Source organism: Macrobrachium rosenbergii, chromosome 16 (genome assembly GCF_040412425.1).
Source record: "Macrobrachium rosenbergii isolate ZJJX-2024 chromosome 16, ASM4041242v1, whole genome shotgun sequence".
Taxonomy (NCBI): Eukaryota; Metazoa; Arthropoda; class Malacostraca; order Decapoda; family Palaemonidae; genus Macrobrachium; species Macrobrachium rosenbergii.
Window position 1 is genome coordinate 1,090,583 of NC_089756.1, and position 288,358 is coordinate 1,378,940.

Consider the following 288,358-nt stretch of genomic DNA (forward strand, 5'->3'; position numbering starts at 1 on the left):
TTTTCTCATATTTCCACTTTGATGATACTTTTAAGATGTTTTATCTGGGAGAATACATCATTGATATATTTATAGTGGAAGGAATATATTTCCAGCCTGCAACACAGATTTATCTATTATTTATTTCAATGTCAAAATTAGTTTGGAACACTTGAGTGCAATAAACACCGGACTATCATCATATTGAGTCCCAAAAATAATTTTAAATTGTTTTCATAGAATAAAAATAAGCATTCCCAGAGATTTTGAACAGTGTTTTTTCAAGAGATAATAAACAAGAAATGCAATTTTTATTTTGAGAATGTTAATTAAGAGCAACAAAGTGAAAAAAGATCTATATATTTGTTTTTACTTGAAAAAGGCTTTTGATCAGGTGAGAATGTAGACCTTTATGATATTGGAACAGATAAATTTCCGATTTTATCTTTGATACAATTTTATATTGGAATCAAGAGGCAAAATTAATTGAAAATGACACTTTTTCTCAAGATTCCAGTGGTTGTTTATCACCTTTTCTCTTCAATTTATATAGTGACAATGATAATTTATGGAATACTTTTCTCATATTGGAGGAGTCAATACTTAATAAGTTTTTATGCTGATGATACAGCATAAAATTAGATTCATGCCTTTAACTTTAGCTTTCTCAGTACTTTACATTTGTCAATAAATTAAGAAAACAGAAGTTATTTATCTCCAAAGATGAAATCCCCCAAAACAGATATGAAATTAATGCTGTTTTTAAACAAACTGATAGTTTTAATTATTTAGGATGCACTTTCTCAAGTGATGGAAAATGTGAAAATGTTTTTATCAGGAAGAGAATTCCATGGCAAAAGATGCATTTGGTATCATAAAAATTAGTCACCAACTTTATACTTAGGAGAAAAAGATTTCTGAAATGTTTTGTTTGGTCTGTATTGTTTTATGGCTGTTTTGGACCTGGAAGGCAGATGAGGAGAGGTTACAAGGCTGCAGAAAAATGTGGTTTTGGAGAAGGATTGAAAATATCAAAACAGATTAAAAACTAATCAGGTATATAGATTGTAGGATTGATTGAACTTTTGGCTTTAGTTTTTTGACAAAGGTAGACAAATACAAATTTTTCCACTTTGAAGACAAGAACTAGAACATCTCTTAAACTGGTAAAATCAATGGAAAATTAACCTGACAAAAATATGTGAATTTAAAATGACTCATATTCCCATAAGCATTATAAAAATAAAAATAGAACTTAATTGAGAAAAAATTGTATTTTTCTCTATTCAAAATCAACTGGGGATTAATACCAAATAATATTTGATAAACAAAAACAGGTAATTAATTGCCTTTATACTTTTTCTCATATTTCCACTTTTGCCTTTTAGCTTCTTTATCAGGTAATTAATTGCCTTTATGCTTTTTCTCATATTTCCACTTTTACCTTTTAGCTTCTTTATCAGGTAATTAATTGCCTTTATGCTTTTTCTCATATTTCCACTTTTACCTTTTAGCTTCTTTACCAGGTAATTAATTGCCTTTATGCTTTTTCTCATATTTCCACTTTTACCTTTTAGCTTCTTTATCAGGTAACTGATTGCCTTTATGCTTTTTCTCATATTTCCACTTTAAACCTTTTAGCTTCTTTAATATAATTAGATTGATATATTATTTTTATAATTTATTTATTTTGATTCCTTTTAGCTTTTTATCAGGTAATTAGTTTGTTTTGGAGACAGTTTTATTTTCATATTTCCACATAAATTTCATCAGGTGATTATCATTGCCAGCATTTTCCCAATAAATTTATTAAGCCATATTTTTTATTTCTTTACCCAGGTAATGCAACTTTTGAAAAACTTTTCTCATATTTTCAGCAAATTTTACCATTCTTTACAAGTAAAATTACCTTTTTAAGTTTTAAATCTCAAAAACATTCAAAGTTTTAGCTTTACCAGGTAATTAATTGCCTTTATTCATTTCCAAACTCATATTTCCCCTTTTTCACCTTTTGCTTTCCTGAAATTAATTGCCATACAATTCTCATATTTCCACAGGCACTTTTCAGTACTTTCTTTACCAGGTAATTAATTGTTTTATGTTATATAAATTTTCAACTTTGAACCTTTTGACTTTTTAATCAGGTATATTTAATTGCCTTTATGGGTCTCATGTTCCATCTTTTAATCCTACATTTTTATGAAGGTCTAATTGATTTTGACACTTAAATTATCTTTCCACTGGTACTACATCTTTGTTAGATTTAGCATAATTAAATTGCTCCGAATTTTTCTGCATTTCCATTTTCAACATTTTTGCAAAATAATATCAAGATTTTATTGCCTAATGCTTTTTCTCATATTTCAATTTACCTTTTATCTGTATCCAGACCAGGTAAATAATTTCCAACTTTATGCTTTCCAAAACATTTAAAACAAATATTTTAGTTCTTTTATCTGTCCCTCAAATTAATTGCCTTTATGCTTTTGACAGATAATGATTTAAACTTTTATACAAACTTCTGTAATTCCTTTAAGAATTACTTGGGTTTAACAAAACATCATTTACATTTTCCTTCAAATTTAGCTTTTTATCAAAATTAATTGCCTTTATGCTTTTTCTGATATTTCCTTCACATAGAGTTTATTCTTGCAATAACCAAACATCTACGTATATCATATTTACACTTTTACCTTTTAGGTTTCTTTTGGTAATTTGTTTATGCTTTTCATTTAATCCATTCACATTTAACCTTTTACCTTTTCAGATCTATTCTTTATCAGTTTGTCCTATATTTCCGTTTTGACCTTTTTTTCTTTATCGGGTAATTAATTACAGATTCATCTTTTCTCTTGATTTGAACGTCAACATTTATCTGATAATAGCTGCCTTCAACAGTGTAATTAATTGTTTATAATCTTTCCTCAGAGTTGAAAACTTTTCCAATTTAGCTTCTTTACCAGGTAATTAGATAGCCTTTATGCTTTTCTCAATTCCACAGATTTGAAGCTTTTATCAGGTCATTATTCTTTGAGTTTTAGATCCTCATATTTCCAATTTCTTCCAGTTTAGTTCTTTATCAGGTAATTAATTGCCTTTATTACACTCTTCATATTTGAACTTTTACCTTTTACCTTGGTTTATCTTCAATTAATTGCTCTTTATACTTTTCCATTTTCACAGTTTTTTTGTTCTTTACCTTGGTTTCATCCTCTTGTGTTTTTCCATTTCGGCAGATTTTACCAGACTTGAAAATACTTTTCATATTTCAAAACTTTTATTTTTGCTTCTTGTCCAGGAAGCAATTAATTGGAAATGACTTTTCTCACTTCCACATTTTGAGACATGTCTTTTCTTTACCAGGTAATTAATTGAAATATTATGTCTTTCTCAGATTTCCACTTTTGCCTTTTGAAATTTATTGATTAATTTCCTTTTATGCTTTTTCTCATATTTCCGTTTAACTTTTAGCTTCTTTACCAGGTAATTAATTGCCTTTTATGCTTTATCACATATTCCAATACTTTCCTTTTGCTTCTTTGCAGGTAATTAACTGCCTTTATGCTTTTTCTCCTCCCACATCAAATTTTGTAAAGACTTCATTTTTAAAATTTTGCTCTTATTTTCATTCCTTCAGACCATTCGTTTTGGAACAGTTTATTTTACTTTTCATCATAACAGACAGGCAAATATTTATCATTGACAGCATTAATCGATATTGCAAGATCAATTTATTAAGCCATTTTTCATTTGACAAACAGACAAATCTTTAATGAAAACAATTACTCAGCTTTTTAGAAATTTACATCATTCAATTACATTTGTAAAGGCATCTTTTTAAGAAACATTCAAAACAGACAAGATTTGAGGCAAATGGGTGGCGTACCATGAAGACATTTCATTTCCGAACAAAAGACGTCACTTCTATTACGTCACAACCATAGCCTGAATTTAACATACAGACCAAGACCACCGAGAAGACCGCAGACAGGCACTGTTCGATTGTACTTATGGTGACAAACAGACAGACGGTAGCTGTTTAGGCATAGACGGGTGATCTATCCTGAAACAAAACAGTGACAAAATAGATATTTTGTTGCTTGCCAGTTACAGGTGCCATGTTACTTTTAACTACAGACAGACGGAAGGTCTACAATGATTTTGACACTAAATTAGTCTTATGATAGTGACTAACATCTCTGTTAAGTAGGTTTAATATAAAAGACTCAGAAAAAGAATTTATTCAACATTTACAGTGACATACAGATTTTACAAACATCTTTATCATTGTATTAAAAATCTGTACCATACACAGTGTTAACATCAAATTACAAGACTGGTATTTCATTGATTTACTCAGACAAGATATGAATGAAATGCCCAATTATTGTTTCAGATCCATTTCCTTTATTTGACAGATGATTGTTTTAAACTTTACTTTTATACAACTGATGTGACAGACAGGCAGGCAAGAGTGCTTGGGTTTAACGGACAGACAATAAGATGCTTAAAAAAGAGGCAGACATTAAACTTTGCTATTTTTTTCTTACAGACGGACCGGGAACATCTACAGGCAGGCTTATTGAGAGAGAGAGATTATTTAATTTGTTGACCTTTATATTTAATCCATTCACATTCATTATTGCCCATGAAATGATTGAAAGTAAAAAAAATTACATCCCTTTTCTGGTCTCTCAATTTTTGAAAAAAGAAATCAGTGATTTTTTCAAGATCTTGAATAGTAAAGTTTTCTTCTTTGAGATACTCACTGAATCATTTTCCATTTAATTGAACATTTTTTGTTTTCAAATTTCCATCAGTCTCCATTGCTTTTCTGACAGTTTATAATGTTTCAAGTTTAAACCATCTTCTATCTCATGACCAATTTTTCGTGAGCTGGTTTCATAATTATCTTATTTTCTCTTGATGAATTTCCATCAAATGAGAATAATAGTGGGAACTTCATTGTTTTATTTGTATCTTTCTGGTATAATTTCCAATTCCTGGTTCCCTACATCTCAACAAGTGTACTGAATTTCCAGAGATAATCAAAAGAGGTTTCATGTGAGTTTCATCCACCGTCAGTTGATTTGTCATTGCATGGTCAATGATTTACATTTATTCTTAATGGTACAATCACTCAAAAAAGTTTTGCAACATACTTCAAAACTTTTCGGACAACAGCTGATAATAACGACATCTGGCGCTATTTGCAACTCAGTTGTAAGCGCATGAAACAACTGAACACTAGTGGTGGGTCCGAGAAATACCTGCAGTTTCCTTAAACAGGGCTTTTTCTGATACTGCTTACTGTTGTCATATTTTACTTAATTAAAGGATGTTACTATAATACTTCAGAGGTCATCAGCCAAATTATGTTTTAATATTTTCATCTCCAACTGCCATCACTATCGTTGTTTTATCTCCTTCATATATGTGAACTTTGTAGACATAGGCCTATGACTGTTTTTTAAGTTGAACTATTAGTCTTATTTATTAACATCAACAAATACGACTTTAGTAAAGATTTGCTTCACATTATTATTAATTAAATTTTTGAATGACTAATCCTAACATATTGTGAATTAGTGCAACTTAATATAAAATATACTGAACTAGACTAACAGATTTCACGTCTAATTTTTGTAATACATAGAATATAATCGCACACACACATACATATTTATACATAGTTACATATACACATTGATTCCGGAATATATATATATATATATATATATATATATATATATATATATATATATATCATATATATATATATATATATATATATATTCATATAATTACATATAATATATATATATATATATAAAATATATATATATATATATATATATATATATATATATAAAATGCCATTATCATGTGTAATTTCTTATTTCTTTCATTGCTACTTAGGCCTATCATTTTGATGCCTCTGATGAAGTTAACTGAATATATAACGTCTATTTTTGTATTTCTTATTATCTAAGTTTCTAAAGAATTAAAATTAGCAAGACGTTCAACATTAATTTAGTTTTGCTAAATGCCAGCAGTGAAGAAGACTACTATGCTCATCAGTGGAGAATGTCTCCTCCTCATCGCAAAAAGATGACTCTTAAAAATCATCGGCCACTGGATTATATTATAACGCAAACCCTAGCCTCTATTCTTTGTGTTTCGCTGATATGAAGTGCTTCTTGATCAGGAGTATGATGAAATAATATCTTGGTCTCATGTAGCCTGTTACGGATGGTTTGAGCAGCAATTGAAGGGAAAGAGCGTAATGTTGTCTCTTTATAGCAACATCGGTTGTCAGGGGGGAGTTAGGACTTTCTCCTTCAGTGATCATCCGATGATGATCTTTAACAGTTTAGTGCAACAATGGGGTTGTCCTCCAATTTTACAATGAATTTATCAAATTTTCTCGTTTTCTCTGTTTTTGTATCCTCTATACATGGTTGTTTTATTTACGCTAAGCTGCCGAGCAATATATTTACAACAGAAACATTAGTCTTATATGCTAAGATTGTAATGATTCATTGTTGCCCATCTTAAATGCAAGTTACGAGACAGTTTGTTAATTTCCTGCCAGAATTGGATCGATAACATACGACGTTACAGAGATTTTTTCTTTTTGTTTTTGACAACGATAATGGTTGAATTCTTTCTTTCTTTATTTATATATAATTTCATTGATGATTATTCAATATTATTTTATTATTCAATAAGCTTTTATCTGGATTCGAAATATAGTTTCTTCTTTGACTCTTTTGCCCAATCATCTGAAGTGAAATTTTTCAAAATGTTTCATCATTTTTCGTAATATGAATTTTTCACTTGCCATTTTATATTGTTAACCGTATGATTAATAACCAAAGTCTCAATAAGAAAATTACATTTCCTTGTAAATATCAAAAGAACAAATTACTGTTAGGTGAACGTCAAAACTTCTGGAACATGTTGCAAAACATTTTTGAATGACTGTACATCAGAAAATGAGTCATTTTGTTCTGACGCTGGGGTAAACTGTTTGGAGACACACGCCTGATGGTAGAGTACCTCAGCAATATTAGGAATTTCTTATCTCTCAAGAGTCTATAACTTTGAGGGGAACAATTACAAAACAAAGAAGACAATATTACCAGCTCTGATGAATAATCAAATTTATTCAGTCATTAACTGTAGTTGTTCAAATATGAATTTCAGCACCAGCAAATGTTCGACTGATCATCTAAAATTATTGCCAAAAATGAAATCACTAATTTTATGGCAGCAATGCTATTGCAGGTTTTAGAAATACACTCAGCAATGTCAGCTCTCTGCAAGTTATTCAATATCTACTCAATGATATTCATATCATGAACCTCTGTAGGAATCTTTAAATCTCCCAAGTGACACACTTCAGAAACATGAACAAACGCATGTACTGTGCAGTTAGCCTTCACTGTAGGTAGGATATTGTGTTGTACAGTATGCTATTTCATAAATCTGTACTCAATTGTTACCTGTGGAAAAGGAAAGATGGTCTTTTAATATTTGTACAAAATTTATATATGAGCATTAAAACACAGTAATGCCATGAGGTTAGGTTAGTTATTGACATCCCTTCTGTTTTGTACCTGTAACCCTAGAATACTAGGCCAGTCTAATTTTATTCACCTTAACCAAACTAGGTCCAATAAGGTTTGTCCCTTACCTTTGACTACTGGCAATGGTAACTTGCCTACTTCCTGATCACTATACTGTACATCCACTTGTGATGAACCTATAACTTCTATGTCTGTGCCATTTCCAAAGCTCTTGCTAAGTCCTACACTGGGAGTTGTCTGGACATAGGCTACACTGGGAGTTGTCTGGACTAGGCTCTGGGAGTTGTCTGGGACACTCTGGGAGTTGTCTGGACATAGGCTACACTGGGAGTTCTGTGTTAAGTCTAGTTTATATGAATTCCTACTAAAATTCAATCTAAGCTAAACCAGTCTTTCTTTATATTGCGCTTTACCTTGCTGCTCACAACAACTACCTAAATCCCTTTTCTGGCTACAGAATTCTTAGGCTATACCTGGGTGTAGGCACAGGCCTAACTCATGTTACCTTACCAGACAAACCTAACTGTTCGTTTGTTTGTGCCCCCGACGTGGCGTAGCGCTGGTTTCACTGTGATGACTACATCCTTTATACTGCAGTCAAAAGTTATCCTAATGTGGAATGGAATGGAATACGAAATTTAGGCTTGAAGCCAAGCACTGGAATCTCATGTTATCCAGAGGCAAAAGTCAAACAATTGTGGCAGTGAACTTTGTGTTGAGTTTACCTACTTACCATAGTAAGTTCGTACAATAAAACACACCAGATATATCTGTGGCACGCTACTTCATTATGCCATGCAAGTTTTACGGTCCAATGTTAATAAAACAACGGAACCACGAGAATACCTTGTACTCAAATGATCATAGTCAGACTACCAGGGTCGACGTTGTAGGGCAAACAAAGCTAGTCTTGAGGAACTTGAAGACCGTACAGTGACACTATTTCACTATTTTCATTCCATCACAGGCCCCAGCCCAAAACTTTGAACTACAATATTTTTTTGAGTTTCGGCAAAATCAACCTCTAAAACTAATTTTGGAACTTTTTATAACCATTTAAGTCCTACTATCAATTTTTCATGTTTATTAAACATCTACCTTTATTCTACAGTACTAAACAGTTTCTTTGAGTTTGTTTTTTTTTCAAAATTTGTAACTTGCTTCACTTAGGAACCTTCAGACTGTAGGTCACCTGAAAAACAAGATATAAGTCAGTTGCATCAAGCAAAATCGAGGATTCTTGCTTGTAAAGTGTTATAATATGGACACCGATAGCCACAACCAGGCCTCTAAGCATCTTATACACAGACCTCTGTAACTGAGAAGGGCACAGTTGGTAGACAATCTGTGAGCTTTCGTATCCAAACATTGATTTCAGATATAGATTTCAACCCTGTGAATATGCTCTATGACATTTTTGGGTCACTGACATAGCTTCTCTTACGAGTTTTGCCTTGTCAAAGACTACTGTGAAGCTTTTCTCAAAAATCAAGAACTTTAAGTTCAAAAATGGTACCCAAAATTCTTTACCAACTAGTAAAATAAGTCGAGCTGCCAAGTATGCCTACGTAACTTTTTTTTTCACCACTGGAATTTTAACAGAAGTCAAAATAGTCATCAAAAATCTACGATAACACGCTGTAAAATAATTTTATACACCCGTTACATCACATTAATGTTGAAACATAGTCCTGTTTATATCACTGGTTATTGTAACTTAAAAAGGCGACTGTTTCTTGAACATTCTTGAGCTCAGTTTTTGTGCAAACATGAATATTTTAAAAGTAAGCCTTAGTGCTAAAATTAGTTTTCTCCATTCAAATAAGACTTTACTCAGATATTAATGACATACCATGAAATTATTCAACGTCATTTAAATTCCACTGGCAAAAATCAGTCATGTAAAGATTTAAGTGCAACTCTGTAGGAATACTGCATTCATATTTACATGAGAGTACCACCCCCTAATTTATAACATAAGAAAACCAATAAAAAGCGTAAGAAAACTACGAGACAAATATCCTAATATTGTCAAGATACTTAAGTACTAAAAATTCATTCATCTGTAGACCACATTCTCCTTTGCAAAGCTTGACCAGGCTTCCCTGGATCCTTCAGGTATACATTTCTCCCCTGTGCATTATATACCTCGGTTTTTAAAGATGTTTCCAGCAACATTTCTCTCTACAATTTATGTAACCTAGTAACTTCGTTTCCATTGCATTTAGTTCTTGAGACTAGTTTTTTTTAATATGAAATTTTAATACAAATGTTTTCCCTTTACACTTTACTACAGACTGGAGCACATTATCAGGTTCTAAATACTTCTAAAAGTTCCTGCCTGACTTTGGTAAGTCTTGTCTGGTGTTCAGCGCAATTAATTAGGAATTTTTAACTGATGTTCGTAGAAAACAAAGTTGTTAAATGCTGGCCCGGTTTTGCTTTATAGAGTCAGTTGCAGGGTCTCTATTAGCATTCATATCTATCTCAAATCAGAAGACTTCTGCTCCGGGATCCTTGTAGTTGTTTCCTTATTGAGGAAATTTTTTTTACTATTATTCCTTGTTCATTTTTGACATGCACTTTATCAAGGGTTTACCTTTGATATAGATAACAAAGAAGCCTTGGCCCGCTAAGGACAGAACGTGCAGGGCTCCTCACTACAAATCCTAATACCGACTGTCATTCTGCCAGCAGCTCAGCCTGAAAGGAAAACATTCAGTTAGATTCTGAAGATGTCATTTCAAGCCATTGACCTCTAAAGGTACTGAAAACCTGGTACTTCCTATTTTATAAAAGTTCCTAAGCAAATTCTTCCCAGTTCAAGCCAAGTTGAAAGTACGTCAGCTTTCAAATGACTCTCTCATTGCCTGTTAACTCATTTAAATCACCTCTGCATACAACTCAAGTAAAAAGACTTCTTAAGGTTTGTGCGAAATAACTGTAGGTGACTTGTATACCTAAACCATTCTTCTCTAAGAGGCTGCGATTCAGTGTACGAGTTCGTTGATTACTTTCCAGGTTCAACTGTCAACTCCAGTCTGTCATCCATTGTACCTCGACGTCATTTCCCATATTTTGATATTAAAGTGATCTGTGGTTCTTCCTCCTCCTTTGTTTTGATTCAAATTGAAGTCGTTTCGATACATCTATGATGCCAATTTGATGCAACCCAACTCGTTTCCCCACAAACGATTGAAACACCAAAATGCATTTTTCCAAACATTTACGATTTATTTTAACCAAAATTTGTCGCATTTGGATTATATTTATTGACATTCAAACGACACATATACTTTATAGGAAATTATCTCATGAAACTAGATCGATTTTTACGTAACATAGATACCTAACACGTTTGACAACTATTAAATACCCGATGATTCAAAAATTCTCGTATGATATCAACAGCTTTTAAGCTACCATGTTGATATTACAAATCTAAATTTCTAAGACTACATTTAATTCATGTGCTAATTTCGCAATTTAATCTACAAGAGAAAATGGTATTAAATCATTACCATTAACCAAACTAATGGTCAAAACAGACTAATACCTGAGTCATACGTTGGCGATTCAAGACCACGCACGTCGTAACAGCCTAAAATTTGCTCATTACGACGCCACTACAATCTAATTACGACTAAGTCGCCATCAATTGGCATGATTCGTTAACACGTTGCCCAGCTTGACGATGTCCGCCAAGTGATGGCGGACGTGCAAGGCTGCCTAGCACCTACACAGTCAAGTCACGACAACTGTCACAAGTTGCCATGCCATGGCGCAAGACACAATAGTGTTGTAATGGCGTCTCGACTGATCCAGTGGCGTCGCTATTTGATTACTTAAGACGTAACTAGTAATGTCGACATGCGGCATCCAGTATGACGTACGCCATGAACTTGGCAATCCCACAGCATGCGCAGTGGGGGTACGCAATAGTCAGACTGTGTCACGTGCGTCGGCAGCCATAAAAGGCAGCTCCCAGACTATCAGGTCAACAGTCTCTCACCTGTTACCTGTACGTGACCTCTGCTGCTATCCTCGCTGTGCCCTTTGTTGGATCATCATGATGCCGCAAAGCATTGTCAAGATTGTTAGGAAGAAGGGTGTGCCATACAAGGACTTCTCCCCTAGTACCTCTGCAGCAGCCGTCCAATGCCATGGTTCTTTGTCATCATCTGCTTCTTCTGCTGATGACCCCCGTATGCAGGCCCTTCAGCAAGCCGCCAAAGAAGGAGACTAGCTGCAGTAGCACCCCTTCTGTATGACAGGGGCCTTGCTGAATTCAAGTAGGTGGCAAAGAAGACGTGACTCCTGGCAGAAAAGGCCAAGTCCCTCAAGTCCCCTTTGACAGGAGCGCAGCTGAGCACGTGGTTAAAGTCGATCAGAACCAGGTATGGGTGGTTGACCAGTACCAAGAGCAGCCAGGCAGCAGTGAGTGACCTGACAGACAGGGAAAGGTGGATCCTGACGACGTTTAGCTTCTTTGGGAAACACACTGTCCATCAGAAGAAGCCGAAGACCCTTGGATTGAAAGAGGTAATTGTTCTGCCCTGTATTGGTTCCATATGTTGTGTTTTTTTCCTGATTATAAATATCATAATATAAAAGTTTTCATGTTTCATATATGCTGTTAAAGAAATTATTAATACATTTCCCTTTTTCTTTCCCTACAGTCCGCTGCTGCTGCCGGATGATGACGAGGTGATCATCATCCCTGCCATCGAGGAAAGGAGGCCTAAGAGAAAGAAGTCTTTCCCTGAACGTCAGCAGACCGAAGACTTCGTCCTTGAGAAGGTTAATATTTCATTATTTTCAATCTTGAAAAATAAAACAAACATGTTGATTAACATTTACAAAATATATTTGATTTTCATAACATTAACTACATAGATATTTTTTATTGTCTGATTTTATCCTGGTTTTCATTTCTGCAGTGAAGTATATATCACTTTTGTGTATTAACTAATATTTTTTCTATTTTTTTAGGTGATTGAAAACACCGAAGCGGCCAAGAAGGCATTTATGGATCAGATACAGCCAAGGTTGCAAAAGATTGTGCGGAGATTGACCCGTTCTTCTGTACGTACCTACAAACGGAGATCGGGTTTCTTGTGCAGAGACTACAGAAGGCAACAAAAGAAGGGAGACTGAAAGCGAGTTTCGACCTTTTCCAAGCCTCAGATGTTCGATTTGGGAAATGAACTAAGATACATCGTCAACCACATCTTTCGTGCCTCAGCCTGCACCGTCAACATCCTTCGCGCCTCAGCCTCCTGCTGCTTCAACATCTTCGCGCCTCAGCCTCCTGCTCCTTCAACACTGCCGTCGCCTCTGACACCTCCGAATCCCAGCCAAGTGGCCAGTAACAGTTTCCTAGAGAACATATTTCCCCTCTACTGCAAGTCCCGCTTCGACGATGCCTCCTACTTCAAGCGTCACTATGACGATGGCTCCTACTACTCCTCAACCTTTAAGTGTATTTTGGTTCCCTTTTCTTCCTTTTTGTTATTGTTCACACAATAATAAAAAGAAAAAAGGTTCTTCTTGTAACTGTTCTCTACTAATGCTACTGTAAATTCCTTTTGTACCTTTTCAATATGATACTGTAAATTCTTCTGCTACTATAAATTGTATCTATGTATATTTTTTATAATATATTAAATTGTGTAATATGTTTATATTGTGTATATATTAAATTTTCCTAAAAGCAATATTAACTTAGTTCTATAACAATATTTTTTTCTTGAAATATTGAGCACAGTAATTTTTGGGCAACAATTTCCTTAGCCACAAACCATCCCCAATATTTTTAAGGTTATTAAACTTGAGATGAATGAAGATTGATATTTTCATAAGTTTAGATAAAGTAAAAATGAAACTTAAAACTGGTAAAAATAATGTGCAAATCAATTATATTAAACTGTATATGAATGAGGGTATGATATATTTTCATAAGCTCAAATAAAGAAAAAATAGAGCTTAAAACTTGTAAAAGCAATGTGCAAATCAAAGTTATCAGTATTTTTAAAATATTTTCAGAATTTCAGATAAAGGTAAATAACACATGAAAACTAGTAATAAGTAAAATATATGTGTTAAATATCCTCAGTATTGTTGGTATACTGTGATTAGAGAAACTTTTTCTCATCCTAACTGGCAAGATTATACCTCGATCCAAGTTCTGTCTGAGGCGAGCCACTTAGTCAAAAGAAGATTCAAGCTTAACCCAATAGGGGTGAGAGAGAGAGAGAGAGGTCAAGGGCCGAATTAATTACCCACAGCTGCCTTTTTTTAAAACATATTTTGGATTAAGCTTATCCCAAGGGGCTGAGAGAGAGAAAGGTCAAGGGCCGAATTAATTACCCACAGCTGCCTTTTTTTAAAACATACTTTGGATTATGCTTATCTCAAGGGGCTGAGAGAGAGAGAAAGGTCAAGGGCGGAATTAATTACATACAGCTGTCTTTTTTTAAAACATATTTTGGATTAAGCTTATCCCGAGGGGCTGAGAGAGAGAGAAAGGTCCAGGGCCGAATTAATTACCACAGCTGCCTTTATTTTCTATGTTGATTGAAATATATTTTGGATTCAAGATTTTCAGTACTCTTCATATACTCTAAGAACTTCATATATAGATAAATATGACACAGATTACAACATAAAAGAAAATATATTTTGTAATAATATAAATATTTTTGAATTTTAACTTTTATTCAGGAATTTTACATAGTTTTTAAACATGATTTTCTTTTATATAAATAAGTCAGGGAGTTGATTGCAATCAAAAACAATTTATTAGAATGTTCTGAAGTATAAGAAGTGAAAAGGCATTTTCTATTTTGAGTAAAATATATATTGCATTCAAGATTTTCAGTATCCTTGATATACTTTGAGAATTTCACATATAGATAAATATGACACTGAATACAACTTAAAAGAAAATATATGTAGTAATAATAGAAATATTTTTGAATTTTAACTTTTATTTATGAAATTTACAAAGTTTTCAACATGATTTTCTAAAGTGTGAAAAGGCATTTTCTATTGTTTTCTTATATCATTGATTCCTGCCAATGAACGGAGACTGCAGTGGAGTTTGCATAGTCACGAAGGTAGTCACATTGAGCCTTGCCAGTCATGGTTGTTGTCTGCCGGTTTAGGGGAGTCAGGCTTGGTAAACTTTGTTCAGACCTCCAGTTACCAGGTAGGACCTCATGTGTCACCAAGTCCTCTTGATTTCTCTCACTCCAGACATGAGGATTTTTTGTCAAAAGACCCGGTACGACCTTGACGAAGTTGTATGGGGGTGTGAAACACTTTGATTGTGTGGGAGACAAATGGAAAATATTGATTTAGTTATTAGATGGTATACAACAGGTATTTCATATTAAATACGTATTATTTCTTAATAAAAAAAATGACATACAAAAGGGATTTCACACTGAATACGTATTTAAACAAGCAGACAAGATAAAGACAGTAATAATTGTGAACAATATCTACCTGCTTGCTAGAATCCCAAAGGCATTCTCCACTGTACGTCTTGCCCTGCTTAGTCGATAATTGTAGATGTGTTCAAGTATTGTCAGACTTCTTGCAGGGTATGGTTTCATCATTGTAACGAATGGAACCTCTGTCCAAGCCACCTCACCCATTTTTACAGCTATAACGTACCTGAGAAAGAAATAAAATTCATTTCAATTGTTTTACAGTAATTATTGGAACTGTGGGTTTCCACTCGCCCCTTCATAAACTCTATCCTTCATTCCCCAAAATGGTTAAGTTTAACCCTTCTCTCTGTTCAAAATGACTGCCTAGGGCCTTGTTTCCAGGTGACCTTCAAAGATGCCTTCCTTGACAGCGTCAGACAATGGGCAAGGGAGGGGCAAAAAGAGAAAGTTGGCAGCCCGCCATGCTAAAAACCCTCCACGAGGTTCAACTGCTGCCATGTGGCCTATATAGAAAACGCGACAAAAACTGACCTTTGCGCCACCTAGCCAGATGCCACTGCTTAATCTCCGAAGGTTACTTATAGACAATGCAACGGAAATCGAGAGAGAGAAGAGCACAGAACACCACCGAGGACAGATGTCCTTAACCTTGCCTGACCCTCGAACTTTCCACGTGTTCAACCCCGAGGTTCAAACCAGTCTACCTTTGTATTGGCATTTCCTTTAATTCCCTCCTCCATCGCCAGCGTCCTATCAAACAAGGACACCGTATTCTTAACAAAGGTAATGTACCAGAATAAGGTTTCTTAGTCAGTCATGATTTCTGTTATTTCTTTGTCTGATTTTCATTTATTTTCCATTGAGCGATCACCTTCAGTAATTTGTGTTGGAGCATTCAGTGTTAACGTGATTATGCATTTAGTGTTGAACTGAATTATTTAGCACCATCTGTGCATTTCCCTCAGTTCCCTTCGAGCATCTTATTATTCTTGCAAGTAACCGTCCTGCATATGTTGCAAATAGGCTTCGACTGTGGAATCACTCGGCTCTATCCATGTGCACTCCCCCTTCTACTCCTACTGCGATGTTTCCTGTTATGAAGACATCATCGGCGTAGAATATTTATTCTGTGTAGGATTCATTCATTCAGCAGGCCCTTATTATTACCTGCCCAGTAATTCATCATTCTTCTGATCTGTGTTTGTTATGTAAATATAATTAGTTAAGAGAACCCTTGAGTTTACGCAATTTTCCCTCACATGAAGAAAGTACTAAGCCACAGATTTTCCCTTGTTTGTCTACAAAGTTGTCCTAATATTGAGTCAGATGTGTAATAAATACAGTAGATTTCTTGACAAGGTAAGGAACTCCCTGCGTTCATCCGTTGCCACCCAGAATCAAATAAGTACCCATGGAAAATTTGTAGCATCACATACTTCTTAAGAGTGAAGGCATCATCTCCAATGAAGAAATAGTCGACTGGGGGTTTATCTTCAGTTCATTTGGCAATCTTTCCGGGGCAGGCAGGCTGGTTTCACGTCGATCAAGCATTTTGCTGAGCTGTGTCTTAGCAAAAACACCACCAGACTCAGACCCTATGGCACCTATATCCACGTGCAGGACCTTGTACTCAGCATCAACAACTCCTAGTAGAATTACAGAGCAGAACTTCTTATAATTGAAATAATGAGTTCCTGCATGGGCTGGGTTCTGGATGTGGATGTGTTTCCTGTCTATTGCTCCAAGGGTGTGTGGGAAATTCCATTGTTGCTCAAACCCACGGGCTACCTCCTTCCATCGTTCTAGGGTGTTGGGTACCTGCATGACCTCATCTCCATAGGCAGCCACAATGCCCCTATAAGCCTCAGGCACAATACTGCTGATCATGTTGGGAGCTTCTCAGAATTGGTAGCACAGGCTCTTGTAGGATTCTCCAGTTGCAAGGAAACGTAGGATAATTGCAACACACAAGCCTGGCTCAATGGGTCTTCTCCAGAATGTGAGGGTCTTCTTTATGTAGGGTGTGACCCGTTCCACAATTTCATTGAAAAGCTCTTCCGTAATCCTGGTAAAATTTCGGTACAGTCCTGGAGTTTCAGTTGCCAATTCTTTCATCAAGTTTTCATAGTATCCTTTCTCCTGTCTTCTTTGTAAGTAGGGCCAGACCCAGTATCTTCTTGATTTTCTTTGCTTCTTGCATTTTCATTCCTGCAGGCACTTAATTCTTAACTACAACATGGCATCATAATAATCCAAAATGCATTCTACTAATTTGGGATCATATAGGTTCTCAGGTATGAGGTTCAGCAAATCCATGTCCTCCGTGTTCTTGCTCTGTCTGCGACTGGAATAAGAATGATGGGTGCCGAATTCACCTGGCACTTACATATGGAGGCATCCATGTCCACGTCACAGTTACGAAGTTGTTGCATATGTCGGCATGTGACGTAACTACATGACAATTAAATCGTCATGCCCTGTTGCAGCCACCAAATGTGGGTGTGGCCTAAATCACCAGCGACATGCATGTATGACTACATACATACATAATCTCATCTCGACATGCGCAATGCTGTTGTAACGGTTCATTGCGTATGGCGTCATGATGCCGATTGATCGCCAAACCCAGCCATTACAACAGTCGTGGTCTTGAATCGCCAATGTGTGACTCTAGCATAACGCCAATGTTTACAAATGTCACGCTGACACTGATTACTTCATGACAATGCATTTGCTCAGTACTAGACTGCATAAAAAATTTCACTTTATTGAGTGACAGTCCTCACTTCTCTGTTAAGGGATTAGGTTTACTGATTTATTAAATGCTCTATCTAAATTTAGCATTTTTAAAAGGGAGATAATAAATCTGATATACAAGTTGATGTCAAAAATATCATGATAGTAAGTTGTTCTTTTCTGTTTTATTCAGTAAAACAATGTTTACAAATATTGCTCTAACACTGATTATTCCATAGCAATGCATTTGCAATACTAGACCACATACATAAAATTGCAATCTAAGTTATTGGAATGGGTTTACTAGTTTCTTAAATGCTCTATCTAAATCTAGCATTTTGAAAAGGAAGATCATTTATTTGCTACAAGAGACGATGTCAGAAATATGATAGTACGTTCTTTTACCTTTATCATTAAATGATAAACTGATGTGATGAAAGACCGTGGGTTGTATCAAATCGTCTTAATGGGTGTATTAAAATGACTTTAATCGAAATGGCCGTAGCCTTTGGAGAGAAACCTTCTTAATTTTTAAAAAAATCTACATTAATTACTCATTGGGAAAAAAGGGGCTGATGCAAATAATAATCATAGATGAATAATGCCTGAGCCACACATTGGTGATTCAAGGCCGCAACCGTCGTAATGGCTGGGTTTGGAGATCAATTGGCATCAGTTACAGGCCTTGGGCCACAAAAAAAGGAAAGTCAGCTAATTACACCATGACATCATATGCAATGAACCATTATGACAGCATTGCATACTTCGAGATGAGATTATGTACGTACGTAGTAGTGTGCACATGTCACCGATGATTTAGGCCACGCCCACATTTGGCGGCTGTGACAGGGTGGCAACGTCCGTGAAGGCATAATGATTTAATTGTCATGTAGTTATGCCACATGCCAGCATATGCAATGGCATCGTAACCGCGACCTGAACATGGATGCCACCACATATAAGTGCCAGGTGAACTCGGCACCTATCATTCTCATTCTAGTCGCAAACAAAGCAAGAACATGGAGGACATGGATGTGCTGAACCTCATACCTGGGAACCTACATGACCATGAATTAGCGGAAGCATTTTGGATTATTTCAATGGTGAGTTGCAGTTAAGAATTAAGTGCCTGGAGGAACGAAAATGCAAGAAGCCAAGAAAACCAAGAAGATGCTGGGTCTAGATTTGCTTGCACTTCTCTGACCAGCCTTAAACAGACAGGACATACCATTCTTTGACTAAGGTAAGTCAGGTTCCCAGAGCTGACATGTCACCTGATTTCCCTAGTCCTTTGCAAATATATAGAGAGAGCTCTAACTGGACATAGGTAAGTTTCTTCCCCATCTGGCATCAAAGAGGACAGACTAGGGATCACGAAAGAGCAAGGCAGAGGATGAGGCTTAAAATCATTCTTGGCCCTGAAAAGGGGTAGAAAAGAAAGGCTAACAAACACAGAGTCTTCACTTTCAAAATCCTTAAGGGAGGTTGTGCTCAAGGATTCAAATGGAGGCATTCATAAATACTTAAGCACCACATCCAAATTCCAGCCCAGGAGTTAATTTGGAGATTTAGAAATACATATCAATTTGGAAGGTGTGGATGGCCTCCTTAATATCCATGTTAGATGAAATGTCAAAGCCAACATGCCTCAACACAGCAGCTAACATGGATTGATGCCCTTTAATTGCTAGGGCTGAAAAATGTCTGTTGTAGCATAAGTAAAGTAAGAATTTAATGATGTTATTCACAGAAGTATGGGTGCAGAAGGCCCTCTGGCAGAGCACCAAGCCCTATATACTGCCCACTGTTTTTGATACAGTGACATTAGTTGACTCCCTTCTGGCGTTAAGGATAGATTTTCTGCATTCTTTTGAAAAACCTCTTGCTGGTAAGAGACAGCAGAGTCTCTCCAAGCGGTCAGCTGAAGCGTGGGGACGTTTTGGTGAAACCTCATATCTTCTGGCTGTTTGAGAAGACCTTTCCTTGATGAAAGAAGCGTTGGTCTACTAACAGAGGCAGGGTGTTTGGGAACCATTCTCTCGGTGGCCACCAAAGGGTCACTAAAGTCATGGATGAATTCACAGCTATACAGAATCTAGCTAGTACTCTTTGTAAAATAGCAAAGGGGAGAAAAGCATAGAGGTCTAGATAAGACCAGTCTAAAAGCATTGCATCGACTCCCCATGCCTGAGGGTCCTGAACTGGAGAGCAGTACACTGACAGGCGATTGTTGGACCTGATGGTAAACAGGTCCATTAGAGGAGCACCCCATAGTTTCCACAGTTCCTTGCAGACTTGTGGATGCAAGGTCCATTCAGAAGACAGAATCTGGTCCTTCTTGCTCAGTTGGCCTGCCACAATGTTCATTTTTCCTCGCACAAACTCAGGTAACAGAAGGATTTGCCTTTCCTCTGACCAAGTGAGAATGTGGCTTGAAAGGCAGAACAAAGCCTCTGACTTTGTGCCTTATTGATTGCTCAGCTATGCCAGTGCTGCTGAATTGTCTGAAAAGAGCGCTACCTTTTCATCCAGTGCTAGGATCCTCTAATGCTAGCAGGGCCTCTCACACTGCCTACATCTCTAACTGAATGATATGGAGTTCTCGATCCTCTGGGGATCAAACCCCAGCTAAATGCCTGCCTGCTGCAACCGCCCTTCAACTTTCTGATGATGCACCAGAATATAACGTGAGGTCTGGGTTCTTCAACTGGAGAGACACTTTTAGTAAAAGTCGAGGTTGATGGTACCACCATCTCAGAGGGTCCTCTAACTCCCTTGTGACCTGAATTTGAATGGATTCTGGCTGAACTTTAAGGTTCCAGTGCCTCTTGAGAAAGAAAAGAATTGGTTCCATCCTCAGCCTGGCACCCAGAACCAACTTCTCTAGTGATGCCATGTGCCCTAGCAGGGCTTGTGAAGGATAGAAATTCTTCTAGAATTAAAAGAAAGTTTCTATGCATTTCTCCTTCAGGGAAACCAAGAAATTCTTGGTGTCCAGATGCATTTCCAGGTAACCAAGGTTCTGAGTTGGTATTAGATTTGAATCTGAAACATTTATCAGTATTCCCAACATACTTGTCAACTTTAAAGAGTATCTCTTGCCCTCAGGCTCCCCTCTAAACTGGATGCTGGAATCAGCCGATCATCCAGATAGAGAAGCATCAAAATGCCTAACATGTGAGCCCACTTGCCCAACTGTGATGGCACTCTTGTAAAATCTTGAAAAGCTGCTCAGATGAAAGTACATCGCCCAAAACTAGTATACCTTGCCATAAAAAACAAACTGCAAATATTTCCTTGTATTTATGTGAATTGGTACATGGAAGTAAGCATCCATCATGTTCACTGATACCGTGCAATCCAAGACTATTTCCACATCCCCTTTTAGCCCAAGAGAGTCTATGTCCTCTCGCAAGATCTGGAACTTCTCATTGTGAAGATAAGAGGGAAAATCCAGAGAAGAGCTGGTTAGAGGAGGCTGGGAAAAAAAGGGAATGCTGTATCCATCCTACCGTACCTCCACCATCCAGGGATCTGCCTCCAGATCCTGCCAAACTGAATAAAAGAGGCTCAACCTCTCTCCTACTTGGGTCTGGGTGGCTTGATTCATCATAGTATTAGTAGCTGGATCTCTAGGATGCTTATTGTCCTGAAAGCCGAAAAGGGCCCCAATGACTTGCCTATTTGCCTGGGGGAAACCTTGAAACTTGCATTAACTGCAGAAGTGGCTGCTGCCTTGGTTGTGTTTGCCTAAATGTTTGAGAGCGATGCAACAAAGATCTGCTTTCCACTTCTCAACCTCTTGCACTATCGTACCTATTGCTGGGGCATCCAGTGAAGAATGTAAGGGGTGATGTGCAATAACATCAACCTACTTTGTCGAAGAGACAGAGGAAACCAAAATGAACACAATTGTTTCCTTCGCTTGCCAACCATCTTAGTAAAGGAATGCACAGACTAGCCAAGCGAATCTAAAACTGCTCAATCTAAGCAGCCAAAAAATTTGCAGAAAACCAGAAACGATCTCACTTGCTTTTCATCTACTGCTGCTATAGCCATTTCTGATAAAGGGTAGAGGACATCGTTCTCCTCTTTCTCATAATGAGGGGAAGAAAAAGGGAAGAACTTTTAGAAGAAACTTTCTGATGGAGCAATTTAGCCACTCAGTTAAATCCGTTCAGTGCCAACTTAGCCCGTGTTGGAGTCGGAAGGGGATATGACTCAGGTTTTCAGCCTATCAATCTTAAGGGACCTGAATCCTGGACTACTGGTTCCTCAGAGAAATCAGGAAATTTGCTAGTACATACCTTACTCAGTCTCTGAACAGTTGATGATACTACCTACTCTTCATCAGCATCAGAGCCAAATTCGAAAGCCGCAGGCTCATAAAGGGAAATAGTTGGGAAGCAGGGGTGGCGGCAACAAAACCGCCTGTTCCCTGAGATGAAAGGAGTTTCAACTCCTCTAAAAAGGAATTAAATGGAAGCTCATCAACATGCCCGTTCCCATCTGCTCGCTTCCTGAAGAAGAAAGAGACCAGTCTGATGTTTATGGGCCAAGCACCTACAGCCAGGAGAACAGATTTGGTTGTTTGAAGGTGGAGAGGTGTAGGTCAGTGCTTGTAACAGCAGAGACCAGTGCACAACGGAAGAATAGAGAAGTGCTCTATAAACATCAGAAAACCCAGAAGACTGATATTGACATACTGGAAGCGTAGATAAACACCCCATTGTTATCTAGACCACCCACACATTTGTCTGGTGGTAGCGGCGATGCGATTGTTTATACAAGACGAGAAGCAGCATTGTCGACAGAGGAAGCAATCAGCATACTTGAAATGCGTCGTGCTGGTAATAACAAAGATGATAAGATAAACTCCTGCGTACCAGTACGAGCCAAGGGTGGTAACATGTTTGTTTTAGATGTCGATTCGTTGCCAAATAAGCGTGATTTACATGTTGAAATTATGTATGGGTAAATGACGGAAGAAGAAAACTTCTTAAAAGAAACCCTAAACTGTACAAGAACTTTTTAAAAATATGGCTTCCCGATAAAACACATTCGGCATCTTTCCAAAAGGCAATTTTCTAGTTAACTGATGATTCTAGACATGTAATAATTCATTATACTGGGGATGAAACAATTTATCAACCTTTTTCACAAGGAAATTCCAAATAAAAAAAAACAGTGTTTTTCGTAGAATATGTCCGTCCGAGATAGATAAATCAAAAGCTAGTGACATTTCCTCATCTGCAAATCTGATTGAAAAAGAGTCTAGGAGCGAGGCAGTTTTAACTGGATTGGATTTAGGTGTTAAAACTGCTAGGAATCTGCAACAAGTGAGAAACCATTTCCACAAGGCCCGTCTTGAAAATAAGCTTAGCAACGATGACATATACAATTTATGTGCAATTTCTTATGAACTAGATGACTTTCACAAACAAATTTATGCTTTTCCATCATTAGTACGTATCTCAGGCAAGGATGAGATTTTGACAGAATATAATGATTTATTAGCTTTTGATTCAGGGAGCCCTTTAAAAATGTATTACGATAGCCTACAAATTATAAACTTGGGGAATAGCTTGTTAGTGTACTCACCAACGTGTGCTCTTTGGGGGTTCCAGGGTTATTCCTCTGGTGTTTATGTTGCATGACTGCCCAGATGCAAAATTTCACGGACGCTTATCTGATGTTTTAAAGAATGACATTCCAGATCTAAGCAAAACTTCATAACCAATCATTTGTGATGGTGAACCAGGCTATAAACAAGATTTTACCCAATGTTTCAATTGTTCATGGAATCACATAAAACAAGTTGTTAAAATTTGGTTAACTAAACTTAAGACAACACAGGACGACATTTCAGTTTATACAAATCACTTAAATTCATTATTAAAATGTCATAACGAATGCGAATTTGACTAAAAACTTGAACAACTGGAAGTAACATGGTCGGACGGAGGGGTTCTACAACCACCTCTTCGTGGTTCCCAAGTCATCGGGAGGATGGAGGCCTGTCCTGGACGACAGTGCCCTGAACCTCTTTGTTCAAACAACGAAGTTCAAAATGGAGACGAGCCAGTCGGTATTGTCAACCATCCACCAGGGTGACTGGATGGTCACGATCGACATGCAAGATGCGTGCTTCCACGTTCCAGTTCACCCAGATTACAGGAAGTATTTGAGATTCGTGTTCCAGGACAGAGTCTTCCAGTTTCGGGCACTGCTTCAGCCTCTCCACGCCACCTCAGTTTTTACTTGAGTACTCGCTCCCCTAGCAAAATGGTTACATCTCATGGGGATAAACATCTCTCTGTACCTCGACGACTGCCTCCTACGCTCCCCCTCAAGATCTCAGTGCACAGAGGATCTTCAAAAAACACTTCAACTTGCTCAAGATCTAGGACTTTAAATAAATTTCAAGAAGTCTCAGCTAGTCCCGATTCAGTCTATTCCATATTTGGGGATAGTGATAGACTCTTTGAGTTTTTGGGCTTTTCTGTCTCAACAAAGGATCCTAAATTGTCTCAGAAAAGTTCAAGACTTCAGAGCTCGCCCCTCCTGCTCAGTCAATGCATGGATGAGTCTCCTGAGAACCCTCTCTTCCATAGAGCATTTGTTCCATTGGGCAGGCTACATACAAGGGTATTGCAATTTTACCTCAAGGCCAATTGGCAAAGGAAGTCATTCCCAGATTCATTTATCTTCAACAGTACTCCTGAGATCTAAGAGGACCCTCGGTGGTGGCTGGTGAAGGGCAGATTTACGACAGGAAAGTCTCTGGCTCCAATGTACCCCAACCAAACGTTATACTCGGACGCTTTGGATGGGTTGGGGAGCTCTTCTCAATGGTATGGATGTTTCAGGAACATGGTCTCCAACTGAAAGAACCCTCCACATCAATGTAAAAAAGTTAAAGGCTATTCATCTTGCACTTTAGCATTTTGCAACACAGACTTCAACAAGATATTGGCGGTCCATTCAGACAGCAAGACCGCCCTGGCTCACATCAAGAACTAAGGAGGGACTCATTCTTTTTTGCTCTACAAAGTGACCAAGGATTTTCTCCTGTGGGCACTAAGCAACGAGACCCAAGTGGTGACCTGCTTCATTCAGGGAAGCCATGGGGAAAGCCGTCGATAGACCTGTTCGCAATGTCAAGGAACCATCTTCTTCCTCTGTATTGTTCCCCAGCTCCAGATCAGCAGGCATGGGCGGATGCCATGCTGCCGGACTGGTCAGACCTCCACACACACACACAGCATGACCCTAGTCGCTCCCTTTTGGCCTCACAAGGAGTGGTTCCCAGACCTCCTAAGTCTACTGACGGACTTCCCAAGGCTACTTCCTCAGAGGAGAAATCTTCTCAAACAGTCGCACTTTCACAGATTCCATCTAGGGTTATCCACTCTCGCTCTGACAGGCTTCAGACTCAAGGAGCTTGTCAGAGTGAAAGGATTTTCAAGGAAGGCTGCAGAGGTTATTGCTAAGCGTAGGCGACGATCTTCTGCTGCAGTCTACCAAGCCAAATGGACAGTTTTTCGGAAGTGGTGCCGTGAGTGAAATATCTCCTCTTCTCAGACATCTGTAACTCAGACTGCAGATTTTCAGTTACATCTTAGAGCCCCAAAAGGACTTAAAACATCTACCATCAAGAGCAATGTTGAGTTCTGTATTCAAACATAAATGGCTGTCAGGACCGCCATTTGAACTTTTGGAGTCATCCTCACTTAGGAATCTAATGAAGAAGACCTTATTCTTGATGGCATTAGCTGCAGCTAGAAGAGCTAGTGAGCTACATGCCATCAATAAAAAGGGTAGGCTTTTCTCAAGGTAATGCTATATTCTCACTGATTTTGGGTTTCTTGGCCAAGAATGAGTGCCTGACTAACCCTTGGCCTCGTTTCTTTTCAATCAGGAGCCTGTCCGAAGTACTCAGTCCATCTGATCAAGAGAAAGTCCTCTGTCCTGTAAGAGCCTTAAGAGTATACCAAGAAAGAACCAAAAGCCTCAGAGGTTCCTCCTCAAATCTTTGGTGTTCCATGAAAGACCCCAGCAGTCCATTGTCCAAGAATGCATTAATGTTCTTTTTAAGATCTGTGATTTCGGAAGCACATTCAGGGGTTCAGGACGATTTACTACCGTGATGTAAAGTAAAACCTCATGAAATAAGAGCGGTGGCTACATCCTTGGCATTCAGACATAATCTGTCTCTCTCTTCAATCTTGCAGTCAACATATTGGAGGTGCAAGTCAGTGTTTACCACATTCTACCTACAGGATATAGAAACGGTATACGAAAAATGCAGTACTTTAGGTCCGTTCTTCACAGCTGGCATGGTATTGAGGGATGAAGGATAGGAGGAACGCCTTCTTTTCCTCTATCCACTCTCCTTGAATAAGGATAGTTGCACTTCTTGGGAAGTCTGGTGAGCACTGAGTTGTGAGTGTCACCAATCCGTGATTTTATGGTTTTGATTAAATTTTGTGGTGGTGTAGTTTATTTTTTATCTGGTCTTTGTTTTCTGTTGTGCTGCGCCCAGGGCAAGGGCATATACACATATTATTTATGTGTCCTTTTGAATTGTAAGCTTTGGCAACCCGCAATAACCTCCTACGTTGCAAAGCACCCACTCAAGTAGAGGTGACCCTTGGCTCTACCGCCATGCCGCTACAGGTCGAGAGGAGCTTCAACCAGAGGCAGTACCCATCTGCCGTTGCTCCTTCACCAGGTAAGGCACTTCAAAATGCTAGCTAACTTTATATTCCAAATTTTTTTCCATATCAGAGTTTTTCTGGGGTAGTATATGTCCTTTCATCTCACCCCCAATCAATGTGGGATTCAGCTATGTAATTATTTGGTAAGTTACTTATATAAAAATGGCATTTTTTATAATAAAATAAAGTTTTATATATACTTAGCAAATAATTACAGGATCAGAGCTCTCCCTCCTAAACAAATTGAGCTCTTTACCTACGCTATACCTATTCTTCCCTCAAAGTGGGCAGGGCAGTATACCTACACCCAAAACAAAAGAGTGCTCCCGCTAATTTTGAATTTTGAGCTGCTGCGTAAAGTAGAAACTATAGCCATATAATTAATTGGTAAGTATATATAATAATTTATTTTATTATGAAAATGTCATATTTGTTCTTACACGATATACAAACCATCGATCCTTCACATTAGGAAGGCTCATTGGTTGGAGGGAGAAATCTGAGTGAGTCTCTTTGAACTGAATGGAGTTCTGCACACCTGGGTTGCTACTCCTGGTCGAAAGAGCAAGAAGGAGTACCGTGCCTGACCAACTGATCGGAGTATAGGAACTATGAGATCAAATGCCAGACATCTGGACCTTTTTGAATGAGTGAGGAATCCAACTCATACGAAAACAGACTGGGAAGAATATAAAGAGTCAGTTTCCTAACCCGAAGGTCGGGAAGAGTCAACGAGAGACCCACTGCCGCCTCGAAAGGAGGCAGTCCCTAGACGTCCAAGGGCATCAAGGGGAAAGAAGCAGCCTTCCTCTCCTTTGGCAGACGGAGGTCTGTCTGGTTCCTGGGACCCCCTTGAACCTCGGGAGAGGAAGGGAAGAGGCAGCAGAAGGTGAAATCAAAGATAAGTAGAAGACGGCAGCTACTTCCACAGGGCGATTTCCTTCACCTTCACTCTGACATCTTCTACAGGATGGTGGACACAAAACATCGTAACCTCCAGGCTAGCTAGGCAGGAACACAACGGAAGCAGCCCAGGACATGACCACCAGGAGAAGCAGCAGGCACGATCAGGACAGCCAATGCAGGAGCTATGGAAGCAGTTCAGAAGGCATGAGCTACAGCAATGGCCAGGAACGTCACTTCCACAGGGCGACTTCCTTCACCTTCACTCCAACTGCTTCTACAGGATGGTGGACATGAAACATCGTAACACATCAGAAGCAGCCCAAGATACGACCACCAGGAAAAGCAGCAGGCACGATCAGGACAGCCAATGCAGGAGCTACGGAAGTGGTTCAGAAGGCAGGAGCTACAGCAGTGGCCAGGAACGTCACATGAAAGTAACCAGCAGCGACTGGAATGATCAGGACAGCTGCGGCAGGAGACCAGGAAGAGTCACCCAGAGACTGTTGTCGAGTTAACAAGAGCATAACATAGGAAACAGCAGGAGCAGATGGACCACAGATATGCCAGAGGCAGTGCCACAGCATACACAAATGCCAGCAATGATAGTGATCGATTCACATCGGCGGGAACAGAGTTGGAATGATCCCGAAGTAGAGTTATGCAATTCCAACCAGGTACTGTGGTTAATCCTGAAGCAACACTGAATAAACGTCGGTACTCCTTCATACAAGATATCCCCTGAGATATCCAGCCAACTACTGCTGTGCCTGAGATGCTCACTGTCAACTTGAAAGAAATAGCAAAGATGATTAGTAGGGACTCCTCTAGCTACGAGGGGAACTGCCCTACGCAACGAGAGGAAGCCCCTTAGAAGAGGCTGCCTGACTGCCCGCAGCCCCTGCACCTCGCAGTCTTTGCCCAACAAGCGAGCGAAGAGGGCGAAGGAGAGAGATCTCTACCAAAGGAGAGATAAGGAGGAACCTACAAGGAGAGAGAAAGAGGGGCGGGGGGAAGGCCACCAACTCTCTATAACAGAGGCGGCGAAAAAAACACTCAGCACAAAGTAGAAAGCAAGTAGTCATGCCCTTGTACACGGAGAGTGGGAACCCAAGAAGGGAAGCGAGCGCTTACGCCCCAATCAATGTAGGGAAGCAAAGATATTATGTCCCAATCTAATATCTCCAAACGTACAGAGGAACGCCTTCAGTATCTAAATAAAAGACTACAGGAAGAGAAGCATTACCACTAGGTTATGCCCCTCTAAATACGCCCTTGGCCATCAAACCCAAGACACAGACACAGGCGAATGACGGCTTATGCAAGGCTATCACAAATCGTGGGTTTGTATTAATAAATATCAAACATGCAATATATACACACAAATACAGAAAAATCCCACTGGGATACTATCACAATTTTTGGAAGTAAATTGTATTTTTTCTAACTATGCAAACCTGAGGTCCTTTGCATTAGGAATTACTTTCAGTGTAGGCTGGAAACGGCCGTTAAACACTTGAGCAAGGTGGTTAGGCAGTAACTAACACCAGGTAGGCAGGAATACTCACCTGCCCAGATGTAAATATTCCAGTTTGCCTTTCGGTCCAGGTTCAGATTGAGGAGTGGCATGAGGTGGGCATAATATGTAATGTGAAGGACCTCAGGTTTTTATAGTTAGGAAAAATACAGTTTACTTTCAAAAACTGTGATTTGTTCCGACACGATATACAAACCGTCGGTCCTTTACATTAGGAAGACTCACTGGTTGGAGGGAGGAATCTGAGTGAGTCTCCTGAACTGACTGGAGTTCTGCACACCTGGGCTACTCCTCCTGGTCGAAAGAGTGAGGAGAAGTACCTGAGCCTCTGACATATTGATCGGAGTGTAGGAACTGCAAGATCAAATGTCAGATACTGGACCTTTTCGCACGAGTGAGGAAACGTGACTCATGCGAAATAGGTTGGAAGAATCTTAGAGTCGGAGGCAGTAAGGAAAAGCTGAGATAGGGTTTCTCTTATTGCCAGACTCTCCTTCCTCCCTTTGTTAGAGAAAGGAGCAGAATTGCTTCTATGATTCTAGGAGAAAAATAGAACAGGTGCTTGATGTGTAGTCTTACCGCATCAGTACCAGGTTCAGCATGTGTTGGTTCAAGTCCTATTCTCATCCCGAAGGAGGAGAAGTAGAAGGATGGGGAAGGAGGAGGAAGAGATGCCAGTCACTCTTGGTATCCTTCTCACTTCCAGAACCAGCACCTTAGGCGAGATGCTAGTAGTCCTCTTGAAAGAGCCGGGTAAGAAAACACAATTTGTTAAGCAGCCACCACAGGGCCAAGGAAAAAAGATTCCGAGGGCCTGTACGCAAGTCCATAGGAAGACAAGAGTGTGGTCTATGAGACCACGTCTTGCTTCCAGCCCGACAGAATCTTCCAGAATGCGAGGGATGGACCAAGCCATCGGCTTCGTGAGCTCTTGGGTGGAAGGTACTGGTATCGACGTCGTCAGCTGCTGAGTACCTCCTTCGATCACTTCACAAAGTCATGAGGAAGATGTGTCCTTAGGCACTTCTTCCTTGGGAGAGAGAGTACTAGCAAAAATGTCAACGACATCCAGGTTAGGAGTGTCGAGCCTTTTCAGAAAGTACCACAGCTCCCTAAAGGACAAAGTAACGAATGACCTGGATCATCGATACAAAGTCCAAGGAGGAGGGAAACAAGGACAACTCGAACTCATCTTCTATGCCAAGGCCGGAGCAAGGTGAGAGATGGTCCTACAAGGGCAGATCTCTATCCAACAACTCTCATAAGGACACGTGCAGCATGGGATAGGAACCCTAAACAAGAGTCCCATGCCACCCAGGGAGCAGTTCCCTGGGACAGCAAGACCGAAGAAGCTTCTCATCCGTAGCTAAATCTTGACTGAGGAGAAGGCTACTTCAGATAGAAGACTAGGTCGCAAGGGCCTACGTTCTTCACAAATGAAAGGGAAAGAAGCAGCCCTCGGCAGAGAAGACAAGGAAGTCCAGACTTGAAGAGAGACTCTGACTCGAGAAGGAGTACAGCAACGACACCCACCAGCGAAGACGGCTCCATTCCCTGTGAGTGTTGCATAGGAATTCAAGAGATATCCAGCTATAGTCACTGCCCCTCAGCAAGAAAGCCTATGCTTGCAAGGGAAGCTGGAAGGACTCCCAGTCCCAAACACACCGGGATGTACTGCCCAAAGAAACGCTTCTTGTGTAGCTGCTACAGGAGGTTGGGTCAAGCAGAACTCTTCTCGATGCCTCGGCTATCAGGACGGGCGAGAGGGGAAGTCTTCCAGCATTTGTCTGTAACTCGGGGTGAGCAATGCGTCAGAATCCCTAGCAAAACAGACAAGTACAGAGGGGAAAAAAAGTAGATATCAAGTTTCCCAGAAAGACAGCATGCCCAGCCGTAGCGGCCTCTGGGTCCAGTATGAAGGAGCAAGAAAAAACTACCGACTTGTGCAGGGAGGCAACAGAAAAACGGTAGGGATTTCTCAGTCAAGCCATCTCTTCATGAATCTTTGAGTCAACAGCACGTTCCGTCCTGATCACTCAAACCCGAGGCTAAGCTCGCCTGCCAATACATCCCCACCAGGGATGCATCTGGTTAATTGAGATGTCGAGTGCGCTATAGAACACTCAAGTACCTGCAAATGTCAACAGATGGAACAGGAGAAAAAACGATTCCCTCTTGTTTGTTGACAAATGCCACTACTGTGGTTTGTTGTTCAATGAACCACTGAGTGTTGCAAAACTCATCCTGAAATCTTGGAAGGCCAGAAGGCTGCCTTGAGCCCAGGATGATGATGAGAAGGTACTAATCATCTCGGTCCCACACCTTCATGGCAAAGTCTTACAGGTGTGTGCCTATTCCTCGATTGGTGAATCTGTAAGAAGACACACGATGTGAGGGGAATATGCAAGCATATTCAAAGTTCCTTCAATCAAGAATTAGCCTAACTCCTTCCTCATACTCTGAAGAGGAAAGAAGGATGGAGGAATTGCAGAAGACTTCCATTCTCCGCCATGGGGAAGCTTCTGGAAGATGACATGATACCAAGACAATTAGCTCTAGCTGGGCTGGCATTTCCTGAATCAGGAGCATGGGAGAGGAAGCGGGAAGGAAGTTTGATAAGAAGAATTGCCGAGACCTAAGGGAAATAGATACTTCTCCTGAAGGAAACCATTCCCAGGTCTCGGCAATGTCGCTGCCAGCTCCAGAGACTTGATAAGTATCATTTCATCCAGGAATCTGCAGTAGGAGAACTTCTTTCCAGTCAATACTTCTTTCTCTCTTCCCTTCTTCCCTCCTCCCTCATGGGCAAGAGGGTGGAAAGAGACGCAATTATGCACACTCTCCTTGAAGGGTAGGAGAGGCTATGTTCTGCAATCTTCTATCAAAGCCTGGGACTTCTTAGAAGTTGAGGGGGGGCTGGCTTGAACTCGAGGTCGAGCCGAGATGACTAAGACCCCAAGGTCTTGGCCACTGTCCAAAGGACATGGCAGTGCCCTGGTATCTGGCAAATCTCTGCAAGAGAGGGCAGAACCTAAGGGTTCCCAAGGGTCAAGCCAACTCGGGACTTATGAAACCGGAGATCCAAATTGAGACAAAGTCCTTCTTAGCACCAGAATTGTCCACGGAACTGCAGTCGGCCAGACCCTTCGAGGCAAGAAGAATTCGTATTCTGTCAAGGCAGGGGAGAAGCCTGGTGTCTCGACCTGAATGAACTCATTTTCCGAAGAAAAGAGTTCATCTGGTCGAGAACGCTCTTGGAAGCAAGGACCGCGGTGGCCCCTGACTCTCTCGGCCCCTCGGGAACTGCAAGGGTTGCAAGTGATGAAGATTATTCATTGGGAGAGTCGCGGTCCTGTCCCAGGGATCCTTGCGCTGACGAATCGGCGCGAAGTTCCCCAAAAAATGAGGGCGATCGCAACTTGAAAGACCCTCACTACTTCCGAAGCATGAAACTCCTGTGCCTCTTCCCTTGGAGGGAGCCTTGACAGATCCCATGAAACCCTCCTCGGCTATCTGGTTATACTACAAAACAATCGGGGGACCGACACCCAAAGCACACCAGTAAGCCGAGCTCCAAAGAGCTCTCTCTGTCCATCTCGCGCCTCTCGGAACAACCAAGAGGAAAAGAGAACAGGTGAGGAGAAACAGTACCCCTACCTGTCCTGCCAGTAAAGCCAGCAGGAGAGGTGGACTGTGAGTGATAATCAACCGAAGAAGATTACTGCTACACGAGGGAAGAAGAGAGCTTGTGCCATGGCAAAGCGCTTTCCTGGGAAGAGAAAAAAAGTTCACTTGAACAGAGCTGAGAACCTGATTCGGAAAAAACCAAGTGGGGCTGAGCTGAGCCAATCGCACGAATGCAATTCAGACTGAAAGGTATGCGGTGGACGGGAGGCAGGCTGGGCAAGCCGAGCCGAGCTGGGCCAGTCTTGCAAGTGCGACCAAGGACTGGGCAGGGCGAGCAAGCCGAGCAAGCTGAGCCGAGCCAGTCTCGTAAGCGTGACCGGGGGCCGAGCCGAGCCGAGCCGATCAAGCGAACACAATCGGAACTGGACAGGGCGGAACTCGTCTGCCGTGAACTATTGCTAGTTTCCCGAACTCTAAACTCCGAGGCCGAGGCCCCTCGAGAAGAAGGTTCAAAGTGGAACTCTGTGTCTGCTATCCTGCATGCTCGAACCCTAAGGTTCAAGACACAAGAATGAAACCCAGCCGAGCAACCGAAGCAGCTGGCGGGCAGTATCGAGACACCTGGCGTCTCGGCACCCAGACACCTGGTGTCTCGGCACCCAGACACCTTGGTGTCTCGGCACTTTCTCTCGTCCTGTGCCTCTCATCAGGAAAGCGCTCGTGATTCATAGAATTCGAGCTACCCACGAGACTCCCAAAAATTGGGAGTGGCTGCTTTCAGTTCCTAAGAGATCAAAAGAGCCAGGCACAGAACCAGTCTTAGATGCAGACTTCCAAGACTGGCAATGAGGGCGTGCCTCGAGAGGTCGCGCTCTTGCGGCCCCTGAAATGCCAGACCCCACAGGAGAATGCGAATCGGTTCCCGCCCAAGGGCAGGAAGAGCCAACGAAAAAAACTTGTCTCCCGGAAGAGAATCAGTCCCTTAGAAGTCCCACAGGACTCCCAACGGGAATCTCTTCCGTGCTTCTTCTGGTGTTTGAGCCGACAGGATCGAGACACCAGGCTGGGAACCCAACCGAGCACTGGCAAGCACTCAGAGTGCTTGTGGTGATGGCAGGAAGGGCTGAGACACCTGGGTGCCTGGCCCTTTCTCTCGCACTGCTCCCGACCTGGGCTGAGGAAATATTCTCCAGACCAGATCGGGATACTCGATATTCCATAGAATCTCGAGCACTTAGAGCGGCTCGCGAGCAAGCCCCCGGAGCAGCCCCCGTCTTAGAAGCGGAACCTCTAGGACTGGGAACGGGATCGCAGACCAAGTTCGGTGCTCCCGCGGCTCCCGAAACACAAAACCCAGGGCTATGCGAATCAGTTTCCTAACCCGAAGGGAATCAAGGGGAAGAAGCAGCCCTCCTCTCCTTCTGCCGACGGAGGTATATCCGATTCCCAAGACCCCCTTGGACCTTGGGAGAGGAAGGGAGACGCAGCAGAAGACAAAATCAGAGATAAGATGAAGAAGACGGTGGCTACTTCCACAGGGTGGCTTCCTTCACCTCTACTCTGACATCTACAGGATAGTGGACAAGAAACATGGTAACCTCCAGGGCAGTCAAGCAGGAACACAACGGACGCAGCCCACAACACCACCACCAGGAGAAGCAGCAGGCATGATCAGGACAGCTGATTCAGGAGCTAAGACAGCGGTTCGGAAGGCAGGAGCTACTGAAACGACCAGGAAAGTCACTTTCCACAGGGCAACTTCCTTCATTTTCACACCAACATCTTCTACAGGATCGCGGACATCGTAACCTCCAGGGCAGCTGGCAGCAACACAATGGAAGCGGCCCCAGGCACGACTGCCAGGAGACACGGCCAGCGTTATTAGGACAGCCAGTGCAGGAGCTACAGCAGCGGTTCGGAAGGTAGGAGCTACTGCAACGGCCAGGAACATCACTTCCACAAGGCGACTTCCTTCACCTTTACGCCAACATCTACAGGATGGTGGACATCGTAACCTCGAGGGCAGCTGGCAGAAACACAACGGAAGCGGCCCCGGGCATGACCACCAGGAGAAGCAGCAGGCATGATCAGGACAGCCAATGCAGGGGCTACGGCAGTGGTTCGGAAGGCAGGAGCTACTGTAACGGCCAGGAAAGTCACATGAAAGTCACCAGCAGCGATAGGAATGATCAGGACAGCTGCGGCAGGAGAACAGGAAGAGTCACCCAGAGACTGTCGTCAAGTTAACAGGAGCGTAACACAGGGAACAGCAGGAGCTAATGGACCACAGATATGCCAGAGGCAGTGCCACAGCATACATAAAGGCCAGCAATGACAGCGATCGATCCACATTGGCGGGAACAGAGTCGGAACGATCCCGACATGGAATTAGTCATCCAGCTAGGTATTGTGTTCGATCCCGAAGCAACACTAATGAACGTCGGGACTCCTTCATGCGAGATATCCCCTGAGATATCCAGCCAATTACTGCTGTGTCTGCAATGCTCACTGTCGACCTGAAAGAGAAAGCAAAGATGATTAGAGAGGGAAATCTCTACCGCAGGAGAGAAAGGAAGAACCTATGGGGAGAGAAAAGGATGGAGGGGAGGCCACCAACAGCGCCGTGGAAGTGTAACTTACAGACGACGCCCGCAACCTCCCACCAGCCCTGCAACTCTCTAAGCACAGAAAACAACACTCTTTGGAGTTTGGCTTCCTGGTGTGCTTTGGGTGTCGGTCCCCCGATTGTCTCGTTGTACAACCAGGTATCTGAGGAGGGTTTCATGGGATCTGTCAAGGTTCCCTCCAAAGGCAGAGGCACAGGAGTTTCACACTTCGGAAGCAGTGAGGGTCTTTCAAGTTGCGATCGCCCTCGTTTTTCGGAGAACTTCGCGCCGATTCGTCAGCGCGAGGATCCCTGGCACAGGACCACGACTCCCCCAATGAATAATCTTCATCACTCGCAACCCTTGCAGTTCCCGAGGAGCCGAGAGTGTCGGGAACCGCCGCTGTCCTTGCTTCCGAGAGCGTTCTCGACCAGATGAACTCTTTTCTTCAGAGGAGTTCAGTCAGGTCGAGACAGCAAGCTTCTTCCTTGCCTTGACAGAATACGAATTCTTCTTGCCTCGAAGGGTCTGGCCGACTGAAGTTCTGTGGACAATTCTGGTGCTAAGAAGAAGGACTTTGTCCCAATTCGGATTTCCGGTTTCATAAGTCCCGAGTTGGCTCGACCCTTAGGAAAGAACTTTACTTGGTTCTGCCTTTCTCTTGCATAGATTTCCCAGACATCTCGGCAATCAAGGTTCGTACCAGGGCACTGCCTTGTCCTTTGGAAAGTGGCCAAGACCTTGGGGTCTTAGTCATCTCAACTCAACCTCAAGCCATCCCCCCCGCCCCCTCAACTCCTAAGAAGTCCAGGCTTCGATAGAAGATCGCGGAACATAGCCTCTCCTACCCTTCTAGGAAAGTGCGCATAACTGCGTCTCTTTCCACCCTCTTTCCCATAGGGGAGGAGGGAAGACAGAAAGAAGTATTGACCGGGAAGAAGTTCTCCTACTGCAGATTCCTGGATGAAATGATACTTATCGAGTCTCTGGAGCTAGTAGCGACATTGCCAAGACCTGGGAATGGATTCCTTCAGGAAAAGTATCTATTTCTCTTAGGTCTCGGCAATTCTTTTCATCTCGCTTCCTCTCCCGTGCTCCCGATTCAGGAAATGCCAGCCAAGCTAGAGCTAATTGTCTTGGTATCCTGTCATCTTCCAGAAGCTTCCCCATGGCGGAGAATGGAAGTCTGCTTCCATTCCTCCATCCTTCTTTCCTCTTCGAAGTATGAGGAAGGAGTTAGGCTAATGCTTGATTGAAGGAACCTACGAATATGCTTGCATATTCCCCTCACATCGTGTGTCTACTTACGAATTCACTGATTGAGGAATAGGGACACACCTGTAAGACTTTGCCTTGAAGGTGTGGGACCGAGACGATTAGTACCTTCTCATCACCATCCTGGGCTCAAGGCAGCCTTCTGGCCTTCCAAGATTTCAGGATGAGTTTTGCAACACTCAGTGGTTCATTGAACAACAAACCACAGTAGTGGCACTTGTCGACAAACAAGAGGGAATTGTTTTTTCCTCCTGTTCCATCTGTCCACATTTGCAGGTACTCGAGTGTTCTATAGTGCACTCAACATCTCAATTAGTCAGATGTATCCCCGGTGGGGATGTATTGGCAGGCGAGCTCGGCCTCGGGTTTGAGTGATCGGTACGGAATGTGCTGCTCACTCGAAGATTCATGAAGAGATTGCTCGACTGAGAAATCCCTACCGTCTTTCTGTTGCCTCCCTACACAAGTCGGTAGTTTTTTCTCGCTCCTTCATACCAGACCCAGGGACCACTACGGCGAGGCATGCTGTCTTTCTGGAAAACTTGATATCTACTTTTTTCCCCTCTGTATTTGTCTGTTTCGCTAGGGGTTCTAAAGCATTGCTCACCCTAAGTTACAGACAAATGTCAGAAGACTTCGCCTCTCACCTGACCTGATAGCTGAGGCATCGAGATGAGTTCTGCTTGACCCAACCTCCTGTAGCAGCTACACAAGAAGCAGTTCTTCGGGCAGTACATCCCGGTGTGTTTGGGACTGGGAGACCTCCATCTTCCCTTGCAAGCATAGGCTTTCTTGCCGAGCAGCAGCGGCTATAGCTGGATATCTCTTGAAATCCTCTGCAACACTCACAGGGACTGGAGACGTCTTCACTGGTGGGTGTCGTTGCGGAACTCCTTCTCGGGTCAGAGTCACTCTTCAAGTCTGGACTTCCTTGTCTTCTCTGCCGAGGGTTGCTTCTTTCCCTTTCATTTATGAAGAACGTAGGCCCTTGCGACCTAGTCTTCTATCTGAATTAGCCTTCTCCTCATTCAAGATTTAGCTATGGATGAGAAGCTTCTTCGGTCTTGCTGTCCCAGGGAACTGTTCCCTGGGTGGCATGTGATTCTCGTTTAGGGTTCCTGTCCCATGCTGCATGCACCCTTACAAGAGTCGTTGGATAGAGATGTGCCCTCGTAGGACCATCTCCCTCCTTGGCATAGAAGATGGAATATTAGGTGAAGGGGTCAATACCTCGACTCCTCGGATATTGTAGGTGGACTCCGAATCCTTCGGTATCTATTGTCGGGTTCGAGTTGTCCTTCTTCTCCTCCTCCTTGGACTTTGTATTGATGATCCAGATCATTCATTACTTTGTCCTTTTGGCAGCTGTGGTACTTTCCGAAAAGGCTCGACACTCCTAACCTGGATGTCGTCGACATTTTCGCTAGTACTTTCTCTCCCAAGGAAGAAGTACCTAAGGACGCATCTTCCTCCTGACTTTGTGAAGCGATCGAAGGAGGTACTCGGCAGCTGACGACGACGACTATACTGGTACCTTCCACCCAAGAGCTCACGAAGCCGATGGCTTGGTCCATTCCTCGCATTCCAGAAGTTTCTGTCGGGCTGGAAGCAAGACGTGGTCTCACAGACCACACTCTTGTCTTCCTATGGTCTTGCGTGCATGGCCCTTGGAACCTTTTTTCCTTGGCCCTGTGGTGGCTGCTCAAAAAATTGTGTTTTCTTACCCGGCTCCTTCAAGAGGATGAGTAGCATCTTGCCTAAGGTGTTAGTTCTGGAAGTGAGAAGGATACCGAGAGTGACTGGCCTCTCTTCCTCCTCCTTCCCCGTCCTTCTAATTCTCCTCCTTCGGGATGAGAATAGGACTCGAACCAACACGTGCTGGACCTGGTGCTGATGTGGTAAGACTACACACTGAGCACCCTTTCTATTTTTCTCCTAGACTCATAGAAGCAATTCCGCTCCTTCCTCTAGCAAGGGGAGGAAGGAGAGTCTGGCAATAAGGGAAACCCTATCTCAGCTTTTCCTTACTGCCTCCGACTCTAAGATTCTTCCAGCCTATTTCGTATAAGTCACATTTCCTCACTCATGCGAAAAGGTCCAGTATCTGACATTTGATCTTGCAGTTCCTACACTCCGATCAATATGTCAGAGGCTCGGGTATTCCTCCTCGCTCTTTCGACCAGGAGGAGTAGCCCAGGTGTGCAGAACTCCAGTCAGTTCAGGAGACTCACTCAGATTCCTCCCTCCAACCAGTGAGTCTTCTTAATGTAAAGGACCGACGGTTTGTATATCGTGTTGGAACAAATCACAGTTTTTGAAAGTAAATTGTATTTTTCCTAACTATACAAACCTGAGGTCCTTTACATTACATATTATGCCCACCTCAGGCCACCCCTCAATCTGAACCTGGACCGAAAGGCAAACTGGAATGTTTGCATCCGGGTAGGCGGGTATTCCCGCCTACCTGGCAGTAGTTACTGCCTAACCACCTTGCTCAAAAGTTTAACGGCCATTTCTAGGCTACGCTGAAAGTAATTCCTAATATACAGGACCTCAGGTTTGTATAGTTAGGAAAAATAGAATTTACTTTCAAAAATTTTGATTTTATTCCCATAAGTTGACAGTCGCTGTTGGTCATACTTTGGACACTCACATAACACGTGTCTGAAGGTATCATCATCCTGCACTCTGAGCACTCGTGAGCCAGGCCACGTGGGCTGCTCATTAAGTGTCCATGTGTCACACAAGTATAGCCTATTCTGAGACGTGTTAGAATTACTTGTGCGTATCTCTCTCTCTGATATGATTAACTCCATTTTTTAACATTAGGTTTTATTTGTTTCAACTTATTACTTTCAGGTTCTTCATCCCATATATATTGCCATTTATTTATGATACCCATTTTTACGTGTGCTACATAATCAGTAATAGGGATATTCACATTTGATCTTGTCATGTGGGTTGCTTCTTTGGCTGCTTTGTCTGCATCTTCATTCCCTTTGATCCCTACATGGGCAGGGATCCAACATATTTCTACATTTTTTCCATTACTATATAAGTTATGGAGATATAATTTAATTTGTTGTACTATATTGTTTTTTGACTTATAACTCTGAATAGCTTCTACAGCGCTTCTCGAGTCACTAAAAATCACAAAATTATTGAATGATGTTTCTTTAATTATTTTTATAGATGATGCAATTTTCCCACTTCGTGTTCTAATTTAGATCCATCTGTATATATTGCGTAATGTGGACCTTTTCGGCTTATATGCTCTATTGTATGATGTCTATGGTGTTCTGGTGTATATGAGTTACTTTTTGGATAAATACTTGAGGTGTGTGCAAATTCTCATTTTATTCATTGTCCAGGGAGGAGGTGATTTTACTATTAAAGGCACTTACATATTTACATTTAGCGACTCAAAGAATCTTCTAGCTCTAATTATGAAAGGTGGTGGATGGTTATTTATAAATACATCTTTTAATTCAAATAATTTTTTGGTTGGAGAATCACTCGTCTGAATTCTTAGAGCACTTTTCATTGTTATTAGCACTCTATGGAGAGGCAGAGGCAGTTTACCACATTCAACTTGCAAAGATGATTTGGGTGATGATCTAAAGGCTCCTGAGCATATTCTAAGGCCCTCATTGTGAACAGGGTCTAACATTTTCAGCGCTGCATTCGATGCTGAGCCATATACTTCGCTTCCATGATCAATGCTGGACAGAACTGTTGCTTTATATTGTACAGTAAGGGCATGTCTATCGGCTCCCCGAGTAGTGTTCGGTAGTTTTCTAATTAGATTTAATGCTCTTTTACATTTAGATTTTACGTATGTTATGTGGGCTTCCCAGTTCAAGTGAGAGTCGAGAGATTTTCAAGTGTATTTCTTCACCTTTTTTTCCACTTCTTATTTTTATAAAACATGATTGCTTGAGTTTAATCTATGGAAAATTTAAAGCCTACAGATGAGGCCCATTCATCTATTTTTACTATGCATTTGTTAATGATTCGTTCTGCATGTTTTATTCGAGATGCTGAATAATATATGGCAAAATCATCCATATACAGGTTACTTTTAATACCAATAGGAAGATTATTACTGATATCATTAATTGCTAAAGTAAACAGTGTGCCACTAAGGACACTTCCCTGTGGAACACCATTTTCAAATGGAAATGTTCTAGACAGAACATTATCATTTCTCACCTGAAAACTGCTATTTGTCAAAAAGTTTTGTATAAACCTAGGTAAATGTCCACAGATGTTGTTGTTTTGCAAAGTTTTTAATATAGCATACCTCCAAGTAGTATCGTATGCTTTTTCAATGTCAAAAAAGACAGCTACAGTAATTTGTTTTCGTTCAAAACCTCTATGTATATGGTCTTCTAAGTTACAGAGATAATCTAATGTAGATCTGTTACACTGTGACCCAAACTGAGTGGGAGTCAAAATTTTATTTTCTCGAATGTGCCATGGTAGTCGAGCACTTACCATTTTCTCAAACAGTTTGCATAAGCAGCTTCTTAAAGAAATTGGTCTGTAATTATTTACATTACTGGGATCCTTTCCAGGTTTGGGGATAGGAATTATTGTAGCTTTATGCCATTCATCTGGAAATAAATTTCGAAGCCATAAATGACTATAAACTCTAATAAGTATGACTTTGCCAAAGGTGCTAAGTGGCAGATCATCTCAAAACAAACATTGTCACCTCCAGGAGCAGATTTATTGCTGTTCAAGAGAGCGTATTTCAACTTTGACATATTAAATTTTTTATTATAATACATATCTTCTCTTGTTTCAAAATTTATTGCTATTAATTCTATTTTATTTTTCTTTGTGCAGAAGTGTTCGTGTAAATTCTTATCACTACTTACATTTGCTAAATTTTCTCCCATTATATTACTTATTTCTTTTGGATCAAGTGTTCTTTTCCCATCTTTTAATATGGCATGTCTAGGTGGTTTGACATGGGTACCATTTATTTTCCTGAATTTTTCCCATATTTTTTGTATGGGAGTATTATTAGAGAGATCTGATACGTATTTCCTCCACGAAATGACTCTTCCTGGAATTACTTCTTTTTTTAAATTTTGCAGATATTTTGTTGTATAGAGGTTTTAATGTATCAATTTCTAGTAATAATATAATAATTTTTTGTAAAGTTCCTTCTAATATCAGTAACATTTTATTTATTTTACTGAACTTTCTATTCAAATTATCTGATCATCTCCCTATTGAGTGTTTTATATTTATTAATTCTGTTAACTTATTGGGCCACCATGGAACTTTGTGTTTTGTTGGATGGGGTTTTGACTTTGGTATTGCTTTATCAGCAGCATTTTTAATGAAATCAACAAGAAATTTATTAGTTTCATTATGGTCTTTTAAATATTCAAATGGTGGGATATTTCTAGTGTGCATTTCATATTGTTCCCAGTCCACTTTATAAATGTTATAGTGAGGGACATGTTTTGCAGGATTATTTTGTAATAAGGAAATTAATATTGGGGAATGATTACTGGTATACAAATCATCACCTGTATTCCAGTCTAATCTGTCAACTATACTTGTTGTACATAAAGTTAAATCTACTGAGGAAAATGCTCCGTGTGCTTTTGAAAAATCTGTACTAATTTCGTCATCGTTAATACAGCAGATGTCGTTTGAATCCATGAACTCTTCTATTTTGCTACCTGTTCTATTTGAGTTTGTACAATTACAGTCCCATATTGGGTTGTGAGAATTAAAATCACCTACTATTAATGTAGGTTCCTTTCTATTGTTAAGTAAATCTTTAAGTTTATCAGTGTCGTAATTTTTAGTAGATTGGTTGTATAAATTATAAGTTATGTAATTATCGTTTTTTATTCGTATTTTAATACTTGATATTTGCAAGTCAGTAAAATTTACAGGTACTCTGTCATAACATACTTTGTTATGTGCATATATAGCAGTACCTAAATTTCCTTCTTCTTCTACTAAGGTATATTTACCTATTGTTGATATTGTTTTGTTGACATGTTGTAAACATAGTATCATAGGTTCATATTCCCTTAGTAATCGTTGTATTTCTCACAAATGTAATCTGGTCTGTAGACCATTTACGTTCCATTGTATAATATAATTATTGAAAGTATAACGCTAGTGTGTTCAAGTGCTATTTTCTTTTTGTGGATTATCAATTTGCATTTGTTCTAAAATCCTATTTACAATATTTATTTGTTTTTCTCTATAAGACATTATGTGCCCAATGCACATACAGCCCTTTTCGTGAGTGTCTAAACTAGCACTTTCCTTATTTCTGTATCTTATAAAATTTCGTATAATGTTTGATAAACTGTCCTTTGTTATGCTTTTGTTTTTGTTGCACAGTTCAATGAAACATTCATTACATCCGCATGTGTTTTCATGTGTCGTTTCTTCGTTTACTCTTGCTGCACCAATTATTGGTGATCGAGTAATCTCTTTTCCCATCAAATAATCCTTCTTGTCAATATGGTTTGTTCCTCTATTTCTTTGGTGTTCTGGGTATCTGTTTCCATTGGTTTTATTATTACTTTATTACTTGAGGGGACAAAGGTATCTTCTTCTTATCATTTTTTGGTTTATGTTCTTTCTTCGGGTCTCCTGCCTTTATTTTGATGGATGTATCTCTAATAATAGTTTTTTTTTTTTTGTTGGTCTTGGGTGGAGTTCTCTCTAAAGGCCTTTTTTTTTCTTTAGTTTCTAATTCACCATAACTATCTTCTAATATTTCTGTGGTGCTTGTATTATCTTTTAGTGTTTCCATTTCTCTTAGTATCTCAAATGAATTTGAACAAATATTTGTGTACTTTTCTTGGTTCTTTGCTATATTAGTTTCTTCTTGCGAAGTGGTTATTTTTCTTTGAGACTGATCTATCATGGTTTTGTTACTCTTATCTATTTCCATTATTGTTTCATTGTTTGATCTAGTTACAGTAGAAAACATTCCTGTCCTTTCCTGAAGTAATTTTAATTCTGTATTGTATATATAATACATACTCTCCTTAGATCTTGCATGGTGATTTTCCACCACACCTCCACTGTGTGTTATGTTTGTCAGATCCACAATATGCACATATAGATTTACTACGGCAATTTTTCTGCATATGTCCATACATACTACAGTTTCGGCACTGCAGTGGTTTTGGAACATAAGCTACGGTCTCAGTTCTCTGCTCTGGCCCATGGTTTTACTTTTCAAGGGTAATTCATGGCCTTCGAATTTTATCTTTGCTATTCTCAGTGTTTTTCCATGACTCCGTCTACTGGCTATGTTGTATATTTCGCAATCTTGTACATTGTTGTAGCTTTTTTTAAGGGAATCCAGCAATATATTTTTTCTATTGATTCTTCATCAGTAGTACTATGGTACCCTGTACACTGTTCATATTGTCATGTTTTTTTACATGTACCTTTATATTGTCAATACTTTTTTATAGTTAAGTAGTTTTCTGATTGATTTTTTTGTTGTGGTTTCTATCAACCACATCTGATCTTTTATTTGTCTGAATGACATTTCAGTAGTTGAATGTCGATGCAACAGGAAGTTTTCTAATTGCAATGCTGATATTTTCTTCTCTGTTTCTAAGGTCAGGAATCGTGACCAACTTCCACTTCCAAAGAGAAAGTCGAAGTGAGTCAAGGTTGGGTCAAGATACTTTTTTTTTTTTTTTTTTTGCTTTTTATTGGAGCATAGGGCTCCAGTGTAATTACATTAGCATTTTTTTCTGATTTTTCCAGAGAGTGGTTGTCAGAGGAGGTTCCAGCGGTTGTCAACTGTGCCGAGTCGCTACCATCAAAGGGGCAAGGGGTACTTAAATCTTTAACACTACTGGGCATAAGGATTGAGGTTAAAAAAAAAAAAAAAAAAAAACTGAAAATCTTAAAAAAATATCATCAGCCTTTCATGGGGTTTATTCTTCCACCAATGGCACAAGTGAGAACTGACTCTCAAATGTCCACTCCCTACCCTACCCCACAGGGGATGGCACAACATGATTAGAGTGGCCCAAGTGTAAGCCAAACCCTCTTGCTAGGACTGACAATATTACCGGAATACAATCATCCCCACCCTAATCATGTTATGGGCAAACCGGATAGAATGCCGCGAGTCCTATCCCTAGAATCAGACCCCCCTGGAATCCGTGGTCTAGTCCTAAAGAATAGTTCCGCCTGATATCTCAGGTCTGAACATTATCGGGCAGTTGATGGTCCTACCACAGTTCCCACTATTTAGCTTCAGATATAAACCCAGTCCCAGTTATGATATCTTTTCCTACTTATCAGGTCCAATAATTTTAGCAAAAGCGGAAAATTCCGCAAAAATTAATTCAAAGGAATACAGAATGGTATAAGGGACTCTTGGACTCAAACCCGGGCCCCACACCACGTCAAGGTGGTCCCAAATCGAGGGGGAGTGCGTTAGAAATGAGGATGCTCAGGTGGGGATAGAAGTGACGAGAAGAGATGGGATAAGAGATGTCAGCCTATACATCACCTTGGGGAACTACGTGACTGAAGCAGAAACCCAATCAATGCCAGGTGAATTCTCTCATTGTCAGGTGCCACAGCAAAGGGCCCCATACACTGAACGATTGTATGAACGATTGTCTGTTTCGTAGCAAAAACATTGTGTATGGGCGGAGTTTCGTGGTCTGAACGATCTCGGCGGGAATCTGTCATTTCCGGGTTGCGGGCTTGCGACTTATGTCTGTCATACACAGGTCGTACAATGTATGTGTTTGTCTGCCGATATCTTCAGCATCTCAGCAACCCTTGACTTAGAAAGACGTATTGTGTATGCGTAGACTACCAAAGAATGAATTCTGCATTTACGGATAGGGAATTCTGGGTAGGCTTCATAAAGTCGTATAAAAAACAGCCATGTCTTTGGAAAGTGAAATCGAAAGAGTACAGTGATAAAGGGGGGGGGGGGAACATGATGCCTGCATGAAACTACTCGTAAAACTTCAGGAGAAAGACCCCTCAGCAACGAAAACTAGTTTTGAAAAAGATTAACAATTATTTCCGAGCTGCCTACCGGAGAGAGTACATTAGCTATTGAAGCCGTAATTTGTTTTGTATTTAATTTATAGGTTTTTTTATGTTAGTTTTGTATTATTTTCTTAGTTTATTAGAACTCAATATGACGTTAATAGACCTACACTCAGTTACTTTTTTGAAAAAGACTTAAGGTTTTCACGTTTTTTATGAAGTTATTGGTGTAAATTATTTAATTCATATTCAGCTTATATAATAATATTAATAAAAAAATTTTTTTTAACGATATGATTTTTATTGACCTGTGAGAGGAGGGCCCAAATTACCCAATTCATTTGCATTCCCATAAGCTATGCATTTCGCCAAACCATTACAATTCAACTCAATGTGTTCAGTGAGTTTTGTTCAGTAATAATAATAAATACAACTAATAACTAAAATACCTCGTTTAATAGACGGCGCCTAGTTTATAAAGGTCTTTTTCAAATAACTTTGACTTTCAAAATTCCTGTTAATTGGAAAGTAGGCCTATTTGAGAGTAATCATTTGGCGAACTGCCCTGTATCATATACTAGACTCACCTTCATATAATCTGGCTGTAAAATTTCCATGATGGCTTTGCAAGTCTCTGGAATTATTTTGCCAAGAGATTGTGCAGAGATATAAATGTCGAAAACTTCAAGTCCTCATAGGGGCGACCAGTGGCGAGGTACCTCAGTGTAGCCAGTAATCTTTCTTGAGATGTAATAGATTTACGGGTAGGCGTATCTTTCTTTTTGATGGCAGGAGACTAAATGTGGCGAATTTTTCCCCACGACCGGGAGGGTTCTAAGTCCCGGAGGATATGGTACTGGGATGATCAGGCCCGAAGGACACTATCACCAAACATCGAAGCGACGGTCCATCAAGATCAGGTAGCCTACGGTTTTACAATTTTATTAAAAAATAGACTATTTAGATTTAACATACATTAAACTAACGCACACCCTCAAGGACCATCCGGTCGGTTACAAAACACAACTCTGAAAGAAAAGTTATACAAAACCCATAAAATAATAATAAAAAAAAAACTGGCTTCTGAAAGTTACAATTTTATACAAATCTTATTTCTGAATAATCAGACTATACTTTAACTGAATATCAACTATATCAAGCCTCGGATGGCAAAAAATGCAAAGGCATTAAATTAGCAAACTATATGAACCGGCTCTTGACTACAAATGAACAACTTGGCTGGGGAAATGACGCATGGAATGTGTTATGACCCCGAATAAAACGCATATCGTCCCTCTGCATGTCTCGACGTTGCTTCGGTTCCCTTTCAAAATTTCTACATTGGTTATTTTATCAAAGAATGTATTTGAATCGTTTAAAAGAGAGCCTCTCCGAAATTGAAGATACTGCTAACGCAGGCAACTCTCCGGACATAAATAACACTCGAGCATATTTACAGAAAAATGAGAACCACGAACTCTGCCGCCTATTTAGCCTACCACTTCCCCTCACTTACCTGAACGTTGTGAAGGATTGTCGAGAAAAAAAACGGATCCAATTTTTTCACGACACTGAAGATAATAATTTTAAGTAAGTTTCCTAGTCCATAACGTAAATAATTAAACCAGTCTCCTGGTTCTAGAGCAAGTTCCTTGAGTAAAGCAGTGTGAGAAAACTTCATTTCTCTTAGTCAACCACTGTTTCACTCATTTCCTTTTCTTTCTTTTAGACTTTTCTAATTCTGCCCCAACATAGGCGGCAGCAACACCTCTTAACGCTATCACGCACGTTTGATATCCTGTCTTGCCTAGACAAAATCTTTGTTCAGACTGAGATTGGTGCGGAGGTCGTTCATACCATGGTTCATACTGCCTGAATTGTGTGTGTATGTGAGTCGATAACGTCAATCGTTCAAACAATCGCTGACGTTGAATGTATGGGGTCCTTAAGGTTCAGCGTTTAAGTTAGATAAATTTCCTTGCCGTTTCCCAGCCCAGACATGGAAAACTGAGGAAGAAAAGACGCCAAATGTTTGTGTTGTGAAGATGTAACTGAAAACCTAGGATATTTCCTACTTTATAGCCCACAATACAACGATATTAGAATCATAAAGAGTCGTTTATCAGGAAGTTAAAGAGGAGCTAAAATCCATCATCTTACTATTCAAAGATTAATCTAGAAAGGAAAATTAATATACTGAAGAATGTATTTAAAAAAAAATACGGTACCATATAGGGAAAATATACTTTAAACAAGCACAACCAAGGCGAAATAGAACGAGCAGGGGAGCCGTTTCAGAGGGAAGACATACTTCATATTTTTACTACTACTACTACTACTGCCAACAACAACAACCCCACTGACGCCTGACGGCAAACATGGCACTGAATTTTATGCGTCCCTCTACTTTATGGGTGGGGAGTCGTTGTTACAGAGTCCTCAACACGATACCGAGTGGTAATACCAACGCCAATTACACAGAGAACGATGAATATGGATTCGGTAAGTAGCATAATGGCGCACACTAGACCCATGCTACTTAACCTAACCTAGATAACCACAATAATATATATTATATATATATATATATATATATATATATATATATATATATATATATATATATATATATATATATATATATATATATATATATATATATATATATATATATATATATATATATATATATATATATATATATATATATATATATATATATATTATTATCAAAGGGGAATTTATATAGTGATAAATGAACAGGTACCACTGGACGCGAACCCTTGACATGGACCCATTCAAAATGTCGTTTTAATATAAATTCCTTCGGTGATAATTCTCCATGGAGAATATCACCGAAGGGAATTTGATATAAACAATTTGTAGCTTCATGATTGTATATAAATCACGTGTGTGATAAAAATTTCATATATATATATATATATATATATATATATATATATATATATATATATATATATATATATATATATATATATATATATATATATATATATATATATATATATATATATACTATATATATATATATATATATATATATATATATATATATAGGTCCCAATGAACTAAGTATTAGCTCGTTGTTTTTACCTTGGAAACTGGTTTTTGTACACTTCTAGGGCTTGATACTGGCGGTGCATTTGTTTGTTGTCTGTCAATTGGAATGACCTTTGCTGTGTTTAGTACTGGCCTAGGGGTCCGATGTTAACAAGTTATTGCACTTGCTGAACGGGATATTTATACGGAGTTCTACTTAGATAAATGGAACAGGTACCACTCCGGCCTGTTTTACCTTTTCAACTGGTTTTTTCTAACTTTTAGGGTTTGACATGGACCCATTCAACGACTCCAGTGGACAGTCCAAACACAGTTTTGCATTATGTTAGCTATGGGAGGGGGTGCAGTATTCTGACAAGTCGTAATTTTATTAATTTTGTATACAGTATATCATTTCCCGGGGAAGGGTAAGTATTCATTTGCGATGGAAATAAACCTCAAAATCATTCAAATCACATCATAATACAACAGAAAAACCTATATTTTATGTTGAAATCATTCAAATCACATTAATGTCCATAAGTGAAATAATACCGTTATAGCACTTGCCGGACTGGATATGAACTGTTCGAAACAGACATACCCGTGCTCTGTCTTGTGAAGATCACATTTGGAAACCCCTTGTTGATGGACTTTAGGGGTTAATTACAGGTTAATTACACTCGAGCGCCAAAAATTAAAGGTAAATTCATAATTAGCAACCAAAAAACTGTAGAAAAAGTTAATTGTTCTGACACAATATACAAACTCTCGGTCCTTTACATTAGGGATTACATTCAGGCGTAGCCTGGAAACGGCCGTTGAACTTCAAACAAGGTGGTTAGGCAGTTGACTACTGTCTGGGAGGTGGGAGTACCGCCTGCCTGGATGTAAACATTCCAATTTGCTTTTGGCCGTCGTAGAATATGGACATTGTTTCTTCGCTCTCTGCCTGACTGCCCGCTTTTCTCCTTTTTTTTGGTGGGAAAATTCTTGTTTGTTCCGACACGATATTCAAACCGTCGGTCCTTTACATTAGGAATTACTTTCAGGCATAGGCTGGAAACGGCTGTTAAACTCTTGAGCAAGGTGGTTAGGCAGTAACTACCGCCAGGTAGGTGGGAATACCCGCCTTCCTGGATGTAAACATTCCAGTTTGCTTTCGGCCGTCATGCGTTGCTGATGTGTTTTCGTTCTCTCTGCCAGACTGTCGTTAAGCTCTTATTATCCCGGTGGGATCTTTCTGTATTTTATATTTACGTGTGTTTGATATTTATTAATACAAACCCACGATTTGTAATAACCTTGCATAAGCCGTCGTTCCCTGCGCTGTGTCTTGAGTTTGCCGGCCAAGGGCGTTATTGGAGAAGTGTGACCGAGTGATAATGCTTCTCTTCCAGCAGCCCTTTACATAAATATTGAAGGCACCCCTGTACATTCGGAGATATAGTTTGGGACGTAATATCTTCACTCTCCTACATTCATTGGAACGTAAGAGTTCGTTCCCTTCTTGGGCTTCCACCCTCCGTGTATAAGGGGCATCACTAATTCCTTCCTACTTATGCTGAGTGTTGCTCTCCTCCTGCGCTTAGAGAACTGGGGACCGGGTGGGAGGTTGCGGCCGTTGTCAGTAAGTTCCGCTTCTACGGTGCCCTTGGTGGCCTCCCCTCCGTCATTTTTTCTCTTCCCTTAGGTTCTTCCTTCTCCCCTTTAGTAGATCTCTCTCCTTGGCCCTCTTTGCTCACTCGTCGGGCGAAGACCAGGGGCAGGGAGCGATCGGGTGACCTCTTCTAGAGTACCTCCTCCCGCTGCGTAGGGCAGTTCCCCTTGTAGCGAGAGGAGCCTCCCTCTACTAATCATCTTTGCTTTTCTTTCAGGTTGACAGTGAGCATCGCAGACACAGCAGTAGTTTGCTGGATATAACAAAGGATATCTCGTATGAAGCAGTCCCAACATTCATTCAGTGTTGCTTCGGGATCAACCACAATTAGATGACATATTTCCACGTCGGGATTGTTCTGACTCTGTTCTCGCTGATGTGGATAGATCGCTGTCATTGCTGGTCTTCATGTATGCTGTTGCACTGCCTCCGACGTACCTGTGGTCCATCTACTCCTGCTGTTCCCCGTGTTATGCTCTTGTCAACTCGACGACAGTCTCTGGGCTGCTCTTCCTGGTCTCCTGCCGCAGCCACTCTGATTATTCCTGTCGCTGCTGGTGACTTTCACATGACACTTCTGTCCGTTGCAGTAGCTCCTGCCTTCCGAACCGCTAATGTAGCTCCTGCATCGGCTGTCCTGATCGTGCCCGCTACTTCTCCTAGTGGTCGTGCCTGGGGCCGCTTCCATTGTGTTCCTGCCAGCTGCCCTGGAGGTTACGATGTCTGCCATCTTGTAGAAGATGTCGGCATGAAGGGGAAAGAAGTCGCCTTGTGGAAGTGACGTTCCTGGTTGTTGCAATAGCTCCTGACCTCCGAACCTCTACCGTAGCTCCTGCATCGGCTGTCCTGATCATGCCTGCCGCCTCTGCTGGCTGTCATGCCCATGGCCACTTCCATTGTGTTCCTGCCAGCTGCCCCAGGGGTTACAATGTCCGCCATCCTGTAGAAGATGTCGGCATGAAAATGAAGGAAGTCGCCCTGTTGAAGTGATGTTCCTGGCTGTTACAGTAGCTCCTGCCTTCCGAACCGCTGCCGTAGCTCCTGCATCGGCTGTCCTGATCATGCCTGCTGCTTCTCCTGGTGGTGGTGTTGTGGGCTGCGTCCGTTGTGTTCCAGCCGGACTGCCCTGTAGGTTATGATGTTTCGTGTCCACCATCCTGTAGAAGATGTCGGAGTGGAGGTGAAGGAAGCGGCCCTGTGGAAGTAGCCGCTGTCTTCTTCATCTTATCTTCGATTTCGTCTTCTGCTGTGTCTTCCCTTCCTCTCCTGAGGTCCAAGGGGGTCCCGAGAATCGGACAGACCTCCGTTGGCCGAAGGAGAGGAAGGCTAGGGACTGCCTCCTTCCGAGGAGGCAGTGGGTCTCTCGTTGGCTCTTCCCGACCTTCGGGTTAGGAAACCGATTTGCATAGCCCTGGGTTTTATGTTTCGGAAGCCGCGGGCGCGCAGACCTCGGTTTGCAATCCCGTTCCCAGTCCTGGAGGTTCCGCCTCTAAGACGGGGGCTGCTTCGGCCGCTTGTTCGTGAGCTGCTCTGAGTGCTCGAGATTCTATGGAATATCGAGTATCCCGATCTGGTCTGGAGAGATTTTCCTCAGCCCAGTTTGGGAGCAGTGCGAGAGAAAGGGCCGAGGCACCCAGGTGTCTCGGCTCCTCTTCCTGCCAGCACGCAAGCGCTCCCCAAGTGCTTGCCAGTGCTCGGTCGGGTTCCCAGCCTGGTGTCTCGATCCTGTTGGTTTGAACATCAGAAGAAGCAGGGAAGAGATTCCCTTCGGGAGTCCTGCGGGACTTCTAAGGGACTGACTCTCTTCCGGGAGACAAGTTTCTCTCGTTGGCTCTTCCCGCCCTCAGGCGGGAACCGATTCGCATTCTCCTGTGGGATCTTGCGTTTCAGGGGCCGCGAGAGCGCGGCCTCTCAAGGCCACGCCCTCGTTGCCAGTCTTGGAAGTCTGCATATAAGACTGATTCTGTGCTTGGCTCTTTCGATCTATTGGGAAACAAAGCAGCCGCTCCCGATTTTTGGAACTCTCGTGGGTAGCTCAAATTCTATGAATCATGAGCGCTCTCCTGAAGAGAGAAAGTGCCGAAACACCCAGGTGTCTGGTTGCCGGGACACCCAGGTGTCTGGGTGCCGAGACGCCCGGGTGTCTGGGTGCCGAGACGCCAGGTGTCTTGATACTGCCCGCCAGCTGCTTCAGTAGCTCGGCAGGGCTGCATTCTTGTGTCTTGAACTTTAGGGTTCAAGCATGCAAGATAGCAGACACAGAATTCCCTCTTGAACCTTCTTCTCGAGGGGCCTCGGCCTCGAAGGAGTTTAGAGTTCGGGAAACTAGCAATTGTTCACAGCAGACGAGTCCGGCCTGCCCAGTTACGATTGTGTTCGCGCGATCGGCTCGGCTTTGCCCCCGGTCTCGCTTACGAGACTGGCTTGACTCGGCTTGCCAGACTGGCTCAGCTCGGCTCAGCTCGCCCCGCCTGCCTCCCAGTCTGCCGCATACCAACCAGCTGGATTGCGTTCGCGTGATCAGCTCGGCTCGGCCCTACTCTGTTTTTTTCTGATTCGGGTTCTCGGCTATGTTCAGTGAATGGAACTTTTTCTTTCCCAGGAAAGCACTTTGCCACGGCACAAGTGCTCTTCTTCCCCGTGTGGCAGTAATCTCCTTCGGTTGATTATCGCTCACGGTCCTCCTCTCTTGCTTATCTTACTGGCAGGACAGGTAGGCATACTCTTTCTCCTCACCTGTTCCCTTCTCCTTTCGGTTGTTCCGAGAGGCGCAAGACGGACAGAGAGAGCTCCGACGAAATTATCTTCGGAGTTCGGCTGCCTGGTGTGCTTTGGGTGTCGGCCCCCTGATTCTCTCGTGGTACAACCAGTAGCCAAGGAGGGTTTCATGGGATGTGTCAAGGTCTCCCTCCAAGGGGAGAGGTACAGGAGTTTCATGCTTCAGAAACAGCAAGGGTCTTCCTCTTCAAGTTACGATCGCCCCGTGTTTTGGAGAACTTTGCGCCCCTGGGACAGGACAGGAGGCTCCCCAATGAATAACCTTCATCACTTGCAACCCTTGCAGTTCCCGAATAACCTTCATCAGTGTGGGGACTTGCAGTTCTGGCTTCCGGGAGCATTCTCAACCTGATGAATTCTTTTCTTCAAAGGAGTTAATTCAGGTCGAGACACCAAGCTTCCACCCCTGCCTCGACAGAATATGAATTCTTCTTGCCTCGGAGGGTCTTGCCGATGGCAGTTTTTTGGGCAATTCTGGTGCTAAGAAGAAGGACTTTGTCCCAATTCGGATCTCCGGTTTTGTAAGTCCCGAGTTGGCTCGACCCATAGGAACAAACCTTTACTTGGTTCTGCCTTTCTCTTTCAGAGATTTGCCAGATACCTCGGTAATCAAAGTTCGTACCAGGGCACCGACTTGTCCTTTGGACAATGGCAAAGAACTTTGGGTCTTAGTCATCTCAATTCGACCTTGAGTTCAAGCCAGTCCCCCCTCAACTCCTTAGCTAAGAAGTCCTAGGCTTCAGAAGAAGATTGCAACTGCTGATGCTTGGATGAAATGCTACTTATCGAGTCTCTGGAACTGGCAGCTACATTGCTGAGACCTGGGAATGGATTCCTTCAGGAGAAGTATCTATTTCCCTTAGGTCTCAGCAATTCTTTCCATCGAACTTCCATCCCACCTCCTCTCCTGTGCTCCCGATTTGGGAAATGCCAGCCCAGCCAGAGCTAATTGGCTCGGTACCCTGTCATCTTGCAGAAGCTTCCCCATGGTGGAGAATGGAAGTCTGCTTCCATTCCTCCATCCTTCTTTCCTCTTCGATGTATGAGGAAAGAGTTAGGCTAATGCTTGATTGAAGGAACCTTCGAATATGCTTGCATATTCCTCTCACATCTTGTGTCTACTTATGGATTCACAGATTGAGGAATAGGCGCACACTGGTAAGACCTTGTCTTGAAGTTGTGTGACTGAGACGATTAGTACCTTCTCATCACCATCCTGGGCTCAGGGCAGCCTTTTGGCCATCCGAGAATTCAGGATGGGTTTATGGCACTCACTGGTTTCGTTGAACAACAAAACCACAGTAGTGGCATTTGTCGACAAACAAGAGGCAATCTTTTTTCCTCCTGTTTCATCTCGACATTTGCAGGTACTCGAGTGTTGTTCTATTGCACACTCGACAGCTCAATTAACCAGATGCATTCCTGGTGGGGATGTATTGGTAGGCAAACCTGGCCTTGGGTTTGAGTGATCGGGACGGAACTTGCTGCTCACTCTTTCTTCATGAAGATTCATGCAGAGACTGCTCGACTGAGAAATCCCTACTGTCCTTCTGTTGCCTCCCTGCACACAAGTCGGTAGTTTTTTCTCGCTCCTTCATACCAGACCAGGGGCCGCTCCGGTGAGGCATGCTGTCTTTTTGGTGAAAACTCGATATCGACGTTTTTTCCTCCATATTTGTCCGTTTCGCTAGGGGTTCACAAACATTGCTCACCCCAAGTTACAGACAAATATTTGAAGACTTCGCCTTCATCCGACCTGATTGCTGAGGCATCGAGAAGAATTCCGCTTGACCCAACCTCCTGTAGCAGCTACACAAGAAGCGGTTCTTGAGGCAGTACATCCCTGTGTGTTCAGGACTGGGAGACTTTCCAGCTTTCCTTGCAAGCACAGGCTTTCTCGCCGAGCGGCAACGGATATAGCTGGATATCCCTTGAAGTCCTCTGCAACACTGTCCCAGGGACTGGATCTGTCTTCGCTGGTGGTGTCGTTGTCACAACTTCTCGGGTCAGAGTGCTTGTCAAGTCTGGACTTCCTTGTCTTCTCCGCCGAGGGTTGCTTCTCTCCATTTCATTTGTGAAGAACGTAGGCCCTTGCGACCTAGTCTTCTATCTGAAGTAGCCTTCGTCTCCTCAGTCGAGAGTTAGCTACGGACGAGAAGCTTCTTCAGTCGTGCTGTCCCAGGGAACTGTTCCCTGGGTGGCATGTGACTCTCGTTTAGGGTTCCTGTCCGTGCTCTGCACGCGCCTTACGAGAGTTGTTGGATAGAGATATGCCCTCTTAGGACCATCTCTCATCTTACCCTGGCCTTGGCATAGAAGATGGAAGAACAGGGATGGGGATCATACCTCAACTCCTTCTCGGATGTCGTAGGTGGACTCTGAATCCATTGGCATCTACTGTCGGGTTCGAGTCCTTCTTGTTCCCCTCCTCCTTGGACTTTGTGTCGATGATCCAGATCATTCGTTACTTTGTCCTATTAGGGAGCTGTGGTACTTTCCGAAAGAATCGACATTCCTAACCTGGATGTCGTCAACGTTTTCGCTAGTACTGTCTCTCCCAAGGAAGAAGTGTCTAAGGACACATCTTCCTCCTGACTTTGTGAAGTGATCAAAGGAGGTACTTGGCAGCTGACGACGACGATACCGGTACCTTCCACCCGAGAGCTCACGAAGTCGATGGCTTGGTCCATCCCTCGCATTCCGGAAGTTTCTGTCAGTCTGGAAGCAAGATGTGGTCTCTTAGACCACACTCTTGTCTTCTTCCTTTGGTCTTGCCCACAGGCCCTTGGAACCCTTTTTCCTTGGCTCTGTGGTGGCTGCTCAACAAGTTGTGTTGTCTTACCCGGCTCCTTCAAGAGGACGAGTAGCATCTCGCCTAAGGTGTTGGTTCTGGAAGTAAGAAGGATTCTGAGAGTGACTGGCCTCTCTTCTGCCTCCTTCCCCGTCCTCCAACTTCTCCTCCTTAGGGATGAGAATAGGACTCGAACCAATAGCTGCTGGAACTGGCACTGATGCGGTAAGTCTACACATCGAGCACCCGTTCTATTTTTCTTATAGAATCATAGAAGCAATTCTGCTCCTTCCTCTAGCAAGGGGAGGAAGGAGAGACTGGCAATAAGGGAACCCTATCTCGGCTTTCCCTTACTGCCTCCAACTCTAGATCCTTCCAGCCTATTTCGTATGAGTCACGTTTCCTCACTCATGCGAAAAGATCCAGTATCTGACATTTGATCTTGCAGTTCCCACACTCCGATCAATATGTCAGAGGCTCGGTACCCCTCCTCACTTTTTTGACCAGGAGGAGTGGCCCAGGTGTGCAGAACTCCAGTCAGTTCAGGAGACTCACTCAGATTCCTCCCTCCAACCAGTGAGTCTTCCTAATGTAAAGGTTCGACAGTTTGTATATCGTGTTGGAACAAATCACAATTTTTGAAAGTAAATTGTATTTTTCCTAACTATACAAACCTAAGGTCCTTTACATTGCACACTATGCCCACCTCATGCCACCCCTCAGTCTGAACCTGGACCGAAAGACAAATTGGAATTTTTAAACATCTAACTTACCTGGTAGTTATGGTTTTAGCTTAAACCCCTGGCTCCTCCCACAGGCAGAATTTCAAAACCACGCCCATCGGGGCGGAGCAACCAGAGACATCGGTTGAGTCAGGTGAACCACCTTTGAAGTTGACCCAGGTACCTGGAACCATTCCAACTATTCCTCAGATCTTCCCTCCCTAATTATTGTCGAGGTAACATCGATCAATTTAATTAAAGCCTGTGTTTTCGCAACTTATTTTGGTGAAGTACACTTTCTCAGCTTTTGCTTGTTAGCGATTTTGGATTTTCTTAAAACATATCTGACTTCAAAAAGAAGAGTGTGAAAAATGTGTGGAGATGAAACCAGCCAGGAAAGTCTCCTTGGATCTTCAAATGTTAGTATGTCTGAAGAACGGGAATGAAAGACCGGCTCAGAAGAGCCAAGAGTACTGTTTAATATTCTTTTTTGATATAACCAGGAAATAGTTAATTCTTTTCCCCTTGATAACTATCCTATTGATCCTTCTCCCGTAAGTGGTAGTCTCTGAACCCCTACTGAAACAGGTAAGGTTATAATACTTAATGAATTGTTGGCTGCCATTCAGACCCTGGCCCAACAGGTAAAATCCCTCTCAGAAGACAGGGATAATATGTGATCGATAATAAGAGATCTAAAAAATAAAAGTGTTAATATGTTGTTAGGTGCAAGTGCAGTGGAGGTGTTAACGGTCCTGTTGTGCTCCTAGTCCTAGACCTCTTCCAAGCTCACCAACCCCTGTGAGAAGGAAAGTCGACAGACGAAGGGAGGCAAGAGGCTTTAGCTCCCACGAGCAGTCGTCCATTTAACTGGAGGGTTCCTGTTGGCGTTTCCCAGGACGCTCACCTCGCCATAGGAAAGGCGAGGTTAAAGTGTTTTTTCGTCCATTGGTTGCTGTACGTCAACCGGAGGAAGCGTTTTGACCGATGTCGACAGGCGGCCAGTTCTCAAATAACCTCTAAGGTTTGACGGGACATAATTTTAAGTTGGGATAAGTGATGGACGCCAGGATTGACCTGAATTAACCGATGAAGCATTTGGCGCCAGGACGCCGCAGCGTCGAGAAGCTGGACGCCAGGATGTCAACCTGAGAAGCTGGACGCCTGGACGCCAAGTGTCGAAGTTAGACGCCAGGACTTTCAGGCATCATGAAGCTGGACGCCAAGACATTAAGCTTATTGAAAATGGTTCGACAACAAAAAGGAATCAAGAGACTCCTCGCCAGGCCCGCCAGGCGTCAAGATGATATTTTGAAAGCAAATGAAGAATTATTTCCGTCTTATAAAATCGGAAGAAGAGAATGATAATATCTCGCATTCTCCTGTGAATCCTATTGTAGAGATTTCTGACGAAGACAATATAAAAGGCCATCAGCTTTTATCAGACTTGAAAAGGCTTATGAAGATATTTTCATTAAATTTTCCCAGACAAGAAATTTATCAATTCTTTGTTTGTAATCATAATAAAGAACTTGCAGACCTTTTCAAATTCATAAATTTACTCAAAGTTGAAGGCGTCTAAGTGGAGGTTGTTTAATGAAGCATTTCAAGAAGAAATTTGATATTGAAAACATTAAGAGGAGAAACAATGAAAGACTTACCCCTCTAAGATTAACGATTTGTTTTTCCTACTAAAGTATATGATGTCGTGTATGGATAAAGGACTCGGAGATAGTTCAACGAATCAACTGCACCTTTCATTCAGCGGGACTCCTGAAGAAAAGGGCCCATCTTTGCTCTTTCCTGGCTAATGGGGTCAGCTCCAATCAAAATCAGAATTGATTTATACCAGATGATCTCTCACCCCTTCTCTCAAGGTTTGGTATAGAGGCCTTTTCATCTTTGGCCCAGAAAACCACGTAAGATTTAAGATCTAAAACAGCAAGAAAAGTCCACCTACGACTTTCATCGCTAAAAAGAGTAAGGCTGAGGTTCCTGTGTTTCAGGTATTTCAGCGAGGTATCAAGAGATGGTGGCCCTCTGATAGAGGTTCCTCTAGGGGGGTAGATGAATTAAAGACGTCAAAGAGGCTCAAAACAATTATGGAAGAAGAAGGACCTGCCTTTCTTCTCCTCCAGACTGCGAAGTAGGAAAATAACCTGGACTGTCCAGCCTGAGTAGGCCCCCTGGCAAAGTAACAAGACAATTCAATGACCTTTCTGAAATGCAACGACAGAACCAAGGCAAGGAAAGGTTCTACAGCAACAAGTGTCTATGATGTTGCAAAGGAACCAGACAAGAGTTCAGGATCCAAATTCTTCTTTCCCATGGATTCTACATTGTGTTATTCCTGATCCCCAATAAAAATTGGGGTCAAGAGACTTTGAAAAGACGGGATTGCACTCAATATTTTTTTGTGAATAAATAAATGTGAAAGGATTACTAGCTATAGAAACGAACAAATTCGGTTCTTTAGCAGCGGTCAGACAGCATGACTGGATGGCCTCACTGGACCTCCAGGATGCGTATTTTACTATCCCCATGCAAATCTCCAAGAATTTTCTGAAGTTCGTCCCTAAAAAGGTTTTATTTAGTTTGGTCTCTCTCTTTAGGCCTAAACAGACAAGGTTGACGTCTGGCTCTGGAGCCGAGACCTCTCCAGTGCAAGTTACCCAATATTGAGGGACGTCATGATAACACTTCATGGACTACAGATTGTAGCCACAGCAGCAAGAGCTCTTCCTTTTCCAGCCCCAAGGGTAGCTCTCCTACTAAGAACAAACATAGACAGTTCTATTCAGTCAGGATACCGGGCTGCAAGAACGTTTCGGACACTGTGCTGCCTTCCAAATAGTCATCCTCCTCTTCCGGAACTCGGATTGGTACTATTAAAAGTCTGTTATTCATTCAGTGAACCCTCCACGAGTCCATTATTAACTGATGAGAACAAAATAATGAGACCAATGTAGGAAACATTGAGGCTTCCCCAGCCTGTCCCCAACAGCAGGAAGCCTTGAACAGATCTAGCTTTACTATCAAAAATATGCAGCAGACTTTGTCTTCCCAGCTGCCTTTGACAACCAGGAAAACAGAAGAAGGATAACAGACGTCCAACTAAATTTTCTAGACGTCCAGAATCATTCCTTCTTTCAAACGCTGAACATAGAAATGAAACTCTAACATGCTGGATGCAGTGGCGTCAAGCATCAAGTGAAATACCATGATGACAAGCGTCAATGAACCCAAGACTTCAAGCGTCAAGGCATTGGACGTCATGGCGTCAGGCTTCAAGATATTGGAAGCCAAACGTGGAGTTAGCTCATTAACGCAAGATGCACTGGCATCATTTAGCGTCTAACAAAGAATTAGAGGTCTACTGATAAACAGATAGAAATCTCATAGATCCCATCCCAAGAGGTGCTATGCCTCAAAAAGGATGAAGATTCAGAGTCAGGATTTTCGGGCTTTTCCGTTTATTGCAAAGACAGGACAAACATCAAGAAAATTTCAGAACTTTATAAAAGACAGACAGTCATGGATTAAAGGAATGGATGAGTCTGCTGGGAACCCTTTCCCTATCGCTGGAACGGTTTGTCTCCTTTGAGAGTTAATTCTATGCCCGTTACAGTTTCATCTAAATCGGAACTGGGACAAGGAAATAGAACTGGAGACCAAGTGCATCCCCATTTCGGAACCAATAAGACCGTATTTTAGTGGTGGAACGTCCCCGTCAAGCTCCAGGAGGTCCCTTCTCTATATTAGAGGAAGGTTCAGACCTAGTGTTGTTATCCCAGGTTTCTTACTGGACTCAGTATGGGGAGCAACATGAATGGGAAACAAAAAGTCTGCACTGGCTCCTGGAACAGAGAGCAGGAGGAGTTAAACATCAGTTAGAAGGAATTAACTGCAATCCTTCAAAGCTCTCAGGAGAAGAACACAGTGGGGAACAAAGAGGTGCAGGTCAACACCGACAACACGGCATTTGTTGGCCTACATCAGCAAACAAAGGGGCACTCACTCCAGGTCTCTCCAGAGACAATAAGCAACAAAATTCTTCTTTGGGCAAAGGAGGAGAATGTAAAACTAGTAACCCACTTTATACAGGGGAGAAAAAATGTGAGGGCGGACATTCTGAGCAGGAAATAAAGTCCCTCTCAAAAGAATGAACTATTACATCAGGACTTTGGGGACGTCCTTGCATAGACACACTAAAAGGATCGCCACAGCTGCTCTTGGACCGGTTTTGAAGAGGTTGGACACTTACTGCTCTAACAGTACCAGATAAAGGGCTATATAAATAGAAGAAGACCCAGCGTTCTGGTGGACTGGTCCAACTTGGATCTTGTATGCATTTCCCTATTTCAAGATAATACACAGATGATTGAAAAAATTTGTGTCACATGAGAGGACCAGAATGACCCTTATTCCTTACTAAACGACAAGAGATTGGTTCCCATTGAAGTACTGGATTGGATGGTGGACATTCCAGGTAGCCTACCTCAGAAAGTAGATCTACTCAAACAACCCCACTTTGGAAAGATATTACCAAAACAACAACGCTACTAGTAACTGCTTTAGGACTATCGGAAAACTCACAAGAGCCAAAAGTTTTGTCCAGGAGACAATTAAACTTTTATCTGCAAATCCTAAAGTTATCCACCATTAAGGAACACCAATCCAAGTGGGAGGTATTTGGCTGGATGGTGCAAGGACAACCATCCAAGATGTCCTCTTCCAATATTTCTGTAACCCAAATTTGTATAGAGAACTCACCAGCATGGAACCTCAGACGTGGTCCTGAGGTTCCTCATGATGTATAATGGAGTTGATCCCTTGCAGAGAGGGCATCTTGGAAAAGCAACTCTGTATTTGAAAACTCTTTTCTTGGTCAGTTTGGTCTACAGGGAGCGAAAAAGAGTTAGTGAGATACATGCTCTCATCAAGAATATAGATTTTATACAAGGCAAGGCAATCTGCTCACTGCAACTAGGCTTCCTTGCAAAAATGAATACTCATCACAACCTAGCCCAGAACGTTCTGGAGATTCCGAACCTAACGGACATAACAGGGGAGGAGAGAGAGAGTCCTACCCCGGTAAGGGGAGACCATCTACCTGGATAGGACAAAGGACTTTAGAAGGAATTCAGAAGGGCTTTGGTGCTCAGTCAAAAAGCTCTCTGTATAGATGTTCATAAGAATGCTCTGTTTTATTTTATCAGACAGTTGATAAAAATGCAAATATGGAATGTAGAGAGATAGACTACAAGATTCTGAAAGTAAAAGTGAACTACGAGGTCAGGGCATTAGCATTATCTGTAGCTCTTAAACAGAACAGGTCCCTGCAGAGTATCTTGGACACGACCTTCTGGAGAAGTTACTAGTTAGTATTTGCCTCTCTCTATCTAAAACAAGTCAAGACATTATGCGAAGATTGCTATACGCTGATGCCCGTTTATAGCATCTAATTCAGTAATGGGAGGGGAATACCCCTACAATCCCATAAACCAATACCCTTTTTCTTACCTTGGAATTGAGGTTTTTTATGGTTGTTTGTGAAGACTGGCCGCAGTCTTCCAGCAAAATCATTGGGATGAAAGTTCCTTGGTAGAGCCCCAGAACAGGGGTATTGAGAGGAGGTCTAAGTCACATAGAGGTTATACACCGGTTGACAGCCCCTAGAGATTTTCAGCCCCTGGGTGGATCACCTGGATCTCTCAAGAATGCAGACATAATGAGAGGGAGTTCATTGAAGTCAGCTTCCTTAATCCAATCCTATAAAATGACCTTTGTTCTTGCCTTGGAATGGTTGAAATTTGATGGTTGTTTGTGAAGATTGTGATTTTAGTCTTCCACAATCATTGATTTTAGTCAGATGATCATTTTGTTCCTTTGATGCCCGGAACAAGGGTATTATAGGTTGTCTGTCACATAGAGGTTGGTACACCATTTTGCAGCTCCAGAGGTCTTCAGCCCCTGAGTGGATCGCTGGACCAATTAGATTAAGGAATACAGACAACATTAATGAGGCGGAGTTCATTGAACTCAGCTTCCTTAATCCAATTCCATAAAACAATACCCTTTGTTCTTACCTTGGAATGGTTGAAATTTTATGGTTGTTTGTGAAGATTGAATGCAGTCTTCACAATCATTAATTTTAGTCAAATGATCATTTTGTTCCTTGGTGGCAATTTTGAACAAGGTATTATAGGTTGTCTGTCACATAGAGGTTGGTACACAGGTTAATAGCTCCTAGTTTGCATCCATTCAGCCTGAGTGGATCGCTGGACTTTAGTCTTACAGATTGAAAGCAGACAAAATGAGGGAGTTCATTGAAGTCAGCTTCTTAATCCAAATGGACCTTATATGTTGGTTTATTAATTCCTTAAGCAAATTCCAACGATGTTGGCTGAGATAAAAATGACCCTCCACCAAAGGTGTCAAGTCTTTTCAGCTATATATATAACTACCAGGTAAGTTAGATGTTTAAAAATGATATTTTCATAATAAAATAAATTTTTGAACATACTTACCTGGTAGTTACAACTCTCATTTACCAATCCCACCCTCCTCCCCTCTAGAGACTAGGGGCATGGAAGATCTGAGGAATAGTTGGAATGGTTCCAGGTACCTGGTTAGAACACTGCACAGGTGGTTCACCTGACTACCGATTGTCACTTGCTTTTGCCGCGTGAGCTTTTTGAAATTCTGCCTTCTGCGTCAGGGACTTAAGCTATATATATATAACTACCAGGTAAGTATGTTTTTTTACTTTTTATTATGAAAATATCATGTTTTTATCTGGGCATTTTCAGGTATTCTTCGATGTGGAACGTTTTGGAATAACCACTCACTGGTTCCTAGTTCGAAATCATCATGGACTCTTTACACTCCTGAACTACAGCGCCTTTAGCCCTGGTCACCTACCAGCCCAAACTACTGTGGATCCCCATAGCTTTTACCCACAGAGACAGATGGGTACCTTGAGAAACGATAGACATTCTGTCAGGTATGTAGGAAGGTTAAGTGTGATGTGCAGATTCATTGTCAAATGAGTTACCTGAAGTACAAGAGATGGAGCAACACTCATCATCATGCAAGTCTTTGGCCGAGTGAGGGCGGCAGATCGTCGGTCAGATTCTTTTTGTTGCCTCATGCTGTCTCAGGGTGTGTCCCAGATCAGTTGATGGACTTTTGGTCATTTAGAAGTAGTCAAATTTAAGAATTTGGACATCAGATCACGATTTGGACTGTTTTCAACATTTTCTCCTGGATGGATACTTTATTGATAGGATTTGGAACTTCCTCTCTTTTCAGAATTTCCCTTTGGGCCTGTTCTTTGGACCAGTTTGGATGAGGGTCAAACAAGAAGACGAAAGCCTCTGAGTAGTAGGGATGCTTCCACTTTGTTTACAGAAGGCGACAGAGCCTTCTTCTGCTGGAGATGCTGATAAAGTTAATTGATAATACACGTCAGGATCAAGTTCTAGGATGAGATCAAACAAGATCGACATTCTGTTTGGTTTTTATGGAGAAGATATGGTGTAGTATCAGTCTCCTGGATGGGTTCGAGTTTTGGATTCGAGGGTAGATCAGCTGGAAGAATTATTCAAAAGTTAGCCTTCTTTCGGTCTGGCTCAGTCCCAAGTCAGTGTGTCAGTTCTATTTTTGCAGAAGCTTTTTTGACTAAATTAACGACTGAAACTAGAGATAAGGATAGTAGTTCCCCCTTCTTAGTGTTGTAGATACTCCATCTAGTTAAGGTGGGTTTTCAGTCCTTTGCCTTTCCAGAACCAGGACCCAATTAATGGGTGCGGATTTGGGGTCTGGAGAACCGCAGACCTATGGTGGAGGTTATTTTTGAATGGTTTCTCTAACAGGCAGTGTTGGCAGCAGATTTCCCCAGATTTCATCTCGGATATGTTTCAGGATTCTGAGGGGGGTGGCGGATTTTATTGAATTAGGAATCACTCTCTTCTTTTACTAGGAATTCTAATTTAGGAAGTATTCCAGGAAAAGTAGTTGAACTTTGTCTTCTTTCCTCTCAGGTAACTTTTTCAGGTCTGCTATTCCTCTGCAGTCAACTTTAATTCTTTACACATTCTTCATTTAGATGAAGTTTCCCGGACAGTTGAAAATGGTTTGTTCATGAGACTTACCTGTCAGATATATATATAGCTGTATTCTCCGAAGGTCCGACAGAATTTCAAAATTTCGCGGCACACACAGTGGTGATCAGGTGGTTAGTACCCATTCCGCCGCTGGGAGGTGGGCATCAGGAACCATTCCCATTTTCTATTCAGATTTTCTCTGTCGCCGGACTGTCAACATCTGTTTCAGTTCCTCCGCCTTTTGGATTTCGTTAATTTTTTGTCACTTGAGTATTTTTGTTGTTTTTGGTTTTTGACTTTGGATCTGTGACTTGGCATATGCTTTTGTGGACTGTTTTTTGATTTTGCTTTGATTTTCTTTGGATGATGTCTTCCTCTAGTTCTGCTAGTTTAGAGTATGTTGTGTGAATGAGTTGTAAGGTGAGGCTATGAAAGCTTTGGTAGACCCTCACACTGTTTGCATGAAATGTAGGGGCATGGAATGTTCTGATTAATGATCGCTGCAATGAATGTGTGAGGATTATCTGAGGGAGAATGGAAGGTTTATGATTCCTATGTTATGCGTAAATTGGAGCGTGACAGGTTGAGGAGGTCTTCCTCCAGGAGTGTTTGTGGACAGTCGGTCAGGATTTCTCTTCTAGATAACCCAATTGTAGCTTGTTTCACTAACCCTGTGGTTTTGCCTTGGGCCCTGAGGTTGTTGCAGAAGGGTAATGGCCTGACTGGAGATTCTTGAGTCCATCCGTGCTCTGGAAAAATAAAGTGAATGCCCTTCAAAGTGCAGTGAAGTGTGTGTTAATCCCCTAGTGTTGTGTGGGGGCGTCAGATCGGCCCCTATAATGCTTCTAGGCCTGGACCTCTGCCGAACTCCCAGGACCCAGGGAGAGGGCATGTCGAAAGCCGCATGAAGGTTACGGGGACTCCCCACCGATCTGGCGTCCCTTTGGCAGGTCCTGTTGACTCCACCCAGGCTGCCAGGATCGTGGCGCAGGCACGCATCCATAAGGAATGCTTCTCGTCCTCCGAGGCATCCTCCCTTGTCGGGGTTGGATCTCTCGGTTGGACTCTCGCCCCCTCAAGAGAAGCTTCAGAGGAGAGGACGCTTGCCACGTCGCTCCAGACGGAAAGAGCTGAAAGTTTTAGAAGTCCTCAAGAGAGAAGAAGAAGGCGTCCCCTCGCCCCTTGTCTTCTCACAGGATCAGCTCTTCCCCCTTTGGGAAAGAAGAGACTTCTCCTCTCCGCTCTCCTTCAAGAAAATTCAGCTGGATCTTCAGAGTCAGCTGGCTTCTCTCCTTGCAGATTTTGTTAGGGATGCAACAGCAGCTGGATTCTCTTATGGACGAAAGGCCAGGCCTCGTCAAGATTTGCATCTGCCTGTCAAGAGGTCCAGGCCTTCCCCTCTCCTGCGCCTTTTTCGTTGTCTCCGTCACCTGCTTCTCCTGAAGCTTGTCATTCTTCACCTAAGGAAGGCTTCGCTGGATCGCCACTTTGAAGACGTTCGTCTGCAGCGTGACGTTCCGCCAAGCAGCTATCCTGCGCCTCAGTAGCTCACGCTTCCTCACCGCCGCGCCTTGAGTCTTGAGCGCTTCCACGTCGCAGGACGCTTCGGCTGAAACACGCCAGGCTGAAGCTCCTTCCGTCTTGTCACGGAGCTGTCAGGACTTCCCGCCAGGACGCCTCGCTCTCTCAGGTTATCTCTTCTCGCTTTGCGAACGTTGACTCGCGCCTGCAGTTTTTCCAGAGCAATCAAAGTTTCTTCTGTTCAGGAAGAGAAGATCCCTTTAGCCACGACTTCCAAACAAGATAGGTTGGGCGTTAAAGGTTCGGGTCTCCCTTCCTCCTTGACTCTCCTGTTTCTCCATTGAGGAAGAAGAGAGTCTCTCAGAGAGTCGGAGGCTGCAGACTTGAGAACAACCTCCTTCTCTTCTTCCGACTATCAGGTGTTGACTTGTCTGTTTAAGGACTTGTTTCCTGAAACCTTTCAAACCCTTGGCTCCTCTCTCTCTCCTCATTCTTAGTTGGCTTCATCTCAAGCGAGGAAGTCTCCTGGTTTGTTAAAATGAAGAAATCTCTTCTACCAAGAAGGCTTTTAAGAAAGTTAACATTGGATGGAGGAAAGAAAGAACCAAGGGAAGACTTCTTTTGCCCTGCCTCCTTTCGCTTGTCTGGCAAGGCAGGTATTTGGTATGAGACAGGAGAAGATATGGGCTCAACAGTTCCCTCCACTTCTAAAGGGGACTTTGCCAGTCTTGTCGACGCACTCTAGAAGATCCACTTGTCTGCAACCAAGGTTTCATGGACTCTGTCTGAAATGGACCATCATCTTGAAAGGACTCTTTCAAGACCATGGAAGTCTTTAATTTCTTGGACTGGTGTTTGGGAGTTTTGGATGTCAAGGCTTAGAAGTCCCGAGTTCAATCAGCCTGGGGAGCTGTCCAGTGTGTTGAACTGCATGGACAAGGCCGTCAGGGATGGCTCTGAAGAACTGCCCTCCCACTTTTTACGGGCCTCTTGAAAAAGAGGGCATTTGTTCTGCTAACTTTTTGGCAAAGTCTGTTTCTCCATCTCAGAGGGCAGAATTGCTGTTCGCTCCTTTGTCTAGCCATCTCTTCCCCAGACTTTAATCAAGGATATCGCTGCCAGCCTTCAGGAGAAGGCCACTCAAGACCTCCTTGGCCAGGTCCTCTAAGGCCTCCCAGCAGTCCCTTCTCACGTCTTCTTCTTTACCTCAGCAAGCTAAAAAGAAAGCCCTTTCGTGGAGGGGCTTCTTTTTCAAACCCGCTCCTCGAGGAAGAGGTTTTTCCAGAGGCACAGCCCCGTCCCCAAAGGGGCAAGAAGTGACTCTTTCTCCTCCAGACACCAGTGGGAGCCAGGCTTCTTCATTTTGCTCAAGCCTGGAGAGAGCAAAGAGGGCAGACACTTGGTCCCTCAAGTAGTAGAGAGAGGCTACCTGATTCCCTTTCTGACTCTTCCACCCCTTGTCTTCGACCCCCAGGGATCTATCGCCCCCTACCATCAAGCCAAGCAGACAGATCCTGTTCGACTTTTGGAACAAATGCTCGAGAAAAGAGCAGTGGAGCAAGTCCTGGACACAAAGTCTCCCCCAGGATTTTACAACAGACTGTTTCTAGTTCCGAAACAGTCGGAAGGTTGGAGACCAGTCTTAGATGTCAGCAGACTGAACGACTTTGTAGTGAAGGAAAAGTTCAAGATGGAGACGTCCTCAGTCTGTTCTAGGAGCTCTAAGACCAGGAGATTGGATGGTGTCTCTGGACCTCCAAGATGCTTACTTTCACGTCCCGATTCATCCCCAGTCGATGAAGTATCTGAGGTTTGTCTTAGGGGACAAGTGTTACCAGTTCAGGGCTCTTTGCTTTGGACTCAGCACAGCTCCCATGGTCTTTACGATTATCATGAAGAAATGTGGCGAGATGGCTTCACTTGGCGGGTAGTCAGGATCTCTCTCTACCTGGACGATTGGCTGATCCGAGCTTCTTCACAGTCAAAGGTGTCTGGAGGACCTTCATTCGACTTTGGATCTTGTGAAGTCCCTAGGACTTCTAGTCAATGAAGAAAAGTCCCATCTGATCCCCTCCCAGTCCATCGTTTATCTGGGGATTCAGATGGATTCAGTGGCTTTTCGAGCTTTTCCATCCCAGGAACGTCAGCTGCAATGTTAGGAAAAGTCTCATCCTTCTTGGGAAGGAAACATGCTCAGTGAGGGAATGGATGAGTCTGCTGGGGACCATTTCCTTGCTGGAGAAGTTTGTTTCTCTGGGAAGACTTCATCTCAGACCTCTTCAGTTCTTTTCCTGGAGAACTGGAAGAACAAGGAAGACTTGGAAGAAGAATTGAAAGATCTCCTCCTTTTCCATAAAATCACCTGAGGTGGTGGCTCGACCCCTCGAGGTTGGCAGAAAAGGGATTTCTCTCAAGCTTCAGAGCCCCGACCTAGTGTTGTTTTCCGACGCGTCAGGGAGGGTTGGGGAGCAACACTAGGAGGGAGGAAGTGTCAGGAACCTGGAGAGGGGAACAGGTGTCCTGGCACATCAACATCAAAGAGTTGGGGGCAATCTTGCTAGCCCTCCAATTCTTCGAGCCAAGTATCAGGCCGAGTTGTTCAAGTAAATTCAGACAACACCACAGCCCTGGCATACCTCAAGAAACAGGGAGGAACACTCGCTCCCGTTCCCTGTTCGTCCTGGCGAAGAGAAATCCTGCTTTGGGCCCATGCTTGCAACATTTCGATCCTCACAAGATTTGTTGCAGGGGTGGAGAATGTTCGAGCGGACCTTCTCAGTCAGCAGCCGTCAACTTCTACCGACGGAAGTGGACCCTTCATCAGGAGGTTTGCCAGACCTTTGGAGGTTTTGGGGACGTCCCTCTGGTGGATCTCTTTGCGACCTCCAAGACAAAGAGGCTCCCTCTACTGCTCTCCCTGTTCTAGATCCAGGAGCAGTGGCGATAGATGCCTTCTCTGGGATTGGAAGGGAATGGACGTTTACGCCTTTCCTCCCTTCAAGATTCTGGGAGTAATCAGGAAGCAAGTTCTCAGCCTCTCAAGGAACGAGGATGACGTTGATCGCCCTGTTTTGGCCAGCGGAACCAGAATGGTTCACAGAGGTCATTCTCTTCTGGTTGGTGGACTTCCCAGGATCCCTTCCCTGAGAGCAGATCTGCTCAGACACCCCCCATTTCGAGATACCATCAAAACCCCCGCTCTGAAGTCTGACTGCATTCAGACTATCAGAAAGTTGGTCAAGAGCGAGGGGTTTTCAGAGCAGTGGCACGGGCCATCGCAGAGCCAGGAGACCTTCCTCCATGTGTGTTTATCAATCTAAGTGGGGCAATTTCAGGGGTTGGTGCAGAAAGCAAAGGGTTTTCCTCTTCCTCGACCTCTGTGAGCCAGATAGCAGACTTCCTGCTTCATCTTTGAGAAGAAAAAAAGTTGGCAGTTCAACTATCAAAGGATATAGAAGCATGCTGTCTCTGTTTTCAGACACAGAGGACTAGACTTTGTCTGACAACAAGGATCTTCACGATCTCTTGAGATCTTTGAGACTGTCCAAGGTTCCTCAGCCCAGGACGCCTTCCTGGAATTTGGATGTTGTTCTAAAATTTTTAATGTCAGACCAGTCCTTTTGAGCCTCTTTCATTCAGCATCTCTCAAGGATGTTACTAGAAAGGCTATTTTCCTAACTGCTCTGGCGACGGCGAAGAGAGTTAGTGAAGTTCAGGCTTTCAGCAAGTCACATAGGCTTCAAGGGCACAATGCTGTCTGCTCTTTGTCCCTATGTTCTTGGCTAAGAATGAAAGGCCTTCAAACCCTTGGCCCAAGAGTTTTGAAATTAAAGGTTTGACAGAAATTCTGGACAGAAGTCTGAGAGAGTTCTTTGCCCTGTCAGGGCTCTCAAGGTTCTACCTTAGACAGAACTCAGGACAGTCGAGGTCCGTCGGACAATTTATGGTGTTCTGTTGAGACACCTGTTACCTGATGTCCAAGAATGCTCTGGCATTCTTTTAAGAATGTACAATCAAAGAGGCTCATTCTACCTGCCAAGACGACTCCAACATGAGAGTTGTTGAGAGTCAAGGCTCATGAGGTGAGAGCCATTGCGACCTCCATGGTTTTCCAGAAGAACATGTCCTCAGTGATCTTCTGGGTGCCACCTTTTGGCGAAGCAATTCGGTGTTTGCCTCACACTACTTGCGGGATGTGAAGAGGTAGCATACGAAAATTGCTTTTCGCTGGGACCATACGTTTCTGCAGACACAATGTTGGGGTCAGAGAGCAATACTCTGCTCCTATCCTTTAATCCTGTTTAGGAGGGTATTTTTAATCTTTTTTTTTTTTTTTTTGGTTGTTGGGTTGATTGATGGAGTCAGTCTTCCCAAGCCTTTTAGGTTTAATGTCTTAGTGCTGGTTAGGTGGTTGGTCGTTGCTCTTTTGTCCTCTGTGGTATGGTCTATGATCTAGTCACATTGTGGTCATGCCCCCGTTGACAGATCATCTAGAAGTCGCCAGCTTTATAGGTCACTACCTTGCTGGGGTCTCTAGTAAAGCAGAAGCAGGCTAGGGTGACAGTAACCACTCAGTCAGCTATGCTATCAGGTAAGGAACCAAAATAATTTTACCTCTAAACTTATTTTTTCCCTAAATCCTATTAGCTGTCTCTACCCCCTCCAATGGTGGTATTCAGCTATATATATATCTGACAGGTAAGTCTCATGAACAAAATGATATTTTAATGATAAAATAAAGTTTGTTCATACTTACCTGGCAGATATATATATTCATATTGCCCACCCACCTCCCCTCAGGAGACAGTGGCGTTAGAAAATCTGAATAGAAAATGGGAATGGTTCCTGATGCCCGGCTCCCAGCGGCGGGAATGGGTACTAACCACCTGGCCGGCCACTGCGTGTGCCGCGAGTTTTGAAATTCTGTCGGTCTTCGGAGAATACAGCTATATATATATCTGCCAGGTAAGTATGAACAAACTTTATTTTATCATTAAAAATATCATTTTTTGGCAGAATTTGGCTGCAGGCATCTCATGCTCCATCCTTCTGATGTATCTGCATTCATTTTTGTTTTCCTTGCTTCCTTCTTCAAAAGTTCGGCTTTTCCAGTAGTTTTAAAATTTCTTTCAGGGTTTTGCCTGTGGTAATTCCAGTTCGAGTTTTTCCAATATTTGATCATGGCAGAAAGAATTTTCTGATTTGATAACCTTCTTCAAGCGGTCCGGGGCAGGGGGAACAGAACCAGCATTTTTTTTCTGTATGGTAACTCTCCGGAATTTTCCCTATTTTCCCCTTTTTCATTCTAAGCCCTTCCTTGCCCTTCTTCATCTTCTTTTCCGTCCCTCTTTGGAAGCTCTCAGTTTGTTTGGCATCCTGTTTTCCTCCCCAGGGTTTAGCAGTGTGGATTTGGCTGCTCCCCCTCTCTTCTCCTTGGTTAATAATGGGGAATCGGCTACGGGTTTTTTTTCTGGGTTCAGCCTCCTCTTCTTACGGTGGGTTCAACTATCCGGATTCAGTTTTTCCAGGCACCCAGTCTAGGTGTGGGTGCTTCTCATTCTGTTTGGGGTGGCATCATGCAATTCTTTATTTTGTCTGGGTTCGTTCAGTAATGTATCCTCCTTTGTCGGTCTTAGACTGTTTGGACATGCGCCAGCGTTCAACAGGATTCTTAGTTTCCAGAGGTGTAAGGGATTCTGGCAGATTCTTGCGGATGCTTGAGTGTGTTACCCTGCGCCGGTGTTCAGTGTACCCTCAAGCAAGAGTTTCCGGATCTTTCCATTTTCTCATTCAGTCTTTTTTTTTTTTAGGCTTTTTGTATGCCACTAAGCCAACTCCTGCCTCTTTTTGTGTTGTCTGGTTGGACCTTCTCCATCGGGTTAGGCTTTGGAGGAGGCCAGACGGTCATTTTAGCATCTGTGTGGCTTCTTAGACAGGACCCTTCTCTTCTTTCTCCAACTTTCCGGCAGACGATTTGTCCCTCCGAGAATAGGTAATCCATGTTGGCACGTTGTTCAGGTTGCCATTCTCATGCTGTTTTGATGCAATCTGATTTGAGTGGTCTGGGCGTCATCTCAGCGCCTCAGGAGGACTGGTCTTAGGAAAGCAGGTGCTTGGAGGATGTGTTGGCAATCAGACTGGGGCTGGTGCCTCCAGTATCTTCTGGATGCTGTCAGGTTTACTGTATTGGGGTTCTAAAAGTTTACGGCTTTTCCCTTCGGATTTCCGTGGCTTTCCTGTTGCCTAATAAGTTTATCTCAAGGGGTCTGGGCTCGGACCAGTCCGACAATGCTCGGTGGACTTCATCTAACAACGTTCGGAGCAGAACCAGTCACAATTTCTATCTTGGTCATCTTCCAGTCCAGCATCTGGATTGTTCATTTGAAGAAGAGGATTGCTTAGGACACCTAGCCTTCAGCTAATTTTTGTTCAAGGATGATGACGTAGCCAGTATGACAAACCAATTTTCTAACTCATGTCTCCAGTGTCAGCAATTACAGAACCATAGTTGGTCACACAAGATGTTGAGGTATCTGATGACTGGTTGATGCCTGACACCTCTCAGAGGTGCTCAGTAAGGCTGGCATACCAGGAACATGTCGCCTGACTGTTTAACGTTCTTTCAGGAGGAGGGCTTCTCTTTTTCCTTTCACTTTCCCAACCATGGAGAGGTTCTGTTGGTCCTGTGCTCAGCAGGCAGAAGAGGTTCCTCCTCCAGCAGGGAATGGCCGGTACCAGCTTGCAGAAGCGTCTCTTAGCAAGAATGATTAGTGTCTGCTCTTTGGGTTCCAGGGTCTGGCCAGTCTGGATTGTTCTCTTCTAGGTCATGTCTCAGGAATCACTGGGACTTATGCATCGTTGAAGGTACAAAATGTGGAAGTAGAGGATTCTTGTTTGGATCGTCTGTGGTGGTCAGTACCCACTTGCATCTGACACAGGGAATGTTCTCTCTCTCTCCTCTCTCTCTCTCTCTCTCATCTCTCTCTCACAGATCTCTCTCTCAGATCTCTCTGGGGAACTCTCTCTTCAGGAAACCCAGGGTCTTGTGTCTTCACATGCTTTGGGAATCAGGTATGTCTCAGGAATCAACAGGGACTTCCACATCAAGAAGCACAGAGTATAATCTGGGATTCGAAGAATGTCGGATGTCTCTTCTTCCTCAAGGGCATCTGACATGTACTGGGTGATTCTCCCCTAAGTTGACACTCATCCACTCAGATGCCTCATATCAAGGTTTGAGAGCAACTTTGGCTCTGGAAGTAATATGTCAGGTTCTCCAGGGCTCTGGAGGATCTGGTCAGGTTCTCATAAGTCAGGAACCTCAACTGTGGCTGTAAACGTGATTAAACCATCAGGTGTTTCTCAGTTTATTTCTCACAACACAGTGGTGGTCCATGTCAATAGGCACTGATGTGACGTTGAAATTGGAAACAAGATCATTAGCACAGGTGTGTATACTTTCCTCCATCCGGTCTCATTCACCATCAGGTAATCAGGAAATTGTGGGAGAGTGTCAAGACGTCTATGACTCTAGCTCCTTGCTGGCACCATAACATGCTTAGTTCCAGAATTCCTAATGCTCCTTATGGAAGTTCCGATGTTCTTCCTCATGCAGAAGATCTTTTCAGACAACCGTATTTTCACCATTTTCATCCAAACCCTCACGTGATGAACCTAGTTGCAGGGGACTGTAGAGAGAACACTAGACAGTCCAGACTCCTTAAAGCTATGTTTAGACAGTGTTTCTTTCAGCTTGAGAGGTCAACCCGTAAGCTTTACCAGGTTCAGCTTGACATGGGGAAGTCTGTGTCGTAAGGGAAGGTCATTCCATCTTTAGGCCTGCCATAGCCAAAATAGCTGAGTTTTCTTTTATTCCTTTGGAAAGTCAAGATTCTTTCGGCTGTTTGGCTGCTCAGCACTTTGCAGTACATTTTTCTATCTTCCTGAAAATTTCCAGTAGTAAGATCTTCTTTGACTTATAACGTTTAAGACACTGGTTTATCGGAAGTTCTAATGTTAAGATAATTGGTTAGGTGTTTTATTTCTTTTGGCTTTAGCTGCAGATAAAAAAATGGGTGAGCTTCAGGGAGTTTCTAGGTTGGGTTCCTATTTGAGAAATGATAAGTATTTCTCTTCTTCCAGAATTTGTGGTGGCTGAGAGGTTAAAACTGCTTCGTTCGTTTAAAGTTCTTTATCTGCAGGTGTTCGGTTCTGGCATCAGCGGGGATGTCTTTATGTCCCGCGAGCATTAAAGAATATTTATCAAAGGTTGATAAACTCTGCCCGCTTCTGTGTACACTTCTTGTCTCATCGCGGAATCCTTCCCGTCCGCTGTCAGGAGATTGCTACTTTCGGAGAAAGGGTTACTGGTTCCTGAGGGAGAACACATTTGCAGGCACACTTCACGGGTTGTTCGAGGTTTATGCCCTTGTCAATTTAATTTGACTTGACATTATATTTGTATTTAACAGTTTTTTTTCATTACCGCACAGTATTCAGAGTATGTCCACTTCATCTTCCTTTCTAAGGAATGGTTCAGAGTCTTCTATTCTGGAGGTAGTTTACTTGCGAGTCCGTCTTTGTTTTCTTCCTTTACTTAAGAGACGTTCAATTTTTTACTGCTTAAGATGGCGAATTCTCCTATCTAGCTCAAGGTGGTATTCTCTTAGTGCGAAGACTCGGAAGGTTATTCACTTAGTCCACGTTTAAGGTGAAGTCTATTATCTAGGGTGCCCTCATTTAGCTAAGGTAGTATTCACATAGTGCGATGATTATTAGGTTAACCAGATAGAGAAATTCCTTCTAGGCTTTAGAATCTTAAGCAACAGTGATAGTATAATCACTTGAACTTAAGTTTAGTACATCTTAAGTATCCTAGTCTTTGATAGTTCCCTTACGAGAGTCCAAAGAGGTGCCCTCATAGGCTAGCCTAGGTTGTTTCGTTGGCGCTGGGATACTTCTGCGCTCGTCAGCCTTTGCTTTAACCTGCGGGGCGGAGGGTCATCGGCTCGGCACACTGCCTCATTCCCTCCTTAATGGGTAGGCTCTGAATAGTCACTTGGGAGATGCATCGTTCTCCTTTTTACATGAAAGTTATTCTTTAGTCTAGCCGCTAACCCTTCTATCGAGGTGCGTTCATTTAGCTAAGGGGTACTCTCTTGGTGCGGAGGTTCTTAGAGGCAGCCACTTGGAAGTTGGTGTCGGTTTTCAAGACTTTCTACCTAAAAGACGTTCAGTTTTCTTCAAAGAAGAATTTCTCTCTTGATCCCTTTGGTGAGCGTGTGATCTTATAATTGGAGTAATGTTGTGGGGAACTCTAGATAATGAATGTACTCTGAGGAAATTTGGAATTTTGGATTCTCTGTTAGTTGGGGTTCAGGTGAGAATATTAAGTTTGACGTTAGTACTGTGAAGATAGGCAGATCCAGTGGACAGGTTTGGTTTCTTCAGCCTCTTCTGCGGATGCAAAGACATCGGCGGCAATGGACTCCTGGACGAAGAACTTCGAAGATCCTGCACATTCAACTTCTCCTCCATTTTTTGAGAGGCTTTGCTTTTAGCCACATGGGAGGTTCTTTGTACCCCTCCATCATGAGAGTGCTTTGATTAGCCACATGGGAGGTTCAAATGCCCCTCCATACATGAGAGTGTTTTGATTAGCCACATGGGAGGTTCATCGTTCTCCACTAATCATGGGAGGCTGTGATTAGCCACATGGTAGGTTGGTTTTTTTTTTTTGCTACTCTCTATCCATGAGGAGGTTTGAATACCACATGAAAGGTAGCTCAACTCAGACCCTCCATAAATGAGAGTGCTTTGATTAGCCACATGGGAGGTTCATCGTTCTCCACTAATCATGGGAGGCTGTGATTAGCCACATGGTAGTTTGGTTTTTATTTTGCTACTCTCTATCCATGAGGAGGTTTGAATACCACATGAGAGGTAGCTCTACTCAGACAGTACCTAGACATGAGACTGATGTCGGGGGTACTCTCTCTACAGACATTCTCACCTGCCGAGTGGGATAACCAGGTGAGGATACATTTTTTTTATACAGAGTAGGCGAATAATCGTTACCTGCTTTCCCTGTTGGCAGGTCGGGCTGAATTAGATTGATCCCACCTCCACTAAATTTTGTTACTCAGGCTAATTCAGGTGTTCAGGGAGTGTATTGCAATATGAAGTTTTCATAATAAAACTAATATTGTAATATTTACCTGAACACCTGAATGATTCCCACCCTCCTCCTCACTTCAATTTGAATAGTGGATAACACAGTTGGGGATCTCGGCCTCAATCGGCTCGGGACTTGCAGCAGTGTTGCCTGCGGTACTTCAGGTAACTCATTTGACAAGATTTTCCTGTAAGCGTTAAGTAACGCTGACAGTCTTTATTACCCACTTAGTGGGTAAAAGCTATGGGGATGTAGTTCTACAGGTGACCAGGAGCTAATTCAGGTGTTCAGGTAAGTATTACAGTATTAGTTTTATTATGAAAACTTCATTTTACTTTCAAAAATTGTGATTTTTCTTTTACAATCATGAATGTGGATAAGCCTTCTAAGCCTTCCTATCCCCAGCGTGTGTGTCCTGGATCAGGAGGCAAGAAATGTAACTCATTTAGATCAGGAAGAAAAAAAAACAGCCGGACCCCAAATCTCTGCCCATCTTGCAGGGGGCGTGTGTGGCAGCTTCACGTTCTCTATGTTAAGTCAGTGTTGCTCTTGGTCTCTGAGCAATGGAAAAGTTCTCTACCACACTAAGTGTCCTCTGTCTTCAATTTTATTTATTTATGTTTTTGAGGGAAATCTACCACGAATCCGGTGGCAGCTAATGTGTCGGGTTGTTTCTCCTCCACACCACTTCCCCTGCATTTGCTCCCTCTCCCTCGGGTTAGGACTCCCCTTACCCCTTCCTCATTCTTTTCATCAGGTGTGGAAGGGCAAAAAATCGGTGGACAAAACATCCTCTCGGGGGTCTCTTCTCGTTCAAAAGGGGAATTTTTTCCTTCAGCAAACGTCTTTCATCCTAATCCGACCTTTGCTTCTGGTTTTGGGTTGGATAGCCAGGCGGCAGACTTATCATCGACCTGGCTACACCTGGGCTTACCTGGCGTTCCGTCACTGGAGGGTCTGGTGTCACATCTGTCTGGCGCTCCAGTGACAACTCACACAGCAGCGACCCTCACCACCACCTTGATCACCATGTCAGGTTTTGCCAAGTTACGCGTGTCAATGGCTTCGCACCTGGATACCCAGTTTCGGCTGCCCCTGCCACACACCACGCAGTACCACTGCCTCCTGGGTTCCTGGCTCCGTTCTCACGACCAGGCCCCTCCTTCATGGTGACTTCTACTCTGCCTTACGTGACTGTCCCTGTCCCTGTTGCTGACCCTGGCCCGATCACGACAGTGGTTCCAGCTCCTCGCTTCTCCGTCCAGCCCGGCACATCGTCTGTTTCTCTCCCCATACTTTCGACCCTGGCGCGGCCTGGCCTGGCTGCCCACGCACCACCCGTGCCTGCATTCCCGGCCCCGCCTCCGTATGTTCCTGGCTGCCACGCGGTTGTTCCCGCCCAGGTAAGTGCTGACCCGAGCACCGCGTTCTCTGCCCGGGATCCGTTCTTGCGCTGCTGCAGCCCCTCCGAAAACTGCTCCTGATTCGAAAATCGTCAAAAATCTCGCCTGCTTGGGTTGGGGACTCTGGGCGCATCCTGAAGATGGCGTAAAAGAAGAAGAAGAGGTCATAAAAAAAGGTGTCGTCATATGATTATTCTGCCGTTTTCGTCATTTCTTCGCCGGATCTGCCTCTTCTTCTTCTCCTTCCGAACATGCATCGCGGCCGAAAGAAGAAGAATATGCCTTGAAAGAAGTCTTGTAACCCGAGACTTCCAAGGGACTGCCTCCTTCCACAGGGAAGGCAGTGGGATCTGGTCGGCTCTTCCCGATCCACAGATCAGGAAACCGCTGCCCCAGGCTCCGGGTCAGTCGCATCGGGAGCCAAGGGCGTGCAGGTCAAGGTCCACCCCCCCCGCTGTGCCTAAGAAACCTGCGTCTAAGGCCAGCGAGTCCACGTCGGACACTCGTACATGAGTTGCTCCCAGTACCCAGGTACCCCAGGCTGATACAGGAGAGACTTCTTGCCGTACAGACCCGAGCGTGGGGCGAGAGAAAGAGTCCGGGCATGCAGGTGCCCCGGCTCTTCCTGCTGGCACTTCTATGAGTGCCAAGTCAGGTTCCCGGGATAGTGCTTCGGCCCCTCGGGGCCGAATGCCAGGAGAGGCGGAGAAGAGGTTCCCTGCTCAGACTTCCCGAAGAAGCTACGGTCTCGAAGAAGACTGGGGCACGTCTAGAGGACAGCGAAGCCTGCTGCGCCAGAAACCTCCTGCTTCAAAGTCCTCCCAGTCCCCGGCCACATCCGCGTGGCCAGCCTGGCTCGGGCGAAGCGAGCGCACGGCTCTTCTTACGTGAGCCGCTCTGCTCTCCTCAGGAGACTGCTTCGCCTAGGCGAGAGCACTCTCCTCGACCTGGGCTGCTGTCACCACTGCGGGTTGTGGACCGCTCCCGGCCCGCTGCCCCTGTTGGCTCTGCCAGCAAGGCCAGTGGGAGTGCCCGAGCCTCCTCGCCTGTCCCCTCCACCTCTTCGGTTCCTTCCAAGGGGTGCGAGTTGGACAGGAAGAATTCTGGTAAGTTTTCTCCTCACAGTTCTACCTCGTGGGCGTACAAACCTGGCTCGGTCCTTAGCTCGACCAGGTCTTACGCCCGCGTGGTGCAGGAAGGATCACGGGGGTCTGCCGAGGTTCTCCCTCCTGCAGGGAGAGTAGATCGGGAGGACTGCACTCTGGAGGGACTCGAGGGTCCTCTGCCCCAGGATGCGGACACTCCCGAGATACAGAGGACTTTTGCAGAGGTTATTGCATTGATTCGTCAGCACAACAACCTCGGGGAAGGGACCACGGCCTCAACTGTGGATCGTCCGTCGCGCCTCGAACCCTTTTGGGGACCCAAGAAGGAACCCAAGGCTTCGGTGGGGCTGCCATGGTCCACGCTTGCCTAAGGGGTCCTCGACCAGGTGAATAGTCTTGTGTCTGGGCAAGACAGTTCACTTAGGTCGAGCCGCTCGGATAAGTTTCTTCCCCCCCTCTGCCTCGCCAGAAGAGCTTCTACACTCCAGCTGTAGGGGCAGTGCCGATTAAACAGGTTGACCCGGACCTGACACGTCTGGATCCGGGTCTGACGTTGCAGCAGCTTACTGCAGGGAGCATCTCCCTCTCCCAGCAAGAAGCTGCAACCCTGGAAGCCACTGCCATGGCATCCTTCCAAGCAGTCTCCTGGCTCGATCTGTGGTCCTTCACAGTATCGAAGGTAGCTGCTTCCTAGGGCGCTGTCGTGCCTGGGGAGGACTCCGCCTTTGGGAGACTGTGCCAGTCTGGGGGTAGGGCTATCTCCTACCTCGCCCACCAGACTGCGAACCTGTGGGCAAACCTGGTTCTGAAGCGGAGAGACGCCGTTCTCTCTCGCTTCTCCAGGTCCGTAGGTCCCAAGTCGGCAATATCCCTAAGGAGTGGACTGTTGCTGGGTTCCGCCTCTCTCTTCCCCAGAGAGTTGGTGGACGCCGCAGTGGACAAATGCCGGGCCAATGGCAGTGACCGGCTTATCCACCAGGCAGTGGTCAATACCTCCGGGTCTTCGCATACCACTGCAACCAGGTCTTTGGGCCAGGCTGGCACTTCCTCGGCCCCTAAGAAGTCCCAGTCTTCGAACGGGGTCCCGGGGAAACACCCAACCTTCTTCTTCCTCGAGAAGGGGGGTTCCTCCCGTCCCTTTCAGCCTGCTTTCCAATCCAGTAAAGGGGGCAAAGGGAAGAAGAAGAAGGGGAAACGCTAGGGGCGGCATTTCCCCCCAAAAGCTGCCGAAGGTGCCTGTCGAGCCATTGGGCAACATGGCAGCGACACGGAGCCGAGACCTGGATAGTGGATGTCCTTCGGGAGGGATATCTACTACCCTTCGAGTCTCGGCCTCCCCTCACCTACTCTCCGGTCCATCTCCAAACCTACGTTCCAGGATCATCGAAGGACACCGCACTACAGCAAGAAGTGCAAGCCATGCTGAGCAAGGGTGCTGTAGAAGTTGTGTCGGACCAGTCCCCAGGCTTTTACAGCCGTGTCTTTCTCGTGGAGAAAGCCTCAGGGGGATGGAGACCGGTCATAGACCTCTCTCCCCTGAACCGTTTCATTCGCCAGACTCGGTTCACGATGGAAACAGCGCAATCCGTGCTGGCCTCCATCAGGGAGAACTACTTCTTACTTATGGTGGACCTGAAGGATGCGTATTTTCAAATACCCATTCATCCGTCCTCTCGCAAGTACCTCCGCTTTGTCCTCGGGGAGACGGTCTTCCAGTTCAGGGCACTTTGTTTCAGGCTCTCGACTGCTCCCCAGGTGTTCACGAGTCTTCTCTCTCGTGTCAGCTTGGGCCCACTCGCACGGGATACGTCTACTGAGGTATCTCGACGACTGGCTAGTCCTGGCGGGCTCTCGCTCGCAGTTGCCACAGGACAGGGATCGACTCCTCGAGTTTTGTCAGGATCTAGGGATCGTGGTAAATCTGGAGAAGTCAGATCTCACACCCAAGCAGAGGATAAAGTACCTGGGCATGCTGATAGACACGGTGGCAGCGAAAGTCTTTCCCTCGGACTCTCGTATCAGCAAGTTCAGGCAGGCAGCACAACTGTTCCTGTCACGACAGGAGCAGCCAGCCCGGCAATGGCAAGTCGTCATCGGTCACCTGTCGTCTTTGGAGAAGCTAGTACCTCATGGGCGTCTTCACCTGAATTCTCTTCAGTGGAGACTAAAGGAGTATTGGTCCCAGTCCCAAGACCCCCAGTCCTTCCTCATCCCTCTTTCCGAGGAGGTGAGGGAGGACCTTTGCTGGTGGACAGACGACAGGAACCTCTTGATAGGAGTATCCCTGCATACTCCCCCTCCGGACATGCGTCTGTTCTCAGACGCATCGACTGAGGGATGGGGCGCACACCTGGAGGAGTTGGTGACTTCGGGAGTGTGGCACTGAGACGACAAGCACCTTCACATCAACATCCTAGAACTCAAGGCGGCCTTTCTGGCCCTCCAAGAGTTCCGGGATCGAGTGATGGGACACTCCGTGGTACTGATGAGCGACAATACCACGGTAGTGGCATACGTCAACAAGCAGGGGGACCTGGTGTCCCGCCAGCTTCATCAATTGACGTTGCAGGTGCATGAGTGGGCCACTGCCCACTCGGTAGAGCTGTCAGCCAGGTACATTCCAGGCAAGAGGAATGTCGTGACGGACAAGCTCAGCCGCCAGAACCAGGTGGTAGAAGCCGAATGGTCCTTCCACCAGGAGATAGCGGAAAGGCTGTTTGATCTGTGGGGGCATCCAGTCATCGATCTGTTCGCCACCTGGCACAACAGAAAGCTCCAGGTCTTCTGTTATTTCTTCCTGGACCTATGGGCCACTGCGGAGGATGCGTTCCAGCATCTGTGGAACAACCTCGACGTGTACGCCTTCCCGCCATTCTGTCTGATTCACCGAGTGATCAACCGAGCGATGATCACCCCGAATCTCAGAATGATTCTGGTGGCACCCAAATGGCCCCAGGCCGTTTGGTACCCGGACCTGCTAGCTCTTCTCTCCGAGGCGCCGAAAGAGATTCCCCCCTGACCCAACCTGCTGCATCAACCCCACGTAGAGCGGTTCCACCTGGCAGTGCATTCCCTGTGTCTTCACGGCTGGAGGTTATCCACCATCTCTTGCGAGCAAGAGGCTTTTCGCATCACGCAGCAACAGAGATGGCAGGATACCTCAGATGGTCCTCCGCAGCGGTATACCAGGGAAAGTGGTCCGTCTTCTGTGGTTGGTGTCATCGAAGGGGTATCTCTCCGATCGTAGCCTCTGTTCAGCAGGTCGTGGACTTCCTCGTCTTCCTTCGCCGAGAGAAGCTTCTCTCCGTTTCAGCTGTGAAAGGAGTAGACATCTCCTCCTCTTTCGCGATATCTCTACTGATGAGAAGCTTCGAAAGGTCTTGCCCACCCAGGGATCTCAGGCCCCCTGCGTGATATGTGACTCTCGTCCTAAGGAGCCTGACTCATGCACCGTACGAGCCTTTACGAGAGTCATCAGACAGGGATCTGACCCTCGAGACCGTCTTCCTGCTGGGCCTGGCATCGGCGAAGAGAGTTGGCAAACTTCACGGACTTTCCTTTGATGTTAAACACTCGAGGGGAGGCCGTGGGGGAGCGGACGATCAGGACACCCTCTCTGGGGCCCCTCATCACTCCGGGGGTGAATTTTTCCCCCGGAGTGAGTAGAGGCTTTCGTTTTTGACTTGACTTTTTCTTCATTTTTGGCAATGGAAGCATTACTCGGTGGCCAGGTACCTGATCTCACTTCTACCTGGCTGCACCTGGGTCTTCCTGGTGTTCCATCATTGGAGGGCCTGGTATCACATGTGTCCGACGCTCCCGTGACGGCCCATGCAGCCACTATGTCCACCACGTCTACCTTCACCATGGCTTCCTGGCCCCATTATCTCTGCCTAGCACCTCAAGAATGGTCACGTCATTTGCCGCTTGAAATGCACTGTTTAATACACTGTCAGGATATTTCAATTTCTTGCCTGCATTCCTAATTTTATCTATTTCCTCATCAGTATGTTCAGGGCTACATACACATAATGCTCTTAAAAACAGATGAAAACACTGATTTTTTTTAACCTTACTGCTTTGTCCAGAATAGAAATGCACACAGGAACAAATATTAGTTGGTTTTCTATACACACTATATTTAAACCCATTACTATTTCTTCATATGAGGACACCCAAAAAAGGTAAGCACCCATCATTTTCCATTTCCATAGCGAATTTAATTAATATTACTAATTGATTTAACTTGGCAAAAAAGTTATTAACATCTTCGTTCCCTGGCCAAACACAAATTATATTGTCAGCATACTTAAACCATGTTACATTGTGTGGAATTATGTTGTTTAATATTTTCTTTTCAAAAAATTCTGTATATAAGTTACTTACCACTGGGGAGAGAGGGTTTCCCATTGCCATACCAAAATTTTGTGGGTAAAATTTATCATTAAATTCAAATTTACATTCCTTCACACAATTTAATTACTTCAGTTAAAGTGCTTTTAGAAAATGGGAGATCCAGCTGTGTGTTCTCTAATAATTCGGATGAAAACTCCTTCAGATCATCAATTGGCACCTTTGTGAATAGTGATACTACATCGAAACTAACAAGCCTGGATTCACTATTAGTCTGTACACTGTTTAGTTTATTAATCAAGTCCACATTATTCGTGATATTAGCATTTGAGATAGTACCTACCAATGGGTTGAGAATATCCACAAGATACTTTGCTAGATTGTAAGATGTGGAACCAACTGAACTGATAATTGGCCTGACAGGAAAGTTTGTTTTATGGGTTTTATTGTGCCATACACGTACGGTAGCAATTGAGAGGTCGTACACAACTTCTTTATAAGACTTTCGTTACCTTTTAACAGGTTTTTCACTTTACTATTGTGTAGGATGGTTAATTGTATGTGATGTCTGTTGTCAGGAGGAGAGCATAATTGGCGCCAATGTTTCCTGCGTGTCTGCACTTCACTTGCAGTCACACCTCTGTACTGATTGGACGTGTAATAAAGGACTGGAGTGTCCCACGGGTTTCCTTCTGCCTCTAACATGGCACAGTGAGTAGGACATGTAAAAGGATAAGGATGCCTACACCAGGGAGACCGTCTTTCACGACAAGGAGGGCAAGACGATCCTCCAGGGGTGCCCACAGTACTCCCATTGGAGTGGGACCAAGATCACCAGCTCTTCAGCATTTAGTTGCCGAAGGTCAAGATGTGCTGCAAGCCCTTAATGACCGCTTGGCTACAATGGCGAGTGGCTTGCGTCTACAGAGTAGCCCCAGTGCCCCAGCCCCACCTCTACCAGAGAATTGTGCTTTGGAAATGTCATCGGCCTCCTTCAGGACTTGGAAACGGTCCATGACACAGTGGGTCAGGCTATATAAGCTTCAACCAACGGATGCAGTTCAACACATTAGGCTTCAGTGCACCCCAGAGTTGCAGTGTACAAGGGATGCCAGGTATAGTGATGCACAGTGGGCTAATTTGTCTCCAGAAGGGGTGCTTTGGATGCTATAGGGGCCAATGTTCTGCGTGCTTCGAACCAGGCTGTGCATTGGGCTGAGTTTTTTGTGTATATGAAAGGACGTGAGAAGTCAATTAGTGAATATTTTGCAAAATGCTCACAAAAAGCCATGGATTGTGGCTTCCAGTGTCCTAGCTGTCATAGCGATTTGTCCGAATATATGTTTATTAGAAAGCTTATGGTAGGTCCAAGGGATGAGATATTGAAAAGAGACCTCTATAGGTCATGTGATTCCATTTGTAGTATAGATGCCTTAAGGGCAGTGTGTGCGACATATGAGGCAGCTCGCAAAGATGCTTCCATGCCCCAGCATGACACATGGCATCAAGAGCCATGTGCGGCCGACGTGGAGACAGACCCCAGCCCCCCCCGAGTGTGTAGCGGTGAAGAGCAGTGAGAGGTCCTCAGTTTCCATCAATGCTCGTATGTGGGAACTGTGGAGTGCAGCATCAGCATAAGCCAAGAAAGGTGTTGTGCCTGGCAAGAAATAGTGTTTGTCATGGCTGTCAAAAAATTGGCCACTTGAAACGGTTCTGTAGGAGCAAGAAGAAGATGGCGAGTAATGCCCCTGCTTCATCAGTAACACTGGGAGCAGTCACCGCCGGGGTACAACCCAGTATGAAGCCTACTATACAAGTGATAGTGTCCTCATCAGTGCATGGGCCTAGGCCTAAGGGTCACAAGCCTGTACAGGCTGTGGTAGACATTGGGCCCCAATTGTGTGTTGTAGGCCCCACCTTGCTGTTGACCCTCATTGAAAGACCTGCCCTTTCACGACATTGCAGGGGCTTACATGATGTTGCCAATGTTCAATTGGAGTGTACGGCGACTGCCCTCTTCGCGTTCAGTACGGTGCCAGGACAACCATCCAAGAAGTGTACTTCATCAAGTCTGCAAGGTCTTTCTTCCTTTCATTGGCTGCTTGTAAGGGCCTTGGCCTTGTGCCCCAGTCCCTTCCCCACCACCTACCAGTGTCAGCGAGCCTCACACTGGAGCATGAGGTCCCCACACCCATTGGGCCATCCCTGCCTAAGCCCTCATCCATGCCCCTTTCCACCAGTGGAGGAGAACATCCCAAAGTTGGAGCAGTGGCTCTTGCGTCATTTTTCATCATCAACTTTCAAGACAGAGAGGGAACCCCTCCCAGTCATGGAGGGCAAGCTGCACCATATTCATCTACTGCCGGGGGCAACCCCCTATGCATGCCGAAGCATTGGGAGTCAGAAGTGAAGAAGCAGTTGGACCAGGACATCAAGAAGGGCATCATTGAGGAGGTGCCTACTGGTGAAGCAACAGAATGGTGTGGGAGGATGGTCATTGTTGCCAAGAAGTCAGGTCAGCCCTGCCACACTGTGGACTTTCAATGCCTTAATGTCTCCTGCAGGAGAAAGACGCATCACACCCCTGCTCCTTTCGACATGATCTCTGGGGTGCCTTTACATTCCTTCAAGACAGTGGCAGATGCGCATTGGGGCTTCCACCAGGTGGAGTTAGATGAAGAGAGCTGCAGACTCACAAATTTTATCACACCCTGGGGGCATTACCGGTACAGAAGAACGTCCATGGGACACTGTTCAGCTTCAGATGCCTACAACAAGAGGTTTGATGATGCCATCAAGGACATCCCCCAAAAACACAAATGTGTGGATGATACTCTTCTGTATGACAACAGCATCGGGGAGGCCTTCTGGCACACCTATAATTTCTTGGACACGTGCCAAAAAGGGCATAACCCTCAAGCCAGAGAAATTAAGTTTCTGCCAAAGAGAAGTGAACTTCGTCGGATCCCAGCTGGGATGGGATTCCTACAGGCCCACAGAGGAGAGTCTAGCTACCATATGGAGATTCCCTATGCCAGACAAACCCTGTGTCACTGACATCAGGTCATGGTATGGCTTTGTCAACCAGTTGGCACCCTTCCTCGCCACTGCCCCGCTAATGGAACCCTTGAGAGACCTCCTGAAGAAGTCTACCAGCTAGAATGTGTACTGGGATAGCAACCTACAAGAGAGATTCTGCCAAGCACAGGAGGCCATATTCAAGCTGGCCAAGGATGGGCTGGTATACTATTACAAATCCCGACCTACAGCGGCCCTAACAGATTGGAGCAGGGATGAGATCAGGTTTGTCATCCTGCGGCAGTACTGTGCTTGTGCCTCGGCTGATGTCCCATTTTGCTGCAAGGGTGGGTGGCGTATCGCCTTACGTGGGAGCTGCCACTTGTCACAGCCTGAAGGTTAGGCTACTCCTGTTGGGCTGCCCCCAACTTACTGATTGTGACCGATCACCGCCCGCTGGTCAGGAGCCACTGATTGTTACCGATCACCGCTCGCTGGTCAGGCTCCTGGGTGATAGAGAACTGAAGGATATACTAAACCCAAGGCTCTTCCATCTCAAGGAGAAGACCCTATAATGCAGGTTCCAGGTAAGATACTTGCCAGGAAAGAGGAATTGCACTGCTGACTTCTTATTGTGCTTCCCTGCTCTCCGTTGTGAACCAGATGACAAGGATTCTGAACTTGAATAGGATATGACTGCCACCCTTGTCACTGCTTCGGCCACTGCCCTTGAGGAAGAATGCCTCATACTGGATGAGGAGAGGGTCAAAGAAGCAGCCTCTAAAGACCCTGTGTACCAGCTGCTGGCAGCTAAAGTTGCAGTAAATGACTGGCGCCCGCAGAAGGCACAGGAGGTGGCCTGCCTACGTCAGTTCTACTTAGTTAGGGACAGGTTATCTATGGCAGAAGACCTGATAGTCTACACTTGTGAACAAGGATGCCCATGTCTGCTCATCCCAGAGGAACTTCACCGTCAAATCCTTACAGGCGTTCACGCAGGCCATCAGGGGGTAGACTCCATGCTCTGCAGGGCTAAACAATCAGTTTACTGGCCAGGGATGGAAGGCAACCTGCAGAGCCACAGGGTGGATGTGCCTCTTGTGATGTACATGCTCCATCACAACCTGCTGAACCATTAGTACTCACACCACCCTCAGAATACCCATTCCAGTCGACAGTGGTGGACATGCTACAGTTGGAGGGCCATATGTACATGGCCTATGCAGACAGGCTCACCAGGTGGCTGGAAGTGGCACACTTCCCACATGGCACAATGTCGTCAAGAATTATATCAGTTTTGAGGACATACTTCACAAGATGGGGAGCACCAGAGCTAATCTCAACAGATGGGGGCACAAACCTCATTAGCGAAGAGACCACATCAGCCCCTTACCCCCAGTTTAACGGAAGGGCTGAAGCAGCAGTCAAGAGGATCATCAGGTCTAACATAGGCAAAGGAGGCAGCCTCAGTTGCAACAAGGCATCCCTGGCAATTCTTCAGTACCTCAATACACCCCCTTAGGGGTTTGACAAGTCCCTAGCACAGCTCGCTATCGGCAGGCAGCTCAGAGATGGAATGCCAACACCCAGACAGCATTACAAGTGGAGAGACACTGGGATGAGATAATTCAGTGGAGGGAGCTACGAATGGCAGAGTCCCAAGAGGAGACCTCATCATTTACTGGTACCAGGGAGCTTCTACCCCTGGTTGTAGGCTGCAGGGTAAGAGTGCAGGATCCTGTAGCCAAAACCTGGGACCGATCTGGGTTGGTAGTGGAGTCTAAGGGCCACCAACAGTATCTCATTAGGCTGGATGGAAGCGGTCGGGTGTCACTTAGAAATAGGAAGCACCTGAAAGTGTTAAAACAGCAGCCCCCAATGTCCTCAGCCATTCCCCCACGCCCGGAACCCACTCCACCTCGTCCAAAAAGGCGCACAGTGCAACCTTCGTGGAAGGGCGAGTATGTCATGGGTGATATTGAGCGTTAACCCATGCTTGTGCTTGTGTCACCTTGTACAGTTGCATTTTGTTGTCCCTTATGCTCATTTTTTCTTGTGTTTTCAGTAAGCCAAATTGGATGTACTATATGTTGTTGCCATGTATGTCCTTGTATGTTGTGACACTCAGTATTAACCATTACTTTTGTCCTATAGGGATTTTCCTTTTACAGTTTTCTTTGTCTATATATATGTATTTAATACATATTTGCTTATTATTATTTCCATTTAATACTGCACCATTCTGCCATGCCATAATCTTAGGGTGGGTTATGTAGGATGGTTGATTGTATGTGACGTCTGTTGTCAGGAGGAGAGCGTAATTGGCACCAGTGTTTCCTGCATGTCTGTACTTCACTTGCAGTCACACCTCTGTACTGATTGGACGTGTAATAAAGCACTGGAGTGTCCCACGGGTTTCCTTTTGCCTCTAACATATTGAAACCACTGTTCACATTGTCTAACAGGTTCTTATTTAATTCTTTATATGTGCTATCATCACCCAAGAGATTATCCATTTTTTCTATATATTCACTTTTATTTAAAAAAAAGAGCACCTGATTTATCTGCTTTTGTCATGTTTATATTTTTATCTTTTTTCAGTTCATTGATAGCAACCATAAATCTTTTGGGGATGTTTGTGGTGTCTGATTTTTTGATATTCCCATAAATCACTCCCTTAACTATGTTCACTTCTTTGCTCGTTAAATGTATATTTTTCCAAATTGCACAGCCCTTTAGTAATTTCCACACTGTTCCCTTCCACCAGTAGATAAAGCAAAATTTAAACTGTAGCCTAAGGCACTAGTTACATTTCTATCCAGATGTTTGTTTGATAAGTTGACGACACGTTCACGATTGGCGTTGTTGGTCCAAGGTCTTCTTTCAATCAACAGTTTCATTTTATTGTCGTGTTTACATTTCAGTTTCCGATACACTTGACTCCTCATCTTCACATGGCAATATTCACGTAGGGAATCTCTCCAATCTGGTGGTATTGAGGCTTCAATATGTCTTCGTTTTCTTGTGAGATCTTCAAAATTCTTTTTGGTTTCCAGTATCTTGATATTGATATGTTTTTCCAATATAGCTCGTTGTATTTCACCAAACGGTTGGTCTTCTAATGTCAACAAGGAATTAGTTATCATTGATCTTGGTATCACTTGTTCATCCCAACATTCACGTAGAAACCGCAGGTGTTCCTTGTTGGTTTGAGCTTGAGTGAGGGCGTCTGTCCTTCGTCAATGACTTGAAAATAAGTCGAAACCCGTCAGGACCCACACCCCGTCTCTTATTTCTCACCTATGGTAATGTGTTATATATATATATAAATATATATATATATATATATATATATATATATATATATATATATATATATATATATGTATATATTATACTTATATATATATATATATATATTTTATATATATATATATATATATATATATATATATATATATATATATATATATATATATATATATATATATATATATATATATATATATATATATATATATTATATATATATATATATATATATATATATATATATATATATATATATATATATATATATATATATATATATATATATATATATATATATATATATATATATATATATATATATATATATATATATATATATATATATATATATATATATATATATATATATATATATATATATATATATGTAATATATATAATATATGTATATATGTATGTATGTATATATATATATATATATATATATATATATATATATATATATATATATATATATATATATATATATATATATATATATATATATATATATATATATAAAGATAAAATCCACAAAGGAAACAGAAACACTGGAGTGCTGCAAGGCCTTTCGACACTAGTCCTTTACTTAGCAGACTGAAGAAATATAAAAGTATGTTTACAAAGAAAGCTCATATAAATGACAGATGGGGATTATAAAGGAAACATATGTACCAGGAATCCAACACAATTGAAGAATTAGCAGAACTGCCAAAACAAGATTAAATATTTAAGAGGTTTTTACAAAGGATTAGGATCAACCGTTCAGGAGCAGGGACAGGACGATTAAAAGATTATACAGGTTCGTGACTGACCACCGAAAAATTTTTAGTACAACACAATAATTCTCTTTTTTTTTTTTGTAAACAATAATAACTTTTTGCAAGATGAACATTTTTACAAATAAAAAAAAATTATATTAAACATACATAAAAATAGGGACAGATTTATGTTATCCTTCACATATACTAGATATTTGTTATAACAAAGCCCACAAAAAGTTTTATTGAAAGTATGAAGAAAGCCCTAAAAAAGTTTTATGGTTTTGAAAAGTAAAATCATTGTTAAAACCTTTTAAGTAAATCTCGTTTTTTCTTATAATACACTCAAAAGAATGTTAACCCTTAAACGCCTGTTGGACGTAGCAAACGTCGACTACAAAAAATTTCAACCTTTGGTCAACTTTGACTCGCCCGAAATGGTCGAAAAACGGAATTGTAAGCTAAAACTCTTACATTCTAGTAATATTCAATCATGTACCTTCATTTTGCAACAAATTGGAAGTCTCTAGCACAATATTTCGATTTATGATGAATTTTTGAAAAAAACTTTTTTCTTACGCCCGCGCGGTAACTCGGCCGAAAATTTCAGAAATTCTTTCGTCATTTTGTCATAATTTTTGCACTGTTCTATATTAGCCGTTACATAAAGTTTTATATATGAAAATGTGCGCAATTTCATGTACAATACAACAGAAAATAACTCATGGTTGTAGCTTTTATCAGTTTTGAAATATTTTCATATAAATCACGATAACTGCCAAAATTTCAACCTTCGGTCAACTTTGACTCGACCGAAATGGTTAAAAAACGCAATTGTAAGCTAAAACTCTTACATTCTAGTAATATTCAATCATTTACCTTCATTTTGCAACCAATTGGAAGTCTCTAGCACAATATTTCAATTTATGGTGAATTTTTGAAAAAAACTTTTCCTTACGTCCGCGCCAGAAATTCTTTCGTCACGTTGTCGTAATGTTTGCACTGTTTTATATTAGTCGTTACATAAAGTTTTATATATGGAAATGTGCGCAATTTCATGTAGAATACAACAGAAAATAACTCATGGTTGTAGCTTTTATTAGTTTTGAAATATTTTCATATAAATCACGATAACTGCCAAAATTTCAAGCTTCAGTCAACTTTAACTCGACCGAAATGGTAAAAAAACGCAATTATAAGCTAAAACTCTTACATTCTAGTAATATTCAATCACGTACCTTCATTTTGCAACAAACTGGAAGTCTCTAGCACAATATTTCGATTTATGGTGAATTTCTGAAAAAAAATTTTTTCCTTACGTCTGCGCGCGGTAACTCAGCCGAACATCTCAGAAATTCTTTCGTCATGTTGTCGTAATGTTTGCATCGTTTTACATTAGTCGTTACATAAACTTTTACATATGAAAATGTGTGCAATTTCATGTAGAATACAACAGAAATTAGATCATGGTTATAGCTTTTATCAGTTTTGAAATATTTTCACATAAATCACGATAACTGCCAAAATTTCAACCTTCAGTCAACTTTAACTAAACCGAAATGGTAAAAAAACGCAATTGTAAGCTAAAACTCTTACATTCTAGTAATATTCAATCATTTACCTTCATTTTGCAATAAATTGGAAGTCTCTAGCACAATATTTCGATTTATGGTGAATTTTTTAAAAAAACATTTTCCTTACATCTGCGCGGTAACTCGGCCGAACATCTCAGAAATTCTTTCGTCTCGTTGTCGTAATATTTGCACCGTTTTATATTAGTCAATACATAAAGTTTGATATATGAAAATGTGCGCAATTTCATTTACAATACAACAAAAAATAACTCATGGTTGTAGCTTTTATCAGTTTTGAAATATTTCCATATAAATCACGATAAATAGAAAAAATTTGACTTTTGGTCAACTTTAACTCGACCGAAATGGTCGAAAACTGCAATTGTAAGCTAAAACACTTACAGTCTAGTAATATTCAATCAATTAGCTTCATTTTTCAACAAACGGGAAGTCTCTAGCACAATATTTCGATTTATGGTGAATTTTTGAAAAAAAAATGTATTACGTCTGCGTGTTACGAATTCATGCATCATTTTGTGATAATATTTTCTCTGTGTTGGTTTGATCGTTTTAAAATTTGTTATATACCAAAATCATCGCAATTTAGTGTACAATACAACTAAAAAAAATTAAGTCATTAGCTTTAACCGTTTTGCTTACAGCGCGATTTGTATGCAATTATATACGAGTTTTTTTTTTCGCTGTCATATATTCCAATATTTATATATGATAATGATATTTTTTTCATTTCTGATGGTTGCATACTAAACTTCAGGCAATGACAAAAAAAATGAGCCAAAAATGAACTCTTAATAGTAAAAACTAAGCGTGCTGTGATTTTTAAAAAAAAACTTTTTTTCCGCTTCGGCGCTAACTCACTGAACGCCGCCGGCATACAGGAGACGTTTTTGTAAATAGGGCTTCGGCGTTAAAGGGTTAATAAAAAATAGCCCTAAAGAAAACAACAACATAATATATAAAATTCCATGTTTGGATTGCCCCTCTTTTTATATTGGCCAATCTAGCAAAGATTTAGATGTACGTATTAAGCAACATAAGTATTCAGTCAAAACTGGACAAGCATCCAATGCTATATTCATTCATTTAAGTGAAAACTCTCACAGGATAAATTCGACTGAAAGTTCAGTGATTGCCAGATCGAATGATTTCTCTTCAAGAAATCTATTGGAGTCTGCTATTATCCAGCTTACTTCCAGTTGTAATTTTAATCTTACCCCTGGCATGTATTATTTGGACCCCTGTATTAGAAAAATGTTCAAGAATGACCTAAAAGATAAAATCACTGACTTAATTACAAGGTAGCTACTTGATATATATTTTTTGTATATCCGTATGTATGTTTAATATAATTTTTTTTATTTGTAAAAATGTTCATCTTGCAAAAAGTTATTATTGTTTACAAAAAAAAAAAAGATTATTGTGTTGTACTAAAAATTTTTAGGTGGTCAGTCACGAACCTGTATGATCTTTTAATTGTCCTGAACGGTTGATCCTAATCCTTTGTAAAAACCTCTTAAATATTTAATCTTGTTTTGGCAGTTCTGCTAATTCTTCAATTGTGTTGGATTCCAGGTACATATGTTTCCTTTATAATCCCCATCTGTCATTTATATGAGCTTTCTTTGTAAACGTACTTTTATATTTCTTCAGTCTGCTAAGTAAAGGACTAGTGTCGAAAGGCCTTGCAGCACTCCAGTGTTTCCGTTTCCTTTGTGGATTTTATCTTTATTTATATATTCATCACGTTCCATATTTTCGTGATTCAGTTAAACATATATATATATATATATATATATATATATATATATATATATATATATATATATATATATATATATATATATATATATATATATATATATATATATATATCTATATATATATATATATATATATATATATATATATATATATATATATATATATATATATATATATATATATATAATATATTATATATATATATATATATATATATATATATATATATATATAATATATATATATATATATATATATATATATATATATATATATATATATATATATATATATATATATATATATATATATATATATATATATATATATATATATATATATATATATATATATATATATATATATATATATATATATATATATATATATATATATATATATATATATATATATATATATTTATATATATATATATATATATATATATATATATATATTATATATATATATTTATATATATATATATATATATATATATATATATATATATATATATATATATATATATATATATATATATATATACATACACACAAACATACATGTAGTTTCCCGACAAAATCATTAAATTAGGTAATTATTTTGAAAACAATTGTTTTCCTTGTAAACTCTTTCTCAGGTACTTAAATAAAATACTCTACCGGAAAATGGTACCTCTTATCTCTATCAGCACTGTTCCCAAATTAAAAATGTACACGAGTTTTCCGTTTCTTCATGATGACAATTTCAGAAAAAGGCTAATTTATATAATACACAAGGAACTACCAGCCCTAAACTTGAAACTTATTCCTAAGAACCCAGTCACCATTGGTTCTCTGTTCATATACAAAGACAAGCTGAGTCCAATGTTTACATCCAACGTTGTATACAAATATATTTGCCCTAGATGTAGTCGAGGGACCTTATGTTGGATGTACAAAAAGGCTACTAAAAGTACGCTTGGACTCTCATAGAGGAGTAAGTTTTAGGACAGGGAGTAGATTATCCAATCCAGAACAATCAAATATTCGGAATCACTCAAAGATCTGTAAAACACACATAGAGGCCAAAGATTTCCAAATCATAGGACACGTACAAAATGAAAACGAACTTCACGTCTTAGAGTCCATAATGATAAAAAAGCTGGTTCCATCGTTAAACTCGCAGAATTCCTCCATCCAATTGTACATTATGTAATGGCCCGTTGCACTTTGTCTTTCGTTTCTCAGTCTCTGAAGGTTCTTCTGTTTAGTTTCTCTTTGAAACTGCCTGCTGGGTGGGTGTTTTACTCCGTAGTGTTTTTTGCGTTTTTATGTTTCTTCTTTTAGCTGTAATAAAGGGATTTTGACAAAGGAAAAATCTATTTCTGAGGGAGGCCCTGTGTCACCCGGTGAAATTCCTATTAAGCACAAATTTCTAGGTATAGATATTGCCAAATATACCAGAGAAAAAAGCTATCAGGAATGCTGGGGTTACTACCCCCAGATCGAACATCTATTATGAAATAGACGTCGGTATAGATAAGGGTGAGTGATTGTTGTCACTGCCACAGTACTGCACTCTGTAGACATCCCAATGACAAAACCCCAGAACGTGAGGAGCCGATCTAACGCCCGCAGTCACCTGCCCGCCAACCGACGACCCCAGCGCCATCTGTACTCATTCCAGGCTAGCACCCCCCACAAGCTTGGTATGCCTACTCGGGGAGGGAAACCTAGATCCTGGGAGGGTCACCGGGTGACACAGGGCCTCCCTCAGAAATAGATTTTTCCTTTGTCAAAATCCCTTTTCTGAGCTCGTCCCTGTGTCAGCCGGTGAAATCATGACAGAGAATCATACTAAGCTTTGGTGAAAGTCTAAAAGGAACGAACAGTTAGGTGAACATGTATAAAAACACTATTACTGAAAATAGTTTTAATTATCCCCCAAAACATGATTAAATCCAAAGGTATAGACAGAGAAACTGAGTTATAACTAGGGATACAATTAATACCACAGTAAAGGACATGAGAAACAACTATGTACATAATTAATACTATGGTGGGAAGATACCAAAACTAAATAAACGACAGAAAATATATAAAGGTACCTCCGGACTTAAAACTAAATCACAGTAAGTATAACATGTCGCAAACTTAAAAACTAACACCGCAAGATTGTACATTATAATATCAGGAGCCAGGCTGTGAAGCATGTCTGGTCCAGGAGAAAATGGCAGGGCAAGTAAATGAGGCAGGTGGGCGGGGGGGGGAAAGGATAGGGATTAAAGGTTAATTTAAGGCGGAGGGACAATGCTCCCTACAGCCACCGCAGGGAACTTCAGAGCTTCCAGTGATTTCAGATAGTGGCGTTTAAACACTGATGGAGATTTCCAGCCCGTATACTTCTTAAGCTCATCAAAATTCATATTATGAAAATAATTAGTGGAGGTAGCCACTGCTCGGATATCATGAACCTTAGGGACTGAATCTGGGTTAGCTTGCTTAACCCCTTCGCCACTGGCCTGTTGCACTGCCGATAACGCTTGCATACCGCATGAGACCGCGAGTATATCAGTCATCATTTGCTCCCACTAAACTTTCTGTTATTCATATTTTTCATTTATATTCTTACATGAAAACATTGTGTACATACCAATGAATATTTTTCACCACATTGGCTATATATATATATATATATATATATATATATATTATATATATATATATATATATATATATATATATATATATATATATATATATATATATATATATATATATATATATATATATATATATATATATATATATATATATATATATATATATATATATATATATATATATATATATATATATATATATATATATATATATATATATATATATATATATACATATATATATATATATATATATATATATATATATATATATATATATATATATATATATATATATATATATATATATATATATATATATATATATATATATATATATATATATATATATATATATATATATATATATATATATATATATATATATATATATCGAAAAAAGAGGAATATTTAGTGGAAAAAGTAATTGCAGAAATAGAAATAGTAGTAAAGTAGTAGAAATAAAGTAGCAGAAAAAGTAGTAAAGTATTAGTAAAATAGTACTAGTAGTAATAGCAGTATATACTAGTTTTCTTACGGAAACAGTTAGTATACATCAATGAATGTTTATGGCATTGGTAATAATAATAATAATAATAATCATAATCATAATAATAATAACAATAATAATAAAAATTCAACACTAATACCACTACTACTACAACTTGTAGTAGAAAAATAATGATAATAAAAATTACGTTACTGTAAAAAAATGAAAGAAGTTTTCAAAAACATAGTACACTTTCCGTTTTGAAAATACTCCTCTGCCCGAGCATTCATCCATTCACACAGTCTGTCAATATCATCACAAAAAAAGAAACAAAATGCATATCGTGGGCAGGTGAAGTCGGGTGTGCAAACAGAGATCCCATTGTCACCCTCCGTGAAATCAGGGGTGGGTCTGGGCGCTTGTCACAAAATGGATCTGTTATGAACTGCCAACCTTCATCGACAATGGGTTCAATGTCTTCTAAAATCTCGGTGTCGCTGTCATCCTCTAAGCAACTATAACAACTATCACTATAATCATCTGACAGATCTGGCAGGTATTCCTACCCAGGATCTGAAATACTATCATCCGACATCATGATACTGAAAAATAAAAAAAACCTGTAAAATAACTGCAATCAAAAGGAGAAAAAGTTTAGCCTTCGAATCCAAATGGTTTACTCACAAGATCGTGACAATGTTTCATACATAACAGCTTGAGGCGCACTGACATGTGCTGCTGGACGATACCCCTTATAATATCCCATATGAATATGACGTCACGACGACCATCGGACACTCATTGGCTAGAATGAATAGTGGGTGGAGCTTCTGCACCTCTCTCGTACACAATACTACGCCTGAAACCCATCCAAGCTGAAGAAAACAGCTCTGCTTTTCGAGGAGGGATGAAAGACGTATAGGCGTACGTCGCGGTCTTTTATTACTGTACCGTAAAAGACGTACATGTGTACGTCCCGGTGGCGAAGGGGTTAATGAAGTATAGAATTTGTTGTCTGATAGCCTTTAAAGAAAGCATTCCTCCTTTTTCCCTGATAAAAAGAGGACCAGACAAACACTGAGAAGTTCTCCGTAAATAGGCCCTCAAGGTAGCAACTGGGCATAAAGACAGGTCTTGTGGAAGAGGAACAACCTTCCAGGGGGACCACCTATCCTGAGGGTCTTCATTTTTTGCTAAGAACCTTTGATCTGGGGAAAGCAGAACTTCTCCTGATGGGAGAAAATCCACATGATTCGCACCTCTAGAGAGAGCAGACAGTTCTGATATTCTGGCACCTGAAGCTAGACTAATTAGGAACAACGTCTTCCTTAACAGATTCAAATAAGAACATTGATCGTTATTAGTTTCTGAGGCTAATTTTAGAACATCGTTAAGAAACCAGGAAACCGTATGTGGACGGGTCGCTGGTCTCAAACGAGTGCATGCTCTGGGAATGGACGAAAAATATGAATCTGTTAAATCAATCTTGAAGCCATGCAAAAACACCTTTTTCAAAGCTGATTTCGCTGTGGTAATGGTGGCTGGAGCCAGACCCTTTTCAAACAGTGACCTAAAGAATGATATTGCCAAATTGGTGGTCATGACTTGAGCTTCAGATTCCTTCAAAAAAGATGCCAACGTTTTAACTGCTGAATCGTACTGTCTGAGGGTAGAATCTCTTTTATCTGATTCCAGAAACAGAGTATTAACGGGATCAATATCCGCACCTCTCTGAGCGGCGAATTTCATAAAGTCCATAAAGCCAGGGCATTCAGAATTCTTCAGGAAGCTGACACAGTCCGTGTTTGCACTATTTGAGTCAGCTGTGGCCTGGGTATTTTATGACACGTAGTTTGAGCTCCAGAAGAAGAGGGAACCAATTGCTCTTGGCCAGTTGGGAGGTACCAGGGCCACTTGACCTTTGAATGACCTGAGCTTGTGCAACACCTTCATCAGCAGGTTTATTGGCGGAAACAGATAGATTTTCTGCCATTTGTTCCAGTCCACTGACATTGCATCCGTAGCGTGAGCTCGAGGATCCAGGTTGTGAGCAACATAACAAGGGAGTTTGTGATTGTTCTCCGTGGCAAACAAGTCCACCTGAAGGCCCGGAACCTGACTGGCGGATCCATTCGAAAGAAGCCTTGTCCAGGGACCATTCTGACTCCAGCGGAGTTGCCTGGACAGGAGTCTGCAATGACATTCGGACTCCTGCTTGATGGGTAGCTGACAGGTGCCAGCCGTGTTTCTCCGCCAGGGAGAAAATGGCTATCATCACTTGGTTTATCCGGCTCGATTTGGAACCCCCTCTGTTTATGCAGTGTACCACTACTGCGCTGTCCAGCACCAGCCTGATATGAATCTGGTTGGTGGGGCAAAGCTTTTTCAGAGTTAGAAACACTGCCATCGCCTCCAAAATGTTTATGTGGAACTGACGGAACAGTGTGGACCATGTACCCTGTACCTTTTCTTTTGGTGAGTACCCTCCCCAGCCGCTTAACGAAGCGTCTGTGTGGATTATTAGAGCTGGGGGAGGGAATTGAAGGGGAACTGACTTCGAAAGACCCTTGACTGTGGACCACGGCAGGAGTGTTTTCCTCAGCACCGGAGGAATTAATGACACCTTGTCCCTGAGCTTGACATTGGCTCGTCTCCGCCACACTCTGTTTATGTCTTTCAGTTTTGCTTTTAGGAGCAGATCTGTTACAGATGCGAACTGAAGAGAACCCAGGATTCTTTCTTGCGTTCTGCGAGAGGCTTTCCTGCCTTTGAGGAATTGCCTGGTGGCTTTGGCTATCTCTCTCCGTTTGGCTGGCAGAATAGACAGCTTGTGCGAGTCCAGATCCCACTGGATACCCAGCCACTGAAATCGAGCCTCCGGAGTTAGGCGGGACTTGCGCGCCTGTTTATCTGAAAGCCTAGGGATTCCAGAAACTCGATCCCTATGGCGTAGCTCTCCGGCACTCCTCGGCGTTGGATGCCCAAATTATCCAATCGCCCAGGTATGCGCCAGCGATATCCCCGGGACCGTAACTGCTGCACTACCGTTTCCGCCAGCTTCATGAAAATTCTGGGTGCTATGTTGAGCCCGAATGGCATGACCCTGAACAGTAGGCTTGTTTCCCCAGTCTGAAACCTAGGAAGGGGAGAGAAGTTCCGGCGCAATCGGGACGTGATAATATGCGTCTGAAAGATCTATAGAGGTGGTGACGGCTCCACGAGGAAGTACAGTGAACCCTCGTTTATCGCGGTAGATAGGTTCCAGAACTGGCCGCGATAGCTGAAAATCCGTGAAGTAGGGACACCATATTTACAGTATTTATTTTAACATGTATTCAGACTTTTAAAACCCTCCCTTTACATAGTACTGTTAACAAACCACCCTTTACAGTAATGCACAGATATCTACAATACGTACATACAGTACACAGGCACAAATGATAAGCAATAAAACAGTAAGTGAACATAAAAAAATAGAAAGATTGTTATGGTGCGTACTGTACAATTGTACAGTATTTTACTCACCACGATAGAGTTGGAAGTTACAATAAAGCCCTCCTCGTATGTACTGTTAACAAACCACCCTTTAATGTACAGAACACTTAATGCATGTACAGTACCCTAATCTAAAACAGGCACTAATATTAAAATGTTAGAATATTAAAGTATATAAAGAAATAAAGATTGTTACTGTACCCACCATGAAAGAAGTTGAAGAAAAACTTGAATGATGATGGCGATGAATTTGCTGCACAGTAGAAATGATAATGATGAAGCTGATGATGTCTTCTACTGTGCAGCCAATGATTGTATTTTACGTCTCTTCAGACTGAGGTGTCTTTTCCTGGGACACCTCTTCAACTTCTTCCTGGGACACTTCTTCAATTTCTTCCGAAGGCATAGTAGCAGGAGGAACTGGCTCTTTTTTGCGAGGCTGGAAGAACATTGTGATCGGAAGTTGCTGCCGCTGCTTCTTTTTCAATCGAAGAGCATCCTGTAGGGAGTCATGTCTTCATCGATTTTGTTGCAGAACTGCAGAGAACGAACCATATCCTCGTCCCATTCTTGTGACAATTCTTTCAGCTCCTTCGCTAGGTTGCAGAGCTTGGCAAGCCGTTCTAATGTTAAGCCTGTTTCTTCGACAACTTCTTGGGTCTCTTCCTGTGGTTCATTTTCTTCCTCACTGGCTGATTTTGTCAGGTCTTCGAGGTCTGCGTCAGTTAGCGGCTGGGAATGGCAGTCCAACAACTCATCAACGTCTTCCGTCGTCATGTCGCCAAACCCGTCACCTCCAATTATCGCAGCCAACTGCACAGATTTCCGTACTGCAGAGTGTTGAATCTTGGCAGGCGTAAATCCCTCATCGTCGTAAACAATCTCGGACCACAACTTCCTCCAGCTCGCGTTAACGGTAGCAGGTTTCATTTCTTGCAGTGCCTTCTGGATGTTCTGAAGGCACGTGGCAATTAATGTGTACTGCCGCCAGCACGCCTTCAAATTGAATGTTTCATCCTCATCTTCTTGGGCGGCATCCACACACGCAACGAGGTCTGCCAAGGTATTCTTCGTGTAGAGGGCCTTGAACGCCCTGATAACCCCCTGGTCCATCGGTTGAATTAAGGACTTTGTGTTGGGTGGCAGGAACTCAACCTGAATGCCCTCATGCGAAAGATCAGTCGCGTGTCCACCAGCATTATCCAACAGGAGAAGGATCTTAAATGGCAAGCCCTTTTCTAAGAGATATTTACTGACTTGTGGGATAAAACACTGGTGGAACCAGTTGGAGGTCAGCATCTTAAGTAATCCATGCTTTTGGATTATGCATCCAATACACGGAAGGAGATTCTTATTTTTATTTTTCAAAGCACGAGGGTTTTTCGACTTATAAATAAGCCCTGGCTTTAGCAAAAATCCCGCAGCATTGCCACACATCACGAGGGTAACACGATCTTTGAATGCTTTAAAGCCAGAGGCTTTGGCTTCTTCTTTGAACAGGAAAGTTCGCGATGACATTCTCTTCCAAAACAAACCCGTCTCGTCCATATTAAAGACTTGTTCAGGCTTGTATCCACCTTCAGCGATAATATTCTTGAACGTCTCATTCGGCGTAAGTTTCAGCAGCGACCGTGTCAGCAGAAGCAGCCTGCGCCATGCAGGGAAACGCTTTTCAGGCCAAGCGTTTCTGAAACTTGGCGAACCATCCTTTGCTGGCGGTAAACGTCGTGTCTGAGGCTGGGAATCAGTGGATGTCCCTGCTTGAGGTTCATCTACATCATCTTCGTGCGTCTTCCTCTTCTTCTTCAGCGTGGTTGCCATCATCTTGAGGTTCCTTTGCCGCGAAATTCTCATACAACCTCAAAGCCTTGGTTCGGATGGTGTTCGTATCCAAGGCTATTTTCTTCTTCCGCAGTCGGCAATCCAGATTGACAAAGCACCTTCCATAATGGACGATCGCTTTATTACGAGCCGTAACAACTCGCTTTGCTGACTTGCTAAAGGTGATGGCAGCCGTCTTCCTAATCTTCGCCTCATCCTTCTTAGTGTAGCGAACGGTGGATTCGTTCACTCCAAAATGGCGGGCCACGCCGCATAACTTCCCCTTCCTTCAACATATCGAAGTGTCACCTTCTCAGCAATCGTCATCATTTTCCGTTGGCGTTTAGGCTCAGTACCAGCCTTAGCAGAAGCAGAACGCTTGGGAGCCATTGTAGGGGTTAAACAAAGTTAAAAAAGTTCAGTTTCAAACACACACTGTCACGCACAGCACTGGTAATGTAAACAGCATCTATCTACCGAGAGAGCGGGAAACGAAGTGGCCGCGAGAAGATGCTGCGGGTCAGAGACAAGGGAAGCTGCTGCGGGTCGGAGAAACGGTCAAAACAGCAATCACAGGCGAGATTACAAAACTTGGGAGCTGATTCGTCATCTATCACCAATGGAACCAATCACAGCCCATCTTACATGCTAGTTTCAAATTCAAATATACTTTACGCTATTTTATTTTTTTTTTTGTTGTAGTAGTATAGGTTTATTCGAGATGTGATTTTTGCAACAAACAATATTATTGGATGCAGTACAAAAGATTCATGGAAAAGATGCACATTCATTACATTTGTATTTTATAATTAGTATATATGTAGCCATCAGCAGCCTTACACCATTCAAATATGACAATGTCAGACTGCATCTGATTAGCGTTTCATGTTCAGTTTAATTTTACTAGTACTATAATGAATTATCGTATGATCACATTCTCTTTTTGTTTAATTTCATTTTGTACTGAATTATATGTCATAATGCAATGAACCAACAGTACTAGCAGATATTAATAATTATTAATGGAATTAATGAAATATTTGGGTCTTCATATATCGCGACTATTTTTGAAATTTCCGGAAAATCCGCTATATATTTTCTCTTATACATACGTAATGGAAAAAATCCGCGAAGTCGTGAATCCGCGATAGTCGAACCGCGAAGTAGCGAGGGTTCACTGTAGAGTCCGCACCTGCGCGATTGTAAGCATGCAAAATTTGTCGCATTGTATATAAAGATTGAGACGCGACAGATCCAAGATTACCCTTTGTTGACTGGAGTCTTTCTTGGGAACACTGAACAGCCTGCCTTGAAATTTCAGGTGTCTCACTTTCTTTATGGCCCTCTTTTGGAGTAATTCCGCCGCAAAGTCCCGCAGAGCTTTGGAAGATGGTTGATGAAATCTGATCAGAGGGGGAGTGCCCTTGATCCAACTCCACCCCAAACCTTTGGAGACTATACTGTGGGCCCACAGACTGAAGGTCCACTGGTCCCTGAACAGGTGAAGTCTGCCGCCCACCTGATTGGTCTCACTGGGAAGGTGAAGGCTTGCCTCCTCTACCTCGGCCTCCTCTCCCCGGGAGAGGGATTTGTAAAGGCAGCCTTGCCTCTGAAGGAGGCTCTTGCTCTGCTCCCCCTTGCGCTCCTGTTAAGGCCTCGAAACGACCCCTGGCCCTCATAGGAGGGGTTATACACAGGCGACGTTACGAAGGTAGGCGTGGCAAGGGAGTGCTGAGCTGGCTGCACCAGCACGAACTGTTGAGGCTGGGCCTTCGAGGTAGAAGGCTGGCCAACTGGCGAGACAGGTACAGCTTGGACAACGGCTTGTTGGTGTTGTCTTCTGTGCCTCCTGTATCTCTTACCAAGCCTGTTTTGGGGCCCGGCAGACTCAGGGGTTTTCCTTTTGAAAGCAGGGATACCCCAGCGGGAGCGCAGACTCTGATTAGCCCTGGTTGCCTCAGCCAGGACATTGTTGACCTCTCCTTCGGGGAAGATACTAGCCCCCCAGAAGGAGCTTTTCATGAGCTTGTTAGGCTCATGTCTTATGGTAGCGTCAGCGAAGATGTATTTGCGGCAGTTCATCCGCGCTACCATGAAGTCAAACAGGTCCGCCTGAAATCCTGCTAACAGAGACTTCGTCAGGACCTGGAAGAGTGGCTCCTCGGAGTACATCACTGCGGTGGATTCCGCCAGGCACAGGGAGTTCAGTGATCGGCTCAGCCAACACCTAGTCTCAAACTCTGCTTTCAGGAGGGCTTGTGGCAGTTTGGGAAGCTGCTCACTGAATAAGGTGGATGCACAATCTGGGTCCAGCTTACCCGATGTAAAAGTGGCCAGGGCATCCTTCCAGAAATCATTGTCTCCGGGGAAGATCAGTGAGGTGGGATCAGTCTCCCGGAGCAGAGGCGATGGCTTACCTTCCGTGCATGCCTGGGCGGTCGCAAGAGCCACCTTAGTCATACAAGGGGTTGGGATTCTATCACCCAATGAGAACATCGTGAAGTTGCCCTTGAAGGGGGTCAACTTCGTGTTCTCCGCCTGCCACTCATTAAATGTGCGCAGCAATGTAGACTGCGCCTGGTCCCTTGGGAAGATAACTGTCTCCTTCGGGACCTTATCCGTCCTTACCCAAGCTTCCTCCGTCAACCTGGCGAAGCCTGGGTAGTGGGGCAGCAGGTCAGGAGGAAAGAATTCCAATTCCTGAAGCCTGCACGTGCCTAGACCCTCGATCGTTAGGGTATCTTCATGCCGGGGAGCATGAAGGGCCAAACGCCAAGGATTTCCCTTGTCAAATGGAGGGAGGGCGGAGGCATCCGGAATGGGGTAATGTACCGCCGACCCACCGGAGCGCATGAACCCAGAGAGCATACTCTCCTGGCTCTGCAACCTCTCCATAAGCTTGTTGAGCTTAGCATCCACCTCCGAGGTAGACTTCTGCAGAAGTATACCGGCAAACTCCTCCGGATCAAAGGCAGGTTGGCGAGGAGGGCTAGCCTTAGCTGCCATCGAACTCGCTCCCTTAGCAGAGGGAGTGGCCTTGTTTGTGGAAGCCACCGGACTAGTATCCCGTGGCTTCACCGGAGGGAAAGGGGTTGCTTTGCGGGAGGTTGCGGACTTATAGCCCTTCGCCTTCCAAGACTTCTTCAACTTGGGGACAGCCGATTGCACCCTGTCCTCCAAGTAAGAAGACTTTTGCAAACCCTGAAATGAAGAAGCGGTGGATGAAGGGGAATCAAAAAGGGAGCCCGCCCCCACTGCCTCACTTACCTCCCTACCTACCTCCTGGTCCTGTTCTGTGTTCATCGGCTCCAGGTCAAGGTTTATGGCTGCCACTTCCTCCGACACCGCCACGTACAAATTCTCGTCCTGGGGAGGCTGGGTTTCTACCCGGATCTGCTCGATGAGAGGAGCGGCGACTTCCGATGGAACAGCCACTGAGATCCGGGCGCCGGGGTAAAGCAGATTCCAGATGTTCTCGTCCAGAACATATGGCGTCCCCGACGGAACATTCCTTCCAAAACCAGCCACCCAGGCTCGAAGGGAACCCAAGGCGTCGCTATGGAAGCTTGGTCGGCCTGGAAGAGAGCAGGGACTTAATAACCGAAAGCGCTTTCGGTGAAGAGATATATAAGCAATATATCAGGAACATAACCACTTGAAACAAGTGAGGCAACCAGGTAAACTAAAGGCAGTAACTATAGGCTTACCGACTCGTCCTGGATAAGCTCGTAAAGAGCGAAGCAAACCTCATAACCGTCCGGGTGCCACACGATGAGGTCGTCTATCCGGACTGCACAGCCCGAATGGGAACGGCAGACAACGTGCCCATAGGGCTGGTGCAGCACTGCAGTGCACCCGGGCTCCTGACAACGTACTGTCTGTAAGTGGAAGACGGCATATGAACATACTAATTTAAGGCGCGCTGGAGCAGAACCGACGGAGATAGGGACCTTAAACTATAGCAGGTAATGGAGCATGCTAATTAATTTATACCGGACCCGCCGGAGCATTCCGGCGGGACGATAAACCAAAGCAAAACATGACACACACTAAATTAAGGAGCGCCGGAGATAGTTCGACGGAGTAGGACCTTAACCTAGGATCATGCAACTCTTAATTGTAAAATCAACTTAAAGTATAATTACTGCCGGAGTCCGGTAGTAAGTAAATGGTTAACATAGGATAGCAGTACACTGCTGGTCATAGTGTTCCGGCGCGGACCCCTCCGAGATCCCGTGCCTCCATCACTTGGTTACAGCGGGGAGGGCGGGGTAAATCATTACCTCCAGTCATTATACAGCTAGAGAACTAGGTGTGACTAAGGCCAACCTACTGAAAACCAAAACCACCGGAGTGGTAACAGGTAAGAAGGCAACGGGAGGACCGGGGACGGCGGAGCGGAACCAGCGAGGAAGTGTTTAAACCCTGAAGGTGATCGAAGTTCAGCCCGACCGGAGAGAGAGCGAACCAACGAAACACTAGCCGGCGGTTGACACTAGAACGGAGGCCAGGAGGGTGGGTGACTCTCAACTGGGAACGGACTAGTCCCCCGCGGGGTGACGATCGAAGAGACCGACGTCCCACACGCGGGGAGATGACACACCACTGGTAAAGTCAGGGAGGCAGCACTTAGAAGGTGGAATCGAGAGTTATGTTCAAGTGGACGGGGGACACCCCCATACACTGACTGTAACTCCCCACGGGGCGTCGAAACAGACGTATCGACTTCCTGCGTGCAGGGAGACTCATGACACTCACCAAAAGTACTAGGGGAGGATAGGATAATAGCACTAGTCTAAAGCAACGCCAAACTCTCACCCTCCTCTGAAGGCGCAGCCCAGACAGTAAAAGGGAGGAGAGAGGAGAGAGGAAGAGGGGTGGAAGGGAGAGAAATTCCCGTAACGCAGTCCAACCAACAACCGACCCATAGGGCAGAAGGGCAATGCATAAAGAAGATCCCCTTTTATTTTTTCCTCTCTCCCTCATTAGAGGGAGGAGGGGATGGGGCTTCAGATGCCCTAGCAAACCCGAAAACGAGCGGTAAGGCGGATGGAACAACAAACAGGAACTCCTCGACCAGCCTACCCTCCCTCCCCGCTCAAGCAACATAGTCGGGAGAGATGGGAGCTAAGACAATGCCAAAGCCTAACCTGAATAGCCTAACCCACCGATTGGAGCGAGAGGGCTAGGCTAGGATCTCCAATTTCTAATAAGTACCGCTAAAGTTAACCAATAACCACATAAGTGCACGTAATATGATCGAATATACAAAAATATAAGAACTTGTGCTAAGCGTATAGCCTAACCGGGCGAGGCGAACAGGAGGTAGGCAGCCAACTGGCTGCTCCTGACGCCGAGCCCGGACCACAATAAATCCAAATTATCCATGTCATCCATTACACTACAAATCAGAGAAACTGACAAAAGAAAGCACCACCTTGGAGAGGGAATCTACTCGCGCGAGAGCCTGGTATAAACTATGAATTAATTGTAAAAACCAAAATAAGGGGAGGAAGCCTCCGTGAGGAATGACGCTAATCAAGGTACCAGGAACCGCCCGACATAGATAAACGCCTCCAAAAGGAACTTCTTGAAGGGGAATTACGAAACATGAATAAAATTGTAAACGACCGAGAGAAACCCCTGCAGAAACGAGCTGTAAGGGTGTACCTCAAGGTCATCATGGTAGAGGCGGCGAACGCCGGGGAGCGCCCGATGTATGACCCTGTAAATATTAACTTACGGGCCAATAAGAGCCTCACTGATAATAAAACCCCACAAGAAGATGGTACTTAACTTCATAACGGTGAAATTGCTTGAAGACATGGTCAACTCAAGGAAAAATGGGCAAAAAACCAGCACAAGAAAAAAGCCTTCTTAAAGGAAAAACGTGCTAGAATGGAATGAGTACAGATGGCGCTGGGGTCGTCGGTTGGCGGGCAGGTGAGTGCGCGGGCGTTAGATCGCTCCTCACGTTCGGGGTTTTGTCATTGGGATGTCTACAGAGTGCAGTACTGTGGCAGTGACAACAATCACTCACCCTTATCTATACCGACGCCTATTTCATAATAGATGTTCGATCTGGGGTTAGTAACCCCAGCATTCCTGATAGCTTTTTTCTCTGGTATATTTAGCAATATCTATACCTAGAAATTCGTGCTTAATAGGAATTTCACCGGCTGACACAGGGACGAGCTCAGAAATTTTATTTTGACCTTTAATTTTTTTGTTTTTTCTCACTTTAAATATATTGATGTAACCAGGGATGTCAAGATGATTTTACATCCTTTTTACATTTTTAAAGTTTTTAAGTTTTTTTAAATTTACGTTCTTGAGTTTTTTCCTATATCTTTGTATTCTGATGTGTTTTTTTTTTTTTTTTTTAGTTTCACTATTCTGCTATATTTTACTTTTACTGGGGATGTCAATGTAATAAATCTATATATTTTGTATTTATTCTACAAGTTATTACGAGTAATGTGGTGTTCAAATTTTTACAGCCTTGAAAATGCAACCGAGATGGTTTGTGAAACGTCGGCACAATAAATCATGAAAATGCTCTGTGCTTTTCCTCGTTACCCCATCGATGTGGTTTTGAGCAGTGGCTCCTGTTGTGATTGTATATATATATATATATATATATATATATATATATATATATATATATATATATATATATATATATATATATATTTAATATATGAATATGTATATGTATATGTATATATACTGTATATATATATATATATATATATATATATATATATATATATATATATATATATATATATATATATATATATATATATATATATATATATATATATATATATATATATATATATATATATATATATATATATATATATATATATATATATAAATATATGGTTATTATTTTACTTCTATTCTGTTGTGCAATTCTGCACATTTATGAAGTAAGCTTCAGCTTTGATATTTTGGCTTTGTTGTTACAAATTAATGTAGCTCTTGGTACTTCTGGGCTGATTAATGATATAAATCTCTACAAATCTAGGTACCTGTTTACCATTCAACAGTTTATGCCACCTAAGAGGAGGTCTAGGAGACTGGCCTGTTAACCTCTAACAGAATGAAATGCTTAAATGCAATGAAACATTATGTATGTATGCTATGCTTGACTTCATAAACTCAACTGTATATTTTTTAGATGCAAGTACAGACTTACCCAAAACTTTCTGTAGAGAAAGATACAGAAATATTGTGGAATTATGTTATCTGTTGCACTCCAGTCATTGTTTTTTTATTATCAACTAAATTGGTAAAAAGGTTTATTTGCTTAGGAATGTTTGATGGTCTGATTCCTTTGCATCACATCTAGTTTTTGCAACTTAGCTTAATCAATTAACAAATCTCGGATATAAAGCTACGATACTGTTAATAGTTTTATTTTGAAGAACAGTAAAATAACTTTCCAAGACAAATGTAGTAATCATCACAAACATAATCTTGCAGATCAGAATAAGAGTAACTAACATGACCTTCTCTATATATTGCTTAATGCTTTTAGGAAGGAAGGATGATTATACACTGTTTATGCAAAGCTGCTTCATTTATGCACTGCATAATTTTTTATTTTAATTGTATTTTTTAAGTCATGTTCGTAGACAGGCTAAAATTTATATTAATTTTCAGAAATTTATTCCCATGATTAATTTTCCATCATTTACAGAGGATAGTGTTTATCAAGACGAAGTGGAATGTGCTTCCGAGATGCCAGAATTTGAAATTGATCGCCTTGACAATGGTAAATTTCAGACAGTAGTGCCAGCAGCAAGGTATGATTCAGTGTTGTCTAGTATTAAGAACTTATGGTTAACTTTTTAAATGTCTTTCATATATTTTAAGAAGGATTAAATTTATAAAATATGTGGAAAGGTGTGTATTTTCATAATTTCCTGGGAATAACCACACTTGTATGATATTTTGTGGTCAAAATTTGAAGCATACATATGTAATTCTAGTCTCCTGGTTAAATTTGTATTATAACAGTAAGCACTTTGGGCAACAATTACCTAATAATTATTTACAAATTTTGACAATGTTGAGAACACAGCAGTAGTATTATTACTATTAATAAATTGCACAGAGGGCATTTGAGTTACACTACAGGGTGCCTGGCCTGGGCACAGTGAACTGCTTAATCCTTTTTTTCTAGCATTTTACAACCACAAACTGGAAAACTGAGGGTACAGTGTAAACCACTTGTGAAGTTTTCCAGTTTAATATTTATACGTACAAATCTCGCTTAAGGACTATGTCATGTGCATACTAGATCTCAGCTGAACTAGAACTGATATTATGTTATTTTTATCCTTTTCAGTGGATTTTTCTCTTATATTATTGGAACAAAAGGTGCCACCAAAAAGCGAATTGAAATGGACACTTTTACACAAATTCGCATTCCTCCAAAGGGCCAAACAGGAGATATAGGTAAGAATTATCTTATGTCCCAGAATGTATTTCTTTTATCAGTTTTTTCTTTTTATAACAGTTTACTGTCTACTGTGGAACATTCTCAAAAGCCACATGAAATACAAAATATTTTCATAAAATTAAGTTTCATATATTCTTACCAAGTGATTACATAGCTAATGTATCTACCTCAAATGGCAACTTTTTAGAATTTCGTGGTAGAGGTTCTTTTGTTTGTTATGTAGGTGACACCCCTCCCAGTACCGGGCAAAGAACGATTAACCAGCAGCCTTATTCAACTTGTTTGTGCCCTCATGTCCATAGAAGGGAGGAGGGCAGGCTTTGATTCTATAATTACTGTACTTGGTAAGTATATATGAAACTTAATTTTATTTTGAAAATATCATTTTTGTATAAGTAACTTACCAAGTAATTACATAGCTGAATCCCACATTGATGGAGGTGGAATACATGGACATATTCTACTCCAAAACATTAAAGCATGATAATGACTTTGAAATTGAAAAAACACCCAGCATTAAATGCAATGCTTGTTGTTTCCTTACGGGGTAAGAGAGTAAGAGAGCTACTGCAGGTGAATACTGCCTCTGGTTGATGCTCATCTTAACCTGTAGTGGCGTGGCTGTTGAGCCTTGGAGCGCCTCTACTTAAGTGGGAGCTTTGTAGCAGAGGATATGCCTGATAGCTAGCTAAGCATATAGTAAGGTGCCCTTGCCCTGGGCGCAGTACCAAGATTAAAAACCAGACAATGGTGTCACCTGCTCTGAGAACACTTGATAAAACCACAACCCATCCACTAATACTGGTGGATACTCCAGGCAACTTGTACCCCCAGGCTCCCCAAAACTCTAAAAAGAGTGCTTCCTATGATTTTTCACCTAATACAGGCGGTCCCCGGTTTACGACGGGGTTCCGTTCGCGCCGCTGTCAGTAACCGAAAAATCGTCAGAACCCAAAATCGCCGAAGCCGGAACATCGTCGAAAATCGTCAAAAATCATAAGAAAACCTTACTTTTAATGCTCTGGGTGCATTGAAAACGATGTAAACTGCATTATTATTGAGTTTTACATAAAAAAACCTTCAAATTATGATTATTCTGCCATTTTGGGGCCATATTTCTTCCGCCGGATCGGCGCATTTGACGCCGTCGAACCCCGAACATGCGTCGTAAGCCAGGAAATAATTTCTGATGAATATATTTGAAAAGCGTCGTAACCTCGGAACGTCGTAAGCCGGAACCGTTGTAAACCGGGGACTGCCTACCATGCCAGCCACCCAGAACGGACCCAAGGCACTGCAATCGTTAAACACTGTTTCTACTGACTTTAAATAGTCAGAAGCAAAAATGGACTTGCACCTCCAGTAGGTAGACTGGATAATGGAGGTCAAAGACATGTTACGTCTAAAAGCCAAGGAAGTAGATACCAATCTGATATCGTGCACTCTCACTTTAAAGTTTGGTAAAATGTACCCTAGATATGGGAATGTGCTTTTTTAATTAAATCTCTTGGGAAGAACGACAAGGTACTCTTTGAAAGAGAACAAGGTGAGTTCTGTAATGAACACCAAAGTTTATTACCTGGGCCCCTGATGTTATCTGTCTTATTCAGGTAGTATCTCAATGCTCTGACGAGACAGTATGCTCTCTTCTTCCCCTTGACTAAGAAATTCCATTAAGTTCTTCACAGTGAATGAGCGAGGCCAGGGTTTGGACAGGTCCTCATTCTTGGTCAGAAGGGTTAAGGTGAAGGAACAGATGGCATCCCCTTGAGAAATAACCCACTCTTTTGTCAATACAGGCAGTCCCCGGTTTACGACGGGGGCTCCGTTCCTACACCGCATCGTAAGCCGAAAAATCGTTGAAAATCATAAAAAATCCTAAGAAAACCTTACTATTAATGCTTTGGGTGTATTGAAAATGATGGAAACTGCATTTTTATTGAGTTTTTCATAAAAAAGAACTCCAAATTTTCATTATTCTGGCATTTTGGAGCCATATTTCTTCCGTTGGATCGGTATTGTAAGCATCGTAACCTCAGAACATGCATCGTAAAACCAGGAAATAATTTCTGATGAATACAGTATATTTGAAAGGCGTCGTAACTTCGGAATATTGTAAGCCGGACCCGTCATAACCCGGGGACTGCCTGCAGTTTGCATTTCGCTGATGCGCTTAGCCATAGGTAAGGCAAAGAGGAAGAGAGTTTTACGCAGCAGATTCTGAAGAGAAGCAGAGTGAAGGGGCTCAAAAGATGGGCCTGTCAGCCATTGCAGGACCACATCCAGATTCCTCGAGAACAAAGCCTTGTCCCTTTCATGTTCCATCATATCAAACAACTTTACCAGGTCTTTCAAGCCAGAGATCAATGAGTGATCCAGGTCTCTGTGCTTGAAAACAGAGCCAGTCATTGCCCGTTAGCCTGTAATGCTAGAGGATGGCAAGTTCTTGATATTCAGAAAAAGAAGAGAAAATCTGCAATTTGGGTCAAATTGGCCTCAGAAGATGAGACATTGCAGTTGTGGCACCACCATCGGAGGGCTGACCACTTGGTGTGATAGACGAGGCTAGAAGACTTCCTTCTGCACTTTGCAGCAGGCTCTGAAGCTTCCCTTGAAAAACCCTTCACTCTGACAAGCTTACAGACAGACTGGAGCCTGTCAGAATGAGTGGGCAACCCCTGGTGGTGTCTTATGAAGTGGGGTTGTCTTAGTAGCAATACTTTTGGGCAAACAATCTTTTGTAGTCCACCAACAGACGTAGGAGGTCCAGGAACCACTCCCTCAGAGGCCAAAACAGTGCTATGAGGGTTAAGGTCGTATTGTGATGCGCCTTGTACTTGTTCAATACTTCCCTGATCATGCTGAAGGGTGGGAAGGCATAACGGTCCTGATTTGACCAATCCTGTAACATGGCGTCTGTGGCCCATGTAAGAGGATCCGGGGCTGGCAAGCAAAACAGAGGAAGACGATGGTTTCTGGAGGTGGCAAACGGTCTGTCACTGACTTGCCCCACAACTTCCATGGGTCTAGACATACCAGGGGATCCAGGGTCCGCTTGGTGGGAAGGACCTGCTTTGATGGCTCAGCTCATCTGCCACCACTTTCAACTTTTATTGGATAAAGCGAGTGATAAGAGTAACCCATTTTGGTCTGCTCACAGCAGTAATTCTCTTGCGGCTTAACAGAGAGGAAAGGAATGGGTAACACCTTGTTGCGGATGTAAGCTAAGGCCGTGGCATCGTCTGCTTGCACCACGACTGTCTTGTTGTGGACTAGGTGCTGAACTGCCTTCAGCTCTCTTACACTGATATGTAAGTCGTGTTGTTCTGGAGTTCATATCCCCAAGACCTCTTGATTGTTTAGCAGGGCTCCTCAACCTATGTCCAAGGCATCAGAAAAGAAGTCTGGGTTGGGGTTCAGAGTATGAAGGGACTTTCTTTTCGACAGGCTTTCTTCTGATAGCCACCAGTGCAGGTCAGATTGTATCTCTGGGGTGATCAGATAAACCTGACTGTCTGGCTGTGTCTTCGTGTTCCAGCTGGCCTTCAGGTAAAACTGGAGTACTTTACCCAGTAGACTTGTTTATTGTTGAACCAAACAAGACGATGGGGTTAGAAAACTCCTGGACTGTTTGAAAGCAGCTATGTACCCCCTTGGGGGACAGAAAAACTGAAAAAGCCAGAGTTCAGTGTAATCCCCAGATAGAGGATTTTGTGAGAAGGGCTCAACTGGGACTTATGGACATTTATAAGAAGGCCCAGCTCCTGGGCCAGAAGAAGAATCTTGCGTGTGCCCTCCATGCACTTGTCCTTCAACGGCGATCGGAGAAGCCAGTTGTGATTCTACTTCCTTCAAATAAGTAAAGACTGACGTTGATTCCCACGAAGTGGAGCTATTTCAATAGCAGAGCCATGACTCAAGAGAACACTTGAGGGGCTGTTGAAAGACCAAAGCAGAGAGTCCAAAACGGGTAAATGTTGTCTTGGAAGACAAACCTGATACTTTTTGGAACTTGGATGAATGGGGATATGAAAGCAAGCATCTTGCATATCTAGGGTTACCATCTGGTTGCCCTGGTGAATGGATACAAGGACTGAGTGGTTTGTCTCCATCTTGAACTTTGTCTTCAAGGCAAGTGATTGAAGGTGCTTACATCGAGGACTGGTCTCCAATCCCCCAATGCCTTTGGTACCACAATGAGACGATATTAAACATCCCTCCGAGCTGGTGTCCTGATCTTCTGTGGCCCTTTTGTGTATGAGGGAGGAGACATCCTCCCACAGGGCTGCATGTCTCTCGGACCCTACTGAGTAAGCTGTGAGTGTTATGGGAGAGGTGACTAAGTAGGGGAGGGGCTCTTCGAGAATGGAATGACATAGCCCTCCTTTAAAACATTGATAATCCAGGGCTCTGCTCCTCTTATCAGCCACCTCTCCCAAAACTCTAGTAAGCTGGCTATTACAGGCACATGACAGACTTCCGGTTCACTTCCTATGTGGTTTGGAAGAGCTCTTCTTGATGGCTCCGGATGAAAAACGGACATTGAGCAGAACCTGAATGGCATCCGAGGTCTCCTTCTACGAAAAGGCAATTGCTGGAGGGGAGAGGTGGTCCTAGCTTGAAAAGAAGAGTCTAGATGTCGGGATGTCTAGATGGCTGTGTCAGCAAGTCTTGAGTCGTATTCATCTGTAAGTTTGATGCTATCTCTTTCTTGGCCAGTGCACCCACAACTCAATTCTGTGGATGTAAACATGATTTTGGCCGACGAGAACAGATCGACGAGATGAGCCAATAAAACTAGAGAAATCTCCTTGGGAGGAGGCAGCAACTCCCAAAGAGGGAGCCTACCCGGTCACATAGGACAAGTACCTCTTGCGTACAAGACGAGAAAGAGGAAAAACGAAAAATGCTTTACTCTGCTCTCTTTTGGTGGAAAGCCAGTCTTCTCTTCCTTAAAAGACAGAGGAGGATGAAAAGACCATCTTGAGGAGGCGTGTCCTGTCAGCCAGCTGGTTCCTTATTAAGAACATTGAGGCAGGTGAAGAAGGAGTACAGTAAACCCCCCATATTCGTGGGGGATGTGTGCCACACTCTTCCGCCCTGCAAATAGCTAAAATCTGCGAATACTTAAAACCCCTTTAAAAACACTTAGAACTACCTATTTTGATAGTTTAAACACAAGAAAAACCCTCTAGAAATGCTTATACCTGATTATTTTAATAGTTTTATCATAAACAGTGCATTTAGTCATGAAAATTATATGAAAATACAGTAATTAGTGAATATTTCTCAGTGAAAAATACTGCGAATGGGCGAATTTCCTGCGAATAATGGGTAGATACTTTCCACAGAGAAAGCTGCGAATATGTGAGTCTGTGAATCATGAGAATGCGAATAACGGGGGTTTGCTGTAGCTGGGACAGAAAAAGGGAGAAAATTTCGCCATCAAACACTGCAGCAGGGCAGCATATGCCTAAGGAGAAGCAGGTTCTGGTTGAATCTCCTCTACCGAGGAAAAAAGGACAGGTGGTCATCCTGAAGCAGAAGAAGCTTTCATAAGCAAGTACATAATCTGGGTCCACTGTTGTTTTTATAAGAAATAGAACAATTTATCATAATATAACTCATAACATAAGTAATAGGACGAAAAAAGGAGATGGGCATCCGGGAGCAGGTGCTGCTGGGGGCTCAGGAGCAGGCACTGGGCACTCAGGTGAGGTCACCTGTCACATAAGAGCAGGTGCCAGGCACTCAGGAGCAGGTGCCGGGTGCTTTGGAGCGGACGCTGGGCGCTTGGGAGTGGGCGCTTAGGTGAGATGGTCTCCGGACTGTTCCAGGAAGACACAGGTGGGCACTGATGGACAGGGATAGGAACAGAAGGGACCAAGGAGAAACTATTAAGATGGTCTGGGACTGCTCGGAGTCTGCTTATACAGGCAGTCCCTGGTTATTGGTGGGGGTTTCGTCCCGACAGTGTGATGATAACCAAAAATTGCCGACAACCGAAAATCAGCGATAATAGCACCAATCCCGGTTATTGGCGCCGATAACTGGGGACTTTTGGCGCCAATAACCAGGGATCAGCACATATCAGTGCCGACAATCCAGTTATCGTTGTCGCTAGACAAGCCCCGTAAAATCGAATTACCAATAACGGGACTACCAGTACTGATTGACAGGCAAGAGTGTCTGGACACTGGGCATGGTCTTCAGAAGGGCGCTTAAGGGGCCGGGAAGAGTCCAGATAACGTTGTGGCCTTTCTTGTCCACCCTGTAGTCATCTGAATAGCTGGAGGACAATGGAGGTATCTCCTTGGACAAGCCTTTCCATTTATAATAGACAACTACCCGTGGCAAACCCCATCTGCCTCCTTTGGAATTTGATATGTCTTCTCTCAGGTTTGGGGGAGCAGGACAGGGACCTCGGCCTAGGCAAACTGACGTGACTGATAGTGATTCCTTCACTTGCACTCCTTGGACAAGCCTTTCCAGTGGCTGTCTGCCAACACCTGGGAGTGGACCACAGGTGTGGCTGATGGGGCAACTACCCGTGGGCAAACCCCATCAGCCTCCCTTGTACTTTTGGTATGTCTTCTCCCGGGTTTTGGGGAGCAGGACAGGGACCTCGGTCTATGAGAACCAACGGGATGGGCAGCCATCTCTTCCACTTCACTTTCACAATCACTTTGCACTTCCTCTGCGAACACTTTCTTTATAACCATTTCGAGAGTCTTCAAATCAGCGGCAGTACATACTACTGTACTAGTTTAAGCTTTGTATCAAATCTAGACTTGAGACTTGCGATGGTATTAGGACCGGAAGCATGGGAGCCAGGCAAGGGAGGAGAAGGTTGTCTAGTAGGAGGGCAAGCACAGTAGTAATAGGAGAAGGGAGAATAACAGAGCTAACCTCTAAACTAGCTTTTGGTGTAGGCTGGTCTCTAAACTTTAAAAGCACTTTCCAGCATTAGAAGCTGGTTTACTCTTTCTATCTCTCTCTTTACATGTTTATGAACATTACATTCTTGCCCCCTATACTTAGCACAGATCGTATGAGGAAAGTAACAAGCTTTAGTAAGTCTCGACTTGCAGCCTAACTCGGCAAAGTAGCGAATACCAGAATATTGACATAATTCTAATAATTCACTGAAAACTAGTAAAAACTGCAAAAAATAAATTGCCTAAGCACTGTGTAGCATAAGTGCAACCAAAACAAAACAGTTGTACTTCATCAAACACGAATATACTACAGGTAATAAAAAAAAAGCTGCTGCAAATGGCACGATATGTTTACATAATCAACAGAAACAAATTGAATATGGTTGCTGGTTGTTCCTTCTTTTCCCGGTAGTGGGCAGGGTGTCGCCTACATAATAAACAAAAGAAGTGTTACTGCAAAATTTAAAAAGTTGCCGCGCGAGGTAGATACATTAGCTATGTGCTCACTTGGTAAGTTACTTAAATGAAACTGAAGTTTTATGTAAGCCCAAATTGTGTGGTCCATGTCGGGTCACACAAAATCACTGATCCCAGTCTAAAAACCCCAGTTTTTACATCATGCTCGGCCTTTGCAGAGGACATACCTCTTCCCTTGAGCTGAGTACAGGCCTATTGCTTACTGTAATTTGTGATTATCATCAAAATTAATGTTTGTAAATGCTTATTTGTGTAATGCCTCCACCATACATTTACAATGATAGCTGCTGCTTGTTTGGTAAGGCTTGCTTATAGAGTAATAGTTTTTATACAGTTATTTTATCATCTTTGTTTTCAAATTTATGTTTACTTTATACTGTACCCCAATAAAGTACTGTGGCTTTGCTCATGTTTGGTTCAGAGGAGACACAAATTTGTCTCCACTTTGGTCAGGTCCTCATTTACTATCTTACCCCAGAGTACAGATTGACCCCAGCTTATAACCTACCCAACAACTGTCCTGCTGCATTTACAGGCAGTCCATGGTTATTGGCGGAGTTCCGTTCCCGACAGTGCGACGATAACTGAAAATCGGCAACAACCGAAAATCGGCGATAATAACGACAATCCTCGGTTATCAGCGCTGATAAATGGGGATCAGCGCCGCCGATAACCGAGAATCAGCGCCAATAACCGGAGATTGGCGCCGATAACTGGAAATCGGTGTCGAAAATCCGGTTATCGTCGTCGCTAGACAAGCGCCGTAAAACCAGATCGCTGATAACCGGTGACTGCCTGTATATGATAAAATTTCTGAGAAATGAATAAAAACACGTATAAGTAACTTACCAAGTAATTACATAGCTATAGTTTCAACTCACACAGCAGCTTAAATTTTAAAATCGCAGTAGCGCTTCTATTGTTTTCGTGTAGGTGAGTAGCCCCACCCACTATCGGGAAACAAGAGGAACAACGCAGCTGAAGAGCTAAATTTGTTTCTGCCTGCTTCCAACTGAACATCAGTTGTATGCAGCAGCTTATTTTGACTTCTCATCGCATTTTGGTTGATATTTCTCCAAGATTTTGTGAAGTATTCTTACCTTTGGTAGCTGTAGAGCTAGGTAGTGTTAGTTTAGGTTTTTTAAACCTGTTTTCTCCTGATTATGTCAGACTCTAGTTCCTCTAGTGTTTGCTATTGCAGTGAAGGCTGCAAGACGAGATTGACTAAAGCTTCTTACGATTCTCACACTATTTGTATCAATTGTAGAGGACAAGTGTGCAGGAAAGATTTGACTTGTGATGAATGCAGGGACTGGGATGAAAGGAAATGGAAGGTTTTAAGATCCCATTTGGATAAGCCTGCTTCTAGAGCCGAAAGTAGGGCTTTAGCTAGCATAGAATCTATGCCTAAGGTTAGTATGGTAGATAATGTGCCTGTTCTCTCTTCTTCTGTGTCTGTCATGTCTCCCATCACCAGCCCTCATACTATACCACCTACTCCTTTGCCTGGCTCTCATGCTTCTGACCCCAATCCCATTGCCAGTCTTGAATCCAGATTTGACCAAAAAATCAGTCTGGTAGTGAATACCGTTTCAGAATTAGGGGCATCCCTAGAAGTCCTAATGGACAAAGTGTTTGTTGACAAAGTGCCTAGTGACAGTGCAGTATTAGTGGAGGAGGTGCCTACTCATCCCGCCAATTCTCCTAGACAAAGGTCCCTGTCATACTCTAAACCTGGGAGGAGTCATACCAGAGGTTCAAGGGAGGTTGGTGGGGTTTGCCCACAAGTAGGCGTCCCCTCAGTCGAGTCTGTTGATCAGCACCAGGCCTTGGCAGACAGCCATTGGAAAGGCTTCCATGTGGAAGTGCTCAATTGCCCTCCATTTCTGAGGATTCCAGCCCTGACAAGAGGCACCAATGGCACTTTCCGGACGAGTCTCGGCTTTTAAAGAGGCACGCAGCTGATGCTGACTACTCTTCTCCGCTGCCCTGTAAGCAGTTCAAAGACCCCTTCGCCGCCCCTAGCCTTCATGCAGCGCATGGGACAGTCCTGAGCGTTTTTCTCCTGAGTGCCCATTTGTAGAGAACCAGTATTTGGTGCCCAAGAGCCCCTCTAGTTCTTTGAAGTGCCTGTCATCTTGCAAGTGCCCATCTGCGTCTCCCAAGCGCCTGGCGCCAGCATTTGGCACCAGCGTTTGGCACCAGCCTTCAAGCTCCTAACACCAGCTTCAGTGTGCCCAGCGCCACCTCCTCAACTGACTGCTGCATGATCCATCTTTGGCCCCCATTCAGCGCCAACTTAGTGACATTTTGGGCTTACTTCAGAAAGCTCCTTAACAGCTAAGGCTCCTTCACTGTCCCCAGTCTCATCAGACGATGAGAACTTAGACCATGAACCTGTTCCCACAGCGTACGCGGCTCCTCTGAAGTGCTTTCTGACAAGCTTTCTTAAGTTTTTAACTCCAGGAGCCCTGGTCTCCCCTGCCTCAACTTTCATGATGAGAAACCAGCCTGATAATAGTACCAGGCTCCCCAAGATGGTCCTTTCCTCCTCTTCAAGGAAGGCTTTTGAACAAAGTCAGAGTTTGGCTCTTGGAGAAGAGAGAGCAAGGAAATGCTGTTTTCAGTTTTCCTCCCTCTTGACTTTCCCATAGGAGGTATCTATCCTACGCCACTGGAGAAGCTCCTTCTTTGGGAGTCACTGCCTCCTCCCAGGGAGACTTTTCCGGTCTCTTCGATTCAGCACGTCGATCAGCCTTCTCGTTGGCAAAGATTATGTTCTCATTGACAGAACTTGATCATCTGGTCAGGAACGTATTAAAAGTCTTTGAAGTTTTCAGCTTTTTTAGACTGGACGATAGGATCCCTCCCCAAGATCAAGGACTGCGGTGTACACTCAGCAAGGAAAGTGAGGATACAGTTTTCATTAGATTTCATTCATCGAATTTTAATTTTTTTCTTACAGAAAACACATAATCTCAGTAAATTTACTCTAGAATATGAAAATACAGTGCAAATTATATCATATATGTTAAATCTGCAAAACAAAAATGTTCAGATACTTAAAAACACCATGCATGTCTGAAGTAATCAGAATTTCTCAGATGACTTCGTTCATAGAGATCTAAAAGATAGTGTGTAGATATCTCGGTGTAGTACTGTTTATCAGAACGGCAGTATTTACTTGTTTTCTGTTATGAACAGGCTTATTATTCCATCATCATGCGAGGTAATGATAATTTCTTTAATTTTTACACATTCATATTTGTATTTCACGGTGTTAAAAGTCAGCTGGAATTAATGGCAGTAAATGTTGTGACAGCTAGGTTAGATTGACCAAATCTATTTAAATCCGCAAGAGTGTTCTCTATGATGTGAGGAGCAGCGCAAGTACTTCGGCAGGAAAACACAAGTAACTGGATGTTTCTTGACATTGCCATAGTTTCTCTCTCTCTCTCTCTCTCTCTCTCTCTCTCTCTCTCTCTCTCTCTCTCTCTCTCTCTCTCTCTCTCTCTCTCTCTCCATTGCTAAAACATACTATAAAAATGTAGTATTGCTCAATCTCTTAAAAAAAAAGAAACGAAATGAGTAGCTCTACATATAGGCCTAGGCTTACGCAGCAGCAGACTCTCTCTCTCTCTCTCTCTCTCATCATAACATTGCATTCGTTCCTTTATTGTGCCCCACGTTTTTCGTTGGATATTGCTCAGATTTAACTCTTGATTTCATTATGGAAGATCGCATTTCCGATTATGCAAGCATTCCGTTCATTGTTGTGTCATAAATTCATTTGTATAAGTTACTTGGTAGGTTATGTCGAAAAATGTTTATTTTGCTCAGAACTGTCGCTGCAAATTACAACTTGAACGAATACTGTGAAGCTTACTACTACATTTAAGTATCAATGATTTCAGATTCGTAGAGTATGACTGAAAGTTATAGGAGGTCAAGCATTATTGAGCAATATATGTCCGAAAATTTAAAAAAACTGTATCCTAACTTTCCTTGCCGAGTGTACATCAGATGGCTTGGCATCTTGTCTTGTGCAGACAGAGTCATCAGGGACAGCTTCCTGGAACTTGCTGCTGTTTTCTCTCTGGGGGCCTCAAGAATAAGAGCTTTGGTGTTCCTTCACTATGAAGGAAGTTACTTCTACCCAGAAGTCAGCTCATCTCTTCTCTCCCTTGGACCATCACCATCTCTTTCCCCAGTCCATAGTAAAGGAAATAGTTATGGACCTCCAGAAGAAATCGATGCAGGATCTTGTGGCACAGTCAACTAAACGACCTGAAGAGTCGGTCTTGTTTGGCATCAAGTCAGTCTCCCCACTCCAGCCACAGCCTTTTTGTGGGAGCAGACAGAGACTGTAGTCTAGACCTCGATCAAACGTACATTTCTCGGCCAGGACTATCAAGAGGACCTCCACCAAGCCTTCCTCCAGGTAGTGAAGACTCAGTCCTCCGTGCACCAGTAGGAGCCAGACTTCTCCATTTTTGGGAAAAATGGAAGGTCAGAGGAGCAGAGCAATGGATAGTCAAGATTCTGAAAGAGGGCTACTCCTTTCCCTTCAGGGAAACCCCTCCCCCCCTTAAGTCACTACACCCATCATATTGACAGCTTACTCAGTAGGCTCAGAGGTTTTTGGCCCTTTCAGAAGAAGTTTCATTCCTCCTCAGGAAGAGAGCTGTAGAGGTGGTCGAGGATATCAACGCAAAGGGTTTTTACAACTGTGTTTGTAGCCCCCAAGTCATCGGGGGTTTGGAGACCTGTCCTCAATGTCAGTACTTTAAATCTCTTCGTCCAAAAGGTTAATTCAAGATGGAGACAAACCATTCAGTCCTGTCATCTATTCACCAGGGCGAATGATCACTATCGATATGCAGGACGCCTACTTCCATGTCTCCTTCCATCCGGATTCCATGAAGTACCTCAGGTTTGTCATCCAGGACAGAGTTTTTCAGTTTTGAGCTCTGTGCTTCGGCCTCTCTACAACTCTGCAAACTTTTACTCGAGTCCTCGCTCCTTTCATGAAGTGGCTCCACCTTATTGGAATAAATATCTCCCTGTATCTGGATGACTGGCTTCTTCGGTCCCCTTTGAAGGAGAAGTGCATGGAGGACCTACAGAAGACCCTTCTCCTTGCTCAAGATTTAGGATTACTTGTCAATCTTCAAAAGTCCCAGCTGACTCTGACTCAGGAGATTCTTTATTTGGGGATGACGATCAACCCTCGGAATTTTTGGGCTTTTCCGTCCCCCAAGAGAGTCAAGTCCTGCCTTCAGATGGTATGTAGATTTCTCTCTCTCCCGTCTTGTTTGGCCAAGCAGTGGATGGGCCGTTTAGGGACTCGCTTCCACCGAGCAGTTCGTCAGGTTGGGAAGAATCCATCTGAGAGTTCTGCAATTCTTCCTGAGAGCCAGCTGGGACAGGAAAACTCATCCTGACTCTGTTGTTTTTCCCATAACTCCGGAAATCAAGACATACCTGCAATGATGGCTGTGCAAAGAAAGACTTTCGGAGGGAGAATCGCTCCTTCCTCTGAGCCCCGGCCTAGACGCATCAGATCTAGGTCGGGGAGCCCTTCTGGGGAACATGGAAGCTTTCGGGACATGGTCCCTGGAATGGAAGAATCTCCACATCAACTTCAGGGAATTGAAGGCGATCCATTTAGGCCTACAATCCTTCTTGACCATGCCTTTCAACAAGACAGTGGTGGTCCACTCGGACAACACCACAGCTCTGTCTCACATCAAGAAGCAGGGCGGGACTCACTCCTTCTCCCTCTGCAAGGCAACTAGGGACCTCTTTCTTTGGGCAGAGCAGAATCGTACCAAGATTGTCACTCGCTTCATACAAGGGAAGTTGAACGTACTGGCAGATGAACTGAGCCGTCGCAAACAGGTCCTTCCCATAGAATGGACCCTTGATTCATTGATATGCATCGACCTGTGGAAGCTGTGGGAAAAAACAGCTCTAGACCTATTTGCAACGTCGAAAAATCATCGACTTCCTCTGTTCTGTTCTCAGGCCCCCAGACCCTCCGGTATGGGCGACAGACGGCATTCTCCAGAACTGGTCAAACTTAGACCTACTGTATATGCATTCTGGCCATTCAGCATGGTCAGGGGAGTCCTAAACAAATTCCAGATGCATCACAACATGTCAGTGACTCTAGTAGCTCCATTCTGGCCTCCGAAGGAATGGTTCCCGGACCTTCTCAGACTTCTAGTAGACTTCCTGAGGCTCCTTTCACAAAGACCAGATCTTCTCAGACAGCCTCACTACAGGTGTCGGGCTCCTTCCACAAAGACCAGGTCTTCTCAAACAGCCTCACTTCAAGCATTTGCACCGAGGTCTATCCGCTCTGGCCCTGACAGGCTTCAGACTGTCAGGAAGCTCATCAGAGCGAAAGGATTTTCAAGATCAGCTGCAGAAGCTATTGCAAGATGCAGACCTCAGTCTTCTTGCAAGGTGTACTAGGCCAAGTGGACAGTTTTCTGTAGCTGGTGTAGAAGACATAATGTCTCGTCTTCTCAGACGACCGTGACTCAGATCGCAGATTTTCTGTTACAGTAAACCCCCCATATTTGCGTTCTCATGATTCGCAAACTCACAGATTCACAAGATTTTCTGTGGAACATATCTATAAATTATTCACACTGTTTCACTGGGAAATATTCACTAATTAGTGTATTTTGATGTTTTCATGACTAAATATATTTTTGTATGATAAAAAAATTATTTGCTAATTTACAAATACTATATTAATAATAATAATAATAATAATAATAATAATAATAATAATAATAATACTGTAATAATAATAATATCATAATAATAATAATACTGTAAGATCAAATATTACGTAACTCAAAGAGAGAGAGAAACTCGTTTTCTCCCCTCCATTCAGGACGGACCCGACCCCATTAAAGCAAAGATAGATGCTCAGAATTGATACTGTTGAAATATTAAAATTATATTAACCCTTTAACGCCGAAGCCCTATTTACAAAAACGTCTCCCGTATGCCGGCGGCGTTCGGTGAGTTAGTGCCGAAGTGGAAAAAAAGTTTTTTTCAAAAAATCACAGCACGCTTAGTTTTTAAGATTAAGAGTTAATTTTTGGCTCATTTTTTTTTGTCATTGCCTGAAGTTTAGTATGCAACCATCAGAAATGAAAAAAAAATATCATTATCATATATAAATATTGGAATATATGACAGCGAAAAAAAAAACTCGTATATAATTGTATACAAATCGCGCTGTAAGCAAAACGGTTAAAGCTAATGAGTTAATTTTTTTTAGTTGTATTGTACACTAAATTGCGATGATTTTGGTACATAACAAATTTTAAAACGATCAAACCAACACAGAGAAAATATTATCACAAAACGATTCATGAATTAACGTAGCGGACGTAAAAAATGTTTTTTTTCAAAAATTCACCATAAATCGAAATATTGTGCTAGAGACTTCCTGTTTGTTGAAAAATGAAGCTAATTGATTGAATATTACTAGACTGTAAGTGTTTTAGCTTACAATTGCAGTTTTCGACCATTTCAGTCGAGTTAAAGTTGACCAAAAGTCGAATTTTTTCTATTTATCATGATTTATATGGAAATATTTCAAAACTGATAAAAGCTAAAACCATGAGTTATTTTTTGTTGTATTGTACATGAAATTGCACACATTTTCATATATAAAACTTTATGTAACGACTAATATAAAGTGGTGCAAATATTACGACAACGAGACGAAAGAATTTCTGAGATGTTCGGCCGAGTTACCACGCAGACATAAGGAAAATATTTTTTTAAAAAATTCACCATAAATCGAAATATTGTGCTAGAGATTTCCAATTTATTGCAAAATGAAGTTAAACGATTGAATATTACTAGAATGTAAGAGTTTTAGCTTACAATTGCGTTTTTTTACCATTTCGGTTTAGTTAAAGTTGACTGAAGCTTGAAATTTTGGCAGTTATCGTGATTTATGTGAAAATATTTCAAAACTGATAAAAGCTACAACCATGAGATATTTTCTGTTGTATTCTACATGAAATTGCGCACATTTTCATATATAAAAGTTTATGTAACGACTAATGTAAACGATGCAAACATTACGACAACATGACGAAAGAATTTCTGAGATGTTGGCCGAGTTATCACAGCGCAGAGACGTAAGGAAAAAATTTTTTTCAGAAATTCACCATAAATCGAAATATTGTGCTAGAGACTTTCAGTTTGTTGCAAAATGAAGGTACATGATTGAATATTACTAGAATGTAAGAGTTTTAGCTTATAATTGCGTTTTTACCATTTCGGTCGAAAGTTAAAGTTGACCGAAGGTTGAAATTTTGGCAGTTATCGTGATTTATATGAAAATATTTCAAAATTGATAAAAGCTACAACCATGAGTTATTTTCTGTTGTATTCTACATGAAATTGCGCACATTTCCATATATAAAACTTTATGTAACGACTAATATAAAACAGTGCAAACATTACGACAACGTGATTTAAAGAATTTCTGGCGGGACGTAAGGAAAAAGTTTTTTCAGAAATTCACCATAAATCGAAATATTGTGCTGAGACTTCCAATTGGTTGCAAAATGAAGGTAAATGATTGAATATTACTAGATCGTAAGATTTTTAGCTTAAAATTGCGTTTTTTACCATTTCGGTCGAAGTCAAAGTTGACCGAAGGTTGAAATTTTGGCAGTTATCGTGGTTTATATGAAAATATTTCCAAACTGATAAAGCTACAACCATGGGTTGTATTTTCTGCTGTATTGTACATGAATTTGCACACATTTTCATATATAAAACTTTATGTAACGGCTAATATAGAACAGTGCAAAAATTACGACAAAATGACGAAAGAATTTATGAAATTTTCGGCTGAGGTACCGCCGTGCGTAAGAAAGTTTTTTTCAAAAATTCACCATAAATCGAAATATTGTGCTAGAGACTTCCAATTTGTTGCAAAATGAAGGTACATGATTGAATATTACTAGAATGTAAGAGTTTTAGCTTAAAATTGCGTTTTTCGACCACTTCGGTCGAGTCAAAGTTGACCAAAGGTTGAAATTTTTTGTAGTCGACGTACAGTACGTCCACTCGGCACCCAACAGACAATTTTAGTCGACGTATGATACGTCCAATAGGCGTTTAAGGGTTAAAGTACTATTGAAATTATATTAAAATATATAATTGTTTCAGGATGATAGTATAAGCATTTTTAGAGGGTACATTTTATGATAATGATTTATGGTACTTACTAATCAGATATTAATATTAAGTTTAATAAGATTAAATAATAACATTAAATAAAAATAGCCTGAAAAACTCTCTCTCTCTCTCTCTCTCTCTCTCTCTCTCTCTCTCTCTCTCTCTCTTTAGATGAGAGAATTTTTCCGACACGTAATATGTACGTGTTTCTTTTGTATGATAAATAAATTATTTACCTAATAAGTACTAATTTTCAAATATTAAGATTAATAAAATTAAATAATAATAATAATAATAATAATAATAATAATAATAATAATAATAATAATAATAATAATAATATATTTATCATGCATTTGTGTAGTAAATTTTTTAACATTTTAAACAAACAAATACTGATTCCCAGTCTTTTTTATCCTTGGCTTGAGAAAGGAGGGGGGAGGGTGAATGTCAATTTACATGACAGTTTGACATATTGGTCAGAGGGGAAGGAGTGTTGCCTGCAGAAGCTCAAAGATTTCAATCTTGATAATAAAGACCGTTAGGTTTCCTCTCTCTCTCTCACCTCTCTCTCTCTGAGCCTAACTCTCTCTCTCTCTCTCTTCTCTCTCTCTCTCTCTCTCTCTCTCTCTCTCAGAAAAAGGTACTGTTTGTGTGTGTGTGTGTGTTCATAGTGTTTTAAAAATGTGTAGTAAAGGGATTTTGACAAAGGAAAAATCTATTTCTGAGGGAGGACCTGTGTCACCCGGTGAAATGTCCCTTGAGCACACATTTCTAGGTATAAATATTGCTAAATATACCAGAGAAAGAAAGCCAACGGGAATGCTGAGGTTACTACCCTCAGAGCGATCACCTATTATGTAACAGGTGTCGGTATAGAGTAGGGTGAGTGAATATGTCCACTACCACAGGACCTAACTCTGTAGAATGTCCCAATGTCATAACCCCTGGTTTGAGAAGAGCCGTTCCAACGGGCAACTCACCATGCCTGTACCTGACAACCTGAGCGCCACCTACCCTCATTCCAGGTTAGCACCCACACAACTAGCTTGGTATGCCTACTAGGGGGAAATTGAATAACCTGGGAAAATAAGACACAGGTCCTCCTCAGAAATAGATTTTTCCTTTGTCAAAATCCTTTTTCTGAGCTTCGGACCTGTGTCAGCCGGTGAAATTGTATCAGAGAATCATACCAAGCAAGGTGAAAGATTATAAGTGACAAATAAAACGTAGAGATAAATAAAGGCATCATTACTTAAGCCTAATTTAATTATCTCAGCAGCAGAGAAATATAAGTTAAACATTAAATTTAAGACTAAGAATCTTTGTGGACAAAACAAGGTTCTGAACAGATAGTATCAAAACTTAAGGTAACCATAAAACATAGACAATTAACAACTTAAACTTAAGACTAACACAAAGAAAATTTACAAATCCACTTAAACCTAACACTGCAAAACAGGTACAATTATATAAATAAACTAGGGCCAGGATGTGAAGCATGATGCCCAGAGAAGATGGCAGGAAAGCAAATGAGGCAGGCAGGCGGGAGGGGAATGGGGAAAGACTAATTAGGAGGAGGGATAATACTTCCTGCAGCCACTGTAGGGGAACTTCAGAGCTTCCAGTGATTTAAGATAGTGGCGCTTAAACACTGATGGAGATTTCCAACCCGTATACTTTTTAGGTCATCAAAATTCATATTGTAGAAATAGTTTGTGGAGGTTGCCACTGCTATCGATATCATGTACCTTTGTACTGAATCTGGGTTAGCTTGTTTAATAAAATATAAAATCTGTTGTCTGATAGCTTTTAAGGAAAGTGTCCACCTTTTCCCTGATAAAAGAGGACCAGACAAAACCTGAGAAGTTCTCCTTAAGTAAGCCCTCAGTGTAGTGACTGGGAACAAGGATGGATCCTGTGGAAGAGGAACAACCTTCCAAGGACACCACCATCCTGAAGGTCTTCATTCTTTGCTAGGAAACTTTGGTCTGGGGAAAGAAGAACTTCTCCTGACGGAGGAAATCTACATGATTAACACCTCAGAGAGAGCGGACAGTTCCGATATCCTAGCACCTGAAGCTAAGCTAATTAGGAACAACGTCTTCCTTAACAGACTCAAATATGAACAGTTATCATTATCAGTTTCTGATGCTAGTTTCAAACATCGTTAAGAAACCAAGAAACAGTGTGAGGACGGGTTGCTGGTCTCAGACGAGCACATGCCTTTGGGATTGGTGAAAAGTATGAGTCTGTTAGGTCAATGTTGAAGCCATGCAAAAACACTTTCTTCAAGGCTGACTTAGCTGTGGTAATTGTAGCCTCGGCTAGACTTTTTCAAACAATGACCTAAAGAAAGAGATTGCCAAACCAGCGGTCATAACCTGAGCTTCAGAATGTTTAAGGAAAGATGCCAGTTTTTTAACTGCTGAATCGTACTGCCTGAGAGTAGATTCTCTTTTATCTGATTCCAAGAACAGAGTGTTAACTAATAATATCCGCCCCTCTCTGAACTGTCTAATTGTCAATAAAGTCCACAAAGCCAGGGCATTCAGGATTCTTGAGAAGCTGACACAGTTGCGTTTGTACTACTTGTGTCAGTTTGGGTCTGGGTAACAGAGATGACACTTGAATTTCAGCTCCAGCAGAAGAGGGTACCAGCTGCTCTTCGGCCAATTGGGAGCTACCAGAGCCACCTGCCCCTTGAAAGACCTGAGTTTGTGCTAGAGCTAATCGTCTTGGTATCCTGTCATCTTGCAGAAGCTTCCCCAAGGGTCAGCTTTGCCTTCATTCTCGTCATGGAGAATGGAGGAGGTCTGCTTCCAGTCCTCCATCCTTCTTTCCCCTTTGAAGGATGGGGAAAGATTTAGGCTAATGCTTGACTGACAAGGAACCTTCGAATATGCTTCCATATTCTCCTCGCATCATGTGTCTACTCACAGATACACCGATCAAGGAATAGGCACACACCTGTAAGACTGTTGTCTGTAAGGTGTGTGACCGAGATGATAAATACCTTCTCATCAACATCCTGAAACTCAAGGCAGCCTTTTGGCCTTCTGAGAATATCAGGATGGGGTTTCCGACACTCAGTGGTTTTGTTGAACAACAACACCACAGTAGTGGCATATGTCAACAAACAGGAGGGGATTGTTTTTTCCTCCTGTTTCATCTGTTGACATTGCAGGTACTACAGTGCCCTATAGCACACTCAATAGTTCTGTAAGCCAGATACATTCCCAGAGGGGATGTATTGGCAGGCAAGCTCGGCCTCAGTTTCAAGTGACCAGAACAGAGTGCAATCTCCACTCTTTTCTTCATGAAGAGACTGCTCAACTGTTCGTTTGCCTACTGGCACAACAGAAGTCTGTAGTTTTCCCTGCTCCTTCGTACCTGACCCACGGGCTGCTGCGATGAGGCAAGCTGTCTTTATGGGAAACATCGATGTCTATGTCTTCCCCCCATATTTATGTTTTGCTAGGGGTTCATCAGGCATTGTTCGCCCTGAGTTATAGACGGATACTGGAAGACCTTGCCTTTCACCCAACCTGATAGCTCTGTTTCCAAGGCATCAAGATGAGTTCTCCCTGACCCAACCTCCTGTGGCAGCTACACAAGAAATGGGTCATCAGGCAGTACATTAATGTGTTTTTCAGTACTAAGAGCCTTTCCAGCTTCCCTTGCAAGCATAGGCTTTCTCACTGAGCAGCAGCGGATATAGCTGGCTGACTCTTGAGGTCCTCCGCAGCTTTGTTCTAGGGACTGGATCTGTCTTCACTGGTTGGTGTTGTCGACGGAACTTCTTCTCAGGTCAGAGTTACTCTTCAGCAGGTAGCAGACTTCCTCAATCTTCTCCATCAAGGGGTGCTTCTCTCTGATTCATTTGTGAAGAATGTAAGCCCTTTCAACCTAGTCTTCCATCTGAAAGTAGCCTTTTTCTCCTCAGTCGAGATTTAGCTACTGATAAGCTTCTTTCGGTCTTGCTGTTACAGGGAACTGAGGTCCCTGGGTGGCATGTAGCTCTCGTTTATAGTCCCTGTCGCGTGCTCTGCACACGCCCTTGCGAGAGTCGTCAGACAGAGATCTGCCCTCTTAGGACCATCTCTTATCTCGCTCCAGCCTTGGCATAGAAGATGGACAAATGGGGAAAGGGGATCAATACCTCAACTCCTTCTTGGATGCTGTAGCGGACACCGAATCCTTCGGCATCTTTTGCCAGGTTCAAGTCCCTCTTGATCCCCTCCTCCTTGGACTTTGTATCGATGATCCAGATTAATTGTTGCTTTGTTCTTTTAGGGAGCTTCGGTACTTCCTGAAAAGGGTCGACATTCCTAACCTGGATATCGTCAGCGTTTTCGCTAGCACTATCTCTCCCAAGAAAGAAGTGTCTAAGAACACATCTTTCTCTTGGCTTCGCAAGCGATCGGAAGGATGTACTCTGCTGGTGACTACGATAGCTTTACAATCCACCCAAGAGTGCACGAAGTCATTGGCTTGGTCCATCCCTCGCATTCAGGAAGTTTTTGTTGGTCTGGAAGCAAGGTGTGGTCTCATAGACCACACTCTTGTCTTCTGCCTCCGTTCTTGTCCACAGGCCCTTGAAACCTTTTTTCCTTGGTCCTGTAGTGGCTGCTCAACAAGTTGTGCTTTCTTACCCGGATCCTTCAAGAGGACAGGTAGCAACTTGCCTAAGGTGTTGGTTTTGAAAGTGGGAAGGATTCTGAGAGTGACTGGCTTTTCCTCCTCCTCCTTCCTTGTCCTCCTACTTCTCTTCATTCGGGATAGGAATGGGACTCGAACCGACACTTGCTGGAACTGGCGTCTGATGCAGTAAGACTACACATCGAGCACCCATTTTATTTTTCTTTCTAGAATCTTAGAAGCAATTCCGCTAGCAAGGGGAGGAAGGAGACACAGGCAATAAGAAAACCCTTTTCAGTTCTTTTCCTTGCTGCCTCTGACTCTTTAGATTCTTCCTAGCCGTTTTCGTATGAGTTGCGATTCCTCGCTCATTCGAAAAGGTCCAGATGTCTGACATTTGGTCTTGCAGTTCTTACACTTCGATCAATATGTCAGAGGCATGGTACTCCTCCTCGCTCTTTTGACCAGGAGGAGTAGCCCAGGTGTGCAGAACTCCAGTCAGTTCAAGAGCTCACTCAGATTCTTCCCTCCAACCAGTGAGTCTTCCTAATGTAAAGGACCAATGGTTTGTAGATTCTTCCCTCCAACCAGTGAGTCTTCCTAATGTAAAGGACCGATGGTTTGTATATTGTGTAGGAACAAATCACAATTTTTGAAAGTAAATTGTATTTTTCCTAACTATAAAAAACCTGAGGTCCTTTACAATACATTTTTATGCCCGCCTCATGCCACCTCTCAATCTGAAACCTGGTCCGAAAGGCAAACTAGAATGTTTACATCCAGGCAGGCGGGGATTCCCGCCTACCTGTCGATAGTTACTGCCTAACCACCTTGTTCAAGAGTTTAACAGCCGTTTCCAACTTCACTGTAAGTAATTCCTAATATAAAAGACCAGAGGTTTGTATAATTAGGAAAAATACAATTTACTTTTAAAAATTGTGATTTCTTCAGCCCACAGCCTGCCCTCTCCAGTAGCATGTTTACTTTGAATGTGGTGAACATGGAAGCAGGCAGATGTAGACCTACAAGTGGTGCAAGCCCTTCTCCAAAAAGGCTGTGGAATACTACAGTATTCATTGTATCCTGTCATCCTACCACACATGTTTGATCTTTCAAGTAAATTTGGAGAAGTGCTAGACCTTGGATGAGAAATGGATTAGTAGTACAATAAACAAATATGACATGAGACCCACAGTGCTTCTTTAAGATTCACAGTGGCAGCTACCCTTCATTTAAAAGACATGAGGATGGAATTTATCGTATCCCTTCAAAAATTCCCCTTAACTGTGGAGACAATAACTTCAATAAAATTCCACTACAAAATGGCCAATATTAGCAATCAAAAGGGTGTACATTTATTTACATTCATCTATTTACATGGCTTGAATTTCAGGTTTTGACTCTTTCCTGGGTACTATAGAAGTTTGGTTCATTCTCCAGGAATCAGGCTGAGAAATGATCAGGTTCACTAGCTAGTTTTTGTTCAGATGCAAATGCAACTCATGAAATATACAAAGCTTTCTTTGCTCCTTCAGGGAACTAAGAACGAGCTTTATTTACTTTTTAATGATTTCATATGTATTTCTGATAGGTTCATAATCTCATCTTTTGATTTACAGTTGTTGTTGGTAAAGATGTCAAAACAGTGAGACAGGCAAGAATCAAAATAGAATTATTGGTGGAACAAGCACGGAGAAAGATGCCCTTTACACACTTCTTGTCAATGCCCATGAACAATCCTTCAGTACAAGAAAGATTCTTAGAATTTAAGGTAAGGTGTGAATGAATATATGAAATTTTGGCCTAAACCCCTAAGATATATTTCACTCACATATTTCTCCAAAATACAGTAAAATTCAGTAGGTGTCACTTAAATATTTTTTTATCTAATGTAAAGGAAGATAACCCAGTGAAAGGTGAAAATCAGGTTTAATTAGGCAAAGTAATGCAATATCTTATCAGACTATATATGATTTACTTATGTGGCTTTTTAGACTATTATTTTCCAGTAAAAAAAATTGTATAGTATTTTCTTTTTATGATTATAGTTTGGAGCCTTGTTAAATCAGTTAAATATAAAGTTGAATGTGAGATTGTCTACTTTGTTGGGAAATGGTATTTTCATGATAAAATTAAGTTTCATTTATACTTAACTAGTAATGACATAGCTATACTTTTCCACTCGCACAGCAGCTTAAATTTGAAATTTGCGGTAGCGCTTATATGGTTTTTGTGTAGGTGACTGCCCCACCCACTATCGTGGACCAATAGAAACAACAAATCAGAGGAACTCAATTCTTTGTGCTTTTATGTCCATAAGAGGGGAGGAGGGAGGGCTCCAATCTGTAATTACTGTACTTGGTAAGTACATATGAAACTTAATTTTATCATAAAAATACCATTTTCATGTAAGTAATTTACCAAGTAATTACATAGCTGAATCCCACTTTGATATGAGGTGGGATATATGGATATATTCTGTTCCAAAAACAGTCAGATATGAAAATGAATTTGAAACAAAATCTCCTAGCATTGATAAAATGCTTGTTGTTTCCTTACCTGGTAAGAGAGCTACTGCAGGTGATTACTGCCTCTGGTTGGTGCTCATCTTGACCTGGAGTGACTTAGGGGAATAGCCGCGATTACTCTCTACCTTTAAGTGGGGGCCTTGAAGTAAAGGAGCCTCCCAATTACTCATAAAGTATAAGAATAGCTGCCTTTGCCCTGGACGCAGTACTAAAAAAACAAAAAGACCAGACAATGCTGTCACCTACACTGTAAAATAATTAAAAACCATCACCCAACTACTAAAGACTAGTGGGAACTCCAGGTACAAAGTACCCCCAGGCTCCCCCAAAAACTCGACACTCTAATTTCAAGGCGAAGAGGTTAAGGATAGGGAGGAATGCTTCTTACGCATCTTTCCCCAATACCATACCAGCCACCAGTAACAGACCCAATGTACTGCAATTTTCAAAAACTGCCTCTATTTCTTTCAAATAGTGATTAGCGAAAATGGAATTACACTCCCATCAGCTGAAGGATTGCTGAAAGTGACATAATATGCCTGAAAGTATACAAAGTGGCGACCTCCCTAATCTCATGTGCCCTCACCTTAACCCTTAAACACCTGTTGGACGTAGCAAACGTCGACTAAAATTGTCTGTTGAATGCCGAGTGGACGTAGCAAACGTCGACTACAAAAAATTTCAACCTTCGGTCAACTTTGACTCGACCAAAATGGTCGAAAAACGCAATTGTAAGCTAAAACCCTTACATTCTAGTAATATTCAATCATGTACCTTCATTTTGCAACAAATTGGAAGTCTCTAGCACAATATTTCGATTTATGGTGAATTTTTGAAAAATTTTTTCTTACGCCCACTGGTAACTTAGGGACTATGAAAATTTCAGAAATTCTTTCGTCATTTTGTCGTAATTTTTGCACTGTTCTATATTAGCCGTTACATAAAGTTTTATACATGAAAATGTGTGCAATTTCATGTACAATACAACAGAAAATAACTCATGGTTGTAGCTTTTATCAGTTTTGAAATATTTTCATATAAATCACGATAACTGCCAAAATTTCAACCTTTGGTCAACTTTGACTCGACCGAAATGGTCAAAAAACGCAATAGTGTAAGCTAAAACTCTTACATTCTAGTAATATTCAATCATTTACCTTCATTTTTGCAACCAATTGGAAATCTCTAGCACAATATTTCGATTTATGGTGAGTTTTTTTGAAAAAAACTTTTTTCTTACGTTTGGCGCCAGAAATTCTTTCGCCCACGTTGTCGTAATGTTTGCACTGTTTTATATTAGTCGTTACATAAAGTTTTATATATGGAAATGTGAGCAATTTCATGTAGAATACAACAGAAAATAACTCATGGTTGTAGCTTTTATCAGTTTTGAAATATTTTCATATAAATCACGATAACTGCCAAAATTTCAACCTTTGGTCAACTTTAACTCGACCGAAATGGTCAAAGAACACAATTATAAGCTAAATCTCTTACAATCTAGTAATATTCAATCATGTACCTTCATTTTGCAACAAACTGGAAGTCTCTAGCACAATATTTCGATTTATGGTGAATTTCTGAAAAAAGCTTTTTCCTTACGCTTCTCGCTGACAATCCTCGCCGAACATCTCAGAAATTCTTTCGTCATGTTGTCTTCCTAGGAAGGGCGATGACAGTCCAGTCATGGAAGCTGAAAACCTCAGACTTTGAGATACCCTTCACCAGGTGGTCTAATTCTGAGAGAGCAAACAAAACCTTAGCTGACGAGAAGGCTGAGCAGCGAGCCAAATTGATCAGTCCCGAGGAGTCACCTTGGGATGAGGCAGCACCTCCCAAGGATGGGGCTTCTCCAGTTGCACAGGACAGATATCTCCTAGCTGACAATCTTGAAGGTGGAAAGGCAAAAGCAGCCTTCCCTTGCTCCCTTTTCGCTGCAAGCCAATCTTCTACTTTTTTAAGTGCTTTCCTCGCAGAGGAAGAAAGACCATCTTGGGAGGACGAGAGCTGGGATCCACCTGGTACCTCAGAAAGTAGAGGCGCGTGAAACTGGAGTGGCTGACTGAAAATGCGACGGAAAGGTTTGCAGAAAATATCTCAAAAGAGAAGCATATACAGAGGGAGTCGGTTCTTGAGTTACCTCCTCCTCCACAGACAAGATCGGAGACAATGATAAGTCTTTGGAAGGTTTAGTCCCAGCCAAAGCTTTATGCTGTAAACCTAGAACATCCGCCAACTGCTGCTTAATATGTGCAAAGATGGATCCTCCACTATGGGTGCAGGCAAGAAGTAGACAGGCACTCGGCTGGCACCGAACTTTAGGCAACTGGCGCCAAGTGCACAGAGGCAGGCAAAAGCTCCAAGCACACAGAGGCAGGCAACAGGCGCTTGGGAGTCAGCCCTGGGCGTTCATAGACTGAGACTGGGCACTCGTGTGGGTTCCTAGATGAAGATGGGGAGTGTTTCTTGCTTGAGGGGTGCTTGGGTGCCAAATGCTGGTGTTCCGAATGAGAACGCTTGGGCAAAAAGTACTTCAGGCTGCGCCATGCACTGCAACCTGGTTGAGGACTGAGAGGCGGATCTCTAGCCAGTTTTGACGGAATGGGAGAAAACTTGCTGTGATGTCTCTTGAGAGGACGGGATTCACCTGGAAAACGCCAAAAACTCCCCTTGTCGGGGCTGGATAACTCTGAGCCCAAAGACAACTGGTGGACACTGACAGAGATGCCTTTCCAACGGCTGTCTGATACCTGCGCGACAGGTTCGGTTGAGGGGGCAACTGCCCATGGGCAAACCCCGCTGACCTCGATTTGGACCTCCAGTATGTCTTCTCCCAGGTTCAGGGGAGTGTGACAGGGACCTTTGTCTGGGAAAGTCGGCGGGATGGACAGCCACCTCCTCCACTGGCACTGGCACAACACTATTCACTTTGTCCATCAGGACTCTTAGGAACGCCTCTAGTTCAGTCACTGTATTGGCCTCAAGGTCAGTTTTACAGTCAAACTTACACTCGAGGTTGGCAATGGCATCAGCATGGGGTTCAGAAGCATGGGAGCTAGGCACAGGAGTGGATGGCAAAATATTAGGACTAAGGATGGGGGAGAAGACTAAAGCAGGGGAAGAAGGAACGGTACGATCATCAACACTCAGTTTAGGAGCAGAATCTAAACTACGAGCCTTAATCTCATTTCTAGATGCCACCTTCCTTTTTCTATCTCTGTCTAGTTTTTCTAAATGAGATTTTAACACCTTCCATTGCCTTTCATCCCAATCCTTACATCCGTCACAAGTAAGATCCTTAAGTGCATACTTGTCCTCTACATACTGAGCAGATAGTATGGGAATTGTAGGTTGCTTTAGTCAAGCTGGTTTTACAACCCTCCCTACAATACCTGATGCTGGAGGAACTAGAGTCCGACATCATTAAGAGTCACAAATTGTAATAAACTAACTAAACAGCTTGAAAGCTACCAGAGAAGTGAATGCATCACCAAATCCTGGAAGTATATTCCCAAAATAGTATGAAATAATCCAAACAAAGCTGCTACAAACATTCAGTGTTGCATCGAAGGCAGCAGAAAAGAAGTGAGCTCCTCTGTTTTGTTGTTCCTATTGTTCCCCAATAGTGGAACAAAAACAATACAAGCACTACCACGAATTTCAAATTGTTCCTACACGATAGACAAACCATCGGTCCTTTACATTAGGAATTACTTACAGTGCAGCTGGAAATGGCTGGTGAACTTTCAAACAAGGTGGTTAGGCAGTTAACTACTGTCCGGTAGGTGGGAGTCCCGCCTGCCCGGATGTAAACATTCCAATTTGCTTTCGGCTGTTGTGTGGTATAGAAGTATTTCTTCCCTCTCTGCCTTGATTATCACTGAACTGTTTTTTCTTGGTGGGATCTTTCTTTCTGTGTTTTGTTTGCTGAACATATGTGTTTGTGATTTGTAAGATGCAAACTCACGAATCAGATAATTCCTGTTTACAAGGCCACCTTCCCTCAGTGTGTGTGTGTCCTGGGGTTGGTGGTAAGAAATGCGGGAGCTTCTGCTCATATTTTGATGTTGACCCTCATGCCCTCTGTTCTTCCTGCAGGGTTAGTGTGTGCTCATGTGACTCTACTTGTACCGAGTGTTGTTCCTGGTCAGCTGAGCAGTGGGTGAAGTTTGAAGGGAGGAAACGGTATTGGAGGGAGGCCGCCCAGGTGTCGTCTGAGGATTATACGCCCCTGACTACACCCTTAGTGGCCAACCCTTCTTCCTTGTTTATCTCTTCCTGCAAGCTTCCACTTCTGGCTGTCTCTCCTTCAGGAGAGAACTCTCCATCATCTTCTTCACTCGCTTTGTCGAGCGTAGAACGGCGGAGGGGAGCGGACAATCAGGACAGCCTCCTCTCGGGGACCTCCCCTCGCCCCCCTGGAAATTTTTTCCTCGGAGCGTGAGAGGTCGCCCTCCACTAACCCAACCTTTTCTTCTTCCAGTATGGCGGTCGAGACTCCCTGGTAAGCAGGCAAGTGATTTGAAGGCAGCCTGGCTCTTCCTGGGTCTTATGGGCATTCCATCCTTGCAGGGCCTCCTGTCCCACCTGGCGAGCGCTCCAGTAGTAACCCACACTACCACTACCGCTACGACATCCATGGTGACCATGACAGCATTCACTAAGAAGCCAGTTACCGTCTCTTCTCACTTTGGTACTCAAGTGACTGCTGTCCCGACAACCCTACAAGCGGTGCCCCTGCCTCCAGGTTTTGCCGTGGCCCTGCCATCCCAGGCTGTACCATCCATGATGGTAATTTCCACTATGCCCCATATGATGGTTCCTGCCCCTGCTGCTCCTGTGGTCTCTTGACGTCTGGGCTGCTGTTGCTGCTCCACCTGCCCTGGCTGTCCCAGCTGCTCCAGTTACTGATGTTCCTGCTGCCTGGGCCACTCCTGCTGCTCCCTCTTGGAGGGGGGACTTGACCACCATCCTGAAGAAAATGACAAAGAATTCGAGGAAGAGGTCCCGTACAGTGTCATCATTATCGTCTTCATCTTCATCTTCGTCGTCTGCTACCTCCTTCCCTTACTCTTATGAGGCTTGTCAGCCGAAGAAGAAGGCGGCTGTCTCTCCCCCACCTTAAGAATTCCTGCTCTGGGACTTCTGAGGGGCTGCCTCCCTCCACAGGGGAAGCAGTGGATCTCTCGTCTGCTCTTCCCGGCCATTGGGTTCGGGAACCAGATCGCTTACCTCACCAGGGTCCAGCCTTTTCAGGAGCCGCAGGCACGCAGACCTCGGTTTGCGCTCCCGTCACCAGTCCTAAGAAGTCCACTTCAAAGGCTGGTGCTGTGTTGGGTGCTTGTTTGCAAGTCACTCCGAGTACTTAGTCTCTGAGGAGGCTTGAGTATCCCGAACCGGTGCCGGAGAGACCTCTCACCATCCTGGTTCAGGCACAGGACAAGAGAAAGAGTCGAGACATGCAGGTGTCTTGGGTCTTCCCACTGGCACTACCCCCAGTGCTCGGCCAGGTTCCCAACCTGATGCCTTGGTCCCTAGAGTCCGAACACCTGGAGAGACAGAGAGGAGGTCCCCTATTCATTCTTCTTCTCGCAAGATTTCGCCCTTGAAGAAGACTGGGGCACATCAAGAGGACAGCGCAAGTTCTTGCCAGCCATTTGCTCATTTGATTCTGCCTAGCCCCTGATCATGTTTGCCCGATCAGCCTGGCTCGGTCGAGTCAATCGCTCGGCTCGGCTTGCGCGAACCGCTACTCTCTTCTCGGAACAGCATTTTGCCGAGGTGTAAGCCCTCTCCTGGACCCATGTTTTCATCATCGCTGCGGGTTGGTGATTGCACGCAGCCCGCCCCTCCTGCTGTTTCCACTGGCAGGACTGGTGCGGGTGCCCAATCCTCCTCACCTGTCTCCTCAACCTCCTGGGGTTTTACCCGGAGGCACAAGATGGACAGGAGGAACTCTTGAGAGTCCTCTCCCCAGAGTTCTACTACGAAGGCTTACATTCCTGGCTTGGTCCTGGCATCGACTCAGTTGTACACCCGAGTAGTTGCAGGATGGATAGAGGGGGGGTCTGCCGTCGTTCTCCCTCCTGCGGGAAGAGTAGATAGAAGGGCCACACCCTGGAAGGGCTCGAGAGTCCTCTTCCTCAGGATGCGGACACCCCTGAGATACAGAGGACCTTTGCAGAGATCATCACTCTTATTCGTCAGCACAGTGATCTCGGGGAAGGGGCCACAGCCTCTTCTGTGGATTGTCTTTCGCATCTCGAATCCTTCTGGTGCCCTAAGAAGGAACCAAAGATCTCAGTGGAGCTGCCGTGGTCCTCGCTTGCTGAGGGATGCTTGACCAGGTGAATAATCTTATTTCTGGGCAGGAGAATTCACTTCGGTCAAACTGCTCAGACAAGTTTCTTCCCCCTCTTCTGCCTGGACAGAAGCAGTTTTACACGCCCTCGGAGGAGTCCTTGCCAACCAAGTAGGTTGACCCAGACATGGTTCGCCTAGGTCCAGGTCTCTTGCTGCAGCACCTTGTTTCAGAAGGGATCTCCCTTTCGCAGCAAGAGGCAGTGAGCCCAGAGGCTTACTGCCATGGCAGCCCTCCAGGCAGTCTCCTGGCTGGATCTATGGTCGTTCACAGTATCCTAGGTGGCTGCCTCCTCAGGTGCTATTGTTCATGGGGAGGACTCTGGCTTCGGGAGACTATGCCAGTCTGGAGGTAGAGCCATCTCCTACCTCGCCCACCAGACGGCAAACCTGTTGGCAAACCTGTTGCGGAAGAGAAGGGATGCTGTCCTGTCTCGGATTGCTAGGTCTGTTGGTCCCGAGTCGGCAACAACCCTAAGGAACGGACCGTTGCTGGGTTCTGCCTCTCTCTTCCCTAGGGAGTTGGTGGATGCTGCAGAGGACAAGTGTTGGGCCGAAGACAGCGACCGCCTAGTCCATCAGGCAGTGGCCAAGACCTCCGGGTCTTTGCATGCCACTGCAGCCCAACCTTTGGGTCAGGCTACCACTTCCTTGGCCCCTAAGAAGACCCAGGCTTCGGAGGGCGGCCGCAGGAATACCCAACCTCCTTCTTTTGCTGGAAAGGGCGTGCAATCGTGCCTCTTTCAGCCCGCTTTCCAATTTGGAAAAGGGGGCAAGGGGAAGAAGAAGAACGGGAAACGCTAGGGGCAGCGTTCCCCTCCAGCTGCTTCCATCAGTGGGGGTTGCCTATCGAGCCACTGGGCAACATGGCAGCGATAAGGAGCTGAGACCTGGATAGTGGATGTCCTTTGGGAGGGATATCTACTCCCCTTCGAGTCTCATCCACCCCTCACCAACTCTCTGGTCTGTCTCCTTACTTATGTTCCTAGTTTGCCAAAGGATCTCGCACTTAGGCAAGAAGTGCTAACCTTGCTGAACGAAGGTGCTGTGGGAGTTGTGTCAGATCGGTCCCCAGGCTTTTACAGCCGTGTCTTGCTTGTAGAGAAAGCCTTGGGGGTTTAGAGACCGGTATAGACCTCTCTCCCTTGAACCAATTCGTTTGCCAGACATGCTTGCCTCGATCAGGGAGAACGACTTCATGTTTGTTTACGGTGGACTTGAAGGATGCTTATTTCCAAATACAGTACCCATCCATCTGTCCTCCCGCAAGTACCTTCGCTTTATTTTCAGGGAGATGGTGTTCCAGTTCAGGGCACTGTTTTGTGCTCTCGACCACTCCCCTGGTGTTCATGCGAGTGTTCACCCTGATGTCAGCTTGGGCCCATTTGCACGGGATATGTCTGTTGGGGTATCTTGACGAATGGCTTGTCCTGGCGAGCTCCCACTCGCAGTTGCTTCAGGACAGGGATCAACTCCTCGAGTTTTGCCACAATCTAGGGATTGTGGTAAATCTTGAGAAGTCTGATCTCACCCCCAAGCAGACCCCCAAGCAGAGGATAAAGTACCTGGGCATGGTGATAGATACGGTAGCCAGGAGTCTTTCCCTCGGACTCTTGTATCAGCAGGTTCAGGAAGGCAGCTCAGCTGTTCCCGTCTCAACGGGAGCAGCAAGCTCGACAATGGCAAGCCGTCATCAGTCACTTGTCGTCGTTGGAGAAGCTGGTCCATCATGGGCGACTTCACCATTGTTCCCTTTCTCATTCCTCTCTCAGGGGAAGTGAGAGAGGATCTAGACTGGTGGCTGGACAGAACTCAAGGCAGCCTGCCTGGCCCTCCAAGAGTTTCAGGATCGAGTGATGGGACACTGTGGTTTTGATGAGCGACAACACCATGGTAGTGGCATATGTCAGCATGCAGGGGGGTCTCATATCCCTTCCGCTTCACCAGTTGACTATGCAGGTGCATGAGTGGGCAGTGGCTCACTCGGTAGAGCTGTCAGCCAGATGCATTCCAGGCAAGAGGAATGTAGTGGCAGACAAGCTCAGCTGCCAGAATCAAGTGATAGGGACAGAGTGGTCCCTTCACTCAGACATCACAGAGAGGTTGTTCGATCTGTGCGGCGTTCAGTTTCAGATCTTCTGTTCAGTTGCGCCGGAACCATGGGCCACTGCGAAGGATGCCTTTCAGCACCCATGTGACAACCTCAACATCTATGCCTTCCCTCCGTTATGTCTGATTTGCAGGGTGATCAGCCAAGCATTGGTCACCCCGAATCTCTGGATGATTCTGGTGGCTGTGGCCATTTGGTATCCCGACCTGCTAACTCTGGTCTCCAAGGCACTGAGAGAGATTCCTCCCTGGCCCAATCTGCTGTGTCAGCCCTGTAGAGTGGTACCTACAGGCAGTCCAGTACGTGTGTCTTTGCAGTTGGCGGTTATTCAGCATCTCATGCGAGCGAGAGGCTTTTCGCGCCACGCGAGAACAGAGATGGCTAGGTACCTCAGACATTCCTCTGCAGTGGTATACCAGGGAAAGTGGGCCGTCTTCTGTGGTTGGTGTCACAGATGGGGTCTCTCTCCAGTCAGAGCGTCTATTCAGCGGGTCACGGACTTCCATGTCTTCCTTTGCTGAGAGAAGCTTTGCTCCGTTTCAGCTGTAAAAGGCTGTAGGGCCGCACTCGGTCTAGTGTTGTGGCTGAAAGGAGTAGACATCTCCTCCTTCAAGATTTTGCTACTGATGAGAAGCTTTGAAAGGTCTAGCCCACCCAAGGACCTCAGGCCCCCTGCGTGGGATGTGGCTCTCGTTTTGAGAGCCTGACTCGTGCACTGTACAAGCGTTTACGAGAGTTGTCAGACAGGGATCTGTCCCTCAAGACCGTTGTCCTGCTTGCCCTGGCATCGGTGAAGAGAGTAGAGGAACTGCATGGACTTTCCTTCAGTGTTAAACACTTAAGGGGATGGGGATCAGTTATACTCGATTTCGTCCCAGATTTCAAGCGAAGACTCAGAACCCATCGGTCCCTGACGCTAGGTTCGAGTCCTCCACGATCCCCTCCCTAAAGGACTTTGTAGACATTGACCCCAACAAGATGCTACTTTGTTCCGTTAGAGTGCTGCTGCGCTGTCTGAAGAGGACTCGTCATCTCCGGCCTGAGTGTCGACAATTCTTCGTTAGCACTGGCTCATCCAAGAAAGTGTCCAAGAACACGATTTCTTTCGGGCTTCATGAGACGATCAGGAGAGCATACTCTGCTGTTGATGAAGACAACACCGGCACCTTCAGCCTGAGAGCTCACGAAGTCAGGGGCAATGGTCCAACCCTCACATTCCGGAAGAACCTGTCGGTTCCTCACGTACTGAAAGCAGGGGTGTGGTCTTGGCAGAATACTTGCACCTCTTTCTACCTTTGGGACATTGTCCACAAGTCCTTGGAGACTTTTTCCTTGGGACCTGTAGTGGCTGCTCAACAAGTTGTGCAACTTACCCATCTCCTCTAAAAGGACAGGGTTGCATCTCGCCTAAGATGTTCAGTTGTGGATGAGAGAATGACTGCGTGAGTGACTAGTGACTAGCCTCTCCTTCTTCTACTTCCTCTCATCCTTCATCTCTTCTTTCTGGCAGAGAGTGGACTCAAGCCATTACATGCTGGATCTGGCGGTCAATGCAGGTAAGCCTATACTTAGAGCTTCCGTTCTATTTTTCCTGCCAGGATTATAGAAGTAAACCCGCTCCTTCCTCTAGCAAGGGAAGGAAGGTGATCCTGTGCCTTACTGTCTCTGACTTTTAAAGGTTCATCTAGCCCATTTTTGTATGAGGTTACATTTACCTCCCTCATGCAAAAAGCCCCAGAAGTTTAACAATTGATCATGCGTTACCACACCCCGATCAGTTCGTCAGAGGCAGGTTTCCCTTCCTTGCTCTATCGACCAGGAAGAGACTCCCAGGTGTGGCAAACTCCAGTCATTTCAAGAGTCTCACTCAGATTTCTCCCTCCAACCAGTGAGTTTTCCTAATGTAAAGGAACGATGGTTTGTATATTGTGTAGGAACAAATCACAATTTTGTAAAGTAAATTGTATTTTTCCTAACTATACAAACCTGAGATCCTTTACATTACATTTTATGCTCGCCTCATGCCACCACCTCAATCTGACACCTGGGCCGAAAGGCAAATTGGAATGTTTACATCTGGGCAGGCGGAATCCCGCAGATAACTAACTGCCTAACCACCGTCTTTGAAAGTTCAACAGCTGTTTCCAGCTGCACTGTAAGTAATTCCTAATGTAAAGGACCTCAGGTTTGTATAGTGAAGAAAACTACAATTTACTTAAAAAAATTGATTTTAAGCTGCCACTTGAGTGGAAAAGTATAGCTATATAATTACTTGGTAAGTTACTCAAATGAAAATAGGTTTTACATGCTGATATGCACACGCTATAAGTTCAGCCTCTTATGTGCTCTAAATGGTTGGCATTAAATTATCATTAAATTATATAAAATATTCTATGTAGTCTTCAAAATAACATTTTTAATGAGGGATTGATAATACCCAAGAGTATGATCATTGTGTTAGTTGGCTCTTGATGCATACCATCAAACACATGTATTATTGATTGGACTGTACGTCCATCTTTAGACATTTGTCAATTTGATTTTACCCACTAATTTTTATTACAGTTTTCAGGATCAGTATCTCCAATATGTTTTGTTACAGTTCTCTTCTTTAAACATATAAAAAAGAATATTTCTTGTTCTTGGCCATAGGTGTGACAACCTCATCTTGAAAATCATTGCTTAGAAACATGACATTTGCATAATAAAATCAAGTTTCATGTATACTGTACTTACCAAGTAATTACATAGCTAATGTATCTACCTCATGTGGCAACTTTTTGAATTAAGTGCTAGCGCTTCTTTTGTTTTCATTGAAGACAATGCTTGTCATTTCCTTATTTGGTAAGAGAGCTACTGCAGGTAATTACTGTACTGCCTCTGGTTGGTGCTCATCTTAACCTGTAGTGGCGTGGCGGCATAGCCGTGGAGCGCCTCTACTTAGGTGGTAGCTTTGTAGCGAAGGAAATGTCCAATGGCTAGCAAAGCATCACTGAGTTCCCTTGTCCTGGGTGCAGTACCACAATAAAAACAACTAGACAATGCTTTCACTTACACTGAAAACACCACAACCCATCTACTGAGACTGATGGGTACTCCAGGTGCATTATACCCCCTGGCTCCAGAAAATTCAACACCTTACTTCAAGGTGAAGAGATAGTAGGAGGAAAACGAGAGATTCCCATGCTTCCTCCTCCATTGCCATGCCAGCAACTGATAACAGCCCCAAGGCACAGTACTGCAATTTTCAAACACTGTTTCAACTTATTTCAAATAGTGAAATGCGAAGATCGGTTCGCACTTCCAGTAGCCTGACTGCAGAAGAAATGAGTGACATATGTTCCTGAAAGCTAGTAAAGTAGAGACTGCCCTGCCGTCAAGAGCTTTCACTTTAAAAGTACAGTGCTCCCCCATTTTTATACAGAGATAGGTTCCAGAACCTACCGCGGATATGCAAAGTCCACAGAAATGCAAAAATCCCCTCTAAAAATGCTTATAAGTGGCTTATAACTGCCAAATACCTTAAACTACAATGCTGATAACTGCCTATTTTACCATTTCACTGCTTAATTTGATATTTCAAACAAAAATGTACCTTAAATTATCATACTAAAACAATATAATATAATTTTAAACAAAAAATACACCCCACACCATCATCTCAGAACACCCAAAGTAACCTTACATTACAGTACTCTCCTACTACTGTTATTCTTAAGTAGGCTATATACACCCCTAAAATGCTTATAAATGCCTATTTTAACAGTTCATTGCCAAACTTGACAGTTCAAACAAAATATACCTCAGACTATTATCCCAAAACACCTTAATATCATCTCAAAGTCATGTTGCAAAATTAAGTACCAGCCTACAACTGTTACTCTTAAGTATCTCCTGTCATTCAGACACGCATGTTTTCTTTGGCCTACATAACTTTGCGCATTGTTTGGGCGTACATTTTACGTATATTGATATTTTCCTGTGTTGTAAGATGATTTTGAAATTAGATTTACTGTACAGGTACGTATTTTAGGATAGTACTACTGTATGGAGCATATCTAAAATATGTGGGCAGTTTAAAATGACCGAACACATAACGACCGGACATATATCTTCAAACAGAATGCTAGGTTTGTTACATCATGTTAGTATTCTCTTGATTACGTACAAATACATTTATGATAAAAAAAAAGTGATTACTACAGTAAGTTCTTGGTTTACGTTGTTTTGTGGTTAGTCCTCACCATCTCCCATAGCTATATTAAAAAATTTGTGCCATCATTCTCTCTCTCTCTCTCTCTCTCTCTCTCTCTCTCTCTCTCTCTCTCTCTCTCTCTCTCTCTCTCTCTCTCTCTCTATACTGTAGTATATATTTATATTTGAGAAAGCACTGCAAAATATCTATAACACGTTATTTTACTTACAGAATCCATTTATACTGTATGGATCTAATCACCATAAAAATATTTAAAATCCAAATTTCATACGTAAAAAAACAGGAAAATAAACAAATCCAGCAAGTTCACGACAGATCGATGAAGGTAGTGTTGCCATATTTTGTACTTTGATTTATTGTATCATATTTCATTACAAGTTTAGTTGACTATGATTATCACACATATTGTAACAGTACACAAGAGAATATTTTATCACTGTTGATGTTTCATCTCCAATCACCGTAAAATAATTTAAATCCCGAATTTCATATGTAGGCAAACACTCAACATTCTTACTCTCCTCCCAGCCATTGTGAAGTCTCGTCACCAGCAAGTTACTGTAATCCAATGTTAACACTAAAATTCTCTCTCTCTCTCTCTCTCTCTCTCTCTCTCTCTCTCTCTCTCTCTCTCTCTCTGAGATAAGGGAAAGATTATTTTTTATGCATGCATGTTTATTTGTTTTGTACAGTATAGTTTTATAGGTAAATATGATGTTACTTTGTCATTCATTTTTTCATATTTTCCGTGCATAATTACTGTACAAGTTTTTGCATTTCAATAAAAGCAAACTAAAAAAAAATTAAAATAATTAGCGAATATTTCAGATACTCTACAGTATGCTCTATCATCCAAAAACATTTTACATTACCCTAAAAAGAGAGAGAGAGAGAGAGAGAGAGAGAGAGAGAGAGAGAGAGAGAGAGAGAGAGAGAGAGAGAGAGAGAAATCTTGTTAAGCTCATTCTTAGGCCCACCTATCACTCCAGGGTGGGCCCCAGAGTGAGCTTATGTAGTTTACAATTTGTATTAAAGATTTATTTAATTTGTATTACTGTAAACATTTATAGATATTTTGCTCTGTTTAGAGAGAGAGAGACATCATAAACTTGTTAAGCTCACTCTGGGGCCCACCTGTCATTCCAGGGTGGGCCCCAGAATGAGCTTAACAAGTTTACGATTTGTATTACAGATTTATTTAATTTGTATTAAATGTCTATAAATAGACATTTTGCTGTGTTTACATTAATATTAGCATTTGAAAATTAGTAAATCATTTGTTATCATAAAAATGTATTTAGTCATGACAGTAATTAGTGAATATTGCTATATGAAAAAATTTGCGAATTAGTGAAAATTCCAACGCGGACAAGTGAATAATGTGTTCCACGAAAATCGGCAACAAAATAAAATGCGTAAAAATTGGGGGGCAAAATGTCCTCCTGAATCTGAGAATGCGGTTCAGAAATTAAGTCTTTGAGGAAGAAGGACAATGCATTCTTAGTCAGAGGGCAAGACCAGTTCTTGACAGAGCACCAGAGGTTACTGAATGGGCCTCTGATCTTTTTGGTCCTGCTCAGGAGATACCTTGAGGTCCTAGCAGGAGAAAGAACTCTCTCTTCTTCGTCAGAGCCAAGGTATCCGTTAAGGTCTTAATGGAGAAAGAAAGGAGCCAGGGCTTGGAAGGGTCCTCGTTCTTGGCCAAAAACCAAGGGTAAAGTAGTAAACTGCGTATCCCTGTGAAAACAAAAAACCTACCCTTTATCGATGGCTTGGAACTTGCAAATATGTTAGCAGTAGCCAAGGCTACGAGGAAGAGAGTCTTCTGAGTAAGGTTTCTCCGAGAAGAGGAACAAAGGGGTTGAAAAGAGGGACCTGTCAGCCACTTTGACACTACATCCCGGTTCCAGGAGACCTGCTCTTCCTTTCTTTGCTTAGACGTATCAAAGGACTTGACGCGGACGTTAAAATCTGGGATTGACGCAAGATTCAGGACCCCTGTGTTTAAGCACTGAGCTAAACACAGCTTGACACCCCTAAATGGTGAAAGACGAGAGATTCCTAGATCGCCTCCAATAAAGAAGGAGATCTGCAGTTTGGGTCACAGATGTCTCAGAAGAAGAGACACTGCAGCATGTCTTGAAAAACCCTTATACTCTGGCAAGCTTCCGGACAGTCTGAAGCCTGTTAGGGCAAGAGCAGACAACCCTTTGATATCGCTCAAAGTGAGGAGACATGGTTTTAGGGGAAGGAGTCTTGAAAAGTCAACCCACAACCGTAGCAGGTCCTGGAACCATTTTTAATGGGCCAAAACCGGGCTATGAGAGTCATCGTAATGTTGCGATGAGCTCAAGACTTGACGGGCAGAAAGGCGTAGTGGTCCAAGTGGGACCAATCTTGCAGTATGGCATGCTAGTGGGACTGGGGCCTGAAAACAAAAGAGAGAAAGGCGATGGTTCTTTGAGGTGGCAAACTCATCCAAGGGCCACTCGGTGGGAAGGACCTACTTTCTGATGTCTCAGTTTTTCCACCAGAATGTTTAGTTTGCCCTAAATAAATCGAGTGACTAGACTCACTCAGTTTTATATGTCCACAGTAGAAGGTCTCTTGCTGTCTGGCAGAGAGAAAGTGAGTGAGTGCCGCCTCACTTTCGTATGTAATTTAGGCTGTATTATTGTCTGAATGAACTACCAGTCTTGTTGTGAACTAGGGTCGAGAAGCACTGGAGCCCTAAGTGAATTGCTTTCAGCTCTCTGATGTTGATGTGAAGGTTCTGTTCTTCCGGCGACCACATCCCGGAAACTTCCTGGTTCGCCAAGAGGACTCCCTAACCTGGAACCAAGGAGTCTGAATAGAAGTCTAGGTCTGGGCTCCGAGGATGAAGAGCTTTCCTTCCGAAAGTCTACATTCGGATTGCCACCATTGCCAGTCCGACTTGAACTCTGGGTTTTATGGGAAATGTGTAGGTGTCTGGCTGTGTTTCCCTGTCCCAATTGGCCTAGAGTCAGAATTGCCAAACTCTCATATGAAGTTTGTTAACTTGACGAACGTCTTGATGAATGATAGAGTCCCCAATAGGCTCATCCACAGCTGGGCCAATTAAGACAAAAGGGCTAGAAACTTGTGGACCATCTGAAGGCAGCTGGTGATTCTCTTGGCAGACAGAAAAGCCTGAAAAGTCCGAGAGTTGAGACTCAGCCCCACATAGAGGAACTCTTGCGACTGGGCCAACTGGGACTTCTGAAGGTAAATGATAATTCCCAGTCCTGAGAGAGGAGATGTTTAAGTCCTTCATGCACTTTTCCCTCGAAGGGGATCAAAGAGGCAAATCATCCAGATATAGACTGATGTTTATGCCTATAAAAGGAAGTCATTTGTTAGAGGAGCAAGGACTCGAGTGGACACTTGAGGTGCCGTAGAGAGGTCACAGCAAAGATCCCAAAACTGGAAGATTTTAGTTGGCGCCAGGCACTTGGGAGCTATCGCCGGACACTCGAGCGGTGCTGGGCACTCCAAGAGGAGACAGGCACTTAGACGCTGACGTTGGGGGCCTGAGGGAGTGTCCTGGAAGACAAACCTTGGATACTTCTTGGAGTGCAGATGGATGGGGAAGTGGAATTATGCATCCTGCATATCCAAGGTTATCATCCAATCATCCTGATGAATGGATGAAAGGACTGACTAGTTTGTCTCCATCTGAACCAAACTTCAATCTCCTTGAGTGTCTTCTTAGAAGACGAGGAAAGCACCATTGTGGGGAGCCTAGGTCTGCCATCTGGATGGCTCCTCATCAGGAAGGTTGAGGTAGGCGAGACCAGGCCTAGCTAGAGCCAATAAAAGGTAAGAAAGCTTGCCTGCAAATATTGAAGGAGAGTTGCATAGGCTAGGGAACCCGTGGTTGGGAGCTTGGTGCTCCAAGCAGGAGATTGATACTGAAGAGTTGGCACTGGGTGCTCGGGAGCTGGTGCTGGGAGCTCGGAAGCGGGCGCCAGGCGCTTGGCAACTGCCATCAAGCACTCAGGAGCTAGCACCGGGCACTCAGAAACCTGCGGCGGACGCCCAGGAGCTGCTGTCGGGCTCTCATGAGGAGATGGGCGCTTGAACGAAGACAGTGGCACCTGAGAGGGATCGTTGGGCGCTTGGGAGCCAAATACTGGCGCCCAACAGAAGTATGCTCAGGAGAGAAATACTCAGGCTATCCCATGTGCTGCAGGAAGGTTGAGGACTACTCCCAGCTCCTTAAACTGTCTAACTGGGTAGCGGAGAAGAGCTGTCAGCATCGCCTGCGAGCCTCTTCAATGGACGAGACGAATCTAGAAAACACTTGCGACGTTTCCAAGTCTGGGCTGGAGTCTAGAGAGTTGGACAACAACTGGTATCCAAGACGCCTTTCCAGTGGCTGTCTGTTGAAACCTGGGATATACGTGTAACAGATTCGACTGAGGGGGCAGCAACCCATGGGAAAACCCCTCCAGCCTCCCTTTGACTTCCAGCATGTCTTCTCCCATGTTCAGGAGAGTAGCACAGAGACCTTCGTCTAGGAGAACCAGCAGGACAAGAAGCCACCTCCTCCACTTGCATAACACTGTCTCCTGTCAAGATGTCTTTCCAGTAGCTGTTTGCTGATACCTGGGAATGCGCAACAGGTTCGACTGAAGGGCCAGCTACCCATGGGCCAACCCCATCAGCCTCCATTGGACTTTCAGTATGTCTTCTCCCAGGTTTAGGGGAGTATGACAGTGACATTGGTCTAGGAGAACCGAAGGGACGAGTAGCCACCTCCTCCACTTCAATGTATTCACTACTAGGTTAAAATCTTGTTAAACCTGGACTCGAGACTGGCAATGGCAAGGGTCGGAAGCAAGGCAGCCACGCGCGTGAGTACTGTAGGTGGATTATGTGCATGTGTGTGTTGGGGGCCGGACATGTTGGAGGTCTCTCGCATTTTTTACCAAAAAAAGAAAGGTTTTTCGCCGTTGGTGTTTATACCTTTTACAGAAGGCAATGCGTTAATAGTGTCTCTGTGTAATACCTCAATCAGTGCCTTCAAAATTTTTCAAGTTTCAACTTCTTGAAGCCTATTGGCCCTGGGAAATGGGTAATAGAGTGCTGTGTATTTGTTAGTGCTTGGCCCTCCCTTTACCACAAAAATGTCATCAGACCAACCTCCAGCTATCGTGCCAGTGACCCTGGCACCTAACGTTACCTGTGCCCCACACACAAGTTCCATACTCGCGAACAATTGTCTTCATACGATACCAGGCAAACCATTCCGATGTTGAGTCTGCTATAAAGTCTGTCTGTGCAGCCTTCTCTGATGAGGAAATTTAATCTGCATTTACAAAATGCAAAGATCTGATACCAGAAACCATTCTCTAGGAGCAAACCATGAAAAGCTTATCCTCTCTCAATGAAATATATATCACTAAGTGGCTAAGGACCTGCTTGGTGGAAATCTACACCGATGACCCTTACAATCTGCCTCCAAAAGGGCCTGCTGATCTAAGCCTACCTGCAGTGTACCATATGGCAGAAAATGCCTTTCTAACAGCAAAATCCCTCAGAAAAAATTAACAAAACCTCAGAAAAAATTGAGGAAGCACATGACAAATTTTCACAGATCTGGGAGTGATAGAAGGATTACAGGAATCATTCGATGGTCTTAAAACTGTGGAAACAAGTAACAGTCTCTCATGGATCTCAGATGCAAACAAAGGAGTGCAGGAATCATTAGACAATTGCACAGCAAGCCACCAGACTCCTTTGAGTGAGGTGTCTGTTATTTCCTCACCTCCCAACAACACGAGAGAAGTGAGGGCACAACACGAAGTCGAGATGGCCATACCCTCACAAGTGAGAACTGCCCTCTCTCCCTCAGATGAAGTGCCTACATCACTTATAGACTTATCTGAGGGGATCGATGGACTCCCAACCTCCTCTCCCTCCCCAGTGCCAGTGGAAGATAGATCTTCAGTGACGATCACCAGCCCTCGTGAGTCTTCAGACCCTATCTCTCTCTCTCTCTCTCCCCCAATCATGGGTGAGGATGTAAATGATCATGGGGGATGGGGGGCTGGCAGACACAAGGGTGTAGAGAAAAGAAAAGAACCTCTTGATTGCCTGCTGGACCAAAGCACAACATTAGTGAATCACCTCGCCCGAAACCTGAGAAGAGATGTCACGTTGTGATTCACAGTTTGCGCTCATTGGTGAAGCCAGACGCCATAGTAGAGAGAGTCAAGTTTCTCAGGGGCTCCGACCCTCTTATCTCCCAGGAACTCCCATGCAAAATTAAACGTAAAGTGGCCTACAGGATTACCTGTTATTTCAGCACCTCAATGTTCTTAAAGGTGAGAATTTCAGTCCTAATATAAAATTCTCAAGACATAACCTAATCTGCGACCAACCCCCACCAGGGGAACGTATTAACACCCCAAGCAGGGGTTCAGGCACAGGCTCACCTTCTACCACAAGTGCCAGCCAACCTCCCATGGCGAGTGACTGCCCACCACTGCTGGCCAACCCCCATCCACCCAAGTGATCAACTAATTCATTTCCCATCTTCATGAGTTGCCATGGATACATGAGATATAATCTCTTGGAATATTTTTGGCCTGAAGCGGAACTTTCCTCCCTTAAACATGTTCTGCAAAAACTTCAAAGGCATCATTGTATTACAAGAAACACTCATCTGGTCTCATGACCTTGCCATCTGCGATTCAGTGCGTGAAGACTTCAGAGCTTTCTTGACCTCATCAATGCAAGTTACTGATCACATCATAGCTGGTCGTGCGAAAGGGGGCCTTTCTTTCCTGTGGCACAAATTGTTAGTTAGTATGGTGAATGTGATGACCTATTGTCATGCTTTCTTTTTGTAATGTTGAATTTATCACCTTATGTTATGCCTGTTATTCGTTGCCCATGTCAAGAAGTTTACTTTTCTTTTATAGATGCTTTATCATTTCTGGCTTTGTTATTGTAATAGCGTTTTTAGTCCCAGGAGGCTTTAAGAAGACGCAATGTAGTTTTTCTTACTTCATTAACACAATAATAAAGTTACAGTAGGTTTACAAAATGAGTCGAAGTGTGAATCAAAGTGTGAGCCAAGTGTGAGCCTTTCTTCTTCTAATCCCACAACTGCTGAGGGACGACCTCCCCCACTAAGGCTCTAGTCTCCTTTTGCTCTAACCTTTTCTATCTTCTCTCTCCTTCTATCTGTTCCTTCTCTGCTGCTCTCCCTCTGAACTTGACTTTTTAAAGATTCTTGAAAACCAATGTCCAGCCCATCTGTAGGCGGGAAATTACTTCTGTCCCGCCTTTAGTAGGTGTCTAATGGTTGGGGCTTATCTAAAGACGCCCCTTTTTGGGTGGATTTGTTGAATTGCCCCTCCTATGAAGGAGGTTCTTTTCACGTCACCGGAAGTGATGATTTCCAGCAGTAGTTTACAAACCTAATGTAATTAGGTATTTGTTTAAAATTTCCTTTATGATTTCAGTAGATTAACCTGTGCCCGAGTTTGGCTTTGTAATCATGACACAGTCATTGTTTAGCTCACTATCTCTCTCTCTCTCTCTCTCTCTCTCTCTCTCTCTCTCTCTCTCTCTCTCTCTTTCTCTCTCTCTCTTCTCTCTCTCTCTTTGTTTTCTCTTCCATCCCTCTCTCTCTAAATCTCTCTCTCTGCCTATCAATGTCTATCGATGGAAGGTTTCTCTCTGTTCATAATCAATATTCAGAATTCCTAGCTATCATTATATCACTTGGTCACCTACCAACATAGTCTTCAATGTTTAAATAATTATAGTAAAATGGATGCAACATTAATAATTAAACTGGCAACAAATTGACATAATAAATTTGTTTCTCCAATTGTGGAGGAAAAGATATAAGTTCATTAAAATATTAAACATACCAAATCATAATCAATCACATTAAAACATTAAACATGTTATATTATAAGTACATTAATTCATATGCACATTAAATGAATATATAAGTATATTAAATATATGATGTTTCTTTAATTCTAATTGAGACAGTTTAAATTCATCTATTTTATATGAGTAGTTTGTATATGGTACCTGTTTCTTGAATTTATAGGTGGTGAAAAGATGAGGTTCATAATATTATTGGTTTGCTATCACTGACTGACCTGATGTTGTAAAAGATTTAACATTTTTAAACTTTACCTCTGTAGTAATGTTGCGACATTTAGTGAAAATACAAAAATTTCTTGATCAATTATCAGTGCTTCAAAAGTTTTCTTACATTTGTTTGTGCATACATCTTTTTCTTGGGTTTGGTTTAATACAAGCTCTTGAGCACAGGGATATGCATTAGTGCTCTTATACAAGTTATCAAAATTACAAATATATTCTTGTTCTCTTAACAGAATACATTCATCAAATTGTTTGTCTGTAAAGAATGACAACAGTAAAGCATGTTCTTCTAGTGCAAAATGCTTGATTGTTCCCTTTTGAATAACTGCTTGATTATTAATCAACATAGGAAATGGGTACACAATGATTAATGTGTTTGTGATCGTAGAATTGAAATGTACAATTAAAATAATTTTATCATAAAGCACTTTGACATTTATTAAATTGTAGTACTGTACATGAATACATCTTCTACAAGTGGCTGAAAATGTTTTGCCATGATGCAAAACTTAATTATTTCTTCAAGTTCTTTAGGAGTAATTAGTGTTGGGCTCAAAATACCTTTATAAGCAAGCAAAATGGCATTTAGTGTGTTTTTATGTACCTGTAATATCACTTCACTTTCTAGAGCAAATGTATTTAAAGATTGTATATTCTCCAACTACCTAGTTCTGTTGTTACGTCTTCGTTTACTTTGTTTATAAAATTTTCAGTTTTTCTGTTTGTTCTGCATTTTGATTTTGTGATGCTATTACTTTATTTATCACTGTACCTCTTGTTGCGGCCCACTTTTCTAGTCGGTCTATTCTTTCTTTTTCCTGTTCTGCATTTACTTCAGTAACAACTCCAAATAATGTGTTCAAAGCAGTTCCAATGAAGGGTAAGAGGGATCTCTTTGATCTGGTTTTCACTGTGGTTTCTATTTCTGTATTTAAGTTTTCTAACAAGTAAACAATGTCTCTTTGAATTGCTTTTAACGTTTTCTCACTATTTAACACTGATGATATGTCTATATTAATGATTCCTAAGTCTTTAATCATTTTGACATTTCCATGTCTTTTCAACAATGATCCTTTCTTATCTCCACCTCTGAAGAGATGAGTCCAAACAGGACTATTATGATTAGTTTGCTGATGCTATATTTTTGCATCTGTACAAAGATATATATATCAGATATATATATATATATATATATATATATATAATATATATATATATATATATATATAATATATATAAATATATATCATATATATATTTATTATATTTATATATACATATGTATCATATATATATATATACTTATATATATATATATATATATGGATATATATATATATGTGTTTATATGTATATATATATATATATGTTATGGCCATTATAGTATATTATAAATATATATATATATATATATATATATATATATATATAGTTATTTTAAATATATGTTATATATAATATATTTATATAAACATGATATCTGTATATTTGTATAGCAATATATACAATAATATATATATATATAAGGGATTTTGACAAAGGAAAAATCTATTTCTGAGGGAGGCCCGTGTCACCCGGTGAAATTCCATACTATACACGCAATTTCTAGGTATAAATATTGCTAAATATACCAGAGAAAAAAGCTTTTAGGAATGCTGGAGTTACTACCCCCAGATCGAGCATCTTTAATGAAGACGTCGGTATAACCAAGGGTGAGTGAAGGATCACAACCACAGAGCCACACTCATAGACATCCCCATGTCAAGAGCCCCCGGAAGAGCGAGGGGCCGTACCAGCGCTCATGAACTCACCAGTTTAAGGCCCGCCAGGCCGGCAACTCCAGCGCCATCTGAACTCATTCCAGACTAGCACCACCCCAGGCTTGGCATGAGCCTGTAGGGGGGCAAACTTCTGGAAAATACTCTGGGAGGTCACCGGGTGATCGGGCCTCCCTCAGAAATAGATTTTTCCTTTGTCAAAATATTTCTGAGCTCAGCCCTGTGTCACCCGGTGAAATAGTGACAGAGAATCATGCCAAGACTGCAAAGATACAACCAAAACAAAAGGTGATCTGAAGAAAACACATGCTATGGAGAAATGGATTTAATTAGGATATCTTCAACAATGAAAATTGGACTTTAATATAGGTAAACACTGGTGGAATAACACACAACATCATGCTTTGGCTACAATGAAAAGTAAACTTAATAGGAACAAATAGAATACACTCAAAAATACAGTACAATTATAAGGCAAATAAATTAAAAATACTTAAAAGAATAAGGAGTAAATTAAAACTTAAACTAAGAACAATGAGATATATACAATATAAAGACAAAAATTTATGAGGTACATGAAGCAAAATAAAAACCGCCCAGTACTTAAGATCTTAATCAAAAATCCACAACATATCAGGGATACAATCCACAAGACAAACAATAGCCAGGCAATAATAGTATCAATTATGAGGAGCAAGGCAGTGAGGCATGATTGATCCAGAAAGGCAGGCAGAGAAATAAATGAGGCAGGCAGGGGGGGGAAAGGAAAGGGATAATGGATAATTAAGGTGGGGAATGACACTCCCCACAGCCACTGTAGAAAATTTCAGAGCTTGAGTGATTTTAAATAGTGGCGTTTAAACACTGGGGAGGTGATTTCCATCCCTGTATACTTGGTAAGTTCAGCAAAATCCATATTATGAAAATAATTAGTAGAGTAGCTACTGCTCGGATATCATGAACCTTTGGGACTGAACCAGGTTAGCTTGTTTAATAAAAATACAGAATTTGCTGTCTTATTGCATTTAAAGATGAGAGTTCCACCTTTCTCCCTGATAAAAAGAGGACCAGACTTACACTGTGGAGTTCTTAAAAGGTAAGACTTTAAGGTATAGACTGGACATAAGGACTGGTCCTGTGGAAGAGGCACCACCTTCCAAGGGGACCACCTGTCTTGAGGGTCTTCATTTTTAGCTAGGAAATCTATGATCAGGGGAAAGGAGGACTTCTCCGGACGGGAGGAAATCAACATGATCATCACCTCTAGAGAGAGCCGACAGCTCTGAAATTCTGGCACCTGAAGTTAAGCTAATCAGGAAACAAGGTTTTCCTTAACAGATCCAGATAAGAGCATTGAGAATTATCAATGTCAGATGGCTAATTTAAGAACATCATTGAGGAACCAGGTAACGGAATGTGGGCGTGTTACTGGTCTCAAACGGGCACATGCTCTAGGGATGGATGAAAAGTATGAATCTGTAAGGTCAATTTTGAAACCATACAAAAATACCTTCTTCAAGGCTGATTTAGCTGTAGTAATAGTGGCCGGAGCAAGGCCTTTTCAAACAATGATCTAAAGAAGGTAACTGCTAGGTTAGTTAGTCATAGTTTGAGCTTCAGATGCCTTTAAAAAGGATGCCAATTTTTTGACTGCTGAGTCATATTGTCTGAGAGTAGAATCTCTCTTATCAGATTCTAGAAACAGAGTGTTAACGGGTCAATGTTTGCTCCCCTTTTGAGCAGCAAACTTTATAAAGTCCATAAAACCAGGGCATTCTGAATTTTTGAGGAAGCTGACACAGTCTTTGTTTGTACTGTTTGGGTCAGTCTGGGTTTGGGTATCTGATGACACTGCAACTTGAGTTCCTGAAGCAGAGGGAACCAGTTGCTCCCAGTATGGCCAATAGGGGCTACCAGAGGGCTAGTTGGACCTTTGAATGACCTGAGTTTGTGCAGTACTTTCAACAACATGTTTATTGGGGGAAACAAGTAGATCTTCACCTCCCAATTGTTCCAATCTATGGACATTGCATCTGTGTGGCATAAGCCTGAGGATCCAGGTTGGGAGCCACATAACAGGGAAGCTTATGATTGCTCTCCGTGGCGAACAGATCCATCTGGAGTCCCGAACCCGGCGGCAAATCCAATTGAAGGAGTCCTCGTCCAGAGACCACTCCGTCTCCAACAGAGTAGTCCTGGACAGGGAGTCCGCCACCACGTTCCGCACTTCGCTAGGTGGGTGGCTGACAGATGCCAGCTGTGCTTGTTCGCCAGGGAGAAGATAGCTACCATCACCTGGTTTACGCGACCTGATTTGGAGCCCCCTGTTGATGCAATGAACCACCACGGCGCTGTCCAACACAAGCCTGATGTGAATCTGGCTGGGGGGTGAAGTTTCTTGAGGGTTAGAAACACTGCCATAGCTTCCAAGGTGTTTATATGGAAACTGTTGGAACATTGTAGACCATGTTCCTTGTACTTTTGTTTTGGTGAGTACCCTCCCAGCCGCTTAATGAAGGCCCTGTGTGGATTACCAGAGCCTGGAGGGGGAAATTGGAGTGGAACTGACTTTGACAGGCCCTGGACTGTGGACCATGGCTGGAGCCTTGTCTTCAAGATTCGTGGGATTGAAGAGACCCTGTCTCTGAGCCTGACATTGGCTCATCTCCGCCACACTCTGTTTATATCTTTTAATTTTGCTTTCAAGAGCAGGTCCGTCACTGAGGCAAACTGAAAGGAACTGAAGATTCTCTCTTGAGACCGCGGGATGCTGCTTTTGTCCTTCAAAACTTCCTGGTAGCGGCGGCTATCTCCTTCCGCTTTGGTCCCGGCGGAGGGACAGCCTGCACGAGGTCAGGTCCCATTGAAGACCCAGCCACTGAAACCGGGACCCAGAGTCAGGCGGGACTTCTCCTGTTCAACTGAAAGCCTAGGACTCCAGGAACTTGATCACTATGGTCGAGCCTTCCGGCATTCTGAACTGTTGGAGCCCAGATTATCCAATCGCCCAGGTAGCCGCCTAGGGGAGATCCCCGGGACCGACTGCTGAACGACTGTTTCCGCCAGTTTTGTAAAATATCCTGGGGGCTATATTGAGTCCCGAAAGGCATGACTCTGAAGGAGTAGGCTTGTTTCCCGAGTCTGAAACCCAGGAAGGGAGAGAAGTTCCTTCAACCGGGACGTGATAGTAAACGCCTGAAAGATCGATAGAGGTGGTGACGGCTCCACGCATGGAAGTAGAGTCCGTGCCTGAGCTGTAAGCATAAGAAACTTGTCGCATCTTTATGTAATGATTTAGACATGACAGATCCAGAATCACTCTTTGTTGACCGGAATCTTTCTTTTGGAACAGTGAACAACCTGCCTTGAAATTTGAGGTGTTTTACTTTCTTTATTGCTCTCTTGTTGAGAAGTTCCGCCACAAAATCCTGTAGGACTCTGGAGGGAGGTTGGTAAAACCTGGTCAGAGGGGGGTATCCTTGATCCAGCTCCAACCCAGACCTTGGACACAATACTGTGTGCCCAAGGGCTGAAGGTCCACTGGTCTCTGAACCAGTAAAGGCGACCACCTACCTGACTGGTCTCAGTGGGAGGAAGAGGGTTTGTTTCCTCTACCACGGCCCATTTTCCCGAGAGGTGGATCCAGCTCTGCCTCTGTAGGGGGCCGACCTCTGCCCCCTGCACTCCTATTAAGGCCGTGAAAGACCCCACGGCCCTCATAGGGGAGAGTTGTATGCTGGGGAGGAGACATACGGATGGTGCAGCAGGGATTGGGCTGGTTGAACCAGCACATACTGTTGGGGTTGAGCCTTGAGGTGGAGGGTTGGCCCACCGCCGAGACTGGGACAGCCTGAACCACTGTCTGGGATGAGGCCTCCTGTGCCTCCTGAAGCGTTTTCCAGGCTTACCCTGGGAACTGCCAGCTTCAGCGGGGGTTTTCCGCTTGAAGGTGGAAATACCCCACCGAGAGCGTTGAAAGACTTTGATTAGCCCTGGTAGCCTCGCCAGGACACTTTGAGACTTCATCCTCTGGGAAGAGATTAGGCCCCAGATGGAAGCTCTTCATGAGCTTATTAGGCTCATGACGAATGGTGGCATCTCAGCAAAATGAATTTCTGCACTCCAATCTTTGCCACCATGAAGTCATACAGGTCTGACTGAAACCCTGCTAACAGGGATTTAGCCAGAACCTGAAAGAAGGGCTCTTCTGCACAGGAGACGGCAGTCGCTTCTGACAGGCACAAGGAAGTTCAAAGACCGGCTCAGTCTTGTCCTTGCCTCGAACTCAGCCTTCAGGAGAGCTTCCGGGAGCTTGGGAAGCTGCTCGCTGAACTAAGAGGACGCACAGAAGGGATCCAATTTACCCACAGTAAATGTGGATGGAGCGTCTCTCCAGAACTCCTCACCCCTGGGAATACCAGGGATGTGGAGTCTGTCTCCCTGAGCTGAGGCAAGGGTTTGCCTTCCAAAGCAAGCCTGAGCCGTTGCCAAAGCAACCTTGTTCAGGCAGGGGAGTGGGCAACTTATCTCCCAGGGAAAACATCGTGATAGTTGCCCTTGAAGGGAGTGAGTTTTGTGTTCTCCGCCTGCCACTCCGTGAAGAGTGCGAAGAGAGCCGATTGAGCCTGGTCCCTAGGGAAGATCACTGTCTCCTTAGGGACCTTGTCTGATCGTACCCAGGCTTCCTCCGTCAGCCTAACGAAGCCTGGGTAGGGGGCAAGAGGTCAGGGGGAAGAACTCCAACTCCTCCAGACGCCTCGTGCCCAAGACCTTCAATGGTCAGGGTATCCTCGTGGCGAATGGCACGAAGAGCAAAACGCCATGGGTTTCCAACATCAAAAGGAGGGAGGAGGCAGTATCAGGGATCTGATACTGTGGTCCGCACTGCCGAGCGCCATATCGGCCATCAGATTCTCCTGACTCTGAACCTATCAGCAAGCTTAGAAAGCTTGGAATCAACCTCCGACGAGAACTTCCAGTAACATCCCAGCAAATGCCTCAGGGTCAAAGGCAGGCTGGCGAGGAGGGCTGGGTCTGGCCGCCCTCTTACTCGCTCCTTTGCCCGAGGTTCCAGATTTGCTCCCGGAGGCCAGAGGTGCAGAAACCTTTGCCTTCAACGGGGAAAGGGGATGCCTTCCTGGAAGACGAGGACTTAAAGCCCTTCGCCTTCCACGAAGTCTTCAACTTGGGGACAGTAGATGGAGCACTGTCCTCAAGATAGAAGACTTAGAAAAGCCCTGAAAGGAAGATGGATGATGAAGGGGAATCAAAGAGGGCGCCCGCCCCACTGCCTCACTTACCTCACCACCTACCTGGTCCTGCTCTGTGTTCATGGGTTCCAGGTCCAGGTCCAGAGCGGCGACGTCCTCCCAAACCCCAAGTAGAGTGTCTCATCTAGGAGTGGCTGGGTCACAACCCAGATCTGTTCGATGATAGGTGCGGCCACTTCAGCTGGTACGGCCGCAGCAATCCGGGCTCCGGGTAGAGAAGATCTCTCCACTTTCGTCGAGGATATATGGCTTCTGGGACGGAATGTTTCTCCCAAACCCAGCCACCCAGGCGCGGAGGGACTCAAGAGACTCCTTCTTGGAGGACTCGTCGGCCTGAAAGGGGGAGCAGGGAATCAAAGGAGGCTAGAAAAACACTGTAAATAATATAAGACAATATATAGCAACATGGTAAGCAGAAACTAACATGCGGATGGAAAGCAAACAGCTTACCGACTCGTCCTGGATGCACCCGCAAAGAGCAAAGCAAACCTCACAGCCCTCCGGGTGCCAGACAATCAGATCATCAAGCCGGACCGCACAGCCAGCGTGGGTCCAACATACCACATGTCCATAGGGTTGGTGGAGAGTGGCGGTGCACCCGGCTCCTCACAACGAACAGTCTGTAAGTGTGAAAAGTAAATGACTTTACCTTTCTAAGAAACTTAAACTAAGCAGGCAAGGGTATTTCAATTTAACTACCGGAGTACTCCGCAGAATGAAAAACCTCGTCAGAGACGGGCCTACTAGAAAGTAACTTAAAATTAAGGTAAGCAGGAAAACCTCCCGACTGCCGGAATATTCCGGGCGGAACGAGGGAGTTTGAATCAACGGGACCTTCACCACAAGGGATGCCGGAACAGGACTGGCGAACCCAAGGGTAAAATCACCGGACTCTATCACCATCATGAAATAATAAATAAATATATATCCGACCGGGTGAGCAGTGGAAAAAATAAAACAATGATCCGAATGCCTGGGTAAGCCGGGACAAGTAAATAAACACACACATATCCACTGGCGGGGTGAGCCGGGAAAAAAAAATATATATATATATAAACATATATAAGATGGTAATAATTGGTTAACAAAAATATAAATCCACATTCCCCGGAGTCCGTATACACCACCCTCTCCGGGAATCTCAAACCTCTACCGCTAGAGAACAAAAGAAGGGTGAGGCTACCAAACACCACAATCCACCAGGGCAGATGTAAGTGCCAGTCAACCCAACTAGAAAAGTACCTCGAGCGCCGGAGCGAACATGGAACAAGGCTGAGAAGAAAACCCTGAGGAGTTCGAAAACCTGCTCGATCCTAGGAGAGCGGGTTAACGAAACATAGAGCCCAGCAAATGTCACCTGGAACCAGCCCTGGGAGGGAGCGAATCCCTCCACCAGGAAAGATCCACAACTCGGAGTGGAAGTCGGACATCGACATCACCCGCACGAGAAGATGACAAGAAGCTGGACTCAAAACAGGGTAGGGGGGGATGGGTGGGACAGAGAAGGGAGTAGGCCAGAGCAAGGGAAACAGGAGACTGGGGGAGAGGCTCACCTAGCTCAACTGCATGATACCCAAAATCATGGCCTACACCTAAAGGCAAGGGAAGGGAAAACGACTAAGACCTCTATACTCTCACCCCACACATAGACGTAGCCTATGACACAAAAAATAAAGGGGGGAGAAGGAAAGGGGGAAGGGAACAACAGGGAGAGAAATTTCAGTCGAAAACCAGCCAGAGCCGAATTAAAGGGAATGCTAAAAAGCATGGAGGAGACACACCCACATAAAAATGTTATACCCCTCCGTAAAGAAGAGGGAAGAGAATGGGGTCTCACTCAACACCCAAACAACGGACACTGAAGGAACGACAACAGAAACTCCCTCAACCTGCTGACCCTCTCCTCTCACCTAACCTAACTCAGGAGAGCAGGAGGTCAAAGGTGTAATAAAAAGCCTAACATACACTAGGCTACAAAAACAAGATAACCAAAAATAAATCACCACCATGTGTAAAAATATAAAATAAAATAAAATAATTATATGCTTGTGTTGAGCGCATAGCCTAACCGAGGGAGTACAGAAGTAAACAGGATGAGCCTGACGTCCCCACGGAACTAGACAATGCAGGTTAACAGCATGATGTCGAGCACTAGCAAAATAATAATAAAACAAGTTAATATATAGCTAAACTTTCCAAGAGGAAACATCCTGGGGAGATACCTAAGCAGGAATATAACGGAACCCGATGCGGGAACCCCTAAGATACGGATCAAAAACATTATTGTTAGATAAAAATATAACAACCCAGCTTAGGAAAAACCACCAGGATGAAACCTAAGGGGAAGGATAAGACATGAGCCGACAGGAAAAACCCAAACAGAACAAGCTGGACGGGTAAACCTCGCGGACAACATGGCTGGCTGGGGGACGCCGTAGCATCATAACAAAGCCACGTATAATAATAAATACGGCTAAGACAGCCAACTGATCATAAAAACCCCACAATAAGATGGTACTTAACTTGGAAACGGTAAAGCTGCTCGACGACATGTTGCAGATGAAAATAAGCAAAAACACAATGCCAAACAAAAAAGCAAGCATCACAATCAAGTGCTAGAAATGGAATGAGTTCAGATGGCGCTGGAGTTATGGCGGCTGGTGAGCATGGGCGCTGATACGGCCCCTCGCTCTTCCCGGGATCTTGACATGGGGATGTCTATCGAGTGTGGCTCTGTGGTTGTGATACCTTCACTCACCCTTGGTTATACCGACATCTTCATCGAAGATGCTCGATCTGGGGGTAGTAACTCCAGCATTCCTGAAAGCTTTTTCTCTGGTATATTTAGCAATATTTATACCTAGAAATTCGTGTATGAATGGAATTTCACCGGGTGACACAGGGGCTGAACTCAGAAATATATATATATATATATATATATATATATATATATATATATATATATATATATATATATATATATATATATATATATATATATATATATATATGTATATATATATATATATATATATATATATATATATATATATATATATATATATATATATATATATATATTATCATCTCTTATATCTATTATATCTATTATATATATTTCTCTACATATTTACATTTATGATAATTTTAATACATATATTATATACATTTATATATATATATATATATATATATATATATATATTTAATTCAGTCTGTTTTGTAGGTTATATCTTTTGTTTACAGCATTATCTACAGCATATTCATGTCTTAGGTTATCTATAATCTCAGTGGACCATGGATCTGTTTTTACTATTTTTATATGATTCCAGTGAACTACTTTTTCCTTTAGATCACTTTCCTTAATTACTCTATATTTGTTTAATTTTAACACTTCCACAACTCTATGGTCCAGTGAACTTGGGAGAAACCTTTACATTTGACCCCTCTAGAACATGATTTTGTATATAAATTTGAGTACTTACTTTAATGTCTGGTTTAATGGTACTTTTGTTATAATATTTGGCATGAGTGTTATGAACCTCTTTTAATGCAACATAGTCATCATAGTTATAAGTATGTCTGGGTGGTGTTGCATATTCTAATAACGTGTTAGGCATGCTTTCTCTGATAACCATATAGCAAATAATGTGGGGATTCTCCTATTGTCTCATTTATAGTACTGTTCAATGTGAACTGCACGTCTTCTAATGCTAAGTCCCAATCTTCTGTCCGTGGGCCCGCTAAAGTTTTCAGGATATCCTTTATTTTACGATTTGTTCGTTCTACTGCTCCATTAGAACTTGGTTTATAAGCTGTTATTTGACACTTATTTATTTCATAGAATTTACATATTTTCTTTAAAAGATCACAGGTAAACTCAGCAGCATTGTCCAAAAGGAGAACCTGTGGACATGAATATCTTGTGATAATTCTAGATTTAAGAGCTTCTGCTACTGTAGCTGCATCTGTGTTTCTTACTGGTGCGATTTCTACATATCTAGTTAAATAGTCTAAGAAGACTAATATTTGTCTATTTCCTCTAATAGTGGTTTGAAATGGACCTAAAAAGTCCATAGTTACTACTTGAAATGGATTTAATTTTGATGGATATTTTTCAAGTGGAGCTTTAAGATTTACGTTACCTTTATGTTGATTACAAACTATACAGTTTTGTACAAAGTTTTTGGCATCTTCACTACGATGTGGCCAAAAATAATTTCTGGTTATGATTCTGCTTGTCTTTTTAATTCCTGGATGTCCTGCTAACTTATATGAGTGTGTTAGTTCTAAAACTTCTCTGATTAGTGTTTTTTGGATGTATAGTCGAGTACAACCATTCTTCTCTGTTGGCCTTTTATACAATAATCCATTTATTAAGTGAAAATCAGGTTTTAAGGATTCATCTACTGTGCATTTCAGGTTCGTGTCTAATAGATTTTCGTCGATAAAATCTTACCAAAGAATCGGATGTGGACCGTATTTTGGAAATAGCTATTTGAGGCCACAGCCTAATTGGCAAAAATATGCAGTGATGTCCAATGTGGATAATTAAGGCACTTATCAGAGTAAATCAAAGAAGTTTAAAGAGAAACTTAGCTAAATTTAGTAAGCACCCAGAGTGAGGCTAGTTGTGAGGTAAACTATGACATCAGACGTAATAGCAGGGTTCCCAGTAGTATGATAATGATCGTAGCAACACAAATAGTTGACCATCTTGTACAATAAGCAATACCTTGAGTAGGATATGCGATAATTATCGAAATTCTATTTTCTCTATTTCCATCGAAAGTTCTTCACTTATGGTCTGCTCAAAGTGCAAGACCCTGATTCACACAAGGCTGGCTTAATGTTAAACAAACAACAGCATATCCTTTTACATAATTTTATGTTACAATAATTATTTTTTTTATTTCATATTTCCTTCAATTTCAGTAAAGTTCAGTATAATCAGTGGATTACTGGATTATAAAATTTAGAGCATAGTCCAAGTGCTTGGACTATGAGTTAAGAATTTCATTCAGCACTACAATGTAGTTATTATTAATTGAAGTATATAATCAAAATGACTGAAAATTGAAAGAATGAGTAACTTAAAAAACCGGGAATATAGAGTAACTTAAAAAACCGGGAATATAGAGACTCACTGATAACCACTCAACAACCCTACATCAAACATTAGTGTCAGTTCCAAGTAAATCAATCAAGCGTATAGAAACATCAAAACTAACACAGAGGCACACAAATAAAATAATGAAAGGGGGAGTAGTGTGCTTTACCAAGCACTGTGGATTTATTATGGGATTGATCACGCATTAAGGGAGTTAAGGTTAGAACACTTGCGTTATGTTACATTCATTTAGCAGGACTAAGCAGGTACACGTGAACCGGAACTCTTGAGGAGACAATATGAAGCAACAGAAGCTTCAGGGTAACAATGGTTGTTTCCGCAGAGAGTGTTAGAGGAAGACTTGGTGCATATTTAAGTTAAAGGAAACATGAATTGCGCCATGGAACTGTATTACACAATTAATATTCTCATTTGCCCTTATTGTACTCTACTTAGAGACATGACTCATCAAAAAGATGAGAGAGAGAGAGAGAGAGAGAGAGAGAGAGAGAGAGAGAGAGAGAGAGAGAGAGAGAGAGAGTATGCAGGGTAGGTGTTTGAGTGTGTGAAACAATATAAGAATTCCATATACTATACCATTACTACTACTACCAACGTCTGAGTCTTCATTCATAAAGTATATGGGCGAGGTGTCTAGTAAAGTACGTCGTACCACAGTATCAGTGAGTGGGAGGGCCTTCAGTAATGACGTGTCACTAGCCTCTATCTATGAGCCTGTTAGATTTAGCTAAGTTTCCCTTTAAATTTCTTTGATTTACTCTGATAAGTGCCATAATTATCAACATTAGACGTCACTGCATATTTTTGCCAATGAGGCTGTGGCTTCAAATAGCTATTTCCAAAATACGATCCATATCCGATGCTTTGGTAAGATTTTATCAACAAAAATCAATTAGACACGGGCCTGAAATGCACAGTAGTATTAACTGTCCTACTATTTGTCTGATTTCTGCAACGTTTTCTTGTTGTATTTTTACTCTTTCTAGATCTAAATCTATTACTTGACAACTAAAACAAAAGTTATTAGTTGCAGTACATTTTTCTGTTTCTTCTTGCGACCTGGATAATGCATCTGCCAAGGTGTTAAATTTTCCTGGAATATATCTGAATTCTGGGGCAAATTCTAATACAGTAATGAACCAGCTATTGAATTTCATGTTATTGGTAAAGGCTCTCTTTTTAAATAAGTCACAAATGGGTTTGTGATCAGTAAGCACATTAACCTCATGACCTAAAAGTATGTCTAAATTTCTTTAAACCCCAATATAAAGTGAAACACCCTCTCTCTGTGATACTATAGTTTCTTTCTGCTCTTTAGTGTTTGAAAGGCTGTTTCTTGTTCATCCTTCCATTCATAATTACTATCCTTCTTTGTTCTGTTAAAGGTTTAGCTATAGTAGCAAAACCCTTTTCTGAGTCCAGCCCCGTGTCAGCCGGTGAAATTCCATACTAACACGAATTTCTAGGTATAAAATTGCTAGATATACCAGAGAAAAAAGAGCTTTCAGGAATGCTGGGGTTACTACCCCCAGATCGAGCGTCTTCCATAATGGAGACGTCGGTATAACCAAGGGTGAGTGAAAGGATCACAACCACAGAGCCACACTCGAAAGACATCCCCATGTCAAAACCCCTCGGAAAGAGCGGTGAGCCGTTCCAGCCCCCACGCTCATCCGCCCGCCAGGCCGGCGACTCCAGCGCCATTTACACTCATTCCATTTTCTAGCATGTGAATTTTCGTGACCCAGAATTTTGTGCTTTTGTTTTTGGGTGATTTCTGCCTTTTACCAGCATGTCTTCCAGCAACTTTAACATCTCCAAGTTAAGTACCATCTTATTGTGGGATTTTTATGATAAGTGTGGCTGGATCAGTCCGTATTTTCATATTATATGAGATTGTTGTTATGACGCCGTGGCGTCCCCTAGCCAGCCATGTCAACCGCGAGATTCACCCATCCAGCTTATTCTGTTTGGGCTTTCTCCTTGTCGTTATATTACTTATCATTATTCCCCCTGGAACTCATCCTGGCCGTGTTTCCTGGGCGGGTTTTTTATCGGTGTTTCTTACATGTTTTACTGATCCACATGTCGGGTTTCCTCTATTAGGGTTCCCGTCATTTCCCGCTTAGGATTCTCCCTCCGGGATGTGTTCCCATGACAGTTTTAGCTTATTTATCATTTTATTGTGTCGTGCTGGTGCTGTACGTGTTTTGTTGCCTTGAATTTCATGTGGGGTAGCGTCAGCTTGATTATCTGTCGCTCCTCTAGGCTAGGCTATGCGCCTTGCACAAGCACAATATTCCTGGGTTATGTATATTTTGTGATGGTGATTTAATTGGTATTTTGTTGTGTGGGGCCCTCCCCTTGCCTTTCATGTCCAGTTAGGCTCGTATTTTGCTTCCTTGGCCTCCCGTTCTCCTCGTAGGTTAGGCGTGGGGTGGACCCTCAGGTTGAGGGAGTTTTTGTTGCTGTTTCTTCCATGGGCCGTTGTTTGGGTGGTAGAGTGAGACCCCATAGTCCTCCCCCTTCTCCACGAAGGGGTAGAGTTTCGTTGGGTGTGTCTCTCTCTAGGCTGTTATGGCTTTCTCCCCCTTTCTTCTTTTCGGCCCTGGTTGTTTTTCGCACAGAAATTTCTCTCCCTGTTATTTCCTCCCCACCCTTCCCTTGTCCTCCCCGTTAGCCTAGGCTATGCCTAGGCACGGGCGCTGACCTAGGCTATGACTAGGCGGGAGAGGCGTGTTGAGGCCTTGGTCGCTATCCCTTTCTCCTCTCATTTGGGGTAGGCTTGTCCTGCCATGGCTAGTATTAATTTACTTGGCGTGGCGCGTGATTGCAGTTGAGCGGGTGAAGCATTTTCCCTTGTCTCATGTTTTCGCTTGACTTAGCCTACTCCTCATCCCTGCCCCACCAACCCTCCCTCCCCCTCCCCATCTCAGGCCAGCTCTTGCCTATTCTCGTGCGGGTGACGCTAGATGGCGTTTTCTCCGAGTTGGGGCTTTCCTGGTGGAGGGATTCGTTCCCTCCCAGAGCAAGTCCCGGTAGCGCTGAGCTTGTCTTGATGTTTCGTTAACCTGCTCTCCTAGGATCGAGCGGGTTTCGAACATTCTTATTTTCGTTCTCGACCTCTCTCCATTTGAGTTTGCCTTAGTTGGGTTGATTGGCGCCTACTCCAGCTCTTATTATATATGGCCTTGCGATGTCGGTAGCCTCACCCTCCTATAGTTTCTCTAGCGGGGAGGTTCGGGCTCCGGGGGGAGGGGTATCTCCGGTCTCCGGAATGTACGTTTCTTTACCTTGTTACCAGTCGATGTTACCATCACTTGTATTTTATATATATCCACTGGCGGAGCGAGCTTCTCACTCCGCCACTACACATATGATTATTATTATGTTTTATCAATTTGGGGGTCCGGTGTCCTGCCCTGGGGTTCCGCCGTCTTTATTGCTGGCATCCCTTGTGGTAGGGCCCTGTTGACTCAGCTCTCGTTCTGCGGAGTATTCCGGTGGCCGGGATGCAACTTGCCTACCGCTCTGTTTAATTTATGGTTTGGTGGACCCGTCTTTGACGAGGGTTTTTCTTCCCCCGAGTCCTCCGGTAGTAGGTCGAAATACCGGGCCTACCTACTTTAGGTTTCTTAGAGTGGTAGGTTCATGTACTTTTACACTTACAGACTGTGCCAGAGGAGCCAGGGTGCACCGCTTCCTCCAGCAACCCTACGGGTATGTGGTGTGCCGGACCCATGCTGGTTGGGCGGTCCGGCTGGACGACCTTATCGTTTGGCACCCTGATGGCTGTGAGGTCTGCTTCGCCTTATATAGTAGCATCCAGGACGAGTCGGTAAGATATCGCTTCTCGTTCCCCACGTCTCCACAGTCTAATAAGTGCTCATATTGTATTCATTGCTTTTATATTACAGTATGTTAGTCCTGATTGCCTGCTCTCTTTCAGGCGGACAAGTCCTCAAAGAAAACATCCCTGGAATCTCTCCGCGCCTGGATGGCTGGGTTCGGAAGGAATGTACCGTCGGGGAAGCCTTACGTCCTTGACGCAAACTTGCGAGACCTGCTTTACCCCGGCGCCCGGGTTGCTGCTGCCGTCCCAGCGGAGTTGGCCACCCCCATCATTCAGCAGATCCGGGACGCAACCCAGCCACCCCAAGAGGACATCTTATACGCGGAAGTTTCGGAGGACATCGCCGCCTTGGACTTGGACCTGGAGCCAATGAACACGGAGCCGGACCAAGTGGTAGGTAGCGAGGTAAGTGAGGTTGCGGGGGCGGGCGCCCTATTTGATTCCCCATCATCCTCTGCATCTTCCTTTACAGGGTTTGGTAAGTCTTCCATCTTGGGTGACAGGGCTCCATCAGCTGTCCCCAAGTTGAAGCTGAAGACTTCATGGAAGGCGAAGGGCGTCAAGTCCTCGTCTTCCAGGAAAGCATCTCCTTTCCCCGTCAAAGGCTAAGGTTTCGCACCTGTAGCCTCCGGGAGCAAACCAGGAACCTCGGGCAAAGGCGCGAGTAAGAGGGCACCAAAACCAAGCCCTCCTCGCCAGCCTGCCTTTGACCCTGAGGCGTTTGCCAACTCTCTTCTTCAAAGGTTCTCGGCGGAGGTCGAGTCGAAGCTCTCCAAAATCTCGGAGAAGCTTCATAGCCACGATACCATACTGGCGGGTATGGCTCGCTCCGGCGGAGCCGACCCACAGTATGAGATTCCGGATACGGCTGATCTCCCTCCCTTCGATGTCGGGAACCCTTGGCGTTTTGCTCTTCTTGCCATTCGGCACGAAGACACTCTGACAATCGAGGGTCTTGGCACGAGACGTCTGGAGGAGTTGGAGTTTTTCCCTCCCGATCTCCTGCCCCCTTACCCAGGCTTCGTTAGGCTGACGGAGGAAGCCTGGGTACGCTCAGACAAGGTCCCTAGAGAGACAGTGATCTTTCCGAGGGACCAGGCTCAGTCTACTCTCCTGCGCACTCTTATGGAGTGGCAGGCAGAGAATACTAAGCTAACTCCATTCAAGGGCAACTACGCTATGTTTTCCCTAGGTGATAAGTTGCCCACTCCCTGCATTAACAAAGTTGCTCTGGCTACGGCTCGGGCTTGCTTTGAAGGTAATCCTTTGCCTCAATTAAGGGAGACAGACTCCACATCCCTGGTATTCCCAGGAGGTGAGGAGTTTTGGAAAGACGCCCCGTCCACCTTTACTGTGGGTAAGTTGGACGCTCACTGCGCGTCTTCGCAATTTAGCGAACAGCTTCCTAAGCTCCCGGAAGCTTTGCTAAAGGCAGAGTTTGAGGCTCGAACTAGATTAGGCCGGTCATTGAACTCCCTCTGCCTCACAGAAGCAACTGCCGTCTCCTGCGCGGAAGAGCCCTTCTTCCAGGTTCTGGCTAAATCCCTGTTAGCAGGGTTTCAGTCAGACCTGTATGATTTTATGGTGGCAAAATTAGAATGCAGAAAGTTCATCTTTGCTGAGGCCACCATACGTCATGAGCCTAACAAGCTCATGAAGAGCTCTATCTGGGGCGCCAGTCTCTTCCCGGATGATGACGTAGCCAGTGTGTTGAGCGAGGCTACTAGAGCCAACCAGAGTCTTCACTCTCGTTGGGGTATCTCCGCTTACAAGCAGAAGACCCCAGAATCTGGCGGCTCCCAGACCAAGTCTGGTAAACGCTTTAGGCGGCATAAGAGGCCTCACCATCAGACGGTCGTCCAAGCTGTCCCAGTCTCAGCAGTGGCCCAGCCCTCCACCTCCAAGGCTCATCCCCAACAGTACGTGCTGGTCCAACCAGCCCAATCCCTTGCTGCACCCTCGTACGTCTCCTCAACGGCGTACAACCCTACCTATGAGGGCCGTGGGTTCTTTCACGGCCTTAATAGGAGCGCAAAGGGGGGAAGAGGTCGGGCCCCTTACAGAGGCAAACCTGGCTCCGCCCCAAGAGAAAAACCTGGACGTGGCAGAGGAAGCAAACCCGCTTCCTCCCACTGAGACCAGTCAGGTAGGTGGTCGCCTTTACTGGTTCAGAGACCAGTGGTCCTTCAGTCCTTGGGCACACAGCATTGTGTCCAAAGGTCTGGGTTTGAGCTGGACCAAGGATCCTCCTCCCCTGATCAGGTTTTACCAGCCCCCCCTCCAGAGTCATACGGGACTATGTGGCGGAACTGCTCAACAAGCGAGCAATAAAGAAAGTAAGGCACCTCAAATTTCAAGGCAGGTTCTTCACTGTCCCAAAGAAAGACTCTGGTCAGCAAAGAGTGATTCTGGATCTGTCGCGTCTAAATCTTTATATAAAATGTGACAAATTTCGCATGCTTACGGTAGCTCAGGTACGGACTTTACTTCTGCGTGGAGCCGTCACCACCTCTATCGATCTTTCAGACGCTTACTATCACGTCCCGGTTGCGCGGAACTTCTCTCCCTTCCTGGGTTTCAGACTCGGGAAACAAGCCTACTCCTTCAGAGTCATGCCTTTCGGTCTCAATATAGCCCCCAGGATATTTACAAAGCTGGCGGAAGCAGTAGTTCAGCAGCTCCGGTCCTGAGGGATCTCCCTAGCAGCGTACCTGGACGATTGGATAATCTGGGCTCCAACAGTCCAAGAGTGCCGGAAGGCTACGGCCATAGTCATCAAGTTCCTGGAGTCGTTAGGCTTTCGGCTGAATAGAGAGAAGTCCCGCTTGACTCCGGAGTCCCGGTTCCAGTGGCTGGGCCTCCAGTGGGATCTGTTCTCGTACACGCTATCCCTCCCGCCGTCCAAGCAGAAGGAGATAGCTTCCCTTACCAGAAAATTTCTGAGGGACAAAGCAGCATCCCGCCGGTCCCAAGAGAGAATCCTCGGCCCCCTTCAATTTGCCTCAGTGACGGACCTGCTCTTAAAAGCGAAATTAAAAGACATAAACAGAGTGTGGCGGAGTCGAGCCAATGTCAGGCTCAGAGACAAGGTCTCTTCCATCCCACGAATTTTGAAGACGAGACTGCGACCTTGGTCCACAGTCAGCAGCCTCTCAAAGTCAGTCCCGCTTCAGTTCCCTCCTCCGGCACTGGTGGTTCACACAGACGCCTCATTAAGCGGCTGGGGAGGGTATTCGCCAAAACAAAAAGTACAAGGAACATGGTCTACAATGTTTCAACAGTTCCATATAAACACCTTGGAAGCTATGGCGGTATTTCTAACTTTAAAGAAAATCCGCCCCCCAGCCGGATTCACATCAGGCTGGTGTTGGACAGCGCCGTGGTAGTTCATTGCATCAACAGGGGCGGCTCCAAATCAGGTCGCATAAACCAGGTGATGGTAGCTATTTTCTCCCTGGCGAACAAGCACGGCTGGGATCTGTCAGCCACCCACCTAGCGGGAGTGCGGAACGTGGTGGCGGATTCCCTGTCCAGAACCACTCCGTTAGAGACGGAGTGGTCTCTGGACGGAGAGTCATTCACTTGGATTTGCCACCGGGTTCCGGGACTCCAAGTGGATCTGTTCGCGACGGAGAGCAACTACAAGCTTCCCTGTTATGTGGCCCCAAACCTGGACCCTCAGGCTTATGCCACGGACGCAATGACCATTGACTGGAACAATTGGGAGAAGATCTACTTATTTCCCCCAATAAACATGTTGTTGAAAGTACTGCACAAACTCAGGTCATTCAAAGGTCAACTGGCTCTGATAGCCCCCTATTGGCCGAAGAGCAACTGGTTCCCTCTACTTCAGGAACTCAAGTTGCGATGTCATCGGATTCCCAATCCCAGATTGACCCAAGTAGTACAAACCAAGACTGTGTCAGCTTCCTTAAAAATTCAGAATGCCCTAGTTTTATGGACTTTGTAAAGTTCGCTGCTCAAAAGGGAGCAAACATTGACCCCGTTAACACTCTGTTTTTAGAATCGGATAAGAGAGATTCTACTCTCAGACAATATGATTCAACAGTCAAGAAATTAGCATCCTTTTTGAAGGCATCTGAAGCTCAAACTATGACTACTAACCTAGCGGTTACCTTCTTTAGATTGTTATGCGGTTTAGTTTTTCTTTGTATTGCGTTGCACCACATATGAATGACTCCGTTTCTGTCTGTTGACTTTCACTTGATAGTAACGCAGGGGACTCGGTAAGTTAGGTTGAAATTGTCTATTAATACTTTCTACTTCTCAAGAGGGGGTAAGTATTCACCGGGCACGGTTTTTCATAAGTTTTATTAACACTAAACTATTTCACACGGCCAGCCACACTGGACTTAGAAATTTCTTGATGTTAAGAGAGGAGCGAGTGACACAATCCTACCCAATTTGGTTTTCAAGTAACTCTGGCTAAAAATTGATCAGAATGAACTCTGGACCTAGGTTGAATAAAACTCCGCCTCCTTGAGGACGTCTACTTTACTCTTAATGGTTCAATCTTAACTCCCACTTTTGGCAAGGACAAATCAGGTCAATTTTGCTGACCTTTTCACTTCTTAGTCTATCCTCTAACTCCTCCTTCCTTTCCCACATCTTGGAGGTTTGTTATGGTTACACTTCAATTTACTTGGTATCATGGCTCATCACTTTAAATTATAAACATCGTCTCTCTCTCTCTCTTTCTCTCTCTCTCTTTCATAATCCCGATCAGTGAATCTCATACTTATTCACTGCATAACATCACTCGGTCACCTACCTGCATTGACTACAATGCAAGTAGATAACCAACTCAACTTGACTATAGTCAATTACTTCAATTTCAATAATTTCTAATAATCAATTACTTCAATTTCAATCATTTCTATTAACAAGCAATAAATGCAAGAAATATTATAAAGCATCATAGTGCTAACACAAACAATACAAGTATGAATTTGAATATCAAATACTCAAACTAAATGCAGAAAATTATGGCAAAGTAAATATATCAAATGCCTATTACTCTCTGGTCATCAATCATAAATTGTAAAAAATAAAAAAAATCAATCATCAAATGTTCAAGTGCAAGTCAATGGTAAACGCTATCACTCTCTAGGAAGGATTCTGTCCATCATGTCTTTGATTAAGGTAAGCTTATTCAACATTAATTTCCTGACAATTATAAAGGAAACAAAAGCAAACAGTACCAAAAGAATGACATTTATGAATGACATGATAGGAGAAATCTCGGTCTTATATGTATGAAAGAAAGTATGAATCTCTTCTAGCTTTGTGAATGTCTCTAATTCCAGTTCTGAAAGTTGAAATTCGTTAATAACTGCAAACTGATGTACACTTTTACTGAAATTCAAACTGTATGTCGTGAAGACTGTAGGTTTGTAATACAAATTATGTAAAATAACCAATTCACAAGCAGATGAAAACGAGTGTACATTAATGAAAACTACTTCTGTTTTGCTTGACTTACAGTCAATCTTAGCATTCAATCTGTTTGCTGAGAACACAAAAATTTCATCATCAATGATTTGAGCCTTGAAAGTTTCTGTAAACAGTATATATTTACAATGGTTCTTACCATTCTTGTTGTTTACAAGATCATCTAGGCAATGAAGAGCATTCAAGGGTTCATAGAAATTCACAATGTTACAAACATATACACCATCATTAAGCATGACACATTCCCTGAACTTATGTTCGGGAATTTCAGTCACTAGGAACGAATCATGCTGCAAGGCAAAGTGTCGAACTGTTCCTTCTAGTACAATGGACTTATTATCTACTACCATTGGGAATGGATAGACTGACAATGAGTTGACGTCTGGATTGTTGAAAGGGATCACTAGTATGATTTGATTGGCTACCACTTTCACTGTGATCAGGCCATAATAGTCCACTATATTTTCTACTAGTGGCTTCAAGTGATTGTTCACAACACATTTCTGAATAATGGCTTCAATTTCACTAGGGGTTATCAGAAAAGGCGACAGCAGGTTTTTACCTGCCATCATGATTGCATTGAGTAATTCCTTGTATTCCAGAAGGAAATTACTTGTTTCTATGAGCAGTTGCTCCATCATTTCTGTTTGATGGATTCTAGCAATTTCTGATGAAACATTATGGAGGGCACTATTCACAAATTCTTTCAGCACTGTGATCATTTTCTGATTTTGATTGACATTTCCTATTACTTTATTATAGACAGTGCCCTGCTCAGAAGCCCAATTTTCAAGTTGTGCCACTCTTTCCTTTAGCCTTTCAACATTACCATCGGTCGCCACTCCAAAGAGATTGTGTAAAGCGACGCCTATAAAGGGTATGAGTGATCACTTTACTACTTTCCTTGGCATAACACTATCGATGTCCCTCTGCAACTTGGAGAGCATGTCGTACAAATTTCTATCTTGGACACTTGGTAATCCTTCCTGTATCTGATTGCTCAGCTGGACTAACTGCTCTCTCTGATCGATAATGGAGTCCGTCTGGATCTTAACAATGGCTAGGTCCTGTATCATCTTTACCTTGCCATGCTCCTTGATGATGGCTCCCTTCCTTAGTTGTACGAGTGAGTTCACAATTTGACTCACTGCCAACCACCATACAATCCATTTGCTGAAATAATGTTATCAAGCAGTAAAATCTTATCAACTACATTTGTTTACCATTGCACTTGCCATTACCTTCTTCTCAAATTATACCTTGGGGTCATTGAAGATTCTATTTTATTATCTATCTTATCTTTATTGGACAAATCTTTCAACTGGGTAGACGACCAAGGTTCTGAATGAACTACTTTAATGTGGTTCCAATGTACAATGGATTCTTTCAAGGTAATTTCATGCATTAACTTGAATTTATTCAACTTCAAAACTTCTAAAACTCTATATGGACCTCGAAATTTTGGTGATACTTTAATATTAGGTCCTTCAAGAACATGATTGAGTACATAAACTTGTTGTCCTACCTTTAACGAGGGTATGGTGGATCTGTTATTGTAATACTTACTAGATTTTTATGTAACTCCTTTAATCTAGCCCTGGTGACTTTAACGGTCTCAGACGCACGTCTTGTCTTCCAAGCAATATAGTCCTCGTAGTTATGCGTACGTCTGGGTGGTGCGGCATCATCCAAAAGTGAATTTGGCATTCTCTTTTGGTAGCCATACAATAGGAAATGAGGAGTTTCTCCTATTGATTCATTTACTGTGTTGTTTAGAGTAAATTGTATGTCTTCGAGAGTCAAGTCCCAGTCTTCAGTGCTAGGGGTTACCAATGTTTTCAGAACATCCTTTATCTTGCGATTTGTTCTTTCTACTGCTCCATTTGAGCTTGGCTTATATGCTGTTATTTGACATTTCTGTATTTCATAAAAGTCACACAAATTCGTTAGAATGTCACTAGTAAATTCAGCAGCATTGTCTGAGAGCAAAACTTGAGGACATGAATGTCTGGTTATAATTCTAGACTTAAAGGCTTCTGCCACCGTTGATGCTTCTCTGTTTCTAGTTGGAACAATTTCTACGTATCTGGTCAAATAGTCAATGAAAACTAAAATCTGTTTATTTCCTCTGATGGTGTTCGGGAATGGACCTAAGAAATCCATTGTGACTACTTGAAAAGGATTTAATTCTGAAGGATACATTTTCAGAGGAGCCTTGACGTTGACATTCCCCTTATGTATATTACATAGGGTACAATTCTGAACAAATCGAGTAGCATCTTCACTACATCGAGGCCAAAAATAGTTTCTAGTGATTGTTCTACATGTTTTCTTAATTCCAGGATGTCCTGATAACTTGTATGAATGGGTTAGTTCTAAAACGTCTTGTATTAGTGTATTAGGAATGTACAAACGTGAACAAGCATTTGGTTCGTCTGAAGTCTTGTACAATAACCCATCTATCAACTGAAACTCTGAATTTTTCTCACCTTGCAAGAGGTTACCAATTACTTCCCTTATTCTAGAATCCTTTTGTTGTTCCTGACGAACTTTGTCTAAATCTAAGTCTGTGATTTGACAACTGAAGGCGAAATTATGAGTGGTAATTTGTTTCTCGTTCTCTTCTTGTGATCTAGATAAGGCGTCAGCTAATGTGTTATATCTACCAGGTATGTATCTAAATTCTGGGGCAAATTCTAATACGCTAACGAACCATCTATTGAACTTCATATTATTGGTAAAAGCCCTTTTCTTGAAAAGATCACAAATGGGTTTATGATCTGTAAGAACATTAATTTTATGTCCTAGCAAAATGTGTCTAAATTTCTGTAATCCCCAGACTAATGCCAAACATTCCCTTTCTGTTGTACTGTAATTTCTTTCAGCTGCATTCAAAACTCTACTGGCATAGTATACAGTCCTCATCCTTGTTTTATCCTTTTTGCATCAAGACGGCACCTAGTCCTGTACTTGAAGCATCACAGGCTAAGTAGAATTCCTTCTCGAAGTCTGGATAAACTAGGATAGGATCTGTTATCAACATATCCTTTAGTGTTTTGAACGCTGCTTCCTGTTCATCCTTCCACTCATAGCTAGCATCTTTCCTAGTTAACTCAGTTAATGGTTTTGCTATGGTAGCAAATTCCTTTATGAAAGGTCGATAATACCCTACCATACCTAGGAATCTTCTTAGTGCCTTCAAATTTCTTGGGGCTGGATAGTCTACAATAGCCTTAATCTTTCCTTCTTGCATTTTCAAACCATGTTCACTGATAACATGTCCTAGATATTCTAGAGATTTCTTCAGAAACTGACATTTCTTAATTTTTACCTTTAAACCGGCCTTTCTGAGCCTATCTAATACTAATTCTATTGTCTTGAAATGACTCTCTACATCCTTACTAGCAATTATTACATCATCAAGATAAACCGATACGTCTTCAACATCTCCCAAGATTTGCAGCATTAAACGTACAAACGTTAAAGGAGCTGAAGTAAGACCAAACGGCATTACCTCAAATTGCAAATGTTCTTTGTGAGTACTGAATGCCGTGAGATGCTTGGATTCTTCATCGAGAGGAACTTGCCAATATCCACTCAGTAAATCGAGGCTAGAAAAAACCTTGGCACCTCCTAATTGAGCTAACATGTCATTAATGACTGGCATTGGCATTCGATCAGGGACGGTGTGGGAATTCAATTTACGGTAATCAATTACCATCCTCCATGTACCGTCTTTCTTTGGAACTAGCAGTAAAGGTGAATTATAAGGTGACTTAGAAGGTATTACAACTCCATCTTCCTTCATCTCTTCAACCATCTCGTCTACAATGGGTCTTTGACTTATTGGAAGTTTGTAGTTAGGTATATAAAAAGGTCTAGCACCATCTTCTATGACTATTTTGTGCTGCAGGACATCTGTCCTTCCTAACTTATCTCCTGTTACTGCCACAACACTCCTATATTTCTCTAATATCTGTATTAACCTGTCCCTACAATGAGGAAAATCTGTATTATTTACTTCCCCTTGTAATTTAACTCTTGTGTCAGCTACAGAGACAAATGCTTTTTCACTTATGGTTAGTAGAGGGTTAGTAATCACAATTCCCTTACAGAATTCTATGCCTGCATGCAATTCTAGTCTCTTGTCAGAATAATTATACACATAAGTCGTGCAATTTCCACCATTAAGTCTTACTAGGGAATTGTCCATTTTCACAAAGTCTGGTAAGTCTTCATTAACTAATAACACATCTGTATCACCTAGGTTTTATCTGTTACAATTCTAAGACATACCTTCGTCAGACCTTGTGGATGCAATATAACGCTATTGTTTAATTTGAGTTTTACAAGATTATCATCGGCAGTACTAACTAAGCAGATCTCTTCTGCATTCTGTGCATCGGCAGTGTAACAGACATCAGTATCATCTGAACTTTCATCTTGTGGTATCACAGAACCTATCTCTGTCATTTTTAGGTTGCCTAACAGCAACACCTCATTGAGATACTTCTCTTCCGTATCTTCTCTTATTATTATGTGACTACAATCTATTAGCGTGTCAGGATCGTCAGGTTGGGAAAAAGAACTAAGTTCTTCGGAGGTATCTACTTGTCGTGCACTTGAGTTATCAGGTTCATACCTGCTATCTGAGAATTCCTCCTGAGTGGCTTCTAGGCTTTTAAAAGTAGTTTGTCTATCTTCTCCCATTTCTTCTATCATTGAATTTCTATACACTGTCCTACCGGGTTAGCATTAAATTCTATTTCTATCTGTTGGATGTCTACTTCTTCAGATGAGGCTGTCTCAGGTAAAGTGATCAAGTTTATCTGAAACTGTTCCTCTTCTTCAAGAGAGCAAACATTTCCTCTATCAATTTCCTTGATAGTGATTCTTCCATTGCTACAATCTAGTGCAATTCCACATCTTTTCATAGCCTGGAAGGAAAATAGAGCTTGAGCTGGAAAATATTTCTCTTCTAACACCACAAACTCTTCCCTGTATTTCTTATTTAGAATTTCTATCTCTAAATTGACATTGCCTATAGCCCTTATTTGCTTTCCAGCGATCCCCTTTATGGTCCTATAGGATTCTCTCATTTGGGAAAGCTCACAACCTATATGTTTTGTTAAAGTGCCTTTATCTATGATATTTACAGTACTGCCTGTATCCAACAATATGGAACTCAGTACACCTTCTAAGTGTACTTGTATGATAGGCAACTCTTCCTGACACGTATTAAAATTCTTTACAGAAAACACTATTTCATTACTTTGAGTAATGTCTGTTGGGGACACATCCTTATTCACTGTCACTATTTCTTTCTGTAAGGATGGACCTTTCTGCTGCACTCTCTGTGATTGTCACTGAGAATCCCCTTGATTTGGGTTACTGGGGAGGTATTTTGATTATTAGGCTGAGTACTTTGGTTATTTTGAGACCCTGAGAATTTCCCTGTTTGTTGTACCAACAGTTTTGGATCAAATGTCCTGTCTTATTGCAATTCAGAACACCATTTGTTTCTTCTACAATTCTGGGTTGTATGGTTGTTATAACCACAATTTCCACAACTTTGTCTCTGCCTATTGAACTGTGGCCTATTATTCCCTGAATTTTGGCCTTGACTAGCTCCCCTCTGTCCAGGAGTCCTGTTATTTCCACTGTTATTTCTATTAGTTCCAGTGGTATTCCCATTGTTACCTCTATTTGGCTTCCTATCACAGTACTTCTTTAAGGCTACTCTTTCTTCCTTACCCAAAGCATCGTAGATTGGTCCTAATGACATATATCTAAGTACCTTGGATATACTAGCTAAATCTGTTTCATCATCATCAAATTCATCCTTCCTTCCAACAACAATTCCTACAGCTTTCATATCTGTCGTCACTCTATCTATAGCTTCTTCTACTCTAGTGGCTAAAACTAAGTGATTACCCTCATATTTCTGATGATGGAAAGTTCCTATGTTATACCATGGATCTTTCTGTGCTTCTGGTTGCCAAAATTGTAAGCACTGTTTCTTGAATTCATTAAACAGAGTAATATTCCTAAAAGTACTGAATGAAGAACTGTATGTGCATCACCATGTTCCATACTAACATACAAGAGTGCTTCATCTATTTTCTTTCTCTCATCTGTGATACCAGCAGCTGAAATTCTGCTTTCTGTGTCTGCTATCCATCGATTTACACCATATTCTTCTAATCTACTTTTATCTACATTACTTGGGTCTACCGTTCCACAAAATCTAGTGGCTTGGGTTATTACGTGGCTTGCGCCATGTTGGGATTTCTAGGTACAATGGAAGTTATTGGGTTAGTGGTTACAACTGAAGGGTTAGGCGCACTCGGTAAACTAAGTGGGGACCTTGACTATGAGAACGTCTGGGTCTAGTATTACTAGGATCAATTGGTCTAGAAAGTCGTTCAGGTACAGGTCTTAGGTTATATGGAGTCTGGTCTTCGCTTCTTGTCTGTTGCAGTCGGGCAATTACTTCATCAAAAGATTCATTCATATTAATTCATAAAATATTCAATGATTCCAAGAATGAAAAATGAATGAAAAAATATACAGTATTTGAGAAGCAGGTACTTACTTCAATTGCATGTTTGCTGAGTTGACTGTATCCCTCTATACAAAACAAATTCAAATTTTTCCTAACTCATTCCTTCATAGGACTCTCTCACAATCTGAAAAAGTCTGATATTAGTATTTACGTATACAATTGTTTGGGTTCCACTGCAAAATGCTGCGCCAAGTGTTTAACAATAAAATTTATTATGATAGAATAATTTAAACAGAATTGTCTCTATCACCAGGTGAACGAAAATTTCTATTTCGTAAAAAAAAAAATTACTAAATATGAGAAAAAAAATTATTTCCTTCGTACAACAATAAGGAAATATTATTCAGAATATTATTCAAAAGAAAAAAATAATTTACTTAAATTATTTATGTTTTTTTTTTTTTTTTTTTATTTGCACTGCAGGGAAAAATAATTATATAAAAATTCCACGCACACAAAAAAAAATTTAATTCACAGAAAAAAAATTCTCTTGATAATTCCCCGATACTAGGAATGAATGTTTACTATTCAATTAGCTTCGTGTCGCCTTGCACTTGAAGATCGCGCTGATTGCACTTGAGCGCAATTTGTCGTTAGCATCCAGCGATAATTCGGCACCACTCGGCCGACTTCCAGTCCGTACTTGCTGAATTTGTCGAAGAAAAAAATTTGGAATCCCTTCCAAATTGTTGATTGAAGACGTTACTTCCTTTCTCCGGAGGCGGTTATCAACGCGTTGACTTCTAAACTTTATCGCCGTTCCGATTACTTGCAGCTTCACTCTCTTTCGTCGCCGTCGTCGTCACTGCTCTGCTACCGCTACTTTTCGCTAAGTCTCCCTTTTAGCGACCAAAAATTTTGGGAATTTCGTGTATTTAAGTCCGTACACGATAGAAAAGTTCACTGAACTGACGTAGATATTAGCGATTTTCATACGTCCGCCAACACTGTTTGTTTTCGTCTTCTCCGCTTCTGCGATCGGCGTAGTATAGGGCGAGTTGCTGATTCTTTCTTTCGTAAATTTCGTTTTCTTATAAAAATCACGGCTGTTCTATGCCGTGATTATTACTATTGTTCTTATTATGGTCATATATAATTATTAAACTGAATTTCTGGTTGATCTTATGCGAATGTTCGGAAGTTTCAAACTAGGCAGAGATTTACGCTGTCAATTTTTCATTCCGATCGACGCATAAAAGATTCACTGCTTCTTGGAATATTTCGTTCTGCTTCGTTTCCCTTCTGCTACAGTGTTGATGTTGTATTGGTGTTTCTAGTGCTGAAGACCGTCTTGAGATTATTTGCGCTGTTAAATTGAGAGTTAGTTTTAGCGCCGTCACTGCTCTCTGTAAATTTCTCTAGGGCCGTGAACTTTAATGTTTTTCAAATGTGCGCTGGGCGAAATCCTCCGAAACTGCCACCATTATTTGTTATGCGGTTTAGTTTTTCTTTGTATTGCGTTGCACCACATATGAATGACTCCGTTTCTGTCTGTTGACTTTCACTTGATAGTAACGCAGGGGACTCGGTAAGTTAGGTTGAAATTGTCTATTAATACTTTCTACTTCTCAAGAGGGGGTAAGTATTCACCGGGCACGGTTTTTCATAAGTTTTATTAACACTAAACTATTTCACACGGCCAGCCACACTGGACTTAGAAATTTCTTGATGTTAAGAAAGGAGCGAGTGACACAATCCCACCCAATTTGGTTTTCAAGTAACTCTGGCTAAAAATTGATCAGAATGAACTCTGGACCTAGGTTGAATAAAACTCCGCCTCCTTGAGGACGTCTACTTTACTCTTAATGGTTCAATCTTAACTCCCACTTTTGGCAAGGACAAATCAGGTCAATTTTGCTGACCTTTTCACTTTTAGTCTATCCTCTAACTCCTCCTTCCTTTCCCACATCTTGGAGGTTTGTTATGGTTACACTTCAATTTACTTGGTATCATGGCTCATCACTTTAAATTATAAACATCGTCTCTCTCTCTCTCTTTCTCTCTCTCTCTTTCATAATCCCGATCAGTGAATCTCATACTTATTCACTGCATAACAAGATCATTGTTTGAAAAGGGCCTTGCCCCGGCCACTATTACTACAACTAAGTCAGCCTTGAAGAAGTTATTTTTGTATGGTTTTAAAATTGACCTTACAGATTCTTACTTTTCATCTATCCCTAGAGCATGTGCTCGTCTGAGACCCGTAACACGCCCACATTCTGTTACGTGGTTCCTCAGTGATGTTCTTAAGTTGGCATCTTAGATTGACAACTCACAATGCTCTCATATGAATCTGTTAAGGAAAACCTTATTTCTGATTAGCTTGGCTTCAGGTGCCAGAATTTCAGAGCTATCGGCTCTCACTAGAGGTGATGATTTTGTTAATTTCCTCCCGTCCGGAGAAGTCCTCCTTTCTCCTGATCATAGATTTTTAGCTAAAAACGAAGACCCTCAAGACAGGTGGTCCCCTTGGAAGGTGGTGCCTCTTCCACAGGACCAGTCCTTATGCCCAGTCTATACCTTAAAGTCTTACCTATTAAGAACTCCACAGTGTAAGTCGGGTCCTCTTTTTATCATAGAGAAAGGTGGAACTCTTTCGTTGAATGCTATAAGATAGCAAATTCTGTATTTTATTAAACAAGCCAACCCAGTTCAGTCCCTAAGGTTCATGATATCCGTCACGGTAGCTACTTCCACTAATTATTTTCATAATATGGATTTTGCTGAACTTACCAAATATACAGGATGGAAATCACCTCTAGTGTTTAAACGCCATTATTCAAAATCACTCGAAGCCCTAAAATTTTCAGCAGTGGCTGTGGGGAGTGTCATTCCCCCACCTTAATTATCCTTTATCCTTCTCCCTTCCCCCCCGCCTGCCTGCCTCATTTATTTCTCTGCCTGCCCTTCTGGATCGATCATGCCTCACTGCCTTGCTCCTCATAATTGATGTTATTATTGCCCTTAATATTATCTTTCTTGGTGATTGTATATTGACATGCTGTGAATTTGGATTGTCTTAGGGGTGCTGGGCTGTTTTTATTTTGCTCCATGTACCCCATAAATTTCTCATGTTGTAAATGTCTCTCTTTATTCTTAAGTATAAGTTTATATTTACTCGCTTGTAATTTTGTATTATTGGATGTATTTTGCCCCAACTATATTTACATTGTGTGCCTGTTTTTGTATTTTACTCTTAAGGTTGTATTAATGTACTTACCTATTACTAATCATTTTTTCATGTGGAGAGATATTCTCATTAAATCTATTTTCATAGCCTGTGTTTTTTGTTCAGATCACCTTGACTTTTTTCTGTAGTTTGCAGTCTTGGCATGATTCTCTATCACTATTTCACCGGCTGACACGGGGCTGGACTCAGAAAAGGGATTTTGACAAAGGAAAAATCTATTTCTGAGGGAGGCCCCGTGTCACCCGGTGACCCTCCCAGAAGTTGGTTTTGCCCCCCTACTTGCACATGCCAAGCCTGGGGGTGGTGCTAGTCTGGAATGAGTGTAGATGGCGCTGGAGTCGCCGGCCTGGCAGGCGGATGAGCGTGGGTGCTGGAACGGCTCACCGCTCTTTCCGAGGGGTTTTGACATGGGGATGTCTTTCGAGTGTGGCTCTGTGGTTGTGATCCTTTCACTCACCCTTGGTTATACCGACGTCTCCATTATGGAAGACGCTCGATCTGGGGGTAGTAATCCCAGCATTCCTGAAAGTTCTTTTTTCTCTGGTATATCTAGCAATTTTATACCTAGAAATTCGTGTTAGTATGGAATTTCACCGGGTGACACGGGGCCTCCCTCAGGAATAGATTTTTCCTTTGTCAAAATCCCTTTATAAAAGGTCTATAATAACCTACCATGCCTAGGAACCTTCTTAATGCTTTCAAATTAGTGGGAGCTGAGTGATCAATTATTGCTTTTATTTTACCTGCCTGCATGCACAGTCCATCTTCACTAATTACATGACCAAAGTATTCTAAGGATTTCATCAGGAATTGACATTTCTTTAATTTTATTTTTAGTCCTGCAATTCTTAATCTCTCTAGGACCATTTCTAATGTTCTGAGGTGACTTTCTAAGTCTTTACTAAAAATGATAACATCGTCCAGGTATACTGCAACATTTTCTGTATCTCCTAGAATTTGTAACATTAATCTGACAAATGTTAATGGAGCTGATGTTAGTCCAAATGGCATTACTTCAAACTGTAAATGTTCTTCATGTGTGCTGAAGGCTGTCAATTGTTTCGATTCTTCATCTAGAGGTACTTGCCAGTATCCACTAAGCAAATCTAAGGATGAAAATATTTTGGCCTCTCCTAATTGGGCCAACATATCTTGAATTACCGGCATCGGCATTCTATCTGGAACTGTATTGGAATTTAACTTCCTGTAATCTATTACAAGTCTCCAACTACCATCTTTCTTTGGAACAAGTAACAATGGGGAATTATATGTTGATATAGAAGGAATTACTACTCCATCTCTTTTCATTTCCTTTATCAAATTGTCAACTATGGGTCTGGCTTATCGGTAATCTGTAATTAGGAATAAAAAATGGCTTGGCTCCATCATCTAACAAAATTCTATGTTGTAGAACTTTTGTTCTTCCTGGTTTATCTCCTTCTATAGCTATTACATTTCTGTATTTCTCTAACACCTGAATTAACTTGTGTCTATTTTCTGGAAAATCTGTTTTGTTTACTTCTGAATTTATTTGAGAGTTTTGGCCAGTTATAGAGGAGAAATGCTTTTTCTTCTACTGTTAGTAAAGGATTGTTAATAGGGATTCCTACGCAAAAGACAATGCCTGCGTATAGTGTTAGTCTGTTATCAGAATAGTTTTGGACATAAACTTTGCAGTTATCACTATTCATGTGGACAAGTGAATTATCCATTCTGACAAAATCTGGCAATTCTTCATTCAGTAATAGAACATTCTTATCCTTTACATCCTCTTTTGATCTCAAATATATTTTTGTTAAACATTTTGGATACAAAGTTACTGCTCTGTTGAGTATAAATTGTACTTTATTATCATCGGCTGTGCTAACACAACATATTTCTTCTTCTTTTGTGCCTGAAAAATAGCAAAGTTTTGTATCTCCAGTGGTTTCTTCTGTTAGTTCTGTTATACTATTTATGTCTGATTTATTTATTTTATCTAAGAGTAGCACTTCGTTTAGTTATTGGTGTAGGTGCCTTGATTTTCGTTAGATTCAGTAATTTGGTCATCACCATTATTTATATCTGAGTAATTATTGATACTGGAGTATATATCATCTATATGTGCATCATTGAGATGTGCACATCTCAACAATTCTGTATTCTGTGATTGTGGGAATTCCTCTTTTTTATGTTTCCATTTTATCTTGCTTGTTCTGGTTATTTATCTGTCTTTCCTGTAAGTCTGTCTCGCTTGTCGAAACTGTCTCACACAAATTGATCAGATTTGGGTGAAACTTTTCTTCGTCAAACGTAAAACATACGTTCTGCTGATTATCCTGTTTCAGGCTAATCTTTCCTTCACTACTATCTAATATTATTCCACATCTCATTAACTTAAATGAGAACAATACTTGTACGGGAAAAAATCTGTCTTTTACAACGAGAAAACTTTCATTAAAATTGTGACAAAATATCTATTTCTAAGGTCACATTCCCCAGACTTTTAATCTGTTTCCCTGCTATTCCTTTTATTACTCTACCCTGAATCTGAGTTTCTGTAATGCCTAAATATCTGGTTAAAGTTATTTTATCAATTATATTTACAGTACTACCTGAATCAATGAGTACAGTACATGTCTTTCCATATATTAGAATCTTTATTATAGGCAGATCCTTTGTGTTTATTTCTTCCTCTTTCATGGAAAATACTTCTTCTTTACTATGTAAATAGGAAAATGTGGATGAATCTTCATTTCCCATTGTAACTGTTTCTCCTTTTTCTCTTTCACCTCCTTGAAGGGAATTACTTTCCTTTCTCTTTAAAGGGGTTAATTGTCACTGGTTGGATGATTTATTTATATTTGGGCAACTGCTACTTATCTCTATAATTTCTCTATTGGCTTCTTTATTATTGAACCAACAGTATTTAGTTAAGTGCCTTATCTTTTTGTGCACTGCATTGATTCTGGGCTTTCTGCATTCATTAGTGGGATGATTGGTATACCCGCAGTTTTCACATGTTATATTTGGTCTAGCTCCTTGAGCTGAATGATTCTCTGGTTTTGAATTATTTGTGTTTGAATATTGACCATTATGATATCTTATGGGTGGACCAAAGAATGGTCCATTCCTTGATATATTCTGTCTTCCATTCTGGTTTGGATTCCACTTGTTCATAGTACTTTGTGCATATTTCCTTTGAAAGGAATTTTGTCTATTCCGTACTTGTCTGGAATTATCAATATACTGTACTTGTTATTTCTTTTATATGACTCATTGTTATTTCTGCCTTTCCTTTCATTTTGTGTTTGTGTTACCTACCCTTACAAATTCCTTAGAAAAATCTCTTTCTTTCTGCTGGATTTCTTGCCTCATTGATATTAAAGCTGTAAGGCTATCACTTTTAGGATCAATTTTAACTTTCTTGAATGCTTTCTTTTCTTTTTCTCCAAGTGCATTATACATCGTTCCAAATGACAAGTAATTTAAAACATATCTCAAGCTGACAAAATCATTTTCTTCATCACCAAAAGCATTCTTATCTCCTATGGTGATGTTTGTTTTTATTAAGTCTTTTATCACTTTGTGCGTTGATTCTTCGATATCTGTGTGAAGATTTGCTATTGATTCTCCATCATAATGTTGGTTAAGGAATTTATTAATATTATATAAAGCATCACTTTGACTCACTGGTTCCAAGATTGATAAACAAATTCTTTTAAATTCAATGTATGTGGTTATGTTGCTGAATCTAACTGAATTCAAAGTTCTGTGTGTATCACCCCTTTCTGAGCTAACGAGAGGCAAGGCTTCATTAATTTTGCTCTTTCATCTGTTATTTTTCGTGTAGAAATATGACTGTCTGCGTCCGCTAACCACTGGTTCACAGAATGTGATTCTAGCCTATTTTTGTCAGGATTTGAACTTTTAACTCTTCCACAGAATCACGTGGCTTGCGTAATGATCGCTGCTTGCGCCATTATTCTAAATTGAAATGTGTTAGTATGGTTATTATTATTATTGTTATTGTTACTTGTGTTAGTACTTCCTTGAGTTAATGATGTTCGTGAACTAGGTACTGGAATTCGACTTTGTCTATCTGTTGTTTGTCGTAAATGGCAATGTCTTGTCTATCTGTTGTTTGTTGTAAATGGTAGTGTCTATTTCTAATTCCTTTCCTCAATGCGTCAAATGAATCCTGCATTACAATGGTATTCTAAAATCATAAGAAACTCTATACCCAGATACACAACAGTATTCAAAAATACATCATCAAAAGCATGTTATGTTATTAAAAATTCCTATCTATCAAACATCAAAAAAAAAATCACAAGTTAGAAAAAAATTTCAGAGGGAACTGTAACATTATATACCTTCTGAGAGAGAAAATGATAAAAGTCTTATACCCTCTGAGAGAGATATTTTTAAAATACACTCACTGAGAGAGAGAATTGAGAGAAATAATTTTCCAATCTCGACTTACGTATTTCTGTTGTTGTTCAGTCTTAATCTGCTGTATTTCTGTTGTTGTTCAGTCTTAATCTGCTGTGGTTCGGTTTAACTGCTTTCTTCAATTGTTTTTCACTTCTATGACCAACACAAAGGCGTTGTATTCGTTCGTTGTAGACACACCGTTCGCTGTAGACACGCAGTTCGCTGTAGACACGCAGTTTGCTGTAGACACATCGTCTCCGACTTCTGGTTTTAAAACTTGACCAAAACTGGCCCGTTGACCATCAGGGATACGTCTTCGTGAATTTACAGTAATGTTTATTTTTAACGGGAATGTACGTACATGTGAAATGCACTAATCCATTTTTAAGAGATTGTAAAACAAAATCTGTTTGGGAGTGTTTCGATTGTTACCAACACAGTCATCGTTGTTGTCGCTTCGCTGTATACTGCACAGTGTTTTGACCGGTACATTTTTGTTGTTTTTGCTGCTTCACTGGTTGTCATTTCATGTAGACTGTTATGCTTGCGTGGTTCACGCGTTGTTTAATCTTCAGGGAATAATATTCTTTGTTGTGGGTTTTCTGAGTGGTAATGTTTATAAGTCTTTTTCGCTTCGAATTTTTCAGCTGTTGGTGTTTGCATCGGGAAATGTTTTCGCCGATATTATGATGCACTTCATCGCCTGTTATTAGCGTTCTGCTTGCCGTTGTTATGAAATTCTGGTATGTGTCCTTCACACCTCCTTACACTGCACTTTTATTACATCTTCTTTTGGATTCCACTACAGCTGGCACCATTTTATATGCCGTGCTTTCTTTTTGTAATGTTGAATTCATCACCTCATGTCATGCCTGTTATTCGTTGCCCATGTCAAGAAGTTTACTTTTCTTTCATAGATGCTTTATAGTTTCTGGCTTTGTTATTGTAATAGCGTTTTTAGTCCCAGGAGGCTTTAAGAAGACTCAATGTAGTTTTTCTTACATCATTAACACAATAATAAAGTTACAGTAGGTTTACAAAATGAGTCGAAGTGTGAATCAAAGTGTGAGCCAAGTGTGAGCCTTTCTTCTTCTAATCCCACAACTGCTGAGGGACGACCTCCCCCACTAAGGCTCTAGTCTCCTTTTGCTCTAACCTTTTCTATCTTCTCTCTCCTTCTATCTGTTCCTTCTCTGCTGCTCTCCCTCTGAACTTGACTTTTTAAAGATTCTTGAAAACCAATGTCCAGCTTCGTTATGCAGGATTCTTTAATATACTCAGGACGGGGCTGTCATGACTCTGTTGCAACAAACAAAGGAGGGGAAAACAACAAAAACAATATAATGAGCTTAATATTAATTTATTTATAATATTTACAAGTGAGTTGACAAAAGATAAAAAACATAAGTACAATTCAAAAGGCAGCACTAAACAAAATCCAGTTAAAATAAAAAAAAAAAGTAGCTTAAAAAAAAAAGGCAAAAATAAACAACAGCAGGCAGAAGAAAAAAAAAAAACAAACGTCCTCCATCGGGTCACCAAGACAGCCCTCAGCTGCACAAGTAGGGACAAGACCCCACAAACCAGAATACCCGATAAAGACGTCAGGACAGCTTTCACGCTGTCATCAAAGATGAGCAGCTCGTGGTCACGACTACTCATTCACACTCCATGACGGCGTGCTCCGCCGTGGCGTGCTCCAATTTGCTGCTCAAAAACTTTCGACCAATTTCGACTCCAAAAACTGCCTGCTGCTGCTGCCACTGCCGCTACATTCGCTGCCCTACCAGACCCGACTGGACAGAAAAACGGCAGCTTCTTTCAAAACAAAAAAAAAAAAAACTTGAAGGTAAGGAGGCAGCAATCCACAAAGGGAACGAGCGGGGAACCAGCAGTGGTCATCATAACGTGACACCAGCCCATCTGTAGGCGGAAATTACTTAGGTCCCGCCTTTTGTTTAATGGTTGGGGCTTATCTAAAGACGCCCCTTTTTGATTTCAGAGGTTCTTTTCACGTCAGATGATGATTTCCGGTGGTAGTTTACAAACCTAATGCAATTAGGCGTTTGTTTAAAAATGCCTTTATGATTTCAGTAGATTAACTTGCGCCCGAGTTTGGCTTCGTAATCATGACACAGTCATAACACTTATGTTTCGCTTTTCCCTTTCTCTCTCTCTCTCTCTCTCTCTCTCTCTCTCTCTCTCTCTCTCTCTCTCTCTCTCTCTCTCTCTCTCTCTCTCTCTCTGTTTGTTTTCTTCCAATCTCTCTCTTTTTTTCTCTCTCTCTCTCTCTCTCTATCAATGTCTATCAGTGGAAGGTTTCTCTCTCTCTCTATTCATAACCAATATTCAGAATTCTTAACTATCATTACACTATAAGAGTAATAGATTGCTGGGGCTTCAAGTGACAGTAGGGACTCCAAGATCTTAATAATTAATCTTTATATGCCCTGGGAAAAGAACTATAATTTTTATCAATACTGCATGGTCCTAGGTGAGTTACACAGCTTTGTTCACGATTTCTACTGCTGATCATATTTGTATAAATGGGGACCTTTATTCTCACCCCACAAAACAATTTTGTAACGAATTTACTTGCTTCTGTCAAAATCACGCCCTCCAAATTAGTGATGTAATGCTCCTCCCTCCCTCCTTCTATACTTATGTACAAAATAGAACAGACGCAATTACAACCTCCTGGCTGGACCACTGCATCACGTCCCCTCAACTTCATGATTCTATTGTGACTTGCAATGTTCGCTACGATCTTGCGATGGGCTATAATCACATCCCCTTACAGGTGTCATTCAGTACCCCATCCCTCCCTACCATGAACCCCGTAGCTGATCGCTCACCTGCTGTTAAATGGGATTTTAAAAACCAACAAAAAACCAGATCCTTTAGGGAAACCACGGAAACCAGGCTGCAGTCAATAGTTCAACCGGCAGACGCCTTACTGTGCACCGACCCAAAATTTAGAAATAACCATCATGGGAGAGATCTGAAAGAATTCTACTCAAACACAATTTCCACTATACTTGCCTCCGGCAGGGATACCTTTAGATCTCGTCAAGGCAACTACCGTAATATACCTGGATGGAATGACGTGGTTAAAGATCCCTATACACATTCACGAGAAATGTTTTTACTGTGGAGGCAAAATGGTAGCCCGAGGGAAGGACACTTTGCCCTGCTAATGAGGCAGGCAAGAGCGCAGTTCAAAATTGCCCTTAAGCACTGCAGACTTAATGAAAAGCAACTAAGAGCTGATGCAATGTGTAGAAAATTAGAATCTCGCAATTACCCTCGTCCTTGGAAAGACATTCAATTCCTAAATCCCAAAACTATAAAGCTATCACAGAGAGTAGGAGAAGCCATCGGTGACAGTGCTATCACAAGAATGTGGGGTCATCACTTCAGCACTACCCTGAATTGCATAAACGATCAAGACTCCCGAAGGGATGTAAATAACCTTCTTACTGATAACATTATTTCATTTCCCTGATTGTATTATGCCAGGTAACATCAGCGATGCCATAAACAACCTACCTAATAATAAATCACCCAGCTGCGATGGTCTACCTGCTGAGGCTTTCAAATCCTGCCATCCGATAATTTACATTTTGCTAGCTGCTGTATTCTCCCAGACTCCTTACTCTTAGTTCACTTAATACCATTAATAAAAAGACAAGTTAACGCCCAATTGCAATTACTACAATTGCGTCGAAGATACTTGAGTCTGTTCTTCTAGTGAGGCTTCACCCCTTTCTACACACTACTGAAAACCAGTTCAGCTTTAAAGCAAACCACTCAACCAACACCTGCATCTACATCCTGAAAGATTGCTGAACTATTACCTATCAGCAGCCTATCCTGTTTTCCTGTTTTGTGGACTTGAGAAAAGCATTTGACAGGGTAAACTATCTGAAGCTCTTCCTGAAGCTGCACAAACAAGGCACACCTCTATATCTAATTGGCATTTTATGTTGTTGGTTCTCCACACAGCAATTATGTGTCAAATGGGGTAACGTATTGTCGTACACCTTCAGCTCCAGCAAGGGGGCATTCTTTCTCCATACCTGTTTAACACGTACACAGGTGCCCTGAATGTCAAACTGAACTCCTCCCAATCGGATGAACTTTCAAGGAAACAACAATAAACAACCTCTGTTACATCAACGATATGGTTCTGATTTCCCCATCAGTGCAAGGTCTCCAGCGACTCATCAGCACCTGCCACCAATATGCAGAGGAATTTGATATTGTATACAACGAAACCAAGGCCCAGTGTATGTCACTGCTCCCGAGATCGCTTAAGCATATTGCAGAACCACTAATTTTCCTCGGAAATCATTGTCTGGAATTCATGCATGAATTTCCGTATTTGGGCCACATTATCAAGGACGACTTAAAAGACATGGCAGACATAGAACAGAGGCGTCGTAAACCGCAACTGGCAACGTGATTTTAAGGAGGTTTGCCATCTGTCACCGCGAAACGAAACTGCTGCTCTTTCGCTCATACTGTTACAGTATAAAGTATATGGGTGTTCCCTTTGGACGAATTTTACCTGAGAGACCATGAGACGTATCACTGTTGTTCACAGTGACATTCTGAGACGCCTCACAAACACTCCCCACTATCACTCAGCTATGCAGATATTCATAGAAAACGGCCTAGCTAATTTGGAAATCATTGTGAGGTGAACAATGTCCAGTCTGATCACCCGACTGAGAAACAGCAGCAATTCGCTCATACAAAGCGTCCTAAGCAGTGAGGTAAGAAGATCTAAATTGCGGGAAAGATGGAATAATGAGGCATCTGTTCCTTAAATGACTTATTCTCTAATTTTGCAATTTTGAAGTGTGTCATTCCAGAATCTGTCATTATTATTATTATTATTATTATTATTATTATTATTATTATTATTATATATTTCTACATTTCTTGTTATTTTTGGTATTTTTACTTTTTATTATTACTGTGATTAATATCATTGTAGAGTTTTTCAATTTTCAGTATTCGTATTTAGCCTTCTGGACCTCACTTCTGTAACCACCTAAGGTCCCCAGATGGAAATTAATCATCTGCAATTTTTATTTTTTATTGTTATCATTTTTAATTTTTTCTATTATTCTCCATGTAATTAATGTCATTACCGTTATTATGAATTCTATTTTTTTCTACTTCTTCAGCAACTGTGTCGATACTGCCGATAATTATTTTTATCATGTTACCTTATGTATCTAGACAGCGTGTATTGTATTTGTATATTCCATGTATATGGCCCTGAGCCGAAATAAAGAATATTATTATTATTATTATTATTATTATTATTATTATTATTATTATTCAGTGCGTGCATAATTCACCTATTTCTTCCAGACCCCCTACTCTTAGTTCACTTAATACCATTAATAAAAAACGAGCTGACCCTGTCAATTATCTCCCGATTGCAATTACTACATTTGCGTTGAAGATACTCGAGTCTGTTCTTCTAGTGAGACTTCTCCCCTTTCTACACACTACTGACAACCAGTTTGGCTTTAAAGCAAACCACTCAACCAACACCTGCATCTACTGCCCATCCTGAAAAAATTGCTGAACTATTACAGCCTCTCCTGTTTTCCTATGTTTTGTAGATGTAAGAAAAGCATTTGACAGAGTAAACTGCCTGAAGCTCTTCCTGAAGTTGCACAAATGAGGCACACTTCTGTATTTAATTGGTATTTTATATCGTTGGTTCTCCACACAGCAATTCAGTTTCAAATTGGGTAAGGTATTGTCGTGCACCTTTGGCTCCCTAAACAGGCTCTGGTAAGGGGGCATTCTCTCTCCATACCTGTTTAAACACGTACACAGATGCTCTGAATGTCAAACTGACCTCACTTCCAATCATATGCACTATCAACAAAACACTAATAAACATCCTCTGTTACTCTGACGATATGGTTCTGATTTCCCCATCAGTGCAAGGTCTCCAGCAACTCATTGACACTTGCCGCCAATATGCAGAGGAATTTGTATAGGATATCAAGTTCCCTATACAACCAAACCAAGACCCAGTGTATGTCGCTGCTCTCGAGATCGCTTAAGCACATTGCAGAACCACAAATTTTCCTCGGAAGTCATCATCTGGAGTTCGTGCATGAATTTCCATATTTGTGCCACATTATCACAGATGACCTAAAAGATATGGCAGACACAGAACAGGCATTGTAAACAAAACTGCTGCTCTTCCTTTCATACTGCTGCAGTATAGGTATATGGGTGTTCCCTGAGAGCCCCCTCGACATGAGACCACCTTAACATGGTGTGGGGGCTCTTGAACCCCAGGATTTTGTTTCTGGGTTCGAGTCCAAGAGTCTCATATACCATCATATATTATTTTGGATTAAATTTGTGGAATTTTCCACTTTTAGTAAAATTTACTGGACCTGATAAACAGGAAAAGATATCATAGCTAGGAATGGGTTTATATCCGAAGCTAAATAGTGAGAACCGTGGTAGGACCATCAACTGCCCGATGATGTTCAGACCCGAGAGTTACCAGATTGGTAGCTCAAAGGCGGAACTATTTGTTAGGGCTGGACCACGGATTCCAGGGGGGTCTGGTTCTATGGGTAGGACTCTCAGCATTCTATCCGGTTTGCCCATAACATGATTAGGTTGGGGATGATTGTATTCTTGTAATACTCTCAGTCCTAGCAAGCGGGTTTGGCTTACACTTGGGCCACTCTAATCATGTTGTGCCATCCCCTTTGGGGTAGGGTAGGGAGCGGACATTTGAGAGTCAGTTCTCACTTGTGCCATTAGTGGAAGAATAAAATTCCATGAAAAGCTGATATCTTTTTAAGGTTTTCAGGTTATTTTTTTTTTTTCTCCTCCCTCAAATCTTTATGCTAAGTGAAAATAAAGATTCGAGTACCCCTGGGCCCTTTGATGTAGTGACTCAGCACAGGTGACAACTGCTGGAACCTCCTGTAACAACCTTTCTTTGGAAAAAACAATAAAGAATCCAAATGTAATCACGCTGGAACCTTATGCTCCAGTACACAACAAATAAAAAAAAAACTAAATATCGTCTTGACCCAACGTTGACTCACTTTGACTCCCTCTTTGGGAGTGGAAGTTTGTCAAGGTTTCTAACCATGGAAACAGAACAGCAAATCTCAGCCCTAAAGTTGGAAAACTTCTTATTAAAAAGTCACTCAACGACAGAAATGTCGTTTAGACAAATAAAAATGAAGACGTGGCTTATAGAAGCCACAACAAAAAACCAGTCTGAAAACTATCTATCAATAAAAAGTGTTGACAATGTAAATGTAAAAGTAAAGAATCATGACACTATGAACAGCATTCAGGGTACTATTGTACTTCCTGAAAATAATGACGAACCGGTTGACAAAAATATACTGTTGGACTCTCTTAAAATGAGATATACCACAGTCCAAGACTGTGAGGTATATATAATACCAAGTAAACAAAATAATAAAGTATTAAGAATTGCAAAAATAAAATTTAAGGGTCAAGATTTACCTCAAAAAATAAAAATTTTGGGCCAAAGTAGAGAACTGAGACCTTATGTTCCCAAGCCACTACAATGTCAAAATTGTAGTAAGTATGGACACACAAAGAAAAACTATCATAATGAACCTGTATGTGCTTATTGTGGACCTGACGAACATGCCACACAATGGAAATGTAGTGAGCCAAAATGTGTAAACTGTGGACAAGATCATCATGCTAGGTCCAAGGAGTGTGTGTACTACATATACAATACAGAATTGAAAATGTTACAAGAACGGACAGGGATGTCTATCAAAGAGGCTAAATCGGAATTAAAAGTGAGAGAATGCAAGATCCATCTAAGAAACATACATATTCTTTAATAACAGGAACCAGTAAGGAAACAAAAATGCATAGAAATAGAAATAACGAAGCACAGAAAAGTAAATCACAAGAAGAAATTAGTGCCCTAGGGAAAAAAATTAAAATGGTAAAGAATAAAGAAACTGGTACAAATGATATGGATAACATTTTATCAAATTCATTTGAAATATTAATGCAAATAGGAAAACAGGAGGGTGAACAGAGGAGGGACCTGATAGACTGGAAATTGAAGATAAAAAAAGGCCATTGGAAAGAACACCACCCAAAACAAAGAAACCAACAATTGTTAGAGAAACATCAGTTAAATCAAAGATAAAAGATACGAAGAAAGAACAAAGACAAGTTAAGAATATACCATTACCCCCTAGAATAATAGTAAAACCAATAGACACTGATATCCAAAATACCAAAGAACTGGAAGACAAGTTGTACCTTAGACAATAATGAATATGTCAAAGGAGAAGAGATTACTCCATCACCAATAATTGGTACAATAAGAACAAATAAAGAAAGAAATATACATGACAACTCTTGTGGATGTAATAATTGTTTCATTGCACTGTGCAACAATAACAAAAACATAACAAAAGATGGTTTAACAAACATTATAAGAAACTTTATGAAATATAGAAAAAAAGAAACCACAGAATTGAGTACCCATGAAAAAGGTTGCATGTGCGTCGAGCACTTAGTATATTATAAGGAAAAACAAATGAATGTCATGAGTAAATTATTAGAAAAAATCCAAATTGATAATACAAAAAAAGAGAGTGAAACTCGACCGCTATAATAAAATATTTTCAATAGCTATATCATACCATGGAACGTAAATGGTCTACAGACCAGATTACACCTAAGAGAAATACAATGGTTACTAAAAGAATACGAACCTATGATACCTGTATTATGTTTACAACATGTCAACAAAACAATATCAACAATAGGTAAATATACCTTAGCATCTTCATCTAGAGAGGAAGAAGGAAATTTAAGTACTGCAATATATGCACATAACAAAGTATATTATAATAACGTACCTGTAAACTTTACTGATCTGCAAATATCGAGTATTAGAATACGAATAAAAAACGATAATTACATAATTTATAACTTATATAACCAACCTAATAAAAATTACTACATTGATAAACTTAAAGATTTACTTAACAAGAATAAGGAACCTACATTAATAGTAGGTGATTTTAATGCTCACAACCCAATATGGGACTGTCATTGTACAAACTCAAATAGAACAGGTAGTAAAATAGAAGAGTTCATGGATTCAAACGACATGTGCTGTATAAATGATGACAAAATTAGCACATATTTTTCAAAAGCACATGGAACATTTTCCTCAGTAGACTTAACTTTATGTACAACAAGTATAGTTGACAGATTTGATTGGAATACAGTTGATGACTTGCACACCAGTGATCATTTCCCAATATTAATTTCCTTATTGCAAAATAATCCTGCAAAACATGTCCCCCATTATAACATTTAAAAAGCAGATTGGGAGCGATATGAAATGCACACTAGAAATATCCCACCATTTGAATATTTAAGAGACCATAACGAAACTAATAAATTTCTTGTTGATTTCATTAAAAATGCAGCTGATAAAGCAATACCAAAGTCAAAACCCCATCCAACAAAACACAAAGTTCCCTGGTGGTCTGATGAGTTAACAGAATTAATAAATATAAAACACTCAATAGGGAGACAATTAGATAATTTGAATAGAATATAAAACACCCAATAGGGAGACAATTAGATAATTTGAATAGAAAGTTCAATAAAATTAATAAAAAATCACTGATATTAGAAAGAACTTTACAAAAAATGACTGTATTATTACTAGAAATTGATACGTTAAAACCTGTTTATAACAAAATATCTGCAAAATTTAAAAAAGAAGTAATTCAAGGAAGAATCATTTCATGGAGGAAATATGTACAGATCTCTCTAATAATGCTCCCATTCAAAAAATATGGGAAAAATTCAGGAAAATAAATGGTACCCATGTTAAACTACCTAGACATGCCATATTAAAAGACGGGAAAAGAACACTTGATCCAAAAGAAATAAGTAATATATTAGGTGAAAATTTATCAAATGTAAGTAGTGATAAGAATTTAGATGAACACTTCCACACAAAAATAAATAAAATAGAATTAATAACAATAAATTTTGAAACAATAGAAGATATATATTATAATAGAAAATTTAGTATGTCAGAGTTGGAATATGCTCTCTGGAACAGTAATAAATCTGCTCCTGGAGTTGACAATATTTGTTTTGAGATGATCTGCTACTTAGCACCTTTGGCAAAGTCATGCTTGTTAGAGTTTTATAATCATTTATGGCTTTGAAGTTTATTTCCAGATGCATGGCTTAAAGCTATAATAATTCCTGTCCCCAAACCTGGAAAGGATCCCAGCAGTGTAAATAATTACAGACCAATTTCTTTAACAAGCTGCTTATGCAAATTGTTAGAGAAAATGGTAAATGCTCGACTAACATGGCACATTCGAGAAAATAAAATTTTAACTCCCACTCAGTTTGGGTCACAGTGTAACAGATCTACACTGGATTCTCTTTGTAACTTAGAAGACCATATACGTAGAGGTTTTGAACGAAAACAAATTAATGTAGCTGTCTTTTTTGACATTGAAAAAGCATACGATACTACATGGAGGTATGCTATATTAAAAACTTTACAAAACAACAACATCCGTGGACATTTACCTAGGTTTATACAGAACTTTTTGACAAACCGCAATTTTCAGGTGAGAATTGATGATGACTTGTCTAGAAACATTTTCACTTGAAAATGGTGTTCCACAGGGAAGCATCCTTAGTGGTACATTTTACTTTAGCAATTAATGATATCAGTAAAAATCTACCTATTAGCATTAAAAGTAAACCTGTACATGGATGATTTTGCCATATATTATTCAGCATCCCGAATAAAACATACAGAACGAATCATTAATAAAAGCATAGTAAAAATAGATGAATGGACCTCATCCGTAGGCTTAAAATTTTCCATAGATAAAACTCAAGCAATCATGTTTTATAAAAATAAAAAGTGGAAAAAAGGTGAAGAAATAGATTTAAAAATCAGAAACCATACTATACCAATTGGCCAAACAGCAAAATTTTTGGGATTAATATTTGATACCAACTTGAACTGGAGAGCCCACATTACATATGTAAAATCTAAAAGTAAAAGAGCATTAAATCTAATTAGAAAACTATCGAACACTACTTGGGGAGCCGATAGACATACCCTTATTGTACTGTATAAAGCAACAGTTCTGTCCATCATTGATTATGGAAGCGAATTATATGGCTCAGCATCTGACACAGTGCTGAAAATGTTAGACCCTGTTCACAATGAAGGCCTTAGAATATGCTCAGGAGCTTTTAGATCATCACCAAAATCATCATTACAAGTTGAATGTAGTGAACTGCCTTTGTCTCTCCACAGAGAGCTAGTAAGAATGAAAAGTCCTTCAAGAATTCAAACTAGTGATTCTCCAACCAAAAAATTATTTGAATTAAGAGATGTATTTATAAACAACCATCCGCCACCTTTCCCAATTAGAGCTAGAAGATTGTTTGAGTCGCTCAATATAAATATACAAGTGCCTTTAATAGTAAAATCACCTCCTCCCTGGACAATGAATTAAACGAGAATTTGCACACACCTCAAGTATTTATCAAAAAGTAGCTCATATACACCAGAACACCATAGACAGCATACAGTAGAGCACATAAGCCGAAAAGGTCCACATTACGCAATATATACAGATGGATCTAAATCAGAACACGTAGTAGGATATGCTGCAGTGTCCCAAGACAAAACTATCAGTTCTCTCTTCCTAATAATGCTTCCGTATTTACAGCAGAATTGTATGGAATTGCATCAGCTATATAAATAATTAAAGAATCATCATTCAATAATTTTGTGATTTTCAGTGACTTGAGAAGGGCTATAGAAGCTATTCAAAGTTACAAATCAAAAAATAATATGGTAAAACAAATTAAATTATATCTCCATAAATTATATAATAATGGAAAAAATGTAGAAATATGTTGGATCCCTGCGCATGTAGGGATCAAAGGAAGTGAAGATGCAGACAAAGCAGCTAAAGCAGCAACTCACATGACAAGATCAAATGTGAATATCCCTGTTACTGATTATGTAACTCACATAAAAATGGGTATCATAAATAAATGACAATATATATGGGATGAAGAACCTGAAAGTAATAAATTGAAAGAAATAAAACCTAATGTTAAAAAATGGAGTTCATCATATCAGAGAGGGAGACATGCACAAGTAATTTTAACACGTCTCAGAATAGGCCATACTCGTCTGACACACAGGCAGTTAATGAGCAGTCCACATGGCCCGGCTCCCGAGTGCTCAGAGTGCAGAGTAATAATAACAGTCTGACATGTGTTATGTGATTGTCCAAAGTATGACCAACAACGAATGTCTACTTTTGGAAATAGGTCAATGAAAGAAATTTTCTCAGAATCTTTTACATTTTCAATCATTCCAATTTTGATGTTCTTGAAGAACTGTAATCTAATTAATAAAATATAAAAATAAGTAAATAATAAAAGCATGAAAACCCTTTTAACATTTGTTGAATTTAAAAAGAGAAAAATTTTAAAATTTTGCTTAATTTATATTCTGAATTTTAATATACCATTTTAGTATGTATGTAAGGAAGTCTGAGTAAATGTATTTATTGTATGTATGTGTTTCAGTATGAGAAGATATGCCTATGTGCAGTTTTTAATTTCATTTTAATACATTCATAATTGTACTGAATGATCTGTTGGGTCCTAGCGCTTGGCCTCAGGCCTTGGACCTAGTATATTTTAATCAAATCCTTCAGACCAGCCCTATGAGAGCTGAAAGTCAGCTCAGTGGTCTGGTTAAACTACTTTAATAATAATAATAATAATATACCCGAGAGACCAAGAGACGTATCACTGTTGTTCACAATGACATTCTGAGACACCTTACAAACACTCCTCACTATCACCCCGCCACACAGATATACATACAAAACTGCTTGGATAATTTAAAAATCATTGTTAGGCAGACATTGTCCAGTCTGACCACCCGACTGAGAAACAGCAGCATTTCACTAATACACTTCATCCTTAGCAGTGAGGCAAGAAGATCTAAATTGTCGGAAAGATGGGATCATGAGGCATCTTTTCCTTAAATGACTTATTCTCTATTTTTTGCCTTTATGAAGTGTCATCTGAATCTGTCGTTATTATTATTATTATTACAGTATTATTATTATTATTATTATTATTATTATTATTATTATTATTATTATTGTTATATATTTCTACATTTCTTGTTATTACAGTATTGGTATTTTCATTTTTTATTATTACTGTGATTAATATCATTGTAGAGTTTTGCTATTTTCAGTTTTCATATTTAGCCTTCTGGAACTGACTTCTGTAACCACCTAAGGTCCCTAGCTGGAAATTAATCGTCTGCAATGTGTATTTTTAATTGTTATCATTTTTAACCCTCAAACGCCGACTGGACGTATCGTACGTTGACTAAAATTGTCTGTTGGGTCCCAAGTGGACGTACCGTACGTCGACTACAAAAAATTTAAACTTTCGGTCAACTTTGACTCGACTGAAATGGTCGAAAAACACAATTGTAATCTAAAACTCTTACATTCTAGTAATATTCAATCATTTACCTTCATTTTGCAACAAATTGGAAGTCTCTAGCACAATATTTCAATTTATGGTGAATTTTTGAAAAAATTTTTCCTTACGTCCGTGGGGTAACTCCGCCGAAAATTTCATAAATTCTTTCGTCATTTTGTCGTAATGTTTGCACCGGTTTATATTAGTTGTTACATAAAGTTGTATATATGGAAATGTGCGCAATTTCATGTAGAATACAACAGAAAATAACTCATGGTTGTAGCTTCTATCAGTTTTGAAATATTTCCATATAAATCACGATAATTGCCAAAATTTCAACCTTTGGTCAACTTTAACTTCGACCGAAATGATCGAAAAACGCAATTGTAAGCTAAAACTCTTACATTCTAGTAATATTCAGTCATGTACCTTCATTTTGCAACAAATTGGAAGTCTGTAGCACAATATTTTGATTTATGGTGAATTTTTGAAAAAACTTTTCCCTTACGTCCGCACACGGTAACTCTGCTGAACATCTCAGAAATTCTTTCGTCACTTTGTCGTAATGTTTGCACCGTTTTATATTAGTCGTTGCATAAAATTTTATATATGGAAATGTGCGCAATTTCATGTAGAATACAACAGAAAATAACTCATGGTTGTAGCTGTTATCAGTTTTGAAATATTTTCATCTAAATCATGATAAGTGCCAAAATTTCAACCTTCGGTCAACTTTAACTCGACCGAAATGATCGAAAAACGCAATTGTAAGCTAAAACTCTTACATTCTAGTAATATTCAGTCATGTACTTTCATTTTGCAACAAATTAGAAGTCTGTAGCATAATATTTCGATTTATGGTGAATTTTTGAAAAAACTTTTCCCTTACGTCCGCGCGCTGTAACTCTGCCGAACATCTCAGAAATTCTTTCGTCACTTTGTCGTAATGTTTGCACCGGTTTATATTAGTCGTTACATAAAGTTTTATAAATGGAAATGTGCGCAATATCATGTAGAATACAACAGAAAATAACTATTGGGTCTGGGTAACTCCCTTAGAAGTAAAAGAGCACCAGAATTCTCGTTTCTTCAGTACCCCAAAAGTAACAAGGGCGGAAAGCTCTAGAGAACAATCTCTAACAGCTTTGTCTGCACAGGACAGAACTCCAAGCCCATCCGAGGTGATATCTGAAGCAAGAGCTTGATGGTCCTCAATTTTCTTGGCCAGTGCACCCACAACCCAATCAAGGAAACTGAGGACTTCAAAAACTTTGATCCTTCGCTAGATGAACCAGTTCTGCTGGCGAAAACATGATCTTGGCCAATGAAAAAGCAGATCAATGAGAGAAGTCAATTAAACTGGAGAAATCCTCTTGGGAGGAGGCAGTGACTCCCAAAGAAAGAGCTTCCCCGGTCACATAGGACAAGTACCTCCTGCAAATCAGACGAGAAGGAGGAAAGGCGAAAGATGCTTTACCCTGCTCTCTTTTGGAAGAAAGCCGGTCTCCTACTTCCTTAAATGATTTATGAGAGGAGGATGAAAGGACCATCTTCAGGAGGCATGTGCTGTCATCCGGCTGGTTCCTCACTAAGAATGTCGAGGCAGGCAAGGATGGGGCAGCTGGGGTGAAAAAGGAAGGAAAATTCACCATCAAATACTGCAGTAGGGCAGCATATGCCAAAGGAGAAGGAGGTTCTTGGTCAGTCTCTTCTTCCAGGGAAATCAGAGACAGGTGGCCATCCTGAGCAGGCTTAGGAGTGGAAGGAGCTTTTTTCAGTAAGCCCATAATTGGCTAACTGTTGCTTACTAGGAACCAGAGCAGGTTCATCAGGGTCCAAAGGCAAAGGAGACGGTGCTGGAGGGCTAACGGGAGGAGGCATAGGAGACCGACCTCTAAGAGGACAAAAAAGGCTATGGGCGCCCAGGAGCAGGTGCCGGGTGCTCAGAAGCCGGCACTGGGTGCTCAGGATGGGGCGCCGGGCACTTAGGAGCGGTCGCTGGGTGCTTGGGAGCCAGATGTGGGCACTCTGGACCATAAGCCGGGCACTCTGGTAAGAAGGTCTTGGACTGTCCCAGGGAGACACAGGTGGGTGCTGATGGACAGGGACAAGTACAGAAGGATCCAAGGAGTAACTGCAAGATGGTCTGGGACTGCTCGGGGTCTGCTTGTACCACTTAACAGGCAGAGGATGTGGATGCCACCAAGGTCCTTAGAAGGGCACTTAAGGGGTCGAGAAGAGTCCAGGTAACGTTTGCAGCGTTTTCTGTCCACACCGTAGTCATCTGAACTGCTGGAGGGCAACAGATGGATATCCTTGGACAAGCCTTAGTGGTGGCTGTCTGCCAACACCTGGGAGTTAATGACAGGAACGGCTGAGAGGGCAGCTACCCATGGGAAAACCCCATCAGCCTTCCTTGAACTTTTGGTGTCTTCTCCCAGGTTTGGGGGAGTAGGACAGGGACCTTGGTCTAGGAGAACCAACAGGACAGATAGCAAGACCACCGAGAGACAAGGCCTGTTCAATGTTTTGTGACGTAAGCAACGGTAGTCCGAGTCGCTAGCACTGACTACCTTGCGAGACGAAAGAAATGTAAACAAAACGTCACTAACATAGACAATTTGTTGTTTACCAGTCATGGTAATAAGTTAATTTCCTTAATTTTTGCATCTACACTAATTTGCGTACACCAAATAATATTAAGTCGAAACACAGGTTAAGAGATTAATATAAAATACTGAACCAAAACATTTTATTTAGTTACAATATAGTACATACCGAAGTACAAGCATGTTTAATATTGTATTAAAAAATGTTTATACATAGTGTTCACATCAAATTACAAGATGGCAGTGCATTGGTTTACTCTACTACATGTGAATGAAATAATTTATTTATTGTCTTTTACATTCAGCTATTATTTGCTAGTTGAAATTTCTAACTTTCTCTTCTTATTTTATTATCTTTTACATACAGCTATTATTTGCTAGTTAAAGTTTTTAACTTTCTCTTTTATTCAACTTTTTGTTAGCTACAATATAGTTATTTTCTTTGGAACAATAATTATTCAATGAAACGTTAGAAGCCAATGTTATTAATTTTGCTATTTTTTCTGTACAGTTACCTTCATGACTTATAGGAGCAGCATATTTATTATTTAACCTTTGACCTTTATATGGGGATTTTACATTCATTGTTGTCCATCAAATGTAATGTAAAAAAATTTTTACATATCCTGCAACTTCTGAATAAAAAGGGAAACACTGATTTCTTCCAAGAGTTAGTATAGCTTGAATGAGATACTCACTGATTATTTGTAAAGCTAAATGAACACTTTGTTTCTCAAAGTTGGATGAGGAGAATGCTTTTCACAATGGCAGTTTATAATAATGTTTCAAGAGTAACCCATCTTCTATCTCATGAAGTTTTTTCAGAGCTGAATGGTGCATAATAAATCTCATTTTCTAAAATATGATTTCCATTAAAGGAGAACTGTGGGAACTTCATTGTTTTATATGTATCCTTCTGGCCAAGCCAATTATTCCTGGTACATCTCAACAAGTGTACTGAATTTCCGCCTTTATAATCAAAATATGGTTTCAAGTGAGTTTCATCCATTGTCAGTACCGCTGTTTTGTCATTGGGTAGTAATGATTTACATTTATTCTTATGTACATCAGAAAATTTGAGTCATTTTGTTCTGAAGCTGGCGTAAACTGTTTGGAGACACACTCCCAATGGTAGAGTACCTCGGCAGTACAGTATTAGGAATTTCTTATCTCTCAAGAGTCTATAACTTTGAGGGGAAAAATTACAAAACAAAGAAGACAATAGTACCAGGTCTGATGAATAATCATATTTATTCAGTCATTAACTGTAGGTGTTCAGATATGAATTTCAGCAGAGGCAAGTGTTGACTGATCATCTAAAATTATTGCCAAATATGAAATCACTGCTCTTATAAATGCCCTTTGTTGGCCAAGTCGATTGAGCTTCAGACTGTCACTCGATGGGCCGGAGTTCAATTCCCGCAGCCCGCGGCCGGCTGATGAAGAGTTAGAGGAATTTATTTCTGGTGATAGAAATTCATTTCTCGCTATAATGTGGTTCGGATTCCACAATAAGCTGTAGGTCCCGTTGCTAAGTAACCAGTTGGTTCTTAGCCACATAAAATAAGTCTAATCCTTCGGGCCAGCCCTAGGAGAGCTGTTAATCAGCTCAGTGGTCTGGTAAAACTAAGGTATACTTAACTTTAACTGCTTATATAACAGCAATGCTATTGCAGGTTTTAGAAATACACTCAGCAATGTCAGCTCTCTGCAAGTTATTCAATATCTGCTCAATGATATTCGTATCATGAACTTCTGTAGGAATCTTTAAATCTCCTAAGTCCCGTACTTCAGAAACATGAACAAACTAATGTACTGTGCAGTTAGCCTTCAATGTAGGTAGGGTATTGTGTCGTACAGTATGCTTTTTCAATTAATCTGTACTCAACTGTTACCTGTGGAAGAGGAAAGATTATCTTTTAATATCTGTACATGTATATATAAGCATTAAAACATAGTAATGCCATGAGGTTAGGTTAGTTATTTACATCCCTTCTGTTTTGTACCTGTAACCCTAGTTTAATTTTGATTCACCTTAACCAATGTAGGTCCAGTAAGGTTTGTCCCTTACCTTTGACTGATGGCAATGGTAAGTTGCTTATTTCCTGATCACTATACTGTACATCCACTTGTGATGAACCTGTAGCTTCTATGTCTGTGCCATTTCCAAAGCTCTTGCTAAGTCCTGCAATGGAATTCTGTGACATAGGCTACACTGAGAGTTCTGTGACATAGGCTACACTGGGAATTGTTTGACGTAGGCTAGCCTATGTTAGATTTGGTTATTTTTCAGAAGACTCCAGCCAACTCCCACATTATAATTTATATTTTTCTTGGGTAAAGCACATCAAAACAAAAAATTTCATCTCAATACATGACCTTTGCAAATGCCTAATAACAGAGAAAAATCATTAACCCTTAAACGCCAAGCCTCTATTTACAAAAGTGTCTGCCGTATGCCGGCAGGGTTTGAGAGTTAGCACCGAAGCGGAAAGAAAGTTTTTTTCAAAAAATCACAGCACGCTTAGTTTTTAAGATCAAGATTTCATTTTTGGCTCCTTTATTTCTCGTTGCCTGAAGTTTAGTATGCAACCATCAGAAATGAAAAAAAAATCATTATCATATATAAATATTTGAATATATGACAGCGCAAAAAAAAAAATTTCATATGTAATTGTATACAAATCGCACTGTAGGCAAAACGGTTAAAGCTAATGAGTTTTTTTTCATTGTATTGTACACTAAATTGCGATGATTTTGGTATATAACAAATTGTAAAATGATCAAAGGAACACAGAGAAAATATTATCACAAAATGATGCATGAATTCGTAACGTGTGGACATAAAAGAAAGTTTTTTTCAAAAATTCACCATAAATCGAAATATTGTGGTAGAGACTTCCCGTTTGTTGCAAAATGAAGGTAAATGATTGAATATTACTAGAATGTAAGATTTTAGCTTACAATTGCATTTTTCAACCATTTCGGTTGAGTCAAAGTTGACCGAAGGTTGAAATTTTGGCACTTATCATGATTTATATGAAAATATTTCAAAACTGATAAAAGCTACCACCATGAGTAGTTTTTTTGTTGTATTCTACATGAAATTGCACACATTTTCATATATAAAACTTTATGTAACGACTAATATAAAACGGTGCAAAAATTACGACAAAGTGACTAAAGAAATTCTGAGATTTTCAGCAGAGTTAGTGCGTGCGGAGGTAAGGAAAAAGTTTATTTAAAAAATTCACCATAAATCGAAATATTGTGCTAGAGGCTTCTCGTTTGTTGCAAAATGAAGGTAAATGATTGAATATTACTAGAATGTAAGAGTTTTAGCTTACAATTGCATTTTTCGACCATTTCGGTCGAGTTAAAGTTGACCGAAGGTTGAAATTTTGGCACTTACCGTGATTTATATGAAAATATTTCAAAATTGATAAAAGCTACAACCATTTAGTTATTTTTTTGTTGTATTCTACATGAAATTGCACACATTTTCTTATATAAAACTTTGTGTAACAGCTAATAGAAAACTGTGCAAAAATTACGACAAAGTGACAAGAATTTCTGAGATTGTAAGAGCCTGACGCCGTCTCTTCCAAACACGTGTGTGTTCGTCGTCCATCGGAGTGGCGAGACGTTTGGCGTCTTCACAAACAGAAACATACACACAGTTTGATACAGAAGATTCGTTGGAACATTATGAGTACATGATTAGAATGCTTGCATGGCAATGCAAGTAGTGGTGATTGTACACACATCAAGACAACAATGGTTAGGGAGAAACAGACGGAAATATTGTATGGTTGAAATCGCATTCCTTTAGAGAAAAAAAACGAGATGCTCTTGTTGTCTTGTCCACTCCGATGGACGATGAACACACGAACACGCACGTGTTTGGAAGAGACAGCGTCAGGCTCTTACAAGATTTTCAGCAGAGTTAGAGCGGACGTAAGGAAAAAGTTTTTTTCAAAAATTCACCATAAATCGAAATATTGTGCTAGAGACTTCTTGTTTGTTGCAAAATGAAGGTAAATGATTGAATATTAATCTGATGTAAGAGTTTTAGCTTACAATTGCATTTTTCGACCATTTCGGTCGAGTCAAAGTTGACTGAAGGTTGAAATTTTGGCACTTATCATGATTTATATGAAAATATGTCAAAATTGATAAAAGCTACAACCATGAGTTATTTTTTGTTGTATTCTACATGAAATTGCACACATTTTAATATATAAAGCTTTATGTAACGGCTAATAGAAAACAGTGCAAAAATTACGACAAAGTAACTAAAGAATTTCTGAGATTTTCAGCAGAGTTAGCGTGTACGGAGATAAGGAAAAAGTTTTTTTCAAAAATTCACCATAAATCGAAATATTGTACTAGAGACTTCTCGTTTGTTGCAAAATGAAGGTAAATGATTGAATATTACTAGAATGTAAGAGTTTTAGCTTACAATTGCATTTTTCGACCATTTCGGTCAAGTCAAAGTTGACCGAAGGTTGAAATTTTGGCACTTATCGTGATTTATATGAAAATATGTCAAAATTGGTAAAAGCTACTACCATGAATTATTTTTTTGTTGTATTCTACATGAAATTGCGCACATTTTTATATATAAAACTTTATGTAAAGGCTAATAGAAAACTGTGCAAAAATTACGACAAAGTGACTAAAGAATTTCTGAGATTTTCAGCAGAGTTAGCTGATGCCTTCTTTTGGGATAAGGAAGAAATTCGCACATGCGCAGCTGGGTCATGCTTGTAAACAAAACAACAGCGTGATCCGTAAACTCCCAGCATCCCTCAAGGCGCGTGATTTAAAATTTTTCGCTAACGAGGTCTATAAGTATTTTTCCGCGAATATTTAAAAAAACCTTTTGTAGTCAACGTATTTTAGTCCACTCGGCACTCGACAGACAACTTTTGTCGACATCAAATACGTCCAGTCGGCGTTAAAGGGTTAATCAAATTACGTTTTATAAGGTAGGACAATACCAGCCCCCCACCCCCTCCATAGATAATACGGGAAAACTGTAACCAGTAAACACCCCTAGATTACGTTAGGTTGGTATTTTTAGGTTTGTTTAGTGCCCTATCATCTATTAGCCATTTTTGCATGAAAACCCAAAATGTTTTTCATGCAAAAATGGCTGGCTGGAGTCTTAAAAAAAATTACCATTCGATTCTGTTAAGTTAGTTTATAGAATTCCTACTAAAATTCAATCTAGGCTAAACCAGTCTTTCTTTACATTGCGCTTTACCTTGCTGTTCACAACACCTACCTAAATCCCTTTTTCAGGCTACAGCCTTCTTATGCTATACCTGGGTGTAGGCTATACTTGCAGAGGCCTAACTTAATGTTACCTTATCGGACAAACCTATGTTTGTTTGCACTCCTGGCGTGGCGTAGGGCTGGTTTTAGTGTGATGAATACAGACTATATTGCAGTCAAAGGTTATCCTGTTGAATGGAATGGAAAATGAAATTTAGGCTTAAAGACAAGCACTGGAATCCGAAGGATTATTCAGCGCTAGGTATCATCATGTTATCCAGAGGCAAAAGTCAAACACTTGTTGTAGGGAACTTAGTGTTGAGTTTGCCTGCTTACCATAGTAAGTTCGTACAATAAAACACACAAGATATATCCATGGCAGGCTACTTCATTATGCCATGCAAGGTTTACGGTCCAATTAACAAATAAAACGACAGAACCACAAGAAAACCTCGTACTCAAATGATGTACAGGAAGGAAGCTCGAGAGAGAAAGACTCGCTAAGCTAATGTCGGACTACCAGGGTCGACGTCATCACGTCATGATGTCAGATCCCACGGGCCTTGCCTCTTGGTGGTCTCGCAGATAACCGCTTCCTCTACTTGCACTGCACTATCACTCTGCACTTTCTCGGAAAACACTTTATCCATAATCATTTTAAGAGAAGCCCCCTAATCAGCAACAGTACTTACTACTAGATTAAGCTTCTTGTCAAATCTTGACTCAAGACTGGCGATGGTATTAGGATCGGAAGCGTGGGAGCCGGGCAAGGGAGGAGAAGATTGTTCAATAGGAAGGCAAGGAGTATGAGAAACAGCAGGAATAGGAGTAGAAGGGAGAGTAACAGGGCTAACCTCTAAACTAGGTTTTGGTGTAGTCTCTAGACTATGAGAGCATTCTTCAGCTCTAGAAGCAGCTTTCCTCTTTCTATCTCTCTCAGACTTATCTAAATGAGACTTAAGAACCTTCCACTGTTTATTCTCCCACATTTAACACTCTTTACAGGTCTTATCAACATTGCAATCTTGCCCCCTACATTTAGCACAGATTATATGAAGATCATAACAAGCTTTAGTTAGTCTATCCTTGCAGCCTAACTCACTACAACAGCGAATGCTGGAATTAATCATTCTAAGTAATGTATTGAAAACTAATCAAAACTGCCAAAAATATACTGCCTATAGCCTGAGCGCAACCAGAACAAAACAGTCGTACTTCACCAAGTACGAATAAACTACGGGAAAATTAAAAAAAGCTGCTGCAAATGGCACATTGTTTACACCACGGATGGCAGAAACAAATTGAATCATGGCAGCTAGGTTGTTCCTGTTTTCCCCGATAGTGGGCAGGGCTGTCACCTACATAAAAACAAAAGAAGCGCTACCGCTAGATTAAAAAAGTTGCCGCATGAGGTAGATATATTAGCTATGTAATTACTTGGTAAGTTACTTATATGAAATTGCAGTATGCTTAGGAATTTGATGGGAAAGTTAGGGCATCAGAGTGAGCCCCCTAAATGCCAAAGGTGAATGTCAGATTCACTGTTCTTCCTGTAAGTGACTTACCATATGTGCTTGATGTCACGATTGCCAAAAGAATTAAGTTGACAGTGAGACAAACAAAGTTTGTTGTTACACACATTTAAGCTGTCACCCTTTGTATTGGTGTTCAGTTAACTTCCTTTTTGGATCTAGTGGACAGATGTTGTTCACTGTTGCTCTAAGAAAGGCATGAAAGGTTATCCACTTTCTAGAGGTCTATGACCATGGTCAGCAATAGAAACAACCTTCCATGTTGAGGACACATATGATTCAGATCCTTGCCACAAGCAATGTGAGGTATGGGATGGAGTGAGAATAATATGAACATTGTTCTATAGGACTTTATGTAGATTATGAAAGTAGGGCACTTAGTCACTAGGCTCTGAAAATTGCAGACCTACATCTGTCCTTTTGTATTTTCCATATCTTGTGATGACTGTTACAGACATAGAACAGAGGGTCTTGTAGGGTGCCATAAGGAACACTGGTGACTAGTTAAGTACTAGAATATGTGTACTGCATCATCTGATTCAGTTTAATAAAGGAACAGGGTTCTTCTTGATCTTTATTCTGTCTATGCACATAGTAATTTTCTAGAAAGAGCACCCCTTAAGATTTTTTTTGCAGCAATGTAAAAATTGGGGCAACATGCAATTACCAAATACAGTAGGTTAATAATTAATATAAGCCCATGTCCATTGAAAAAGCCTTCAGTAAGTTTAAATTAAGTTTCTGATCATAATATGTTATATACAGCATCAAGGAAGTGGAAATTTATGAGCACAGGAAACAAAAGCTAATAGAAATTCATTAGAATATTTTATTGCGTTTAATGAGACGATTGAGTCAATCACACTTGGAATCAGAATCTCTCAGGGCTTGCCCAAAGGACTTGTTCTGAAGTGGAAAGTGAAAGATGGAGCAAGGTAACATTAAATAGAGTGGACAGCGAAGTCGAAAGTGACCATAGGGAATGGATGAGAAGTAAAAGGCATTAAATGATGCAGTTGGAGATCAAAGGGACAGTGCAAAACAGCTTAAGTATCATCCACAGGGTATCACACCAGTACAGTACACTGAAGGTGGAATCCTCTCACAGGGGAAATTAATTGGAACAAATGGAAAGTAAGCATAAGCTAAGCACATCTGGAAAAACAGTATTTTCTCTCAAAAGAGGGAGAAAACTTTAAGACCATTCTCTCAAAAGTTTGATGATAAGTTTTAGACCTCTGAATCTGAGCATAGATTACAAGATGTTCAACAAATAGCAAATCACCATTTGCACTTTCTTTTCTTGTACTGTACTGACAAGAGATATCTAGGTCATAATCAGAATCATCTACTTTTTCCTTTCAGAGACAAGTACTTGAAAAGTTTGGTAATGAGAGAGGCGTTGATGGAAGTCTCTTTCAAGATCCTGCAAAGCTACATTTGACCCTTTGCGTTATGGTCTTAGCAGATGACAGGGAACGACGACGAGCCATTGAAGTTTTAGATACATGTTCAGAAAATGTGTTGAGGTGGGTTTTTTTTTTTTACATCACACTCTGCTATCAACTGATAGATATTCCTTTGTTTGTGACATGTGCATATTCCTTTCTAGAGTTGTACTCATCAAGACCTTGGTTACTATTTTAACCTTACAATTTTTACCTAGTTTGGAAGGGTAGCAATATATATAAAAAATATTCATAGTAGCATGAGTCCTGAAATGGAGAAACAAATCCAAAGTGTATGGGTACAAGTGTATTTAAAAATAAATATATATAGTTTGATTCCTGAAAGCTTTCTATATATATTTATTTTTAAATATACTTGTACCTATACATAACTGTGGATTTGTTTCTCCAGTACTGTATATATATATATATATATATATATATATATATATATATATATATATATATATATATATATATATATATATATATATATATATATATATATATATATATATATATATATATATATATATATATATATATATATATATATATATATATATATATATATATATATATATATATATATATATATATATATATATATATATATATATATATATATATATATATATATATATATATATATATATATATATATATATATATATATATATATATATATTATATATATATATATATATATATATATATATATATATATATATATATATATATATATATATATATATATATATATATATATACTATATATATATATATTATATATATATATATATATATATATATATATATATATATATATATATATATATATATATATATATATATATATATATATATATATATACAGTATATATAATAATTCAAAAAGGAATTAAGTTCAGTGCAGGAATTAAGTTCAGTGCATTCACCACCTGCATCTTTTAAAGTGCAGTAGTGGAGACAAGTAATTTCTCTTATTTCAGGAAACATCTGTCTGAGGAAAAACTGAAAGTGGAGATGAAAGGCATTGAGTATATGAACGATGACCCAAATGAAGTTGATGTTTTGTACGGTCAGGTTCACTCTCTTTCTTGGGGTCTGTCTTTGCAGACTATTGCCGATTCCCTTGTGGACCAGTTTGTCAATGCAGGTAAATCAGTTGGACCCATACATGAAGCACAAGATCTTGCAAGTTATAAATTTATTTCCTTTCAGTAACAGGCAGTCCCTTGCCATCAGTATTATGCTGTACAGCAAGTTTTCTTTCTATTAAAATTCAACTCCGTGTTGCCTCAGTTCATAATTGTTAAGAACAAATCCTTTTGGCCAGCTCAGTAAGTCTCAAACTTAACTTGATGGTCTGGTTAAGCTTCTAATATAGAGAAAAAGAAGGCCTTGCCAATAAATTATTTATTTGACAGTGTTGTTGTCTGTGTTCTTTCTGATCAGGTGTTGTGAGTCGCCAGCATGAAAGAGTAAAGTTACACGTAACCCTTATGAACACACTCTTCCGTCAGGAAAAAGAAGAGGGGATTACGGATAACAGAGTTGGAAAAGAGAGAGAGTCATTTGCTGCAAAACAGATATTAGAGGTATGGCCAGGAGCAATATCGGATCTGTCATTGATATTTAGGAGCGGATACGGAGTAGGAAGACGGGGGTAGATGTAAGAAATCCTAACCTCTCTTAGAATGCCGTGTCCTGACTAAACAGACCTTACCTTACTAATCTCAGTTAGGGCACCGTGTCCTGACCTGGCCGGGGGTGCTTCACTCCTGCTGGACCCCCCATAAAACACTGAATATCCCAGTCTCCCTATTCTGCATACTACCCAAAATTTACAATAAATCCAAAGGAAAGTTAATATGTTATTTTCATGATAAAATTACTTTTTAAAATAAAATAAAGTTTTATATATACTTACCAAGTAATTACAAAGCTATAAGTTTCAACTCATCGTCAGCTAGAATTTTGAATTTCACAGTAGTGCTACTTTTTGTTTTGGCTAGGCGACTAAACCCCCCCCCCACTTTTGGGGTAAGAGAGGAACCAGCTCAGCAAAGAGCTCAATATGTTTACTGTATGCCTTCCTGTCCATGCGAGGGAAGGAGGGAGGGCTCTGATCACGTAATTACTTGTTAAGTATGTGTAAAACTTTATTTTTTAGTTAAAGGGAGCTGCAAGAGCCTCATGCAGTTACGTCTGCCTTAGGCAGCGCCCTGGCTAAATCCCTTATCAGAGAACTTATAGCACAGGGTTGGCACGTATTCATTCCGGTTAACGGAAGCTTGTCACTATTGTGATAGGATATCAGGTCTCGGGGGGTCTGCACTTTGACCCCCTATCCGCCGCATTGATGAATCAATTCATGGCTAAATATCTCCACTGGTTACACCTTTCCATTTGCGCTTCCATGGCTAGTTCGAATGAATTGGGTCAAAATGCGACTACGCATCTACTGCGCATGTTGCCAACCCAATGTTTTTCTAGCCACGCTTTTTGGTGTGTGTGGTAAAATCTTTTCCGGCGTAATTTGAAGGATTATCACCTTTATTTAGCATGGAGTCTTCATCTCAGTCAACGGGGAATAAGATAAGTACCTGCCCTACCGCAATCACAAAATGTAGTCCTGCTTAACTAATATTTTCATATATTTTTTAGTGTCCGAAATGATGGCTCAGGAGCGTCATACCGCTACCCGTATTTAGGCTAGGATTCTGCCTTAATTAAAGCGAAAAGCATAGGTTAGGGTAGGATTTTTAGATTCAGCATGTCAAAAAACCCTAGCGTGAACTGCTAAACATGCTTGGAAAGTTTATATAAACCTGCTTGTTATGAAATTATCGATAGCCCGAACGCTAGTGCTAGCACTAAAGTTAGGCTAACCTTTGCTACTTTTAGGTTTACCGAAGCGGATGATAGCCGCTTTCGGTACTTGAGGTAATTCCTTTTAGTGTTGTTTGTGTGACTTGACTATGTTTTGGACATTTTGATAGAGTTTTTCATGTAAAACCTCCGATTTATATCCCATTGTCAGTGTGGAAAAGTGATGCGGGCTTCTGGAACATTCTAGAAGGTTCCATCGAAGCTCTGTCGAAGCCTTCAACTCAGAATCGTTTTGTAACGAAAATCGCATATGATACACTGGCTCCCAGTCAAGTTACCAGATACCTCAAGTCGAATTATTTCGAAATAGTAGCTTTTCTCATGACGAATTGATTCGAAATAGTAACTTTTTTATGTCGAATTGATTCGAAATAGGAGCTCTTTTATGTCGAATAGTGTAATATAGAAATGAGTTATGAACTCAAATAAAGATATGTCATTCTATTAGCTGTAAGGTTGTTGCCATGCACCAATGAAGTCGTGAGTATCGATTCTTGCCAACGTTATTCGTCTGGGGCGATCGATGTCCTATATTGGATATACATAGATCCCCCAGTCTAGGCTATGCCTACATGGTAGCACATATTCTTGGTGTATGATACCCTCGACTCGAATGGCATGGATTTACCTGTTGCTCTGTCATAGAACTGACATAATCCCAATACTATTCGACTTCCTTGTTCGTGATCATAGATCGCCCTTCAGTTGTAGCTCTCCCCCAGTGAGTAACTCCCCTTTTTTTCCCCTGTGCCTAGCGCCCATTGGAGACGAGCCTTGAACAGGGATGTCGACTGGGCATGAATCCAGCCATTCAAGATAGTAGAATGAATGTCACCTCATTCGAGAATATAAAAAGAGATGGTAGAATGAATGTCACCTCATTCGAGAATATAAAAACTATATGCTCATTTTTTCTCATGATGTAATGGCTTATATAACATAGTTCCTAAAACATTTTAGGGGTGTTTCATAGTATTATTTTCTTTTATAGGCGTTGCCAAATAAGTGCGCTAATGCCGCCTGTAAGAAACGGATAGACTCCATCAAGACTCAGCATGAGTTTTGTCGGGGGTGTGCTACTGGAGTCCGGAAGGGTGTGACATATGTACTGAGTGGCTGTCATGGGCTCGTACGGGCGATCACACTGTTTCTGGCTCTATGGCAAATATTAATATACAACATTTAAGATCATAGGTAAGAGGCTTCTCCAAAATCGGCCCAAAAGGTCCTCTTGGCTATTTGCCAGACAAAGGTGTAAGAGATTTTCTCTTCCCCACGGCCAGAATTCAGTCGATCAGGGTTATGAGAACTCACCTGATGATGTCGTGGTGGATCCTAATGCATCCACTGTGGTGCCCCCTTCATACCAGGGGATGAAATCGATTTGGGAGAATCTGAAAATCTGGATGATGAGGGGGATCTATCTGATGCTGAGCCTCGACCTCCAATAGATCAACTGCTTCCTGGCAGCATCCCTAGTAAATCGACTCCTATGGACATCGCTGAGGATAATGTTTCAGTCCGCACAACTGCTTCTACTAAGAGAAAGTTTGCGGCACAAGAAGCTAGGATGTCTGCAATGGAATCAAAGCTGGACAAGTTGATAGAACTAGTACTTGCAAAATCTTTGGATACAGGGGCTCAGGGACAGACTCTGGAGCAAGCACAAGTGTCAGATCCACCCATTAATATAGATGATTTCCCAGATTTGAGAATGGTGGAGGACGAGCCAGAGCAGTTTAATCCCTGGGTGGTGGCATCACGGCTAGCTAGAGCGGTGGATGGCATCTTCTATGATAGTGATGTATGCACCCCTCTAACTAGGTTAGAGTTTGCAAAACCTTTTGTCCACTTCAAAGGTAGTAAGTTTCGATTTCGATGCCAAACACCTAAGACTCTGGCTGTGGTACCGGAGGAAACCATGATTTTTACCCAGGATCAGGCGAAGGGCTTCCTTTCTAACATCTGCCAGGACCTGGGAGGTAGTGCTCTGGGCACCCAGGTTCTTGCTAGGAACCTTCCTGCCTGGAAAGTACCAGTTGGTGAGAAGTTCCCATCTATCACCAATAAACTGTTCAAATCTTTGGAAAAGAACTGGGTAGAGTCAGCCGCCCATGGGACGAAGTTCTCTGTAAAGGAACTCCAGGACTTTGGAACAGTTCTGCCAGATCCCATGGATGATCTAACAAAACCATTAGCAGGCTTCACAGAGGTGATGAAGAAAGGCAAATTTCTAGCAAACCATGCCCGTTCATGCTTTTTTGCGGACACTCCTTACCTTGCCGACACCCTGTGTGTTCAGGAGTTCGATCTGAGGAAACTATTAACCCTCTAACGCCAAGCCTCTACTTACAAAAACGTCTCCCGTATGCCGGCGGCGTTTGGGAGTTAGCGCCGAAGCGGAAAAAAAGTGTTTTTTTCAAAAAATCACAGCACTCTTAGTTTTTAAGATTAAGAGTTCATTTTTGGCTCCTTTTTTGTCATTGCCTGAAGTTTAGTATGCAACCATCAGAAATGAAAAAAATATATTATCATATATAAATATTGAAATATATGACAGCACAAAAAAAATGTTCATATATAATTTTATACAAATCGTGCTGTGAGCAAAACGGTTAAAGCTAACGGGTTATTGTTGTTTTCTTTGTATTGTACACTAAATTGCAATGATTTTGGTATATAAGAAATTGTAAAACGATCAAAGCAACACAGAGAAAATATTATCACAAAATGATGCATGAATTCGTAACGCTCGGACGTAAAAAAAAGTTTTTTTCAAAAATTCACCATAAATCGAAATATTGTGCTAGAGACTTCCCGTTTGTTGAAAAATGAAGCTAATTGATTGAATATTACTAGACTGTAAGTGTTTTAGTTTACAATTGCAGTTTTCGACCATTTCGGTCGAGTTAAAGTTGACCAAAAGTCAAATTTTTTCTATTTATTGTGATTTATATGAAAATATTTCAAAACTGATAAAAGCTACAACCATGAGTTATTTTCTGTTGTATTCTACATGAAATTGCGCACATTTTCATATATAAAAGTTTATGTAACGACTAATATAAAACGGTGCAAACATTACGACAACGTTACTAAAGAATTTCCGAGATGTTCGGCCGAGTTACCGCGCAGACGTAAGGAAAATGTTTTTTTCAAAAATTCACCATAAATCGAAATATTGTGCTAGAGACTTCCAATTTATTGCAAAATGAAGGTAAATGATTGAATATTACTAAAATGTAAGAGTTTTAGCTTACAATTGCGTTTATCGACCATTTCGGTCGAGTTACAGTTGACCGAAGGTTGAAATTTTGGCAGTTATCATGATTTATATGAAAATATTTCAAAACTGATAAAAGCTACAACCATGAGTTATTTTCTGTTGTATTCTACATGAAATTGCGCACATTTCCATGTATAAAACTTTATGTAATGACTAACATAAAACGGTGCAAACATTACGACAAAGTGACGAAAGAATTTCTGGCGCTGACGGAAGGAAAAACTTTTTTTTTCAAAAATTCACCATAAATAGAAATATTGTGCTAGAGACTTCCAATTTGTTGGAAAATGAAGGTAAATGATTGAATATTACTAGAATGTAAGATTTTTAGCTTACAATTGCTTTTTTTTACCATTTCGGTCGAGTCAAAGTTGACCGAAGGTTGAAATTTTGGCAGTTATCGTGATTTATATGAAAATATTTCCAAACTGATAAAAGCTACAACCATGGATTGTATTTTTCTGTATTTTACATGAAATTGTGCACATTTTCATATATAAAACTTTATGTAACGGCTAATATAAAACAGTGCAAAAATTACGACAAAATGACAAAAGAATTTCTGAAATTTTCGGCCGAGTTACCGCGCAGACGTAAGGAAAAAGTTTTTTTCAAAAATTCACCATAAATCGAAATATTGTTCTAGAGACTTCCAATTTGTTGCAAAATGAAGGTAAATGATTGAATATTACTAGAATGTAAGAGTTTTAGCTTACAATTGCATTTTTCGACCATTTCGGTCAAGTCAAAGTTGACCGAAGGTTGAAATTTTTTGTAGTCGACGTACGGTATGTCCACTCGGCACCCGACAGACAATTTTAGTCGACGTATGATACGTCCAGTCAGCGTTTAAAGGTTAATGCCGTGCATTACAACCTTGACATTAATGGAATCTCATGCATACCGCTGTGACCAGCAAAGAGATTCAGTGCTCCCAAGGTTACAAATTCGGAACATGGGCCCAATCTTCATTCACCTTCTGGAGGCTTGGGCGGCGTCCAAATTAAAACTTAGACGTCAAGCCCTAAAATTTGCTGACCAGAAGTCTATGCCAGTAAAGGAGCTCCTCTTAGCCTCCCCTATGTGTATTGACCTCTTCCCTAGGGACCTAGTAACCAAGCTGAATAATATTGCTACCCACCGAGGTATCAAATTTGAGGAGTTACTAGGATATGACCCGGAAGCAGACCCAAGGGGGGTAAAATGCAGGAAGCAGCAACAATATAAGAAGGCTTTTAAAGCACCAGCTCTTCCTGTGCAAGACCCAGGACAAGGTCCCTCTTCCCAGAAACAATTCCCTATGCCGCACTCTCAGCCATCCTTGAAGGGCAGCAGTGCACTGCCATCTCAACAATCCCAATTTAGGCAGTTCCAGGAGGCTCGAGGCGGTCGTGGAAGAGGCGGATCCTTTCGAGGGAAGAAAGGTAACGGGAAGACGAGGTGATGGTAGAGGTCAATTCAACCAATGAGACATTTCAGGTGGGGGGCAGACTGAAGAGGTTCCAGGAAGCCTGGAAGGTGTCCCCTTGGGCCTATCAAGTGGTATCAAAAGGTCTGCGCTGGGATTGGAAGGGCCCCTTCCGCAACAAATACTTTCATCAGCGCAACACAAAAGCGTCAATCCTATTTGTGAACAAAATGCTAATAAAGGACACAATAGAGAAATGCCACTTTATCAGGTTCCAGGGGAGGCTGTTCAGTGTTCCAAAGAGGGACTCTCAGGAAAGGAGAGTCATTCTGGACCTCTCTGTCCTCAACAAAGCAATAAACTGTCCCAAATTCAAAATGCTGATGATAGATCAGATAAGACATACCTTGTCAAAGGACAGCTACACCTCTTCTATCGACTTGAAAGATGCATATTGGCACATTCCAATCCAACCTCTTTTTCGCCAGTATGTAGGATTCCGTCTAGGTCGCCAGTCGTACAGATTCAAAGTGGTGCCATTCGGCCTCAATGTAGCCCCCAGAGTGTTCACGAAATTGACCAAAGTGATCTTAGAACAACTAAGACTACAGGGGGTGAATGTCATGGCGTATCTGGACGATTGGCTGATCTGGGCGGAATCGATAGAAGAGTGTCTAGAAGCGTCCTGAATAGTAGTTCAGACCTTGCAGGACTTCGGGTTCCTAATCAACTGGGAAAAGTCACGGCTGAAGCCAGAAAAGAAGTTCAGATGGCTAGGCCTACAATGGTGTCTAGAAAGCGGAAAGCTAGCCCTACCAGAGACCTCCAGGAGGTCAATAGTAGATCAGGTAAAGAGGTTCAGAAAAGCCAAGAGTTTTTCCAGAAGGAACCTAGAAGTGCTGCAGGGTAAACTCCTATTTGCATCAATAGTAGATCCAGTCTTGAAAACGACTTTGAAGGATTTGAACCGGATTCTCATTTTAAAGGCAAACAAATCATTCAGAGACCACAAGGTCCTTATGAAAAGGAGGTGCAAGACAATGCTCAAACCGTGGGCATCGAATCAGGCCCTGAAATCTTCAGTCCGGCTAGTCCCGAAACCAGTCTCAGTGACCATTCATACGGATGCTTCGGCGAAGGACGGATGGGGGGACACTCAGATCAAAACAAAGTGTCCGGGAAGTGGTCGGGAGCCCTCAAATCTTGCCATATCAATATCAAAGAAATGATGGCAGTGCTCCTGTCACTCAAGGGACTGAAACCCAAGAGGGGATCTCACATTCAGTTGTTCATAGACAACAAGCCAGTGGTACAATGCTTGAAACGTGGGGGATCAAGGTCAAAGCCATTGATTGAATCATATATTGCTGGGGATCATGAGATTAGCTCAGGTGAAGAAATGGACTCTGTCAGCATCCCATCTTGCGGGAGCTCAGAATGTCCTAGCGGACTCCCTCTCCAGATTCAAAGCCCAGGAAGGGGAGTGGGAATTGGACAGCGGGTCATTCAGCGGGATCCACCAAGATCACCCGTATCTTCAGGTAGATCTGTTCGCAACACGCGACAATCACAAATTACCGAATTTTGTCACCCCCTATCACGACCTTCGAGCAGTGGCCAGAGACGCGCTTTCGCTGGACTGGAACCTGCTGGGGAACATTTATCTGTTTCCCCCAATGAATTTATTAATGAAAGTAGTACAACTCCTCAAGGAGTTCAAGGGGAGGGGAGTAGTGATTGCTCCAATGTGGCCAAACAGCCCTTGGTTTCCAACCCTACAGAAGCTGACTTTTCATCACAAGCCACTACATCTTCCTATTCTTTCCCAGCAGGTTCAAGGGATAACTGTCTACGCCTCCTCCTTTCTGACGAAAAGCCCTCATGTGTGGACTTTCTCAGATCCCTGTGCTTCATGGAATGGTCACCTGAAGTCAGGGAATTCTTAATCACTAATATTAAGGGGAAATCCGCCAAACAGTATCAGTCAGTGTGGAACAAATTTGTCTCATTTGTTAGGGACCGTAAACCAACTACCATCGATAATAACTTCGTGGGGGAGTTCTTTGTGTTTTTATTTGACGTGAAAAAGTTGGCTTCCTCCACAATTAAAAATCACAAGGCGGCCCTTGCGGTTCCTTTAAGGTATGGATTCGGAGTAGAGGTGCATTCAGAAGTGTTTGAAATGATGATGAAATCAATGGCTCTCCGCAGGCCGAGTGAACAACCATGTGAATTATCATGGGATCTAGATATAGTCCTAGCTGCTCTGAACAGACGTTCAGACAATAATATGAAATTTTTGTTAGAAAAAACGTTGTTTTTAGTGGGCCTGGCGATGGAAGCCAGATCAGCAGAGATCCATGCACTAAAAAGAGGAGATCAGTTTTGTTCTTTCGGAAAGAATAAAGTGACCTTTTCATTCGGAGAATTTTTAGCTAAAAATGAGAATCCGTTTCATAGACGGAAACCCGTAGTTATCCCTTCTTTGCCCTCTAATCTGAAGCTGTGTCCAGTGGCCACAGTGAAAAAGTACCTTGATCGCATCAACCATATCTCGCAAGGGCCCCTCTTTTTGGTACTAAACGAAAGCACCCCACTTTGCCTAGAAAGCCTCAGAACCAGTATTTGTAAGTTAATTGTAGATCTATGCGTTTCAGACCCAAAGTCACATGACCTCCGTAAGTACTCAGCCTCACTTGCCTTTTTCGGTAACTTTAGTATGGAGGACGTATCCAAGTACAGGGGGTGGTCTGGGCATGGAGTGTTTGTCAAACACTATGTTAAACAAATACGAGGTGTCCAAACTGCGTGCATATCCCTTGGCAAAGTCGTAGGCAAGAGATAAGGACGCCCAGAAGGTGAATTGGCTGGCAAGAGGAACTCTTCCTTTAAAGTGAGTGAGTGTTTTAAAAACCGGTAGGTTATTTTTTCCTATTATAGTCTATTTCTTTTGCTCTTCACCAATACACAGTCTCTTTGGAGACAGCTTAAAGGGTGGGCTGTTACAGCCGTAAAGGGAAAGGATTTTAGATTTCGGTTTGAACCCTAGGGAAGCGAAAAAGCTTTTTTGGTTAGGGATAGTGGCTAAAAGTCCATCCTCCCTGTCAAATGATGTTTGACAGCTTTATAAATATACAAAAGCCTCTTTAAAATGTTCTCTGGTACACCTGCATGAGGCTCTCGCAGCTCCCTTTGACTAAAAAACGGGGTTTGAACCCGAAGGGAAATGAAAACCCTATTTTTAGTCTGGGAGCCGCGAGAGCCTCAGACCCTCCCAGTTAGCATTAAGTATATTGGGTTATGCCCACCCCTTTCATTTGCAGGGAGTATAACCTTTTAGGGAGGCGCGGCTATTCCTACATTGGGTTGGCAACATGCGCATGCGCAGTAGATGCGTAGTCGTGTTTTGACCCAATTCATTCGAACTAGCCATGGAAGCGCAAATGGAAAGGTGTAACCAGTGGAGATGTTTAGCCATGAATTGATTCATCAATGCGGTGGATAGGGGTCAAAGTGCAGACCCCCCGAGACCTGATATCCTATCACATTAGTGACAAGCTTCTGTTAACCGGAATGAATACATGCCAACCCTGTGCTATAAGTTCTCTGATAAGGGATATAGCCGGGGCGCTGCCTAAGGCAGATGTAACTGCATGAGGCTCTCGCGGCTCCCAGACTAAAAATAGGGTTTTCATTTCCCTTCAGGTTCAAACCCCGTTTTATTATAAAAACGCCATTTTTATATAAGCAATTTACCAAGTAATTACATAGCTGAGTCCCACATTGAAATAGGCATAAAGATCTTTGTCCGACCAGCTATGAGCATTGCATCTGTCGCCCATGTGGCAGATCAGGTTCTGGCGAACAATACAGAGGAAGACGATGGTTCTTGGCAGTTGCGAACAGATTCAGAACTGGCTTTCCCCTCAGTTTCGAAGGTTTTAGACACACTAAAGGGTCTAGTGTCCGCTCTGTAGGGAGAACTTGATTTTGGCGGCTCAGTTCGTCTGCTAAAACATTTAACCTTCCCAGAACAAATCTAATTAGGATCTTTGTCTGGTTTTGGTCTGCCCATAAGAGAAGGGCTCTTGCTGCCTCCAACAGGTAAGTGAGTGTGTCCCCCGCCCCGCTTCTTCACATAAGACAGTGCCTTGGTATTGTCCGAATGGACTGTCACTGTTTTTCTGAACACTTATAGAGCAAATGCTTGCAATCCCCAGTGAATTGCTTTCAGCTCCTTTATGTTTATTTGCCATTTCCTCTGTTCTGGAGTCCAAATCCCGGAGACCTCCCTGTCTCCCAGGAGAGCTACCCAACCTAGGTCTGAAGCATCTGAATAAAACACTAGGGCAGGGCTCAGGGGAAGGAGCAATTTCCCTGGAGAGTGTTTGTCTCTTGATTTCCACCAGAGCAGGTCCTCTTTGATTTCCTGAGTCATTGGGAAAACGAAAGTGCCCGGATACTTCTTCCTGTCTGAATTGACTCTTAGATAAAATTGTAAATTCCTCATGTGTAGCCTTCCCAGAGTTATGAATTGTTCCATGGACAAGGGGTCCCTAGTAAACTCATCCAACTGTTCACAGAGCAGGACTTGAAGGGAGAGGAATTTGTCCACCTTCTGAGGCAAGATTCTATCCTTTTGGGGAGGAAAAACTCAAAAAGTGAGAGAGTTTATCCTCATCCCCAAATATGTCCTGAGGAGTCAGTTGGGACTTCTGAAAGTTTATTAACCCTTAAACGCCGACTGGACGTAGCGTACGTCGACTAAAATTGTCTGTTGGGTGCCGAGTGGATGTACCGTACATCGACTACAAAAAATTTCAACCTTCAGTCAATTTTGACTCAACAGAAATGGTCGAAAAACGCAATTGTAAGCTAAAACTCTTACATTCTAGTAATATTCAATCATTTGCCTTCATTTTGCAACAAATTGGAAGTCTCTAGAACAATATTTCGATTTATGGTGAATTTTTGAAAAAAACTTTTTCCTTACGTCCGCGCAGTAACTTGGGCAAAAATTTCAGAAATTCTTTCGTCATTTTGTCGTAATGTTTACACCTGTTTATATTAGTCGTTACATAAAGTTTTATATATGGAAATATGCACAATTTCATGTAGAATACAACAGAAAATAACTCATGGTTGTAGCTTCTATCAGTTTTGAAATATTTCCATATAAATCACGATAAGTGCCAAAATTTCAACCTTTGGTCAACTTTAACTCGACCGAAATGGTCGAAAAACGCAATTGTAAGCTAAAACTCTTACATTCTAGTAATATTCAGTCATGTACTTTCATTTTCCAACAAATTGGAAGTCTCTAGCACAATATTTCGATTTATGGTGAATTTTTGAAAAAACTTTGCCGAACATCTCAGAAATTCTTTCGTCACTTTGTCGTAATGTTTGCACCGTTTTATATTAGTCATTACATAAAGTTTTATATATGGAAATGTGTGCAATTTCATGTAGAATACAACAGAAAATAAATCATGGTTGTAGTTTTTATCAGTTTTGAAATATTTTCATATAAATCACGATAAGTGCCAAAATTTCAACCTTTGGTCAACTTTAACTCGACTGAAATGATCGAAAAACGCAATTGTAAGCTAAAACTCGTACATTCTAGTAATATTCAATCATGTACCTTCATTTAGAACAGACTGGAAGTCTCTAGCACAATATTTCGATTTATGGTGAATTAAAAAAAGAAACTTTTTCCTTACATCCGCGCGCGGTAACTCGGCCTAACATCTCAGAAATTCTTTCGTCACTTTGTCGTAATGTTTGCACCGTTTTATATTAGTCGTTACATAAAGTTTTACATATGAAAATGCGTGCAATTTCATGTAGAATACAACAGAAAATAGCTCATGGTTGTATCTTTTATGTGTTCTGAAATATTTTCATATAAATCATGATGTGCCAAAATTTCAACCTTTGGTCAACTTTAACTCGACCGAAATGATCGAAAAACGCAATTGTAAGCTAAAACTCTTACATTCTAGTAATATTCAATCGTGTACCTTCATTTTGCAACAAACTGGAAGTCTCTAGCACAATATTTCGATTTATGGTGAATTTTTTAAAAAACTTTTTCCTTACGTCCGCGCGGTCACTCGGCCGAACATCTCAGAAATTCTTTCATCACTTTGTCGTAATGTTTGCACCGTTTTATTTTAGTCGTTACATAAAGTTTTACGTATGGAAATGTGCACAATTTCATGTAGAATACAACAAAAAATAACTCATGGTTGTAGCTTTTATCAGTTTTGAAATATTTTCATATAAATCACGATAAATAGAAAAAATTCTACTTTCGGTCAACTTTAACTCAACCGAAATGGTCAAAAACTGCAATTATAAGCAAAAACACTTACAGTTTAGTAATATTCAATCAATTACCTTCATTTTGCAACAAACGGGAAGTCTCTAGCACAATATTTCGATTTATGGTGAATTTTTGAAAAAAAACTTTTTTTGTACGTCCGCGCGTTACGAATTCATGCATCATTTTGTGATAATATTTTCTCTGTGTTGCTTTGATCATTTTACAATTTGTTATATACCAAAATCATTGCAATTTAGTGTACAATACAAAGAAAAAAAACTTATTAGCTTCAACCGTTTTGCTCACAGCGCGATTTGTATACAATTATATATGAAATTTTTTTTTCGCGCTGTCATATATTTCAATATTTATATATGAAAATTATATTTTTTTTCATTTCTGATGGTTGCATACTAAACTTCAGGCAATGACAAAAAAAAGGAGCCAAAAATGAACTCTTAATCTTAAAAACTAAGCGTGCTGTGATTTTTTGAAAAGAACTTTTTTTCCGCTTCGGCGCTAATTCCCGAACGCCGCCGGCATACGACAGACACTTTTGTAAATAGAGGCTCGACGTTAGAGGGTTAAGAGGCCCAATTCCTGGGCTAGAAGAAGGGTCTTTTGAAGGTCCTCCGTACACATCTTCAATTGAGAATGAAGAAGCCAGTCGTCTAGGTAGAGCGAAATCTTGACCCCCATCAGATGTAACCATTTCACTATGAGAGCTGAGACTCACGTGAAAACCTGGGGAGCCATGGACAGGCCAAAGCAAAGGACCCTGAGCTGATACACCCTGTTCTGAAATACGAACCTTAAGAACTTCGATTCCTGATGGACATGGAAGTATGTGTCCCTCATGTCTATTGAAATCATCAAATCCCCCTGGCGAATGGATGCTAGGATGGATTGGCTGGTTTCCATTCTGAATCTGGTTTTGTGGACATACAAATTCGAGGCACTTACGTCCAGAACTGACCTCCAGCCTCCTGAGACCTTGGGGACTACAAACAGCCAACTGTAGAACCCCAGAGAGCAGGTGCTTCGACCACTTCAATGGTTTCTTTTTCGAGGAGGGATGATACTTCTTAGGAGAGGGTGGAAAACCTCTCGGAGCCTAGGGAGTAGGCCATCAATATGATGGGCGTGCTGGTTAACCCCTTATTATTAGACTAACCCAAGATATCTTGTGATCACTGTTCTAAAAATTTTGGATTTACCATGAGATATCTCTTTAAAAAAGTTAAATGCTAATATAGGACTAATATGAGATGTCTCCTGATCCACAGTGTTGTTTTAAGGCTTCTTCAAGATATCTCCTGCTACATCATATTTTTGGCAGTGGTACTTGCTGCTGGAAGTCATGAGTTATTGAGAATAACTTTTTTGTTTTTTTCGTGACAATTACCCATCATTAGTGACATTTCATCAGTCATCCTGGTCGTTTGTTTGTTTGTGTTTTGCTTCTTTTACCTGTTTTTAGGTAAGTTTGGTTGTTTTATTTGTCGTCTTAGACTGTTTATATATATTATTGATTTATCCTGTTACTGTTGTGTCTTTTGTTAACTAATCCCTTGACTATTTTGTGATACGTCAAGTAACCGGCAATCTTGAGAGTTTTTTCGTTTGTTTTATATCTTTTTGTCTGTTTTTAGGTAAATTTGGCTGTTTTATTTGTCATCTTAGACTGTTTATATGATATATTATTGGTTTATTGTGTTGATCGCCTGTCTCTTCTGGAAACACTGCTGTTCTTTTTTGACCTCAATTTCCAATTGAAAGCTGGGCTCTGGTCTTCAAGTGGTGGACGCTAGTCTTTGATCACTGGGTGTCATCTCTGCAGTATCGGACTCCCTCCTTTGAGTACCATACAAACGCTCTCAGGCGGTTTTGTATCTTTTCAGCCTGTTCCAAAATCATTAGAGGACTTAATGTTTTGACCTTCACCTAGAGTTCCAGATGACCTGAATTGCTCCCTTTTGTGATATCAGTTGGTGCCACATAGCACTGTCCTTTGCAGACAGGGACTTTGATGTTCGGATTTTGAGCTTGTTGAAGAAAGCTATCACCTATAAAGGGAGCTGGAAGCCTAACTTTGGTTTGTAAGGGAGCAAGATAAGTGTTCTTTGTCCATTACTACCTTTGATCCTTAGATGGAATTAGTTCTCCTGGCTGAAGCTCTTGTCAAGATTGGAAGTAAGGTCTTTCTTGACTGACCTCAGGAGCTGGGCTAAGAAGATAGGAGCCTCTAAAATGTTGCCAAGAGACATCACTTCAGTTGGTCCCTTAATCCTGTCCTATGCAGTAAGGACAGTTAAGTTAGTATTTTGAGATTTCCACTCCATTGGGATTGCAAGAAGGGAGCCTTGCTTCTTTGTTCTACTGGGAGAAACACACAGTCACTATCAGCCCTCTTTTCTTTGCCTTCAGCCGTCTACAAGAGAATCACTGCCACTTTCAGATGGCATATATCCTCAGTCCATTTTCCCTCTCTTTAGCAGTGCCCATTCCTAGCACCTGATCAACTTCAGAGCTCCTGGCGTTGAATCCCGAGCTCCCGACACCTACTCCTGAGCGCTTGACATTTTCTAGCCATACTATGCTCCCACCTCAGAACTCCTAGTTCCTTTAAACAGTTTGTTTCTTCACTGCAGCAGAAGTTGTCACCTCTGGTTTTGTTCAAGCCATTTTTTATCCCATGGCCGGATTTATGTGTCTTTTGTGGACTTAACAAGTTCCTGTGAGTGTGTCAGATTTTAGTTTTGGGAAAGTACAGTTCCGTATATGTTTTCAGTCTGTACATTGTGTCATCGAGTCCATGCTGGGCGTTATCTCATAAGAAGTCGATCCCACCCTATGTTGCCGTGGCTGTCAAGTATCGGCAGGGTCGACAACTAGTCCACTTAGTTATCCGTGAGTCTGCACTATGTTTTTTGATGCTTGGTTGCAGAGACTAACCGAACAGTCCTATCATACATTCTCCGGGCCATTTGTATGAAGTTCCTGGTTATGTAGGATACTTCATTTTTTCTTGTCCAAATACAGACTCCAAATACATCACAGACCCATCTTACAAGACAGAGTATGCCAGTTCGGGAGTTGTTAGGCTCTGGCAAGCCTTCTATTGAGTCTTCGCCCCGCACAGGAACAAGGAATCATAGCGAGACTCCGCTGTTTTTCCCCCAAGACTGGAATTTTCAGTTGGACCTTCAGTAGTATCTGTCCAAATTTAATCTCTCAAAGGAAGTCTTTTCTCATGAGACTAGTCTTAGACTGCTTCTCGCTCCTTGTTCTAGTCGAGGGACCCCTCTCGGGGATCTGGGAATTTCCGTGATGTGCCCCTGCGAGAATGGAACCTTCACACTATGCCATAAAGCTGAAAGCCTTTCGCATAAGGCTTCAGTCCTTCTCGACCCTCGCTCTTTCCTAGACTGCGGTATTCCTTTAGACTAGACCACAGTCCTTAACAGACACCATTTTGCAAGTTCGTGCTAACTTGGACTCTACGCTCTTCCACCATTCAACATGGTCAAGGAAAAGCTGGGCTTTTCAGACTCGTCAGAACATTATGACTTCCCTCGTAGCTCCGTTCTGAATTATAATTTATGGTTCCCGGCTTGCTGCGATTGATTGGTGTAGACTCTCGGAATCCTTCCACCTTTTGTAACTTCTCGAATAGTCTCACTTTAAGAGACACTATCAGGGGTGGTACGCTCTTGCATGGACAGGCTTTGGGCTGTCCAGATGCTTATCAGGAAGGAGATGCTTTTTCAGAGGTGCTACTAAGACATTTGAGAGATGCAGACGGGGGTATCGAGCTATGTCTGACTCAGTAACATGGGTTGCTCATTTACCCTGGGAATTTTTAACCGAGAATGAAGACTCTCTCTCTCTCTCTCTCTCTCTCTCTCTCTCTCTCTCTCTCTCTCTCTCTCTCTCTCTCTCTCTCTCTCTCAAGAACTTAATGGCAGGGAGGACAGTTTTGGCAGCCAGGGATTGTGCTCTGGACTGCCAGGAGCACCCATCAGCCTGTTTTTTTTTTGTTTTTGTTTTCCTTTCCTAACCTGACTTCCACTTCACCTGGTTCCTGCTACAGCCGGGTGCCAGCTCTACCCTGAGCTTCTAGGAGCGCCCACCAGCTCCCGAATTAGTTAGCTGATGACCAGCTCTGCTGGCCCCTCCTACAGCCTGGCACCACCTCAGTACACCTGGCACCAGCTTCTGGTTGTCTGGCGCCAACTCTCCCACATCCTTGGCTCAGGAGAAGAGTTAGAAGCTCACTTTCTGTTAGAGTTTTACAGCATGACCTGAGCAGGATTTGAAGCACAGGTGGTTTTTCATGACCTTTAGTGTTCTAGCACCCTCCAGCTAAGAGCGTACGGTCCTCTCTTGTGATTGGACTTGTTTTCTGATGCCACTCTTAGTTTCTGGAGAGCTATTAGCCTACTTTTAGTGAAAGCTAGACATGTCAGTGCAACCTCTACTCATTAGCTTTCAGGCACTGTATGCCCCTGACGTCCATTCTACAATTGACCTTTTGGAAGTGTAATCGATCTTCACTCCTTGCTTTTCGAGGAAAGTTAAAACAGTGTTAGATTCTTGCAGTACCTTGCGATCATTATTAGTAACTGGCATGGCATCGCGGAAGGAAGCATAGGATTTTCTCCTACTATCTGTTCATCTTTTAATAAGGTGCCGAGACTTGTGAGAGCCGGGGGTTACCATACACCTGGAGCACCCATCACTGTCAGTTAATGGGTCTTGGTCTTTATTTCAATGCAAGTGACAGTCTTATCTGGTTGTGTTTATACTGGTGCTGTGCCCAGGACAAGGGCACTTTTTAAAGTTTTGCTAGCCATCGGATAACTCCTTGAGCTGCATAACTTCCACTGATGCTTTGCTAGCCATCGGAGTACTCCTTGGCTACAAAGCTCCCACTTAAGTAGAGGTGCTCATGGCTTTACTGCCATGCTGCTACAGGTTAAGTTGAGCAACAACGAGGCAATTCTCTACTGCAGGCTCTCTTAACTAACAAGGGACTAGAAGCATTGTATCCAATGCTGGCAACTTATCTAGTATCTTAAATCATTACATGAATTAATGATTGGGAACATAATTTGTCCATGAATCCCCACCACCTGTCAATATGGATTCAGCTAAGCAATTACTGGCTAAGTTACATATTTAAAAATGACATTTTTATCATGAAAATAAGATTTTCATATATGTAACATACCAGGTAATTACAAAGCTGATTCTACATTGAAAGGAGGTGGGATACATGGACATATTCTGTTCCAAAACATTAAGAAAAGTAATGACTTTGAAATAGAAAAGTTGCTAGCATTGATACAACGCTTGTTGTTTCCTTACCTGGTAAGAGAGCAACTACAGGTGGGTACTGCCTCTGGTCAGTGCTCATCTTAACCTGTAGTGGCATGGTGGTATAGTCACTGGGAACTCTTCAGCGAAGGAAGTTTTCCGATGGCTAGCAAAGTCTAAAAGGGTACCCCTGACCTGGGTGTAGAACCAGCATAAAATCAAACAATGCTGTCACCTACACTGCAAAAAAAAAAAAAAAAAAAAAAAAGCACACACTCCCCAACCACTAAAAACTGGTGGGTACTCCAGGTACAATGTACCCCCATGCTTCCCTTGAAACTCAACACCCTACATCAAGGGGAGGGGATGGCAGAGGGAAAGAGAGCTCCCTACCCCTAAACTTCCTCTCCCAACACCATACCTGCCATGGATAAAGGTCCTAATGTACAATTTTCAAAAACAGTTTCTACATCCTTGAGGTAGTACGAAATGAAGACTGACTTGCATTTCCAAAAGGTTGATTGTAGAATGACTGAGAGAGACATATTTTGCCTAAACGCAAGTGAGATAGAAACAGTCCGAACCTCGTGAGCTTTAACCTCAAAGGTAGGCAAGACATCCTCTGGAATCTGAGTGTGCTTCAGAGATCAAATCTCTCAGAAAGTAGGACAGAACATTCTTAGAAGGAGGACTAGAGGGGTTCCTCACCAAGCACCAGAGGTTGTTAGAACGTCCCCTGATCTTCTCCGTCCTTTGCAGGTAGTACCTAAGAGATCTCACAGGTCCAAGGATGTCCATTAAGTTTCTAATGGTGAACGAACGGGGCCAGGGTTCAGAAGGCTCCTCATTCTTGGCAAGGAACCCTAGAGAGAGAGAGCAGATTGCATCCCCTTGCAAAAAGCCAACTCTCTTGTCAGTTGCTTGGAGCTCGCTAATGCGTTTGGCAGTGGCTGACGCCACAAGGAAGAGTTTTCTTGGTAAGGTTTTTCAGCAAGTCAGAGCAGACAGGCTCGAAGGTTGGACCTGAAAGCCATTTTAATACTACATCCAGATTCCAAGAAATGTAATCTGACCTCTCTTGCTTGGAAGTCTCAAAGGATCTGATGAGGCTGCTGAGGTCCTGGTTGGAGGACAGATCCAGACCTCTATGTTTAAAGACCGAGCTGAGCATCGACCTATATCCTTTAATAGTAGAGGTCAACAACTTCCTGGAGGATCTCACATAAAGCAAGAAGTCAGCTATATGGGTTATAGACATTTCAGAAGAAAAGACGTTATGGCAGCTGCACCATCTTCTGAATACTGTCCACTTGGACTGGTAGAGTTTGCTAGAAGAAAGTTGTCTGCATCTAGCAATAGCTTCTGCAGCTGGTTTCAAAAAACCTTTCGCTCTGACGAGGCTCCTGACAGTCTGAAGCCTGTCAGGGCCAGAGCAGACAACCCTTGGTGGAACCTGAAGAAGTGGAGTTTCCTGATCAGGAAATCCACTAATAGTTGGAGCAGGTCTGGAAACCATTCCTTCATGGGTCAGAATGGAGCAACTAGGGTCATTGACACGTTCCGATGAGACGAAAACTTGCTTATTACATCCCTGATCATCCCGAAAGGAGTGAAGGCGTACACATCAGGGTTTGCCCAGTCCAGGAGCATGGCATCTGTTGCTCATGCCAGAGGGTCCAGGGCTGGGGAACAGAAGAGAGGAAGGCGGTGGTTCCTCGATGTCGCAAAAAGGTCTATGGTTGGCTTTCCCCATAACCTCCACAGATTCTTGCAGACTAGGAGTCTGGAGTCCAATCAGTCGGAAGGACCTGCTTGAGACAACTCAACTTGTGTGCTAATATGTTCAGTCTCCCTGGATGAGCCGAATTATAATCACCTGGTTGCATTCCTCCCAGAGAAGAAGATTTTTGCAGCCTCGTAGAGAGAGAGAGAAGGATTGGGTGCCGCCTTGTTTGCTGATGTATGACAGGGCAGTAGTGTTGTCTGCATGCACTACTACTGTCTTGCCGAAGACTAGAGTCGAAAAGGACTGGAGGCCCAGGTGAATAGCTTTCAGCTCCTTGACATTGATGTGGAAGTTTCTTTGTTCCATGGACCACGTCCCGGAAACTTCTCGACTCCCTAGTAGGGCTCCCTAACCTTGATCTGAGGCGTCAGAATAAAAGTCTAGGTCGGTGCTCAATGGAAGAAGAGACTTCCCTCAAAGTCTTTCTTCGGGCAACCACCATTGAAGGTCTGCTTTGATCTCTGACTTGATGGGGAAGACAGAGTCCAGCTGGGTCTCCCTGCTCCAGTTCACCTTGAGAAAGAATTGCAGAGGTCTCATATGTAGTCTGCCCAACTTTACGAACTGTTCCACTGAGGGAGATCCCCAGGAGACTCATTCATTGAATTGCTGAGCAGGTTGGGAGAGAGAGAGGAACCTTCAAACAGTTTGCAGGCAGGAGCTGACTCTTTTGGGGGAAGGAAAAGCCTGAGAAGTGCTTGAGTTCAGGATCATCCCCAAATATAGAATCTCCTGCGTAGGAGCCATTTGAGATTTCTGTTTGTTGGTCAGAATGCCTAACTCTTATGTCAGGCTGAGAGTTTTCTGTAATTCCTCCATGCAGTTTTCCTTTGACTGGTAACAGAGAAGCCAGTCGTCTGAATAAAGGCATATGTTTATGCCAAGGAGATGGAGCCATTTGCTGAGAGGAGCAAGAATCTATGTGAACACTTGAGGGGCTGTAGACAGACTGAAGCAAACTTCCTGGAGTCTGGATGGATGGGGACATGGAGGTAAGCATCCTGCATGTCTGGGGTGATCATCCAAGCCCCCTGCTGGATGGAAGACATGACTAAATGGTTTGTCTCCATATGAAATTTTGTCCTCTGAATGAAAAGATTCAGGGTGCTGACATCTAGAACGGGTTCCTAGCCCCCACTGATGACTTGGGGACTATGAAGAGACAGTTGTAGAACCCTTCTGAGTTGTACTCCTTGACCTCTTCCACCTCCCTTGAGAAAGAGGGACTCGACCTTCTGAGAAAGGGCCGAAAACTTCTCAAAGCCTTCCATATACGCAGTCAAGACAAGTGGAGACCTGACTAAAGGAGGCTTCTCCTTGAAAGGAATGGCGTAGCCCTCCTTTAGGACCTTGACTACCCACGGTTCCACTCCTCTGCAAATCCATTCCTCCCAAAACAGGCAGATTCTGTTTCCTACCGGGGCATGAAGGACTAAACTGTCATTTCTTAGGGGCAGGCTTGAAGGTGGTGGACTTCTTAATGGACCTTGACCAGGGACGTAAATTGGTGCGAGGTCTTGGCAAGGGATTCTGCTTCCCTCCACGAAAGGGCTGGGGTTGCAGAGGTTCTGCAAGTTAGATAAGACCTCTTTGACAGTGTCTTGAGGGAAGAGATGCATCTTTTCCAGTGGCGAGAAAAGGAGAGCTGACTTCTGGGTTAGGGTGACCCCTTTTGTGGTGAAGGAGCACCACAACTCTCTTTTCTTTAAAACTCCCATGGCAAAGAGAGAGGCGAGTTCTAAGGAACCATCCCTTACTGCCTTATCAGCACACAACAACACTCCCAGCCAGTCCGAAGCAGAGTCTTCTGCCAGGACAAGGCAGTCCGCAATCTTCTTAGCTAGTGACCTCACAGTCCAGTCAAGGAAGCTAAGGACTTGGAACACCTTAAAGATGTTCTTGATGAGGTGGTCCAACTCGGGAGACGAAAACATAACCTTTGCTGACTCAAACACAGTTTGTTGATGCAAATCGACTAGACTGGAGAAGCCCCTTGGGAGGAGGTAGAGACTCCCAAAGAAGGAGCTTCTCCAGTGGCATAGCAACGATATCTCATCTGAAGAAGTTTACTTGGAGGAAAAGTAAATGTGACTTTATCCTGCTCCCTCTTCTAAGCGAGCCAGTCGTCCACTTTTCGAGGAGCTTTCCTCAAGGAGAAGGAAAGTACTAACTTGGGGAGTCTAGCACTGTTAGTGGGTTTGTTTCCTCATGAGGAAGGTCAAAGCCAGTGATACTGGAGCAACGGGTACGAAGAAATCAGGAAAGTTGGCCAGGAAAAACTTCAGTAAAGTAGAATATGCTGAAGGAGGGGAGGAATCCTGTTCACAGTCCTCCTCATCTGAAGAGGCAGGAGACAAAGACGTATCCTGGGTCTTGGAAGCCACTGGGGTTTTCTTTAAAAAAAAACCCATAATCTCCACTAACTGGAGCTTGATTGGAGCTAATGAAGGGTCTTCCTGGGCCGATGAATGTGCATGCGGAGGGGAAGAAGGCGCCAAGCATGCGAGAGTTGGCGCTGGGTGCTCAGGAGCAGGAGCCTGGCGCTAGGAGGCAGGCACCGAGTGCTCAGTAGTAGACGGGCACTCTGAGGCAGGAAGGAGCTTTGAAGTGGGTGACGGGCACCTGAGCGGATCTTTCGGGCGCTTGGGAATCAAAAATGGGCAGTCGAGATACGAGAAGGACTGGGCTGTCCCAAGCAGTCAGTGGTCAAACCAAAGAGGAGGCAGGAAGCAGATCAGCGAAGCTGCAGGAGGGCTGAGGGCTATGGCAGGCCTCCTTGTACCTCTTGACTGGAAGGGGAGAGCAGTCCACATCAGTGGTGTGCCTCTTAAGTGGGTGCAATGAAGCTGGGTGGTGCCATCGGTGCCTCTTGTCAGGACTGTAACCTTCCAATTCTGAAGAAAGTTAATGCGCACTTACTGAGACACCTTTCCAATGGCACTCTGTCGCAGCCTGGGAATAGGCAACAGGCTCAACGGAGGGAGCAATTACCCATGGGAAAATCCCACCGGCCTCCCTTGGACATCCGGTATGTCTTCTCCCCAGTGAGGGGGAGCAGGACAGGGACTCTCATCTAGGAGCACCGGTGGGACAAGCAGCCACCTCCTCAACATGCATAACACTATCACTTTGCACATTGTTAGACTCTATCTAACAGGACCTTAAGGGAAGCCCCCAATTCTGCCACAGTACTAACCACTAAATTATTTTTCTGGTTGAACCTTGATTCGAGGCTGGCAATGGCGTCGAGATTGGAAGCATGGGAAGCTGGCACAGTAGTATGTGGTAAAGAAGTAGGAGGGCTGAGGATAGGAGACATAGCAGGAATTGGAGGAGAAGGAATAGCACTATCGTGTATGATACTAGGTGAAGGGGTAGACTCTAAGCTAGATCTATTCTCGGCTGTAGAGGCCACCTTCCTCTTCTTGTCCCTTTCAAGTTTGTCCAAATGAGACTTCAATACCTTCCACTTTTTATCATCCCAATCCTGACATTCTATGGAAGTGCTATCCTTATTGCATTCCTGCCCCTTACATTTCACACAATGTGAGAGTCATAAGATTTTGTTAACCTAGTATTATGGCCTTCGCTGCAAAAACAAATTCTTAAAGAACTAGATTCAGACATTCTGACAAAAAAGCTATGAATATAGTTAACCAAAGCTAACAATATAACTAAAGCTTGAAGGCCACAACAAAATTTGAATACTTCACCAAAAAGACAAAATAACATCCAAAAAATTATGAAGCAGACTGCAGAAAGCCACCGATATTGGTCGGAAGCCGGCAGAAAACGAATTGAAGCTCTCTGCTAAGTTGTTCCTCCCGGTACCTGAAAGTGGGAAGGACCTGTTACCTACACTAAACAATAGAAGCACTGCTGTTAATTTTGAATTTTTTAGGCTGCTGTGGTTGAAAACCTACAGCTATGTAATTCCCTGGTAAGTTATTTATATGAAATTACTGTTTAATGCATACTCCTTGACTTACAACAGGTTTTTTTATACAGTGACGCACATCTTTTCTTCTGCATTGCACTGATACAAACTTTTTTAACTAGAAAATTTAATCTTCTGCATATGAGTCTAGGGTAACTGCATGTCATCATATGTAAAGTCTTAAAAACGTTTTGGAATGGAAATCTCATGTTGTTATGTACCCTTGTAATGGAGAGAATGGGGTTTATCACGGTAAAATTTACCTCAAAATTTGCTATTCTAATGAGTGATTCATAATTTCCTTTACTGGCAAAGTTTGATTAACTTCATGTAACAACCTACCAAATAACATTTTTAATTCTTGTACTCATAACCCCTTTTTTCTTTCGATTTCATAGGAATTCAAGGATTACTCTTTTGGTGAAATGGAAATCACCGAGGTTCACATATCACTTCGGCATACTACTGCTAATAATGGATTCTATTCTGCATCTGCAAAGATTCCTGTATGGACCTGTGGCTCTTCCTGAGGTATATGTGATGCAACAGACTGACAGCATTAGGGTTCTGTAATTTTCACCATTCTGAGGTTTTTCCAAGATGAAAAGTCCATTTAACAACTGTAAAATTTGTTATATATAAAACAGACCTTTATATCATTCTGTATATGATTGTTATAAACCATCTGGGATTAAATTTAAGATGAGGAACTTCTTTTATTTATCAAGTTCTTACACTTGTAGTATTTTTTATTTTAGAATAAGTTACTTTCTAGTATTTATGTAAGGTACTCTGCCAGAGTATCCTCATCTTACGTTTGATTACATGGACTGAGTTAAACGCAGTCAGAGAAATTGTTTTTGCATCTTCAAGACTTCTCCATGGTTGTGCAATGAGTTTATCGTCTTGGGAATACAGGCAGTCCGGTTTAGTTCTGGCGTTCTTCTGGTCAAAGGATTTAGACAAATTTCCATAATGGGATTCTGTGTATATTCTGGAGAATAATCATAATTTAGGTTTTTGATGTAAAACTCAACAGGGTAACAATGAGTTTTCTTATGACAGATTTTGATTTCCCATTTTGACGATTTTATCTGAAAGCATTCACGTAAAGTTCTTCTGGTAGGATTTAGCATAGCAAAAACAATGAGTCACAGTATGATTTCCCATCTATCTGAAACACACAGCATGCAAAACCTCGTTCCCAAGGACTCCTCACTGTCTACGTGACATCTCTCAGCTCAGAACAAAGAGGACGTTGACTTATGCTGACATACTGTTTCCAAACAACACATTGCAGACATGTTCTGCTGACATGTGCGGTTTGATGGCCTAGATCTGTGACGCACGCATTACACCTCTGTCGTGCTCACACAGATATATATACTTTTTTCCAAGTCCATTTAATATATAACATGAATGGAACTATGATTCCATTTTTCTGTATGTCATAACATGACATTTGCTCGGCCACGCAAAAACACAATAGGAACGAAATCACCAAAACATTCATTCATGAGCTAAGTATAACTACTCAAAAAGCAAAGCAAAAGCTATACATTTTCAATATTCATTATACTGATAATGTGAATGAAGAATATATATATAAATCACATATAGACAACATATGTAGAGATAATACGTATACATAGTAAACATATGTGGAAAACATATGCTGAAAAATACGTAGAAATTATACCTAGAAACATGTTTCATATTTGTGTGCACAAGTTACATGAATACATATGCAAAGATGAAGATTAAAAAATCAATGCCTAAAAATGTATCCAGACAAAACAATAATAATAACCATATGATGAGGTTATTTAAAGTAGATAATTATATAAACCAAATAGTTATCCTGTTAGATTAACCAGTATGGATAACCAGATTATGAAATGCATATCTTGATTGATCAACATGCCACTATATGTATATATTAACACATATGTATTATTTTTTATTAAAGAAATAAATGTAGCCATTATATAAGAGTACAGTTAATACCACCATTTTTCTTCTTCACCTTGCTTTTATTACCCTTGCAATAAAAGCCTTTTCAGTCTTTCTCGGTGCAGTCGGGTTTTAATGAAAATAATGGCCAGTTATCACATTATTTAACCCTAAACACCCAATGATTCATATCTAATGGGGACGTACGAGCACCACAGGATTTCGCAATGTCCTTCTTCAATCCTCGTGTTCTTTTCCAAAACATTACGCTGGCAACTGCGCCCACGGATCCTAGCAGCATACCGATGGCAATCAACACGTAGAGAAGAATAAAGTCGTGGCGAACAGTAGAATGATGCACAGGAGATAACAGGTCCAATGCTGCAATAGCGTTTTCGACGGGCTTACTGTAGGGAATTGTCAGACTTTGCAGCCTTGTGTTCCCCACGATGTATTGATGAAGAAATTACGCCCACAGATGATAGTATCTGCAGCGTGGATAACTAGCGACGATGTTGTAGCAGTGCAACCATCATTAACGACGAACATGTTCCCTGATGCCCTAGTTCCGTCCGTACAAACGATGCTGTATGCCTCCGCAGAGAAGACGAATGCCATGCCGTTCAAAAGCCTGTGACGAAACTGATTGTCGTTATACCTGACCAGACCATCCAAACAATGTTCACGTGCATGGGGAGAGGTTCTGTTAAGTACTAAGTCCAATTCGCATGAACCCAAGGACATATTTAATACATCCCCGAACTCAAACAAATCGATCTTGCACACCTTAAAACCCATAACATCATAGCAATCATTTAACAGTTCTTGATCTCTGACTACTGTATAAGTTTCCTCATTGGCAGAAACCAATACTAGAGCTGACAGATTATTAATAATAGGCGTCGAGACGTTAGATACATACGTAGGAAAAGGCGAAATCTTATACGCTTTCCACGCATCTGATGGGTTAAAAGGAATGTCGATTACGACCTTATCAAGGTCAACTTTAACTGTGATCAAACTGTAATAAAATTCAATCTTATGAAAAGCTACTACTGGAAAATAACGCATTCTATCATGAGCATTACTGATAATTTGAGCAAGATCTTTAATTGGTAACAAATGAGGAGACAATACGCCTTTAGCAGCAAGTGTTATAGCTTCTACATAATCTTTTGATTTCTCAATAAAGCTTGAAACTCACGAGGATACATGATCAATTTTAGTATGATAATACATTAAAGTTGCTAACAAAACTTGAGTGTCATGAACCTGATTGAAACGTTGTGATTGTTCATTTACTTTACTAATTACGCCGTTCAAAGCTTGAATTTGCTTGTTTAGTTCTCCTGCTAATACCTCTTGTTGATGTTCCAGATTTTTTATTTTAACCTCGTGATCACAAAGTTTAAGCCGATTAGAAATTCCTAAACCAAGACCAGCTACGGAACCAACCAAGTTTAATGCCGCTAGAACAAGTGGGTTACGCCTTTCTGTAGCGTCATGAGGCATTGACCACATAAGCAAATCACGAGCTAAGATTTCAGCTTCGCTTGTTTTATTCCTTAATTCCCAGAAAAGCATATTAACTGTGTCACTAACTTGATTAGGCGACGTTGGATCATTGTTAAATAAATATGATTTATGCAAATCTTCAAGGGATTGAGCAAAAAGAGTCAATTCCGATTTTAGAGCCAGTACATCATTTTCACCAATAAAAATAGCGTTCATATCGACTTCTAAGAGTATATTACTGTCAGTTAGAAAGAAATTATTCATTTCCTCTACAATAGAACCATGATGTAAAGTTATTTCAGAACTCTTCCCAATCACAAAAAACACTGATAGGAATAGTGCGTGGTATAATTTGACAAGCTTCATGTTGGAGCCTGCAAAAAAAAATATTTTGTAAATGATGTATTTAAAAAAAACATTACACCACTCAAATGATATATAAAGATTAACAGAAAAATATATCTCACAACAATTAATTTTTTCATAACAAACCATTGTCTTAAGCCCTCACATGAGAGATAGACACTGTTCGAACATCCGTTGTATCGGACTGATTTCGAATTTTAAGTCGGTTACCCACTAAAACTTCTATAACTGTAAAAGGACCTTCAAATTTAGGCAATAACTTCCAATTTAGCCCTTTCCTAACATAAACCTGTACGTATACTATATCTCCTTCTTGGTAAGTCTTTGTGACCTTAGCTTTTTTATCATGTGCGTTCTTCATTAACACTTGAGCCTGTAAGAGGTTTTGATAAAGTGTATGAAATCTACTTCGGCTGACATCTATTATATCCTTCAATGGATATGACAAACTAGTTGTCGGTGTCAGGATGTGGAAGGGTGACTTAGCAGGTATCCCGTAAACAGCTTCATGGGGAGACATACGGATTGAAGTATGATAATTGTTATTTAGGGTACTCGACACAGTGGGTATTGCAATATCCCAGTTTGGGTCCATACCGCCTATGTTTACACGCAGTATGTCTAACACCTTCCTATTAACACGTTCGACCAAACCATTAGATTCAGGATGGTAGATCATCGTATTAATTTTTTTTATTTGAAGAATCTCACACAATGAGTTAAGGAAGTGATTATTGAATTCTCCTCCCGAGTCGAAGATTATCATATTTGGGATCCCGTGTCTGCATATATAGCACTCATAAAACTTCCTAGCACACTCAATAGCTGTTTTACTTTTTAATGGTATTAGTTCAGTATACCGTGTAAGTGCGTCTATTATCACTAAGAGGTTTTTATTCCCTCGGTCTGTCTCGTAAAAACCTGTCAATAAATCAAGGTGTACCCTTTCAAAAGGTTTGCTAGGCACAGGATAAGTTCCAAGACCTACAGGATTCTTAGTATGGCCCATATGACGGAAACATATATCACAGTTTTTAATATATTTCCTAATATCTTTTAACATAGTAGACCAGTAAAATAAAGACTTGGCCTTTTGGGTTGTTATTTCGAACCCAGGATGACCATGCAAAGGATGGTTGTGAAACCATTTCAGAACGGTAGGTATTAACATAACCGGTACAACCACCTGGTCGTTAGTCAACTGTGTTGAACTCCTGGTTTTCCTAGCCACAGATCGGCATAGAATGTTATCCTTAACCAAGAAATATTGGTTAGTATATTTCACATATTCCTTATCATCCGGTTTCTTATTTAATGCATCTATTATTACTCTTAATTTCTGATCTTTCATTTGTTCTTGTCGTACTGAATCTAAATTCCACTCGATATCTGTAATATTCTCTGTTGTTTGGGCTAAGGATTGACCATTTTCGATAGCAATTTTCATGGCCTGCGAAGAAATTGGAATTTCTTCTAGCTCATCGAATGGAAATGATTGAGTTTGTACGGGATTACGTGATAACGCATCAGCTATTACGTTTGCTTTACTGGGTAAGTATCCAATTTTAGCTCCAAAGTCCTGGATAATCATATGCCACCGAGTTCTTTTAGGACTATGATTGAAACCTTTAGAAAAGTCAGTAAGGGGCTTATGATCAGTCAGAACCTTAACACTGTACCCATAGATTATATATTTAAAATGTACCAACGAATTAGCTATTGCTAAACATTCTTTATCTATTACTGCATATTTCTTCTCTGACGTTTTTAGTTTACGAGAATAAGAGGCAACGGGAAAAAACTTGTTGTCATGCTACTCGAGTAACACACCTCCTACTCCTTGGTCTGAAGCGTCGGTTGCAATAATAAATTCTGTAGTAAAATCGGGAAACTTTAGAATAGGAGCAGAACTAATTTTCTCTTTCAAGGTATCAAAAGCGATTTGATGTTGGGATTCCCATTTAAAAATTACGTCCTTCCTTATAAGATCAGTTAAAGGAGCCGCTATTACTGAATAATCTCGGATAAACCGACGGTAATAACCCGAAACCTCGAGAAATTGCTGTATGGCTTTAACATTAGTAGGAACGGGAAATTTACTAATAGCAGAGATTTTATCATGGACTACTTTAAGACCTTGCCGAGATACCATGAAACCCAAATAAACTAATTCATCTTTAAAAAACTCACATTTAGAAATTTTTACCTTTAAATGATGTTCTCTTAACCTTTGAAGGACTATTTCTAGTTTACTTAAATGTTCTTCTAAAGAATTAGAAAAGATTACTAGATCGTCCATATTGATCATTCTAGTGAATGTAATAGGGGCACAACGTAGCCCAAATGGCATACGTAGGAATTCGTAGTGACCCCGAGCTGTACTAAAAGCAGTGTACAGTGTACTGTCCTTAGCTAAGGGTATCTGGTGAAAGCCTTTAAGTAAGTCCAAAGAAGTAAAGAATTTATTCTGCCCTAATAAAGATAAAATATCATCTGTACATGGTACTGGGAAACGATCAGGGATTGTTTGGTCGTTGAGCTTGCGAAAGTCAACACAAATCCTCCAGGTTTTATCCTTTTTTGGTACTACTATCAAGGGAAAATTATAAGGACTGTTAGATTTCTTAATAACCCCCTCCTTTAACATTTTATCTACCTCTACATTGATCTCATTCAGAAATTTGGCCAGTAGACAATATGAAGGTACATAAATGACTTTGTCCTTATCCTTTAAACGAATTTGATGTTCGATGACTTCCGTTTTGCCTAAAGCTCCAGTACTAGCAGAAAAAACATCACTATATTTGGATAGAAATTCAAAAAATTTCTTACTTATGTCCCTATCTAGGATGTCTGCTTCAGTTTTGCCTTTAATTACCTTTAAAAGAGATTCATCTACTGCTGATTCAGTGGAGTTAATTTCAGCAACTGTAAGGATTCAATGTTTATACGCTTCGATATTGACAATATCCTGATTTTCATGTATTGTTAAAGCAGCATTTAAGTGATTAAAAACTTCAATGTTGACCCGATGATCAGAATTTACTGTGTACAACGCTTGCGTGACTGAAAGCCCATTGATTTTTAAAGTGTCAGGAAGAATTAAAACCTCTGAGCCTGGTATCTTTTTTCTAACCCTTACTGTCAGATATGATGGTATGTTTGGCTCAATGATTTGTGTAAACGCAGCAATGGCGGGTGCCTGAGAGTTATGCTGGGTGGCTCTAACAATTTCATCACTTACGAGACAGGTGACTGGTTCTTCTATGTACGTTACTTTCTCACTGACTGTCTCCTTCTGATCCAAAACAGATTTCAATGTGTGTGAAGACCGATAGAATTTCCCTTTTATAAACACTCCGTGTTTTGCGGGTGTCAAAATTACGTTATGTAATGACATTGATGGATAACCCATAATAACTACTGGGTACATACTAATATTACTAATAACGATAAAGGTGTCTGTGAAAGTACGTTGCCCCAACCTGTATTGTATTTGAGATGTTCCCACTACTTCCAATTCATTATTACCTATTCCTGACAAACGAATATTGGTGCGTTCGATAGGAAATTTTGAAAATAACAGGTGATGAGTACGTAAATCCATTATGTTACGTGGACTACCTGAATCAAAAAACAAGGTGAAATGTTTATGTTCTAAGCTAACTGCATGCAAAGTTGGCCTGATTTCTTCTGAACCAATAATAGCGTTTATTTTACAAAAATCTACGGGACCGCGCTCTGCATGTTTGGAAAAATCTACCTCATTTTCTGGAAGATTCCTGTCTTCACACATATCTTGGAGAATATTAAATTTATTATCTGATTCAAAAAGTGATGATAACCCAATATCACTCTCCTCCCCCTTTAAGTTGGCTACGTGGTGTTTGTCTGTCCGCTGGCATTCTGAAAATTCACTGACGCCTGATTATTTTGAACTGCTGAGTTTGGAGTTGACTTTCCCGAGAAACGATTTGACTGTGCTTGTTTCTGCCCTACATTACTGTTCTGCTTGAATTGTTTGTTCTTTCCCCCATGGTATTGTTTCTTCCTAGTATCATTACCAGCACTTTGGGTGTTTGTGTTACTGTTTGGACTTTTTTTCTTAGCGTTGCATTGATTATACCTGTGATATGAACTGTTATGAATTGAACAATACCGTGTCCTACACTCATTTATCATGTGCCCTGGACGTTTACAATTAAAGCAAACGACTGTTGATGAATTATTTGTGACCAAGTTAACCTGTTGCGGTGATGAAGATGTGTGATTTTTGTTTTCTTGTTTAGTAAAAGCCTGAACTAGAGAAGGATCGAGATCTGTGCACTTGGACAAGTGTTTCCGAATTTGTCTATAGATATCTAATTCTGTGCTATCTGATGTTAATTTCTCATCAAAACACTTAATTAAAGGTTCAGGTAACATCGCTGTTATTAGTGTCAAATAAACCAATCTACAAAGAGATTTGGAACTGAGATGCGCATTACCATTGACCCAACTTGAAACATCAAACTGCCCGTTATATTCTTCGAGCCTATCTCCTATCAGAGCTGCCCTATCCACCACACTGAGATTAGTCATAAATGCTACTTTAATTACATTACGTAAAGCAAGGACTTCATCCAATGCATCCTCGCTCCCATAGATGGAACGCAGCTTGGTTTTGAAATCATCCCAAGTGACTGTTTCTTTAAAAGATATTCCCCATAAGTACACACCTGCATCCCCTTTAGCATAGTCTATGAAACTCTTTGCCTCCTGCAATTGTAAAGACTGATCAGTAATGGATTTTGACGTGAGGTGTACGTCTACAGACGAAATCCAAGACTCGACACCCTGTGTCAAAAATCCATTAACCCGACCTGCAAACGGTACAATTGCCGATCTAGCATTAACTACTGTCAGTACAGGATTCTGCAGGGGAGCTGGGGTAGGGGGACTACTCCCACCTGGGCTTGGAGGAATCATCTTATTAAGTCTCCTAGCCGCACGCCTATTCTCTAAGTGATCTTGAAACCTATATGAATAAACACGGCCGCTACGTAACCTCATATATCTATACCAGGAACACAAGTAAATGCTAACAGAGACTCATATATTCGCTAAAAAATAACATCACCTATGAAAAAATGCATCATAAAGAACAATATCAATAAGTAAAAAATGCACTCTCTGAAAAAGAACAGAGTTAACCAGGTGTCAAGCGTAAAAATTAAAGAGCACAAAAATAAAAAATGAGATACTGGGAACCGCTACTTCTGCAAGGAAAGAGTATTAATCTACGGCACCGCTCACCTTATATCAGCAACCTGCCGCCCGAGTCAGAAACCACTGCAATATGAGATCACTAACTGTTATAGATAAAAGGCTGTACTTAGCTTTATATTGGATTCTCGTAAGTAGGTTGACGAAGTTCCTCTGCCGTCCGACTTCCGCCTGTCCAGGTACACGTCATCGGAAGGTCCTACTGCGGATGTTGAATTTTCTTATGTTGTGGTATGTTGATGTGGAATGTCGCTGCACTTGAAACGCATCGAAAGGGGCTGGTGGGAATCTTCTCTCTCTCTCTCTGAGCGCATAGTGAAAGATGTATTATCAAGGTCAGATACTTCCTCTTTCTCTCTCTAAATGCGGCGACGATGACCCTCCTGGTGTTGTATGTTTGCCTTCATCTTCCAAGACGTTTGTTGTACACAACTGTTCGTCTGTTGTTGACCCAGTATGTGATGAAGATGACGTCTGTCTATGGTTGTTTAGGCATCTTGCCTAATCGTAGTTTCCTTTCTGCTTCCTTCAAAAATGTAAGTGCGCTGCCACCATTCTGTAAGGTACTCTGCCAGAGTATCCTCATCTTACGTTCGATTACGTGGACTGAGTTAAATGCAGTCAGAGAAATTGTTTTTGCATCTTCAAGACTTCTCCATGGTTGTGCAATGAGTTTATCGTCTTGGGAATAGTAAAGTTCTTCTGGTAGGATTTAGACAAACTCCATAATGGGATTCTGTGTATATTCTGGAGATATTTGTACAACAGGGTAACAATGAGTCTACACAGTATGATTTCCCATTTTGATCTATCTGAAAGCATTCACGCTATAGCATAGCAAAACTATCACTTACACACACACGAACACACAATGACCTCGTTCCCAAGGATTCCTCACTGTCTACGTGACATCTCTCAGCTCAGAACAAAGAGGACGTTGACTTATGCTGACATACTGTTTCCAAACAACACATTGCAGACATGTTCTGCTGACATGTGCAATTTGATGGCCTAGATCTGTGACGCGCGCATTACACCTCTGTCGTGCTCACACAGGTATATATACTTTTTTCCAAGTCCATTTAATATATAACATGAATGGAACTATGATTCCATTTTTCTGTATGTCATAACATGACATTTATTGCACAAGGGCACTTCATCATAACCCTAATACTGTATTGATACAGATGTTTGACGCAGTCTGTAAAATTTAAAATATGTTGTTGTTTGAAAACTGCAACAACTTTTGCTAAGGAGGTTTTTATAGCATTTTCTAATAAAATTGTTTTATTTTTTGCTGTCACGCAGACCAATATTTTTTGTTTACTTTGCACTAAAAACATTCAAGTACTGTAAAGCAAGTGCAGTACTGCACTGTACTATGTAAAGGAAAAAAGCTCAATATAAAAGTGTAGCCTTTTCTTCAAGAAAAAGATAACCTTCAAGCACTTTATTTCTGGGGGGTGTATTTATATCTGCCCAGTACAAATCATTTTTCTGTTAAAAATCCTTGATCATATTCCTGTGTAAATTTTCAATAATTTTCACCATTTTCATTCTGCTTTCAAACTGGATAACACAGTACAGTATACTGTATTGGACTACAAAGGCAAAATATGCATGCAGAATTGCAATAGATTGCCATCTGCTGGTAGTACCGCAATGTTGCAAGCAGTCAGCCAGAACACCAAATGATCTTGAAAAAGAGCTTATTGTCATTTCCACAGTTATCTTGCTGTCACACCAAGTATCATTCCTGAGTCTATGCTAACCAAAGCCACATAACTAAAACGATTGAGTAGCAGGGAACACAGTAAAAATGACACTTTTTACAACAAAAATAACTTTTAATGCAAACCCATCATTTGACAACAGAAATAACTTTTAATGCAAACCCACTAGTCTTCATGAGCCTTATGCCCACCCTTCAGCACAGCAGCTCTTGACATCACAGAAATAGAAGAAAAACACTTCTCATTGGTTATAGACACATTGAGAACCACAGCGTTCGTAGTGAACAAATTCTCATGTGATGTTTTGACATGTTTTATTCAGAACTTGAATCCTATTCATATGGAACAAGCCCACAAGGGCCATTGACTTAAAATTTAAGCTCCCAAAGGAGAGTGGGAATGAGAGGAAGGTAACTTGTGTAAATTGGTGGGTTTGTATTAGCAAAATAATTTTTTTTTTATTTCATTTGTTTTAACACCACTCCGATATGTTTATATAATATATACAGTACATTTGAGTAGCTACTAAAGAGGGAAAGCTTCTTATCATGTAGCTAATTTTAACCAGAGAGCTGAAGTAGGCAGCTTCCTGCATTATTATGATCAGGAACCAAGAATCATTAAGACTGACAAGGGGTCATGAGGTTGAAATCAATCCTTATTAGTTAGGTTTTGCTTTGTAATTTTAAAAATTTCTTTTAAACTTAATTTTTTCATTGGGCTGATACAAATTATTAGATTGAAACATGCCACTCTCATAAGACAGATTCAGTTACCCCAGAATGCTATGGCTTATGACAGGAAAAGCTCTCTTAGCAAGGAAAGGCTGAATAACATCCACACATGAAGGCTGAGTTGATGTTCTGGTTATATTCTGATTGCTCGAGTAACTTTTCAATTTGGTACCAGGAGTGACAACAAGTTTGGGTGACACCCCCGCTGGGGCCAAAGTTGCAAAATCATCATCGCTGTTGGTTTGTATAGCATTATCTTGTCAAGGACTGGTCTTATTATGGAGAACATCCTGCAGATTTATGAATGTAACAACAAATCTGGTAGCAGAACTTGATCCTTCCAGCTTAAAAGTCTTCCCTGGAACATATCTTGGGATTAAGACTATGTTCCTCTCTCTCAATCTACATTAGGATCTCCCTGTAGGGGGGTAGTGCCCTCAGTGCACCTCATGCAGTGCACTATAGGCATTACTTGAGGTTCTTTGCAGGGTCCCTTAGGAAGGTAACTGTGACCTAATTCGTTCCTTTTACTGTACCTTCGTTCGTATTCTCTTCTTCCATCTTACTTTCTATCCTCTCCTAACAATGCTTTCATACTGCAACTGCGAGGTCTTCCTTCTGATACACCTTTCAAACCTTTTTAGTCTCAATTTCACTTTCAGTACTGCATGACCTCAGAGGTCTCAGCACTTGGTCTTTGGCCTAAATTTGATATTCCATTCCATGAAGATCTCTATTGCTGTTTGGCATCTAGCAAGAGACTTTGTCCCCCTCAATTTTCATATAGACCACTACTGTTGCGATGTCTGACACCATTCCCACTGCTTTGTTTACCAACTGGTCTGAAAATCTTTGAAGTGCTAAAAAAACACAATTTTTTAAAGTAAATTTTATTTTTCTTAACTGTACAAACCTGAGGTCCTTTACATTAGGAATTACTTTCAGCAAAGCTGGAAACGGCCGTTGAACTTTCGAACAAGGTGGTCAGGTAGTTAATTACCGTCCAGGAGGTGGGAGTACCGTCTGTCCGAATGTAAACATTCCAATTTGCCTTTCGGCCGTCATGCGTTGCAGACATGTTTTCTCACTCTCTAGTTGGAGGGAGAAATCTGAGTGAGGCTCTATGAACTGACTGGAGTTCGCCACACCTTGTGTTCCCTTCCTGTTCGAAAGAGCAATGAAGGGAAAACTGCCTCTGACAAAAATGATTGGGTTGTAAGACACACGAGATCAGTTAGACTTCTGGGTACCTTTGCATGAATGAGGAAATGTCAGTTCAAGCAAAGTAGGTTAGGAAGAACCCTGATAGTTGCTGACATTAAGGCAAATACAAGCATTGGGTTTGTCTTATTGTCAAGGTCTCCCTCCTTCCCTTGCTAGAGGAAGGAGCGGGATTTCTTCTATGATTCTGAAAGGAAATAGAATGGGAGCTCTAGTTGAGTGCTTACCTGCATCGACCGCCAGATCCAGCATGTAACGGCACGTCCCTCCCTGCCCATAGGAAAAGAGCCGAGATGAAGAGAAGGAAGAGAGGCCAGTTACTCAACATTCATTCTCCCATCCACAACCGTATATTTTAGGCGAGACGCAACCTGTCCTATTAGAGGAGCCGGGTAGGCTACACAACTTGTTGAGCAGCCACCACAGGACCCAAGGAAAAAGTGTCCATGGACTTGTGGGCAACATCCCAAGGGTAGAAGGAAGTGAAGGTGGTCTGGTCTGTTGGGACCACACACCTGCCTTCAAAACCTGTGGGACTGACAGGTTCTTCTGGAATGCAAGGGACGGACCAATGCTGCGGACTTCGTGAGCTCTCAGACAAAGCATACCAGTGTTGTCTTCTCCAGCAGCAGAATACGCTGTCCTTATCATCTCACGAATCCAGAAAGAGATCATGTTCCTGGACACTTCTTTCTTGGTTGAGCCAGCACTAACAAAGAGTCATCGACACTCAGGCCAGAGATGGTGTGTCTTCTTCAGGTAGCTCTGCAGCACTCTAACAGGACACAGTAGCATCTCGTCTGGGTCATTACCAACAAAGTCCTGTTTTGAGGGGATTGTGAAGGACTCAAACCAAGCGTCAGGGGCCGATGGGTTCTGAGTCTTTGTTATGAAGTCCGGGATGAAGTCGAGCGTAACCGATACCCATCCCCTCAAGTGTTTAACACCAAAGAAAAGTCTGTGAAGTTCGCCAACTCTCTTCGCCAATGCCAAGGCAAGCAAGAAGATGGTCTTGAGGGTCAGAACCCGGTCTGACAACTCTCGTAAAGGCTCGTACAGTGCACGGGTCAGGCTCCTTAGAGCGAGAGTCACATCCCATGCAGGGGGCCTGAGATCCTTGGGTGGGCAAGACCTCTCGAAGCTTCTCATCAGTAGAGATATCTCGAAGGATGAGGAGATATCTACCCCTTTCAGCTGCAAGAATAGGACGAGTGTGGCCTGATAGCCTTTTACTGCTGAAATGGGGAGAAGCCTCTCTTGGCGAAGAAAGACGAGGAAGTCCGCGACCTGCTGAACAGTAGCTCCGACTGGAGAGAAACCCTGTCCACGACACCAACCACAGAAGACGGACCACTTTCCTTGATATGCTGCTGCAGAGGATCGTCTGAGGTATCCAGCCATCTCCGTTGCTGTGTGATGTGAAAAGCCTCTCGCTTGCAGGAGATGGTGGATGACCTCCAGCCGTGAAGACACGGAGTGCACTGCCAGGTGATACTGCTCAACATGGGGTCGACACAGCAGGTTGGGCCGGGGATCTTTCTCAGCGCCTCGGAAAGGAGAGCTAGCAGGTCGGGATACCAAACGGTGTGAGGTCATTTGGGCACCACCAGAAGGTGGTCGCTGTCATCAGCCCGACGCTTGTCCTCTGCAGCATCTACCAACTCTCTAGGGAAGAGAGAGGCAGAACCCAGTAATGATCCGTTCCGCTGGGTCATTGCCGACCCAGGTCCCACAGACCTGGCAAAGTGAGAAAGAACAGCATCTCTTTGCTTAAGAACCAGGTTGGCCCACAGGTTTGCCATCTGATGGGCGAGGTAGGAGATGGCTCTACCTCCAGACTGGCACAGTCTCCCAAAAGTGGAGTCCTTCCTGGGTACGATAGTGCCCAAGAAGGCAGCCGCTTTGGATGCTGTGAACAACCACAGATCCAACCACGGGACTGCCTGGAAAGCTGCTATGGCAGTGGCTTCCAGGGTTGCTGCCTTTTGCTGCGAAAAAGAAATACCCTCCGCAGTAAGTTGCTGCAACGAGAGACCCATGGCCTAGACGAACCAGGTCAGGGTCAACCTGCTTAGGTGGCATGCCCCTTCCAAGGGCGTGTAGAATCGCTTCTGTCAAGGCAGAGGAGGGGGAGGCAGCTTGTCCAAGTGGTTTGAACGAAGTGAATTGTCTTGCCCAAACACAAGACCATTCACTTGGTCGAGAACCCCCTCGGCAAGCGTGGACCACAGCAGCCCCACCGAAACCTTGAGTTCCTTTTTCGGACCCCAGAAGGATTCGGGGCATAAAGGATGATTCACAGACCAGGCTGCAGTCCCTTCCCCGAGGTCGTTGTGCTGACAAATCAGCGCAATTGCTTCTGCAAAGGTCCTCTATATCTCGGGGGTGTCTGTGTCCTGGGGAAGAGGACCCTTCCAGGGTGGGGTCCTCCCGATCTACTCTCCCCACAGGAGGGAGAACCTCAGCAGACCCCTGTGATCCTTCCTGCACTATGCGAGCGTATGATCTGGTTGATCTGAGAGCAGAGCGAGGAACGTAAGCCCTCGTAGTTGAACTCTGGTGAGAAGCTCCGGTGAGACAACTCACCGGAGTTCCTCCTGTCCGACTCGCACCTCCTAGGGGAAGCCCAGAAAGTTGAGGAGGCAGGCAAGGAGGATCGGGCACCCCCACCAGTCTTGCTGGTGGAACCAGCAGGAGCAGCGGGCCAAGAGCGGTCACCAGCCTGTGGTGATGACGGCAACTCGGGTTGAGGAGAACACTTTTGCCTCAACGAAGCTTTGTCCCGAGGAGAGAGGAGTGGTTCATGCGAGTGTAAGGCTTTTATCGTTCCTTCGTTATATGTTTGCATAGATTTTAGTCTTTCTCTTCTTACCTTGGTTTCTTTCGAGGTGTCCTTCAGACGCTTCATGGATGATGTGCTATCTTTGTATATTTATTCCTTTTAAATATTGATATCTCTCAGAAAGGCATATAGAGACGAGATCGGTAATTTCTTCACTTTAATTAGTACTTAATATTATAAAGATCAGTACAAAATTAACAAGTTACAATGATAGAAACGAATCACTCTTGAATCAGTCTATATGGGGAACACAGAAGCGATTGGGAGAAGTACTCTCCCTTGAAGGACACAGTTCTGACTCTGGTCTCCTCGTCGGTCTCTCACTCGTTGAACCCTCAGGAAACTTGCTATCTGTAAATCTCCACCTCCTTCTAGCCTTATTGGAAGGATTAATCAGCAAGGCCTCCCCTTCAAGTAGCTGATTGGAAGGACTGTAGTGGGTGTGATTCAAATCTCTCCTTAGAGGACTTGATAGGAGGTGATCTTAGGAGGGTGTGGGAAAGACCCTCCCACACATAATTGATTGGAGGTTGAAGAAGTATATCACTTGGGTCAACCCCCAAATTCCTGGAACTTCCACGAAAACACCTTCCGGAGAAGGCGGGGCTATAGAATCAGCTGTTGTAAGCATTTAGACTGTGCTGACTCATGTTTTGCTTGGCTTCAATCGCGAGGCCATTATTTCCCATTTTTACGACTGTTTTTATGGCTTAAACACGATATACTGCAATGTAAACATCTCGCGTATTGATAACACGACACAACAGCATTTGGCCGTTATCACTGTGTTCTTTGCCTCTCTCTTTACTCTTATTTCTCTCTCCTTCTCTCTCCTAACTTTTCTCTCTCTCTCTCTCTCTCTCTCTCTCTCTCTCTCTCTCTCTCTCTCTTTTCTATTTAATTTCCCTATCTATTCTACACCACAACATCACTCGGTCACGCTACCTCACACTGCCCTCAGTGTGACAAAAAGAATATATTTCAATGGATGATTGCAAAATCACAAATAAAATAAAGCATTTATATGATTGCCCATCAAGTCAATTCTCAAAAAAATATTTAAATTGCACAAACTGTGTCAATGCACTAATGCAAAAAAAAATCAATTAAGAATATATGGTAGAAAATTCACATATATTATATCATGAATCAAAAGAGATACATATACATACATACATATATATATATATATATATATATATATATATATATATATATATATATATATATACATAATGAATTGTTATACTGTAAAAATGGTTAATTGTTTTAACACACAATGCAAACAATAATACATAAAGAATTCAGCAGCAAATTATGTGTATAAGATCATTTTACTCTTCATTGGTCCTCTTTATTTCTGTTATAATCTGCTCAACATTTGAAATTACCACACGTTTGACCAAAATTGCAAACACTATTATTACAATAATGATTATGACCAAATTGAACAGAGACAGAATTGGTGAAACATTTTCTTTGTAATAGAAAAATTCATCTACTAAAGCCAACTCATTTATTTGTTTTAACTCTAACTGAGACAGTTTAAATTCTTTAACTTCACTAGAGTAGTTCATGTAGGGCTTATTTTTATGGATTGTGATTTCTGTGAAGACATGAGGTTCATAATATAATTTATTAGGAATAACTAACTTGCAAGTCTTATCAAAAGCATGGACATTATTGAAATTAATTTCAGTACTTACATTATGGCAATTAATAGTTGCTGTTACTGAACTTAGTGAAAACACAAAAACTGACTGTTCTACTATAATGGAAACAAAATCATGTTTGGATAATTGTGTACACAGTACTGTCTCTTGATTCTTGTTTTCAATTATTTCTTGAACACAAGGATAGGCATTAGTAGTTTCATACAGGTTGTCAAGGTTGCAAATATACTCTTTATCTTTTAAAAGTATACAATCTCTTAATTGAGCATCAGTAATAAATGACATCATTAGTCCATGTTCTTCTAATGCAAAATTGATGTGGTTGACATTTGAGATAATTACGTTTTCCTTTATCAACATGGGAAAAGGATGTATGGACATCAGTACATCTGCCTCTTTTTGATTAAAAGGTAGAATTAGAAGGATCTTATTCTTAACCTTGGTGGTTATCAAATTATAATAGACCATTATATCCTTTACCATAGGGGTATAATGTCCTTCTACCAAAAAATCACTAATTATGCCCTCTAATTCTCTTGGGTTTATTAATGTTGGACTTAATATTCCTTTATAGGCTAACAAAATGGCATTTAATAGATCTTTATGGTCTTGCAATACAATTCTAACATTGTTCATAAATGTACTTAAATGTTGTTCATCTGTTATTATCTTAATCTCTTTGGTAATATTTGTGTTCAAGTCTGTTTTTATTACCTTTACATGATTGGTATGAACAATTCTTTCCTTTAGATCACTCTCACTTATGATCTTTAGCTTATTTAACTTCAACACTTCTAATACCCTGTAAGGACCTTGGAACTTTGCGGATACTTTTACATTAGGACCTTCTGGAACATGATTCTGAACATATACCTGAGCACCTACTACAATTTTTGGTTTAGCTGTATTTTTGTCATAGTACTTTGCTTGGACACTCTGAGCTTCCTTAAGTCTAGTCCTCGTTTGTTTGATCGTTTCATATGTACGTCTAGTTTTCCAGGCAATATAGTCATCGTAGTTATAAGTATGTCGGGGTGGTGTTGCATCATCTAGTAACGTATTTGGTAGTCTCTTCTCGTATCCGTATAACAAGTAGTGTGGTGATTCTCCCATTGTCTCATTTACAGTATTGTTTATAGTAAACTGTACGTCTTCCAAAGCTAAATCCCAGTCTTCTGTATTAGGTTTAACTAAAGTTTTCAGGATATCCTTTATCTTACGATTCGTTCTTTCTACTGCTCCATTTGAACTTGGTTTATATGCTGTGATTTGACATTTATTTATCTCATAAAATTCACATAATTTTCTTAAAAGTTCACTAGTAAATTCTGCTGCGTTATCAGAAAGAAGAACTTGGGGACATGAATGTCTCGTAATAATTCTAGATTTAAGAGCTTCTGCTACTGTAATTGCATCTCTATTTCTTACTGGTACAATCTCTACATATCTTGTTAGATAGTCTAAAAAGACTAATATTTGTTTATTCCCCCTAACAGTTGTAGGAAATGGACCTAAAAAGTCCATAGATACGACCTGAAATGGATTCAACTGTGATGGGTATTTTTCAAGTGGAGCTTTTGGATTTACGTTACCTTTATGTCGATTACAAACTACACAATTTTGTACAAAGTTCTTGGCATCCTCACTACAATGGGGCCAAAAATAGTTTCTGGTTAGGATTCTAGTTGTCTTTTTGATTCCTGGATGTCCTGCTAACTTGTATGAGTGTGTTAGTTCTAAAACTTCTCTGATTAGTGTTTTCGGGATGTATAGTCGAGAATAACCATTCTTCTCTGTTGGTCTTTTATACAATAATCCATTGATTAAAACAAAATCAGGTTTTAAAGATTCATCTGTCATTAGTTGTCCTATTATATGCCTGATTTCTGTATCCATTCCTTGCTGTATTTGTACTCTTTCCAAATCTAAATCTACCACTTGACAGCTAAAACAAAAAGTATTAGTGGTAATACATTTTTCTGTTTCTTCTTGGGCTCTGGATAATGCATCTGCTAGTGTATTAAATTTTTCTGGGATATATCTGAATTCTGGTGGAAGTTCTAACACACTAATGAACCATCTATTGAACTTCATGTTATTTGTAAAAGTTCTCTTCTTAAACAAATCACAAATTGGTTTGTGATCAGTAAGTACATTGACTTTATGTCCTAAAATTATGTGTCTAAATTTCCTTAGACCCCAGTATAATGCTAAACATTCTCTTTCTATTGTGCTATAATTTTTCTCTGCAGCATTCAAAACTCTACTGGCATAATATACTGCTCTCATTCTTGTTTTGTCCTTTTGTAATAATACAGCCCCTAGCCCGGTACTTGATGCATCACAGGCTAAGTAAAAGTCCTTCGAGAAATCTGGGTAGACTAGTTGCAGGATTCCTGGTCATTTTACTCTTTAGTGTTTGGAAAGCTGTCTCTTGTTCTTTATTCCATTCATATTTGACATCTTTCTTTGTTAATTCTGTTAATGGTTTGGCTATTGTAGCAAAGCCTTTAATGAAAGGTCTATAGTAGCCTACCATTCCTAGGAATCTTCTCAATGCTTTCAAATTGGTAGGAGCTGGATATTCAACTATTGCTTTTATCTTGCCTGCTTGCATTCAGACCATCTTCACTAATTACATGTCCTAAGTATTCCAAAGATTTCATTAAGAATTGACATTTCTTTAATTTGATTTTTAATCCTGCTCTTCTTAATCTTTCCAAGACTATTTCTAATGTTTTGAGGTGACTTTCTAAATCTTTGCTAAAAATGATAACATCATCTAAGTAAACTGCAACATTTTCTATATCCCCTAATATTTGAAGCATTAATCTAACAAACGTTAAAGGAGCCGAAGTGAGTCCAAATGGCATGACTTCAAATTGCAAGTGTTCCTTGTGTGTGCTGAAGGCTGTGAATGGTTTCGACTCTTCGTCTAAAGGTACTTGCCAGTATCCACTAAGTAAATCTAAAGATGAAAATATCCTTGCACCTCCTAACTGAGCTAACATATCTTGAATCACTGGCATTGGCATTCTATCGGGGATGGTGTTGGAATTTAACTTTCTATAGTCTATCACAAGTCTCCAATTTCCATCTTTCTTTGGAACAAGTAGTAATGGAGAATTATATGGAGATTTAGAAGGAATGACTGCCCCATCTTTCTTCATTTCTTCTATCAAATTATCAACTATGGGTCTTTGGCTTATTGGTAATCTGTAATTAGGAATAAAGAATGGTTTTGTTCCATCATCTAATACAATTTTATGCCTTAGGACATTTGTTCTACCTAATTTATCTCTTTCTATTGCTATTACATCTCTGTATTTTTCTAATACTTGAATTAATCTATCTTTGTTTTCTGAAAAATCTGTTTTATTCACTTCTTTGCTTAATTCAGATGTTTGACCAGTTACAGAGAAAAATGCTTCTTCTTCTAATGTTAGTAATGGATTGTTAATAGGTATTCCTTTACAAAAGATAATGCCTGCATAAAGTGTTAGTTTGTTATCTGAGTAGTTCTGGACATAAACTTCACAAGTATCACCCTTCATGTGGACTAAAGAATTATCCATTCTGACAAATTCTGGTAACTCTTCATTTAGTAAAAGAACATCTTTAACTCCTATCTCTTCTTTTCCCCTTAGATGTATTTTTGTTAAACACTTTGGATGCAAAATTACCTGTCTGTTTAGTATTAATTGTACTTTATTATCATCAGCAGTGCTTACACAACATACTTCCTCATCTTTTGTTTCTGCAAAGTAACAATGTTCTGCATCTATACTAGTTTCTTCAGTTACTGCTATTATATCATTTATATCTACTTTATTTATTTTGTTTAACAACAGTACCTCATTTACTAATTTCCTTCATTATCATAGCTGATTACTACATTGCTATAATGTTCTGTATTTATCTCTGCATAATTATCCTCATAAATGTCTTGTTCCTTGTCATATTCAGAACACTGGAGATCACCTTTATTTATTTCTGGGTCACTTCTTTTGTTGGAGGGTATAATTTCTGGATGTGCACATCTAACTTTCTAGTCTGTAATTGTGAAATTCCTCCTTTCCGTTACCATTCATTTTAATTTGATTGTTCTCTTGATGATAGGTTATTTTCTGTATGTCTTTGTCGCTTGTTGAAGTCGTCTCAGACAAATTGATCTGATTTGGGTGAAACTTTTCTTCTTCAAGCGTAAAGCATACGCTCTTTTTATTATCTTGTGTAAGGTTAATTCTTCCTTCTCGGCAGTTCAGTATAATTCCACATTTCTTCATTAATTTATATGAGAACAACACCTGTGCGGGAAAGAACCTGTCTTCTAGAACTATAAAACTTTCAACAGTTTTATGTGACGAAAGATCTATTTTTAAGTTCACATTGCCTAAACTTTTTATCTGTTTACCCGCTACTCCTTTTATTATCTTGCTTTGACCCTGAATTAGCGTTTCTTTAACGCCTAAGTAACTTGTTAATGTGTGTTTATCTATTATGCTTACAGTACTACCTGAATCCATAAGGACAGTACATAATTTATTCTGTATTGGAATTTTAATGATAGGTAAATCCTTTCTGATTATTTCTTCTTCATCCATGGAAAATACAACTTCTTTACTCTGCAATATGGATAGTGCGGATGAACCTTCACTTCTCCTATTTGCTAATTTATCTTCTTGAAGGGACTTTCTTGTGGTATTCTGTGTAGGGATAAATTGTCATTGATTTGAAGACTTATTTGATGTTGAGCGGTTACTACTTAATTCAACTATTTCTTTATTTCCTTCTTGTGTTTTAAACCAGCAATTCTTTGTTAAATGTCCTATTTTCTTACAAACCGTGCAGATTCTAGGTTTTCTACACTCATTTGTAAAATGATTTGTATACCCGCAGTTTTCGCAGGCTGTCTTGGGTCTCGCCCCTTGAGCGGAATAGTTCACTTGGGTTGAAGTGTTTGTGTTTGAGTTGTGACCATATCTATAAGGTTTGTGTGGTCCACTCTTTGCTAGATTGTTTCTTCCCTTTGATCTGGATTCCATTTTCTTTTAGTATTTTGGGCATATTTCCCTTGGAAGGTATTTGGTCTATTTCCTGCTTGTCTGGAATTATCATAGAATTTATTATTCAGTTTAAAATTAGGATTATTATTTCTGACTTTCCTTTCATTTTGTGCTTCTGTTGTTCCCATGAATTCCTTGGATAGATTTATCTCTTTCCTTTGGATTTCTTCTCTCATTGTCTTCAATGTTTGAAGGCTTGTTTTTCTGGGATCAAGTTTTATTTTTCTGAAAGCTTTCTTTTCCTCTTCTCCAAGAATATTATATATGGTTCCAAATGACACGTAATTTAATACATGCCGTAGCTCAACTAATTTCTGGGCACTAGCCCCAAACTGATCCTTGTCTCCTATAGTAATACCTGTCTTCTCTAAATCTTCGCTTATTTTCTCTATTGCATTCTCCACGCTTGCGTACAAATTAGCAATTGTTTTATATTGTGGGTTAAGAAATCTAGTTAGGTTATATAAACCGTCAGTCTGATTTACTGGTTCCCAGAGTGATAAACAAATTTCTTTAAATTCTACATAGTTATTAAGTTTGCTAAAACTTGTGGAATTCAAAGTTTTATGTGCGTCTCCATGTTCTGAGCTGACGAGCAACAAGGCTTCATTTATCTTAGCTCTTTCATCTGTTATTCCCCTGAAATTATACGACTATCTGCATCTGCTAGCCATTGATTTACAGTATAGGCTTCGAGTCTGCTTTTGTCAGGATTGGAATCATCCACCTGTCCACAGAAGCGTGTGGCGGTTGTTATGACGGCCGCCTGGTTCATATTAAAAAATTGTAATGTGCGAGTATTATTAGTATTATTAGTATTGTTACTATTATTATTATTGTTAGTAGTATTAGAATGATTAACACTATTTTGGTTCTGGTTATTTGTGTTATTATTGTTAGTATTTCCTTGCACTACAGCGGAGTGGGAATTTAGTCTTGAAATTCGACTTCGTCTAATTGTCGACGGTCTTAAATCGTAATGTGAATGTCTAACAGTGTTCAGTAGTTCATCAAATACTCGTTGCATGTCCACACACACAAAAAATTTTTCACTCAGAGTACATCAATCAAAAAAAAAATTTTTCGTTATATTGTACCAAGATTAAAAACAATTTGTCAAATTGTCACACAAAAAAAAATTAAATTCTCTATTGAGTTCAAGTGCACAATTAAAACCTTTTTCAATACTCAAAATAAATTCTTATATGAAATTGGGCATCATATCATTAAAATTCATTATAATAAGTACACAAAATTACATATATAACTTCTCAAATAATCATCACCAACCGAGTGAAAAAATGGCTAATTCCCTATCTAAATTATTTACTAAATAATTAATTTATCATAGAGAGAGTAATGCTGGTATTTATGCAAAAAGAATTTTATTCACTAGAGAGAGTTTTCTTAATTTTCAATCTTATAGCAAGATGCAAAAAAAAAAAAAATATATCTTCACTTATTTATTAAGAGAGAGAGTGGACAGTAAATTCCTTACTGTGTTGTGTTGTTGATATCGTGATATCGCTAAATGTTGTTCATTCGGCGGTGAATGTTTCGCTGTGGGATCACTACGTCTGCGTTGTTTTTCCGCTGTGGTTTTCCGCTTTCGGAATCTTGTTGAAAGTTTGTACGTTGTTTTTCTTCAATCACTCGATGCAATGTCGCTAACACTGGGCTTATTATCGCTGTCGGCGTCTTGCTCAATTTGTTGACGGTAACAGTTCAAAATGTTTTTGGCTTCGGGACGCACTAAACTGTTTTATTCACACTCGACGTTCTTGTTGTAAGCTGCTATTCGCTGGAGTATTTTTATTTCTTCTGATATATTTTGTTCGTCGTCGTAAAAAAATCTAAGTTCGTTTTGTAGAATTTCGTTTCACTGTAACTTAAATAATTGCACTGATAATTTCATTAATGTTCGTTTGTTTCGTCTCGCCTTCTGGATCCACTTTAGCTGCCACCATTTGTAAGGCTTTTATCGTTCCTTCGTTATATGTTTGCATAGATTTTAGTCTTTCTCTTCTTACCTTGGTTTCTTTCGAGGTGTCCTTCAGATCGCTTCGCGGATGATGTGCTATCTTTGTATATTTATTCCTTTTAAATATTGATATCTCTCAGAAAGGCGTATAGAGACGAGATCGGTAATTTCTTCACTTTAATTAGTACTTAATATTATAAAGATCAGTACAAAATTAACAAGTTACAATGATAGAAACGAATCACTCTTGAATCAGTCTATATGGGGAACACGGAAGCGATTGGGAGAAGTACTCTCCCTTGAAGGACACAGTTCTGACTCTGGTCTCCTCGTCGGTCTCTCACTCGTTGAACCCTCAGGAAACTTGCTATCTGTAAATCTCCACCTCCTTCTAGCCTTATTGGAAGGATTAATCAGCAAGGCCTCCCCTTCAAGTAGCTGATTGGAAGGACTGTAGTGGGTGTGATTCAAATCTCTCCTTAGAGGACTTGATAGGAGGTGATCTTAGGAGGGTGTGGGAAAGACCCCTCCCACACATAATTGATTGGAGGTTGAAGAAGTATATCACTTGGGTCAACCCCCAAATTCCTGGAACTTCCACGAAAACACCTTCCGGAGAAGGCGGGGCTATAGAATCAGCTGTTGTAAGCATTTAGACTGTGCTGACTCATGTTTTGCTTGGCTTCAATCGTGAGGCCATTATTTCCCATTTTTACGACTGTTTTTATGGCTTAAACACGATATACTGCAATGTAAACATCTCGCGTATTGATAACATGACACAACAGCATTTGGCCGTTATCACTGTGTTCTTTGCCTCTCTCTTTACTCTTATTTCTCTCTCCTTCTCTCTCCTAACTTTTTCTCTTTCTATCTCTCTCTCTCTCTCTCTCTCTCTCTCTCTCTCTCTCTCTCTTTTCTATTTAATTTCCCTATCTATTCTACACCACAACACGAGTCAATCCAGCTTCTCAGCTTCAAAGAGCCAGGCTGGCCACACGAAAGTGGCCGGGTACTGGGCGGAGTCAAATATGTGGCTGGCCGGCAAGAACTTGCGCTGTCCTCTAGACGGGTCCTAGTCGTCTTCGAGGCCGAAACCTCGCAAGAAGACTGAGCAGGGATCCTCTTCTCTGTCTCACAAGGTGTCCAGACTCAAGAAAGCACCTTCCCGGGAACCTTGCTTGGTACTCGTGGAAGTGGCAGCAGGAAGAGCCGAGACACCTGCTTTTCCGGGCTCTTTCTCTCGTCCTGTGCCCATGTTGGTAAAGAGAGAGGTCTCTCCGGTACCAGTTCAGGGTACCTGGGTCTCCTTAGAGACCCAGGTACTCGATGCAGCTCATGAACGAGTGTCCAACACAGTGCCAGCCTTAGAAGCAGACTTCCTCGGCACCGCAATGAGAGTGCAAACCGAGGTCTGCACGGCCTCGGCTTCTGAGACGACTGACCCAGGGGTCAACAAATCGGTTCCCTGGCCTACGGGCCAGGATTAGCTGACAAGAGATCCCACTGTCTTCCCTGTGGAAGGAGGCAGTCCCTTACAAGTATCAGGGCCAGACTTGTTTTGGGGGAGAAGAGACAGCCTTCTTCTTCTTCAGCTGGCGAGCCTCAGAAGAAGAAGAAGAAGAGGTAGCAGACGATGAAGACGACAACACCTTCTGAGACCTCTTCTTTGACTTCTTTGTCATGTTCTTCAGGATGGCAGTCAGGTCCCCCATCCAGGAGGGAGCAGCAGAAGATGCAGGAGCAGCCAGGGGGGCCAGGGAAGCAGGAGCAACCTGGACAGCGGAGACATCAGCGATCAGGCTAACAACAACCGGGGCAAGTGGAGCAGTGCAAGAGCCAGGTAAGCCAGGAGGCGAGACATGGGTAGTCGGCCTGGGTGGGGCAGGAACAGGAGACATCAGCGATCAGGCTAACAACAACCGGGGCAAGTGGAGCAGTGCGAGAGCCAGGTAAGCCAGGAGCCGAAACATGGGTAGTCAGCCTGGGTGGGGCAGGAACAGGAGCCAGGAAAGCCAGGAGCTGGGACCAGAGTGGGGAACGAGCGTAGGTCGGCAACAGCAGGAGCAGGCACCATGATGATGTAACCATACTGGAGGGGCCAGGAAGCCAGGTGGCAGCGGCACGGCATGGAGAGAGGCAGGTGTGGCTGATACCTGGGTACCCAAGTGCGAGGCAGCAGTCAATTGTAACTTGGCAAAAGACTTCATGGTGACTGTTGATGTGGTGGAAGTGGCCGCTGCGTGGGTAGTCACAGGAGCACCAGATAGGTGGGAGATCAGGCCCTCCAACGACAGAACGCCAGGTAGACCCAGGTGAAGCCAGGTAGAGGTGAGGTCTGCAACCTGCTCTCAGAGAGAAGTCTCTACCGCCAAACCTGAAGGCAAAGTCGGGTCAAAGGAGGAAGCCTCTGCTCGCTCCGGGGAAAAAAATTCCCCCCCGGGAGCGAGGAGAGACCCCTCCAGAGGATGTCAGGCAGCAAGAAGGGGATGCTTGCCGGGAGGGAGAAACGATCCCAACGGGTCAGCCACCAAGGGAGTCATTGGGGGTGTATAACCCTCAGATGACGTCTTGGCGGGCTTCCTTCGGTACTGTCTCCTCCCCTCAAACTTCACCCATTGCTCAGCAGACCAGGAGCAACACTCCAAACAAGGTGAATTATGAGAATACACACATCCCCTGCAAGAGGAGCAAAGGGCGTGGGAGTCCATATCATCATGCAAATGGAAGCCATTGCACTTCTTACCCCCTACCCCAGGGCACAAATGCTTGGGGAAGGAGGGCTTACCAGGTTTATCCACATTCATTATGCAAAAAACAAGAAATACCCCACTAGGAAAACAGCTCAGGGCAGAGAGCAAGAAACACTTGTGCAGCGCACGACGGCCAAAAGCAAATTGGAATGTTTACATCCGGGCAGGTGGTACCCCCGCCTCCCAGACGGTAGTTAACTGCCTAACCACCTTGTTCGAAAGTTCAACGGTCATTTCCAGCTTCATTGAAAGTAATTCCTAATGTACAGGACCGACAGTTTGTATATCGTGTGGGAACAAACAGCTTTTAACTCTAGGTTCTTCCAGTTTGACCAGAACTGGATATCATCATATTTAATAGAAAAGCTCCTCTCCCTTCTATCAAGGCATCTCTGAACAAGAGAGGGTCTGGAGACAAGAGGGTTAGGAGAACTCATATCAATCCATTGTTTATATTAATCCACCGGCAGAGGATTGAAAGAACTTGCTGTGAACCGGTAGACCCTTCAAGATCTGACTATGTAAACATTTCCATGCTGAGTGAGTTGCTGAACTGGAAAATGGTGAACAGACAGCTGTTCAAGCAATGATTAGTACTGCAATTACATAGCCGGACACCAAACTCACCTCTGACCAAACTTTAAAGCAAACAAGCCAGCTGCCCTCTCATAACGGATAACACTTGTAATTGAAAATTATTTATTGCATAATACCAGATCCATCACCAGAGGGGAAAGGAAGACAGTGAAAGTCAGATGCGAATAAAGAGTAATATATGTTAATGGTCATAGCAAATTATTGTGCAAATTCTGGGAGCACTGTGAATAGGCACATTAGCTAGACACACACGGAAGTAATTTACTCACAAGGTGCAGATGTGAACTTCACCGGTCAAAGAGTATTTTTCTTCTTTTCGTATGGTGTGTCTGGAGTTGCTAGACTGCAGTAGTAGGGGTATGGCAATTGTAAACTAACAGGATTTGTGTTAAAACAAACAGGTTTATATTCACAATGCAAAAAAAATTTAGTGTTCACAAATTCCAAAAATAAAAAGGTAGTTTAGAAGAACCCAAAAACTTCGTTTTAAAGATGTATTGCAACCTTCTGCTACACAGGTAGCTAGGCAGAGCAAAAGTAGGGCAACTACAGTACCAAATCCTCAAACAGTCAGAATAGGGCCCTTCAGATGTCTAACATGAGATACTAGATCATTGTGCAACTAAAGTTAACACAAGTCCTAAGGTTAACAATCCTTTGATGAGTAGCTGACTTCAGAACAATACAGATCAGAAGGGGAGCTTCTGACAAGAATTACTTATGGCACTGGATTAAGCCAAGGCTATGATGGTCCTTTCAAGCCATGTTGCCAATCACCTCTGCATTTATATACCTGTACTGACAAACCTTACAGGTTCTAGCTCCACATTTTTAAATGTTAATGTGAAGTCCAAAGGCATGTGAAGTTGATTTGTTTCAGATACAATACTGAGTTGCATAAACAACTTCTGATAAAGCTGAGCAAACTTAACCTGAATCTTGAAAATGGAAGGGCATCAGCACATCGGGAACAAAAATAATATTTGTATGAGGGTACATTGGACAGCCACTGAAAAATAGGACAAATATATTACAAAGGAATATGTTCATTCTGGCCCAGCTTGGTTTAACCCTTTTGTAAAATAGGATTGCATTTAAGGCACCAAGAGAGCGGTAATGCAGCTCCATTCTCTTGCCAGATTTACTATGGTATAAATGGTGCAGCTGAACCTGAACCACCCAAAAATTAATTTGAAAACAACAATACCTATACATGTAGAACATTGATAATGAAAATGTCAATATCACTTTTATATCATCATCATTTATTCTTTATGTCTTGTTCACTATACAATAGAAGGGTCAATGGAGAACGATCTTGGGTGTGCCTAGGACAGCAGTTGGCCTTAACCTGGCCTTGATTCTGAAGACAGAATAATACTCTTCAAGGGCATAAACTTCAAATTTCTTCAAATTGTATGTAGGGCTGCCTTCAACCATCCTTTAATAAGGATATGTCTTGCTTATACTGTACAGTTTTGTATTTCGAAATTTGTAAGACTTTATACAATCATTCCAGTGCCTATAAAATTATTAAGGACATTTTTTCATCTGTCAGATGATATCGTAAGACTACAGAAGTTTGGATTTTTGTATAACATTCTTTTGGAAGTGAAGTCTCACAGACAACCTTCTTTTCATTAGTCTGAGAAATGAAAAAAAAATTCTGTCCCAGAAATGACTAATATATATACTGCAAATTTTAAAAAAGTATCAATATTTATCCAAATGAACTATTACTATTCTCATGACGTAAAGGATAGCTTTAAGTTTATAGCTGTGAGACAAATATGCGTAAGCCTATGGATATTTTATTTTATTCTGCTTTTGGAGAATAATGGATTATGTGCCTACAAGTGAACATCCAATTTCTGGGCTCGACCTGTGTCACCCAGTGAAATATCCTTTTAGCACATATTTCTAGGTATAAGTATTGCTAAATATACCAGAGAAAAAGCTAAACACAATGCCAGGGTTACGACCCCCGGATCGAACGCCATTTATATTATAAATATGGTGTCAGTATACACAAAGGGTGAGTGGTGCCACTGCCACAGGCCTCCACCCTATAGAGTTCTCCAATCTCAAAACCCCGAAAAGTGAGGAGCTGTTACATACCTCACTCTCTTCGCCCAGCCAACCACCACCTCAGCCGCCATCTTGTAAACATTCCAAATTAGCACGCTTCCAGACAACACCGTGTTTTTTCTTGGTGCTGTGTTTTCTTGGATTTTCACTAATTCAGCATGTCATCTCTTCCTGAATTCCCAACTAAGTTGAGTACCATCTCCTTGTGGTTTTTTCTTACAGAGGCATCTTATTTGACCTTTAATATATTGTTTAACAGGTAAATAACGCTACGCAGCCGGAAGTGGCTGCGTCGGCCTCTACCATGCTGGACCCTCAGTCTTTGCATGTTTTTAGCATTAAGTTGCTGCTAGTTTTTATCCATACTCCTTCAATTGGAGTTTTATATATATTTATAGAATCACCATTTCGTTGGTAGGAGGTTGGGAGCCCGTATCATAACTGATCTAGGCTAGAGATGGAGGTTTTCCCCCTCCCCTTTTCTGATAATAATTTCTCCCTTTTCCCTGGTCCCCTTCCTCCACCAGCGAGTTGGTACATTCTCCACGATGGTACTGTTATGCTCATGATCATTTCTGATGTGTACGATGTTGGATGACATGTATATTCTTGGATTAGTTTTATGTGTGATTCGACGTCAGGGTCGGCCATCTTGGGTATCCCCTGCTTTCCGTATATCGGTTTTGTTTGGCCTTCTCTGTCGCTGAGTCTTTTACGTATTTATAGTATATAATTCTATGTATATATATGTTTTTTATATTTCACACATCGTTTGGTTAACTTTTATCTTAGTACTCTTGAAGTCAGACAGTTTTATTCGATTAGGTATTTTCTAGCCTAGCCTACTCGGCCGTACCGTAATCGGTTTCGGAGAGTTAGGCTGGACAGGTTAGGCTCTTTACACGATGCTTATTCTTCCAAGCTCTCCTGACCAGGCCGTTTTGAGGTTTTGGAGGGAGATGTTAGGTTGTTGAGGGAGTTCTTTGTTCTCTCTTGGCCCACCTGACCATGCTGTCACGTTTTTGGAAGGTGCGGTTAGGCTAGTGAGGTAGTTGCCCTTTCCCCCTTTTTAGCCCACCTGACAAGGCCGTGAGGTTTTTGAAGGGTGAGGTTAGAATAGTGAAGGGTCTCCTCTATTCATAGTCTTCCACCTGACCAGACTGTCGGTTTTGGAGGGTGTGGCTAGGCTTTGCGTGGTCCCCTGTTGCGCCGATTCTGGCCTTCCTGTCCAAGCCAAAAAGCTTTGGGTTTGGAGGGTGGACTGGGATCGAAGGTTGCACAGATCTTTTCGTGTATGTAGCCTAGTCCTTATTTACCTGATCAGTTAGCTTTTGGCGAGTAACCTAGACATCTCCCTACGTGAGGGACGCCGATCGCTTGCGTTCGGCACCCCGTGGGGAGTTTTCTTTCGGCTTCCAGAGGGTGTTCCCCACCCATCTGGCCACTGCTTGCCGAGTTTCCGCCACTCTGCTAACTTTTCCCCTTATCGGCTGGTGTTTCGTTTGTTCGCTTTCCACAGTGTTAGCTGGAGCATCGAACACAGTCCCAGGGATGCTATCATGACTTTCGCTATGTTCAGTCTCCGCCAGGTTAGTCAGATCTCTCGTTGTTATCGTACACGTTACCACTCCGGTGGGTATGGTATTCGGTTAGTTGGCAGGTTCCCGCCCTGTGCGTTGAGAGTTGAGCCATATGTGAAGACTCCTCTCCGCCTCTTCCGCCGTTACCATAATGTGTGACATAACGAGATTTCCGTGGCAAATCAGGGCAGAGTACCATAACACCAGCGTATCTTAGAGTACTTATGTTTACATAATTAGTAGTTGACCATTCCGTAGCATAACTTATATCTTTTTCTGCTGCTGGATTCCTTTCCGGCGGTGTTTTATCATATGATAAACTATTGTAATTTAGGTTAAGGTATCCTATTACCGCCGGACCTACTCCGGCGGGCCTTAACTCGACGTTACTCATGTATCGTGTATTAATTCTATACTGCCGGATTTAATTCCGGCGGGGTTTTGCCTGATGATAAGCATGTTCCATCACCCATAATTTAGGTTAAGGTATCCTATCACCGCCGGACCTACTCCGGCGGGCCTTAACTCGACATTACTCATGTATCGTCTTTCCAATTACAGATGGTACGCTGTCAGGAGCCTGGGTGCACAGCGGTTCTCCAACAACCCTGTGGCCATGAGGTGTGCCGTTCACACTCCAGATGCTCGGTTCGCGTTGGGGACTTGGTCGTCTGGCACCCAGATGGCTGTGAGATTTGCTACGCTCTGTACGAGCTAGTGGTGGATGAGTCGGTGAGCTTTAGAGACCACTAACCTTTAGTCTCCTTTTGCCTTTAATGTCTTATATTGACATATACGATAGTTGGAGAATATTTTCAGCAAATCCTTCCCTTTCTTTCAGTCTGACCGTATTATCCGTGACTCTTCGCTGTCGACCCTGAAGGTCTGGGTCGGCGGGTTTGGGAGGAACGTTGCGTCGGGCAAGCCGTACGTCCTGTCAGAGGAGATATGTAATCTCCTCTACCCCGGAGCCTGGATCTCAGCTGCAGTGCCGGCGGAAGTAGCCGCCCCTTTAATTGAACGGATCCGGGAGGAGACGCAACCCTCCCAAGAAGACAACCTGTGCGGAGAGGTGGCGGCCATCAATATCCACCTCGAACCAATGAGCGTCGATCCAGACCACCAGGTAGAAGGTAAAGTGGTAAGTGAGGCAGGGGGAGAGAGTGTTGGTAGTCCCCTTTTTGGTTCTCCTTCTTCCTCTTCTTCTTCCTTTCAAGGGTTTCATAAATCAGCTATCCTTGAGGACAGGACGAGGTCTGTTGTCCCCAAGGTGAAATCCTTGAAAAAGAAGGACTTACCTAAGTCCTCTAGACCTCAAAGGTCTAATCCGTCAGCTCCCTCAAGGTCGTCACTGGCTCTTAATCCAGTGTCGTCCTCTAGTAAGGCTACTCCCAAGCCCAAGGGGTCGAGATCCAGGACGTCTAAGGCTGATCCCCCACAGCCTATCTTTGACCCTGAGGCCTTTGCAGAACTTCTGATGCAGAAGTTAGATAAGAAGGTTGAGGCCAGGATTCAAGACCTTTCCTCCCAGCTCACTTCGAGCTTACAGACCTCTGGTCAGTCTGTGAAGTCATTGGCAGAGAGGATGCAGACCCAGGAAAGCTTGCTCTCCGGGTTTATGCGCTCCGGAGTAGCAGGACAATCTTATGTTGTTCCGGATGCCTCCAGACTGCCCCCCTTTGATAAGGGAAACCCGTGGCGGCTGGCTCTTCATGCTCCTCTTCACAATGATACCCTGACCATCAAGGGCTTGGGAACTCGTCGGTTGGAGGAACTGGAGTTCTTTCCACCCGACCTAGTGCCTCCCTACCCAGGCTATGCCAGGCTTACAGAGGAAGCCTGGATCAGATCAGACAAGGTCCCGAAGGAGACAGTTATCTTCCCCAGGGACCAAGCCCAATCCACCTTGATGCGTGCTCTCACTGAATGGGAGTGCGAAAATACCAAGCTTACCCCCTTTAAGGGGACTTTCACGATGTTCTTGGTAGGTGACTCCATCCCTACCCCCTGCACGACTAAGATCGCAGTGCTGACTAATCAGGCAGGAATCGAGGGTAAGCCGCTGCCTCAACTCCGGGAGACAGATCCCACCTCTCTCGTCTTCCCCGGAGATTCGGAATTTTGGTCGGGAGCTCCGGCCACGTTCACTGATGGGCAAACTCGACCCGAGTGCGCCTCCACTCTCTTTAGTGAACAGCTTCCCAAGATTCGGAGGCCCTTCTGAAGGTGGAGTTCGAGGCTAGATGCAGGTTGAGTTGCTCCCTGCATTCCATTACTATTACGGAGGTGACGGCGGTAACTTACGCTGAAGAACCTCTATTCCAGGTCCTGACCAAATCCCTGTTAGCGGCATTTCAAGCGGACCTGTATGACTTTGTAGTGGTGAGGCTAAACTGCCGGAAACACATCTTTGCAGACGCCACTATCAGACACGAGCCCAATAGACTCATGAAGAGTTCTATCTGGGGTCCTAACATCTTCCCGGAGGATGAGGTCAACAATGTTCTGGCGGAGGCAACCAGAGCAAATCAGAGCCTTCGCTCCCGCTGGGGTCTCCCCTTTAAAAGGAAGGCCACCCAGTCCGCCGGACCTCAAGCCAGGGATAGGAAAAGGTTCAGGAGGTACAGAAAACCTCAGACCCAAACTGTGCTTCAAGCTGTACCGGTCTCCCAGATCGGACAGCCTTCAACTTCCAAAGCCCAGCCTCAGCAACAGTTTGTTCTGATGCAGCCGGCTCAGCAAACCCTTGCTCCACCAACCTTCATGACGTCCCCAGCTTTCAACACTTCGTTTGGAAGCCAAGGGGCGTTTCGAGGCTTTAACAGGCATGCGAGGGGAAGCAGAGCCAGAGCCTCCTTCAGAGGTAGGTCTGCATCACGATCTCTTTCACGGGGAAGAGGAGGCCGAGGAGGTAGAGGAAGTAAGCCCTCTTCCGCTCAATGAGTCTCCTCAGGTGGGCGGGAGGTTACATCTCTTCCGGGACCATTGGACCTTCAGTCCGTGGGCCCACAGCATAGTTTCAAAGGGTCTGGGATGGAGCTGGAGCAGAGGGCCTCCTCCGCCAGTCAGGTTCCATCAGTCTCCATCCAAAGCCCTTCTGGACTTTGTAAAAGACCTTCTCCAAAAGAGGGCAATAAAGAGAGTGAGACACCTGAAATTTCAAGGCCGGCTGTTCAGTGTTCCGAAGAAAGACTCAATCCAGCAAAGAGTAATTCTAGACTTGTCTCGTCTCAATTTATACATTCAATGCGACAAATTTCGCATGCTTACAATCTCGCAGGTGCGGACCCTACTTCCCCGTGGGGCCGTCACCACCTCTATAGATCTTTCAGACGCTTATTATCACGTCCTGATTGCGAGAAACTTCTCTCCTTACCTAGGATTCAGACTAGGGAAACAAGCATACTCGTTCAGAGTCATGCCATTCGGGCTCAACATAGTGCCCAGAATTTTCACCAAACTGGCAGAAACAGTAGTCCAACAACTACGGGCCCAAGGGATTATGTTAGCCGCATACCTGGACGATTGGATAATTTGGGCATCCAACGCCAAGGAATGTCGGAAAGCAACATCCATAGTGATCAGCTTCCTGGAATCCTTAGGTTTTCAAATAAACAGGAAGAAATCCCGCCTAGTTCCGGAGGCTCAGTTTCAGTGGTTAGGAATCCAATGGGATCTGGACACACAAACTGTCACTTCCGCCAGCCAAAAGGAGGGAAATAGCCAAAGCTACCAGGCAGTTCCTCAAAAACAAAAAAGCCTCTCGTCGTACCCAAGAAAGTGTCCTGGGTTCTCTTCAGTTCGCGTCAGTAACAGATTTGCTGCTGAAAGCCAAACTGAAGGATATAAACAGAGTATGGCGGAGACGAGCCAACAGCAGATACAGAGACAAGATGTCTCTAATTCCGCAGGTGTTGAGGAAGAGGCTTCGACCATGGTCAACAGTCAAGAGTTTGTCAAGGTCAGTGCCTCTCCAATTTCCCCCTCCATCATTAGTGATCCATACGGATGCTTCCTTGAGCGGGTGGGGAGGATATTCCCAACACAAGAAAGTTCAAGGAACATGGTCAACTATGTTCCGCCAGTTCCATATCAACATTCTAGAAGCAATGGCAGTATTTCTAACTCTAAAGAAACTACATCCAACCAGGCAGATTCATATCAGACTGGTACTGGACAGTGCAGTAGTTGTGCATTGCATAAACAGAGGGGGCTCCAAGTCGAGCCGGATCAATCAGGTAATGATCGCAATTTTCTCTCTGGCAAGGAAACATCGTTGGCACCTGTCAGCTACTCATCTGACAGGTGTCTGGAATGTCATTGCAGATTCACTATCCAGGACAACTCCGCTGGAGTCGGAATGGTCATTGGACAAAGCATCATTCGAGTGGATTTGTCGTCAGGTACCAGGTCTCCAGGTGGACCTGTTTGCCACAGAGAGCAACCACAAGCTTCCGTGTTACGTTGCTCCCAATCTAGACCCTCTAGCTCACTCCACAGATGCGATGTCAATAGACTAGAACAGGTGGCAAAGGATCTATCTGTTTCCACCAATAAACCTATTGATGAAAGTTTTGCACAAACTCAGATCATTCAAAGGTCAAGTAGCACTTGTGGCACCCAACTGGCCGAAGAGCAATTGGTTTCCTCTTCTTCTAGAGTTGAAACTCCAGCACATACAAATCCCCAGTCCAAGATTGACACAAATAGTACAAACTCGGACTGTGTCAGCTTCCTCAAGAATTCTGAATGCCCTAGCTTTATGGACTTTATGAAGTTTGCAGCTCAGAAAGACACTAACATTGATCCTATTAATACACTGTTCATAGAATCAGACAAGAGGGAATCTACTCTCAGACAATATGACTCAGCAGTTAAAAAGTTAGCATTATTTCTGAGGGAATCTGAAGCTCAGGAAATGACCACGAACCTTGCAATCTCTTTCTTCAGATCATTATTTGAAAGGACTGGCCTCTAGTGCTATTACTACAGCAAAATCTGCTTTAAGAAAAATATTTTTACATGGCTTCAATATTAACCTTACAGACTCATATTTTTCGTCAATTCGTAAAGTATGTGCTCGTCTTAGACCAGCAACCCGTCCCCACACGGTTTCCTGGTTCTTAAATGACCTACTTAAATTAGCATCAGACACTGATAATGAACTATGTTCATACTGGAGTCTGTTAAGGAAAACGTTATTTTTAATTAGCCTAGCCTCAGGTGCCAGAATTTATGAACTGTCTGCTCTCTCTAGAGAACCGAACCATGTTGATTTCCTCCCGTCAGGAGAAGTTCTGTTGTCTCCGGATCTCAAGTTTCTAGCTAAGAATGAAGATCCACAAAATAGATGGTCCCCTTGGAAGGTTATCCCCCTTCCACAGGATCTGTCCTTATGCCCAGTTAACACTTTAAAAGCTTATTTAAATAGAACTTCTAATATAATGTCTGGCCCTCTTTTTGTTAGGGAAAATGGAGGAACCATTTCTTTAAAGACCATCAGGCAACAAATACTGTATTTCATAAAGCAAGCAAACCCGGATTCAGTACCTAGGGTACTTGATATTCGAGCAGTGGCCACCTCCACTAATTATTTCCATAATATGAAATTTGATGACCTTAAAAAGTATACGGGCTGGAAATCACCAACAGTGTTCAAACACCACTATCTTAAATCTCTAGAGGCTCTTAAATACTCCACAGTGGCTGCAGGAAGTGTTGTTCCTCCTGCCCTAGACTAGCTTATGTAACCTTAGTTTATCCTGTCCTTTATTCCTCTCTCGCCTGCCTGCCTCGTGTACTCGCCATGCCTTCTACCTTTAGGTCAGGCCTGCTTCACAGCCTGACTCCTGACCGTTTTGCATATTTTGTTGTACCCCTTTTTTGTTAGCCTTAAGTGTCTTGGTGTAAATAATTCTGTCTGTGTGCCCTATATTGTTAATCATGTTTTATTATTAATGCTTTGGGTTATTAAAACACTGTAATTTTCTTATAGTTTTATTTAGCTCCATTAAGGTAATTCTTAAAGGGCTCCACCAAGCTTTTGTATGGCTGATTCTCTGTTATAATTTCACTGGGTGACACAGGTCGAGCCCAGAAAAGGGATTTTGACAAAGGAAAAATCTATTTCTGGGAAGACCTGTGTCCGGTGACCCATCCCTGTATTTCCTTTCCCCCCTGAGTGACATACCAAGCTTGGGGGTGCTAACCTGGGATGTTTACAAGATGGCGGCTGAGGTGGTGGTTGGCTGGGCGAAGAGATTGAGGTATGTAACGGCTCCTCACTTTTTGGGGTTTTGAGATTGGAGAACTCTATAGGGCGGAGGCCTGTGGCAGTGGCACCACTCACCCTTTGTGTATACCAACACCATATTTATAATATAAATGGCGTTCGATCCGGGGGTCGTAACGCTGGCATTGTGTTTAGCTTTTTCTCTGGTATATTTAGCAATACTTATACCTAGAAATATGTGCTAAAAGGATATTTCACCGGGTGACACAGGTCTTCCCCCAGAAGTAGATTTTTCCTTTGTCAAAATCCCTTTTCTTGGTTAGGCTGACTTGCTAGTAATTTTTCCAGCTTGCCTAACTCAAGCTCAGAGCTAAGTAGCTACCTAGCTTTCAATGTAGACTGACCTGACCTAGTCACTAAATGAAAAAATATGCAGAATTTACTGATATTCACATACACATATATATGAAGCAAACCCAAATTATGCTAGTAGTTTACATATATATATATATATATATATATATATATATATATATATATATATATATATATATATATATATATATAAATAAAGATAAAATCCATGAAGGAAACGGAAACACTGCAGTGCTGCGAGGCCTGTCAACGCTATGTCCTTTACTTAGCAGACTGAAGAAATATAAAAGTATGTTTACAAAGAAAGCTCATATAAATGACAGATGGGGATTATAAAGGAAACATATGTACCTGGAATCCAACACAATTGAAGAATTAGTAGAACTGCCAAAACAGGTTAAATATTTAAGAGGTTTTTACAAAGCCCACAAAAAGTTTTATAGTGAAAGTAACATGAAGAAAGAAACCCCTAAGAACATTCTTAGCTTGCCTTATTTTAGTGGTTTTGAAAACATAAAATCATTGTTAAAACCTTTTAATGTAAACCTCATTTTTTCTTATAATAACACACTCAAAAGAATGTTAATAAAAAATAGCCCTAAAGAAAACAACAACATAATATATAAAATTCCATGTTTGGATTGCCCCTCTTTTTATATTGGCCAATCTAGCAAAGATTTAGATGTTCGTGTTAAGCAACATAAGTATTCAGTCAAAACTGGACAAGCATCCAATGCTATATTCAATCATTTAAGTGAAAACTCTCACAGGATAAATTGGACTGAAAGTTCAGTGATTGCCAGATCGAAAGATTTCTCCTCAAGAAATCTATTGGAGTCCGCTATTATCCAGCTTACTTCCAGTTGCAATTTTAATCTTAGCCCTGGCATGTATTATTTGGACCCCTGTATTAGAAAAATGTTCAAGAATGACCTAAAAGATAAAATCACTGACTTAATTACAAGTTAGCTACTTGATATATATTCTCTATATATCCGTATGTTTAATATAATTTTTTATTTGTAAAATGTTCATCTTGCAAAAAGTTATTATTGTTTACAAAAAAAAGAGAATTATTGTGTTGTACTAAAAAATTTTTAGGTGGTCAGTCACGAACCTGTATAATCTTTTAATTGTCCTGTCCCTGCTCCTGAACGGTTGATCCTAATCCTTTGTAAAAACTTCTTAAATATTTAATCCTGTTTTGGCAGCTCTACTAATTCTTCAATTGTGTTGGATTCCAGGTACATATTTTTCCTTTATAATCCCCATCTGTCATTTATATGAGCTTTCTTTGTAAACATACTTTTGTATTTCTTCAGTCTGCTAAGTAAAGGACATAATGTCAAAAGGCCTCGCAGCACTCCAGTGTTTCCGTTTCCTTTGTGGATTTTATCTTTATTTATATATCCATCACATTCCATATTTTCATGATTCAGTTATACAGTATATATATATATATATATATATATATATATATATATATATATATATATATATATATATATATATATATATATATATATATATATATATATATATATATATATATATATATATATATATATATGTATATATATATATATATATATATATGTATATATATATATATATATATATATATATATATATATATATATATATATATATATAATATATATATATATATGAAATTTTTATCACACCGTGATTTATATACAATCATGAAGCTACAAATGTCGCTTAATATCAAATTCACGCTACCTCGAGAATATCTCCGATGGAGAATTATCACCAAAGGGGAATTTATATAAATCACGGTGTGAAAAAATTTCATAATAAGAGCTGCGTGTTCCAAACGTACCAACGAACTATCATGGCGGAGGTGGTTCATTGCCAAGGCTAAGTACAATTTCCCCGCTCACGACGGGAAAAAACAGTACAGCAGACTCGGTGATGACTTATACCTCTCTTGATGGCGTAGTGGTAACGTCTACTGGAGTCGCTGAATAGGCCCGTGTCAAGGGTTCGTGTCCTGACGGGTACCAGTTCATTTATCACTTATATAAATTCCCCTTCGGTGATAATTCTCCATCGGAGATATTCCCGAGGTAGCGTGAATTTGATATTAAGTGACATTTGTAACTTCATGATTATTATATATATATATATATATATATATATATATATATATATATATATATATATATATATATATATATATATATATATATATATATATATATATATATATATATATATATATATATATATACATATACAGACAGTCTCCGGTCTACAACGGGGTTCCATTCTGATGATGTGTCGTAAGCTGAAAATCATCGTAAACTGGAAAAATCATCGAAAATCATAAGAAAACCTTACATTTAATCCTTCGAGTATCCTTTGGGTATCTTGAAAATGACGTAACCTGCATTTTTATTGAGTCTTTCATAAAAAACCCTCCAAAATTTTACCATTCTACTGTTTTGAAGCCAGAGAGAGAGACTGCCTCACCACTTATCTACCAGAAAAAAGACTTGGAATTTCACTGAACTACAGTGCTCTCCCATTTTTACTTTAAGTATCATCCTACATCAAATATAGCATAAATTATTATCCTATTACTACTGTATTAATCTTTGAAATTATATTATTAATATCTTTTCAAAGTCATCTTAAACATTAGTACCCTTTTCCAGCCAGAGAGAGAGAGAGAATGAATTACCACTACGACTTACATTCAGCCATTCTTGTGCTGGCACGGGCAAGAGAGAGAGAGAGAGTGGTTTATCTCTTTAATCTCTCGAGGAATGTTAATCCATTTCTCTTTACTGCCACTGACAACAATAAAAAATTGGTTTTTTCTTTGCCTTCCAAAGATGTAGGCTACTACTGCTTTTACTAAGCATTTTTAAAGCACCATGAACACACACACACACAGTGTACATAGGTAAAGAGACTCAAATTAGCAGTATCTTTTCCTGAGAGAGCGAAGGGCTGAACTTAGTATCTGTTTATAATATATCTATCCATTTCTCATTCTACCTTTTGGAGAGAGAGCGAGACAGAAATTGATCTGCCCTTAGTCAGAAACGTCAAGTAATTTGATAGTTCCACCCTCCTCCATAGCTTCAAAGCTTTGGGCAAAAGATAGGATGTGATATTTCTGTTTTTAAAAATTGAAATAATTTACTTTGAAACTGCATAAATGTTGTAATTTCAGTATACTGTATTATTATTATTTAATCTTATTAATATTTGAAAATTAGCACTTATTATTAGGTAAGTCATTTATTTATCATGCAAACATGGTTAGTCATTATCTCCCAAAAGGGAAGAGGGGTTTGTTACAAGTTGTTATTGGCTACTGTCAGTCCTGCTGGCCAGTAGCGTATCGTCATGGAGAGAGGGGGTTGCTACAAGCTCTGTTATTGGCTACTTATAATCCCCCAAGCCGGTATCGTCATAAGCCTGTGTCAGAGCAATAAAAATATTGTCACACAAGCGATGATGGGATTTTAGTATATTTTTATGTGTATATACAGTAATCGATATTTCATTGAAGGATATATGCAGTACAGAGAGAGATATGGGCGGTTGGCCTTACTAAATCTCAAAAGTGAAATTGTTCATGGAGAGAGAGAGATGGGGGGAGGTTGAATGAAGTGATTGCATAGGTAAGCAGTTTTATGATTTTATGGGATTTTAATTTAACTTTTATCGATACTTTGCTGTGGTTACTTTAATATTAATATTTTGAAATTAGTAAATAATTTTTTCATCATAAAAAATGTATTTAGTCTTGAAAATAAAATAAAAATCAGTAATTAGTGACTATTGCTCTATGAAAAAATCCGCAAATGTAAATTTTCTTCCGTCGTATGCGTTGGACACCAAGTCATCCCAAATATTACCATCGAGAATCATAAGAAAACTTTAATTTTAATCCTTAGGGACTCTTGAAAACAACAAATCCTGCATTTATACTGAGTTTTTCATAATAAAAACCCTCAAAAATATTGACCATTTTGCTGTTTTGGATGCATATTTCTTCCAATCGTCATCGGACTGGCATCCGAAATACCATCGAAAATCTTAAGAAAACGTTTCTTACTTTTAATCCTTTGGATGCCTTGAAAACAATTTATCCTGCATTTACATTGAGTTTTTCAACAGAAAACCCTCCAAAATTGACCATTCTGCCATTCTGGAGCCATATTTCTTCCATCGGACCGGCGTTGTTAGCGTCGTAAACCTGGAGCATGCGTTGTAACCCCAGAAATAATTTTTTTATGAATATATTTGAAAAACGTCGTAAACTCGGAACGTTGTAAGCCGAGCCCGTCGTAAACTGGAGACTGTATATATATAAGCCCTCCTCAGTCTTTGTGAAAATTCCCCGGAATCCTGATGCAGTCGTAGGACGCCATTACAGGATGGGTCAACGGTCATCTTCTCTCAGACAGAGGAAACCCACCTTCCCCTAGAAACCCCCCCAAAAGTTCGTTGGGATTTAGCGTCACCTTACCTGCCACCGATTGGCTGATAGGCCAAAGGAGAAGTGCCAGGGCCAATCGTGTCCAGTAGAGAAGAAATTGGGGGTTGTGAGGTATTACAAGGTGGGAAGATGCCCAAAAAGAAATCCTTTTGTAGGCAGAGAGTTTTTGTTGAGGTTAGGGGAAAGACGTACGTCTCCTCGCTGCATCCGACGGGTTCCCCCTCAGCCTCTCTCTCTCTCTCTCTCGTGCTTACTGTAAATTTTAGTTTGCTTAGATACTTGGGCCCTTGTGTAAGTTTTAAATAATACAGATCATTGTTAAATTTACCCTCTGTGTCTTATTTAAACATGATCCACAGTACTGCAGCTGGACCAATGTAAGTCATCCCTATGAGAGGTCGGGGTCAGTTTCTGGTGTCAGGTGTGGGGTACTGCTGCGAAGCGCTAATTAATAGTAAATATAGTGAACTGTGGGTCTGCGATCGTGCTAATTCAATAACTGTGGAGTGATATTAAATTGAGAACAATGGTGTATAATACAAGAAGCACGAGATTCCACAGGGAAAACAGTGACGAACAAGATGAGAGAGACGGTAGGGCGGTAGAAGTTAGTCCGAGAAGGGTTGGGGAGAATAGCGAAATGGATGTAGAAAATGCCTTTGCCCTTTTTAGGGCATTCCTGAAGTGGAGTCAGCAAGGGGGTGGGAACCCGATGAACGCGAGTGAAACAAACAGTAATACACTGTCGGGAATTTTGAACAGCGGTAGTGCAAATAATGGTTCTACGTCGGTGGGGAACTGTAGTAGCGGGAAGGGAATGATTGTTCCCGCTCCCTCCGGGATTGCAATGCAACCTCCGACACCTGCCAGCATGGTGCCTTACAATGTGATGAAACTTCCCGTGCTGGCATCACACATCCTTGACTTCGATAACTCGAGGCCAAAAGAGGGCTTCATGTCGATCGAAGCCTTCGTTAACAGTGTCCAAGAGGCCACTAGCGATTGGACCGATGCCCAGAAAATTGCACAGACCGTCACGAAGATGACTGGGTCCACAGCCAAGCCACTAAGGTCATGGAAAAACAGACCTAAAGATGGCCATCATTCAGACGAGGCCTTATAACACGCTTCACCCTACAAGAAGAGGCCCGGCGAGAGCTATGGGCCAGCTATTCTCCAGCATTAAGAGCAGGGGAGGGCATCACCGAGTACATCGCCAGACTGTCGGCCGACTATGAAAGTTTGACCTCGGATGCAGAGCACACAGAGGAGGGCAGTGAGAAATTCTGCAGACAGATATTGGTGAAGACTCTCCCCCCCACCCCCCCTCAGTAGCTGCGCTGCTGCTCAGCTCTGGGAAGCCCTTGGAGACTACGGTTGACTCAGCCCAGTTGACATTAGACAATGAGAAACGGCTGCAAGCAGAGAGGATGGTGTGTACCTGTGGAGGGAACAGAACAGACGTCCCCCACCCCTTCTCCCTCTTGCAAGAGTGGAGATTCAGTTCCTGTTCTTGAAGTGGGGATTGGAACGGGAACATACCATGCCTTGTTGGACAGCGGAGCTTGTGTGTCCCTGATCGAGGAACGCTTAGTGATGGGCGCTATTATGGCGTCGAAGGGATGTCTGTTGTTAAACACTGCGAGTGGCCATCAGATAATGATCCAGCACATTGTCAACCAGCAGATTTCCTTAGGTGGCCAAGTCTTGACTCACAAATTCCGTGTTGTACGGACGACTCACATGGAAGGAATTCCCATTATCCTGGGAATTGGCTTTGTGTGGGGTCGACGGAGGGGGAGTGGAAGTGTCTATGCCAGTGGGAACTGGGCAGTACCAAAAACTTTACGTCTTGGGTGAGAGGAGACGGTGTGTCAAGGTGGCATGGGCATTTAAGGGAGACATAGGATTGGTACCTGCTAGCCCAGAGGTAGGGGAGGTTATTCCTCCCTCCCATCTCTATTCCCTTCCTGTCGTCCCAGCACGAAAGTTAAAAGAATGTACACTCGTATATATTAATCCCTATAAAAAGTGGGCAGACTTCATGCTGCCAGGAGTCGCTACCATCGTCGGTGGGAAGGGGAATGTACCTTTTATTAATGTAAGTAGTAATAGGTTAGAATTAAGTAGTGAGTCTCTTTGTGATTTAGAAGTATGCACCCTTGTAACAGCCGATAACGCAATGTCGGCCCTGACTACACAGAGTCAAGGTCGCAGTGAACCATGGCTTAGAAGGCTTCTTCAAACAGCTGCCAAGGCAACACCTTTAAATTACCGCAGATGTGTAGGAGACATAATTGGGGAATACCAAAATGTGATAGCAACTGGAGACGAGCACCCAGGGAGAATTAATAAGTTACCCTTTAGAATAGAGACGGGAGATCATCCCCCCATTCGCACAAAGCCTTATAGAACTCCTGCATGTCACGAACAAGTAATCGATGAAACAATCAATCAATTGCAAGATCAGGGTATTATTCAAAGAAGCGAATCTCCTTGGGCTTCTCCAATTGTTTTAGTTAAGAAGAAAGATGGCTCTCTCAGGTTGTGTGTTGATTATAGGTGAATGAATGCCATTACGAAAGATAATGCTTATCCATTGCCCTCGACTTATCCATTGCCCTCAATCGAGGAACTTTTGCTTAAAGTAAGAGAGAGTAAATTTTTCACCACGCTGGATCTCAAGTCGGGCTACCATCAAATACCCTTAGATGACGAGAGTAAAGAGAAAACGGCCTTTATAGCAAATAATCGGGCATTCGAATATAATTTCCTTCCTTTTGGATTAAAGAGTACTCCTGCTCATTTTTCACGACAATATCATTGTAATCGGTGCCACAGTAGAGGAGCATATGGCTAACTTGTTAGAAGTTTTAGAAGCATTAAGGTGCCATGGCATGAATATTAACCTAGATAAATGCCAATTTTTTTCAGGCCAAAGTGGAATTTCTTGGGCACATCATAACTTCCGAAGGCCTTAAGCCTTGTGCCGATAAGGTCTTAGCAATTAAAGAATTTCCACAGCTTAAACATGCGAAGGATGTAGCCAGTTTTCTCGGACTCGTGGGATATTACCATAAATTCATTAAGAACTTTGGCCAGATAGTGAGAATGTTAGATACATTAAGGAAGCGACCTGATTTCCAGTGGGGTGAGAAGGAACAAGATGCTTTTCAGAAATTAAAAGATGCCCTTGTGAGCGACGAACTCTTGGCCTATCCGAGGTTCGATCGACCATTTATTGTGACTACAGATGCGAGTGATATCGCGATCGGAGGAGTAATATCTCAGATAGACGATGGAGGTAATGAGAGACCAGTTTGTTTTGCATCACGAGCATTAAAAGGGGCAGAGAGAAATTATAGTACTTTCGATCGAGAGGCTTTGGCAGTCCTGCAGTTGCTGGAGAGACACCGCTATTTTTTATTGGGACATAAAGTAAAGATTCTCACAGACCACAAACCGCTAACGCACCTGTTTAAGAAGAGTGAGATTTCTAATCGCCAAGCTCGTTTGATTGAGCGAATTCTAGACTTTATCCTAAAAATAGAGCATATTCCAGGCAAAAGTAATAGGGTGGCAGATGCTCTCTCCAGGAATGTCATACAAGTAACAACACGCGCTGCAAAGCGCAAGGAAGAGTGACAAAAGAAACCTCGTAATGTAGGTGGCACCGGCGGTGCTGGCACTGGTGCCAGCAGCGTTACGACGAATGCTAACAGTGACAGTCAATCAGATGGGAGCACGGAGCATAGAAAACGGGAATCTCATGGGCACTCACGGATGAGTGGGAGTGGCCGGGCCGACAGCAGGATGAATGCAGGTGGAAAAATGATTATATCTCAGTTTAACCAGACCACTGAGCTGGTTAACAGCTCTCCTAGGGCTGGCCCGAAGGATTAGACTTATGCAGGTGGAACTCTGACGGGGGAGTCCAGAGTAAATGCCCGGAGAATGAAAGTGTGGTTGATTCTTTTGGGTGGAGTGTGCGAGAGTTGGTTGAGAGTCAGGGTTCTGAAGCCTGGATTAACCAAATCAAGGCCTGTGTGAGAGGTGAGAGCAGCAAATTCCCGAGTTCTGTGCGTTTGCGGAAGGATGAGTTCTTCATTGAGGGAGACGTCTTGTTTTGCAGATATGAGAAAAGGCCCAGTGATATCCGAGCCCGAGTCATCCTTCCTCAAGCTTTAATAGAGAGAGCCATGCACATGATCCATGTAAACCCTTATGCTGGGCATGTAGGTATAGAGAGATCTCTTAGGAGAGCCCGTGAGCACTTCTGTTGGGTTAGTATGCGTAAGGACGTAACTAGATTTGTAAGAAGTTGTCATGTGTGTAATACAATGAAAAGACACAGACATGTGGTACCGAAGGATTGTGGCCTGTGGTACCTGTGAAATGGGATAGAGTGCATATGGATGTGGTTGGACCACTACCTTCTGGGCAAGGACAACCTAAATAAGACAGCAGGTAAAGTGGCCAAGGCGTTATGTTCCCTCGTGTGTCAGTTCAGGTGTCCCAGGATGTTGGTTAGTGACAATGGACGCGAATTCATCAATGAGGTGATCCGTGAGTTTACGACTCTAATGCAAATAAGGCATGTCACCATCGCGGCTTATCGACTGTCAGCCAATGGGCTAGTTGAGTTCCATAATCGTGAAGTGATCAATATCTTAAGATATCTAATTGAGGATCACCCGACTTCGTAGCCGTCTCCGCTGCAGACGGCTGAGCTGGCTATTAACACCGCTTATAACAGCTCAATTAGGGACACCCCTTATTTCCTGATGTTCTGGCAGGATATTCGATTACCGTACTCAATGGTCTTGGACCCCCAACAGATCCCACTCTATACAGTAGAACAGTACCGGGTTTGGTTTTGTAACATGACCCGAAGAGTGTTCCAAACTACCCAGCGACTGCTGTTGAGGGCCAATGAAAAGTATCGGGTGCGGTACGATAAACGCTTCCGCACACATGATTCCCCAGTCCAGGTAGGGGATAGACTCTACCTGAGGAGGCAGCAACTGCCGAAGCACAAGCTCGAACCTGCCTATACAGGACCATATCGTATGAAAGAGATCAAACACACCACTGCAGTTATTCAGCACATCCGCATCGGGGCTGTAAGCGAGCAACACCTGTCACACTTGCGTGCAGTGCTTGGGGACAGCCTAATGTTCCACACCAACAAACTGGTACCTCCCTACCTGGGACTGGATGGGTATTTGGGAGAAGAGCCAGTGGAACCCACAAGCGCGCAGGTGGGGCCATGCTGACCGCGCAGGAGCGTGCTCATGAGTCCATGTCAAAGGTGAATGCTATTGCAAAAAGAATGAGAGGGGTCAGTGATCAAAATTTGTAATTGTCATCCCATGTCCTTACCTTGGAATCAGAGATATACAAAGAGTTTTAATGTTATGATGTTTCTTGTTTTATGTTTTTGATTTTCCAATTATTTTGAGTGTCAACATCATTTCCTGTGCGTCATATTTCAGTGTCTAATTTTTTTTTTAAATTGTGATTGTATTAATTTTGCTGTTGCAACGTTCCTTGTTATGCTTTTATTTTTTGTTGTCGTTGTTCCTTATTTTGTGTTTAATAATATATATATATATATATATATATATATATAT

At 41.8% G+C, this 288,358-nt stretch overlaps 1 protein-coding gene across 1 annotated transcript; it reads left to right on the forward strand.

Annotated features, from left to right (window-relative positions):
* Positions 1-47,721: 47,721 nt before the first annotated feature.
* On the forward strand, positions 47,722-240,978 carry LOC136847042 (activating signal cointegrator 1 complex subunit 1-like). Its single transcript, XM_067118278.1, has 8 exons — positions 47,722-47,961; positions 109,744-109,849; positions 110,395-110,504; positions 133,412-133,563; positions 215,224-215,387; positions 216,299-216,465; positions 216,765-216,907; positions 240,667-240,978. Exons 1-8 carry the CDS (start codon positions 47,838-47,840, stop codon positions 240,796-240,798), a joined length of 1,098 nt encoding a protein of 365 aa, XP_066974379.1. The 5' UTR covers positions 47,722-47,837; the 3' UTR covers positions 240,799-240,978.
* The last annotated feature ends 47,380 nt before the right edge of the window (positions 240,979-288,358 follow it).

What these genes read in the sequence shown, in the direction of transcription:
- LOC136847042 (XM_067118278.1), top strand. Translation starts at nt 47,838, where the DNA reads ATGGCACTGAATTTTATGCGTCCCTCTACTTTATGGGTGGGGAGTCGT. An exon ending in TGTTCAGAAAATGTGTTGAG is followed by an intron (nt 215,388 to 216,298) that starts GTGGGTTTTTTT and finishes CTCTTATTTCAG; the next exon opens with GAAACATCTGTCTGAGGAAA. An exon ending in CTGCAAAACAGATATTAGAG is followed by an intron (nt 216,908 to 240,666) that starts GTATGGCCAGGA and finishes TCGATTTCATAG; the next exon opens with GAATTCAAGGATTACTCTTT.